This window comes from Typopeltis vanoorti, chromosome 16 (assembly GCF_054136105.1).
Source record: "Typopeltis vanoorti isolate ZY-2024b chromosome 16, IOZ_Tvanoo_1.0, whole genome shotgun sequence".
In the NCBI taxonomy this organism is placed as follows: domain Eukaryota; kingdom Metazoa; phylum Arthropoda; class Arachnida; order Uropygi; family Thelyphonidae; genus Typopeltis; species Typopeltis vanoorti.
The window spans coordinates 58,657,017-58,887,500 of NC_143564.1; the positions used below are offsets into that span (position 1 = coordinate 58,657,017).

At 34.8% G+C, this 230,484-nt stretch overlaps 1 protein-coding gene across 2 annotated transcripts; it reads right to left on the reverse strand.

The window, feature by feature from the left end:
- Positions 1 to 76,312: 76,312 nt before the first annotated feature.
- On the reverse strand, positions 76,313 to 222,804 carry LOC150098051 (transmembrane protein 184B-like). 2 transcript variants are annotated; one of them, XM_090406121.1, is made up of 9 exons: positions 222,675 to 222,804; positions 197,131 to 197,342; positions 175,971 to 176,133; positions 163,313 to 163,403; positions 144,538 to 144,613; positions 116,356 to 116,447; positions 115,695 to 115,864; positions 95,169 to 95,416; positions 76,313 to 78,414 (listed from the first exon to the last, which is right to left on the reverse strand). In XM_090406121.1, exons 2-9 carry the CDS (start codon positions 197,320 to 197,322, stop codon positions 78,157 to 78,159), a joined length of 1,290 nt encoding a protein of 429 aa, XP_090262247.1. In that variant the 5' UTR covers positions 197,323 to 197,342; positions 222,675 to 222,804; the 3' UTR covers positions 76,313 to 78,156. The 2 variants fall into 2 exon arrangements, with proteins under 2 accessions (XP_090262247.1, XP_090262245.1); XM_090406119.1 differs by lacking the exon at positions 222,675 to 222,804 and adding an exon at positions 221,631 to 222,011.
- Positions 222,805 to 230,484: the final 7,680 nt, after the last annotated feature.

Below are 230,484 nucleotides of genomic sequence, written 5' to 3' on the forward strand. Positions count from 1 at the left end.
TGACTATAAAAATAAAATGTATCTTTTCAATAGCAATTTTCAATTGCCTTTCACTAAGTGGCCCTCTATTTGCCCTTTTAGCAATTAACTTGTCATGTGGCCAGTCTATCAAAGGCACTGCAAAATCTAAATATACTACTCTGTTTGCATTCCCCTTGTCCAATACATCTGTTACCCTATTGTAATATATAAGTTAATTACAACTTCAGATATACAAGACTAGTCTGCAATTTGAAGCCTTGGTCTTGTCCTTTTGTGAAGTAGAACAATTTTACCTTCCTTCCACTCTTTAGGGACACTCTCTGTTGCAGAACTCATATTAACTCACTAGAACGATTCCATAAAGCACAGTACTGTCATCTTATTACTACATCTCTAGTCCTTCAATCTTTGCACCAGTAGTCGTTCAAGCCTTGCATGAAATTACTTTTACAAGAATGAATACAATGATGAATTACTCATTAAATATTCCAATTAAATCCACAGCAGTGGTTACCTATTTACCAGTTTCATGTCTAATATGCCTCCATAATCATTTCTTTATTTTAGTGGTCATATTATTGAAAGAACTCTACGATTTTTTTTGGCTTCATTTAAATGTGTACAATAATTTCCTTATTGCCTCAATAAGGATGTGTGCGAAGTGTGACATGAATGAGGAACTGACGAATGCAAATATGAAATTGATGACAGGAAGTGTTAGTAACGAGAATGTCACGGGGAACATGAGTGCACACTTGAAAGAGAAGGATGGTGAGAAAGAGAGGTGAAAAAATGTTAAAAAATCAGTAAAAAAGAAAAAGAGCGATTTGAAAACCCTAACGGATGTTAAAAGGGATGAAAGTGAGGCGAGAGTGGCGGAAGGAAACAAAATTCAGAAAATGAATGAAACTAGAAATGGCGTGACGCAGAAATCGAAAGTGAAAAAAAATCAAAAGAATGAATGATAGCGAAAAAAGAATGAACGATGGCGAAAGTTGGACGCATGTTGGACTGAAAGTACTGAAACAAACAAAGATGAATGAGAGTGAAAGTGATAGGAATGATAGTGAAAGTTGGACGCATGTTAGACCGAAAGTACGGAAACAAAGAAAGATAAATGAGAGTGAAAGTGAGAAGAATGATAGCGAAAGTTGGACCGAAAGTACAGAAACAAAGAAGGATGAATGGGAGTGAAAGTGAGAAGAGGGGGTCAAGAGTTAGAAAGTTAGAAAGATTTAATGATAGAGAGAATGTGTCTCGAGATTCGGAAGTTGAATTGGATTGGATGAGACTAGAAATGAAATGGATGCGGAATGAACTTAAGAGAATTCATGTCAAAACTATTAAAATAAATCATGATGGCATGAAAGAATTAATGAAAGATGAGCGAGTGTTGCTGTATGGTGACTCCATTATTAAAGATGTGCTACAGGATAGAATGCACAAGGTATATTTTCCAGGCAGTAAAATGAGTAGAGTGATTGAGGCATTGGATATGAGACGAGAGCGAGCAAAAGAGTTAATAGTATTAATTGGTACAAATGATTTGAGAGAGAACAAAGAGCATATCAGAATCTATATCAGGCGGCTGCTTGGAAGGATAAAAGAGAATAGTCTGACAGGAAGGGTAGTCAGTGTGTTGCCTAGGTATGACTGTGGTGAAATGAGGTGGAGAGCAAGGATTATGAATGATATGCTGGCTGAAATGTGTCAGGAGATGGGAGTACAGTTTGTTAATGTGTTGAATAAGTTTGAGGGACAAAGTGAGCTGTATGGGAGCGATGAACTGCATTTGAGTGGTTATGGTGTGAGTCGCTTGGAGAGACTGCTGCTGGAAGGTAGAGAAGTGAATAGAGAGAATGAATCAGATCGAAAGGGGAGTGATGTGGAAGAGCAGGAGAGTAAGACAGGAGAGATTGAAGAAGTGGAAATGAATGGGGAAGTGAGTGGTATGAGTATAGAAAAGGAGAGAATGGGTGTGCAAGAGGAGCAGGGAAACGGAGAAGCTCAGGGTGGACAGGGGTACACAGTGTGAGAAAGGTGGATGTGCCAAGAGGAGGTGAGAGCATGTCTAGGCAGGAAGGGAATGTGATGACCAGGGATCAAGAGAAAACAGTTGGAATTGAAAAGGGTTCTAAAATGAAGAAGCAGAAAGGGAAATGGCCTTAGTCTAGCATGAAGAGATCACATCAAGTGAGTGGAATCAGTGGAACTAGCTGTAGATCCAGAAATGAGCTGTTGTGTTTGTATACCAATGCTAGAAGTATAAGAAACAAGACAGATGAAATGCATGCACTAATTGCGTCTGTTCACCCAGAGATTGTCAGAATAAGTGAGACATGGTTAGATGAGGATGAAATCCTGACAGGAATAGAGATGGAAGGGTATGATAAGTTTCATGAGGATAGAAAGGGTAAAAAGGGAGAGGAGTGCTATTGATGATAGAGAAAGAGTTATGTCCATACAAAGTAGAGATGCAAGAGGGAAATAGGGCCAGTGGTTTTGATGCAGCATGGTGTGAGGTAGAGGTGAATAGAATTAAATACTTGGTGGGATGTTGTTATAGACCTGGTAATGTGGATGATGGTGATAGTGAAATGTATAGTCAAATTAGGCAAGCAAATAAGAAAAGGGTGATCATTATGGGTGATTTTAATTATGGAAATATAGACTGGAATGAGGAAATAGCAACTGGAAGTAAAGAAAATGAGTTTCTTGAGTTTTTGAGGGATAACTACCTCAGACAGTATGTAACAAAGGACACACGAGGATTAAGGGTCTTGGATTTGGTCATCTCATCAGAGGTTGTAATTATAAATGAGGAGTCAAATCATCCACCAATTGGTGAGAGTGACCATGCGGTGATTACCTGGGTGGTGGCGGCCAGCAGTGAAAGGACCCATGTGAGAAAAGGGTATATGTGGAACTACAAGGGGGGGGGGTGATTTTGAAGAGTGCAGGAGACAGCTTGCAGGTGTAGCATAGAATGAGGAGTTAGCTGGAAAAGAGATCACTGCAGCTGATGAGATTTTCAAACACTATCTAGTAGATGCAATGTCTAAATATATTCCAAGGGTGGGAAGGTTAAATAAGGTAGGTGTGAGATGGATGAATAAAGAGATTAAGCATGCGATACGGAGAAAAAGGGCATTGTGGAGGCAGCATAAGAGAAGTGGAAATAACCAATTCCATGAGGTCTACAAAGACCAGGCAAGAAGGGTGACTTGGTTGGTGAGTGTAGCTAAAGAGAGCTATGAATAGCAGTTAGCTAATGAAGCCAAAAAGAATACTAATGTAGCCAGCAAAAGAAAGAATGATTATGGAAGGATGACATTGATTGGAGAAAATGGTATAAAGACAGCTGTTGCAGAATGTGTGGTGGAGATACTTAATGAGCAGTACATAACGGTCTTTCAACCTTGTGAATGTGACTTCGTGGAGAGATTGAGAGCAGTTGATGATGGCGAGGAGAGACTGACGGTAAGTGAGCAAGAGGTGAATGGGGAGTAGAGTAAACTAAATGTTAATAAGGCTGTGGGACTAGATAATATATCACCACGTATTCTGAAGGAATGGGCCAGGGAATTGACATCTGCATTCACATATTTTTTTTAATACGAGTCTTGCACTCGGTCAAGTTCCTAAGGAGTGGAAGGAGGGCAAGATTGTACCATTTCATAAAGGAGGTGATCGAACTCAAGAATCAAACTATAGGCCTATCTGTGTGTCAGGAGTTGTGGTTAAGTTGTTGGAGAAGCTTGTGAGAACTGGGATCCGAAATTGGGTTGAAAACAATGGTATTATCTTTGATAGACAGCATGGATTTGCTAAAGGTAGGTCATGTTTTAGTAATCTACTTACTTATTACAATAAAGTGATTGCTTCATTGGACAGAATGAAAAGGATACACAGTAATATACTTGGATTTTGCGAAGGCTTTTGATAGAGTACTCATGATAAGTTGACAGTCAATCTAGAGCAGATGGGTTTGGATATTAGATTAGTACATTGGATTGGAGACTGGCTATCTGATAGGTATCAACAAGTTGTGTTTGGGGGTGTGTTATCCAGGAAAAGGAAAGTCACTAGTGGAGTGCCTCAGGGGTCTGTTTTAGGGCCATTACTATTCAACTTGTATATTAATGACATTGGCAAAGATTGGATGGAGATATTCAGTTGTTTGCAGATGATGCAAAGTTGGGATGAACCATGAAGAGTAGTGAAGATGTTGTGGCCTTACAAGAAGACTTGAATAAATTGATTGATTGGGCACAGAAATGGGGATATGAGTTCAATGTTGCGAAATGTAAGGCCTTAAAATTTGGTAACAAAGATAGGATGCAGAATTTATGCTTGGTGGGGACATAACCTTGAATTTATCCTTGGTGAGGTAGAAGAAATAAGAGATCTGGGAGTGAAAGTGGATGAGGATCTGAAATTTAGGGGACACATAGCCAAAATTGTGAAGACAACACAAAGGCTTCTGGGAATGATGCAAAGGACACTGAAGTGTAGAAGTAGGGAGATTCTTGTTCCGTTGTATAAAGCTTTGATTAGGCCACACATGGACTATTGTGTCCAGATTTGGTCACCTGGTTTTCAGAAGGATGAAGAGATATTGGAGAGCGTCCAAAGGGAACTGACTAAGATAGTTTCTGACCTCTGGAATGTCGACTATGAAGAAAGATTGAGAAGATGTAATTTGCAGAGTCTGGTGGACAGGAGGAAGGGGGGAGATATGATAGAGACCTACAAGTTGGTAAGGGGTTGTTATAGGATCAATGTTGGAGGGGTTCTGCAGAAAATAGATTAGGGGAGAACCAGAGTTCATCCCTAGAAACTGTATAAAGAGGGTGTGAGTAGGGGAGTGAGAGGCAGGTTTTTTCGTGTAGAGTTGTAAATGATTGGAATGCCTTGCCTGAGAGTGTGGTGTCTGCAAGGAGTTTGAGTGTGTTTAAGACACGGTATGATGAGCTGTGTGTGTGATAAAAGGACCTCTCAGATGAGTCTTTGACTCCATGAGGTCTTGGGGTAGTAATAGTAATAGTAATTACATTAGAATGTATCCTTTCTGAAGAGTTCCTTACTTAAATTCAGAGGTTGGTGATCATTATATTCAAATACATAGCAATTAACATAAAAAAATTATTTTGAATTGCATAATGATGCTAAAAAAACAAATATCAAACCTTTTCTTTCAAATATGAAATAATATTTTCAATAAGGACACCAGGTGGAGAAAATCAAAAATTTCCATATAGCACAGAATGGTTAATGGTGTCAAACATTCTCTTTGTCAAACATTAGCCATGTGAAGCTAATCTGCTGGTAAATAAATAAAACAAAAAATTAGTCACATTGTTTTTATATATTTGTGTTATTGTAATTCTTTTTAAGATGACTATGAAACTAAGCGACACTTTTACTTATAAAAACTTATAAAGCATGAAAAATAACAAGTTTTAGGTAAAGATCTGACTATGTTTTTTTTTTGACGGGGGAATATTGTGTAAAGATAACATCTCCTTCCCCTCCTAAATTAAAAAAAAAAAAAAAAAAATCTTCAGTAATAATCACAAAATGACCAACTAAGAAAAAGTATGCAAATTGTTCTGTACTATCTACAGATGCGTTATTCCATGTGTCAGCCATGCAACATTTGTTCACTTTCAGGAAGTAGACAATCCTACCGAGGAAAGATCTATTCTGAAGGAATGTGCCAGAGAGTTGACACCTGCCTTGACATATTTTTTTAATACGAGTCTGGCACTTGGTCAAGTTCCTAAAGAGGGGAAGGAGGGCAAGATTGTTCCACTTCATAAAGCAGGTGATCGAACTCAAGCATCAAACTATAGGACTATCTCTGTGTCAGGTGTTGTGGTTAAGTTGTTGAGAACTAGGATCCAGAGTTGGGTTGACAACAATGGTATAATCTTTGATGGACAGCATGGATTTGCTAAAGGGTGGTCATGTTTTAGTAATCTACTTACTTATTACAATAAAGTGACCGCTTCCTTGGACAGAGGAGAACGATACACAGTAATATATTGGATTTCGCAAAGGCTTTTGATAGAGTGCCTCATGATAAGTTGACAGTCAAACTAGAGCAGATGGGGTTGGATATTAGTTTAGTGCACTGGATTGGAGACTGGCTATCTGATAGGTATCAACAAGTTGTGTATGGAGGTGCGATATCCAGGAAAAGGAAAGTCACTAGTGGAGTGCCTCAGGGGTCTGTTTTAGGACCATTACTATTTAACTTGTATATTAATCATATTGGCGAAGATTTGGATGGAGATATTCAGTTTTTTGCAGATGATGCAAAGTTGGGACGAACCATAAAGAGTAGTGAAGATGTTGTGGCCTTGCAAGAAGACCTGAATAAATTGAGTGATTGGGCAAGCTAATGGGGATGTGAGTTCAATGTTGCAAAATGTAAGGTTTTAAAATTTGGGAAACAAAGATGGGATGCAGAATTTATGCTTGGTGAGAATATATTGTTAGAGTTAGAGGAAATAAGAGATCTGGGGTTGATAGTGGATAAGGATCTAAAATTTAGGGGACACATCGCCAAAATTGTGAAGACAACACAAAGACTTCTGGGAATGATGCGGAGGACACTGACGTGTAGAAGTACGGAAATTCTTGTTCCATTGTATAAGGCTTTAATTAGGCCACACATGGACTATTGTGCCCAGATTTGGTCCCTGGGTTTTCAGAAGGATGAAGAGATGTTGGAAAGGGTCCAAAGGCAACTGACTAAGGTAGTTTCTGACCTCTGGAATGTTGAGTATGAGGAAAGATTGAGAAGATGTAATTTGCAGAGTCTGGTGGAGAGAAGGAAGAGGGGAGATATGATAGAGACCTACAAGTTGGTAAGGGATTGTTATAAGATCAATGGTGGAGAAGTTCTACAGAGAATAGTGGGAGATCAGGGGAGAACCAGAGGTCACCCCTAGAAACTGTATAAAGAGGGTGTGAGTAGGGGAGTGAGAAGAGGCAGGTTTTTTTCGTGCAGAGTTGTGAATGATGAAAGGATTCCTGAGAGTGTGGTGTCTGCAAGGAGTTTGAGTGTGTTTAAGACACGGTATGATGAGATGTGTGTGTGATAAAAGGACCTCCCAGATGAGTCTTTGACTCCATGAGGTCTTGGGTAAAAATAATAAAATAATAATAATAAAAATAACAAAAACAAAAACATTATTTCCTGAATTCACTACAGTTTCATTAAGACTTTGTAAGAACTGCTTTATGCGGCACTTACACTTCATCAGTCTGCGATTTTTTTTTTTTTTTTTTTCCCACCACTATTGTCATTTTCTTCTGCACTTCATTTATCGCTAGGTGGTTGATGGAGAGATATCAAAGAGTAGTTTATTCAGGAGTAGAGTCCAAAAGACGGCCTGTGACTAGTGGTGTGCCACAGGGTTCTGTTCATGGACCACTGCTCTTTAATCTGTTCATTAACGATATAGGGAAGGATCTAAGATGAACAGTTCATTTGTTCGCTGATGATAATGCAAAGTTGGGTAGGGAGATAGTGAATGCAGAAGATGTCAAAATCTTGCATGATGACTTGGATAGATTGGAGTTCTGGGCTAAGGAGAATGGATGTCAATTTAATGTGACAAAATGTAAGGTTATGCATTTTGGGGTGAAAAGATTAGCAGCAGTATACCACATTGGTGGAACTGTACTCCAGGAGATTGATGAGGCCAGGGACTTGGGAGTGTTGGTGGATAGGGAGATGAAGTTTTGGGGGCACATTGCAAAAGTAGCTAAATCAGCTCATCAACTCATTTGGTTGTTGAAAAATACCTTGACGAGCAGAGACAAGCAAGTTATTGTACCTCTGTACCGAGCCTTGATAAGACCTCATCTTGACTACTGTGCCCAGATTTGGTCACCTAGGTTTCTTCTTGATGGGGAGGGGGTTGAGAGGATCCAGAGGCGAGTGACCAAGATGATAGCAGGTTTGTGGAAATGAACCTTATGAGAACAGGTTGAAGATTTGTGGGTTGCAGAAATTGGTTGATAGGCAGAGGAGTGGAGATATGATTGAGACATTCAAATTACTGAAGGGTTTCTATAAAATTAATTCAGAAGATATTTTTGAGAACAGGGCTGGTGGTAGGAGGACTAGGGGACATTCATGGAAGCTGGGCAAGAGTGTGGTTAGTAAAGGGTGTTAGAGCTGGGTTCTTTACTTTTAGAGTGGTAAATGAGTGGAATAAGCTGCCAGAGTCTGTTGTGGCTGCTATGACGGTGAGCGAGTTCAAGGCAAGTTATGATAGATACTGTGAGAATGTCGTATAGTTGTGTGGACATGATGTTTAGGGCCTCCCTCGATGAGTCTGAGGACTCCCTGGAGTCGCTCGAAATAATAATAATAATAATAATAACTCAAAGAACAATGTTTTTTCTGCAGGAAGTTTATTAAACTTGAATTCCATAGCGCAATTGGAAAAACAACAATACCGTATTTTGCCCTTTGATTGGAAAAGGCCTTAGTTCGATCCTCGTCATTACGAGGAATCTTTATATGGACTTTTTCATTCGAAGGTGAGTTAGCCGATCTCATATGGAGGTAGCAGGGTTTTTCACCCTGTGTACAGGCAAATTGACCTTCCGAACACAATTTACAGACAAAAAAATATTGTTGGTCGTGGTGATAGGCAGTAGATGGTGTTGATGGTAGTTGTGTGTACGAATAGTAGGAGAATTAAGCAGTAGGAGAGATAGTTAAATACATGTAGTGGGGTGGAGTAGAGTGCCTTCCCGCGATGAGTCCTTGGGGGTAACACATAATAATAATAGTAAGCTGATAGTGCTTCACTGACATCAGAAGTCGGCTTCTTCCTGAAAAAGAGAAAAAGTGTGATTGATTCAGAATACGAACCAGTTTTAGTGCTACCTTCAGACCTAATGAATCGAGCAAATTTCTATTTGAGTCTGTTTGTTTTCCCTATGCTAAAATCCTCCTCTTACGATATCGAGAATACTGACATTACTAGCACATTGAGAGTAGATCCTCACTTTTTTTTTATTAAAAAAAAGGGGGGGGGGTATAACATAAGCATAAAGATACTACATGTTTATACTTATGACAAGTCTGCTACTCTGTTCGTACAGAGGTTGTTGTTTACTACATCAATTGCATTAGTATCCCATAATACAAAAACTTTGAAGGATCTCTACCCACTTTTTCGACCTTTATTGAGGAACATTGCATTAATATTGAGGAATATTGCATTAATTGTTAAGTATATTGTGCAAGTCTATTGAAGCTTCTCATCAGTGGAAGCCAAACCCATGGGATACTAAGGCAAATAATGACCCTCTATACAATAGAAGACTGCCTGTGAAGATACTTCATATTTACACTTGGGTATAAGAGTTAAACAAGAATATATTTCTTATCAAGCAGAAAAACTTTCCACAATTATTTTACTTGCATTTGACAAATATGACTTTTGCTTTGATTTAACATTAGTATCTTCTGCTCCTCCTTAATGATATCTCCACCTTGATCTGGTAAGGAGCTTGGTGTACCAATGACCTCAAGAGCTATGCCAACAGTAGCTAAGCAACTAGTAAAGCCCCTCTAGCTAGACATGTAAGTGTCAGACTAAAAGAGATACTCTGGTACTCCTGGTTGGGGATTTTGCATAAGGCTGGTTACCTTACCAAGTAAAAAATTTCTACAACTGAGACGTTTCAACTGGAAAATTAATCAGACAAAAACAATGGAAAACAACCAAGAAAGGATAAAGATAAACGATTAGGCATCTCGAACATTTTAAAAGCAGCCACTTGGAATAATGTATTTATGTAATATACTTCACGGTACCACAATGTTTGTGTGCACAAGTGCTCAACACGATGCCTAATCACCAAATCACGCAACAAACGTGTTAGTGTTGTGAAAATTTCCTTTGATTCCATCAAAAATATGTACCAGTTCACTCAACTCCCATTTCAGCATCGCATTTTTGCTATACTAGTGCAATAGTTTCGCAATTGACCGAACGTTATTTGTTATTTGTTAAGGTTGCTTAGAATAATTTTCAGAATTAAAAACATAATCTAACGTACGTAAACAGTACAAAACTATATCTTAAGAAGGCCGCTTTTAGGCCCCACAACGTAGCAATTTTCATGCAACTGAATTTTCTCACCTGAGCAGACAAAGAGAATCAAATGAACAGGGAAAGTAATACAATAGAAGCATTCATCATTACTGACTGGCATATAATTTGTATCATTGACTACTGATCAAGTAATCTTTCAACTTTCAACTTTATTGGCTTAAAGGGTGAAGCAGATGCTTTCATATTCCCCGCTGTCTGATGAGAAAACTGTGAGAGGGAAAATATTAATGAGCATGTTGCTTGCCCTGAGTGGGCTTGAGGATTAATGATTGAGGTTACAGTTTAAAATAGCTTTTGGTCTTTTGTACTTGGTGTAATCTGTTGCGTCGTAATTTGCAGCTAGATGAATTAGATTATTAGGATGCACAGATGCTATTGAAAAGAACTTAGTTGCTAGAGTCTGCATGAAGGTATAAATATAGAGGACTTATGTGTCTCGGTGAAGTTTCACAGCGCGTATGAACCATGGTGCGTTCAGGATTATTCTGAGACATTTATTCTGCACACATTCTGGTTTAAGGATATTAGTATTAGCAGTATGACTCCAAGCTGGAGAAAGATAGATGAGTATAGGACGTATCATCAATTAATATATATAAGTAGTTTGATTCTGGTGCTCAATTTGCTGTTTCTGTTTATTAGAGGATAGAGCTGTGCAATGATTTTTGATGTCTTTAAACATTGAAACTTGATATGGGAGCTGAAAGTCAATTTTCTGTCCAACAATATGCCAAGATATTTGATCTCAGACTGCCAAGGGATTTCTGTGTTAAATAGGAGAACATGTCCAGTAGGAAGCATTGATCTTCTGGTGAACAGCACGGCAATGCTTTTCTGAGAATTTATTTTGAGTCTCTGTTTGGTGAAATATTGTTCAATTATCAGTAGATTTTCCTGCAGTCTTTTGATTGCTAGGTGCAGTTTTAAAGATCTGGCTAATATCGCTGTATCATCTGCATATAAAGCTTAGATAGATGACAGTGGGTTGTGTGGAATATCACACATATAAATGGAGAAAAGAGTTGGTGCCAGTAGTGATCCTTGTGGGGCACCAGCCAAGATGCGTTTTTGTATGGAGAGTGTGCCATTTAACTTAACTCGCATGCGCCTATCATAGAGGTATGATCTGATCAGGTGAACCACTTCCAATGGTATTCCAGATGTTATTATTTTATATAGCAAGCCGCAGTGCCAGACTTTGTCAAATGCACCGGCTATGTCAAGGAAAACAGCCCCAGTGAATTGACGCCAGTTAAATCCCGTGGTAACATATTCTACCAATCTGTATGCTTGTGTAGTACTGTGAAATTGTCAGAATCCAAATTGCTCCTCAGGAAGAATGTTTAATTTGTGCACTAGTTCTTGGAGTCCAGTGAGAATGACTTTCTCGGCAATTTTGCCTAGATTGGAGATGAGGCTAATTGGTCTGTAGTTTTGAGGTGATCGTCTTTTCCAGGTTTATGGATTGGGATTACATCTGTTAGTTTCCAGTGGGAAAGAATATATTTGTAGTGTAAGATGGAGTTTATAATGTTAGTCAGATGCACAATAGCTGTGTGTCGTTTTATCACCCTGTTTGTGATTCCATCAGGTCCAGGAGCCTTTTTGTTTTTAAACTTCTTGATTTTGGAATACGTTAATTACTGAAATTTTATTTTTTGCAATATTATTATGCTACATTCATAAAAACATAGTGATATCTAATACATATGTTTCATTAAAAACAGCTACAAACTATAATTAGTAGGATGACTTTAAAACCAAAATATAATAACAATAATCAGCTAAGACAATTTATTCCCTAGTAGTACACGCGGCTCTCCTGACAAGATCAAGTAAGATAAGGAATCATGACGTGATTGGTTGCTGAGATGATGACATTATTGTGTGTGTGACGCCATGAGTATGGAATGTTAGGAATTTTTCTGGGGACCATCTGTGTGTGTGACATCACGTTGTTTGTTTTGTCCACGTATGAAATTATGAGTGATGATTAGAGATAAGATTCGTGTCGTGATTGGTGGGACACTTTCAACAAGATCAAGATAAGATAAGGAATCATGTCATGAATGTTTGTTATTATCAGATGTAGATAAGTGACAGCATTTGTTAATTGTAAATAAGTGACGTTATTGTTTTGAATGGAAAAGGGAGATATATTAGTGGATAAGGATTCGTGTCGTGATTGGTGGGGCACTTCTGACAAGTTCAAGATAAGATAAAGAATCGTAACGTGTATGTGTGTTGTTTTCAGATGAAGATAAGTGATGTAATTTGTTAGTTGTAAATAAGTGACGTTATTGTTTTCAATGGAAATGGAAGAAATTAGTGGATAAGGATTCGTGTCGTGATTGGCGGGATACTATGAACAAAATAGGGGTAGGGTGAATGGGGGAAGTGATGTCAGTGTCTTAGATGTGTATTGTTATGATTTGTAGATAAGTAAATAGTTTGCATATGGCATTATGAGTGATGAATAGTGATAAGATAAATTTTGGAATGTTTGGAATTTCAAATCCCCCCCTTCTGTCAGAGACATCACGTGGTGTGTTGGGTTCACTTTTGCATTGTGGGTTATATTTAGAGATAAGCAATCGTGATGTTATGTGTTTGGAAATTTCTGGGGAACATATGCCTCTCTGTGATAATACATGGTGTTTTGGTTTGCCTATGAAATTATGGGCGATGTTTTTGAGATATAATCTTGGAATTTTCCCAGTGTGACACACATCCGTCATTGTCATCATGTTTTGTCTTTGGTTGTCTACAGATGGCTGTACTAATTTTACAATACGTTTTGGGGTATTTCTTTCCTATTAAAGGATGGGAATTCTTAGAGTAGAGTCTTGATGTGAGGCAGTGATTAGGCTTTCTGAATAATTTAATTATATGCTGGTGTCCCTCAAACACACACATTAGACATGAAAACCTGCAATTTATCCATGTTGATACTCTATATGTACCCTATGATTATTCTTATGAAAAAAAAAACTATTCAGTATTAGAATTATGCTTACCAAAACATACAAGCAGTGATTATTGAAATTACAATTATCAATTGCTATGTTTAAGTTAAAAAAAAACATAATAACTTGCATTTCTTTCCGGAATGGAAACATCTTGCTACTATCTAGGTTTTCTGAATATTCCAAATTGTTGATTTTTAACATATATTCACAGCACAGAACACAAACACAAATCTGAAAATGCAGTTGACTTTTTCATTATAGGTTACCGCTAACATATATTCCCACCACAAAAATACACAAAACATAGGAGTTGAAAGATATTTCTGTAAATAATCAGAAAAGCTAGTTGACTGCTTAATTTAGATTACTATCCGATTGGTTCTCTGTATTAATTCCTTCCAACAGTTGCTCATGCTATGTTTTCCCAAGCTTGGTGGGAAAGTCTATGCGATGTTTGGTTTATGGTAACTGTTATTTCCTGTTTCGAATTCAGAGTGCTGTTAGACTATGGAATTCTGACAAGTGAAATGATTTTTTTTTCAAATTTATTGATTGGTTATTTTCTCTATTTTACTTTTAAAATTCAGTTTAACTACATATTCTAACAGAATAACTGAGCAAAATTAATAAATAAATAAAATGTATGTGAATTTATTTTCCAACACTGTAGATTTCATTAAGTCTTATCTTAAAGATATCTCTCTTATTCGGTCGCCAATTTGTTTTACGTAGGTGAGAAATCGTGTGTTTAGGTTGGAACTCTTCGTTCCCGTGGGAAAGTATTGCTGTAGTAAATTAATGCTTACATTTATTTTTTTAAAAAAAAACCAATGTGACTATTAATTTTACCTTCGATTCCTTGTGCTTTTAACCTATTTCTGTAACTGAAATTTATTTATTTTTTCTTTAGCATTAGCAATTTTAAGTAACGGATATGAGACAAACAAGGTTTTGAACTGTCCGTAGCATTTTCTTTTAGAAACGTCTTTTGCCAGCACAACAAATAAATAGTTATTTCTTATTATTTCCAATGAATATTAGGTCTGTAATATATACTTTGTTAATTTCTATGTTACCTTTTATTTGACTGTAATATCGTTAACAAATTGTATTTACTGAATCTAACATACAGAAATTAAATAAAGTGAAAAAGGCAGTATTTTTTTTTTCTTATTCTTCTGATTTAACATTTGCACTGATGTTCATAGTGTATGATTTGCCACTGGTGTTTACGTGAAATTCATGTGATTTTTCTCCATGTGACATTTCAAAACAAGTTGAACTATGGTTTTTACATAGTTCAACTATGTAAAACTCATTTCCATTAGTCCCAATTGACTGTTGTCCTCTCAGCCTGACATTTATTTCACAATAGGGATATTTATATATATATTTTAACACAATTATTATATTAGATATTCTTTCCAACACAAATAAGTAATTATTTATTCTTATTTCAAATGAAAATTAGCTCAGAAAGAAAGAAAAAAAATGTTTACCCTCAAATAAATATTTATGATCCCAGCAAACAAGAAATTCATCAGCTTTTTCAAAGTGTTGAAATTCATGCAAATATTGTTTTCATCATTTAGTATCATTTAAATGCAGAACTGGTCTGCTATTAAGTTCGTTAATGTTTTTTTTTTTAATTTTCTCTTCCAATGACGAGTATTATTTGATATATGCAAGTTGATTCACTTCGTTTTATCTGCACACTAAGATACCTTTTTTCTACAGCAATCTTTTTAAGAGTAGTAGTAACGTGTTTGTTTTTAATATCTAATGTCTCTGTAAAATAACCAAATTCTAACAGTCATACTTTCAGTACGACTGTTTTTTTTAGTCTGTTGGAGGTATCTACAGAAATAACAAAATTGTGAGTTTTCAGGTGAAATCTTCTCCACTAAAATTCTGGCTATTCATTTAATACCCGATTCCTTTTGCTTCCAAGAGTTGAAAGTTTCTTGAAATTTGAGGGGTTCGATGAACAAATAAGACTTTTAATTAACTGAGTAGATTTTCAAAAAAAAAGTCTCCAGTCAGTTTGTGGCATGAAATTTCACAAAAAAAAAAAAAAGCACGTTTTTTTTTCTTCCTCCAATGTTATCAGTATCAGTTGGAGGTGACATCACTAAAATATATCTGCAAATAATGAGCTCACTCATCTCCAATAGTCTGAGCAGACATCTTCTGCAGGAGAGGGGAATGAGGGAGTTAGGGAATGGGGTGGGGGAGCATTGCAGAGAAGACCTCTGTCACCCTCTTGACTACCCTTTCACTTCCACTACCTAATGCTATTTTTTCCTCATCCCAACAATTTCGGACATATGAGTGAGAGAACTAGTCACATGGTCTAACATCAAAAACACTGTTTTAGGATAAAATACTTAACATAATGAGGACAAATATTATAGAATACCCTTCAACCCACAGAGATAAGGTTTGCCGTATGTGTCACAAAGTAAGATAGTCTTACATCATCATCATATCCAATACCATGTAGAAACATGTCCGTGAATCATCTGCATGAAAGTGTCATTTTGGAAGGAATGGTCAGGGTAAGGGTCAGATAAACAGTACTATAAGGAAAAACAAACGAGTCAAGTATCTTTGCAGTTACGGCAATTCGTTCATCCAGTGCAGCTATCATATTGTGTTGTAGTGTTTTGTGTTCAGTAAAGTAAAGTAAAATAATGGGAGAGCCACAAAAGTCATTGAAAATTTCTTTCTTCAGGAAAATAGCACAAGACAAAACTCTTCACAGCTCTAAAAGGATGGAAACTGATTATTATTTTAGAAGACATGCACATTGTGATGTATTTATCCAGAACCACTTGGGAAAAGTTAAGCAGGAAGTGGTCTGATATTCTCGGCTACTTGCAAAGAAGAGTTGACTATGAAATGGACCTCGGTGAGTGTTATATTCTGAAATGCCAAGATGGGGAATTAATGCTCGATGATTCAGGAGCTGGTGGATGAAACGTTTTCTCTATTAGTTGTGAAGAAGCTGAGAGATTTCACCAAAAATATATGACATTGATAATCATTTACTATTTTTGGAAACTGAATTACCAGCAATTTGTATCAGGTGGAAAATTATGGCTAATCATCTAAATTCATCAATGGTAAAATTAGACCTTCAAGATTTTATTCAATTCGATAAAGATTCTTTATTTTGGGACATTTACGAACATTTTACAAAAACTGCTTGTGTCTAACTGGTGACAAAAGAATACACAGATACCTTAACAAGGCATGGTGTCATTTCCAGACTAACGCAATATCAAATTTATGGAGCAGTACTAACTATGGTATCTGATCTAAAAACGCTTTTGCATGACCAATTATTTTGACGTAATGTAATCAATAAACACTGAGTAACAAACATCTCTTTATTGAAATCTTTGGAAAATGTTGAGAGCGTAAACTAAATATTGTGAAATATTTTTAAGGTAATTACAAGTTTCGAATTTTTCTTTTGTAAATAATAATATTTCATATTATTACATTTTGTAAATAATAATATTTCAGCAAAATAAAATATGCATTTGTAAAACTTAAATGAACAAAGATGTGTGTTTTCCACAGTGAAATTTTTACTCAGTTATTCAATTTAGAATTTGATATTTAAATCCATAACTTTATACCTTAATGAAATTCTGTTTAATTATTGTAAAAAAATGACTACTGTAAAATTAATGCCAGGAATGGGGAAAAAGTGGTGAAAACTAATATCCATGTAATTGATTATTTTAGAAATTATCTAATGCTACTACTTATTGACATTGTGTGAGTTATCTGAAAACATTTCGTTCACATAATCAAAAATCTGAACTGTTAGAATTTGGAGGTTTTACAGAGAAAGACAGCAGATAATTAAACCCAAAAATGTGACTTAAACTCTTAAAGTCTGGTAGAGAAAAATGTTTGTACTCTCTAGATAACACAAATTCAAATTTTACCTTTCCCCACACAAAGTAAGATAAAAACACACCAACAGTATATCCAACAGCATGCAAAAACATGTTGTTGAGTCATCTGCACAAAAGGTTTGTTTTTGAAGGAACAGTCAGGCTAGGGCATAGCAAGGGTAAACAGTACTATAAGAAAAAACCATAGAGTCAAGTGACTTTGGACTTGAGGTAATCATTCATCCACTGCAGCTGCTGTATTGTGTTCATGGTGTTTTGTGTTCAGTAATGTAAAAATAATGGGTGAGCCACAAAATTCTTTGAAAGTTTCTTTGTGAAAAGTTCTAACTGTTTAGAATTTTGTAACAGAAAGTTAACATAAAATATAAGATCAGAGCTAATAATCAGTGAAATCATAATTAAATAACTATTTATTTGTGATGCCATATGAAGTAATTAATCTAAGAAGAAGAATGAAGGAAAACGAATATGAAAAATCGACGGTGAGTGAAAAATTCAGTTATCACTGGTATAATTGATGTTCAATTTCTTTTGAATAAGACTTCAAATTTATTTCCTAAAGAAATTTATATTTCTAACGGAATTATTTTAAGATATGCATTGACAAAATCACCTTGTAGTTGGAATGAATTACCTGAAAGAGTTAAAAAACAGAATTTTGGTTAATAAAATATAACCATCAGCTGAAGGGAAAATTGGTTCACTATCTCTGGACAAACTAAGAAATTGGATGATAGAATCAACATGCAAATATCAAATATTACTCGTCAAAGGAAGAGAAAAATCAAAAACATTAACCAGGTTAATAGGGAGGCCTGTTCTTGATTTAAATGAAATTGGATGCCCAAAACATGAAAACATAACGTGTACTTTTAAATGCTTTTGGAAACATAACGAAAGATTCTGTGCTTTTAATAATTCTGAGAACTATATGTATTGGTTTCAAAAAAATAAATATGCAACCCTTAATTTTACTACAGTAATAAATTCCCAACGATCACAAACGAAGAAACTTTCAGATGAGAATCACATTGTTGAAAACCACATGATGGCAATTCTGCAACCATGGAAAGAACCTTTGAACAACAGTGCAAAATTAACAATAAATAGATTAAGGACCAAAAAATAAGATTGTTTTTTTTTCACTTCATTTATTTTCTGTATGATAGATTCAGTAAATACATTGTAAATAAAATTTTCACTCAAATAAAATGTGTAAATTAGAATGAACAAATTGGGTGTTGTTGATGTGTTATACAAATTTAAGTAAGACTTTTTATTGTGAAATTTCATGCCACAAACTAACCAGAGACGTTTTTTTTTGAAAATCCACTCAGCGAATTAAAAGTCTTATTTGTTCATGCAACCCCTCAAATATTTCAAGAAACTTTCAACTCTTGGAAGCAAAAGGAATCAGGTATTAAATTAATAGCCAGAATTTTAGTGGAGAAGATTTCACCTGGAAACTTACAATTTTGTTATTATATCTTACCTCCAACAGACTATAAAAAAAGTCATACTGAAATTACAACTGTTAAAATTTGGTTATTTTACAGAGACATTAGATATTAAAAACAAACACATTACTACTACTCTTAAAAAGATTGCTGTAGAAAAAAGGTATCATAGTGTGCAGATAAAATCAAGTGAATCAACATGGATATATATCAAATAATACTCGTCATTGGAAGAGAAAATTAAAAAAAAACATTAACGAACTTAATAGCCTTCTTCATTTAAATGATACCAAATGATGAAAACAATATTTGAAAGAATTTCAAAACTTTAAAAAAGCTGATGAATTTCTTGTTTGCTGTGATCATAAATATTATTTGAGGGTAAATATTTTTTTTCTTTCTTTCTGAGCTAATTTTCATTTGAAATAAGAATAAATAATTATTTATTTGTATTGGAAAGAATATCTAATATAATAATTGTGTTAATATATACAGGGTGTTCGGGATAAATTTGACAGTTTCGTAAGGAAAAAGAAAATCTTCTTTGTATCTATTAAATTTAATGAATTGACAAAAAAACATTACAGGCAGAGTTAATTACAATACTATCAACAAGATTTACTCAAAATAACCACCATTAGCATCGATCACAGCTTCAATTCTGCTTCGGAACCTCGAACAAGCTGATGCTACAGTCTCCCTGGGAAGGGCCGCAAAAACTGTTTTAATTTTATCCATTAACTGGGCTTTTGTATTACTGGAAGTGCGATTGGTGTCTTTTTCAACTGCGCCCCATACAAAATAATCCATGGGGTTAAGGTCTGGGGAGTTTGGAGGCCAAACATTTGGACTGGTGAAGTCGTAGAAATTTTCAGACAACCATTTTTGACTTTTCCCAGAGGTGTGGCAAGGGGCCGAATCCTGCTGCCATACATACGGCCTACCATTGGCTACCCTTGTTATCCAGGGCTTGACTACAGTTAGCAACTCCACGAACAAAGCCCGAATTCCAATGCCAGGGTTCTTCAACACCTGTTCCTGCAGATTTGCGAGGAATTCTGCTGTACGAACGCAATCAGATCGTCTGCTAGGGATCTTTCTTCTTGCTACATCCTCGTAGTCACCATTGCAAGTCTCTAGTTCATGCCTGATTGTTTTTACTGTATTCAGGGAGCATTGGGCAGCAGTCGTAATATCCTTATTTTGATGGCGGGCACGAATCATCATGATACAAGTTATTCTCTTCCATGATTCAGATGGGTTCCAGCTATCCATCCTTTCTGACATCTTGTATATGAATGAAGAAGGGTCCAAACTTTTAAATGAAGAGAAGTGTGTGTTAATACATGTAACTTACGGAAAAATATAATTAATTATAAATATGTCAAATTTATCCCGAACACCCTGTATATATATATATATATATATATATATATATACTGTGAAATAAATGTCAGGCTGAGAGGACAACAGTCAATTGGGATGGACTAACAGAAATGAGTTTTACATAGTTGAACTATGTAAAAACCATAGTTCAACTTGTTTTGAAATGTCACATGGAGAAAAATCACATGAATTTCATGTAAACACCAGTGGCAAATCATTCACTATGAACATTAGTGCAAATGTTAAATCAGAAGAATACTAAAAAAAAAACCGTCTTTTTCACTTTATTTAATTTCTGTATGTTAGATTCAGTAAATACAATTTGTTAATGATATTACAGCCAAATAAAAGGTAACATAGAAATTAACAAAGTATATATTACAGACCTAATATTCATTGGAAATAATAAGAAATAACTATTTATTTGTTGTGCTGGCAAAAGAAGTTTCTAAAAGAAAATGCTACAGACAGTTCAAACCTTGTTTGTCTCATATCCGTTACTTAAAATTACTAATGCTAAAGAAAAAAATAAATAAAACAAATAAATTTCAGTTACAGAAATAGGTTAAGAGCACAAGGAAACAAAGGTAAAATTAATAGTCATATTGGTTTAAAAAAATAAATGTAAGCATTAATTTACTACAGCAATAATTTCACACAGGAATGAAGAGTTCCAACCTAAACACATGATTTTTCACCTACGTTCAACAAATTAGTGACCTAATAAGAGAGATATCTTTCAGATAAGACTTAATGAGAAATCTACAGTGTTGGAAAATAAATTCATATAGATTTTATTTATTTAATAATTTTGCTCAGTTATTCTGTTAGAATATGTAGTTAAACTGAATTTTAAAAGTAAAATAGAGAAAATAACCAATCAATAAATTTGAAAAAAAAAATCATTTCACTTGTCAGAATTCCATAGTCTAACAGCACTCTGAATTCGAAACAGGAAATAACACTTACCATAAACCAAACATCGCATAGACTTTCCCACCAAGCTTGGGAAAACATAGCATGAGCAACTGTGGGAAGGAATTAATACAGAGAACCAATTGGATAGTAATCTAAATTAAGTAGTCAACTAGCTTTTCTGATTATTTACAGAAATATCTTTCAACTCCTATGTTTTGTGTGTTTTTGTGGTGGGAATATATGTTAACCATGGTAACCTATAATGAAAAAGTCAACTGCATTTTCAGATTTGTGTTTGTGTTCTGTGCTGTGAATATATGTTAAAAATCAACAATTTGGAATATTCAGAAGACCTAGATAGTAGCAAGATGTTTCCATTCTGGAAAGAAATGTAAGTTATGTTTTTTTTTTAACTTAAATATAATAATTTGATATATGTAATTTCAATAATCACTGCTTGTATGTTTTGGTAAGCGTAATTCTAATACTGAATAGTTTTTTTTTCATTAGAATAATCATAGGGTTCATATTAGAGTATCAACATGGATACATTAGCAACTTTTCATGTCGAATGTGTGTGCATGTGTTTGAGGGACACCAGTATATAATTAAATTATTCAGAAAAGCCTAATCCCTGCCATCATCACGACTCTACTCTAAGAATTCCCACCCTCTAACAGGAAAGAAATACCTTAAAATCTATTGGAAAATTAGTGCAGCCATCTATAGACAACCAAAGACAAAACATGATGACATTGCCAGATGTGTGTCACCCTGGGAAAATATCAAGAAACATTGCGCACAATTCCATAGGCAAACCAAAACACCATATGATATCACAGAGAGGCATATGTTCCCCAGAAATTATCAAACACATAATGTCACGATTTTCTTATCTCTAAATATCACCCATATTTGCGAACCCAACACACCACGTGATGTCCCTGACAGAAGGGGGGTAGCGAAATTCCAAACATTCCAAAATTTATCTTATCACTATCCATCACCCATAAATCCATATGCAAACCATTTACTTATCTACAAATCATAACAATACATATCCAAGACACTAATGTCACTTCCCCCCCATTCACCCTACCCCTATTTTGTTCATAGTATCCCACTAATCACTACACGAAACCTTATCCACTAATATCTTTATTTTCCATTCAAAACAATAACATCACTTATTTACAAATAACAATTACATCATTTATGTACAATTAACAAATCACGTCACTTATCTTCATCTGAAAACAACACATATACATGTCATGATTAGTTATCTTTTCTTGAACTTGATCTTGTCAGAAGTGTCCCACCAATCACGACACGAATCCTTATCCACTAATATATCTCCCTTTTCCATTCAAAACAATAACGTCACTTATTACAACTAGCAAATTATGTCACTTATTTACAACCAACAAATAACATCACTTATCTACATCTGATAATAAGAAACATTCACGACACGATTTCTTATCTTATCTTGATCTTGATCTTGTTCAAAGTGTCCAACCAAACAAAATACAAATCTTATCTCTAATCACCACATATAATTCCATACATGAACAAAACAAACAATGTGACATCGCACACACACAGATTGTCCCCAGAAAAATTCCTCATATTCCAAACTTATCACATCACACACACACAATGACGTCATCATCTCAACAACCAATCACGTCACGATTTCTTATCTTACTTGATCTTGTCAGAAGTGCCCGGTATACTACGTTCCCTTTCAGGGATTGGGAAAGGGCATTTTATTTCTATCAATCTCTATCCAATAGTTAATCAGAGATAGCTGGTCCAAGACTATCACTAATTATCTGATGAATAGACGACTGTCATGTATTGCCATTTCTTGGTTCATAACGCAATAGGTTATTGTCTGAAATAGTGTGGGTTCTACAGTCGATTTCCATTTTCGTGAGTTTACAGGACGAAAAAAGCCTAGTTTCCAGGATAATAAACAACAAAAAGAAATCTTGTCCGTGTCAGAGCTCGACTAACTTAGGAATCGGTCAAAGATAGTCTAGTAGTAGGGGTGACACTTCTGACAAGATCAAGATCAAGAAAAGATAAGGAATTATAATGTCATGAGTTTGGAATTTCCCTGTGGGCAGATGTGTCAGTGATGTCAGTTCTTGTGTTTTGGTTTGCATATGGCATTGTGGGTGATGATTAGAGATAAGGATTTGTGTCATGATTAGTGTGGCAGTTTCAACAAGATAAGGAATCATGTTGTGGATATTTGTTTGTTATCATATGTAGATAAGTGATGTAATTTGTTAGTTGTAAATAAGTGATGTAATTTATTAGTTGTAAATAAGTGACGTTATTGTTTAGAATAGTAAAGGAAGATAGTAGATAAGGATTCGTGTCGTGATTGGTGGGATACTATGAACAAAATAGGGGTAGGGTGAATGGCAGAAGCATTCTGGGGAACATATGTCTCTCTATGATATCACATGGTGTTTTGGTTTGCCTACGGAATTGCCTATGTTTTTGAGATAAGATATCTTGAAATTTTTCCCAGGTGACGTACATCTGTCATTGTCATCATGTTTTGTCTTTGGTTGTCTATAGATGGCTGTACAAATTTTCCAATACAGTTTGGGGTATTTCTTTCCTGTTAAAAGACTATGGGAATTCTTAGAGTATAGTAGAGTCTAGTGGCGGCAGTGATTAGGCTTTTCTAAATAATTTAATTATATGCTGGTGTCCCTCAAATACACACTTTTTTGTCTCATATACATAACTCATCTGAATATTTTGATTTGTCTACATTTAAGATCTTAAACTTCATTTCTTTTCTAATTAATGTTATCATTTTTACAAAATGTTTGGCTATTGGTAATTTTTACCTTTACAGTCAAAAGAAAAACTAAATGGCATTTAAAAAATAAATTAAAATAAACAGGCAGTTAAATAGATTACGAAACCTCTTGTATGTATTCTATAAATTCTAATGATAATTTAAATTACTTACAGTCTTTCCAGAATGGCTCTTCTAAATGCGAATATTCCAAAAAAAAAGATATTCCAGAATAGTTGAATTTTATATCCACAGCACAACACAAACACTCACACATGAGTTGAAACATCAATATTTCTGTAATTAACCAGAAAATATATATAGCTGACTACATCATTTTGATTGCCATCCATTTGGTTCTGTTCATTAATCCCTTCCCATGGTTCTCATGCTTTGTTTTTCCCAAGATATCTGTCTGCAATAACATCATATTGTTGAGCCTACAAGCGATTTCCTGTTTTTGGAATTCTGGTAAATTTGTTATAAAGACTCGTATTTTTTTCTCTCTATTTTACTTTAAAAATCAGTTACCTATATTTTTCTATCCAGAATAACTGAGCAATAACTAAATAAATAAATGTGTGTGAATTTTTTTCCCCACAGTGTTTATATTTTGATTAGTCTTTCTTGAAATTAGTCATTAATTTTCGGTCTTAGTTTTCGGTCCTCTTTCAGTTCCCATGGTTACTAGTGATTTTAGCATTCACGTGAGTTTTACAGTAGAGGCAACAATTTTCCATTAACTCAAGATGTCTTTTCTTGACTAAGATGCAACAAATTACCATCTCTAGAAGCGTAGAGATGCGATTTTTTTTTTTACAATAACTAAACAGAATTGCATTAAGGTATAATGTTATGAATTTCTATATCAATTTGTAATGGGAATAACTGAGTAAAGTTTCACTGTGGAAAATGCAACAACAGCACACATCTTTGTTCATTAAGTTACAAATGCATATTTTATATTTTATATTGCTCAAATATTAAATCACCAAATGCTAACAGTCACACTTTAAATCCAAACTCTGAACTTACTTATGTAACTGAAATTTATTTATTTTTCTTTTTTTAGCATTAGTAAGTTAAGTAACGAAAATGAGACAAAACAAGATTTTTTCCCATTCCTAACTAAAAAATAAAATTAAGACAAAATTTAACAGGTGTCTGAAAGCAGGGTTACCATATTTCTTGAAAACAATATGCAACAATATCAACTATCAAAAAAAAAAGAAAGAAAGAAAGAAAAATTGTAAAAAAAATAAAAAATGTTTACCTCAAATAAATATTTATGATCACACAAAGCAAGAAATTCATCACCCTTTCAAAGTTTTGAAATTCCTATCCATATTGTTTTCATCATTTGGTATCATTTAAATGAAGAACGAATCTGGCTATTAAGTTCATTAATGTTTTTTTTATTTTTCTCTTCCAATGGCGAGTATTATTTGATATTTGCATGTTGATTCACTTGTTATCTGCATGCTAAGATACCTTTTTATTTATACAACAAACTTTTTAAGAATTTAGTAACTTGATGGGTTAAAATATCTAATGTCTCTCTGTAAATAACCAAATTCTAACAGTCGTACTTTAAGTACGATTGTTTTTTCTAATCTGTTGGAGATATCTACATATATAATAAATAAATTGTCACTTTTCAGGTGAAATATTCACTAAAATTCTGGCTATTAATTTAATACCCGATTCCTTTTGCTTCCAAGTGTTAACACAGTTTCTTGAAATATTTGAGGGCTTGCATGAACAAATAAGACTTTTAATTCACTGAGTTGGTTTTCAAAAAAAAAGTTCTTACTTAAATTTGTATAACACATCAACGAAAAGCAATTGTTCATTTAAATTTACACATTTATTTGAGTATATATTATTTACAATGTTATCTTTTTTTTTTCAATCTAATATTCAGAAATTAAATAAAATAAAAACTGCATTCTAATTTGATGAGAAAAAAAAAGTGTGTTTGAGGGACACCAGCATATAATTAAATTATTCTGAAAAGCCTAATCACTGCTGCCACTAGACTCTACTATACTCTAAGAATTCCCATAGTCTTTTAACAGGAAAGAAATACCCCAAACTGTATTGGAAAATTTGTACAGTCATCTATAGACAACCAAAGACAAAACATGACGACAATGACTGATGTGTGTCACCCTAGGAAAATTCCAAGATATCTTATCTCAAAAACATCACTCACAATTCCATTGGCAAACCAAAACACCATGTGATATCACAGAGAGACATATGTTCCCCAGAACTCTTCCCCCATTCACCCTACCCCTATTTTGTTCATAGTATCCCACCAATCACGACACGAATCCTTATCCACTAATATCTTCCTTTTCCATTCAAAACAATAACGTCACTTATTTACAACTAACAAATGATGTCACTTATTTACAACTAACAAATTACATCACCTATCTACATCTGATAACAACAAACAACCACGACACGATTACTTATCTTATCTTGATCTTGTTGAAACTGCCCCACCAATCACGACACGAATCCTTATCTCTAATCATCATCCATAATTCCATATATGCGAACAAAATGCAAGAACTGAAGCCATTGACACATATGCCCCAGGGAAATTCCAAACATTCCAAACTCGTGACGTCACACACTCAATGACGTCATCTTCTTATCAACCAATGACGTCACGATTCCTTATCTTGATCTTGATCTTGTCAGAAGTTCCAGCCCTACTACTTAGGCTTAGAAAAGTTCCTCTAGTCGCGACTAGAACCGAACCTAGGTCATTCTTCAGGTGGCCTAGCGTACGAGGATGCAAACGCTGTTTCATCCTCATACGGCCTAGCGTACGAGGTGCATTGGTGTTCACCGAGTGACCAATAAAACAGTCCAGTTATGAAATTTATTCCCCGGTAATAAGAGTAAATCGGTCGAATGAAATTTCATCGGCAACTAAATCAATATTCAGGAGCGACAAAATTGTATAGCAACCATAAAAACAGCACAGCCTACCAACGGTCCTACTAGTGACACCTTATCCCTGATTCAACACTTTATTATTATTATTATTATTATTATTATTACAAAAACCTCCATGGAGTCAAAGACTCATCGTGGGAGGTCCACTGTTATACACACAGTTTATCATACTGTACCTTAAATATATTCACTGTCTCTGCACACACCACACTCTCGGGCAAAGCATTCCAATCACTCACCACTCTCCATGCAAAAAACCTGCTCCTCACTCCCTGCTCACACCCTCCTTATACAGCTTCCAGGAATGACCTCTTGTTCTCCTGCTATCCTCACCCATTCTGTGCAAAACCTCCCCGACGTTAATCTGGTAATAACCACTCAACAGCTTATATGTCTCAATCATATCCCCCCTCCTCCTTCTATCCACCAATTTCTGAAAATTGCATTTTGTCAATCTGTCTTCATACTCTACATTCCAGAGACCAGAAACCACCTTAGTCAATCGCCTCTGAACTTTTTCCAACGCAATTTCATCTTTTTGAAAACTAGGTGACCAGATCTGTGCACAGTAATCCATATGTGGCCTGATCAAAGCCTTATACAAAGGAACCATAACATCCTTACTTCTACAAGTCAATGTCCTCCGCATCATTCTCATTATCCGCTGTGTTGTCTTCACTATTTTAGCAACATGTCCCCGAAATTTTAGGTCCTTGTCTACAATCACTCCCAGATCTCTCATTTCCTCTACCTCTTCCAAGATATTCGCACCGATTGTGTACTTTACATCCCATCTCTGCTTCCCAAATTTCAAAACCTTACACTTTGAGACATTGAATTGACATCCCCACTTATTTACCCATTCAGACAGTGTATTCAAGTCCTCTTGCAAAGCTACAGCATCCACACTACTCCTGATAGCTCTGCCCAACTTTGCATCATCTGCAAACAACTGCACATCACCATTCAGACCTCTCCAGATATCATTTACATACAAATTAAACAGCAATGGACCCAAAACAGACCCTTGAGGTACACCACTAGTAACTTTCCTCTTCTGCGATATCGCTCCTCCATAGACAACTAGCTGATACCTATCAGACAACCAATCTCCAATCCAGTGAACCAATCTACTGTTCAGCCCCATCCGTTCCAATTTAATTACCAGCTTGTCATGTGGCAATTTATCAAACGCCTTTGCAAAATCTAAATATACTACTGTATATGCAATACCCTTATCCAACGCATTTGTCACTTTATTATAAAAAGTAAGCAGATTGCTAAAGCATGATTTTCCTTTAGTAAATCCATGCTGGCCATGGATTTACTAAAGGAAAGACTGGAAGATCTTGTACAGACTCAATATTTGTAGCGAAACGATTAATAGAAAAATCAATACAATAAAACACTCCAGTAAAAATTGCAGTGGCAATATAAAACATTCGAGAATATAAAATTACAAGATAGTTTAAATATAATAGGTGAAAAGAAAAAATAGAAAGACATATATTAAAGCTTATCAAATATATTTATACAAATAATAAATTTATTGTAAGCAGCTGCAATAATGAAACAAAATAAATTGATTAAATAAATAAGAAAGGAATTAGGATAATTGATTGAGCAGACCCTGCTGTTCAATATTTTAATAGATGAAATAATAATAAAACCAAAAGATAATAATTTAAATGGAATAAAAAATTGATAGCGATATAGTAAATCTAATCAGCAATGCAGATGACATAGTAATGGTGGCAAAGATAGAAGACAATTCACAAAGAAAGGGATTTCATTTTCAACAGATTTTGAAAAAAAATATAATATGGAAATATCACTCGTAATTAAGCGACAGCCAATTAGATGTAAGCTAGAAATAAACAAAAACGTAATATTATTATTCTTTTTTTAAAATACTTAGTAATTCAAGTTAACTTAGAAAATAGAAAATGCGGTAAAAGAGCAAATGTTTAAGGAAAAGAAGATTTCTGGATGTTTAAAACAAATAAAATATCGAAAAAAAATACAGAAAAAAGAAAATATGGAAAAATAAAAGTCTGAATATTGCAGCGAAGGCAAGTATATTTATATAAAAGTATGATAAGACCAGTTTTCGTTAAATCGAATCGTTAAACACTACTACCGAAATGAACACCCTAAGATTGTGGGAAAAACAATTTTTGATAAGAATGGAAATGAAGAAATCTACAAAAAAATAAAAAATAAATAAATAAAATAAAAAAGTGCCTTGCAACCAATCTGGGAATGGATAGCAAACAGGAAAAAGGATTGCAAAAAGCATATCAACAGAATGCAAAAAGAATGAATATTTAGATAAATAGAAAAGCGAAAATCAAGTACTAGAAATCAGTTGCAGTTGCATTAATATTGTTGCAACAATTCTAACACCACCTAAAGCTGAAGATCTATCGCAGTACAGTAGTTTCCCCATCCCTTATCCGCGGAGGATGCGTTCCAAGATACCCCGCGGATACCTGAAACCGCGGATAGTACAGAACCCTATATATACTATGTTTTTTCCTATGCATACATTCTTATGATAAAGTTTAATTTATGAATTAAACAGTAGACACAGTAAGAGATTAACCACAATAAAGAATAATAAAATAGAATAATTATAACAACATACTGTAACATCTCAGCAACGTGTGCTGAGCAATCTCAGCACACGTTTTTTTTTTTTTTTTATGATTTCTTTATTATTTTATAAAGTCGAGAACGTTCATCTTTTTTTTTTTTTTTTTTTTCATTTAAAAGGAAGCACTTTAAGGGTTCTATTTGGCATATCCGAATTGTCAGCATCGCTACTCTTGCGTTTTGGGATCATTATTAAGTAAAATAAGGGTTAATTGAACACAAGCACAGCGATACCGCGACAGTCGATCTGATAACCAAGAACTACTCAGAACGGCTCGCTATTCCTAATTATCCAAAGGCTGCAAGGTGCGTGTTGCTTTCTCCACTTTTGCAATGAGTTTCCCTAGTGTTGGACTACCTCTGGGATCAGCCGAATTGTCTATTACTAAAAGAAAGAGACATACGGCCTCATTTCGGCGATCTAAAATTACACCGGCAAAGTGGATATTAGATCCAACATTATTTCAAAGCCGAATGTTTGTAGAGACTATGAAATTAATAAATTTAGTTTAATCCTTTATCCAAGTGTGAGCAAACAAAGTTTGCGCCTGAAAATATCTTCAGGACTGGCAGGGCCGTCCTGAAGGTATTTTCAGGCGCAAAGTTTAGTTCTCGCTTCTTCTCTTGAATCTGCACACAGCAAGATGTCATCTGCATATAACATTGTCCAAGGCGCATCTTCTCTCACCTTCTCCGTCACCACCTCCATCACAATATTAAACAGAAACGGACTTAATGCTGACCCTTGATGCAAGTCAACTGTTACTTGAAAGCTTTCTGTCTGTCCCAGACAGGTCCGAACACTTGTCTTCACATTTCTGTACATCTCCCGCATTAACCTGACATATTTCTCTGGAACCTCCTTCTCCCTCAGACACCTCCAGACTTCTTGCTTTGGAACTCTATCGTATGCTTTCTCCAGATCAATAAATGCTAGATGTAGCTCCCGTTGTTTCTATCGAAACTTTTCCATCATCTGCTGTAACCCAAAGATAGCATCTGTTGTTGATCTCCAGGCATGAAGCCAAATTGTTCCTTTGCAATCTCCACCTCCTTCCTCAATCTTCCATCAAGAACCCTTTCTAGGATTTTCATTGTGTGGGACATCAACTTTATTCCTCTGTAATTTTTACAGTCTTGTGCATCCCCTTTACCCTTGTAGATGGATAAAGGGGATGTACATATTAAATTTAAATTTAAACTTATATTAAATGTTCTAATTATTTCTGAATTCTTTTCTTATTTTCTCATCTATCTTGAGTTTCTTTTATTTTCCTAAAAGATAGTTCCACTTATAAAAATTATTAAAAATTTTTTACAAGTTACTAAATTCTTAATAACTTGTAAAATGCAAGAATGTTTTAAACTTTAGTTGAAATAAATTTTAACTTTAATTAAAATTCATTTTAATTTTGTTAGCGATTCGGGTCGATGAGAAGGCTATAATCCCTGTATCCTTATATTCAACGATTAAAGTGAAGTGGTTCTGTCAAAATTTGCTTTAACTTTTGAGAATTTTTTGAATATTCGGGTTTTTAACGATTATCCTGCCTAGTCAACACCCTCGGTTCGTTGCATTTAGCGAACCAACATGTGGCTGTTCTGTCAAAATTTATTTAAGAAATTTCAAATAATTTAAATGTTTATTATCGTAAAAGAACCACACACTTCCGGATGTTACAGGGGCGCTTAGATAGAAATTGCATGCGGGCGGCAAAGACCCTAGCGCCGGCTCTGAGGACTGGGGTGTTTTGGTTAGACTATAATAAATTTAGTTTAATCCTATAGTCGAACCAAGTGAAAAAAAAAAAAATAAAAATAAAAAATAAAAAAAAAAATATATATATATACAGTATATATATATATATAATAAACTTTCAACGAGACTATGAAAATTTCGTAAGTTGACCTGGGAGCTTACGAGAATACAATCATCGGTATCCCGGAGTGTTGCACTACCTTAAGGTAGGGCCGGATTTAGACTTGCTGAGGCCCTAAGCTATACAAAACCTAGAGGTCCCCTACTGTTTTAAATTACATCAGCTAGTCTTTTATAATTTTTTATAATTTATAATTTAGTAATTATAAATTGTTTATTTCTGGAATTTTCCATTTAATATTTTCGGACTGGGGTTGACCGCGGATAAGGTGGGAGGAACTACAGTACTTATAATTATCCTTATATATGAGTTATTTTGTTTTACAAATAGAATCCGATACAATACCTGTCCAGTTTCTTCATAAATTGATACTCAATGTTCAAGAAATGGAACCTATGGATGAAATGGTATACTAAATACGCCAATATATAAATAATAGACTGCATATGTATATGCTGTATATATAATAGCCTATTTCACTGACTTGCAGAAATTCACACCAATGAAAAACAAACATTCTGATATTCACAACAATTTGTCATAATTCTTCCAACCTCCCTGTCAACCTTAATAAGATCATTACAAGTGGTGTATATAGTATGGAGGGATGATAACCATACCAAAAATAAAAAAATAAATAAATAAAGCGTACATGTATTAAAAGCTGTTTCATTTTCATTTACATTCGAGAAAAATGCTGACTGTAGTATTTCCAAAGTAATTATTGTTTTCGTTATTATTATTATTATTACTTGCTGCCTTAATGAGGTTCCATGATCCTGGTGAGGGTTTCCTTCTTGCACTGCTTTCTGCCAATTAAATACATTTTGTCGATTTGTTGTGTAGGCCAGTGGTTCGTGGAATCAATGGAAGGGTCATATAATTAAACAAGAAAAGAAAATATCGTGGAAAAATTTTAAATAGGTTTCCTATTTCCACGTATATTAACATAATGCTATATATTTTATGAAATGTAAGTAAATATCGTTAAGTAATTGAAATATAAAAAAAATGAAAACACTTTCTGTTCATAACTACATATAATTATACTTCTAAAGGCAGTACAATTTGACCTGCCATAAAGAAGTGGAGAAGTCTGTTTCTGTAGTGGAGTGGGGCAGGGCGAAGCCGTGCAGTTGTGCAGATTGTGCGCCGCACAAGGGCGCTTGAAGATAGGGGCGCCTTTTCACGACGGGAAATTTAATAAAAAATAAAAATAAAAAAATATATATATAAATTTTCTTATTCTTGAATTATATCGTACTATATAAATATTACAATTACAAATTATAGTTAATGCAATAAAAATGAAATTTTAAATGAGTCAAATTATTATGAATTCTAAATAATCTAACAACATTTTTAACTTAATACATCACCAGTTTTTTATCATTTGTTTGAAGTGAAACGTTATCAATATTACCACAGATTTTATTTCACAGAGTAAGCATCGACTCAGCGAAAATTGTATAATTATTCTCGATTGTTTATTATATTTTTAGTGGAAATTGTTAGTTTAAGACAGACCGTGAATTCATACCGTCGACAGGGTGTAGCATAGAGCCAGCCTGCCTAACGGCGCTGCTTAATAAGGGCACTCGTTCAGCCGTATTACGGCAACATGATATTTTACAAAAATACAGCGTTTAGTTTAGCAAATGAAAAAGGGCACTCGTTCAGCCGTATTACGGCAACATGATATTTTACAAAAATACAGCGTTTAGTTTAGCAAATGAAAAAGGCGCCAGTTCCCATTGACAGTTAAATATGTGCCTATTATGTTTTATTAATAAAAAAATTACAGTCATACATACTAAAACTAAACATTTTAGAACCCACTTATTAGATACTTACGGAAACAACCCATAAAGTATCATACGATGTGAATTTCATAAACTTTTATAGTCTATATATACTGTATATATATTAAATTATATTATGCATGAATTCTCCTCAAATTGCGAATCACTATCATCCCCAGACTTTTACATTTTACTCTCTGCAGTAAATACGCCCTCCACAACAGCAACTATACTGCAAAAACACGAAAAGCAATTAGTTTTATCATGTCACTGAATAAGGTTCACAGACATTTGCAGACTGTGTAATATATTTCTCAACAAATAGTGCAATTAGAGACAACTGGGAATATATAAACACTAACTAATAATCACATCTCCCCTCCAACAGAAACTGCTGTATAGACTGGAGTAAACAACATGTTGCAGGTACAACATATGGTTTTGCTTGACACTACCCCCATCATGAACGTGTTAAAACTAAGAAATATATAGTGAATGCATTTCAGATATTATGGAAATCGGTTTAAGAGAATTAGCATTTCAATTCAATTGTCAGCTTGTTTTGTTTGGGTCGCGTGATCTTTTGTTAATATCGCATCAATCATATGCACTTCTTAATAGTTGCTTTTTCTCTACTGGCCTACAATCACGCACATTTTTCACTTCTCATTAGTAATTTGTCAAGGATTGTTCATTACGTATCTCAAGTCTTAAATTACTGGTAATTTTTGCTTGATATAATGGGAAAGAAGATGACTCTATTTGGGTAGATAACTTTGATTGCACACAAGTAAACCGCTCTCGAGGACAGAAGAAGTGATGGAGAATAGAAGCTTCTTGGTAAGTCATACCCATTTTCAGTTTTTTTTTCTGAAAACTTTAGTTTCCGAAAATCCCCGCATATATCTCGCACCACGATTTTTTAGCTTTAATTTTGGGAAAAAAGTGCAAGTTATAGTCGAGTAAATACGGTAATTTTTTTAGCTTTCAAATTCTTAAGTATGGATCATTGGTTAAAGACTGGATTTATAAAACGCACAAAAGAGAGCAATATAGCAGATATAGAAATAGGCAATTTCACTTGTCTCATTGATTATAAATTATTTATATTAAGTAAAAATGTATAGTATCTTTATAAATTTTGTTCTATTAAAAATAAATCCTATTTTTTTGTTTAAATGTACATCTAAATTCAAATAAAATAGACATTTACAATGAAATATATTTTTATTCATTATTATTATATTATTATGATTTTGAAAAGGTACTTGGTAATAATGAAAATTAAAGAAGGGGTATACAGATATCTGAAGTTTCAGAAACACTGATCTATCCAAATATTTAGTCTGAAACATAGGTGTATAGTACGATGTTCATTTTCTTAAATTCAACTTCGAATTTGGATAGACGAAATAGCATCTATCCAAATATGCACTTCTTACATTTTTATCAGCGTCATTTCAATTTTGAATGCGAAACATATTGAATGTATTGTGTATGTTTAAGTGACTGTGGACAATTTTTAACTTGTTTTTGTGAATTTGGATTATTAGTCACGTAAAGTAAGTACGTCTATTATATTTTTGCTAAGTTTGAAAATCAGTTTCATTGTTTCATTTTAGTTAATTATCTTATTTTTAAAACAAAAGATTTTTATCTTATGTTGGGTAGACGTCTAGAAAATAAATAATTTTCAATAAGAGATTTATTTATATATTTGTTCTTGTTCTGGTTGGAAGACATTGGGGTTGGGGTCCTTTTACTTCTTCCTTTACTTCTTTAATAAATAATTTTAATATTCTAGAAATTTCTTAATTATTAAACAATTACCAGAATGTAAAAAATATTAAATAAATATCACTGAGAAATCAATCAGCGCCTAATATCTCTGCATGTTAATTTTCGAAAAAATACCTAAAATATAAGCATATTTATTATTCAAACAATCTAAAAAATCAAATTCTGTAGTAAAAAAATAGTCAGTTTTGGGGCATTCATCTTAAAAAGTAATAGGGGTTAAAAAATAAGTTTAAGGGAAAATTTCAGCAATTATTATTTATTTTGGTGGACAACTTTTAACGCTCTTCTTATTTTAAAGTCTAACCGAGTGTGTTAACCCCCAGATGTCGAAAAAAAAAAGCCAAAGAACTTATCTGGTGCAAAAAACAGGAAAAGACAATTGCAATGCGTTCAACTGGAACATAAATTGGATGGATCGCTGAATAAATTTTTAACTTCAGGACCACACAAAAAACGGAAGAACAGAAAGTTCTGATGAAGCAAGTACTCCGTGTAGCTCTACTACAGAAAAAGAGAGGACAGAAGATAACCATGAAGAAACAAATGCTACATGCGAAAATGAAACTGGCCTGACTGGACTGTCTACAGAAGTTGCAGCAGAAGAAATATTGGATTCCGATTCGGCGAAACACGAAATTTTAAATTTTACTTTAAACTTTAATGTTAATGATCCAGGTACTTGGCCGAATCATATAACTACCAAAGTTAGAGATTGTTTAGTTGAGCATTGCCCGCGTCTACTTGACGCGCTAATAAAGAATTTCCCAAAGATGAATCTGGCTGCAAGTTTTCCGATTCATATTATTATCGAACTTTAGCAAATGGAGAAAAACTTTACGAAGGTATTTAGTTTATTTAGAATCGCGTAATTCGGTTTTCTGTTATTATTGCAAAATATTTGGTAGTCAAAATTCAACTTACTAACGAATACGGTTGTAACGATAGGCAATATTTGAGTCATATACTAAAAATACACGAGACAAGTTCCGCGCACATTAAAAACTGTTCAAAATACAGCGAACTTAAAATGTCGTTGATTAAGAAATGCATTATTGATTGCACACAACAAAGATTACACGAAACTGAGAAAAAATATTGGCAATCTGTTATAGAACGGTTAATCTACATAATACAACATTTATCAAGACAGTGTATAGCTTTTAAGAGGTTCTTCACAAAAACGTTTTGAAAATGATAACGGCAATTTTTTAAAGTTAGTAGAAACTTTCGCTAAATTTGATTCGATAATGACAGAACACTTGCATGGGATCCAAACATCACAAAAAAAGGACCATTGCTCATTATTTAGATGATAAAATACAAAATGAAATCATCCGTATAATTTCTGAAGCTATGAAACAAAAAAGTTTAGAAATGGTTGAAGAGGCGAAATATTATTCATTAATTCTTGACACTACTTCGGATATAAGCCACACAGAACAATTATCTATTGTTATTAGATTTGTTAATCAAAATAAAGATACAAATATAGCAGAAATTCATGAATATTTTTTGGCTTTTCAATCTGCAGAAGATACCACTGGGCAAGGATTATTTCAATTTATAAAAAAATATTTAAAATTATTGAATATAAACATTTCTTATTTACGCGACCAAGCTTATGTTAATTAACTGTTCAAATATGCGAGGTAAACATAATGGACTGCAGAAAAAATCCTTGAAATAAATTCAAGGGCTTTTTTTTATTTCGTGTGCTGCTCGTTCGTTAAATTTGGTAGTTAATGATGCAGCTAAGATATCCTGTGAAACTGTAAATTTTTTTGGGCTAATACAGGAATTATATAATTATTTTTCAATATCTGTGAAGCGTTCAGATATATTAAAAAAAACATATTCGTGTTTTAAATTTGAAACCCCTTTCTGCTACTAGGTGGGAAAGTCGAGTAGAAGCAATAAAGCCACTTAAAAAGAATATCAAGGAAATTTACCAGGCTCTTTTTGATATTACGGAAGATGAAACTAAAGATATCGATTCTAGTTCTGGCAGACAACTTAATTTCAAAGATTTATTCGTTTAAATTTGTTTGGTACGAAATCTTAAGTCTCGTAAATGTTGCAAGCAAAATAATGCAGAATCCGACATTTGATATAGGAAAAATTACAGAAAATCTTGATTATGTTATACAAGAATTAAATACTCGCCGAACAGACCAATATTTTGAAAATATTATTAGAACTGCAAAAGAAGTTACAAACGATCTTAATATTGATCCTATTTTTCCAGACATTCGCAAAAGAACAAAAACAAAAATGTTTGGTTACGAAGTATCAGATGAGACAACGCACGATCCTAAACAAAATTTGAAAATAAATTTTTTCTTCGCGATTTTCTACACGACAATAACTTCAGTCACGTACAGATTTATACTCTTAAAACAACATAGCGAGGACTTTAAAGTTATAAGAGACATTAGCAAATTAAAAGATTAGAGCGATGAAGATTTAATGAAACATTGTAAAGATTTGCACTTAAAATCAAGATTCCGACAATCGCGATATTGACGGTATGACTTTATTTGAGGAATTAAAAACTTTGCAATGTTTTATTAAAAAAGAGTCCACTCCTCAGGATGTTTTAAATTATATATACGAAAATAAATTAACCGACACGTTTCCGAATACTGCGATTGTGATGCGTATTTATTTAACATTACCAATATTAGTTTTTCAAAACTGAAACTAATAAAAAATTAACTAAAACACTTTTTTTAGATGTTAGTCAAGTGGGTTTTAATTTTGTCCTACATGTTTCGCCGATTTTTGCTATCGGCATCTTCAGCGAATACAATTGGTAAGCTATATGAAGGTAACAGACTAGGTTTTAACTGACAGTTCTAATTCATACAAAATTAGTATTGGGCGAGACAATGCAATTGTCTCGGGAACATGATTTATTTGTTACGAGACATAATGTAATTGCGTGAAAGTTCATTTCTTTGATGTTCAGTGATCTGATTAAAGCTTTCCAAATTTCCGGTAGGATTAGACCTTGATTCTTATTTAGGTTTCCTGGTGAATGGGCGACCGTAGCAGCCTCCTTGAAGGTTCTGGAATGGTAGTTCTCTTTTATATAGGGCATATGACTCTTATCCCACTCAATGACATGGTTAGTAGAGGAAAAATGGCAAGAAAGGCCTGAAATATCTTGTCTGTTGTTTCTGAAATATCCTATGTGTTTCTTTCTGTCTCGTTTCGAAGCTTCTAGAGGTCTGACCAACGTAACTAACACCACAGGAGCAAGGTATATTATATACTCCAGAGTACTTGTAGAATGGATGAGGGGTCTTTCGGTGATCTTAAAAATTTCCGAATAGTATTGACTGGCTTGAATGCTACTCTAACATTGTGTGGTTTTAGAAGGATAGCCAATTGTTTGGAAATACTGCTGACCAATGGAATAGTTATAGTACTGATGTATTGGGTGTCATCACGTTGTCTTTGTGGTATATCCGAAAAGAGGATATTGTTGCAGAGTCTTTTAGGATAACCATTTAAGGATAGCTCTCTGGATATTGTAGTTAATTCGTTTTGTAAATCATCTTGGTCTGTTGTGTAATGTATAGCTATTTTCTTAAGCATATGGATAATGCTAAGTTTATGGGATATATGATGAGACGAGTTGAAATGGAGGTAACATCCAGTATTCGTAGGCTTTCTATACACAGACAGGTTGATACTGTTATTTTTTTTTTTTTTTTATTATTATTAGGATGTTTAGAAATGGAAGTTTTTCATCTTTTTCAATTTCTAATGTGAATTTGATGGTATGGGGAAACTATTGATTTGGTTGAGATAATCCATTAGTTCTTCTTTTGTATGATTCCAAATGATAAGATGTCATCAACATATCTGTACCAAGTTTTCGGTTTTGGGGTAATTTGGGATAAGATTTTATCCTCTAGGTCTTCCATGAAGTGGAAGACCTAGAGGATAAAATTTGTGTGTATATATTAGGATAACCAAGTTATTTTATAAACTTGGTTATTTTAACTCCTAATCCCAAGTATGCAAACAATTAAGTTTGCACCTGAAACAAAGTTCAAGTCTAAAGATGGTACAACACCAGGGCAACTCATTGTAAAGGTGTGTAAAGCTCTGATCACTATTCTTAGTATTTTCTCATAATGTAAAGCACATCTCACTAGAAGATGTATACTTTACATTATGGGAAAATACTAAGAATAGTGATCAGAGCTTTACCCACCTTTATAATGAGTTGCCCTGGTGTTATACCATCTTTAGACTTGAATTTTGTTTCAGGCGCAAACTTAATTGCTTGCATACTTGGGATTAGGAGTTAAAATAACCACGTTTATAAAATAACTTGGTTATCCTAATATACAGCATCCCCAAGTTAAAAAATATAAAAATATATATATATATATATATATATATATATATATATTAAGGAATAAACATTTTAATAATAAAATTTTTATTATTAAAAATTCCTTATTAATGAATTTCAGTGATTACTATGTTCTACTACTGTTAAATAAATTTTTTTGTATGCGTATAAACTGTTTTGTACTTTTAACAAAGTCAAATTTTTTGCAAAAAGTTTTCATGGAAACTTATTTTATGGGGGCGCTGAAAAACGTTTTGCACAAGGGCACCTCCTACCCACGGCGCGGCACTACGTGGGGTGCGCCGCCAGCTAAACTGGTTTCAGTCAGTATTAAGCAGTGCTCGTCAAGGCTGTTCCGGCAGCTGAATATAGTTTAGTCATCACTTGTTACTTGCTTGAACGACTAAATTTAGTAGTTGTCATAATGACGCAGTGTTTTTGATTTCATTACACTTGGTGTAATAATTTAATTGTAATCAATGGAAGGGTCATATAATTAAACAAGAAAAGCAAATATCAAGAGGAATTTATATAGCTAGGCTTAACCACGAAGGAGAAGCAAGACCGCAACGTACAGTATATGTTGTGAGGTATTTTCAGCAAATGAGTCGTTTTAAGGCAAATAAACTAATGCCGTATTTCATTGCAAAACAAAATAAAGAATAAATTCCGAGTTCACTTCCGAATATTCTTTAAAAAATAAATAAAAAATAAGAATAAAGTAAAATTGGTTTCGCAGATTCTTTGAATTTAATGTTTCATTTACATTATATTTAAACATATTTGGTTTTTATTATGATTATCCCTGCTCACAAGGTATACTAACATTGAAAATGGAAAGCTTCATTTAGTGTATGATTTAGACCAAGACGTTATCATTGTGTGTGTGTGTGTGTGTGTGTGTGTGTGTGTGTGTGTGTGTGTGTGTGTGTGTGTGTGTGTGTGTGTGTGTGTGTGTGTGTGTGTGTGTGTGTGTGTGCTCCAAGAGATGTATCAGATAATATGACTGTCTGACTTGAATAACATTTCTTTCATGACTAGTTTCTGATCAACAACTTTGTTTGGAATTGATTTTTTTTTTTCTTTTTGTCAGTTATTTGATTTAATCAGATTTTACGTACACCTTATAAGCACTCCTAATTGCACCAACCTCCCTATATCTTAATCTTTTATCATTTTATTTAATGCCATTTTTTGTCTCAGAAACCTATTTTGCAGATCTTTGATTCCGTTTAAATCACCATACCATATTAGAGATTAGCACTGCTTACACATTCTTAAATATCAATAATTCAAAATATCTGAAAACAAAGATATGAAAATTTCCTATCTTTGTTTTCCAGTTTTTAGCTGCTGTTTTATTTCTAACTCATTTCTCTAATCAAATTTTAAACTGGTCTAAACTCTTGTCTTGCACCCTGTTTCAATTTTTCTCTCTTGTTCTACATGAGCTCATTTTATTTACTATTTGAAATACCAGTGACTTATTCTATTATTTATTTTCATATTTAATGTATCATCTTTACTAAAAATCGTTCCAAAATACTTAAAATGTGAAACTTATTCTATTTATTATTGAAGGCAGTTTGTGTTTTTTTTTCCTAATTTTTCCTCTATCTAAGCTTTGTAACTTGCAAGATATTTGTTGCCTTTATGATATTTATTTTCTATATTCTTTCTAAAATCTTCACAGGATTTTTTTTAAACTGGCTACTTTTTTATGTATAATAGTGTGTTTCCGTAACGCAGTTGGAAGTACAATGGGATATTGCTCCCTTCAACTGAAAAAGACCTGATTGCGTCATGAAGGAAGATTCTTTATATTAAGATTTCAAATTGAAGGCGAGTTATCCAATCTTATATGGCGACAGCAGAATTTTTTTTTCTGTTTTCTTCAGTATCTCAGATTTATCAAACCGCCTACAAATAAATCGCAATAAAAAGGACTATTAGTGACGATAGGTTGAACAGTGTGTAGAAGGAAGATTAAGTTTTTTGATGTGAAGTGCCCTCTCGCGATAAATTCTTAGACTTGGGAGGTGTTACGTAATAATAATAATAATGAGCTTTCGTATACTTTTCTCTGTATTCTCTAAGTGCATGCACTCACTTACTAGATGAATACCTTGAATATGATTTCTTGTTTTCATTATCTGCTTTTTTAACTAGGATCCTCTGATTACTATAGAGTTCATCTTTTTTTATTCATTTCTAACAGCCACACCGAACTCAGGCAGTCAACGTTTCTTTAGATTTAGCAATTCTCTCTAAAGGTTTGTTCTTATTTGCAAGCACCTTTACCTTTCTCCCTTAGTAATATTTGCATGCTTAAATGTACAAATCTACAGTTCACAGTTCAACTTTCATCCTTAAGGCATATATTTATATACAAGGTTATACAGGCACATAATAAACAAATGAACGAAATATGCCTGTATAGTCCTGTAGAAATACTGCGTTTACTTTCGTTAAGTTTGATTTTAGTCGCCGACTAAAGAAACCTTTTCTAAGCGTTTTTTTTTTTTTTTTCAGTCAGTTTTCCCAAGTTAGTCGATCTTCAGTACAGACAAGTAGGGTTTATTTCGGAACTCAGGTTTTAATACCCCAACTGAATAAAATCGACTGTAGAATTCACACTATTTATCAAAACAATTATAGTACTAACAATCACAAGATGCGGCAGTCTCTTCCGTTGTCTACTAAGGTTGTGAAGCCAATGCATTATGTCTAAACAAACACACGTAATAACCACAGTAATAAGTTTTAATAAGTAAATATTTCATCATAAGTATCTTAGGACATCGTCAGTACAGTTAATTCAAACAATACTAGGAATAACATACAGTTAGGGCGCATGATTACAATGGAATCCCAATATGCGTGCAGTAGCGAGTTATAGAATTAAATTAAAATATATCTGGAGGGAAAAAAAAAGAAGATTACATTAAAATAAGATAACATATATAAAAATTATTTTACGCGATTTTGTATGACAATTTCCCATACATTAGGAATAGCAAGAACTTCATTACGGTTTAGATTTGGTCTGTGAAGTAGGGCCTATGGTTTGGGTTTTCGACTCCGTGTTGTGCAAGGCCGATTTCTGCGGTTTGATATGGTCTTGATGTTCTGAAATGCGTTTATGAACAGATCTGCCTGTCTATCCATAGTAAGACAATTTACAGGAGCATGGAACCTCGTACACGCCAGGTAGCATCAGAGGTGAGAGTTTGTCTTTAGGAGAAGGTAACAAGTTATAGATCTGGTAGATTGATTTGTAGGTGGTAGCAAGTTTGCATTTCTTCATAATTTTTGAAAGACGTTCGGTGATGCCTGTGACACAAGGTATGTGAATCCTATGGGCTTGTTCTTGTCTAGGTTGATGTGTGGGGAAGTGACTGATGGTGTTTTGAGTTCTTTTAAGACTGTATCCATTTAGTATGGCTGTATTTTTGATTATTTCCAATTCTTGGTTTAGAGATTCTTCACAGGAGCAGAATCTGTGTGCTCAGGTTACTAATGATTTAATGCTGCCAAATTTAATGATTGTCAAATGAAAAAGTGGTTCCATCTCCACTTCTGTCTATCGCAAGCCGACATTTTCAGGTCGCTACATTCACAATTCTTCTGCTCATCATCCATCTCAAAAAATTGGCATCATCAAATCATTAGTTTTAATGACAAAAATGTTTTTAGACAAAAAAATTATTAGTTCACACTCTGTACGAATGTACTATGGGTTTACATAAAAATATGAGCCACATAAAGAAAAAAAAATTAATAAACAAGGTGGTGATGCTTAACCGGAAGATAAACGCATCTATCACCCTAGTTTCTAAAGTTTATTTTCTGAAACAAAATGTTCGTTGTTTCTCCTGTACACTGCGCTTGCTTATAGAGAAAATGTCACAATTCACTGTACTACTTCAATCATTCCTTGTGTACTGATGTCAGAAAATCCAATTTCAGATATTAGGATTGCGTCAGTATTTAGGCGGATTTGTCTGCCATGATAATCCTGCCATTTTAGCAGCTTCTTCGAAGAACCAAATACTTTGTAACAGTTGTCAGCTGAGTGAAGCCATAATTAAATCATCATCATCATCATAACGCTAATTACGGGTATAGATTATATTGGTCTGTTCCGGTCTCCTCATCCATCCAATATCCATTTTTGAGGTCTACCTGGCCTTCTCTTTCCAAATGGCCTCTGGGCAATCTGTTGTCTTTTAGTTAGGGAAAACCTAAGCAGCTCCTCTGCCGAAGTATACTCTCATACGCTCTCTGATTATTTTCGTAACGTTACAGTTTGTTTCAGCATATTTGGCTGAAAAACGAGTGCTCAATATTGTTGCTTTAAATAATACCCTATTGGCCAATTAAGGCATTTTAGTTCTTTTGTTTATGGCTTATGAACCATAAGAGAGTTCATTTATGGAAAATACAATGTTCTGACATGGGGATAGTGCAATATTAAGACTGGGGGCAAGGGTTACCATTACAAGATTTCTATCTAGTCTGCGAGGACAACCGAATAGTTCAAATAGGTGAGTGAAACTATAATCAAACGGCCTAATAAAGGATGAATATACGAGCTCCTATAAAGTGCATTGTATTTTAAGTTGTGCAATATATATGCGACTGATGCCGATGCTTGTACCCTTTTTATATTTGGCTTAAAAATGAATGAATGTTTAATATCTCTTTAATTGAAAATTAAAAATTACTATTAAATAATAATAATAATATTCATGTTCTGTTTGGTTATATTTAGTTCTATTTGAAAATATAAAGTACAGGCGGTCCTCGGGTTACGAATGACCCGACTTACGGCATTCCTTACTTACGAACGGGCTCCCAAAGCTCCCCATAAGGATAATTAATAATTAAATAATTAAATTAATAATTCGGGAACTGTGCCCTCAAATCTGTGATGATTTTCGTGGCTTCACAGAAGAAGAAATCGCCGAAGCCAGAAAAGCTGTGGTGGAAAGGTGGCAATGCACTACAATTGGGCATCAATGAAAATGAAGTCATTGACTTACTAGAGTCCCATTCACAAGAATTAACTAATGAAGACCTTATGGAGATAGAGAAGCAGGTGATAGAAACACAAGAACACGAAAAAATCAGAAAATCCAGAGCCAAGAATGTTTACAACAAAATAATTAGCTAAAGCCTTTGGTCTCATTGAAGCAGGATTTGCTAAGCTTGAGGAGAAAGATCCTAACTTTCAGCGGTTTACAAAGGTTTACCGTGCAGTTAGTGAGACCATCAGCTGCTACAAGGCCATTTGTGATGAAGAAAAGAAAAAGGCTGTGCAAACAACCCTAGATACGTTTTTTTTTGTTTTTTTTTTCCCCCAAAAACTGACTTCGGTGGTTAGCTCCCCTCCTCCAGCAACAGAATCAAATCCTGATTCTCCAGTACCTGGTCCATCCTCTCTAGCAACAGAATCTGATTCTGATTCAAATCCTTATTCTCCAGAACCCACTCCATCCTCTCCAGCACCTCATCAACTTCCGATTAATGATAGCCTACCTTCTGTTTATGTTCTGTTTGTTTGAATTAAAAAAAAATAGCACAATAGTTTCTGTAACTTATTATTACACTACAGGGGTATTATTATTATTATTATTATTATTATTATTATTATTATTATTATTATTATTATTATTATTATTATTATTACACTTTATTACTATTGCCACATATGAAACATTATAGTACTGTATTATTATTATTATTATTACAGCATATGCGCTGTTCATCAGGGATCCGAGTTACATACAAATCCGACTTAAAGAATTCTCAGGAACGTATCTCGTTCGTAATCCGGGAACTGCTTGTATTTTAAACCCTGTTGTCCATACAAATGGATAAAAACAGCATTTCATGATGATGTGGTGTGTGTGTGTGTGTGTGAGAGAGAGAGAGAGAGAGAGAGAGAGAGAGAGAGAGAGAGAGAGAGAGAGAGAGTATGTCTGCTGCTTAAAAGAAGCACATTAAATGTGCCTAAAAATACCATAATAGTCTTCTTGATTCCAAAAGTGTTCTATATGATTATAGAGACATCAGGGAGTGAGAGGTGCGATTGAAGTCTGATTAGTGGAATAATGAATTACTGACCATTTAAAACTATATATTTAGAAATTTATGTACATTTAATTATACAAATACAACATTTATTTTACAAATGATATTCTATCTTTTTCAATTTAGCTACTTGAATACAAATTCTACCCTACAGTTCTTCTTTATGAACTAGTCAATAACATCGTCATAAAAAGTTGGTTGTAATTTAATTTTCCCAAGCAACACGCACACTTATAAAGGCTGGCTGAAGCTCACTGGCTAGAATTACGTTGAGTGCGTATGGCCTGTGTTTAAGCAACAGAGTGAGACGACGTGAAATGGCTATGCGCGCGCATGAAATCATAGTGCTGCTGCGAGGACCTGGAAGCTCCTACAACCGAGCAAGCCAAGGTAGCTTTGACTAGACGAGCAAGCAAGCATCGGCCTTCGATAGACAACGCAAAGCTCATTAATTGCCGCGCAAGCTTAAAACGTCTTCTGTCTACAAAAATAAAAGCCTAAATGGAATGCTTATAAATGCATGCATTTATTAACAAATAAATATTACTTCTTTCTCAATTAATGAGCTTGCGCACCAAGCATGGAGAATTCGTCCTTGGAGAGTACATCACTGAGGTTAATATTTGAGCGATGCAAAAGTGCTTCAGAACTTTCTTTAGAGAGACACTCATATCTATGGGGGCAACACCTATGTAGTAATTTAGTGTCATTCCAAGGTATCCTGTGGATAGTATTAGTGATTCCATGTTCTAGTAGACTAGGTTTATTGCGTTCCTTGGGAGCAATGTAGGAGTGATGTTCAGAAAGGTGCAGAGAAACAGATCAGCCTGTTTACTCAGAGTAGAATAACTTGTAGTTATATTCAACTGGATAAACTTCAAATCGCAACAGAGGTGAAATTTTATTTTTTGGAGATGGTATCATAGAGCTAATTGAATTAATTGGCTTGAAAATTGTGGAAATATCAACTTCTTCAATGTATGAGAAATGCGCTCGGAAATATCTTTAATGTAGGAAAGGTTTTCGAAAAACAGATTTTGATAAGGAACCATGGAATTCTTTTTTTATAAATGACATGGATAAAATATGGTATTATTAAATGCCTTCTTTCAAGAGCTCATGTTATCCATTCTTCATCTTATGCTCTTGGCATTATGTGAAAACATAACAATAACTTATGTAGTGGCGCCCTTGAAATTATTATAACTAACTACAAGGTTATTATTATGAAAACATAACAATAACTTATGTAGTGGCGCCCTTGAAATTATTATAACTAACTACAAGATTATTATTATGAAAACATAACAATAACCTTGTAGTGATGCCCGCCTGCCCCGGTGCACAGGGCAGGCGAGCGCCGTTTCGAAGTGTTAGTATGAAGTTTCATTCTTTCTTTAAATTTTTATAAACGAATTAAGTAATAATAATTAGGTAAGTCATAATTGCTGCAAATTTACAGTTAGAAAAAGTTACAAAGTTACAGTTACAAATTTACAAAAAATTCTTGTAAATTCTTTCCACATGATTATGACAAAAATTAAAAATAAATAAATAAATTGCCATTTGTTTGGGCGCGCCCATTTCAGCTTTGTAGGTGGGTAACATCCAACATAGCGTCGGCCCTGCTGTGCACTGTACTGTTGACAGGGTGTAGCATAGAGGCAGCCTGACTCACGGCATCGCTTAATAATAAGGGCGCCCGTTCAGTCATATTGCGGTAGGCACCGTATTACGGTAACAAGATTTTTTACAAATATACGGCGTTTAGTTTAGTTTATGTACTTATTATATTTGAATAAAAAAAAAATATAGTCATTACGTACTAAAACAAACGTTTTAGAATCACTTATTAGATCAGTGTTTCTCAAAGTGTGGTATGCGTACCTACCCCCGAGAGGTACGTGAAAAGTTTTCAGGGGGTACGGATATTGTTAGCAATTCCTGTTAGCGTAGCAAGTGCGGAAAGAAGTTTTTCCAAGCTTAAACTGATTAAAAATTATTTCCGAAAAGCAATGACCCAAGATTGGTTGGTCTAGCAACTATATCGATAGAGGCGGACATAGCTTATAATTTAAATTTAGAAGAGCTTATAAACGGCTTTATTGTGCGATATCCCCGTAGAGCAAACATTTAATTAATATTATTATGTGATTGTTTTGCGTTAATGTTTCTCTTGTAATAAAAACAATATAGCAATTATAGATTTTCTTATATTTTTGTCTTATAATCCGTGAGGGGCGATATTTCCTCAGGCGCGATTTAATCTGAACGATGACCCTGTCTGTGCATATTCCAAACTAAACAGTTTACAGTCACTACTATATAAAATGGTAAACTGGTTTTCTGCGAAAAAAAGATGTCACACTCATACGAGCCACAATAACAGAACATGAAATATTTAAGGTAAAACAAATACCTCAGCCACTGCCATAGTAGCTCATTCAGTATCGACGATGCCGTTTGGTTGGAAAGACCTGGGTGAGAATCCCGTCTAGGATGCGAAGAATTGCTTTTATCAGAGATTTTTAAGTGTAGTTGAGTTATTCAGTGTCATACTGAGGTGGGTTTGACTACATCCTAAACACAAGTTTCGAGAACGTCAATAAAACATTAGCAGAACAATAGAAAAAAAAAGTACAATGCAGCAGTTGAAAAAAAAAATACATATATGTATTATGTATATTTATTTTTTTTTAAATGCACATTCTTTTAATAATACTATAAATTTAATGAGAAAGCTGGGAAATCTGGCCATGCACAACATGGAATTGATACTGATCACAATATCCAATGGTCTGAAACACGCTTACTCCATCGCTGATACTATATTATTATTATTATTATTATTATTATTATTATTATTATTATTATTATTATTATTAATACAGACTTAACAGGCTACAATGGTTGCAAGATAAAATGATAAAACTGATATTCTGGGAACAACCCACTCTTATGCAGGAAGCATGGACAAAACACAAAATATTTAAGGTGAAACACTTATGCCACTACACAGTCATGTTAAAACACTACTACAGCCCAACATATAGAGTGACCAGAACAACATATCAAATAACAAAACCACAGTCAACAAACTACATAACATATAAGTACAACAATCACTACGGCAAAGCCACCCGAAACTTCTACGTACCTGACATGATAAATAAACAAATTGCCATTCAACAACAGAAACCTAGGAACATACAGAGAGCTGAAACAGGCACTATATAAATATTATAATGAGAATGAAAATTAGAGCAATTCCTGTCTCTCTCTCCCCCACCACACATGCACACACACACACACACACACCTATGACAACCCCCCCCCCCCTCTCAAAAATTATCACTACAAGAACACAAAGAAACAAACACACCATGTCTAAATCCAACCCTATTTGCACAAAAAAAAAAAAGAAAAAAGAAAAAAAGAAAAAAAAAAGTTAAACTGTAATAGCAGTCGAAGTCTTCCAAGCACGTACCAACAAATAGTAAAATCAACACCTGGCTTGTGACCAGTATAGGAACACAACCATGAAACCACCACCCTCTGTCATCTATTATCTTCCTCAGATAAGCTCAGCTAAGCTTCGAGGAAGAAAATTACTAACTTGAAAGTATCTGTTATACACACTTGTAATGCGTTATAAATACTATATATATATAATTACTACAGCAACTATGTATGCAATTCATCTGAGACATAAAAATAATAATAATAATAAATAAATAAATAAAATAAATAAATTATTATTATTATTATTATTATTATTATTATGTATATTCTAAATTCAAAAATTCTGTATAATCCTTATTGTAAATATTGTAAATATTATTATTGTATGTAATTTATACTGAGACATAATAAAATGTTTTTTTTTTTTAAAAAAATTATTATTATTATTATTATTATAATTATGTATATTCTAAATTCAAAAATTCTGTATAATTCTTATTGTAAATATTGTAAATATTATTATTGTATGTAATTTATACTGAGACATAATAAAATGTTTAAAAAAAAAAATTATTACCCTCCATGGAGTCGGCAGACTCATTGTAGGTGTGCCGACTCCATGGAGTCGGCAGGTTGAATGGATTCATTCAACTGAATTTAAAATTCAGTTGAATGGATTTTAAAATATTAAAATCCATTCAACTGACAACATATTTACCATGTTGAATCTTAAAATCCCTAGCACTCCCTACATTTAACAACATATTCCGGTAATGCATTCCATTCACTAAAAAAATTTACTCCTCACACCCCTCTTCACCACACTCTTACACAACTTCCAGGGATGACCTTTATGCAGTGGTACAACCACTGTATAACGTTTCATCACCGTCAACATACTACACAGCCTTATATTTCTGCACTTCAAAATGCAACATCTTGTACTTATTAATATTAAAATTAGAACCCCACTCCGTTGTCCAAGGCAGAAGTCTTATTTAAAGAAAGCCGAAGCCTTATTCAACCATCAGAAACTGAATAGGAATAACTGCTTCTCACTATGGGAGAGTCTTATTCTAATCAATACATCCTTAATATATTTTTAAAGTGATAATGCTATGTTACCTCTGTTATCTATCTGCGGTGCTCTATTCAGAGCATCACGCAGCTGTTACTATTTAAATAATCCACAGTTCGTGTTCTACTTTGTATACAAACTGCATGATGCTATTGCTGATGACCTGTAATTTTCTGATTGAAATAGATCGTTTTTAAATAAAATATTTTTCACTCTTTTCCTTGTGTTACATATTCATTTGTGAAATAAGTGTTTAATTATTATAAGGTACCTTGATTAAGTTTTCTTAATACGCTCATGATAAATCTGAAATATATATATATGCAGTTACTGATAACTAACGTGTTGTAGATATTGAATGAAAAGCAAGAAACCTGCGGTGGAGTGGTTAGCATACCTTTTCTCACACAATATGCCACCGGTTAGATGGCATATTTTGTGAGATGGCATATTAGATGGATATTTCCGATTGTCTTTTATCAGTTTCATGGTGTGAGACCACCGTGCATCTTATTGAATACGGTTTTTAACCGTATTTAATATACTGGATTAACCGTATTTAAATACGGTTCTCAGAGATGGAACATCACTACTCAACATGCAGTTGATATCATCAATTGCTTTGAAACAAGATGTCTTTGAGCAATATTAGGATATCTGTGTAAAATTATTTCCTAAATATGATGATTATTGAGGAGAGACATCAAAAACCTCTGATAATTGAAACAATCAGGAACGTCTAAACTAGTCGTGGTGCAAAGATTGCTAAATGAAAACTGACATTTTCATTTAGCAATCTTAATACTTTTACAGACCACTAAACGGAATCTAAGGAAAACAAAGATGAAGAAAGCAGTTCTGGCAATACATAAACAAAGTTCTTTTTGAAGACTTAACTCGTACACCTACAGACATTTATTAGTTGACGCAGAATAGAATAACAGACTATTGCTAAATTGCTATTGTTGTTGTACCATTTTTCTGTTGACATTTTCCTGATTTATACCTTTAAATTATGAATGAACTATGAGAATGCTGATGATAATATTAATTAAAACTGAAATTGAACTCATTAAAACAATAAAGAAATTTAAAATATTAACATAAATAAATAAAACAACGATTACAACACCTATTTAACAGAGTGTCTTCCAATATGATGTGCAGAAATCGGCGAAGGGGAACTAAAGTACATAGCAATTTAAGTGACTGGTGATGCATGTTCTATGCATGGTTAGAGTGATTACGATAAGATCATTATTGTGAGACACGTTTTCATGAAAACCTGAAAATCATCACAACTCATCTCTATTTTAATAATAGTTAGTAAACAAGCCTTTATAAAGGTTTTAGCTAAAGAAGTTTCTTTTTTTTTTCTTTTTTTTTGAAAAAAAAAAAGATGTTAAACTGAAAAGATTTGGGAGCCACTCAACATTTTGGAGTTAACATGAAGACACAGAAAACTTATTGCTTACAGGCTTTCTTAAAATAAAACGCATTGAATTGTTTCCTGTGTGCTAAAGCACTTATTCTCCGCATTCGCGAGGAACCACACACATTTTTCTTTCGGTTGAAAAGACCTAGGTTCGCGTATATACTACATAACGCGAAGAACCTTTATAAGGGCTTTAACAGCTGAAAGTGAGTTAGCAGGCCTCATATTAGATCTCAGAGTTTTAGAAACTTTTCTAAAACTCTGCTTTTCATCCCACAAAACAGACAAACCCACCCCGACCGAAAAACAAACCCAATTAACAAATCTAATAAATTGGCTTCATATAATTGCTCCGACCTTTGCTCGGTTAAGTCCTCGTACTGCAAAAATATTGACACTGGAGTGCGCTGATTAAGCAGATTTCATTTTGTGAAAGAGAATTTGCATGCACTTCATTACTTTATCTTACTTTATTTTATTTACTTTATTATGCTCTATTATTTGGTATTGGCTTAAGTTCGAGTTCCGTCTAGGACGCGAAGTTTTATCAAGACTTTTCATCTGAAGATGAGGTTTCCGGTCTCATACTGCGGCGGAGAGTATTTTCTCTCAGAAATTTGGATTTTTTTTTTTTCCCGAAATAGGTAAACAAGAAAAACACTCGCAATATACGAACATAGGACTTAACGAGAATAAGGATTAACCACCCTCTTCCGTCGACTTCTGGTTTCGAAAGCCTGCATGGTATAGTGTTGGTCTACAAGTAAGTGTGAAACAGGAAGGAGCAGCAGAAGAAGCAATACTTATGGATTCTCAAGCTTCTGTGAGAAAAGTTATACACAATACATCTGCGGCTTGTTATTATACGTCAAGTTAAGCTAGTGCAGAGAATATCTAAACAACGACAAATTAATTCATGTTAATAGGAGAATCAACATAAACATTCAACAGCACTTCTTCAATCACAAATGCAACGAATGCTTCGAGGCCGATATAGAGTTTTTCTAATTGCGTGTGTATTTCGTTCTTTCTGTTTTCCAGGATAATAATAATAATAATAACAAAAACATAACTTTCCTCAGCATAAACCCTTCCATCTTCTACTAGACTGGTTAACTCATCTTCGCTCGAAAAGCCATTATAAAGGATCTTTGCAGTCTAACTGCGACTTCAAGTTAAAGGACATCTTCGATACTGAATGAGCTATAATGGCTGCCTATAAACTTCCCTTAGGATACTTAGGAACTCAAAAATACATTCTTTCATAGATTATGTTACCATATCGGTCTGTCAATACAAATAACATGCATCATCAATTAGTAACTACAAATATCGCCGATCACTATCTAATTGCAATTTTGTTCTACTATGCTATCTCCCCCCCCATGCAAATACTTTCTCCACCCACTATAGAATCTCACCAGAAACCTATTTTATTATCACAATAAAAAAAAAAAAAAAAAAGGATTGCAGATAGTGCCTCCATAGTGCAATTAGAAGAACGATCGCACACTATGCCCTTCGATTGGAAAAGACTTGAGTTCGATTCTCGCTTTGAAGAGAGGAAGGAACCTTTATAAGGACTTTTTTCAGTTGTGAGTCAACTGTCCTCATACGGAGATAGTTGAGGTTTTCTCCAGAAACTGGTTTTTCATCTGACATACAGGGAAATCACTGAAAAGAACATATACAATTTACTTACAAAAATACTGCTAGTGGGTAGAAGATGGCATAGTGTTCAGGTGGTGTGTAGATAGAGGACTAAGAAGTGATGGTGGTTATGTGGAATAGAGTGCCCTCCTGCAATGAATCCTTGGACTCCTTTGAGATGTCAGGTAATAATAGTAATAATAATGAATAATACCGTTATACAAGCGTAAACCTTGCGCTAGAGACCCAATGCGGTGCATTTCAAAGCACTTCAAACTGTTTAGAGGTAGTTTTATGGACAGTGGAAATTCATCTACCACCTCAAGACGTCACTATCCATGCCCATAGTGCGATTCGAACATGTAATCTATTGATCAGAGAGAATATGCTCGCCACTCTGTGAGCAATGCTAGCATTTTAATTTGTAACTAATATAAAATTGTCAAATTTAAACATTTTTTTTTTTTTTAAAAGTTTAAAAATATGTAACAAATATCGAAAAATATTTTAAAATATTTTAAAATTTAATATAAAAAATATTATATTAAAATATTTTAATATAATATTAAAAATATTATATTATTATTTAAGATGTTTTAAATATTATATTATTTAAACATGTTTTTAAAATATTTAAAATATTAAAAATTAAACATTTAAAAATAAGAAAAAGAAAACCAGGACGTCCTCTTAAACGATTCAGCGATGACTTCTAAGACCGGAACAGGCTACGCTATGCTTAGGTCCTTAAATCCTTGAAACAAGCACCTCCGTAGCGCAATTGGAAGAACGACGGTACATTGCGCCCTTCGATTGGAATAGGCCTAAGTTCGATTCTCGTCGTGACGGGAGAAATCTTTATCTGGACGATTTCAATCGAAGGTGAGTTAGCCGATCTCATACGGAGGTAGCAGGGTTTTTTCTCCCGCATATAGACAAATCGGCCCTCCAGAACACACAATTTACAGACAAAAAATACTAGTTGTGGTGGAGGTAGGTGGTAGATGGCGTTGATGGAGATGATTCGTAGTAGAGGTTCGGTGTAGTGGTTGAGACAGTTGTAGGTGTCCTCCCGCGATGAGTCTTCGGACTCCTTGGAGGTGTCAGGAATAATAATAATATTCATGATGATAATAAAAAATAATTTGCTCAAAGGAAAAAAATTTTTTCGATCTACAAACATGTATTAGAGGAGATGATTGGATGATTGATTTACCAATACTGATTTTGTTTTCTATATTTTTATTTTTATTTATTTTTGAAATTAATTTTTCGGTTTCAATACATATCCTTCATTATTTCTAGAGTGAAGCAAAGGTCAGTGAAAAATATTTTATCGCACTTTTTTTTTGGGGGGGGGGGGAACTTACTGTAGAAGCAATTACAACAGCATGCAACATGTGTAGTTATGCTATAACTACAGACGTTGAGTTGAGTAGACGATTTGAGAATACACACTACGCATCGCATACGACCTATGACTGAGCATCTGCAATGATCGCTAATTCGTAAGTAGTACAGAAATAGAAGACACGACACAACATAAATAAAAAAAAATAATTTTAATTAGAAAAAGATTTTTGGAATATTTTCTAGTGTTTTTTCCTTTTACTTTGGAGGGGGCTATGGCCCCATTGGTCCCCCAGTCTGGGTGCACCACTGGTTTTAGGTGTCTCCTCATTCCAGGCTATATTACCTTTTACTTTTTTACTTTTATTTTTCCTTTTATTTGGAGGGGGCCAGGACCCCATTGGCCCTCCCACTCTGGGTGCGCCACTAGTTTTAGGTGTCTCCTCATTCCAGACTATATTAGCATAATTGAAATCGCCCATAATAATCTATTAATTATTATTATTATTATTATTATTATTATTATTATTATTATTATTATTATTATTATTATTATTATTATATGAGAGGGCACTGTATAGGCATGGTTGTATCGTTGGTCCTGTTTTTTATAGTTTTAATGTGGTTCTAATTCCTGGTTTTAATTTAAAAGTGTCATAAAGTAACTCTACTTGTCACGCTGAAGACAGTGACATATAATTAATCGAAATCGGCCAAGTGGAATCCAAAATCTGAGTGTGCTAAAAATTGAAGCGTACACCGCGGTTGCTAACGAGTATGGAACAAAGGACGTCGCCATCTTTGCAGCTGTCCAAAGAAAGAAAGGTGAGTCATGAAGTGCAACAAGTGCCTGAAGGAATTACCATCCGACGGATGTCATATAACCTGCAGGAAATGCCATAGGAATCTTCACTTTACATGTTACGTACTTTCAGAAACAACATGGCAACGCAAATCCAATGCCAAACGAGAAGAATGGAAGTGCCTAAACTGTAGAGAGAACAAAGAAACGCCGCCACCCACGGCGCAACCGATTACGCCAGAGGAAGAATCGGACGATGAACTGAACAGACAACAAAATACCGATTAGTCTTATAATTTGAGTTCCGTAAATTTATTACTAGAAAAAGGTTTAGAAAATATAAAAGCCAGCTTGGTAGACCTTGTCCAAGAACTATTTGAAACAGAATAAAGAAATAACAAAAAAAAATTAGTGCATATGAAGAGTTTGTTCAATTTAATAATTCAGAAGTCGAAGAAGTCTTACGGTAAAAGATATTAAAACCAGCATTAACGCATTAATTGACAGGCACCACAAATTTATAAAAGACACATCAGAACTCCGTCAAGAAATTAATTCCCTGAAACTACAATACGAAGTTTTAAACCAACAACAACATAAAGAAGACCTTGTCATAAACGGTCTTCCAGAAACTGAATCCACAGAAAATCTCAGAGATGTAGTTTTAAAGTCAGGCCATGAAATTGACATCCTCCTAGGGCATAATGATATTCAGACCATAAATCGGTTTCCCAGGAAGAACAAAAAAAAAAAAAAAGGCTCGCCACGACCTGCACCAGTCATAGTTCGTCTGCCAAGCAAGGCTACAAGAGACAATCTCATAAAAGCCAGCAGACTGAAAAAACCAGTAGTCAAGGATTTAAATGCATCGCAAGACAATATGCCAGTCTTTCTATCTGAGTATTTAACACCTTTCAATCAGAATCTTTTGAACCAAGCAAGAAAAGAAAAAAAACAGAAAAACAGTATCAATTTTTATGGATCAAAGACGGCAAAATATTCTTGAGAAAGTCACAGACTTCAAAGTCTATACAAATAAAAAGCTCGGAAGATATAGACAGGTTGCCAGAGTGAAACAAAAGACTCCAACTTAGTTCAATAAGAAGATCTCAACACAACAAAAATGAATGTGAACCATCAGATTGATGTAATTACACCAGAATACGTCAGTGATTGTACTTTCGAATCGTTTGTTGCATGGAAACAACACACAGTACAAGCGAGAGGTCTCTCAATCTTGCATATTAACATCAGAAGCATCCGAAAACATTGGTTATTGTTACAGGCTTATCTGAGGAATTACACTGATATTATTGATATATTAATTCTTACAGAAGTATCCATAACTAATGACGAAGCGACTGCTTTCCAAATTCCAGGCTTCCAATAACATAGATCATGCCACCAAACAAAAAGAGGGGGGGGAATATTAATATTTATCGAACAAAAATTAATTGCAAAAGAAACGGCCTATCAGTGTAAGCATGCTGAATCCCTTTGTCTCGAAATCACTAATACCACCAATAGACAGCATCCCATAATACTAAATGCTATTTACAGGCCACCAAATCTAAACATTATAAAATTCTTGCACGAACTCAACTGCTGGCTTTCAAGTCAAGAAATATGCTCAACCGAATACCTAATGATAATTGGCGACATAAACATAAATATTGCAAACGAAAACCAGAACAACACTGTACAATACCTAGACACGCTATCCATGTATAATCTAATACCAACAATAACATCATGTACTAGAGAAGAAATATTCGGAAATACTATCACTGCCTCCTGCCTAGATCATATAAACGTCCGAGCACCACCAAACAGTTACACTGCATCAGTCATAAAGTGCAAAGTAGCAGACCATTACTTCACCGCTTTAAACCTGCACACCAAAACAATATCCATGCAATGTCCCACAGAAGAAAAGCGACAGAAAACAATAATAGACGAAGAAATAGTGAACCACGAAATAAGAAAAACAGACTAGGAACACCTGGCATCAGATTCAGCAGATATCGTACACAACAACATTAAACTCACACTGGAGGAAATATATAAGAAAGCTACAAAAAAAGCCAGAATTCGTTCAAAAACAACACAAAATCCTTGGATAACACAAAACTTAATCCTAGAAATACACAGAAAGGACGCTTTATGGAAACAATTAAAGCGATATCCAAATAACACAGCTTTAAAAACTGAATATAAGATAACAAGGAATTGCCTTACAACACAAATCAGAAATGCAAAAAGAAGCTACTACAGAGACAAACTAACCTCTGCACAAAACAACATGAAACAAACCTGGCATCTGATCAATGAGATGCTAGATTTTGTTCCCAACACCACCGCCTCCGAAACCATAAAACACAACTTCATGAAAGACGCAAAACCTATCCAACAACTAGCAAATGACTTTAACTAATACTTTGCAGAATCCATCCAAGAACTGCACAGAAATGTGCAGTTCTTGGATGGATTCTGCAAAGTATGGATTCTCCAATCACAAAACGAGACCCTCCACTTGGACCACAATCAAAACAGACCTTATGTTTCCCAACCATTAAAGAAGCAGAACTTCTCTCTGCAATACATCAAATCAAACCAAACAAAGGCCCAGGAATTGATGGTATCAGACCTAAAGATATAAAGCAACATCCTACTAAAATTAATAAATAAAATATTTAAAACAGGACAGATACCAAGTATGCTAAAGACCGCCATAATCACACCCATATACAAACATGGAAAAAGAAATTTAATCAGCAATTGCAGACCCACAGCAACATTACCAATTATCAATCAAATTATGGAGCGGATCATACTGAAGAAACTCACAGCATACAATGAGATCTTTCATATTATTCCCAAAACACAATGTGGTTTTCAAAAAAATAAGGGAACAACATCTATCTTGGAAGACTTTACAGACGTAATTAATACCGCCTTAGACAAAAACAAAATTGCCATGGTAGTCTTTATTGATCTAACTAAAGCATTCGATACACTTACACATCAAACCTTATTAGAAAAGCTGAGGCATGTTGGAATAGACGGGCCTCTTCACAGGTGGTTAACAAACTATCTTCAAAATAGAAAGCATATTACACGTATTGGGTCAAACCGAAGCAGAGAGCTACCAGTAACCTGTGGAGTACCACAGGAAGCTGTACTCTCCCCAACTCTATTCAACATTTACATGCACGATATTAATCAGCTACCATTCAAAGGTAAGATATTCCAATATGCAGACGATACAGCAATAATATCCATCCATAATAACGTAAGTATAGCCCAAACAAATATGCAACATGACATAAAACTGATCACAGACTGGCTCACGAAAAACTCCATACACCTAAACTCTGAAAAGACAAAATTAATGATATTCAGAAATCCACTGACTCGACCAGTTGATAACAAATATATAACCATCCAACATAATAAACACACAGAACAGCAAAACCACTGCAATCACTCAGGTTGAAACAATACCTTGGAATTTACTTCGATGCAGATATGAACTGGAGAGCCACATAAACCATCTACACAACAAACTCTGAACAATAAGAGGCAAACTCTAGAGGTTAAAAGACATAGTTCCCATACGCCTAAAAACACTAATATACAAAGAACTATGCCAAAATATACTAAGATACAACGTATGCTTTCTATGCACCCTACAAATTAAATAGATTAATGTCGCTGCAGTACAAAATGATAAAACTGATTTTTTGGGAACAAAGAGAAAATAACGACCTTATATACATTGCAATGTCAGAACACAAAATACTGACAGCAAAACATTTATGTCACTATGCAGCTTTGCTAAAACATTATTTTGATGCCAACTACAGGACAGTCAGAAATACATACCGTATAGCAAGACCTCAGACTACTAATTAAATCACACATAAATACAATAATCACTACGGAAAGGTCACGCGAAACTTCTACATCCCAGACATGATAAACAAATTACCTTTTGAATATAGAACCTTACAAACTACAATAGCCTGAAAAGAGCTCTAAGGACATACTATGAACAAGAAACACGCACCCAAAATACCATACGAACTTAAGGAAACACAATATATTCGTTCAAGCTTCCAGTTCAGCAATGCATCAATACATTCCAAGTTATTGTGTGTGTGTGTGTGTGTGTGTGTGTGTGTGTGTGTGTGTGTGTGTGTGTGTGTGTGTGTGTGTGTGTGTGTGTGTGTGTGTGTGTGTGTGTGTGTGTGTGTGTGTGTGTGTGTGTGTGTGTGTGTGTGTGTGTGTGTGTGTGTGCGTGTGTGTGTGTGTGTGTGTGTGTGTGTGTGTGCGTGTGCGTGCGTGTGCGTGCGTGTGCGTGTGTGCGTGTGTGTGTGTGTGTGTGTGTGCGTGCGTGTGCGTGTGTGCGTGTGTGTGTGTGTGTGCGCGCGCGCTCAAATTTCTCAATCATAGATTTCGTAGCTTCCCAACACAGCAAAAAAAAAAAAAAAACCCAAGAAATAATAACTAACTGGTGTCATCCTCAGATAAGCTTACATATAAGCTTCGAAGATGAAAGCAGAGAAATTAGTTCTCATCCAAGATGTATCACATGTAAACCAACATATGTAATGTATGTATTATATGTAAACAAATGTATGTAATGTAAGTGTCATATGTAAACAAATGTAAGTAATGTATCACATATAAACAAATGTAAGTAATGTATCATATGTAATCAAATGTATGTAATAACTGTAACAAAAGTATGCAATATATAGTGATTATATCCATTGATATTGTATATATAGAGTGTAAAATTGCAAAGAAACATCTGTAATAATCATCATTATGAATATTATAATAATATATGTTGTAAACAGTTATTGTTATTATTATTATTTTAAAAAAAACTTTATGTACGAGAAAGTATTTGTTATGCATAATTGTCTTCATATAATGTATGTAATTTATCTGAGAAATAAAAAAAAAAATCTGAGAAAAAAAATTTAATTGATCTAAAAATAAACTATTAATAACAAGTTATTATTTCAATTTTGAAATTTCCAATTTCTTTGCTAATAAGGCTGGTCTTTAAATCGAAAGTTTTGTACTTTATAATAACATGCGCCTAGTTACTTCTGTTTTTAGTTATCGCACTGATGTATCGCATGCATTTCAGACCTTGACAGTCTAACAGTGCAATACCTATCTTCTGCACTATGAACGTGTTTCGTGTGAGTATGCATATTAAATGTATTAAATTGATCGTTATTAATAACTATCTCATATACAACGAAAACTACATATTTAGGAATCGCTAAGATATTCACTATAACTGTAACGTGTATATTTAAATATTTTTTAAAGAATTTTTATTGTTGTTGATTTTTTGTAATTATGCATCATGCAGTTTAAATTTATTATATTGCTTTACTGTATGTATCATAATTTAAATTAATAAATGTGAAATTGGGTCTATTTTCTTCATAAAAAATAAAATAATTAAACAAATTAAATTTTCAATTAACGTCTGTTATTCCTCTACGGGAAGTACGCAAGGCTCTTTTAGCCCTATCTAACTTCTTTTTTTTTTTAAGACTGAGGGGACGTTCAGTCATAAAATTGAGAAAAAAAATCCCATGGAATCACTGTAATTCATTCCATTATACCATTTCCTGTATTTTTAGAACACCCACAAATTTCCTACCATTGCATTTTTTTTTTTTTTTAACATTGTAATATGCATCAAAATTTCCGAAGTGCATGCAAAATCTTACTTCGCTAGGAGTCCCATGAAAATTTCATTGCGGTATACTCCAGAAGAAAGACCATTGTTATACATTAATTTCCAGTTGCTGAGTAGAATAACTTTTCTAGACTTTTTTTTTTTTTTCCAGCCTGTTCCCAAGTTAGTCGACCATTGTCACATACCACTAAGATTCTTTTCTCCAGGAAACTTGGGATTTTAACCTACAACTTAAATTGAAAATTGCGGGTAGTACTTACGCTAAATCAGACAGTGTTAGGGACCAAAAGATGGTGACAGTTGTCTGCCGTACTTTCCCTTCTGATGTTTATGATCACTAAACGTCTTTGGCCAGCTATTGATAATACAGACAGTGATTTTAATTTAAGTGGATTCGGGCAAAATAATCCTTGCCTAATCCATTTGGACATAAATCACTTTAAATCACTTTAAAGCGAATGTGCTAATTTAAGAATTTTCAAATTTGAGAATTTCATATTACTTTAGCAGTACTGAGTGTTCTTTGGATTTTGACTATGACATATATTATTATTATTATTATTATTATTATTATTATTATTATTATTATTATTATTATTTGACACCTCCAGAGAGTTCAAAGACTCGTCGAGGGAGAGTGTGCCAACAGCATCGAACGATTTAACCACTTCCAACTACTAACCGCGCTCAAGCTTGCTTAACTTTTTGAGTGAGCTATTAGTAGCAGAGGCTCTACCAATCGACCAACCTTTGCTACAATGCTTTTTCATAAGTTAATAAGAGGATCTCTCAGAATATGACATTTCAGCCTCACACAACACACTCTCTCAAGATTAAATCCTGGGTGCACAACTGCCTAAAACTTACACCTATAATTCCTACATTCTACCTTTAAGATGGGTTTTTCAATTTATGGTTATCAGAGTACACTCCTGATAACTGAAAATTTAACAAAAATAGCCTTGCATATTACTCAAAATATGATACAGTTTTCATTTCTTTTATACATCTTATAATGTCAAAAAGCCTTCGTGGTGATCTTATTCAGATCACCAGGAGGATTTTTTATCTACTTTACTGACATTCTTTACTGTATCTATTATTATTATTATTATTATTATTATTATTATTATTATTCGGGCACCTCCATGGAGTCCAAAGATTCATCTCGGAGACCCAATCTATCATACCACTCTTTGAACCCATTAACAGAAAAAGCACTTACAACTGACTCTGGTAACTCATTCCACTCATTTACCACTCTCCAAGCAAAATATCTAGTCCTCACACTCCCTACTGACTACACCTTTATTCAACTTCCAGGGATGACCTCTGGTTCTGGTGTTCTTTTATCTGTTTTCGCCTCCATTCTGTCCCTCCATATACCACTATTTGATATATGTTCAGCAGCCACCCACTTATCCACTTAGCCAGTGTCATATCCATCCCATTTATTGTAATTTGTGTAACAGTGTTCCACGTGGTATTCTGTCAAATGCCTTTGCAAAATTCAGCAAAATCATTGTGTAGCCATTTCCGTTATCCAACTCGGCTATTACTCTATTTAAAAAATTAGTAAATTACTAAGGCGTGACTGAACCCTTCACAAAGCGATGTTGACCCTCATACAGTATCATATTTTTATCTACCCATTCTTGAATTCTCTTTTTTACCAATTTTCTAGTACCATCACATCTGAGATACTGATTGGTCTATAATTTGCTACTGTAATCTTAAAACCTCTCTTATGCAAAGGAATAATTTTTCCCTCTTTCCACTCCCTTGGAACTCTACCAGAGCTGAGACTTAAACAGCTTAGTCAAAGGCATTGCTAGTTCTCTTGCACATTCTCACAAAACTCTAGTTGATATCCTATCTAATCCCACAGCTGTATTTATATTGAGATTCTGCAATATCCTAAGAACCTCCAATTCAATCACCTCTGTTTCCACATTAGTGTCTGTCACATAGGTTAAAGCAGTAACCTCACTTGGAAGATATATTCTTGCAAAGTAGACACTTAGTAATTCAACTATTTTATCCGCTTCTGTCTCCTCGTGACCATCATCACTCATTAAGGTTAATCTTGCATAATCATTCTTCTTCTTCTCACTTGACACAGAAGAAAAGAACTTTTTGGAATTTCCTTTGTCCTGCTCGGTTAAATTATTCTCATAATCTGATTTTGCCTTCCGAGCCATGCTGGGCACATTTCTCTTTATATACCCTCCACAGCATTTTCTTCTTCTGTAGCTCGTGCTTAATGATATTACTCATCCATCTAAGACCTACCCGATTAACCTTCCTTACCCTAAGTATACAATTTATTACTTCTTCTTCTAGATGACCCTTATATCCCATGCACTACTAACATCCTTGGCCTGCAGTGTTTCATGACATGGTACAGATTTAAATTTCTTGCTAAGCATCTCATAATCACCTGCCTTGTGGTTCCACAAATATCCCTTCTTATTAGATTATTTCTCATGTTTTACAATCTCTCAAGTCAAAATCGCATGGTTCACTTTCACCATCAGCAGTAGTTCCATTCAGTGACAGGCCCACCCTGTTACTGAGAAGAATCCTCTGCAGTGGTTCTGCCCAACCACACCACTGAGCAGGGCCACTTATATATCAGGGAAAGCAACCACTTCTGCACAAATGCATGTCAGTGGGAGCCAGACCCAGAATCTACTCCTATCTACTCAAATACATTCATTATCAAATTTCGTAGAAGGTTTCACTGTGCAATTCATTGAAGCTTTTTCGAGGAGGATATATAGAAAGGTAAACCACATAAATAATTATCACATTTCTGTTTTATTTGGGAATTTTCCCCACTTCTTTTGTTTCCTTGTCTTCATACCAAAGGCTCACAGTTTGTGCATTTGCAATTGCTTGTAAAAAAAAAAATGATTATAAACAGCGAACACCTTTTATTCCCTTTACAGGAAGTAGACGAAGCCGTTTCAGCCCTGTCTAATTTTTTGAGACAGAGTGACCAGTTCAATCTTTACTAGTAGCTAAAGCTGACCCAGGACAATCACTAATTTTAAGTGGTAATCAGTGAAGAGAGAGGTGCCATCATCTCGTGGTGCGCTCAGTAGCCGCGGCGTGCTTTCTGCCGGTTTGCGCTATTTTAAAAGTTCGGTGTTTTTTTTTAACACGCTTCGTATTCGTGCTCTTAGGAGATGCCAGTTTATCCTTTCAGAGAAAGGATAAGCTGCCTCCATTAAAGGTTATACACTCGGTCCCCTAGTTATGAGTTATCCATTCAAAAGTAGGGATAAAGAAAGTGCTGCTAACTGCATTAATAAATTCAAAATTTACACTGTTTTTCACTGTTCTTCATTAAACACATTTTATTAACCGTTCTTTTCTCCAATTTTTTAAAGTAAAACCTACCACCTTAGGTTCATTCTACTTACCTCAAGTTGATAAAATTAAGTTTCTTATTGATATCTTCAGTTTTTATTTGGTTCTTCATGGATGTTCACTTTACTCTGATAATTTCCGTTAGAAATGTCATATTTGTGATAGAGTGTGTTTAATCAACTTTTTAACCGTCCCTAACATACAGTAACTCTCGGATCCAAGTTAAAACAGCATCATTTACCTCTCATTATATTTCCACATAACCAGCCTTGCTTATTTTGTTTTTATGAGTTCACCATTGAAAATGTAAATGTTTTTCATGGTTTCGGGTTAGGGAACCTAGATGGCGGCACTTATTAGCCGTCTCTTCACTGTATGCCGATTAAATTCGTGATAGCCTTGGGACTGCTATCACCGATTGGGTATCAGTGGAGATTGAACTGCCCACTCTGCACATTTGAGCGGCACATTTGAGCCGTCTCTCTTCACTGTGTACCGCTTAATTAGTGATAGCATTGGGCCATCTATCTCTGATTGGTACCAGTGGAGATTGAACTGCCCACTCAGTCTCCAAAAGTTAGATAGGGCTAAATGGCCTCGCCTACTCCCCGTATACGGGAATAAAAAGGCGTTAGCTGATTTTTTTAGCTGATATATATATATATGTAGAAATTTTTTTACCTTGGGTATATACTATGTTAAAGATCACACCAAAGCCTTATGTACGAAAGCATCTAAAACTATTGCACAACTTTACTCTCTAATAAATAGAAAAAGTAGACTGAATACCAGAATCAAAGTGCTCCTCTACCTGTTGACGATCCGCCCAATGTTGACATATGCCTCTCCAGCCTGGAGCCACACATCCAACTCCAACATTCTCAGACTGCAGAGAGTGCAAAATAGGTGTTTATGCAGGTTATTGGACGCACCGTGGTTTGTAAGGAACGTGCAACTGCATAGAGATACAAACATCCCTTACATCTACTCCTTCCTATTAACTACAGCAGAAACATTTTTCTCAAAGATCTCTACACACCCCAACGATCTAGTTAAACAAGCAGCAAACTATGAAGAGACTGACCTCTTCAAATACAAGAGGCCAAAAGCCATCCTAAATACTTGCAACAATGACTAATCTCCGTGCCCCCCCAGGGCGAGCTCTCAGCTCATAAATCTTTCCTTCCATTCATCCTCCTTATCAGACAACGGGGAATAAAAGCATCTTGCTTCACCCTTCTGGCCAATGATGTTATGTTATGTTATGTTAAAGATACCAAACAATTTTATAAGCTCAGTTTTAATCCTTTTTCCCAAGTAAGCAAACAGACAGGTCAAGTTTGCGCCTACACGTAGTGCAAAACTGAGTAATTCTTGGGTTTGTAGCGAAGATGTTTTACTTATCCCTTCCCAGTAACGCCAGTATGAAAATGTTTCTTACTAACACACAAACGAAATTTAAAGTGGAATTACACACGAGATCAGACTCAAAGATAAATGGGAAGTGGCTCTTGCCGAAATTCATCTTCCGGGAGAAATTAATGACATCGATTCCGGCTACGATGAGTTTCATATGATACGTGGAGATTGTGGAGGAGGCGGGGTCAACACTATCGACAATAACAACATCAGACTTGACGTAGCAAACATTCTCTTCCGTTCTTCACTTCCTAAAGTTATTTTATCTTCCACTCAACTCTCTGCCCTCAAAAAATTACGGAAAGAAAAAAGTATTATCATCACCAGAGCTGATAAGGGTAATTCCACTGTTGTTATCAACTCCTCATTATATAATCGGGAAATGGATATTATTCTCCGTGACCGCGCTACCTACATACCACTGGAACACAATCCCACAAAAACTCAAGTTAAAAAAAATTAAAAAACCTACTTAAAAAGTTTCTTCCTGGCCTCCTGACATTACAAAAAAAAAATTCAAACCATTCTGTTCTCTTCCCCCCCCCGGATATATACGGTTTACCCAAAATCCACAAACCTAATACTTCCCCAAGACCTATAGTAGATGCCACCAATGCACCTTGCTACAAATTATCAAAGCAGCTAGCTAACTCTTTGACCCCCCCCCCCCCACACTCACTGGTCTTACCTCATCTTATGTAAAAAAAACTCCACCCATTTTAAAAACTTAATTGAAAATCTTACTTTAAATAATACAGATATATTGGTTAGCTTTGACATCATCTCTTTGTTTACAAATATTCCCCTAATTGACACCTTATCTCTTTTAAAAAAACGTTTTTCCTTCTGATATCTTAGAGCTCTTTTCCTTTGCCATCAACTCTGGTTATTTCTCTTGGAAGAACAAAATCTACAAACAGATAGAGAGAACTGCCATGGGTTCTTCCCTCTCACCCCCTCTTGCTAATTATTACATGGAAAATTTTGAAAAACTAGCCATTGACTCTTTCCATCTGAAACCTTCTATATGGCTAAGATATGTAGATGATGTGTTCTCTATTTGGACTCATGGCCCAGACACATTAGATTCCTTCCTCAGTCACCTCAATAGTCTACATCCAAGAAGCCAGTTTAGGATGGAAAAGGAAAATAATAATAGTTTATCCTTCCCAGACACCTTAGTAACACGACGCCTTCCTAATGGTAACCTTTCTTTCTCTTTATATAGAAAACCTACTCATACAGGCAGATACATTCACAAACTCTCCCATCACCACCACTCCCAGCAATATGGCATTATTAAAATTCTGACCAATAGGACCCACAATCTTTGTTCCAGTAAAACTACCCTTCTTTCAACCGAACTCAAACACATACACAACACCTTCCTTTCCAATGGCTATAATGACTACAGAATTAAAAAATAATCAAGTCCTTCCCTATTCCCCGACCATCTCTTCAGAAGGACTTCAGAAATGCCATCACCATTCCTTACATCCGTGGTACTTCAGAAAAAATAGCCAGATCATTAAAAAAGTACAACCTCCACACAGCTTTTAAGCCCCACCATAAACTTGCTACCCTTCTCCATTCCACTAAAGACCAGCTCTCTCCTCGTTCAGTGCCTGGTGTATATAGAGTACCTTGTTCTTGTAAACTTGCCTACTTCTGACAAACAGGCATGTCAACATCCATCCGGTTAGAAGAACACAGTTCTTACATCTGCAAACATGATTATGGTCAATCTAACCCAGACCATGTTTTGGATACTTCCCACAGGATCTCCTGGAAAAAACTACCATGCTCCACCATAATAAATTCAAAAAAGAAAGACTATTCTTTGAATCTGCATCTGCACTCAGGAATCAACCTAATTTAAACAAATACGGTTGCATTAAACTTCCCAAAATTTGGAAAACTTTAATCATCAGAGATCCCTCTTTACATCTACCTGCAAATGCCCATAGAGGGTGCATCACCTAGATAGGACTTGAGTTTCACTCTGTATTGCATTTGTGTGTGTGTGTTGTTACAAAAAGTTTTTGTAATCCATGAAGATGTCTCTGTGACGGATACGAAATATTGGAAGTATTAAAATTTGTTTTAATCCTTTCTCAGTGCTGTTAATATTCCATTAAACCTCTAACATGTATGAAACAATATACTACCTGATTCATATCCAGAGCCACTTCCTTGACCATAGAAACAACCCCACTATGCCTGCCTGTAAAGGCACGAGCTCCATCAGAACATAAGCCCATGCATTTTCCCCACTGGATCCCTTTGTGTATTATGTAATTATTAATAGTGTGAAATATTTCTTCTCCAGTTGTTTGGGATGACAAAGTTTTCTACAAAACAGAATATCATTATGAATGTTGTTATCATGTGCATATCTTACATAGTATATTAACTGCGCATAATCTGTAACATCAGTAGTCTCGTCTATTTGTAACGCATAATAAGGGCTCTTCTTAACTCTTTCAATTAAATGAGATTCTACGTCACCTGCCATATCATTAATTCTGCGACCTACAGTGTCATTGAAAGAGGAGTCAAATCAACATGTTTTAGCAAGTTGTTGCCAAACGTAGTTTTTACCACATCTTTTATAGCTGGAAGTAGTAAATTTTCCCCAATAGAATGAGTTTCCCTGTTTTGGCTATGCACAAACTTAAGAGATAGATGCTTCCAGTGCCTTGCTATTAATCGAATCCATGACCGAAACTACAGCTTTCCCATGATTTATTGTCGCTAAGCATTGCTGACATTAGCTCCTCTCCCCCCCCACTTTTTTTTTTCAATTTGCTTATTTTTCATCACAATATTTAGTTTCTAAATGTCGGAGTTTCGCAGGTTTCATGCACTTGTTCGACAACACTTCATAACACAAAACGCATCGAGGTTTCTGTTCACTTTCATCTCCACACCAAGTAAACCCAAATTCCAAATATGAACTGTTATATTTCCTACTGTATTTTTTCTATTATTTCTTCTGCTTTAATAGTACCAGATTTACTCGTCGTTACAGCAGTGCATCATAATGCACGTGTTTTTTTCAAAGTCCTAGTTCTAAGCCACTTTTCCATTATTAAAAAAGTTTCCAAAAAATATATAAATACTGGGGTTAACTCACTACACACTTTGTCCAAGTATCATTTAGCACGTCTGATGCTATACTGAGCCTTGGTTGAAGGAGGAAAACCTTTAGTAATAAAAATCAATAAACAACAATCAATTGGTTGAAATGTGGATAACACATGTTTACTTCAAATCTGACAAAACAGCAAGGGAAAGCAGAAGCAATAAAACTATATTGTTGTTTGTTCACTTCACCCCTCTTATTATTCGTCATTCTGCCGCTACAAATTATCGTAGTGCCAGAATGATGAGTAATAAAAGAGGGGTGAAGTGAACAACAATAATTTTATTGCTTCCACTTTTGAACATTTTGATGCTATTTGTTGTTTTTTTAAGTCTCCATTTGATTTCAATAATATTTACATAGTTCTTCAATTTTAATTTGTTTGGATAACTAAAAATTATACATTTATTTAATTAATTTGCCTGTTTGCAGACCACCTGTCCCATCTTCGAAGCCACAGGTTGAGAAACACTGGAGTAGACAATTTGAGAATGAATACTATGCATCGCATACGACCTATGACTAAGCATCTGCAATGATCGCTAATTCATATAAGTTTATACTAAAGTAGTATAGAAATAGAAGACATAACACAACATAATGATGTCCTCCCGCGATGAGTCTTCGGACTCCTTGGAGGTATCAGGAATAATAATAATAATAATAATAATAATAATAAATAAAAAAAAAAGAATTTTAATTAGGAAAAGATTTTTGGAAAATTTTATAGTGTTTTTCCCTTTCTTTGGGGGACAGGGCCCCTTTCCCCCCTCTCTGAGTGCGCCACTGATTTCAGCATTTGATTTGATTTCGAATTCACTTTTGGTTCTACCTGTAATCCATTCCATATAATCTGTTTGTGAAATTTCAACATCTGGATTTATATTTTTAACCAGACTGTGCACATTTTGAATTTCCTCGTTTTGTGTGTCACCATAGTTATTATTATATTTAATACCTCCAAGGAGTCCGAAGACTCATCAAGGGAGGACACCTACAACTGTCTCAACAACTACACCGAACCTGTACTACGAATCATCTCCATCAACGCCATCTACCGCCCACCTTCACAACTAGTATTTTTTGTCTGTAAATTGCGTGTGTTCTGAAGGGCCGATTTGTCCGTATGCGGGATGAAAAACCCGAGTTTCTGGGAAGAAAAAAAACCCTGCTACCTCCATAGGAGATCGGCTAACTCACCTTCGATTGAAATCGTCAAGATAAAGATTCCTCTCGTCGCGACGAGAATCGAACTTAGGCCTATTCCGATCGAAGGGCGCAATGTACCGTTGTTCTTCCAATTGCGCTACGTCGACACTATAATTATCTTGGTAAATTCTAGTCCCAGTTTTTCCATGACGCTCGAATTGCTTAAGATTCATATAACAGTACAATGGACAGTGTGAAAAAATACTGTACTGTAATAATAATAAAATAAATAATAATAGTTAAAATAATAATTATTAAATAAAAATAATAGTACACAAAATAATACATAATAAATAAAACTTTTTTTTTTTTTTCAAACCGCAGTTCGGATTATTGAGATACCACTGTATTTGCAAATCCCCTACTGCAGTGCCATTGTAGCCTGCAGCTTTCCCATTTTTGATTTATTTTCTCTTCCTTTCTTAAATGTCCAATTTAGGTGATAAGCTGGTATAATTTTTACTCTATTCATTTTCTTTTCTTTAAATTTTCATTTGTATTCCAGCAGTACCTTTACTTAAGATTTGACTAAAGTGTCTCCACATTTCCCATAGTTCTGTTGACAATTCCCCCCCCCCCCCTATTTAGATATGTCGCTTGGACATTCCTTTGCACTACTTCTCTAGAAGTTTCTTACAATACCACATAATCAACTACTATTTATTATATTTTTTTGGAGGCTTAATGGATTTTTTTACAACACTCAAAAAGAATTAAAATAGAATTTAATACTTCCTATATTTCGTCCTAGTCATTAGGACATCTACGGGGATTACAAAAACAATGTAACATATACACAAATAACAAACAATACTAAGCCCAACGACGTGGGTGACACTAAAGTCCTATCTAGGTAGAGCGCCCTCTAAGGGCAGTAGTAGGTGGCCTGGAATGTAAGGTGGGAACTCTGGTGGTGAGTGTTTCCCAAATCTTCGGAAGCTTAATGCAACCATATTTATTGAGATTTGGTTGGTTTTTGAGAGCTGCTGCTGCTTCTAAGAAAAGTCTCTCTTTCTTGAATTTGCTGTGGTGGAGCATGGTGGTTTTCTTCCATGATACCCTGTGGGTGGTGTCCAAAACATGGTCAGCCAAGCCTGAATGGCCATAGTTGTGTTTGAAGATGTAAGACTTGTGTTCCTCTAGACGGATGGATGCTGATCTGCCTGTCTGTCCAAAGTACGCCAGCTTACAGGAACAGGGTACTTTGTAAACTCCAGGCAGAGAGAGAGAGGAGGGAGCTGATCTTTCGTAGAACGGATAAGGGTAGCAAGTTTGCGGTGGGGCTTATATGCTGTGTGTAGGTTGTACTGTTTTAGTATCTTGGCTATTTTTTCGGATGTGCCACGGATGTAGGGTATGGTGATGGCATTTTTAAATTCTTGTTGATGAGAAGGATGGGGAATGGGGGAGGAGTTGATTATTTTTTTGATACTGTGATCACTGTAGCCATTGGAGAGGAAAGTGCTGTATGTGGTTAAGCTCAGTAGTGAGGGCGGTTCCACTGGAACAAAGATTGTGGGCTCTCTTGGTAAGTTTTAATAATGCCATATTGTTGAGAGGGGTGGTGGTGGGAGAGTTTGTGAATGTATCTGCCTGTGTGTGGGTTTTCTGTATACAGTGAAGGTAAGTGTATCATTAGGCAGGCGTGTGACTAAGGTGTCAAGGAAGGATAAACAATTGTTCTTTTCCTTTTCCATAGTGAACTGGATTCTTGGATGTAGACTATTGAGATGACTGAGGAAGGAGTCTAGTGTGTCTGGGCCATGAGGCCAAATAGAGAACGCATCATCTACATATCTTAGCCAGATAGGTTTGAGTGGGGCTGAGTCTATGGCTCGTTTTTCGAAATCTTCCATATAGAAATTGGCAAGGGGGGGTGAGAGGGGGAACCCATGGCAGTTCCCTCTATCTGCTTGTAGATTTTGTTGTTCCAAGAGAAATACCCAGAGTTAATGGCAAAGGAAAAGAGATCTAAGATGTCAGAGGGAAAAACGTTTTCTAAGAGAGATAAGGTGTTAATTAAGGGAATATTGGTAAAGAAAGAGGAGATATCAAAGCTTACCAATATGTCTGTCTTATTCAAGGTTAAATTTTCTGTGAGGGCTTTAAAGTGGGTCGAGTTTTTTATACAGGAAGTGGACCTTCCGGTGAGAGGGATCAGAGAGTTGGCCAGCCGTTTAGATAGTCTATAGCAAGGTGCATTGGTGGCATCTACTATAGGCCTGAGTGGGGAATTGGGTTTGTGGATTTTTGGTAAACCGTATATTCGGGGGGGGGACGGGAGCGGAAAGGTTTACGTTTTTTCGTGACGTCAGGGGGACAGGAAGATACTTTTTTGAGTAAGATTTTTAGTTTCTTAACTTGTTTTTGTGGGGTCGTGTTCTAGCGGGATGTAGGTAGCGCGATTGCGGAGGATAATGTTCATTTTACGATTGTATTCACTGGTATTAAGAACGACTGTGGTATTACCCTTATCCCCTCTGGTGATGACGATACTTTTTTCTTTACGTAGTTTCAGGAGAGCCGTGCGTTGGGCATATGATAAATTACTTTTTGGCGGCGAAGAATGCGCGAGGATGTTGGCTACGTCAAGTCTGATGTTGTTAGCTATCTACGACGGTAAGCGACCGATTCCCCGTTCGATGTTCACCATTACGTCAAGCACCGGCACTTCCTTCGGAGCGACGGCAAAATTACGGCCGAGGCAAAGGGCGCTGACGGCATCGTCGTTGAACCTTTTGGAAGAGAGGTTTATTTGTGTATATGTTACATTAATTGTTTTTGTAATCCCAGTAGATGTCCTAGTGACTAGAACGAAATATAGGATGTATTAAATTCTATTTTAATTCTTTTTGAGTGTTGTAAAAAAAAAAAAAAAAAAAAATCCATTAAGCCTCCAACATGATGTCCTCACAGCACTTAAGCCTCTACACACGTATTTGTTATATTTGTTCTGTAGTGTGTTGCACCCTCAGTGAAAACTAAAGACAAATGCCTTCAAGTCATTAGTATTTATCTTTCTTAGCACCTCTTTAACTCTTCTATATAAAATATTATATTTAAATTCATTTCCTTCTCACAGGGAATTTCTTGAACATAAATTCAATCACTGTTGTAGGAATGCTTCAGAATTGGGGAAGTTGCCATGGATGCCAGTGTTACACAATAAAAGGCGCTTAGCTACGAATTTGCTAAGGACGCTCTAGCTGCACTGCTGTTCATTCAGAGATTTTTCTTATGTTCTACCACTCAGCCTCCATGCTTTCATTTCTGATAATATTTTGTCTGCTAAAATTACTATTTTAACTTCATTTTAAACTTTTACAGACTTCAGCATTTTGTAATTTATCAATAAAATTGACTAACTATAAAATTTTTCTTCAGATGGTAGTACATTCTAATTTGGAGCATATATTTGGCAGCTTTCCAAGTTTTGTTTTATGATTTACTCTTATCATCCATTCTGAAATCAGTTTCTATCTAATTATAGCTCTATTCAATCTTTTGAAAGTTTATTTTTCACTTGGTTAGATTATAATAAATTTAGTTTAATCCTTTATCCAAGTGTGAGCAACACAAGATGCACCTTGTGTTGCTCACAAGGTGCAAACCTTACCCCAGGACTGGGGTAAGGTGGTACAACCCCGGGCAACTAGTTGCCCGGCGTTGTACCACCAAAGAGACTTGTACCCGGGGTTGTATCGGTTCCCACTGAAGAGACCTCAATAAAGGTCGAAACTAGTCTGGGTAGAGGCCCTTCCCTTAATGCATAACATGATACATATCTGCAAGGAGATGTGTTTTGCAATATGGGAGATACTTAGATAGGAGTGATGTCAGCTTGCTCCACCTTGCAACGAGTTTCCCAGTGTTGTACCACCTTACCCCAGTCCTGAAGATACTTTCAGGCACAAACCTTGTGTTGCTCACACTTGGATAAAGGATTAAACTAAATTTATTTCAATCTTTCATTTGTGAGGATTGTAACTCAATATTGATGCGTGCTTTCATGTTAGATATCTCTGAATAAAGGAGCACGTTTATCAGATCAATTTATTTATAACTTCAATACAAACTGAAAATTTCCATCTGTTTTCTTACCTCTGCTAGTTTTCCTGGCTGACAATATTTCTACATTAAGATGGCTGATTTTCATCCTAATTTTCAAATCTTCAGGTGTCAAGTATTCCCTCATTTATTTGACTTGAAAAACAAGTTTAATTTTCAGAAACTTGAATGGTTGGCTTGCAGAGTTCCTATTCTACTGATAGGCTCCTACCTATAACAGTCAGCCTGCTTTTCCAAGTGGTCAGCATATCTGCTATCCAGCCAAAAGGCTGCAGGCTAGAATCCCGAGTGGGCATGGATGTTTGTGATTGTCTTTGAAAATACTAGTGGTAGTGATGTTCTGTAGTGGCGCTGGTGTAGTTGATGGTAGTTGCGGTTCAATTGTAGATGGTGGATGGAGTCGTGAAGACAGAGTTGTAAAGTAGTTGCCCTCCCTCGATGAGTCATTGGACTCCCTGGAGGTGTTACATAATAATAATAACAACATCCAGACATGCATTTTATACAAAGAATTTCCTCTCATGTAGATGTTGCAGTTATACTGCCAATAACTCAATTACCAGAGCATTGTTCATGATAGAACAGGCTGTTCTATCATTAGAAAGTGTGTGGCTGGTATTTAAGTGGGAGAGACTAGGGTATATCAAAAAAAAAAAAGAAAAGTTGAAAGCTTCAATAATATGGATAAAAAAATGCCCCAAAGCTTCTCAACATTTTATTATGGTGACTAAAGCTAGAATGACTCGTGCATTTACACTACGTAACAAAATTAACAGAATAAAATGTTTTTCAAGATTTTTAAGTGTTTCAGAAGGAATATTTGATTTGATAATTACATTCTGAGTATCTAATAAAAATTGATTTACCACTCAACAGGTCTGCACACAATGCAAATTATTACAAGAACTAGTCATGGTAACTCAAACGATGCAACCAGAACACTAACTGGCTCTAACAGCATGATGAACCCTAATGTCCTGTCACTGCCCCTTGAAGTTGCTGTGGCCACAGGTGAAAACATTTCCAATTGGTCCGTGTTTAAGAAAGCTCAATTCAAGTGGACTCTATGCAAGGAAGCCAGCAGATTGTATTGTATCCCATGAACATGTGAACTCTGACAAATACAATAGTTCTATTCCATGATGAATCCATTTTAGCCTACAAATGGATTCTAGATGCTGTTTAATCCAGAGGCAGATCAAGTGGGAATCTGGCAGCCACAGGACCCCAAGCTCAAATGGGGCTGTATTTTATGCCTGATGTTATTATAAAGAAAAATTTATTGCAATGTTTTGAAATAAAAATATTAAATCACATACTATGTGTTTAATTTTTTGTTATAGTGAAGCCCTAGTTCTCTTTGTAGTATGTATGTGTATATATATATATATATATATATATATATATATATATATACACACACACACACACACACTTTTTTTAGGGCCTCCAGCCAGCTTAATCTGCAACTGGTTTAATCTGCTGTTGCATTATCTCAAGAACTTTTCAAGTCCTACTGGTGTTTTTTTAAACAAATTAAAATTAGATAATATATTAAGAAACCTTTTAAGGGCAGGATATATGAAGAACAATACTTTCCCATAATGAGGATAACTTGTTCATCCTTTCAATTTAAACTGGGGCTTTAAGGTGAGATTCCATAAAAGCAATCTTTTTAGCTAGAACAATTATTCAACAAAATCTGTGAAATCTTACTTTGTCACTGCAACAATATATGAATAGAAATATGGAAAGTTGTTCTTTGAACATACTGTCCTTCAACAATTTTTTATGCACACTTTTAGAGTTATAAAAAACATTATTAGTACTTGAAAAGTACTTGAGACTCTCTGTCATTGAATCCAACAATGAGAACGTGTCAGTTACATTTATGTGTAGCTTACATGCTCTTTGAATTAAAAAAAATTTTTTTTTTTTTTAAATTTTATACCAAGGATGGCCTTGATATGTGGGCAAAAATTCTATGAAATAAAAAAATCTTCATGTACGTTTCTTATTGTGCTAAAATAAAAATTTACAATGCCATTATGATCTAATGTATGAACAGTGTCAACCGCAGCTGTACATACAATAGATATTTAAGATTTTTTTTTTTTTTAATTTCTATTTTGATTATACCACTTCCCTTACTTTCTGGTAGTTTAACTATACCCAAGTATCCAAGATTTAATTTCAAGTATGCATCCATTCCACAAAAATATCAGCATTAGTAATAACCAAAACTAATAAGAATCCAAGCATCAACACTATTACCTAAACTGAATCTTAAGTCTTGAAAGTGTACATTTATATAAATGATAATATATTTTCATTCATTTACTATTATTCAAAAAACAAATAGGTTTCTAAATAATCAAGAACTTTAATGTGGAATTCTTTATTGATAACCTTCCCTATTTCTGTACATGTGGTCCATTTTGTATCAATAAATAAATATACATTACAGCAAATGGACATATAGTTACAATAAAAGAGTAATTGCATTAATTTCCACAATACATATCCTGATTCTCTCATGTAGCTGCTTCCACATTTGAAAATGGATGTATTAAATACAATCTTTAAATATTTGTCTAACTACATACAAAACAATAACAAGTATACAGAGTAACATATTACACAAAACATACTGCTAACAATTAATGTCCATTTTGGACAAAAATAATTTATAAAACAAACTTTCTAATATTTATAAAATACTGTTGAACTGTGGCAGTAAATGAAAACATGCAAACAAATTGTGCAAACAAACAAATAAAAAATAAATAAAACACTTTATATTAATTTACTGGATGGAATACTCAACTAGTGAATCAATTTTAGCTTTACAAGTCTAAAAATGTAGCAAAAAATGTAGCAAAATGCACATTCTAATGAATAAATTAACTGTTTAAAAATGTGTTTTTAGCATATATTACATGCATTGTACATGATCTTTGTTCTTATTTATATGCACACTTCTTAAAATTGGGCTTTTTCCCCCCCTTAAAGGAATGGTGTGATATAGCTGCACACAGATTTTTTTTCTTTTGATTCTTGCAATCAGAAACAAGCATCATCATCTCTCTCTCTACCTTCCAGTTTTCTGCTGTTACTGAAGGTCTTCTTTTACAGGTGACATGACAACAGAATTCTGTAACTTATGCTTTCATATTACATCTCACCAATTACTTTATATGTGCTCAGTTGTGCAATTTTTCAAAATGCATTTAAAACACTTGATTTACAGATTCTGAAAAACATAAAATGCCAAGTAATAATATATCTTAAAAATCATTAATTTTTTCTTCTTTGCTTCAATCTTCTTCACATGGGAATTTTAACTTTAACAGTTTTCATGATGTTTCTATCTATATTCAGGACCACCAAATTAACATCTGCTATGCTTCAAACCACCATGTAATATCTTGATTTCAAGAAAATGCACAAACACATACATATATTACATGTATATATATTATATATACATAAATCCACACACACATCTGATCTCATTCTCTTTCCCACCCTCAACCCCTCATTCTTACTATATACACAAACATGCATACCTACACACACACAAAAAGGACTCTAGAAAACTCTTCATTATCCTACTCTGTACAAATAATTTTTAACTTTGCAAGAGAAGATGTGATGCATATCACCATATTATGTATATCAGAAAAAATAATTTTCCAGTCTACTCTAAAAATTCATACTACTTTTTTTTTCTGTCCAATAAAACTTTTTTCTTATTTATAGTCCAATGTTTCTTTAGTTTTAAGCATAAGTTTTAGTGAACATCTGATAAGCATTCTAGATGCTAGTACTTTTCTATCCAAACTAGTCGCAGATTATTACTCAAGGCCACACAATGCAATCATATGTCTAACAACATTGCAAAACAGTTGTTTATAGCTTCCTGAAGGCAGTTTCTTATAACTTTAAATCGATCAACTATCCATGTCATTTAAAGGTTTGCTTTGTTTGGGAAGTGTAGGAAAATTTTGTACCATAAAATGTTAAAAGTCATATATAGGAGGCAAAACTACAGATTCATATGGCACAGCTGCCACATTTTGGAGGGGCAGTAAGTTAAACATTGCAGTAACAAACAATTGGTACCAAACTTTACGTGACAACATAATGGCACACCAAGAAAACAAGACACATCAAAACTTCAAAACTTGGTTATTGGTGGTAACAGATGTTGCTGCATCAGCTGTCAGCAATTACTGGAATTCATCATCAGAACTTAACAAAGTGGACTTTTCATTATAGTTGTGACTAATGGTAGAGATCTGTCTATGCTGAGGATTGGTTCTTCTGTGACTGTGGTTGTCATCTTCTAGACTTGCAGTTCGGATGGCATGCATGGTTCCCCAGTGATTTGTTGGTGCTGCTGGTGCAGTATATTGTGTATATTGCTGATACTGAGGATGAAAATTGTGTATGGCATCATTCATGATATCTTTTGGATTCATAGTTTCCTGAAAAAAAAAAAAACAATCACAATTCAGTATACATATAAAGTGTCCTACTAAATATATATATATATATATATATATATAAAACAGTGACAATGTTTGACAAATGAAAACTGATAAAATTAATAGAGATGCTCTTAGATGATAGAAATACAAGATCTGGTAATGTTGGAGTCTTGACAAGTAACAGACTGATTTGGAGGAAAATTGTAGATAGGAAGTTAGTAATGATGTAAATTTTTCATGTAGTACTATCATATCCTGTACACCCCCTTGAGGGCACATGGCAGGAATTTGATGATGATGATGCTCTTGAAGAAAAACATTTAGAAATTAAGGAAATTATCGTTAATAAATGCAGAACAGACAAATGCAATGATACATGCATTACCTGAACATTAAGTAAGTCATGTAATAAAATTACAACTTTTCAAAGCTGTATAATCCCCCCCCCCCCTTTGTTCCATGATTTGCCACCAGAGATGCGATGTGATGTTCCAGGCTGTGTTTTCATTTGTTTCTTGTATAACTATTTATAGTTTACTCTCCCTATAGCAAACACCACGATAACAAATTACTGAAAAGTCCTGGCCAAGGTCCAAGAGACACAATGTTATGCTAAAAGCAATTCACCATAGTGAGAGCAAACTGTACAACCAAAGTGATAAATACAACTAATTTAACTGAATTTTTAACTTGTAACTTGCAATAGTCACAAGTGCTCCAGTTATGGTTAACATAATTATATGTTTCAGATGGTGTCTTAATTATATAGATGAGATCTTTGATAAGACCCCATCTTGACTACTGTGCCCAGATCTGGGTGCCAGGGTTTCTTCTTGATGGTGAGGAGGTGGAGAGGATCCAGAGGTGAGTGACCAAGATGACAGCTGGTCTATGGAATGAACCTTATGAGAACAGGTTGAAGATCTGTGGATCACACAAATTGGTTGATAGGCAGAAAAGGGTGATATGATTGAGACATTCAAATTAATGAAGGATTTTTACAAGATTAATTCATAGGAAAATTTTCAGAACAGGTCTGGTGGTGTAAGAACTAGGGGACAGCCATGGAAACTGAGCAAGAGTGTTAGAACTAGGTTTTTTTTTTTACTTGGAGAGTGGTGAATGAGCGGAATAAGCTGCCAGAGTTTGTTGTGAGTGCTATGACTGTAAATGAATTCAAAGCAAAGTATGATAGATACTGTGAATGCTGAACAGTTGTTCTTGACATGATGTTTAGGGCCTCCCTCGATGGGTCTAAGGACTCCTTGGAGTTGCCCATAATAATAATAATGGTTAAACTATATTTAACTATTTAAATTTGAACTATAATTATGTTCAAAGGTATGAAGCCTGATGTGAAATATTTTCTATTTCATTTAATGCTTATATTGTATGATTTTTACATGTGAATAAAAGCTGGTGAATATAGTATTTTACAAAAATTCTGCTTTATATATAACTATATACTCTAAAATCCTCAGAAAATAGCTGAGTGACATGTTCATGTCTGGATGAACAAAACTTTGAGAGCTACACAGAAAAGGAAAATTTATGAAATCAATATGGGAAGAAATGTGATGACCAGGTTCAAGAGAAGCCTGAAGAACAACCATGGTTAGATTAGGCAAAAAATTATGTAAAGATGTTGGCTGAACATGTTAATGGAAATTGGAGAAAATTTTTTCACTATGTGGAGAATAAAAGAAAGACTATCGTTCCATGGCCAGTAATCTTGGAAAAACTGAGTTAAGTAATTAAGTAATAAGTCTCTTTGGAATATACACCTTACCAAAGAGACTAATTAATCTCTTTCACAGCAGTTGGACTGCATGGGTGCAATGCTAGAACCTGGATGTCTGAGACTCAGCAAGACCATGATCCCTAACAAGTGAAAAGAGGACAATATAATTCCATTATGCAATGATGGAGTAGAACTAATGCAGTCAATTATAGACCACACTATCTGTTAAAGTATTGGAGAGGGTGGTGTTAGGAAATGCATTCAAAGTTGGGTGGATAGCAATTTGAACCTTTATAGAAGGACAGCACTGCTACAGGTAGGTCTGTTTCAGCAGTCTACTCTTGTTTTTTCAATAGTGATGACAGTATGAGACAAAAGGACTCATTACAGGAGAGCATTCCACACAACTCACCATCTTGCACTACTTAATCCTCCATGATATTTCTGTATTTTGCCAAAACATATGGTAGGATTTCAAACAGGAGGTTATTATACAAGCTGAAGGGAATGGGTATGCAAAATAGGTTTTTGACATGCATCGTTGTCTGATGCTTGTCACTCAGCCCTTTCCTATCCATGTCAAAAACCTATTTTGCATACCCATTCCCTTCAGCTTGTAAAATAACCTCCTGTTTTTAGGTACTTTGTTTAAGCTAGGATTACTGATGTTTAACTCCTATATTAATGATACTTCTGGGGATAATCTAGAGGGGAATATCCAATTATATGCTGATGATACAAGGTGGATTTTGTGATAAAGAACATTATCTGATACAGAATCTTTGCAGACTGACTTACCTGATTCACTGAACAGATTGATTCTAGGAATCAATCTGTTCAGTGAATGCTAATGAGTGTCAGTTTAATGTTACTAAGTGAAGGGCTATGCATTTTGGATTGAGGACATTTCACAGTACCTATTTATTATATTAAGGGGAATTTGCTGCAAGTACTTAATGAAACTAGAGACCTAAGGGTTAAGCAGACAGTGAAGAGTCACTGTTATCAGTGTTAAGTTATCGCACTGAACAATTGCAAGGTTGAAGAGAACACTTACTTGTAAGAATAAGAAAGTTAATCACCCACTTTACAACACCTTTGACATCTGGACTACTATGCTGTGGATTTTGCACATGAAGACGAAATGAAAGGTGTTGCCTAATGAAGCTATTGTGGCTATCAGAAATGCAGGGGTTTCATTCCACAAAACAGGCAAATCAGCCAGAACAACATATGCAATTTTAAGACATGGTAGACAGTGTAGATAGGATTAAATGCCCTATCATAAGCAGTAAAATTTGTTTCTAAGAAGCCAAATTACTTGGCTGACTGTGAGAGGCCAACGAGTCTAACATGAAAGGGAAGATAGGATGGAATAAAGGGATGACGTTTTCAAAGTTTAAGAAACAGAAAAGAGGAGGAGAAGGAGATAAGATAGAAACATAATAGTTAGTAAGACATTCTTACAGCAAAGAAACAACAGAAATTCTGCAGCTCCTAGAAGGAGATATGAGAACGTAGGTCATCACTGGAAGATAAGCAATGGTGTGGTGAGGAAACATATAAGGTCCAGTTCTTCTCATGGCATGTAGCCAACAAATGGAATATGCTGCCAGGGGACATTGTCAATGTAAAAAAAAGTTGCATTTACTTGCCCTGATAATGTTAATGGCATGAACCAGTACAGTGCAGTAACCGGAAGAAACAGAACTATGAAAAAACAGAACAGTGAGGAAAAACAACAGTGACTAAACAGGACTATGACAAAACAGAACAGGGGAAAAAATAAAACATTTATTTGTGTCTTATCTTGATATGTCGTGTCTATTTATTAATGAAATATCTATATAAAACAAAATATAAAAGAAATATATATAAAAAAAATTTAATCACTGCAGGTTACCCATTCGGTGTAAAAACCTCAATTTATCTTCTTGATTTTGATATTCCTACACAACTATTGCCACTTGATTACTAAAGGTCTCATACCTCTTTTTTCTGGGCGACCTGTATGGGCATTGGCTAATAATAATAATCGCTGGAAAGCTATATCTCGTCTGATAGGTTCCAAATGCTTGGGTGACTACAATGAAACAATGAGTTTAAGGCGTTGTGAAAACCTTCACAACAATTTGTAGTCTTAGGACATCTCTCAGCAGCAGCCTCAAAATGATTCCATATCCTAATTGGAAAGAGAGGTGATCTTCCTGCAACTCCTTCAAATGTAGGTTGAGAAGAAATATGTGAGAACTTCATTGTAGTTATCCTCATCTGGAAATGTGGCAGCTAGTTGGTCAAAGACAGTTCTTACATCTGTTAATGGCACAAAGGAGAGAGCAGGTAGGGACTTCAGTTTCAACTTCATGTCAATATCACTCATACACTTCCTTTAAGCCAACACTGTTGATCTTCCTAATAACATTCTGGCAAAGGTGAAAGTAGCACCCTTTTACTTCTGCTCGTGGAAAAGCAACTTGAGTAGCACACATACATGCTTTTTCAAAGTCCAGCAGAATCTTTTGGGGTGTTATATTGGGCACCAATTGTTGTAATATGGTAAACATTCTGTTGTATGTATCCATATTCTTTTTTGCAAAAGAAAATAAATACATGGAGGATATGAATTGCCAATCTTAGCATGCCATGTGTACCATTGAAAAAACATGCTAGGTGCTTTATCAAATGTTCCATCTCCATAAATGACATCCTTGTCTAATTCTGAGAGCAGATCATCATTCCCAATTGCCAATATTCTTTCTGGGTCATCAGCTCCCGTATCATACAAAATGAGGTCAGCATACTTCTCTGGGATAGGAAAATCAGTTCTTAAGAAGTACCCCTGTAATTACTTAGTATTCTTGGAAATGTAGGTACACAGTTTATTTGTATTTTTGCTACAAATAAACTGTGTTCCGTACATCCGGATAAGTTTTGACAAAACCGATAAGGAGCCACGGGGGGGTCTGTGAAGGACTTGCTCATTTAAATGTTGTAGAACTATACATTGATGTTTTTACGCCGAATGGACAACCTGCAGTGATTAAAAATCTATACAACATATAGAGATACGACAAGACAATAATAAATAATAATAAATGTTTTATTTTTCCCCTGTTCTGATTTGTCACAGTTCTGTTTCTTCATATTCTGTTCTTTCATGGAACCTACAATGCTGTTCATACCAGTATTGTACCCCCCTCCCAAAAAAAAAAAAAAAAAAAAAAAAAAAAAAAAAAAAAAAAAAAAAAAAAAAAAATGCAAGAAGCTGCTACTTGTTGAAAATTTAGGATAAATGTTCCTACTATTTGTAAGCATGCTTATGATTTGCACTATAAATGAGAGTAAGAATGACAAACTTAAATACACCTTATAAGAACTGACATGACACCTAACAAGTGAAAGCTCCCAACCCATTATAAGGTATATTCATGTTAACCCCCCCAACCGGCCACGACGTCTATAGACGTCGAGATAAATCTGGATACGAAGCTCTAAAACCCATTGAATAACATGGATAAGAAGTGCAATTTGGTGTCACTATTTCATCCACATTGGCCGGTAAGGAGGTTAATTTATAAATGTACATAATTGATAAGCATAAATGTACAAGATACATTTATGCTTATCAATCTTACAGTTATCAGACTTCGCTGATGTTTCAGTGATTTTTCATATGTAAAAAGTTTTCATGCAGTTAAGGAGAAGAAAATGGTCCTGAAAGATTAAAACAGATGAGATTCTGCTAAATGACAAGAACAAAAAATATGTTATATTCTCAATAGTGATCTAAGGGAAAGGAAGGAGTAGCTATAGCATGCAACCTAAACACAAAGATAAATTTCTTGAATAGTAGTAATTTCATAATCAAAAATTGAACAATGAGATTTATCTGTGCCTACAGAAGGTTTACTAAAGAAGAAGAATAGGAATTTTTCAAGTCATCAGAGAATGTGGCTGACAAAAAAAAGGAGGTATTAATTGTGTATCATATTCAAAAGTAAATATGTAGAAAAGTTTTAAAAAAAAAAAAATCAACACTGAGCAACTTTCAACATGAAAATGAACTGGAGATGCAAACCTAGAGGTTATTCAAGGATAACATTTCTATTCCATGGATACCAACTCAGGACAAAATCTGCAAACATTCTTTGATTCAGCCAGGGAGATATGTGGGGAAGTTGTTTTGTCAAGGAGAGAACAATTAAAGAAGTTAAAGAGGCAGTCCTGGAAAATAAGAAAGCATACTAAAAATTGCTAGCAAGTAAGTCACGTGTCCTGAGCATACAGATAAAAATGTTAGAAAGCTAAATTAAGTGAAAAAGTAGCTAAAGATAAGTCATGGTAAGACTTTCATAAGAATGTAGAAGAAAAATATCATTAAAGATGCCAAAATGTTCTGGAGGCTAATGAAAAAGTTTAGAAAAGGAGAAAAGAATGCTCTTAAAGGAATCAGAGATGATAAAGATAACAAAAAGTAAAGATATTCTAGATAACTGGTAATTACTTTGAAAGACTGCTAAAATGACATAAGCAGTGACAGAATAGTGTTAAAAATATTCAAGAGGTATGCAATCACAAGTACACATTAGTACCCAAAAATTAAAAAAGGCACCAGAAACCTAAAATGTGGAAAAAGTCAGCTGAAGTAGAAATGCTGAAATATGGAGGACATCTGCACTGTGAATGGCGAACCTACAGAAGTAAAATATTTCAGCCATTTAGGTACAATTTTTAGTGAAGATGATTATTAAATACTTAAGGAATTGACAGCATATACTAGAATATAAATTAAATCAAAAATTTAATGTATACTTTCCAATATTTCGGTAACGTCATGTTGCCATCTTCATGGGAACTTAAGATAAAGACATGTGCACGCAAGTACTACACAACAGCAAATGAGAAACGAAGCGAGGACGCTACCGTTTTCCTAAAGTCCTGATGGTGCCCTCTAGCAGGCTATATTAGGTGTTCTTGGCCTTTGGACCAAGTTCTCCTGATGTATGTTTCCCAAATTTGGGGCAGTCTCATGCATCCAAATTTGTTGAGGTTTGGCATGTTCCTAAGGGCTGAGATTGATTCCACGAATAGTCTTTCATATTTGAACTTGCTATGGTGTATTACTGTGGCTTTCTTCCACCTTATTCTGTGACGAGTATCCAGAGCATGGTCTGCAAGCCCAGAGTGACTGTACTGGTGAAATCGGATGTAGTCTTTGTGTTCTGAGATTCTGATATTTGCTGTCCTGTCTGTTTGGCCAAAATAGGACAATTTATAGCTACAAGGGACATGGTATACACCGGGTAAGTAGGGAAAGTGGTTGGTCTTTAGTGGAGCAGATAAGGGATGCCAATTTTCTATGTGGTCTGTAACAAGAGGTCAAGTCATATTTTTTTAGGATTTTGTTGATTTTTTCCAAGGCGCCGGTATTAGGTATTTAATAATCATGTTTAACCAGCGTATAAGTCTTTCTACAAGAATTAGTGAAGATGGTATGGTGAGGGCAACCAACTGATTAAATTTATATGGAATAAGATAAAAATTGGCCTAAACACTAAATTAGTAGTATATAAGACAGCACTGTAACCAATTTTAACCCATGGATCTGAGACATCCATTGTCTCAGATCCATGGGTTAAAATTGGTGGAAATGGCAGAAATTAAGATATCAAAAAGGAACTTGACAATGTTAGGCATTCCATAATGTGTGGGCAGAACTCATCTGTGGTGATATGGTCACCTAAAAAAATAAGAAAAAAGATTAGCAAAAAAAAAAAAAAGAGGTTTTGATGAGACAGGAAAAAGACCCAAAGGCAAATGAAGATCTGATAGTTCTGTATATCTGAAAAATAACAGACTAAGGTTGGAGGAAAATTGCTGACAGGAAGTTAGTAATAGTGTAAACTTAATCATGTGATATGACTGTAAAGACACTTAAATTCTTTAAAAACACTTTACATAATTAGTCTATGAAAAAAAAAAAATTGTTACATATATTAAACTGGGTTAAAAGATGTATATAAATGTATATAAAGTGCATCTGTGTAATTTATTATAACTATAATGATACAATCTCCATACACAATCCACTCTGAATACCGTAAATTTTCATGACATTTATACAGTTAACTACAAAAGGAGACAGATTCTCCACACCACCAACCTCAATGGCTAAGTGGTTTAAGATACAGCAATTTCCTATATTGTTTATATTACAGCTTAGGTAATTCTTGTTCTTCAAGCAGCATTTCCTCTTTAACTGATCAGTATTTATATAAACATTTGCAAAATATTTATTGTATTCTTCTGCAACCAAGTCTGGTTGTGCATCTGTGTAATTTATTATAACTATAATGATACAATCTCCATACACAATCCACTCTGAATACCGTAAATTTTCATGACATTTATACAGTTAACTACAAAAGGAGACAGATTCTCCACACCACCAACCTCAATGGCTAAGTGGTTTAAGATACAGCAATTTCCTATATTGTTTATATTACAGCTTAGGTAATTCTTGTTCTTCAAGCAGCATTTCCTCTTTAACTGATCAGTATTTATATAAACATTTGCAAAATATTTATTGTATTCTTCTGCAACCAAGTCTGGATCATTCAAAAATGGTCCAGAGGAGCAGAGCTGGACCACATTAAGCTTGATTTGCTTCCATTACACTTACCCCTTGTTACATATCTATAAAAGTTTTTTGAATTAATCTTAGCATTCCTAGCTGGTTGCAATTCAAATTTTATTTAAAAATTTAGTTAATGCTATTTGTTGCTAATAGCAATCATACTTAACAGCTGATACATCAGAACAACATTCCTTCCAGAGCTTTTTCTTAAAGCATAAGAAACATAAAATATACAAGTGAACACAGTGGAAAGATATTTGATAAACTAATTAATTATACAAATATTTTGGTTTGTTTCTTAAACCATCAATATAAACGGAATTGGTAAATTCAAACAACATCGGAATATAGCATCTTTTTCATGTACAGTGAGAGAGAGAGCCAGATAAATATAATACTATTAAGATTGAAATAGGTGTATGAGCATGCAACTATGTTAACAAAAGCATTTGGAAACCTTATGTGTCATGCATTTGGATCTACTAATGCAAATGTTCAGGGAGTGTCTACATAAGTCTAGTAATAAAAGGTGGGATGTGCTGCATGTTTTGCACTCTACTCAATGCCAAAATGCCACATTCACTAGAACTGACAGACCACCAAATGAGATGGTAGTTGGGTGTCATATTAGTGGTCTTTCTTTTCTGTCCATAACATTGCTACCAGTCTCAGTATACCAAACTACACCACTGCTTATGTCATTCGAAGATGGAAAGTTGATGGTGCTACCACAGCAGGAAAACGCTCTGGGAGGCCACCAACACTCACCGACTGAGATCAACAAGCGCTGTCTTGGAATGTTCGAGCATCTTGCATGTCATCAGTAATAGACCTCACAGTCAACCTGGAAAATGCTGCAGATCTGGACATCTGTCAGCACTAGAACTATCTGAAGAGAGATGCAAGCTTTAAGTTATCATGGCAGAGCTGCTGCAAAGTCACACATCCCCCTTCCACCAATGCCAAATAACATTTGGACTGGTGTCTTTCACAACGTTTCCTGGACCATAGATGAATGGATGAAAAGGGTTCTGTGGAGCGATAAATCACTGTCCGAAATGTTTGACTCTGATGGTGATGTTTTTGGATCAGCAGATGATTATCCAGGGAAAAGTTCTGCCACGACTGCATCATTCTGACTGTCATGTTTGGTGGAGGTTTGGTAATAGTATGGGGTATTTCAGTTGGCTGGGGTGTGGTCCATTGGTGGATGTGACTAAAACCATGATATCTGATGACTACCTGGACAACTTCATACTTCAGCAGTGACTTTTGCATGCTTCAGCACAACAATGCTCCATGCCATACCACAATGCACGTCTGAGACTGGTTTCCACAAAACAACATCGAAGTGTTGGACTGGCCAGTTCAGAGTCCAGACCTCAACCAAATCGAACATCTTTGGGACAAATTCGTTCCACACCACAGTAGCTGTCATAAGCATTAGCAATGGGGTAGCTTTACACAAGGAATGGAAGAACATTCCCATTGCAACATATCAGAAATTGGTTGAAAACATGTCCCAAAGGATAGCTGCTGTCATTCTGGAGAGAGGTGGTCCCACTCAGTACCAAAAATGTAATTAAAACACTTTGTTTTTTTACCTAGGTTTAACTAGGTGTCCAAATACTTTTGCCAATATATTTCTACTTTGGGTAGACATGCTCACTCCTGCCTCAGTGAAGAAGATATCACCAAAGAACTACAGTTTCTTCCCAAAACCTTTCAGAAAAACAGCTATCCTATACAGACTGTTCAAAAGCTACTTCTTAATCTACCTGTTCACCATACTGAAGATAGTCCTGATGATGGCTTTATATCTCTACAGTATATCAGCTCCGTTTCATCAAAGTTAGCTAAAATTCTCAAGAAAATTAAAATCTGCACTTCTTTTACTCCTCTTTTCAAACTCTGTTTCTTACTTGGAACACCTAAACCAAAACATGAAAGCCTAAAGTATTCAGGAGTTTGTCTTTGATGAACTGCAATGTACCCTATTTTGGTCAGACAGAGAAATTCATTAAGGTGTGTATGGAAGAACATGTGAGAGATTTACATGGCAGAAATAGAGCAGCACACTATCTAATCATATTCTTCATTCTGCTTACTGTAATGAGGAAGATTCTGTCATTCATCCAGTGACCTGGAGAGGAAAATTGTGGAATCAATAGAAGTTGTTCTCAATTTGATCCATCTTAATACTAACCTTAGCTATAATCTATCTGATTATCACTCTTCAGCTATCCAGCTTTGGCATACACAAGATAATGCACACATGAACATGCCCAACAATACTATGGCATCCAGAACACCTTCAAATGCCAGCAATACATTCGCAAGTTAATTTACAGCTGCCTCTTGTAATGTATATTTTTGTATTTCTCTTTTCATGTTATGCACCTGATGAAGTTTTCTAAGAAAACAAACCTGTGTGCTGAAATAATAAATAGTATTTTTTCTATTTTGGTATCTCTCAGTTTCTAGTCATTAAATGTGTTTAATTATGTCATATAGCTGAGTAAATCCACTGCTTCAAATACAGGTATCCCTTGATTAATGCAGTTAATTAATCCCTCGATTTACTGAGTATATCAAAATCGCGTTAATCAAATATAATAATCAATGGTAAAAAGTACAATTCGTCCATGATTGATTATTGTACTAATAGTTCATTTTATATGATACTCTTTTAGGAAAGATAAAAAATGAATGCAAAGTAAATGTTTAATAAATACTTGTACCTACATTAGTTACTGCAATTTGTTTTATCAAAATAAGTTATCAAGAGTCGTTTGAACAGTTTTAGTTTTTTCTTATCGGCACAAGTTCTATGATAACAAGCAAAATGACTCTCCAGACCTCGCAAGCTTTCTTCGATTAACATCTGGATTCATATCCATTACTTGCTGCTTAAGCGACTGTAAACTGCGAAATATTCCATCCAGTTCTTTGACTGTTATCTTCTTTGGAACCTCTTCTTCACATTCCATTTGTTTGTTGTCTTCATATGCGCATTGTTCAATTTCAAGATCATTGTCACTGAAATCTTTTGAATTTGAATCCAAAAATTCTTTAACATCTTCTGCATCAACACCATCAAAACCAAGGTCTTCACCAATTGCAATGATTTCTTCAATCCCGTTCACAGGATTTTGAAAACAACCTAAGTCATTAGCGCATTCTGACAAAATGTTTTTCTAAACAGCTTTCATGCAGCTAGAAGACACTTGCTCCCACAAGTCATGAATGTTTTCAATTGCATATTTAATGTTACATTTTTTCTAAAATTCTTGGAGCGTAATTACATTTTCTCCTGTTGTTGTTTCTACTGCCTTTGAGAATGTCTTTTTAAGAAAATATGCTTTGAAAGTTGCAATGACACCCATGTCCATAGGGTGTAGCAATGATGTCATATTTGGTGGGAAAAATAATTCTCATTAAGAGAATTTGGATGACCAGGTGCATTATCTAAAATGCAAAAGAGCTTTGAAAGCTAAGTTATTTCTCTTGCAATAAGCTTCAACTGCCAGGCAAAAATAAGACTTAAACCAATCTTCGAATAGATTTTGGGTAACCCAAGCCTTCTGATTTGCCTGCCAAATTACAGGTAAAGAGTTCTTGTTATCTGTTAAACTGTGAATGAAACTATGTTGTGTACTTTGTTTTTTTTTTCATTCACATTTAACATTGTTTATTATATATTAATCATGACTTGTATAAAGTTACTTATTAATCCTTATTTAAGAATTATTATTTAAGTATTTATTCTGAATTTAATCAGCTATTAATTATTTGAACAGTAATATGTGTATAATTTATTGTAACTTATATATGTATATTGTAACGTGAATATTATTATAGTTATCTGTATACGAAATGAAAGAGTTAATTAAGTAGCTCTAATATTCTATTTATTGTGTTTTTATTAACTCAATGTAGTAGTATAGCCTTATGTAACATTAACGAAAATGTTTACGTTTATTTATTGTCATGGAAACGCATGAAGTAAGCGAGCGCGAGTGGAACAGAGCGTGAGCTAGAAGGATAATAAAAAAAAATATAGAGGTAACAAGAGACAGTTGGAACGGAAATTTTGGAGTGAAAGGAAGCAAGGGTATAATCTAGAGAAGTGGAAGTAAATGAACAGTTCTCAAGGGCAGAAGTTAAAAAGGATAATAATTATAAGCGAGTAAAGACGAAGTGAATCTTATAGTTAGCTGAAGGTGAAGTCAGCAGTAATAAATAAAGGAATTTAATGCCGCAATCAGATAATATGAAGAAGCTGGACGTTCAGTGAAGAATTCTGATTAAATCCAGTTAATCTAGAATTGCGACTTAATTCTAAATTGCCCTAAGGAGAACTGCACAATGTTTAATTATTTAATGAGTGGTAACAAGGATAATTAAAGTACCTTACAGTTGATATCTAGAGTTATGAAGCGTGATTAATAGTGTTTTAGTTATAACCGTGGAGAAGTTTTATAAATGTGTTCTTAAGTGTAATAAATATATTTTGAAAGTTATTCGCAACGTAATTGATGTACTAGGAACTGCTTCTGGTAAGGACTGACATATTGATTATTTTCAATGCATGAAGAATTGAATGTTAGTTACGCTATGTTTAACCTAACTTTAACTGTGGAAATTCTTTGCAAATGAGAATTTGAAAATAAGAATTGTTGAGAGATATTTACAGCGATTAGTGCCTGCGGTGTTCTTTAAGCGTATAGCATAGCTGAGAACTGTGTGGAAGCCATTCAGATAGGAAGTTCTATTGTATTTAATTAAGTGTAGGAACTTTGTGACTCAGAAACTGAGAAAGTGTATGTGATGGTTTGGAAGATTGAGCAAATGTGATTGACTTGACCTAATGTTTAACTTGAGCCATATTGTTTGAAATCAGAAGTGGAATTTATGTATGTATTATATAGCTTATATTAAATGTTTTATTTTGTTAATCTAATTATTGTTTGCCTGAATTCCTTTTTATTGCACCGTTCATAAAAATTCAAATCTTGCGGGAATCCCAAGTGGAAAACAAATACTTCGGCCAGAATGAATGAGGAGACTGCTAACTAACTATCTGTGAATTGATCCTGCTATTTTATATAGACTAATGTAAGGATAGAGTGGCGCAGTATAATAGAAATTTCTCTACCTTGGATTGGTGACCAATTCATAATTAGTTGTTTTCTTTTATGAGAGTAACTTATAACAAGATGGCGATTTCGAACGTTGGAAAAAGAGAACGTCACGACACATCCTTTTAAATCCCTTGGGTTCTGAGTTCGATAGACAAGCAGCGGCTTCAATTTAAAATCTCCATTAGCATCCCCTCCAAGCATAACAGTTAAGAGATCTTTTGATACTTTATAGTCAGGCTGCTTCTTTTTTTGATATAAAAATTGTAGATGACATTTTTTTCCAATAGAGGCCAGTTTCATCTACATTGAAAATTTGGCAGTAATCTTAATAATTTTCTTCGATAATTTTCTGCAGCTTAGCAGGAAATGTAATGCAGTATCTTCATTGGTACGTGCAGCTTCACCGGTTATTTTCACATTCTTTAGTCCAGCCCTAGATTTAAAATTTTCAAGTCTTTGCTAGCGGCGAATTTTGAATTGTCTTCTTTACATTTAGTCTCTTTAAGTCTTGAAAACAGGCTTAAAGCTTTGGCCATGATATTATAGGCACTAATTGGAATTCTCTTTTGATTGCAGTCTTTCAGCCAAATAATCAACAGATCTTCCATTTCAACCATTGTAGCACTCCAGTTACGTGTGCATTGCATACTTGCAGATGTAGATGCAACTTTACCTTGTTCGCAATACTCATCAGCATTGAACAAAATAGTCCGTATTGTAGACTCATTAAAACCAATTTTGCTTCTGATCGTACTTTTGCTTTCACATTTAAAACTTTTAATTATATCAAGTTTTGTATCTGAAGTAATTATTTCCCTCTTCTTTTTTTCACTTAATGACCCATTGTGGGATTGCTCTTATTCTTCGACATGACCAATGGGCTGCAAAATTTACGAAGAACATAATTTGTAAATACATACAGCAGAACAACTGGAGCTTGTAATACACTCACTCTTAATGCTGGCAGCGAAGTAACTGGCTATCACTTAGGTTCTGGGAGCACAGCTGCGAGGGGGGGGGGTGATGATATCATGCTCATGTCACAAGGCTTGCATGTTTTTGGGTGGTAAATTTAAAGGTGCGTTAATCAAAACTCTTGACACGTATATCAAGGGATTGTAGCAATTAATTTTGGCATGTTAATCAAATCCTATGTTAAGCAAGGGATACCTTTATATATACAGGGTATCTCAAAAAACGTATACACACTTCAACAGCTGATAACTCACTTAATTTTCATTATTTTGCAGGTTTAACGAATTTGAAATAATGGCTGAAACCAGACTAAGCTTTGAGGAAAGAAAATTTATCCTAAAATGCTACTGGAAGTATGAAAACATATACTGGAAGTGCAAAGACAGTTTAGAAGAGAATTTCAACGAGATCCACCTACGAGACTTACTATCACTTGAATTAGAGATAAATTTGAAGAAGATGGAACTGTTCAAAATGTCCATAAGCAACATTCAGGAAGACCACAAACAGTTACGAAGCCCGCAACAGAAGAAAAGTTGATTGAAATATATCGTCAAAGTTCAAGAAAATATGTGCGACAAGCGTCTCGTGAGATAGGAGTATCAAAATCAGGTGTCCATTGCATGTTGAAGTGCAGTCATTAGAAAAGTTACATTCCAAGAAGAGTACACGCTCTCAAAGAAGATGATCCGGATAGGAGAATGCAGTTTTGTGAGTAGTACTTGGAAAAATGTGAAGAGGATGCACAATTTCCAAGACGAATTGTGTGGAGTGATGAGGCCACATTTAAATTAAATGGGTCAATTAACCGGCACAATTGCACTTACTGGGCACCTGAGAATCCGCATGTTATGGAGGAAAATCATGTAAATTTACCTGAAGTGACAGTGTGGTGTGGCTTATTAGCACATGGATTAATTGGACCATTCTTTTACGATGGTACTGTAACTGGTGCCAATTACTTGAACTTGCTGCATGAAGCTCTTATGCCACGTATTCAAGAGGACTTTGAGGATGAGGACTTTTATTTTCAACAAGATGGGGCACCCTCACAATACCATTGAGATGTGGGGCCTATCTTGATGAGATTCTACCCAACAGATGGATTGGAAGAAGAGGTTCTGTAGAATACCCTCTGCGTTCACCAGACCTCATGGCAATGGACTTCTTATGGGGATTTATCAAGGATAAAGTTTACACTTCAAAACTGGCAACAGTCGACGACTTGAAAGCAGCAATCGAAAGAGAATGCGCTCAGCTACAAGACGAAATGATTCTCAGTGTTTGCAATTCCATTGCTACATATTATCAGCGGTGCCTGGACCAGGACGGTCAGCAGTTTGAATACTGACGTTGAGGGATGAAAAGTACATTTATGTAGTGTACTTTACAATGTGAAAGTTAACTATATTATAATAAATACAAACTTTATAATCATTCAAAGTGTGTATACATTTTTTTGAGACACTCTGTATATAAATAAAAAATAAATGAACTAAAAAATAGTTACAGATAATAGTTTCTCATCTTTTGGGCAGAGATTGGCAATGGAGAACTACCTTAGCACTTTCTTTAAAAAGATGTTCAAATTTTTTGGGGACAACTGTACAATAATTTATCATCATCCCAGAGGGTTCCATAGATAATATTAGTAACTGCACGTTTGGCAAAGCTAGATTTATGATGTTTTTGATTCAATATAGAATTGGTGTTTGGAAATGTGTTTAGTAATGGATAAGCCTGCATGACCAAAGTAAATTAACGTAAATTAACTTGCAATTATATGGAATTAAATAGCAATTTGTCATCCTTAGTAGTAGCTGAGAATGACAAATGGCTAATTCAACAGTGGTAATAGCAGGCATAACATCAACTTCAGGGCCTATTAGTATCATCCCATATGATTTGATCAGAAAATCCTAAAATTTTCCATAAATCTGTTGTAATATACAAAGAATCATAATCATAGAATATTATACACATGATATTATAATTAGTTCCAAGTAATTGAGAATATATATATATATATATATATATATAAACAGATGATCAATAAGAGAAATTAGTATGTTTTATGCTAATAATTTTTTTTTTTAATGTCATTTGCCATCTATAATTCTCTATATTTCATTTAGTATCTCTCTTCTGCTCCAACTTAAAGTCATGAAATTTATTTATAGAATAATAACTGAGAAGATTTCCTTTCTGTAATGATATAGCAAGTTTATCTACATAAAAATAAAGTTATAGTTACCTTAAGACTGCTAGATATGCTTTGCATTGTAACAGAACGCCCTTGGGAATCTGTATGCAAACCATCCATATATACCTGATAAGAGAAGGCATAACGAAGAGCAAGTGCCGCAAAAAACATCTCAATACAAATGAGAAAATTTTGGTAACCAGCAGACACAGTGCCAGCACTAGTTATGGGAATTCCTTCCTTGTCTGAGTAGAGTGGAGAAATTACTCCAGCCTTTTCTAAAACTGCCAAGATGACTCCTGTATACAATCACATGAGAAAATATATATTAATAATTTGATGAAATTTATTAAAAAAATTAATTTCAAAATTAAATGTTACAAGTCATTAATACTGTTTACTAAATGTGAATATTTTAAATGCTGATAAACTCTTTCAGCTAATTCAACTGTATTAAAATTAATTGTATTAAAAGTAGCTGAAGCAAAACATATGCCAAAATCCATTTACAGCTGATTCTCACAACAGTGAATTTTTTTAACTGGGCATTGTACCTATGGAACATTATTTGGGACTTTTCAGTAGTTTGTTATGACAAACAAGTTTATTACAGTAGTGTCTACTATAGTGAGAGGCAACTGTAATTTAATGCTCAAGGAATAGCAACTGAATTTCAAATTAAATTCATTCAAATCATGTGAACATTTTAACAATTTTACAGCAATAACCTACTAGTTAATCATCTAGAAGAGCACTTTCCAAAGTGGGGTATGTGTATCCTGGAGGATACACAAAAAATCTTTAGAGATATGTTGTCTATTTTATAATTAATTTTTCAATAACTAAAAAATTTAAAGGAAGTTTTAAATAAAATGTGTCTTGGCATATATTAACAGACCTCTGTTAGGAAAGCATCTGGTTGATGGCACAATCTCATTCTAACCATGTAGTTCAATCTCTGCATTAAAAGTTTAAATTCAAATAGTTTGAATCATGCAGTCAGAACTCTTTGCTAAATTTTGGAAGCATTCATATCTTAAATTATAATGGTGCTCAGTGATTGTTTTACTATTCATGTGTGTATTTATGTGTTTAATGTATGTATGAAAGGATATAAGCCTAGTATACTAGTAGTACTATGGGTACTTAAGATTGAAAAGAACTATAAAATCTGACAAAAACTCACGTAAGAAAATTTATTAGCGTAGAAGTTTTGCCTGAATATCACAGGCATTGTCAGTACAAGATCACAGAATGGCAATTAAACATTAACAGACAATTCTAAAAAGCACCACCAAAGTAGCTAATATAAGATAACTATAAACAGTAACTTCCTAACTTAAAAAAAAATATCTATCTATATATATTAGTAGTAGATAGATATAGATATATATATATATATTATTAAGACAAAATAAAGTTAGAAAAGATTAGCTGATTTAAAAAGTAATAAACATAGACCATCAGATCTGTCTAAATTAGGACAATGAAGTAAAGTTTCATGCATTTCTTTATAAAGTTGTTTTCTATGAGGAAATGATTTATGAAGAACTTTTGTCTTGTTCCAATGAACTCTATGTTCAGTGTAGATAGCCTGCTCCACAAATCTGGTAGACACCTGGATAACTGAGAGATGGAAGCTTGTCCTTAGGAGAAGCAAGAAAGGCAGAAATTTTTCTGATGGAGTGAAAGGTAACAAAAAGTGGTTTTAAAACTTTTATTATGCATTCACTAATGCCATGCACATAAGGAATAGGAATGCGAGTTATTTCTTCTGTATTTGAAGAGGTAGAGATATCATAACTGTTAAAAGCTCTTTTGATGAAAGGATCCTTAAAATCATTAAATAAAAAGATGGAATTAATATGTTGCAATTCTTTCTGTAACAGTTTATATGAAGAACATAAAGAATGGGCATGATGTACTAATGTTTTAGTACATCCATCCTTTTGAATAGGATGGTGATGAGATTCAGCATGAATATAACAGCTTGTATGAGTATTCTTCTGAACTTTGGGAAGGCTATACAATCTAGGTGGATGACCAAAATAGGTTTTTCTTTTGATCTTCAACTGAAAAATGTAGGCTACTATCTGGTTGATGAAGAATTAAAAGATCAAAAAAGGCTAATTGCTTATTTACTTATTCTTCTAAGGTGAACTAGATCCTGAGATGAAGTGCATTTAATTTAGAAGGAAACTGCTGTAACTCAGTGGAAGATCAATTCCAAATTGCAAAAATATCATCCACATATCTTGGACCAGTGAGTAGGTCTAGGTGAAATGTCATCAAAAATACACATTTCAACTTGTTCCAGGAAGAAGTTGCCAAATAATAGGAGAAATAGGATTGCCCATGGCTGTTCCTTCGATTTGTTGATATAATTTGTTTTTAAAGGAGAAATAACCAGAATATATCACAAAATCAAAGAGTTTAACAATATCCGAAGGAAATTCTTGAAGTAATTCAATGGTGTCATGATAAAGGAACATTACTAAACAAGGATCCGACATCTAAACTAATCATAATATCTGAGGAGTCAAAATGCACCTCAGATATTTGGATTTTAAAAATAAAATTTTTAAAATCCAAAGTATTTTTTATATAAGTAACAGTTCTTCTAGTTGAAGTAGCGAGTAAATTAGATAAGAATTTAGAAATTTTATAACTGGGATATCCTACACAGTCTACAACTGGTCTTAATGGAATATCTGGTTTATGAACTTTGAGAAGACCATACAATTTAGGTGGCTGACCAAAGAAGGTTTTAAGCTTTTTCTTTTAATCTTCATCTCATATAGAAACGTCATCGATAAGGTAATTAAATCTACTTAATTGAGTACAGGCAGGATTGGATGTGAGGGACCTGTTGGTTGATTGGTCTTGAAGAAATAGGGACATTTTTCTCTCATATTCTTTTTAATCTTGAACAACAATAGCCTTTCCTTTGTCAGCCTTAGTACCAATTAAATTGTTATTCTTCAATGATTTCAGTGATTTAAATTCAGAGAAAGAGAGATTAGGACATGTAGTTAAGATAATCCAGGTAACTCTTTTCCTAGAGACCTAGCATGGAACTCTTTCAAGCCACTTCAGGCCTTCAATAAGTAAAGTGGTGGCTTCACCACCCTGTTTACCTTGGTGGTACATGAATTTCATGTACCACCAAAAAACAATGTATAAACATGGCATGATATGTTAGCAATGATAAACTTTTATAAGAAAGTTGATTAGTAGTTATATAACCAAAATATCTTGATCTGGAATTTATAGATGACCAGTTTAAATAGCAATTCAAAGAAGTTGAACAACAGATTTCAAAAGTGATCTGAATAGCATGCTAGAGTGGTTTAGTATAGTAGCTATAAGGTTGATACATATATACAATTTTATATACAAAAAAGTTACTGTATACAATTAATAAGGATCAGGCTTTCCCTATTTTCCAATAAGAAAACACAGATATTCTAGTGTTTATGTCAGAAGAAAATGTTTGGCACTCTCTTCTTGAGTAAGTGCTGAAATTTAAAACAGCATTGAAGTAAAAGAGTGATAGATGTCACTCTCCAGTGTTTCCAATAAATGCCAATGAACAAATAAACAATGACCTTGAATACATCTAGTAGTAGTTATATGTGATGTCCAGTTATATATTTGTGGAGTTTATACCATCAGCACTAGAGATGGACTTCATAGAAGACAGCCAATAATAATTTTGACCCGTTTCCTCATTAAAATAGTCATTTCTTGTGATGAAATTGACTATGATAGGCTCTCAACTGACATTCTCTCGTTCAACAGGTGCCCTAAAAGGTTTAGATTAGGACTCTGTGCTGGTCAGCACTAACCTAATCTTTGTACTCTAATTCATGTAGTCACATGCCTTAGAAGTATGATGTAATGCATTATTACATTAATATTCAACTAGATCATTTCAACAGAAATGCTGTGTTACAAGAATTGTCTAGAAATGTTAGTATAACATTTGGTGTTAATTTTTTAGGGCACTAAATAAGCAGTCCTACCTCAAACCAGTTGAAACTCATGCATGCACGGACACACACACACACAATAACATCACTGCAATTATGATACTTAACAGATGGATGATATATTCTGGTAAATAAAGTTTCTCCTGGAAGTTACCAGACGCAAACATCTAGCTAATTTCAATTTGATCTATTATTACTCTATTGTGTCATACAGAAAGTTCTACATTGTGCAAGTCAGTATCAAAAACCCAAAAATTAAATTTATGGAAGAATTATATTTTCTATTGAATTTAAAATTGGGAAGCTCCCAATCCAAATCTAATAGAAAATCTCTGAACTGCCTGTAAAAACAAAACGTAGAAGAATGGATTTAAAGGACAATTTGTGCAGTAATACACACACACACACACACACACACATACATGCACGATTCACAATGAAAACTCAATGAATATCAAAAATTTTGAAGACTCAATGACATACATAATGTAAAACCATTAAAAAGTTAATATCATTCACTAAAAGATATAGATATTATTATGTGACACCTCCAGGGAGTCCGAAGACTCATCAAGGGAGAGTGTGCCAACAGCATTGAACGATTGATCCCTTCCCACTACTAATTGTGCTCAAACTTGCTTAACATTTTGCGTGAGCCATTAGTAGCAGAGACTCTACCAATCGACCAACTTTTACTGGCATATATTTGTATATTTCTGGAGAAATATATATTTCATCAAAAATACATTTTGATGAAAATAAATTTTTCATCAAAATATATGTGTGCTCAACATTAATCCACTGAAGGACATTTAATTGCACTGAAATGCATCTCCAACAATAAGCATGCAATACTGGTTGAAATCTTAACACCTTAGTATGAAATTGTGTCTGATTAAAATATATATTTTAATAGCTTTTAAATCTTTCAACACTTGAAACCACCATGTTCCTCCATAGTAAATGTAGAAAAGAAAGAAAAAAAAAATTAAACCAAACAAGTTTCTTCCTTGGACTTGCTTAATGGTCCAAGCTGAATAATTGAGAGAAGATCTCCATGTAACTTAAGAATGCAGAGAGCTGACAAGTGCTTTGACCTAATGTCTATTTTCTTGTGGTGCATCTTATTAGGAGGTAACTGTGTGGATACTGAACAAACAAGGTTGGACTAGTAATTTGGAATTTAGCCCACCAAACTGAACTCTTTTTGGCTTAATTCAAAATAAAATGCTAGTACAAAATGACAGAATTTCAGGTCAGCTAGGTTGTTGCCTGGTTAAACAATACCCTCTCCACTGTTTTCATCAAGGAACCAGGACAAACAACAAAAAAATTTACTGATTGGCACATCAACATAAACAGAGTGTTCTGGACCATGCATTGGGAAAAAAAACTACCAAGTTCCTTCACAGCAAATTTAGAAAAGAAAATGTTTTTGTAATCTGCAGCTGCCCTCAAAAACCAGCTGAATGTAAATAAATACAGATGCAAGAACCTTCCCAAAATATGGAAAACATTAATCCTTTGAGATTCCAATTTACAACTGAAGCCTTCTCCTGATGCTCCACACCTAAATAAAACTCTAGTCTTATATCCATGTTTCATTTACTATTGCGCGTGTGTTACAAGTGTTAGTTTGTAGTTCTGAAGATGTCTCTGTGACAGACAAAATATTGGAAAAATTACTAAAATTTTTAATCCTTTCCCAGTGCTGTTTATACTCTATTAAACCTCAAACATAATACTGATTCATTCAGTCATGCAATGAGATTTTCTGCAAGGATAGAAAATCAGAACTTTATGTTGGACTCAGGAAGTGTTAAAGAGGCAGTCAAGGAAAAGAAGAAAGCTTATTGATTGATGGCAAGTAAGTCAGCTTGTGTTCTGAAAGAATACAGAGAAAAATATAAGACAGTGAAACAGTGTGGAAAACTAGCTAAACATAAGTCAAGGGAAGAATTGGTAAGAATACAGAAAAAAGAAAATATCCCAAAGGTAGTAAAATATTCTGGGATCATGTCGCCTTTATGATCTCTGATCATAAAGGCGACATGAAAACTGAAGACAAGGATATTCCAGATATCTGGAGCAATTACTCTGAAAGACTGCTACATGAAAAGGCAATAATAGCACAGTGATAGAAAACATTTCAGAGGAATGAAATCAGAAGTACAAATCAATACTTGAGTAGAAGACATCCCAAACAGAAAACGTGAAAAGGCAGCTGGAGTAAATATTTGACCAGAAATGCTCAAATATGGAGGTATAAAAGTTTTACAGTGGCTACACTTCATAATTCAGAAGGCCTAGTCAAACAGAGTTGAATTTTAGATTACTGGAGTTCTCATAGCACCCATCTATAAAAAGCAAAGTAAAACTGATTCATACTGAATGTGATAATTTCAGAGGAGCTTTCCTATTGAGTATTCCTGGTAAAATTTATGCAGGCATACTTGAGAAGATACTAACAAAAACTGTGGAAAAGAACATCTGGAGAAGAACAAGTTAGGTTCAGGCCAAATAGAGGAATAATGGAAACATAATAAGGATCTTTATCTAAGTGTTATAATCTTGAAAAGGCACAAACAGAAGACTAAGATCCAGGTTGATTAATATAGTAAGAAGTATCTTAGAAGATTGAAATATAAGATCCGACCATACTAGAGTCACAAGAGATAATTGATTAGAGGAAAACTGCTGTTAGAAATCTTTGCATCTGGGTGTATCTCTGGCCACTTCTATCATCTCTTTGAAGCTTGATAATTATGACCTTTCCCTCACTGACTGTAATCGAGTTCTTGTATACCCTTGAAGGTGCAACATATCAGAAAGATGATGAAATTTTCTTAACTGCTGCTAATGAAATTTATGGCATCTGCTCCATGACTGATGTGTATATCTCTCTTGGAATAATCCTGAAGGAAAGCCTTTGCATGTTTTTATTTTCTTCTTCTTCTTGGCTTCCAGTATTAGGCAATTGTTTGCCAGTAACGTTTTCAAGGGTTTAAAAAGTCTTCTGCCCATCTCCTCCTGGGTCTTCCTCTTGATCAGTGTCCCTTTGGTTTATATTTCCAGGCAATATTTGGCCATCTGACCTCATTCTTCCTATGTGGTTTTTCCAGTTCTTTCTATAGTTTGTGATGCCTTCTGTTATGCTAATTATGGATAACTGTTTTCTTATTTCTTCATTTTTTATCTTGTCTGTTCTTTTATAGCCTACGAGCGGTCTTAGGAACTTCATTTCCGCAGGTTCCATTTGTCTTTTATCTTGTTCACTCCAAGTCCATGTTTCACTGCCATATTTCAGAATTGGTTTGGCTATTATTTTATATATAGTTTTATTTGGGTTGTTCTAGACATTTGTTTATTGAAGTGTCTGTTCAAAGTTTCAATGACTGCTAGGAATTTTTGCTTTTTATATGCAATGTCGATTTCTCCACTGGGGCTTATGTAAATTCCTAGATATTTAAATTTGTTCACTTGTTCTATTACTTTGTTGTGGATGACTAGTTTGCATCTTTTAATTTCTTTACCTTGAATTGATTGTTTTATTTGAGATTTTCTTGTCATACTGTTCTATTGTTTTGTTCAATATGTGTAGATTTTTCTGTAATTGGTCTTAATTTTCAGCAAAAATAACTTGATCATCAACATACAAAAGGCTGGTTAATTCTTTATTTCCTATGGTTTTGTTTTCCCTCCAGTTTCTTGAAATTTTTTCCATATATACACACACACACACACACACACACACACACACACACACACACTGAAGATTATTGGTAATAATCCACTTCCTTGAATGAGACCTCTATTTTTTAATTTTTTTCGGCTGTTTCATTATTAATTTTAATATAGCTTTCTTTCATTATATTTGCTATTGCTTTTGTGGTTTTCAATGGAACTTTCAATTCATACAGTATATCGATTAACTTTGTTCTGTTGATTTGATTGTATGCTTTCTCATAATCTAGGAAGGCCACACATGTTCTCATCTCATCATATTGGCAGGTTAAATTCTATTATTTTTTTTTTATAATTTGTTTGAGTGTAAATGTGGGATCTTTCTTTCCTAAAGCTGCATTGTTCTTCTCCAATAATTTCCTCAGCCCATGGTGTTAATTTACTTTTAATTATATCTAGATATATTTTATAGCATGTATTTAATAAGGATATTCCTCTATAGTTTCTGAAATCTTTTGTTTCCTTTTTTGAATATGTTTATGACTATTGCTGTCTTCCATTCTTGCAGGATGTTTCCTTCTCATATTCTGTTTAGGAATTTAATTAATCGTAATTGAAATGGTTTAGAGCTGTATTTGTATAGTTCTGAATTTATTCCATCTTCTCCTGTAGCTTTTCAATTTTTTAGTTTTTCCAATATTTTCTTTAGATCATTTAACTTATTGGTTCTTCATTTGTTTCTTGACTAACTGCTTGTTTTAGTTCAGTTTGATTATTATTATTTAGAAGCTGGGTGTAGTGATTGGTCCATTCTTTTGTGGAGGGGGGCCTTCTAACTGTAGATTATCCTTTGTTTCTTTAGTCATTTTTTTAAATGATTTTATAGCTCTTTAGTTGAGATCCATTTATGTCATGCTCTAATCTTGATACAAATTTTTCCCAGTCTTGTCTTCTGATTTTCAAGGTTTCATTTCTTGTTATTGCTCTGATTCTTTTATATTCTACTTCATTTCCTATAGTTCTGTCATTTGACCATTTAAGGTACATTTCTTTTTTTCTTTCTTATTAAAGATTCTATTTCTGGGTTCCAGGTTCTGAGTCCTTTCCTTTTTCTTTGCAGTTTTGTTCTTATGGCTTCATATGCTGCTTGTTTTTCTATTTGTTTAATGTTTTGCCATTCATTTTCTATATCTGTATCTTCATTTATCTTCTTTGGATGATTTGTAAGTCTTTTTTAATATAGTTCTCTGATACTATCTAGCTGTAACAGTTCTATCTTAAACTGCTCCTGCTTTTGTTTTTGTGTTCTTGTATTGTTTCTATTTCTCTGGTTTGGGATCTCAATAGTACTGATTAATAAATAATGGTCTGAGTCAATATTGCATCCTCTGTATACTCTGCAATTTCTTACCATCTTCTTTAGTTGTTTTTATTTATTTATTTATTTATTTATGGATAATAATGGTAGAACTACAACTTTAAATAGATCATTTAATATAATAAGAATCAATGTAAAACAAGACCAAATTTTGCAATTCCAGTCAAACCAGAATTCTAGGGCTAGACAGAGAGTCCTAGTTTATATCATTTGGTAAAAATACCATCAAGAGCAATGCAGGAGAAGAAAGGTGTGCGACCAAACAGACAGGACATACCAAAAGGCATTCTATAATAATCTGATTTGCTATTAAATGAACTTACAACAATAACTGAAAATTTAGTTCTATTCAATCTAGAACAGCCTTGGTAAACAGTTATTGAAATTACTACTCAAAAGATTTTTTTTTAAAAAATTGCATTTTTACAAAAATTCCACATTTATTTTTATTTAAAAAAAAAACACAAACTATTATTAATTAATTTTTTTTTAAATGTCTCAGACATTTTTGCTTTATTTAGTAGCTATATACATAGACAGTTGTTATTCTCTTTCATGAAGATATCTGAAATACATTTTCCTTTTAGAGGTTAAGATGAATGTGGTATTCTGATGGAGTTAAAAATTTCTCTGATTATAAATCAAACTACAGAATGCTAAGTTAGTGGATGCAGAATATGAATGGCAAATTCATTAGTATTCATATTATAGACATTTTTAATATTATGCAAATCTTCCCCCCACCAAATTCCCCAGTGATTATTTTCATTGTAAGTATATATTCATCATCATCATCATGAATATATACTTACCCCTCTCTATCCTAAAAATGCATTTCTGCCTGTTAATCGCATGTGTTCTCTCACAGGTTGCTTGGTTTACAGAAGAAAAACTGGAGTGTAGTGAAAGAAAAAGAAAACAAAAGTAAACTATAAAGCTACATTATTAATAATTTTATTTTTTTGGTATTAATTAGGTATTATTTGGTATTCTCTCAGGGGGACTTCTGGAGAGCATGTCCCCTAGGTGGAGGATAGGGGAACCCACTAGATATGGTAGGGAGGTCCAAATATATTGAATAAGGACTTCTGGACCCAACAGGGCCATAAGGGACAATAATTTTGATTGTAAGGGGAGGGCACTCCCATAGTTCCTTAGCTGGATCTATCCTCTTCTTCTACTACTTTGAGGAAGATCCACTCACTTTAACCTCTCCTTATCAGTCAACTCTTCTTATTTTATGACCCTTAAGCTATTAGATAACTATTAAATTATTTAAGGAATTTACAACATATACTGGAATATTAATTAAAAGAAACTTTAATAAATACCTCCTATATTTTGGCAACATCACATTGCCATCTTCATGGGAACATACAACTAAAACACGTGCATGCAGGCACTACAAAAAACAAATGAAGCAGAAGAGAGAAAACTAATGTTGTTCCTAGAGTCCTAAAGGTGTTCCCTAGTGGGCTATATTGGGTTGTCTTGGCTGTTGGGCTGAAGTTTTCAAGATGCAAGCTTCCCAAATATGGGACAGTCTCATTTGTTGAGGTTTGGAAAGTTTTTTAGAGCTGAGACTGATTCCATGAATAATCTTTCATATTTAAATTTGCTGTGGTGTATTAACGTGGCTTTCTTCTGTGGCGGGTATCCAGAGCATGGTCTGCAAGCTGGGAGTGGCTGTACTGGTGAAACCAGATGTAGTCTTTGTGTTCTGAAATCCTGACATTTGCTGTCCTGCCTGTTTGGCCAGAGTAGTACAGTTTACAGCTGCAAGTGACCTGGTATATCCCAGACCTACCTGGGGTACACCAGGTCCCTTGCAGCTGTAATGTTAATACCAAAGTCACAGTAATACACCGGAGCAAATTTAACTATGAAAGATTATTCATGGAATCAGTCTCAGCTCTAAAAAACTTTCCAAACCTCAACAAATTTGGGTGCATGAGACTGCCTCAAATTTGGGAAGCTTGTATCTTGAGAACTTCAGCCCAACAGCCAAGACAACCCAATATAGCCTGCTAGGGAACACCTTTAGGACTCTAGGAACAACAGTAGTTTTCTCCCTTCTGCTTCATTTGCTTTTTTGTAGTGCCTGCGTGCACGTGTTATAGTTGTATGTTCCCATGAAGATGGCAATGTGACGTTGCCAAAATATAGGAGGTATTTACTACGTCGTCGTCGTCCGGTAGCATCCTCTAGCAAGAGGGTTGCAGCAGATGAGCAGCTCTTCTCCATTTCTCTGTCTGTTGCTTCCATCATTCTTAAACCAGTCCATTCCACGATGTCATTAAACCACTCTCTAGTTGGTCTTCCACGTCTTCTCTTCCCCTCAACTTGCCCTTGTAATATAGTTCTTGTCAGGTATCCCAAAGAACCTCTCAGAAGATGTCCTGCAAATTTAGTCTTTCTTTGCATAATATTCTTTCCATCGCAACTCGTCTTAAAACTTCTTGATTTGATATTCTTTCTGTATAGCTAATCTTTTCCATCTTTCTATAACACCACATTTCCAATGCATTAATTCTTTCCATATCTCTCTTTCTTAGTGTCCATGACTCCCTTCCATAACTTGCAATACTCCAAACTGTTGCTTTAACTATTCCAATTCTAACGCCTATTTTAGTGTTCTTGTTTATTAAAATTCTCTTCATTTCCATAAATGCCGATTTAGCTTTGCCTATTCTATTTCTAATGTCCAACTCTGAAGTTCCTTTCTCTGAGATCCAGCTACCTAAATATTGAAATCCTTCCACTTCTTCTAAAATCTTTCCTCCACATCTTATTTTTACATTATCTCCTATTTTTCTACCCATTATCATTATCTTGGTTTTTTTGTGTTAATTCTTAGTCCATACTCTTTACAAGAGTTTAATTCTTTGAATAATTTGTTGTAACCCATTTTCACTTTCTGCCATCACTACTACATCATCCGCATATCTTAAGTTATTAATGATTCTTCCGTTTATTTTTATTCCTTCTTCTACATCCTCAAGTGCCTCTCTAAACATTTGTTCACTATAAAAGTTAAACAATAATGGTGATAACTTGAATCCTTGTCTGACTCCTCTCTCCACTGGGAATTCTCCTGTTTCCTCTCCATTTACACATACTGACGCTATTTGTGACCAAATCTCTTTAAAATTTCCAAGTCATAAGAGTCAATATCAGTATTTTCTAGAATGTCAAAAAGCCTTTTATGTTTCACTGTATCAAATGCCTTTTCAAAATCTAGAAATCCCCAAAACAACTTTCCAACATGGTTTAGTGTTTTCTCCCCAATAATTCTTAGACAAGTTATAGCCTCTCTAGTTCCTCTGTTGGTTCTGAATCCAAACTGTTCCTCATTCATTTCTTTTTCTATTTTATTCCTAATTCTCTCTAAAATTATTTGCACCAGAATTTTTGCTGTGTGAGTTATAAGACTTATCATTCTAAAATTGTTACAGTCTAAAACTCCCATCTTTTTTGGAATGGGGATAAAAACTGATCTTCTAAACTCCTCTGGTAATTCTTGTCCTTCATAAATTCCGTTAATAATTTGCCATAACACTTCCATACCTTTTGCACCTATATTCTTTATAAGTTCTATCTGTATACCATCTATTCCAGAGGATTTTCCTTCTTTACTACAGTTTCTTTTAATTAATATTCCAGTATATGTTGCAAATTCCTTAAATAATTTAATAGTCATGTGTTACCAACGTATAAACCTATCTACAAGAATTATGCTATTAGAGTACTAGAGAGCTATAGGGTCTTTCCATTTCTGGTCTATATTTATGTCTCCTCTTTTCTCTTCAATACACTATTCCTCCTACGGGTTCAAATTTGGAAGAAGGAAAGTTTGGAAGCCTTAAGGTGGCAGCCCTACCACTGGACTATCCACTGCCAAGCTAGTAACATGGAGAACACTAAATTACTTTTAGCCAACAGAGAAAGGTATTCAAAATGAATCTATGGAAAACCACCCTGCAATGAAAAAGATAAAATATAATACACATAGCAAACTGGAATGTAAGAGCAATAGCATATGAAGAAATAGAATTAGATTTAATATTAAACAAAAGAAATTTTCAAATAGTAGTAATCACTGAAACAAAAAAGAAATTAAAAGGAACTGTGAAAACTGGAAATTTTAATGTAATATACAGTGGAGTTGACAGAGACCAAAGGGCACAAGCAGGTTATGATTCAGATTCATAATTCCCTTTCAAAACAGTTAACATGTTATAAACTATGGAATGATACCAGGAACCAGGGCTTAACATAAAATAAAGATAGACAGAGTTTATTTAACAATAATTGGTTTATATGCCCCAGATGAAGGAAAAGAAGATGATATTTAAATTTTATAATCAATTACGAAATACATATAATAAAAAAATAAAAATGATTATGTAATATTAACAGGAGACTTAAATGAAAGAAATGGAAAAATTAAAATTAATAATATAGAGATACATGAAGAACATATTCTAAACAGGAATGGTAAAAAATGAATTAACTTGGTAGTTTATAATAACGAATTCTTTCTATAAACATAAAGACATACATAAATATATTTGGCCAGCAAGAGGATGGAAATCAATATTAGATTATCTTAAATGAAAGATACCGAAGTTGTCTATAGATGTTAGAGTCCACAGAGGATATGAAATAAGTAGTGATCATTTCCTTGTTCAAATTAAGATTACAAATAACAAGAACAGAAAGAAAATTTAAAACAATCTTTTATAAAACTAGATTATTAAATGACACAAATATACAATGACTATATGAACAAAGAATTAACAATATTTAGATAAAATAAAACAAAATGAAGAAATAGAAATTGAATGGCTTAATATAAAAATGATACTAAATATAGCAGCAAATGAAAGCTTAGGAAAGACCAGAAAGTTCGATAAAAAGAAAAAAAAACTGAATATATGAGATGATACAATGAAAGAAATAATCAAAGTAAAAAAAGAAGCATATCATAAATGGTTAAGCAGTAAAAGATTAGAAAATGAAATAGAGTATAAAAGAATAACAGCCATAGCAAAAAGAGAAGTCAGAAAAAGACAGAGAATCATGGAACAAATTTGTTTCTAATTTCATTCAGAACATGACTTTTATAGAATAAGACCAAATGTATATAAGATTTTGAAACATTTAAGTATAGACAACAGAGAAAGTATAAAAGTAAACACCAAATTGAAATTAGAGGAATTTTTATACAGAATTGTGGACAGACAAATACAGGTATCCCTTGCTTAATGCGGGATTTGATTAACGCTGCGAAACTAATTGTGGCAATCCCTTGATATACGCGCCCTTAACCCTGCAGAATTCGCAGCTGATCTGACAAATACATGCAAAATGTTTAATATAAATATCCTTACACAATTCAGTGTATAGCTTGGAGGTCATGAGTAGCTGTGCATTCATATGTCACGAGTGATATTTCGCACTGTTTTTGCTGTCAGTTTGGTTTAACACATGTTATGTGAAGGTTTGTGATATTTGATAGTAAATTGTATCTGAGAGATACCGTGACCTCTGATATCAGTATAGTATGGTTTAGTTGTTGTTTTTTATTCTTTGTTCAATAATTTTTAGATTGTAACTAAAAATAAATAAACCATCATGTATTACTGAAATAGAGAGCTAAAGGCTTATTTATCATACATGTCCTCTAGGAGATGTGCTTTACATTATGGAAAATACCAAGGAAAGTGATCTGGAGCTATCTCCACCTTTACTACGAGTTGCCCATAAGGTTGCTTATGCTTGAATCCGTCGAAATTTTTAGTTTCTATATTCGGCTATGAAATGATGTTTGATGCAATATCCACTTAATTTGTACCATCATGTATTATATTTGCAGTGCTTTTTCTTTATGTTTTGTTGCTTGTTTGCTGAGGTCTGGAGAGTCATTTTGCTTGTTATCATAGAATTTATGCCAATAAGAAAAAACTAAAACTGTTCAAACTGTTCTTCATAACTTCTTTTGATAAAAAAATTGCAGTTAATAATATAGGTACAAGTATTTATTAAACATTTACTTTGCATTCATTTTTTATCTTTCCCAAAATAGTACCATATAAAATCAATTATTAATACAGTAATCGATCATGGACGAATTGTAATTTTTACCACTGATTATTAGATTTGATTAACACGATTTTGAACGGTTTTGATATACGCGGTAACATCGAGGGATACCTGTATTTTAAAAAAAGATAACTGGTAAACATTCAATGAAAATGAAATGGAAATAACTAAAGAAGAATTAGAAACCAGCTTGAAAGAAACAAGAAACAGAAACTCACCTGGAGAAGATAAGTTAGGTTCAGAATTATATAAATATGCAGGAATAAGGTTTAAAGAAAGACTTATTTTTAAATAAAATCTATTCAAGTAACCCACCAATAGAATGGGAAAAAGCAATAGTGATCTCTATTTTTTTTAAAAGGTAATAGAGATGACCTAAAAACTATAGAGGTATAAGTATTCTAAATTCCTGCTATAAAATATGTAGCAGAATTTTAAATAAACTAATAATATATTCTGAAGGCTTTATTTAAGAAGTATAAAATGGATTTAGAAAAGGATTATCATGTATGGACGCAGCCTTTTGCTTAAAATTGATAATAGAGAAAAGAAGAGAATACAATTTAGAAACACATATTACATTTATTGACTTTGAAAAAGCATTTGATAAAGTTAAAAGTATTTTATTTAACATATTAAAAGAAAGACAAATACCAAATAATATTCTAAAAGCTATCATAAGTATATATGAAAATAATCACATACAAATATGATTAAATTATGAACTATTATATCCAAGAGAGATAAATCAAGGATGTCCCCTTTCAGCAACTCTTTTTAATATTTATTTAAATGAAATGGAATAAAAATTCCCATTAAGAGATTAAACGTTCTCCTACTGTAAACTTAAATAAACTCCTTTTTTGCTGATGATCAAATAATTACAAATTCTGAAGATAACTTACAGAAAGATATTTTAAATTTAAATGAAATAGCAAAAGATTATGGAATGATAATATCAACAGAAAAATCAAAAACTATGACCTTTAAAGGACAAAATCCAATAAGAACTAAAATAGAAATAGATAACTCAATTTTAACTATAACTTCAATCTATAACTGAGAGGAGACCTCCACATAGCCTTTAAAGGAATGCGGAGAACCGACCAGGGCTTCTGACCTAATGTCCAATCCTCACCTTCTCGTGGTGCACCCTGTTGGGTATCTACTTTGATACTGAACGAACGAGGATGGGCGGGCAATTTGGGATTTAGCCGACCAAATTGTATTCTTATTGGTTAAACCAAAATAAAAAATGATGGTACAACATGACAAAATTTCATGCCGGCTGGGGCGTCGCCCGGTTAAACAAGGCCCTCGTTGTTTTCGCCAGGGAACCAGGGCGAACAGCGAAAAGTCAGCTACTGGAACAAATCTGAAAACAAACCCCAACTCAACATCACCAGAGTTAAAGATTGGTACTATCAACGTAAGAAGCCTGAATGGCAAAGAAATGGAGCTAGCTGAGGAATTAGATAAGTACCAGATCGACATAATAGGGGTGACTGAAACAAAAAAGACCAAAACTGGTGAGATCTTTCTGAGCAATAAATACAAAATGTTATATTCAGGCAATAACAATCAAGGAAAAGAAGGAGTAGCCATAGTATTCAACACAAAATACGAGGCTAATCTTCTTGAATGGCAGTCAGTCTCAAGTAGAGTAATGTGGGCGAATATGAGAATGGGGAACTGGACAATGAGACTTATTTGTGCCTATGGTCCCACAGAAGGTTCTACTAAGGTAGAAGTGGAGGAATTTTTTGAGGCTTTAGAAAAAGCAACTGACACAATGAAAAAGGAAAAGTTGGTCCTTGTTGGGGATCTAAATAGTAGAGTAGGAAATGATTGTGAGACATACAAAAATATTTTGGGAAAATTTGGAGAAAAGAGCAAAGCTAATAATAATGGCAAATATCTGTTGGATTTCTGCTCAGGACATGGATTGGTTATTACTAACACCATGTTCCAACATAAAAATGTGCACAAATTCACAAGGAGAGAAGAGGCTAGGAATAAGAAAAGTCTCATTGACTATGTTATTGTTGATAGTGATGTTTTCTTCTCCCTGGTGCAGGACACCAGAGTGTACAGAGGATTTGAAATTGGAAGTGATCACTATTTAGTCTTGAGCAGGATAAAATTGAATTTCATATTGAAAAGAATAACATGTAAGAAAGTTTTAAAGCGAATAAAAGTTGAGCAGCTCTCAGATGTGAACTGTAGACTAAAATACAGAAATATTATTGAAAAGAAAATGAAAGAGTTTGAGAACAGGAATCAAACCTTGGAGATTCAGTGGCAAACTCTGAAGGAAACATCGATTGATTCTGCCAGAGAGGCATGTGGTGAGGTTGTGTGCAAAGATAAAAAAAATCAGAACTCCCTGGTGGACACAGGAAGTTAAAGAGGCAGTGAAGGAAAAGAAGAAAGCATATCAAAAGTTCCTGGCAAATAAGTCAGCTTTTACTCTTACAGAATACAGAGACAAATGTAAGAAAGCTAAACACTGTGGAAAACTAGCTAAACAAAAGTCATGGGAAGACTTTGGCAAGAATATAGAAAATAAATATCAAGAAGGTGGCAAAATATTCTGGAGGTTGTTGAAGAAGCTTAGGAATGGAGGAAAGAGTGCTGTAAAAGGAATTAGAGATGATAAAGGTGAAATGAAAACAGGAGAAAAAGATATCCTTGAAGTATGGAGTAATTACTTTGAAAAACTGCTAAATGAAACAATCAGTGATGACAGCACAGTGATAAAAAACACTGACCAGGCATGCAGTCAGGAATACATATCCATACTTGAAGTAGAAAAAGCCATCAAAGGCTTGAAATGTGGAAAGACAGCAGGAGTAGATGATATTCGACCAGAAATGCTGAAGTATGGTGGTATAAGAGTCTTACAGTGGCTGCACTGCATAGTTCAGAAAGCCTGGACAGAGGGACGAATTCCCGATGATTGGAGTAGAGCTCTCATAGTACCCATATATAAAAAGGGAAATAAAACTGAATGTGAGAATTACAGAGGTATTTCCCTACTGAGTGTTCCTGGCAAGATCTATGCAAGTATACTTGAGAAACGGTTGAGAAGAATTGTGGAAGAAAAGCTTGGTGAAGAACAAGCTGGATTCAGGCCAAATAGAGGCTGTCAGGATCAGATCATCACTTTACGACAAATAGTCAAGAAAGCATGGGAATATAACAAAGATCTGTATTTAAGTTTTGTCGATTTGGAAAAGGCATATGACAAGGTGCCAAGAGAGAAGCTATTCAATACGCTGCAGTTATATGGTGTCAATGGGGCATTATATCAAGCAATACTTAGTCTTTATTTGAGTTGTGAGTCAGCAGTTAGAATTGAAGGAAGTACAGGAAGATGGTTTAATGTTAAATCTGGTGTGAGACAAGGATGTACATTATCCCCTCTGTTATTCATTATCTATATGGATCACATTATGAAGGAATGTGGTATTAAACCTGATATCAAAATTGGAGATGTTAATGTCAGCTCTTTGCTTTATGCGGATGATGTTATACTTCTAAATAAATCCGCTACAAGTCTGCAAGATTCTCTGACTAAATTGAATAGCTGTTGTAATAGATATGGTATGAAGGTCAGCAATAAAAAGACAAAGACAATGAAAATATCAACTATGTTGTGAATGGAGAACCTGTGGAACAAGTAAAACATTTCAGCTACTTAGGCACAATTTTTACTGAAGATGGTAAACTAAATATAGAAATAGACAACAGAATCAGCAAAGCTGGTATCGTGGGAAGTCAATTGAATAAATTCATATGGAATAAGAAAGAAATTAGTCGGAACACTAAATTAGTTGTATACAAGACTGTGTTCAAACCAATTTTAACTTATGGATCTGAGAGCTGGGTCAGAAGTAAAACACGTGACCAAAGACTAGAGACTGCAGATATGAGAGTCCTGAGAAAGATTAGAGGCGTGAACAGATGGCATCAATGGCAATATCATATTAAAAATGAGGATATTAGGAAAGAACTTGACATTGTCAGCATCCAGGAATGTGTTAGCAGAGCTAATCTCAGATGGTATGGTCACTTAAATAGAATGGGAGAGGAAAGATTAGCAAAACAAGTGTTCTCTGCCAGGTTGGCAGGAAAACGACCCAGAGGAAGACCAAGATATAGGTGGATTGATACGGTACAAAGTGCCTTAGACGATAGAAATATAAGATCTGATAATGTTGGAGTCTTGACAAGTAACAGACTGATTTGGAGGAAAATTGTAGATAGGAAGTTAGTACTGATGTAATTTTTTCATGTAGTACTGTCATATCCTGTACACCCCTTGAGGGTATATGGCAGGAATTTGATGATGATGATGATGATGAACAAAATTTTAGAACAGGTGAATTCATTTAACTACCTAGGATGTATGATTACATATGAAAATGAAAAAGATATAGAACTGTGAAATATTTAAAAATAACAGGTATAACTAATACTGTATTCAAACCTAATCTAGTTATAAAAACAAACAAGATTAAAAGTATACAATACATTAGCCTTAGCCTATTGTATGGAAGTGAAATCTGGACAATAAAACAAAGATTAATAACAGCTGAAAGGAAGTTTACGAGAAAAACTGCAAAATATACACAACAGTGTATACTTTGCAGTTTTTTGAAATTATGAAAGAACTAAACCAGGAATCAGTAACAGAAAAAAATACAGAAATATAAACATAAATGGATGAAACACGTTAAAAGGATGAAAACAGAAAGATTACCAAAACAAGTATTAAATTACAAACCATTAGGAAAAAGATAACCAGGGCATCCTCTAAAGGGATTCAATGATGACTTCTAAGAATGGAACTGGCCATTGTAGGCTTAAATCCACATAAATGATGAGGATGATGATGATTTGGTATTAAGTAGAATTTATGTTCTACTTGCATAAAATGACAATGTCACCATGCTATTTTATCCTTTATATCAGTGTCAGATATAAAGCATAAATTGATGAAACTATAAAACTCTGGTGCCTGTTTTAATAAACAGGAGTTTTATTCAATAATTAGATGTCATATGAAGGTACTGACGAGTTCCAGCTAAACAAAAAGTCTAACAGAAATAATGAAAAATGTGTCACACAATTGTCATTGAAATTTTTATAATCATTCAGAATGCTAAAGTTAACCACCCAAATGGTCACATGATTATATCAAAACCATATGCATATTCATTTTATTTCAAGGTATTCAAATGATATTTACTTCAATGGACTTTGCGATGTAATTATTGATGTGCATCAAGGCCAATACAGTGGTTTTAATGGGAATAAATATATAAAAGTTAAATATGTTTACTAGAAGGAAAAAAATTGTTTTGAAATAAAGAAGATTCACAATTACTATATTTTAATTTAGAGTTTACTTACCTTGCCAGAATGAAAGAAAAATAACAGACTTAATAGTACAGAATTTCCAAACTGGCTCATATGGGCAAAGTAAATCTTTGGTAGCAAAATAGAAAAGTACTAATCCATAAAGAGCAAGAGTAACACTAATGTTGTAGATAATGGTGATGTAAAGATATCCACTGTCAGGCCTGAAATGCAATAAATCAATGTCATAAAAATTAAAAAAATAAATAAATAAAAAAGAAGATGAAATACATTATAAGAAGCACTTTTTTTTTAATTTCTTTTTTTTTTTTTTTTTTTTTTTCTCAAATCCGATGTATAGCTGACTCATAGGGAACAGAGGAACAGCTGCTATTATGGATAGTTTACTATAGTACATTTCCTTTAAAATGGTAGATCATGGAATTTTAGATATTGGAATTTTTTAGGCAGTTTGCATTGCAGATAACTTTCTTCACTATAGCTCAAGTCTTCACAGGAACAATGCTGAAATTCACTACAGCAAACTATCTCCTATAACAAACTATTTTTTATCCTTACAAGTTCAGTAAGAGTCAATGATGACAATAAGCATTGCTAAAGCTTCAAGTTTAAATAAAACAATACATTACAATAACAATGAAAGGTATGAAGTGACAGCATTAGATAAATACTTTAATAATAATAATAATACTACCTCCAATCACCATCTGAATACTTGTGAAGAGGTTGAAGTATCAGGATAACAACAGACATCAATGGCTTCACTGCACAGAACTGAAGAGTGGCCTAACAGAAATAATGAGACTTGTAAGAGGAGATAACAATAATGTAACAAACAAAATAGACATACCTTGCCACATGTTCGGAATGCATTTCCAAAAACTCAAGCATATTGCAAGACAAGTTTTTTCTTAAGTGGAATGTTACAAATAGGTGATATGGTCATAAAGTTAGCAAAAACTAGGACCATTCACAAAATACAGTCTGAAATATGCCTATGCTTATTAATGAATGAACACCAGTTTTTGATCAATAATGGTTTTTATTAAGAATGACTAACAGAAGATACAGAAAAATAAAATGAATGAACAATCATCTTATAAAATAACCAACCGTCTAAATTACACAAATAATTGTAATAATCGCCTTGTGTGACATCTATTGCATAGGAAGGCAGCTGAGATTAGTGTTGATATTGGATCCTGTATTGAACAAGATTTTTGAAACACTTTTGGTTGATGCAGTAATGACATTCTTTCTGCTAGCCGCATGTTATGTTAACTACTTAAATCTTTAATGAAGAGCCCTACCTCAATGTTATTTGAGCAATTTGCTGATTTGGTTGGCTGAGTGGATAATGTTTCTAAACAAAAGGCTGTGTTTGGAGGGAGGCCAGAAGTGACTCAAAATAGTACCGTGTTCGGTTTCTAGAGCAGAACAGAGTATTTAACCCTTAGCTCACCTGAGTTATTAAAAACCAAAATACATAATTAGTTTACACCTTTTGTGGATGGCATTTTTTTTCACATTAAAAACACATGATCTTTTTCGACATCTCACTAGTTACTTCCCAAGTTGTTCACTGGAAATGAGTACCAAGCAAACAGAATTTCTTCAGCATACCAGCGAAGTCTACAAGTATTATTATCAAGGTCCAGGGCCGCCACCCCTAGGCAAGCACTATTTTGCTGCCCTAAAATTCAAGAAAAAAAAAATAGTGTTTTTATGGTTTAGATACAATTTTTTCTAGTTTTTGCCACCCTCCAAACTTCCTGCTCCTAGGCACTACTTTAGTGCATAGTGGGTTACAATAGCCCTGTGAAGGCTATATTTTCAATGGCAAATGAAATATATATCAATGGTTGAAAGGATTTCTACTTACAGGATAAATTACACTTAAACAGATTTAAGAGTTAGATACCTGGAGAAATTGTTATTCAATTAAAGAGTGAAGATAAATAGTTAGGAACTAGATGTCACCAGTTGTTGTGTCAGTGGTGGATAAGAACTTGGATATGCACATTAAGGTGGGGGGAACTAAATTGTGACTAAATTGAAACTAAATTGTGACTAATGACACGCACGCACGCGCACACAAAGAGAGAGAGAATTTTTAATAAGTATGATTCCCAATAACATTAGGACTAAATTTGTCAGACAATAAAAGCAATGTTGTTGGAAGTTTTTCCACTTGGTTATAATATAAATTAAAAGTGTGAGCAAACAAAGTTTGTGCCTGAAAATATCTTCAGAACTGAGGTAAGGTAGTACAACACCGGGCAACTCGCAGCAAAGGTGGATCAAGCTCTCAACTCCTTGTCTCAGTATCTCCCATAATGCACAGCACATCTCCTTGCAGACATGTATATTGCTATGCATTAAGGGAAGGGCCACTACCCATACTGGTTTCGACCTTTATTGAGGTCTCGTCAATGGGAGCCAGGCCCAGAGTGGAGATACTAAGGCAGAAGCAATAGGAGAGGTCATCCTTACCTATAGGAGTTGCCAAAAGGTGTGCCACCTTATTATAATTTAAAATTATATGCTTGGTTTAATCCTTTATCCAAGTGTAAGCAAACAAGTTTGCACCTGTACTATTTTCAAGACTGAGGCAACTCATAAAGAAGCTAATGACTTCACATCACTTGCCTTAGTATCCCATAATGCAAAGCACATCTTGGACATGTATAATGCTATGCATTATGGGAAGGGTCGCTACCCAGACCAGTTTCGACATTTATTGAGGTCTCATCAGTGGGAGTCAGACCTAGAAGTGATACAAAAATTGAAGTAATGCAGAAGTCATATTTTCATAAATGAGTAGCCAAAAGGTGTCACATTTTATTATTAAAATACTCTAGTTTAGAGAAAGTTGCCCACTTGGTTATATTATAAATTAAAGATACCAAGAAATTATATGCTTGGTTTAATCCTTTATTCAAGTGTAAGTAAACAAGTTTACACCTAAACTATTTCTGGATCTGGCTCCCACTGATAAGACTTAATGAGACGATGAGACTCAAAGGTTCAAAACCGGTCTAGATAGTGACCCTTCCCATAATGCATAGCATTATACATGTCTGCACTTTATACAAGTTGTCCGAGGCCTGAAAATAGTTCAGATACAAACTTGTTTGCTTATACTTTATTTAGGAATGTAGTATTTTAAACACTGAATATATAAAAGCTAAACTAGATAAAAAAAAAACCACTTGCTTTGCTGACCATCTTGACTAAAAATCGTAGCTGAAATGTTTTACTTGTTCTACAGGTTCTCTATTCACAATGCAGTTAATATTTTCAATGCTTTTGCCTATTTTCATTGTTTTTGTCTTGTTATTGCTTTCATACCATGTCTATTACAACAGTTATACAATTTAGTCAGGGAATCTTGCAGACTTGTAGCAGATTTATTTAGAAGTATAACATCATCCGCATAAGGCAAAGAGCTGAGATTAATATTTCCAATTTTGATATCAGGTTTAATACCACTTGACTTCATAATACCACTATGCTATAATGTGATCCATATAGATAATGAATAGCAGAAGTGACAATGTACATACTTGTACATTATCACCTCTACTATTCACACTAGACTGACACCAGATTTAATATTAAACCATCTTCCTGTACTCCCTTCAATTCTAACTGCTAACTTACAACTCAAATAAATAAACTGATGCCATATAACTGTAGCGTTTTGAATAGCTTTTTCTCTTGGCACCTTGTCATATGCTTTTTCCAGATCTACAAAACTTAACTACAGATCTAAGTTATATTCCCATGATTTGTCAACTTCCAACTTAATTTCACATTTCGTGAGAAAAAAAAGAAGAAGAAAAGATTAACTCAGAGACATTAATGTTCTTCATTTTGAAGTCAAGAAATGTAAATCTAAATATTATGAATCAACTTGATGACACTGAATAATATCAAAATTTAGTTGGAGGGAAAAATGGGAAGGGGCAGAAATAAATGAAGAAACTATTATCATGTAAATTATACTTGAGAGAAAATTATATTTTTGTTTAATCCTTTATACATATTTAAACAACCAAAGTTTGCACACTAAGTATTTTCGTAACCAGGTAACTTTTACATATTAAGGTAACTGATGTGAAGTTAACAGTGTCCATATACAAGTAGTCTAGCTGTAAACATATTTCACATGCAAACTATGTTTGCTTATACCCAGATCAAGGATTAAACAATATAATTTCTTTTAAATTATATTAAAGATGTACCAGTTACACTTCACTAATCATAACTCCATTCCGCATTGCATCATTAAACATATAAGGATTCCATAGTCCAGTTAAACAATAAACAAGAAGCCATATAGAAACTTATGCTAACACATTAAGATTAAGTTGTTTCTCCAGAAAACATACTTCTGCAGATATAAAAACCCTAACAGACAGATACCCTCTGATAAGACTTAATGAGACAAAGGTCTATAGCAGGAGTAGAGATTCTATCCCCCCCCCCCCAAATGATCTCCTTGGGACATAAGGACCAGTTTTGACAATAGCTTGAAAATACCACGGATGTGTAATAATGTTTATAAATGTATATGCTCTATCCAATGGAACATTTAGACAAAGATTATTTCAGTAATTGCAGCCATACTTATATGGAGCCCATTACATCATAGCAGCTAGAGATTGGAACTGTATTATTGAAAATCTCATGTTAAACAAAATAGGACACTCCAGAAGTGGAAAAGCAGGATATGCACAGTTAAAAATATATCCTGACAATGATCAACTAGCAAACACATGGAAGATTCACAATCCTAATGTCTAGACTTACACCTACATTAATCAAGGTATTGGTGCTTGATTGAATTTCTCTCTCTTCTTCCCATATTCAGTCAACTTAAATTTCACTAAATGGAACAAGCAGAGGTCAGTTCTGAACCACAGAGACGTCGCCACCAAATTTCCCACTGGTCTTTTCAAACAAACTCCAGATCCTCTACTCAAACTGGAATAATATTACCTGGAACTTGAATACATGATCATAATTCAAAGAAACAGTCAAACAGAATAATTGACCAGGGAAAGGAACAAGCAAATAGTTCTTCAGCTGCATTCTGAAATAAACAGTTTATTAAATTTTGCAAAGAAAGGACTATCACCCAAATCTGTTGATGGTGAAGATATGTCCATCATGTAAGATACCCTCGACTTGTAGAAAGTTTCTCCACTTGGTTATACATTAAATTAAACATGCCAAGAAATTATATTCTTGTTTAATCCTTTATTCAAGTGTAAGCAAAAAAAGTTTGTGAGTGAAGTATCTTCACTAGTAGGCTACTTGTATATAGAGGCCAATGACTTTACATTAGTATCCCATACTAATGGGAAGACACACACCCTTTCAGATGTGAATAATGTTATGCATTATGAGATCGGCCACCACCCAGACCGAGAACAGCTTGTTCAAACCAGCCAAATTCCAAAAACTTGGAAGAGATGACCTTTAAAAGGCCACTGTCCATAATCTGCAAACTCTTCAGTGCTCCAAAAGAGGTCATTGTTGAAGTTGTTGTGGGAGCCAGACCCAGAAGAAATACCAAGGTTGAAGTAATGCAGAAGTCGTATACTGTATCTCCCATATACAATTAGTGAAAAGGTAACATCTTATTACAATACTCCGAATTAGAGCTAGTTATTGACAGTTTTTACACTTGGTTATGCATTAAATCAAAGATACCAAGAAATTATATTCTTGTTTAATCCTTTATCCAAGTGTAAGCAAACAAAGTTTGACTACTGATTGCATTAGTAGTCTTCATCATTAGACTACTAATGCAATCAATGTGAAGTCATTAGCCTCTATATACAAGGAGCCTAGTATAAGTATATCCAAGTGTGCACACTTACATGCATGCAAGTCAACAAACTTTGTTGACTTACACTTGGATAAAGGATTAAAGAAGAATAAATTTCTTGGCATCTTTAATTTGATGTATAACCAAAAGGGAAAAATTTCAACAACTAGCTCTAATTGAGAGTATTTTAATAATAAGATGTTACACCTATTCACTACTTGTATATGAGAGAATTAGAGCCAGACAAGTGGTCTGGCTCCCACTTGTGAGATCTTCTCATAATGCATAGCATCATTTACACCTGAAAGAATGTGTGACTTGCATTATGGGATACTAAGGCAATTGATGTGAGGTTATTAGCCTCTATATACAAATAGTCTAGTCATGAAGTTACTCCATGTGCAAAGCAAACTTTGCTTATGCTTGGATAAATTATTAAACAGGAATATAATATAACTTTTGGCATCTTTAATTCTTTTCTTTCAAAAAAAAAATGAAGTATATTTGAAAACAATAACACTGGGGAAACTACAACTCTTGAAACATTAATGCCTTTACAGTTCAAATCCAAGATGAACTCAACAGGCCTATTACAGCAGCTAAAGTAACTATAGCCTATAAAGAATGCCAGACAAGAAAATCTCAGGGATAGAACTTCGCAAAGAGGCCTGGGATTTTATTCTTCTAATTACTCTTAATTCAATTCTTTTTATTCTTTAGTTGCACTCTTTAATTCTCTCTACAAGTTACAAACTAAGTGAATTTGTAGCAGGCCATACTGTTCTTATTCAAAAGCATAATAGAGATATCTTAACGGTAGAAGCCTGTTTATCTAATACTCACTATGAGATATTAACAACAGGCTTAAAGGAGGAATGAAATACATAATCAAAAGCACGTAGATGTATGGAGTTCTAGACTGAGCAGAAATATTTAATCCGTTTCTATGTGATCTATTTTGCCTAGTTAACATGAAAAAGTAGCCAATGGCAGCATTCTCAGTAGATCTTACTCAAGCATTTGATAATGTCCAGCATCCATTTCTTTTCCACATCCTCCAGTAAACTGAAGTCAGCAAAAGGCTGCTATTCATCATTAAAGGAAGCTATGACAATCCAACTACCTGTCTTTTAGTTAATGGAGTCCTATGAGACTTAGTCAAAATTCAAAAAGGAGTCAAGCAAGGCCTTTTAGTTCCTTCTCTTTGCATTGGTACTGGAACTTTTTTTTGCAGGAAGTTGACAATTTGTATGCAAAGGTTAACAGTTCACTACACTATGAAGAGAAAATGAAATATTGGCACATGTAGATGATGTGGTAAGCTTTGGCAGATAACCATTCAAAATCAGTGGACTAATTACCAATGCTGATGAGACAAAATTAAGTTTTTGGAAGATAGGATCTTGGAGACACTCTCTTTGGACTAATCCCCTAAGATAGATGCTCCCACAATACTTGAAATTTCTTTCCCTGCAATATTACCAGTTCAAAAACTTCTTATACACAAAAGCAATGAAACATTAGAAGACTGGAAAACTGGACAACTCCCCTTTTCTTCTCAAGTCACAGTACTTAAAACCATAATCTTCTCTTGTCAGTACGCTATATATTAAATATTACAAATATTATAGAAGCTAAAGAAAAACAGTAACATTTTTTTTGTTGTTGTGCAGCTGATACCAGGAAGTTAAAAAAAATTCCTCCAACTATCAAAGAAGCATGGAGGCTTAGGACTTCCAGTATTAAAATTCTGCTATTTATTATTATTATGTGACACTCACAGGGAGTCAAAGAACTCATAATAGGAGAGCATTCTACTCTGCTAAATACATCTCACCCTCTCCACTACTACAACATTACTATCATCAACTGCCCATCACCATTGACAACAGTATTTTTCATCTGTAAATAGAATGTGCTCTGAAGGTCAATTTGTCTATATGCAGGATGAGAAACCTGAGTTTCCAAGAGAAAAAATCTGCTACCTCCTATGAGATTGGCTAACTCACCTTCAATTGAAAAAGTCCATATAAGGATTGCCCTCATCATGACGAGAATTGAACTTGGGTCTTTTTCAATCGAAGGGTGCAATGTTGCATTGTTCTTCCAATTGCTCTACAGAGGCAACAGAGCAATAAATCCTCAAAAATCAAAATATTGTAGATTGATCATATATGTGCAGACCTTTTCAACTACTATTCCCACTATTTAGGATAAATGATTACATTGGCCCAAGAGCCAAGACTGTTCTTGAATACTGAATAGCATTCTGTGCTTAAACACAGCATTCTGGCATTGATCTTTCCATTAATAACAGCAGAACTTGGTACAAGGAAATCTGTAACCTTTTCCGTCACGAACTTCCACAGATAGTACTGACAATGCCACTCTTTAATAACATCATGAAATTCCTGCCATGTGCTCTCAAGGGGTGTACAGGATATGATAGTACTACATGAAAAATTTACATCATTACTAACTTCCTATCTACAATTTTTCACCTGATTAGTCTGTTACCTGTCAAGACTCCAACATTATGAGATCTTATAAAGCACTTTTTACTGTATCAATCCACCTATAACTTGGTCATCCTCTGGATCTTTTTCCTGTTAACCTGCAGAGAACACTTGTTTTATTAATCTTTTCTCTCCCATTCTGCTTAAGTGACCATACCGCCTGAGATTAGCTCTGCTAATGCATTCCTGGATGCTGACAATGTAAAGTTCTTTCCTTAATATCCTCATTTTTCATATGATATTGCCAGTGTTGCCATCTGTTCATGCTCCTAATATTTCTCAGGACTCTCATATCTGTGGTCTTTAGTCTATGGTCAAGTGTTTTACTTCTGACCCAGCTTTCAGATCCATAAGTTAAAACTGGTTTGAAGACTGTTTTGTATACAGCTAATATAGACTAGAAATTTTGACTAATTTCTCTCTTATTTATATTAAATTTATTCAATTAACTTCCTACCATACCAGTTTTGTTGATTCTGTTGTTTATTTCATTATTTAATTTACCATCTTCACCTAAAAATCATTAAGTAGCTGAAACGTTTTACTTGTTCTATAGGTTATCTATTCACAATGCAGTTGATTTCAATGCTTCTGCCTATTTTCATTGTCTTTGTCTTGTTATTGCTGACCTTCATACCATATCTATTACAACAGTAATTCAATTTAGTCAGAGAATTTTGCAGTGGATTTATTTAGAAGTATAACATTATCCACATAAAGTAAAGAGCTGAGATTAATATTTCCAATTTTGATATCATGTTTAATACCACTTTCCTTCATAATGTGATCCATAACAGAGGGGATAATGTACATCCTTGTCTTATACTAGATTTAACATTAAACTATCTTCCTGTACTTCCTTCAATTCTAACTGCTGACTTACAACTCAAATAAAGACTAAGTATTACTTGATATAATGTCCAATTAATATCATACAACTGTAGCGTTTTGAATAGTTTTTCCTGTTGGCACCTTGTCATATGCCTTTTCCAGATCTACAAAACTTAAATACAGATCTTTGTTATATACCCAAGGTTTCTCAAACTATTTGTCCTGAAGTGAAAATCTGATCCTGACAGCCTCTATTTGGCCTGAATCCAGCTTGTTCTTCCACAATCCTTCTCAAGTATACTTGCATAGTTCTTACCAGGAACACTCAGTAGAGAAATATCTTTATTCTCACATTCAGTTTTATTTCCCTTTTTATATATGAATACTATGAGAGCTCTACTCCAATCATCCGTTTGTCCCTCTGTCCAGGCCTTCTGAACTATGCAGTGCAGCCACTGTAAGACTTTTATACCTCCATACTTGAGCATTTCTGGTCGAATACCATCTGTTCCTGCTGCCTTTCCACATTTCAGGCCTTTGATGGCTTCTTCTACTTCAAGTATGGATATGTATTCCTGATTGCATCCCTGTTGAGTGTTTTTTTTACAACTGTGCTATCACTGCTTGTTTCATTTAGCAATTTTTTGAAGTAATTACTCCATACTTCAAGGATATCTTTTTCTCCAGTTTTCATGTCACCTTTATCATCTCTAATTCCTTTTACAGCACTCTTTCCTCCATAACTTACTTCCAAAAGACACCCTAACAAGAGAAATCTTGCTTGGAGAATTGCATATGGTAGTCTTCCAGTAAATGTAGGTATTTTAATATTGGAGATCCAACCTGTAACAAATGTTACAGATTGGAAACAGTAGAACATTCATTCCATAGCTATTCTCGTTGGACATTCCATTACTTACAAAAGAAGAGCCCCCCCTCCCCAATACATCCCACTCGGCAATGGAAGAAAATTTTGATTTTTATAATTAATGAGTTAAATTATTATTTATGGAAATTTAGGAAAAAAACATGGCTTTGAAAAGCATCAATATGACATGTAAATTATTCACACAATATAGTATTAAAGAAATGTTAGTGTTCGGTCTAACGATTTTTATAATTAGAAAGAAGCATTCTAGGAAATATCAAATTTTTGGTTAGGTGGTTTAGATAACCTGCATTATGCAATATTAACCCCAGGTAGGGAGATAAAGTTCTGTATATTTTTATCACGAGAAGTTTTTTTTACATGGTTCCATCCTACTAGTTCACTGTGGTCTTGTGGTCAACTGCAGAGACTGGAGAGCGATCCCAGGAAAAGAAAGCCAATTCAAGACGGTTAACTTAGATTCAACTAATGACATGGATACCAGTCAGCTTGTTCAGCTGCATGAGACTAATAATAACAAAAAAAATAGCCTTTGGTTACATATGATATCAAAGACATCAGGCATTTATCTCTCTCTCTCTTCTTTATCCTAATACCATCAGGCTCTGTTGCACTCCTAAACTACTCTAGGCCTATGATGAACATCCCCTTTTCACCTGAAGAATATAATTTCTTGTCAAGTATAATTTATCTTGTAACCAAGTGAAAAGACAATTTCTACAAATATCTCTGATCCAGAGTCTAATAATAAGATGATTATTACTTTTTTTTTTTCTATAGGAAACATATGACTTCTGTATTTATTCAACCTTGGTATCGTCCTAGGTCTGTCTCCCACTGATGAGAACTGGAAGGTTGAAACCAGTCTAGATAGTGATACTTCCCATGATGCATAGGAATAAATACATGTCCAAAAGGATGTGTTTTGCATTAATGGATACTAAGGCAAATGATGTGAAGGAAACAGTATCTATATACAAGTAGCCTAGTTGTGAAACTTCATGTATAAACTTTGCATCTACTTGGACAAAACATTAAATTTTTGAAGAGCTGCAGGTTGTAGTTGTCAGGGAATACTTCTTGAGGAAGGCTGTTCCAGAGTAGAGAGGTGGACGGAATAAAAGAGGATGAATAGAAGCAGGTTTGGAGTGTTTGCACAGTAAAGGGGTGCTGGGCAGCTTCAGCTCCTGTATCAATAGGTGAAACAAAGTGGAGGAATGATGGTTGCCAATTCACTGACAAGGCTGTTTTATTGGCATTGAACATAATAAGGTTGTCTTTTTGCCATTGAAGGATGGTATGTAGATCAACTCTAAATGCATCTTTCTCCCTCCTTCAAATACTGATATTACATCAAATGCTGGAATTGTGTAATAATTTTCCTTTACTGTTTATAGAGTGAATAGAGAATGTCTATTTTTAGGTCCTAAAAGAAAATCTGTTTAGTCTGTATGCTTATTAAAATGTTTCGTATGACTACTCCCCATGGAAAGTTACATCTTGCAGCATTCATTTGCACATCTGAGATAAGTTTGCATTTCACAAGTATATTGAAAATTATAAAAATGTCAGGCTCATTAAGGAGTTACATAATAGTTACACGATTTTTATAGTAAATGTTTCTTTTCATGGCACCACTTTCATTTTAAATTACTAGTGTGTGAGAGAATCACTCTTGTATATCCCTATACCAGAAGATTCTAGAGAATGATTTGCTTTCCCCAACCTAGAAAACTCAAATCAATGTTTTAGAACAGTGCTTCCCAAACTTCTGGATGTCAGGGTCCCCTTTGCAAAAATTAAAATATTTCATGGCCCCCCCTCGAAAAAAAATCATAATAGAGAGATATATTATTATAATATTTATTGTATTTATATTCAATACAAAACATACATAGCGAATATTGCAAAAATCAAATGCATGTATTACATTTTTTGCCTCTTACCGTTTGGTTCTGAAGACGATGCGGGCTGTTCTGGTAAAATATGAAATACTGTCTTTTTTTTTTGAGTCTGTTTCTGCTTCTTCTGATTGTTCGCGGGATTTTTTTTTATTTTTTATCAGCCACTTCTCCATCTCAGGGTTAAATTTTTTAACGTAGAATAGATCAAATAATATCACCACTTACCGATACTGGCACACCACAGACTGATAACATGAAATTAGTGAATATTACCTGAATAAGGGAATCCCCGGACCAGGAACATTTTTCTCTTTTGTGACTTTTCTCCCTTTAAAGAATTAATCCTAACGCGAAATAGACAGCAAAGGAAGGTTATTAAAACATGCATATGATTGGTGCGGTATTAACAAAAGATCGCGCAACCGAAAGATAAAAGCATAGCTGACAATTGAGTTGAAATGCTAACTCTCTTCAACCGAATTCCATATGTAAAACTGCCATAACATTCATTATATATATATATTACTTAGTTTTAACACTTTTACGAATTTTAACACGTTCAGTTGAATTTTATTGCTGCCTTGGGAAATCGAACTCACACACACATCTAATTAATAACAATAGTTTTTAGTTAGATACTGTGTTTGCCCATGCAACATATGGTTTTGTTTCAGTCTATGTCCCCTCACATGTCCCCTCATACAGCAAAGTTTCTGTATGAGGGGACATGTGATTCATTAATTAGTGTGTTTTTTTATCCCAGTTGTCTCTAATTGCACTATTTGTTGAGAAATATATTACACAGACTCCTCATACCTTATTCACTGGCATAATAAAAGTACTTGTTTTTATTGCCTCTGCAGTATAGTGGTTGTTAGGGAGGGGTGTTGTTTACCACTGCAAGCGAGTTACTATCTCCCTACATGAACTTGTTTAAGCTTTTTTTCAAGTGTGAAGTATATGCGAAACTTTTATTGGTAACAGAAAATTAACTCGGATGACAGTGATAATATAAAACGAGTTTTGATGTGTATATAAAGTCAATATCAACAGTCCCTGATTACGAACTCCTGATGAAAGGGACAGGAAGATTTGGAGCTTCCCTGGAGAGCATTCGAAGTAAATACAATTAACCACTGCTTTGAAATTAAACATATGAATAAACAATATTTACTAATATTCATTAAGCGCCGAAATACGCAGGAAGCAAAGTTTGTGAACCAACACCAATGTGTGAATTTTTGCATTAAAATATAAAAAATAACAAAAAAGAAATAATAAATAATAAAAGTTAAATAAGTTTCTTTTAAAATAAAAAAATCTACTTAGTCTTTAATTTAAATTTATTTTCATTATTTCACGGCCCCCAAGGGGGCCGCGGCTCACAGTTTGGGAAGCGCTGTTTTAGAATCTCATCTGTATAGGTAGAAATCCTACATATGATAAAGAAAGTAGTCAAAGCCATTCACAAGTTAACTATGATTTATTTTTGGAAATCTTTTAAAAACTGTCAAATTCCTCAATATAAATGAAATATTTATTGCTCCTAAACTGTATTGTAGATCTTTTCTCTTATGAATAGTTTTGTGTTTTTTATAACCCTTTCTTCTGTTTTAACTGGAAATTAAACTTTAGCTCAGCAAAAAAAAGTATGTTTTAAATATCCTATTATTTTCAAGAATTATGCTATAAACAAGCCGGAGTGATTCTAAATCTCACGTACTAAACTTAATGTGGTGCGTTTTCATTCCGCCACTAATTAAGCCAACTGTTATCTGTCTGCATTAATAGTAGTACAAAATTCCCTCCCTATTTAATGTTTCTCTAAAGCAAGTAACTCATATTAACTCATTACTTATATTTTCAGAGATACAAACCTGATATTGAAATATCATTATGGTATATGTATGCACGTTGAGCTGAAAGGTATGGCACCTCTTGCTTGCCAATTTCTGCCTGTTATTTATACAGTAAGGAATATATGTGTGTGTGTACACCATGTATGAATTTAGATTACAAAACGAGTACTCTGTTTATACAAAACTAAGGGATCCAATTTGGTGTACCTGTAAATATAATATAAACTTCCTACTTTTCACAAGTGGAACACACCTAGCTGTTGCTACAAGAAAATATCTACATTTTCACTCTTACCATCCATTCAATAATTAAAAAAAAATTGTCATACACACTCAATTCCTTAATGCATTCCAATGTGATCCTAGAAGAGAACAGTGATGGTAAGATCCTCAACCACAGATTAAAAAATGTAGTTAGCCTAACAAACTGAATACATTATCTTTTGTTACATCAAACAGTTAAGTGGGCCATTAAAAACCTTTAAGATATATATACCAGAAACCCTCTTCTCTTTCCAAATTAAAACAATTACTAATGTTCAAGTCTTTTCCATTCATCAAAAATGCATATCAACTTAAAACTTTAGCTTATTTGGTGTCATGTCATAATTGCAAGGCAAACGATATGGAAGGAAAATAGACTTGCTTGTTCTTTCCTTTCAAAAACAAAATAGCACAAAAGTAGTAAAGTAATGAATATCATCAAAATATTCAGAGTAGTTAAACATTATAGTGAATGCTATAAATCTAACCATTGAAAAAAAATCAACTCAAATTCATCTTAATATCAACAATAAGCAACAGGCAACTAACTTCATTACATCCAACACTCTTATCTCTGCTGGTTCATCTTTCTAAATATCATAAATCATTCTCTGGGTTGTCTTTGTCACTCTCCTCTGAATTTTAAATTTCTATCTAACCAAGATCCCTTTACTTCCCCCAATTCTTCCAGTATAACTCCACCAAGTAAGTATGAAGCATCCCGTCTGTGGATCTTGAATTTCAAAACCTTACATTAGCTGCATTCATAACATCATCATCATCATAATGCTAATTGTGGATATAGACCATATTGATCTGTTTCAGTCTAATTATCCATCTAATATCCTCTTTTGAGGTCTACCTGGCCAATATTTCCAGTTTAGATTTCTTTGAGACTTGAAAGTAATGTGTTTCCTATGTCAAGTTACTAGCATAACAATAGATATCCTCCTAGTAGTGGGACTGCCACCTTAGGACATTTTTTTTTGTATTTTTTTTTTTTTTTAGTAGATAGTGGAAACTACAGTTTGAGAGGAAAGGGTTACACTCTTGCCCTACAGTTGCTCTAATAGCACTTGGGGGTTGGGAGGGAGAAGTAAGAGAGATAGTAGAGGAAAGAAGAGTAGAAGACCATTCCACACACGATGACATGTGTAGAATAATGTATCACATGTTCTATATATATATACAAACATCTCACATTTGTACATATGTTTAGTTCTGTGTGCTCATAACATGTCTATATTAAGAAAATCACTTGGCACAATGTTTTCCGTGTTTTTTAAGATAGCTAGCAGACATAATATACCAAGTGTATATTGTAGGAAGTAAGATGGATCTAGCTCAGGTTTGCCATGCTCGTACTCACCAATGTGAGCCTCTGAGATGTATCAGCAGATTATCATTACTATTTTTGGTAACCTCCATGGAGTCAGACTTGTTGTGGAAGGTCCACTCAACCAACAACATGAGCATTAAACTGACAAATCATCCCCCCCCCACACACACATCCACAAACTATTCAAATCATCCCAAAGGGTCAAAAACAGCATCAGAACTATTCTGATGTTCAGTGACAACATTATTGACATAAAGACTGAACAGTAATGGTATCAATTGTGATTGTCTGCAGAAAGTGGTGGTGGTGGGCGGTAGATGGCATTAGTGTAGTTGCAGTTAGAATGAGCTGTAGAGTAGGTGTGCCCTCCCTCGATGAGTCTTTGGACTCCCTGGAGGTGTCATATAATAATAATAACAACAACAACAACAAACCCTGTGGAACTCCACTTATAACCTTCTTACTCTGTGATACTGCTCCGCCATATAATATTCTCAGAAAGCTAGTTACTAATTCAATCCACTAATCTGATATTTCCACATGCTGCAACTTAAAAACTAACTGGTTATGTAGCACCATGTCAAATACCTTTGATAAACACAAAAATATTAGTGTATACCCTAATCTCATAATCTGCTCTTGTTACGTCATTATAAAGGGAAATCAGATTATGCCCCTTAACAAAGTTATGCTGACCTACATAAATGATATTTCATTGATCTGCCCAATTCTTATGTCAGTTCTTAAACTTTTCCAAAATCTTAACAACCACAGAAGAAATATTTAAAATAAAGAGCCAATAGGCTTCATTTCGGCGATGTAAACATTATTTAAATTAAGGGTATATTAAATCCCACATTGTTTCAAAACCGAATAAGAAACTCAAAGATCGGAATCAAAGAGTTTCATGCCAAATATAGTAACTATAAAAGTATCGACGACTACTAGTGTAAGCTAAAGCACGTAGTCCAAGTACGTAGTACAAACTAGGGCAACTCATAGCAAAGGTGGAGAAAGTTCTGATCGCTATTCTTAATATTTACCATAATGTAAAACCCATCTCCTAGGAGTTGTATGATGTTATACATTATGGTGGGAGGTCACTACCCAGACCGGTTTTCGATCCTTATTGAAATCTCATCGGTGAGTAGCTAGACCAAAAATAATACTAAGGTATAGTGAAAATAACTTATATACTCTTTATTTACCATAATGTATAACATCATACTTCTCCTAGGAGATGGGTTTTACATTATTGTAAATATTAAGAATAGCGATCAGAACTTTCTCCACCTTTGCTACGAGTTGCCCTAGTTTGTACTACGTACTTGGACTACGTGCTTTAGCTTACGCTAGTAGTCGTCGATACTTTTATAGTTACTATATTTGGCATGAAACTCTTTGATTCCGATCTTTGAGTTTCTTATTCGGTTTTGAAACAATGCGGGATTTAATATCCCATTAATTTAAATAATGTTTACATCGTCGAAATGAAGCCTATTGGCTCTTTATTTTAAATAATTTATGGGTACCTTTTTGACAACTCGTATAGCAGAGTATATAAGTTCTTTTCGCTATACCCTTAATATTATTTTTGGTCTAGCTACTCACTGATGAGATCTCAATAAAGATCGAAACTGGTCTGGGTAGTGACCTTCCACCATAATGTATAACATCATACATCTCCTAGGAGATGGGTTTTACATTATGGTAAATACTAAGAATAGAGATCAGAACTTCCTCCACCTTTGCTATGAGTTGCCCTAGTTTGTACTACGTGCTTTAGCTTATGCTAGTAGTCGTCGATACTTTTATAGTTACTACATTCGGCATGAAACGCTTTGATTCTGATCTTTGAGTTTCTTATTCGGTTTTGAAACAATGTGGGATTTAATATCCCCTTAATTTAAACAGAAGAAATGGTCTGCTATCTTGGTTCTACCACCACTCTTTATGCAATGGTGTTATCTCGTTCTTTCTACACCTCTCAGGAACTTTTCCCAATTGCAAAATTTTCATTAAACAGCCAAGCTAGTGATATGGTTAGTTCCTTAGCATTCTTTTAAGACAAATGACAAAATCCTATTTAGTTCCCCTTACCATTTCCAACCAGCAAAGTAATCCATCCACAATCATTTGTTCTCAATATTAGTCACACAGTGAAAAAAATCTCCTCGGGAATTTCCTTGGATACAGTGCTAGTGCTCTCATATTCTCTTCTTATTATATTAGTCACCTACCTGGTCTGTGTCTTATATTTCTCATGTAAGTATTCTCTGCCTCTTTCTTTGTGTCCTTCATAACCCCTTTTTCATATGCAATTTTTGATTCTCTAGTCATCAATTTTAATTTCAAACAACTTTATCTTCTTCATCACCCACAGTATACAATCTGCAACTGCTGTCAACATCTTACCTATCTCCCATATACTTTCTTTCTTCCAGACCGTTCTTCCTTCAAATTGTTTCATCCACTGTACTGTTCCAAGCTGGTTTCTGAGTATTATAGTTATCTGTTTTACAATTCCACATAAATTCCTTCCATCATGATACTTCTGTATTCCTATTCATCATGCAAGTCAGGACTACATAGCCTCAGCAACTGGAGACAAGTATGGCATCAGTCACAATCAGATCCCGTGATGCCATGAACAAAGTGTAAAACTTGATCCTCACGTTCCCTCCACCACGATGCTTACAACAGTTGTACTTCAGGAAGTCCAAAAATTCAGTTCCCCAAAGTAATGTATGCTGCTTACTCTGAATTCCTTCTTCATGAATGATGGAAATCACGTCACTATTTCTGACATTCTGGAAACTTCAAAATTATGAAATAAGTCCTATCATTAGAACTCTGCTCCCAACTCCTGATCTGTTCTCCCGAAAATAAAGAAAAGTTGTATTCTTCAATGAATGTCTACTTTCATTCTTCTCTTTTGTGCTCCTTAATTTCTTTTCTATCTCACAATCATTTCGTTTGTCCTCAAGAAATTTAACGACTTTATTCTTCTTTCATGTTCTGCTTTTTTTTTTAATAAAATTTTTTAATTTACAAGTATAATGTTATTAGGCATTATACTTGTTCTGTCCCCACTTCATGTTTAGTTTTCAGGAATTGCTTTCAAACCCTTTTGTTCATTTGGTTTACTTAATCACTATCAGTTACCCTTTTCTACCATAACGTTTCTTTGTACCATATAAGTTATAGGTGTTTTTTGTGTGTGTCCAGTGGAACAACTGTGATAAGCTAATAAATAGTGTTTTACAAATACCAGCTATAAGAGATTGTAAACCTATGGTTCATTAATACTAAGGGTATGCTAAGGGTTATATAATCTGGAAATCATGCCCTAAATCAAACAAATTTTTTCAAGCTACTCGAGGCCTTCAAGAAGTGGGTTTGTAGACTCACACTGAGTAATTACTATTAAGCCTATTACTAACTGACTTCTTCAGTAAGGAAATTCAGCATTTCAATAGGACTGAATGCCCATAACACATAGTAGTGAACCTATAGAACAGAAAATAAATAGTAACTATTCATGTTCAATTTTTTGTGCAATAGGAAATTAAAATTGCAAAGTGACAATAGGTGCTAGGTAAAGATATTATGTGGAACAAGAGAGAAATGAACAAACACTAAGCTTGCAATATATAAGACAGGGTTACAAATAAAACTTCAAAGAATGGAGAATATAAACAGTTCTCAGAAAAATTAAGAGAGTAGTGAACAGACATTATCTCTGAAGATACAGTCTTAATTCAATTACGCTGGACAAAAAAATTTTACAAAAGTCAAGTTTGCACATTAATTTAGTCATTTCTTAAAGATTTTGAAGTGTGGAACATGAATATGACAATGTGAATGCAAAACTAGCTATGGTTTGCGAGAGATCTGCAATAGTTTCTTATAGAGTAACACATACTTATTACATATACCATATTTACATATTATATAAATGTCTGCTTCTATGTCCAACGTTGCTTTGCCTGTCGCTTGTATAGCTGCTCAGGATCATCTCTAGTGAGCATCCAACTGTAGTCAACCAACATGAAAGTGAACCACTTTCCCTAGTATCGTTTCTTCATCATTGCAATTTCCTAATGGAAATGTTCACAGTGCTCATCACTAACCATGCTGCAGTTGTTGGAAAAGAAATCCAAGTGGAAATGGAGGAAGGACATATTGCAGCTGTTTGTGATACAGACACAGCAAGTCCTTCTCATTTTCTGCCCTGACATTTCAAAGGAAGTTGGCTGACACCAGATGAAACGCATCCCAAGCTTTTCTTCTCATCACTCTGTATCAGCTTGTCGAATTTCTTGTCAATGATGAGCTCTTGGATCTGAGGACCCACAATAACTCATTCTTTAATTTTTGCTTCACTGACTGGAGGGAATTTGTCAGCCAGGTACCTGAAAGCTGATCCAGTCTGGTCTATGGCTTTTACAAAGTTTTTTTTTTTTACCAGACCAAGTTTGATGGGTAGGGGTGGTAGAATTTTGTGCATTTTTGCCAATGCTGGGTGTTGCACGTTCTTCTCTCTGACCATCAGCGATTTCCTCACAGGCCAGTCTCTTCACAGTTAAAGTCCTTTCGGCTGTTCTATTCACACAAAAAACAGCAGTACTTTGTATGTTCCAGCTGCAGACCCATCAACACAGACACTACCTTCAAGTCACCAAGTATGACTGGCATCTCTGTATTGAAGACAGTCCAACAACTGTTTTAGGTTTCTCTCATGTAGACAGCATGTCCAACTGAAATGGATGGAAACATGGCCAACATATGGATCATCATTAGATGCCAACATCAGTTGCCCCCTGTCCTCATCGTCCTCTAAATTGATGGAAAATTCTTTTGGAGGTTCGAGAACAGGAAGTCCTTCACCAGGAGGAACTGGTCGAAGAGCAGATGATATATTCGGGTATGCTATTGTCCACTTCTTTTTCCTTGCGATGCCTCTCGAAACAAGTGGTACCATGCAGAAGCAGAAGTCACTTGCATTATGCTTGGCTCCTTCCAAACTATAGGAGCAGCAAATGACTGACACTGCACTGCCTTTCAGCCACTTTGGAAGATTTCTAACACACGTACCACAGCAGATGTGTGGGCTCTTATCCTTGTCCCCAATCTTACATTTGAAATAAAGCTGATAAGATTTTTTTTTTTTTACTAACGGAGTGATGGCCTTTTTCTGGCTTGCAAACATCACAAAAGTTATTTGCACTATTAACACAAGTATGGTGCATCACTACTGCTGAATTTACATTGCCGGGATCACTTATGTAGTACTTATGACACAGGAGTAAATGAGAGCGTAGCCCAGGAAGTCACATAAACACTTGCTCACTCTATGAGACTTCGCTTTATACTAATGATTGCATCATCTTATGACAGCAATGTCATGACTCAACTGCATTACATCAGCCAATGATGCAATAGCTCCTGGGGGTATTGTGCATATGACTGGCTGAAATATGACACAATATGTTGCAATCAGAAGATTGAAATAGTGTTGCCAAATAATACCTATGTATGCAATGCAGACTGAGATGCTCCTAAACAAGAACCAATTGACATTAGTAAAACTTTTTTTAAATAACGAAACCTGTGGTGCATTCATAATTAGAAGAAACACACGTATAAACCACAGTGAAAATTATTTAATTGTAAATATTTCATCCTAAGTATCTTAGGACATCATCAGTACAGTATTTAAACAAAAATTAGGAATAACATACAGTTGGGGCACATGATTACAATAGAATCTCATGAAAACGTGCATAACGTGCTAAAGTAGTAAAAAAAAAAAAAAAAAAAAAAAAAGTTAATTATTTAACACAGTTTTGTATGATAATTTCCCATACTTTAGGAATAGTAAGAACGTCGTTGCGGTTTAGGTTTGGTCTGTGTAGTAGGGCTTCAGAACTTTCTTTGTATAAACGTTCATGTTTAAATATAGATCTATGTAAAAGTTTAGCCTTTTCCCAATGGATCCTATGGTTTGGATTTTCAATTCCGTGTTGAGAGAGGCCAGATTTCTGCGGTTTAAGAAGACGAATGTGGTCTTGATGTTCCGAGATGCGTTTCTGAACAGACCTACCTGTCTGTCCAAAGTAAGATAATTTGCATGAGCATGGAATCTCATAAACACCAGGTAACATCAAAGGTGAGAACTGGTCCTTAGGAGAAGGTAATAAGTTGTAAATTTGGTTGATAGGTTTGTGAGTAGTGGCAAAATTGTATTTCTTCATAATTTTAGAAAGACGTTCTGAGATGCCTTTAACGTAAGGTATGGGAATCCTATGCACTTCTTCCTGTCTGGTTTGATGTATGCAGAAGTGACTGATGATTTTTTGAGTTGTTTTGGGATTATATCCATTTAGGATGGCTGTATTTTCAATTTTATGTTAGAAAAAGAATCTCCACAGGGTATCTCTTTTTTGGATTTACACATCAAAAGAAAAGAAGACGGTCCCATCACCACTTCCGTCTTTCGCAAGCCTACATTCTCAGGTCGCTACATTCACAATTCTTCTGCTCATCATCCATCTCAGAAATCTGGCATTATTAAATCACTAGTTTCCAGAGCACACAAATTCTGCTCCTCTGAAGAATCTTTAAACCAGGAATTAGAAGTTATCAAAAATACAGCCATCCTAAATGGATATAATCCCAAAACAACTCAAAAAATCATCAGTCACTTCTGCATACATCAAACCAGACAGGAAGAAGTGCATAGGATTCCCATACCTTACGTTAAAGGCATCTCAGAACGTCTTTCTAAAATTATGAAGAAATACAATTTTGCCACTACTCACAAACCTATCAACCAAATTTACAACTTATTACCTTCTCCTAAGGACCAATTCTCACCTTTGATGTTACCTGGTGTTTATGAGATTCCATGCTCATGCAAATTATCTTACTTTGGACAGACAGGTAGGTCTGTTCAGAAACGCATCTCGGAACATCAAGACCACATTCGTCTTCTTAAACCGCAGAAATCTGGCCTCTCTCAACACGAAATTGAAAATCCAAACCATAGGATCCATTGGGAAAAGGCTAAACTTTTACATAGATCTATATTTAAACATGAACGTTTATACAAAGAAAGTTCTGAGGCCCTACTACACAGACCAAACCTAAACCGCAACGACGTTCTTACTATTCCTAAAGTATGGGAAATTATCATACAAAATTGTGTTAAATAATTAACGTTTTTGTTTTTGTTTTTTTTTTACTACTTTAGCACGTTATCATGAGATTCTATTGTAATCATGTGTGCCCTAACTGTATGTTATTCCTAATTTTTGTTTAAATACTGTACTGATGATGTCCTAAGATACTTAGGATGAAATATTTACAATTAAATAATTTTCACTGTGGTTTATGTGTGTTTCTTCTAATTATGAAATTAGTAAAGAATCACTATTTTCATTTCAGAGGCAAATTGCATGTCGTCCAGTGTTATAGTTTGCCCACTGTTTGTAGATCTCTCCTTGGCATTTTGCCAAGAATAGTCGATTCATGCTGAAGGGGAGAAAGAAATGAAGGATGTATGAATTGGTTGCCAACATGCGAAATCACGTGCTTTCTTGTCTGTCACTGTACTAGTACTAGCTTGATTTTTGTTGTCGCTTTTTTGCATTTTTTTTTTATTATTAATTTGTATGATGGATCCAGTACAATCAACAAGTTCTGTTGTTAAACGTTTCAGTAGCTCTTGCAAAAGAATACTGAATAATGTGCTGACATTCTGCGAAAAAGAATCGTCTCCTTGTTCCCCTTGCTCAAGTCATAAAACGTGCAAGTGCAACTGAGGACATATTGGGGTCAACTGTTAAAAGAATTCGTAGGGAATCAAAAGGTGAAGGTAAGCCAAAATTTAAATCTCCTAAAAAAAAAAGCGCCAGAGTAAAGAAAACCATTGAAACCGTAGCTTTGAATGATTTTGATGTAAATGTTATAAGAAGAACTATTCATGAATTTTACATGGTCGAAAAAAGAGTGCCAACTGTTCCAAAATTGGTTCCTGTGCTTAAAGAAAAAAATTAATTTTCCTTGGAAAAGAGAAACTTTAAGGAAAATACTTCATGAAATCGGATTTTGTTTTAAAAAGTCCCAGAATAAAAGGAAACTTATCATGGAGCGAAGTGACATTGTTTTATCTAGAACGCAGTATTTGAGAGCAATAACACATTTCAGGGAGGAAAAAAAAAAACAGTTGTGTATCTAGATGAAACTTGAATTGATAGTAATTTAAATTATGGAAAATGTTGGCAGTCTAAAGAAGAATGTGGAGTACTACAAACTGGAAATGCCTTGCGGCGCATAATAATTTTATGTGCGGGTGGAGAAATGGTTTTTTTTACCAAATTCAAACTTACTACACAAAGCCAATTACCATAGGCAAATGACTTCTACGATCTTCGAAAATTGGGTGGAAGATAAACTGATTCCAAACCTTCCTAAAAATGCTGTTGTTATAATTGATAACGCTTCATATCACTCTATTCGATCAAACAAAGTTCCAAATTGGTCTAATAAGAAGCAAGTTCTTATGGATTGGCTCTATGCAAATAACATTTCTCATTCCTCAGATATGCGAAAAATTGAATTGCTTAATTTGGTCAAAAGAAACTCGCCCAGAACTAAACTATCTAAATTCGACACGACGCTCAAAGAGCATGGATTTCTAGCTTTGAGGCTACCACCATATCATTGCGATATTAATACTATTGAGTATGTTTGGGCAGAAGTGAAAAGTTTCATTCGCCATCACAACTGGAGATATTGACATGTCGAAACTTTTTAAGCTTTCAGAACAGGCGATTGAAAGTATTACAGTTCAAAACTGGGGAAAATATTGCTTTCATGTCACCTCATTGGAAAATATGTATTGGGACAGAGACGGAATTATCGAAGAATTATGCGAACCTTTGGTGATCAGTTTAAGTGAAAGTGATGGCGATTCAGACACCGATTCAGATGACTATGAAGATTAAAAGGATTTGATAATGGTATTTTTTCCCAACCTTTATTTGCATGGGTTTGTTAAAAGAGTCACAACAAGTCATAAATAATTAATCGGTTTAGGACATTAAAGTGTCTCAGACTCTCAACTGTAAGTTTAGAATATCTAACTTCATTTGAAAAAATTTCTGTTTTTCTGTATAATTATTTTTATTTTATAGAAAACTTTCTTAAAAATAAATTTAGTTAAATTTTTGTTTTATGTTATACCTTTTTTAATTTTGTTAATACTCTACGTACATTTTTCCAACTGTTATACAAGCAAAATAGTTACACTTTAAAAACTTCAATGTTCGTAAAAGAAAAGCTAAATTTTCCGACCTGTAATAATAAACAAACACATTCCAGAAGACAGATTGATTACCCTATTATCGGAATGGATTCTCCTTTTTCTGACATGTGCAGAAGTGTCGAGGGACCTCTAATCGGGGGTGAACATTATCTTCAAATATCCTAACTTTCAGTAAACCAGTTTTAGTTCTTCAATAGGTTAGCAGGTCAAAGTAACTGTATATTCAGTTAATTGAATTGTTAACAATTTCTCAATGCAATCAAATAATTGCAAGATCACTGCATTAGGAAAGTACTCAACATTATTAATATTCAAGAACATGTAAGCAAAGTCAATCAGAGGTGGGATGGCTGCTCAAAGAGAAATGGAGTTGAGAGATTAACAAAAACTGAAATATAATGTTTAAGACAAACACTGTATCATCATCTGTCTTGGTCTTCCTCTGGAAAAAGATCGAGTGGAAAACTAAGACAGACTGATGAGCATTTAAGTGTATGTTAAGAAGGCAGAAATATAAGAATTAATCAAATAAGATCTGTTTTGATTACATCATAATAAACCAAATCTGAAAGAGAGCTGGTAATAGAAAACTAGTACTGAAAAGGTGTGAAAGTATATAGCAGAAAACTGATTCTTTAAAAATGAATATGAGAGACGAGAAATCAGCCAAACTAACAAGTAGCATATATGAAACTGTGTTTAAACCAATTTCTACAGAGATTTAAGAGTCAGATTTGAAATATTTGATCAAATACAGTACTGAAAAGTATTTGATCCAGTGCCATGAGAGTTCTAAACCAATTCTGGGAGTCAGCCAAATAACACTAATGGTAGAACACGAAGCTATTAAAAGATTTAACTTTGTTAATTAATATTCAAGAATGTATACCACATGTTAAATGGGTTAGCATTTAGCATTCAGTGACCTTGGCAGATTGGCTAGTTTATCTGCTCCCAAGAGGCTGTGGGTTCGAATCTCATCATGGTTGTCATTCATGGGTAGGATTCAAAAAGCGAGGGGGGGGGGAGGACTGGCTCTCATCATATTTACCAGAAATGCTTATTCTACCGCACAGAGGGAAATTGTGGTTAAAAGTTTATTTTGTTAAAAAAAAAAAAAAATAATAACAACAGTGATATCACTTTATAAATGGTTAAAATTAGTTTTGGATATTTAGTAAATATTCAGAGTGATTAATGATAGGATGCCATTGGCATCTTGCAACAAATCATGTTCATTTTTGCTGTTTCTTTCCTTTTCAAGTATTTTGCACTGTACGAGTGTATTTTAATTAATTTTGTGCATAGGTGAATATTTATTTTATAGTTAAAAGTGCACGTGAGACACAAGAATGAATTTTGGCAAGTCCCTTAAGGGACTTGAAACTTAAGACATCAAAAGTTCTGTTTGATCTAAAAATTTATTATAATTAGGCATATAGAGGAGCACAAAATACTGAATGAAGGTGTGAATGACATGATGGGATAGATAGTGAAGCATGCTAAGTGGAATGCAAGTGAGAATAGAAGTGTTACAATGCAAGACAGCAACAGAAGTTTTTTTTCATCTTCATTATGAATAATTCATAATACGCAATGGTAGTGTGAAAGAGGCGAGGAACTGCAAGAAAGGGGATATGAAATAAATAAGAAAAAAAAGAAGGGTGTGGCACATTGTTAGAAATTATGAGGTGTTGCACAATATTACATAAGAGTTGGAGAGACTAAAAAGGTGCTTGAATATACTAGGAAAAGACAAAACATGAAGCAGTAAAGAAAGGATCAAGAAATCAGAAACAGATGTTGAAAGTTTTTTCCCACTTGGTTAGACTATAATAAATTTAGTTTAATCCTTTATCCAAGTGTAAGCAAACAAAGTTTGCACCTAAAGTATCTTCAGGACAGAGGCAACTCATAGTAAAAGTGGACCAAGCTCTTATAACTACTTGTCTTAGTATCTCCCATAATGCAAAGCACATCTCCTTGCAGACATGTATAATGCTATGCATTAAGGGAAGGCCACTACCCAGACCGGTTTCGACCTTTATTGAGCTCTCGTCAGTGGGAGCCAGAACCAGAGGTGGTGATACCAAGGTGAAAGCAATGGAGAAGTCATCTTTACCTATATGAGTTGCCAAAAGGTGTCTCACCTTATTATTAAATTATTTTGGATTTAGAGAAAGATTCTTTCTCTCAATCCAGAGAAAGACTTAATTAGTAAAAAAGTAATTAAAAAGTAAGATTAATAATAAGGTGAGACACCTTTTGGCAACTCGTATAGGTAAAGATGACTTCTCCATTGCTTCCACCTTGGTATCGCCACCTCTGGGTCTGACTCCCCACTGATGAGACCTCAATAAAGGTCGAAACCGGTCTGAGTGGTGGCCCTTCCTTTAATGCGTAGCATTATACATGTCTGCAAGGAGATGTGCTTTGCATTATGGGAGATACTAAGACAAGGAATGATGAGAGCTTGGTCCACCTTTACCACAAGTTGCCTCAGTCCTGAAGATACTTCAGGCACAAACTTTGTTTGCTTACACTTGGATAAAGGATTAAACTAAATTTATTACAGAAACAGATGAAAGAAAAGAATATGATGAAAAATTAAAATTCCATGATCAGAGGTATACTGGACAAGCAATATGCAAGCAAGTAGAACAACTAGATGATATAAGCATGTTGGTCAAAATGATTTGAAAGGCAAAAGATACTATGAGAGAAGATAAAGTTGTGAAGTGTGGCAAAAAAGAAGTGCAATAGAATAAATACTGTAAATTTTCTTGGTATGACAGGAGTAAACTGAAGAGAGCTCCAGTTACAAATGAGTCAGTGTCAACTATGTAGGAGAAAATGTGCAGGATGTATGGAGAGAATCTGATAGTTGAAAGGATTTGTAAGATGTACTGCACTTGAATGGTTTTGGTGTTAGGTAACTGGAGAAACTATTGTTCAATGAAAGAGTGAATGTAGATCACCAGGGAAACTAGATATGTCTGAAACTAGGTATGTCAAGATATGGTTGCATGAAAGAGCAGAGACCTGCATTAAAATAAGCTTTAGAAATTGTGAGAGTACTGACAACAGAGTGAAAGAGAATGACAGCTTGTTAGTGAAGACCTCAAGTAATAACACTTTTCTCTCTTGACAGACTACGCTGTAGAGAGAAATGAGTACATCATGGAAACAGGGAAGGGGATTTGACCTTATCAGCACTGCAGTTGGCTGTTGTGTAAGCATTAATGTCAGAAGCATCAGAAATAAAAGTGAGGAGTTCTTAGTATTGGTAGATATATGGAAAAAAGAAATTAGAGATGTTAGTGAGACCTGACTGTCAGTAAAGGATACTGCTACAGGAATATAGGAGAGGCACAATGAAAAAAAAAAAGGGGGGGGGAAGAAACACAGCTAATGATTGTAGGCAAATAAAATTGAACACTAGAATTTTCCAATTGTGGTGGAAGCAAGGTTTGAGGCTGTTTGGTGTGTGTGTGTGTTTGTGTGAGAGAGAGATAATAGTAACCACAACTTAGAAAAAGGAATCTTACAGTTAGACACAAATGAGATTTTGCTGTTTATGAATGGAGGCAGCAACTTTGAATCATTCAACCCTGGAAGCTGGCTAAGCATGTGTGGTCCAAGTTCTTCTCATGGTGTGTGTGTAATGAGCTGCTGTTGAATGTTGAGAGTGCATCTTCAGTAAATGTGCAAAAGGTATGATTGGTGTTTAACTATGAATACCCTACGTAGGTCCTACCTCGAGGAGTTCTTGGACTCCTTAGAGGAGCATTCATAATAATTAGCATTGTTGGATTAGTGGCTGAATTTTAATACTAGCAGGATACCACTCATTTGTACAATTAATATAATATTTACACTTTTCTGTCTAGCATATATAATAAATCATATATATTAAACCCAGTTGCATTTTCTCTTTGAATTATATAATTTAATCCTTAAATCTTCATTAGTGTTTTTCAGTTAGGTGACTGGGCATCCACATTCAATAAAGAGACTGACTACCAGATAACTTCACTCTTGAGATAATATGAATCTTAAAGCCACTGAGGTTGGGACTGGGACTGAAGTCTAAAAAATACTCACCTGTTTACAAAAACGAAGAAAACCAATGGTATAAGTTTTGCCTTCTAAGCAACATGTTCCATACCACCAACTAGATCTGAAATAACATGGAAAATATAAATGTTAATCAATTATTAAAAAGAAAATATCATTCTGAACAGTGAATGGGAAATCAAAATAATTGGTATGTTACCAGAAAATTGTTAATATTTTAAGGATATTGTTAATATTTGAATGTGCCAGTAAAACAATGATATATCTAGATCTTGGTTTAACTTTGCATCTATGAGTTTTCAGAGGTATTTGTGATCTAGTAAAGACTGCTTTTATATACAAGAATGTTTATAAAATTAATAAAACTATTTGACAAATATTCTGATATGAGACTAACAGATCATCGGTGTCAAGCTAGTTCAAACAAGGTAGAATGATAACAGTAGATTATTTAAAAAATGCTATGATCTACATACTAGACTAACGAGGTATAATGGACAAAGAGACGTAGGTGAGGTGTAATAAAATGATGTATGGTTGATGAAAAAAAAAAAATTAATTATGACTGATAGGAATGAGACTTTCCCAAATTTTTGCCAAGGACAGGCAGTCCTTGGAAACAAATAACACCGAGGATTATTCGTTTCCAATTATTTACAGGAGGAGTTAGAAATCAAATGTAAGCTTTAGCTACTGTGTGCTAGAAACTGCAGTGGCATGGTGTGAGCAATAGTCTAAATGCAGTTCTATGGAGATATTACTATTACAGAGGATGAGAGACCTCACTGCAAAAAAGACAATCTCACATGGGTTCAAAGAAAAATTCACAACTTCATATTTTAAAAATAAATTTTCCCAAGATTCGTTATACTCTTATTTGTGTGCAATTACTTGTGTTTATTTCTTTACGGGAAAATAAATGTGATTTATAGTTGAAACCATGTAGAACAATTAGGCAAGTTCAAAATAAATATGTGTTGTTTCTTCAAAAAAACGTTTCGGTTATTATTTACAAACCATTTCATAAATCATTTATTTATTATTATATGGGTATCTCCATGGAGTCAGAAGGCTTATTGTGAGAGATCCACACTAACCTTTATACACACAATACCTATCATACCACTCCTTAAACTCATTCACTGTCAGGGCACTCAACTAATTCTGGCAATCCACTCCGACTCCACTCACAAAAGTCTGGTCTGCACACCCTTACTAACCACACTCTTACGCAACTTTCAGGGATGACCATTAGTTCTCACCTTATTTGTCACATACTGAAAAATTTCCTGTGTCAGTTTTATAGAACCTCTTTAATAACTTATAAGTTTCTAAAATGTTCAGTCCCCTCTTTTCCTCATGTCAACCAAACTTTGCAACTCACACACCTTCAACCTATCTTCACAGAGAGTATTCCGCAGGCCTGTCACCAGCTTGATCACTCATCTCTGAATACTCTCCAGTACTGGCTTAGTCATCAAGAAACTCAGATGACTAAATCTGTGCATAGCAGTAAAGATACAGCTGAATCATAGCCTTATAAACTCATCTTCCTTTTACCCTCTTTTACTTTGCGGTGTCGAGGGTTTATTAATCATTGGACCTCAAACTGTTCACAGGATAAGGTGGTCAGCCCTATGCCCCGGTGCATCCTATGTCCTGTAGTGTTGAGTTCTCAAGGCCGGTTTGCCTGCTAAAAACCCCTACTGTCCATGCCCAAGACCGGCTAACTTGGCTACGGCTGAAGAAGATCCTTCAGCTCCTCACATCACCGACGGGAATCGAACCTAGGACTCCTTCGCCAGGCATATGGTTGCAAAGCACACAGCCACTAGGCTAACCACACGGACAGTCCTTATAAAGTGGAATAATCTTCCTATCTCTATTTGTTAGTGTATTTATCAACATCCATCCTTGGAGATATTTTGTCAACTTTTGCAATATGCCCTCTGAACTTCCACTCTCTGTCCACCATTATTCCCTAATGCTTGCCTCATTAATTTCCTAATGAATGTTAATTTAATGTTGCAAAATGTATGGTTATGCACTTTGGGTTGAAAAGGTTACATACTCTGTATTCCATTGATGGTACTGAATTATATCTTATAATACTCCATATTTCAAAATATGGTAGTAATAACCTTACATACGATAATTTAATTGTAGGCCTAATTACAATGTTTTGTATAAGCTGGATATTCTCATGTATGTTTGATCATCTGAACTATTTCATTAACACAACCAACAGTGGTTCCAATTAGTCTGGATAGTTGATGTTCTACTATATTTGCCAAAAAAAGTTTATTTTATACAAATTCTTGTGTTTAAGTATATAATAGCAGCCTTTGTCTTCTGTTTCTCTTCTCTGCCCCCCCCCCCCAGACTTCCTTCATGAAACATTTGTATGGCTAGCTTTTCCTGTTCCATTCTTTTAAAGTTGCTATATCATCTGAGATTAACTCCACTCACTCATTCCTGATTGCTAACAATGACAAGTTCCTTCGCCATATCTTTGTCTTTACTATGATTCTGTCATCTTTGCTCCCCTAATGTTTCTCACAACACATTCTCTGATATCTATTGTCTCCAGTCTTTGATGAACTGCTTTACTTCTAACCCAGCTCACAGCATAAGTTGAAACTTATTTAAACACAGTATTGTATACAGCTCAGGCAGCTGACTTCCTACCATACTAGCTTTGTTAATTCTGTTGTTGTCTATTTCCATAGCTAATGTGCTATCCTCACTAAAAATTTTGCCTAAATAGCTAAAATGTTCTTGTTTTACATTTCCCAGTCAGGATACTACATATATTTTCATAGGATGGGCTGTCATTTTATGCTGATTTTCATACCAAACTTGTTACAACAGTTATTCAATTCAGTTAAGGAATCCTGAAGACATGTACTGGATTTATAGAAAAGTATAACAACATCTGCATAAAGTGAAGAGCTAAGTTGAATATCTCAAATTTTGATATGAGGCCTAATGCCACTTTTATTCATAATGTAATCCATATAAATGATGAATAAAAGTGAAGATAATGAGAACCCCCCCCAATTTCTTACACCTGATTTCACATCAAAGTATCATACTGCATACTTTGTTCAATTCTAAATGCTGAATTACAAATCCAATATAGGCTGTGTATTGCTTGACATGGCATCCTATGTCATGGTGGCGCTAGTGTCCTTGGTAAATGTGGCGGTCGAGTTTAGCTAGTCTAGAAAACGTGTTTTTAAAGTTAAATATAGTGTGGCTTTTTGTCACAAATTGTGCTGCAATTGTGCATCGGTTAGAAACAAGTGTCCTTCAGTGGTATTATTGTTTAGAACTGTGTTGTATATATTGTGTTTTCACTGCCGTTTGTTTCACTATATCAACGTGTAAAGATGGCGTCCAACAAGAAACGTACGTCAGCGGCGCGCAGGACTTCTACTACTACACGAAAGGTTGGCTCAGCGTTAGATTTTTCGCAATGGATGCGTTGCGGAAACTGCTATATGTATGCACCGAAAAATGTGAAGGATCTGTGATCGGTCTGGCAAAATGAGAAGAAGGAAAATGTCGACGTATGTGAGAAGTGTCGGGATAGGCTGGAGCGTTTAGGAATGGAAGCTGACATCGGGACCGTAGCGGAAGAACTTCGGCGGGAGTTTATGAAAATGAAAAATGACCTTCATCTTCATGAGGAAGTGGAAGTGATCGGTAAGGAGATACTGGAAGTTAAAGCGGAGTTTAATATGTTAAACAGAGAAATTAGGACTATAGAGATTACTTTAGCTGAAGTAACTAGAACAGGATTACATATGGGTGAGTCTTTGGTGAATGATTCAGTAATAAATAGTATGGGGGTGATTGGGAGTCAATATAATAAAACCACAAGTGGCCTAGAAAAAATGAGATGTAGTGAGAGTGGGGGGGGTAAGTAATAGAGAGTTGAGTAATGAAGCTGGGAGAGTCATGCTGAATAGAGAATGAGTCCATGAGTGTGGACTTGAATGAAGTTATGAGTGATAAAATATATGGTGATTCTATGATTAAGGGTATGGAGAGTGGTATGCATGAGGAGTGCTTGGCTGATGGGACAATAGAAAGAGTGGCTTTAGCAATAAAGAGAGGGCATGAAACAGACAAGATGATAGTTATGGTGGGTACGAATGACCTGAGAGGTAGTATAAATCGGGTAGGAAAAGATTTAAGAACATTATTAGATATTGTGAAGAGGAAAAGTGTCAATGGGAGAATAGTGTGTGTGCTGCCTCGTTTTGACAATTACGAGTTAAGTAGACGAGCAATGATAATGAATGATATGATTGCAAGAATGTGCAGAAAAAGAGGTCTGGAGTTTGTTGATGTTTGGAGTGTGTTTGAAGGAAAAAGGCAGTTGTATGCTAGAGATGGACTGCATCTTAACATGGAAGGACATAAGCGATTGAAGAAGTTATTGTTTTCTGAACAGGTTGAAGTTATTGGGCAGGGAAACTAATATTGAAAAGGTTGAGTGTAAGAGAGAGAAACTTTAGCACTGATTGTGTATTTATTGATCCTTATAGGCAGAATAAATTGCAGAAGAGAGGGGATAAAAATCGACATAGGACTACGGTGGTTAGTGACTTATATATCAGTTCTAAAGCCGGTACAAGATCTAGAGGGAATCTGCAATTTTTGTATACCAATGCTAGAAGCATTCGAAATAAGAGAGAAGAATTTTTGGCATTAGTCAGTGAAATCTCACCAAAAGTTGTAGGCATTAGTGAAACTTGGCTGTCAGCAGAAGATGTGGTCACTGGAATTGAATGTGATGGGTACAGTATTTTCAGGGAGGATAGAGAAGATAGAACAGGAGGAGGAGTACTGTTGATGATAGCTGATGTGTTGCAGCCAAAGAAAGTAGTATATCATGATGATAGACATGTGAATGAGAGTTCATTTGAGGCAGTCTGGTGCGAAATAGTGACCAACGCAACCAAATATACAGTTGGATGCTGCTATAGGCCAGGGAGTACAGGGGGAGATATTGAATTCATGCATCAGCAACTTAGTGCAATGAGTGAAGGCTTAGTGATTATTATGGGGGATTTTAATTATGGTGATATCAATTGGAAGGAGGAAATATCACGTAGCAAAAAGGAAATGGAGTTCATACATCTTCTACGAGATAATTACTTGAAACAGCACGTAACTGAAGGGACACGTGGTGTGAGAGTGTTGGACCTGGTTATTGGTTCAGAGGTTATATGCATAAGTAAGGTGTTCTCGTTACCTCCAGTTGGTGAAAGCGATCATGTGGTATTGACTTGAGAGGTTGCAAAATCTGTGGATTTTTCTATTAAGAAGGGGTATGTACGGAACTACAGGTTAGGCAATTATAACAAGCTTCGGAGTGAGCTTGCAGCCATCCCATGGCAGAACATATTGCAAGGGAAAGATGTTAGCAGTGCTTGGGATAAAATCAGCGGGTATCTAAGGAAAGCAATATCAGATTGTGTCCCCATGGTCAGGAGGTCAAACAAGGCAGGCATTAGATGGATGAGCAGTAGTATCAAGCTTGAACTGCAAAAAAAGAAAATGTTATGGAGAATTTACAAGGAGAAGGGCGATCAGGACACCCATGAGCAGTACAAGGCTCAAGCTAGGAAGGTTACCAGCATAGTAAGAAAAGCTAAATCAGATTATGAGAAGACCTTAGCCAAAGAGATCAAGGGTAATCCCAAAGAGTTCTTCCGCTATGTGGCAAGTAAGAGGAAGAATGACTTCGGAAGGATAACCTTAGTGGGTGCTGATGGTATTGAGGTGACAAAATCAGATGTAATAGTCGAGTTACTGAGTGATCACTTCTCAAAAGTCTATCACCCAAGTGAGGCTATCTCTATACCTATAGCAATACCTAATGTGAGAATTGAAGCTAAAGAATCAGAGGTATTAAATATATTGCAAAACTTAAATGCAAACACTGCGGTAGGCTTAGATGGAATATCAGCTCGGGTGTTGCGTGAATGTGCAAATGAATTATCAACCCCTCTTACCTGGATATTTAATTTAAGTTTGAACTCTGGTATGGTCCCTAGGGAGTGGAAGTTAGGCAAAGTGGTTCCTTTGCATAAGGGTGGCTCTAAAACTGCGGTATTGAATTACAGACCAATCACCATCTCAGGAGTAGTGGTAAAAGTATTGGAAAAGTTGGTTAAAGACAAAATTCAAGAATGGGTGGATCAGGATATGATACTCTATAGAGGCCAACATGGTTTTGTTAAAGGTAGATCCTGCCTTAGCAATCTATTAACTATTCATAATAGAATAACATCTGAGTTGGACAAAGGAACTGGCTACACAGTGGTACTTCTGGATTTTGCTAAGGCTTTTGACAGGATACCCCATAGAACACTGTTACGCAAATTGGAGCAGATGGGAATGGATATTAAATTGGTGATATGGATAGGAGAATGGCTCAGGGAGAGATACCATAAGGTGGTGTATGGAGGAGCCGAGTCCAGAATGAGGCAGGTGACCAGTGGTGTGCCTCAGGGCTCTGTGCTTGGGCCAATGTTGTTTAATTTGTATATAAATGATATAGGAAATGGCTTAAAGGGAGATATTCAGTTGTTTGCTGATGATGCAAAGTTGTGTAGTGCAATAAAAAATCAAGCTGATGTTGAAAGTTTGCAGGAGGATTTAAATAAGCTGGTAAAATGGGCAAAAGAAAATGGATGTCAGTTCAATGTGGAAAAGTGTAAAGTCATGCATTTTGGGATTAAAAGATTACCAGCTGTGTACTACATCGATGGAAAGGTACTCCAAGAGATTGATGAGGCTAGGGACTTAGGGGTATTGGTAGATAGGGAGATGAAGTTCAGAGGACACATTGCTAAGGTGTCCAAGATTGCACATAGGATTACTTGGTTGTTGAGGAACACACTGACATCCAGAGATAAAGAGGTTATTATTCCCCTTCATAAAGCATTGATACTTCCACATTTGGATTACTGTGCTCAGGTCTGGTCACCTGGATTCCTTGGAGATGAGGAGGCTGTGGAGAGGGTTCAGAGAAGAGTGACCAAGTTGGTGAGTGATATAAAAAATGCTCCCTACATTGATAGATTGAGAGCTTGTGGATTGCAGAGATTGGTTGATAGGCGAAGAAGAGGGGATATGATAGAAACATTCAAATTACTAAAAGGTTTTTATAGGATTGATGCAGGGGAAATGTTTCAGCTGTGTGATAGCGATGGAAGAACAAGAGGCCATCTCTGGAAATTAAAGAAGAGTGTGGTTAACAAAGGTGTCAGAACAAGGTTTTTTGCCTGGAGGGTGGTGAATGAGTGGAATTCATTGCCTGACTTAGTTGTGAGCTCTTTGTCTGTAAATGAATTCAAGAAGAGATATGACAGATATTGTTTTGCTAGTTTGGGTCTCCCGCGATGAGTCTACTGACTCCATGGAGATACCCGTAATAATAATAATAATCCCATTTGTACCATATTATTACAACATTTTGAACAGTTCTTTGTATCTTGTCATGTCTTTTTCCATATCTGTAAATCTTAAATACAGATCCATGTTACATTCGCATGATTTCAAAACTGTTTTAAAGTGAAAATCTGATCCTATATTGACAATCTATATATCTATCTAAACCCAGCTTTTTGTTCTCCAAGTTTCTCTTACATTTGGGCAAAACAACATAATTTCTTATCAAGTATAATATACTTTGATGAATAATCAAGAATTACCAAATATATTAATGATAACCTATTATTTTAATATAGACTAATAAATAATTTATATTTTTATAAAGATGCATAACAAATGTTGAAGTGATAAATGATTTTCATTGTCTAGTGTGAGTCATCCTATACTTACTGGATGGCTAATGCAGCTTAAATAAAAAGTACTTTTGGTTGCTCGAGTAGGATTTCCAGATTTTTCTAACTCTTAGCACAGCCATAGAATTAATGTGCAATTATTAGTTTACAGGCTTTACTGTGTGGGGATTATCACACAAAATGATATACAGTATTTATAGATAAATATGATAAACTCAAATAGCACTCGGTATGTTACTGTAATGTAAGGTATACACAGAATAAAGTTCAAGGAGTATGGAGTTCAATTAAATAATTTTTTATTATGGGAATCCATCCACATTTTGGTTGCAAAACTATAACTTATTAGCACCGTGGGCAGGCTAAAGATAACCTGTAAACTTTGCTCTAGGGTCCAAATCTATAATTTTTTCAAGCTATTTTGAGCTTTCAATAAGCAGTGTAGTGTTCTCACAATGTCATAAAAATCGTCTACTACCTAAAAGACATTCATGTCACTCAGCCAGGGGTCAGCCATTTAGGATTACAGCAAAGCTATATGCAGGACTCAACAAATTATGAAAAGGACCCTCACCACCCAAAAACATCAACAGGAGTTTTGCACTCCAGTCTGCAGCTACTCATCAGCTAGCAAAATCTACTTGCAATGGGCAAACATATTTGTTGAGCCCTAGCCATATGTATTCTTTCTCTAGATGGCTTGTTTTGTAGAAGTTAAAATTCCGAGAGAGAGAGAGAGAGAGAGGGGGGGTCTGGTACTTCCATATGAGGCTGGCTAAGTCATTTTATAATGACTTTAAGGTTACTTGCAACTTAAACAAGATTTAAACACAGGATTTTCCAAACAAATGGCATATGTCACTCTGACAAAGTTATTGGAGTATCCCCTTTAGAAGAATGTATGCAAATCTGTATGGTAAAATGATTTATTACTGTTAGTTTTGTGATGTTCACCACTGTAATGAACATCACCTTACAAATAGATACTATACTGTAATTAATAATGAAAAAAAAAAAGCTAATTAAAAAAAGCTGGGATCCCCACACCCTCCTTAGAAAGAAGTGAACACCACAACTCTCATTAGGACAATCTGAGTATGCCAGTGCACATTACAGTAGAACTTAAGCTCCAAAAAACATTTTTAGATATAATCATGAGCAAAATTTTTCATAATCATATTTTATTAACAGTAATATGAAATTAATCCCTAACTTTTGTCAATTATGAATATTATGGATCTATTGCATGCACAATTAATTATAGTAAGGTCTTTTCACCAGATCCGGCAAGAAATTTATTTTATTTTCATCATTAACCTAATCAATAGAAAGTAAAAGTAGCATAGTCAGTCACAAAGATATTTCATATGTAAATTTTTGTTTGTTCATGCTTTGGTAAAGGATGAATACACAAAAATGTAGTTTTCATCGAGTATAATCTAATACTTAAGTCTGCTTTAACTAACCACTGCCAATCCTTGTGATTATTCTAACCTATCCTAAGCCTGATGGGGTAGGGAGTGAACAAACAGATGTGATATAAATTACTGATCCAATGTTATATTATCAATATGAATACAAAACAATCTTTTCAAGAAAGATGTAATAAAATTTCAGACTAAAATGACATTCTTTCAAATGAAATAACTTTGTTAAATACCTTTCAACAACTCATTCTAATTCAGAGTATTTTAATAATAAGGTGTTACATCTTTTCTCTATTTGTATATGGGAAATATGACTTCTGCATTACTTCAATCTCAGTATCTCTTTTGGATCAGGCTCTCACCAATGAGTCTTCAATAAAGGTCTAAACCAGTTTGGGTAATTGCATCTCTCCATAATGCATAGCATTATACACATCCAAAAGGATGTGTGCTTTGCATTACTGTTAAGATATTTCATATGCAATTTGTTTGCTTACACTTGGATAAAGGATTAAACAAGAATATAATTTCTTGGCATCTTTAACTAAAATAACAATATAAGCAAAAAAAAAAAAAAAACTACTTGTAGATCACAAATACTAAATTTCTTTCAGAACACTCAGTATATGCTGAGCTCAGCATTAAAGAATCAAACCTAGGTAAGTTTTGAAACTTATTACTTACTGTTCCCTGTAATCAAAGAATGTAATCAAATAGATCATGCCCTGATTTCAAAAAGATGGACAAGTTTAGTTAAAGATGTAGGAGCATATAGAGGAGAAAACTGTGAATCTGATCATATGTTAGTTAAAATTAAATTTATATATAGAATATCAAATGTAATCCTTTCTTTTAGAGTTACACAGTGATCAGCAGGATAATAAAAAAGTTTTTTTAACACGGTTGTAAATTCTATAAATTTTTAAAATGAATATCAAATGTAGATTTGAATAAATTAAAAACTCAAAAGATAAAGAAATGGAACACAGAAGCATTCCAAAATAGAGAAATAATTGATAAATATCAGAAAATAAAAGATAATATAAAAACGATAAGAAAAGGAAAGAATATAGCAGACAAATAGGACTTAATCCAACAAACAATCAAATGCAGCTGAAGAAGAAATAGGATGGTATAAGAAAAATAGAAATTAATGATTTGATAAAGAATGTAAGGAAATAATTCAACTGAAAAACAAAGCAAGGAAAGCATTTACAAAGGAACCCAAGAAATAACAGAGAAGAATATGAAGAGAAAAAATTAATACATAATTCTGATATACAAATGACAGGATGTAAGGATAAGGAAGGAAAAATATTAACTGAGAAAGAATTAGTTAAAGAAAGATGGAAGAAATTATTTATGATGACAGCAGAAGAAAATAAGGAATATGAAGATCAAAATAATTGTACAAATATAGAAGAAAGAATTCAAGAACCAACTTATAAAGAAATAGTAGAAATAATAAAACAAATTAAAAGTTTTAAAGCATCAGGAGTAGATGGGATAACAGAAAACTTATAAAGAATGTAGGTGAAATCTTATGGAAAGAAATTTATTATTTGATATATGGAAAGAAGAAAAAATCCCAAATAATTGGAATAATCCAACCAATATTGGTTGGATTATTGAGATAAGATTAATTGTCAGAATTATAGAGGAATTACATAATTGAATGTAACGTACAAAATCTTATCAAGTATGATATATTATTATTATTATTATTATTATCCAAGACCCCATGGAGTCAAAGATTCATCTAGGAGGTCCTTTTATCAAACAAATAGCTCATCATACCATTCTTTAAACACACTAAAATTCTCTGCAGACACCACACTCTCAGGCAAGGCATTCCAATCATTCACAACTCTGCACGAAAAAAACCTGCCTCTCACTCCCCTACTCACACCCTCTTTATACAGTTTCCAGGTATGACCTCTGGTTCTCTCCTGATCTCCCACTATTTTCTGTAGAACTTCTCCAGCATTGATCCTATAACAACCCCTTACTAACTTGTAGATCTCTATCATATCTCCCCACTTCCTCCAGTCCACCAGATCTGCAAATTGCATGTTTTCAATCTTTCCTCATACTGGACCTTCCAGAGGTTAGAAACTACCTTAGTCAGTCGCCTTTAGACCCTTTACAACATCTCTTCATCCTTCTGAAAACCTGGTGACCAAATCTGGGCACAATAGTTGATGTGTGGCCTAGTCAAAGCCTTATACAATGGAACAAGAATCTCCCTACTTCTACAAGTCAGTGTCCTCCGCATCATTCCCAAGAGCCTTTGTGTTGTCTTCACAATTTTGGCTATGTGTCCCCTAAATTTCAGATCTTTATCTGAAATCTAGGGGACAACACCAAAATCTCTAAGACAAGATTTTGTCTTGTCTTATCACCAAGGTGATCTTGATCTTAACACCAAGATCACCCCAAGATCTCTTATTTCCTCCACCTCCGACAATATATCCTCACTAAGCATAAATTCTCATCCAATCTTTGTTTTCCAAATTTTAAAACCTTACATTTTGCAACATTGAACTCACATCCCCATTCCCGTGTCCAATCACTCAATTTATTCAAGTTGTTCTTGTAAGGCCACAACATCTTCTCTACTCTTCATGGTTCTTCCCAACTTTGCATCATCTGCAAACAACTGAATATCTCCATCCAAATCTTCACCAATATCATTAATATACAAGTCAAACAGTAATGGCTCTAAAACAGACCCCCTGAGGCACACCACTACTGACTTTCCTGGATATCGCTCCCCCATACACAACTTTCATACCTATCAGATAGCCAGTCTCTAATCCAATGCACTAATCTAATATCCAACCCCATCCACTCTAGTTTGACTATGAACTTATCATGTGGTAATCTATCAAAAGGCCTTTGAGAAATGTAAGTATATTACTGTGTATCCTTCTCCTTTGTCCAAGGAAGCAGTCACCTTATTGTAATAAGTAAGTAGATTACTAAAACATGACTTCCCTTTAGCAAATCCATGCTGTCCATCAAAGATAATACCATTGTTGTCAACCCAATTCTGGATCCCAGTTCTCACAAGCTTCTCCAACAACTTAACACAACGCCTGACACACAGATAGACCTATAGTTTGATGCTTGCGTTCTATCACCTCCTTTATGAAGTGGCACAATCTTGCCCTATTTCCACTCCTTAGGAACTTGACCCAGTGCAAGATTCGTATTAAAAAAATGTCAAGACCGGCGTCAACTCACTAGCACATTCCTTCAGAATATGTGGTGATATATTATCAAGTCCCACAGCCTTATTAACATCTAGTTTGCTTAACTACTCATACACCTCTTTCTCACTTACGGTAAGTCTCTCCTCCCCATCATAATGATTTTTTTTCTTATTTGCTTGGTTAATTTGATCATACATTTCATTATCATTAAAATCCACATTACTGGGTCTATAACAACATCCAACCAAGTACAGTGGTATCTCGCTAATCCGAACCTCTTTAGTCCGAACCCTCCAGTAATCTGAACTGGGGTTTGAAAGAAAAAAAAGTTTTATTTATTACGTATTATTATATTGTGTACTATTATTTTTATTTAATAATTATTATTTTAACTATTATTATTTATTTCATTATTATTACAGTACAGTATTTTTTTTCATACTGTCGATTGTACTGTTATAGTGCAGGTCTATTTTGATATATTGTGTGTTCATGTTTGCCTGGGAAGTCGTCGAACCTGAAACAATTCAAGTGTCATGGAAAAAACTGTGGCCTTCTAGAATTTACCAAATAACTATGATACACAAAAAGAGGAAATTCAAAACATGCATAAGTTGGTTAAAAATATAAATCCAGATGTTGAAATTTCACAAATAGATGTTACAGAATGGAAAAAGAGTAACACATAAAGAGGCAGTTGACAGTTTTAATGTGTGTATAGGATGGGTTAAGCAGAATGATGGGTCATTCCACAAAATTTTATTGCTAATGCAGCTCCGAGAAGAAGCATTCAAAAAAAGTTTAGCTTCCAAGAAGCAAAAGAAAATCAGTGACTTTTTTATGTATAGTAGCTTTTTTTTTTCTATCAGATACTGCATTTATTTACAGAATTAAACTGATGTACCATTAGAATCTGATTATTGTTGTCTCTTGGGTGAAAAGTCGCTAATCCGAACGAGCACGGTTTTTATTAGTTTGGATTAGCGAGATACCACTGTATTTCATTCCATTTACCTCTATCTCACACCATACTGCCTCAAAACCACTGGCACTATTTCCCTCTTGCATTTCTACTTTGTATGGACATAACTCTTCCTCTATCATCAATAGCACTCCCCCTCCCTTTTTAACCCTTCTACCCTCACGAAACACATCGTACCCTTCCATCCCTATTCCTGTCAGGATGTCGTCCTCCATTTCTCACTTATTCCAACAATTTCTAGGTGAACAGACGCAATTAGTGCAACCATTTCGTCTACCTTGTTTCTTACACTTCTAGCATTTGTATACAAACACAACAGCTCATTCCTGGATCTACAGCTAGTTCCACTGATACCACTCATTCGATGTGATCTCTCCATGCTCAACTGGGGCCATTTCCCTTTCTGCTTATTTCGAACCCTCTTCAATTCCAACTGTTTCCTCTTGATACTAGGTCATCCCATTCCTTTCCTGTCTACACATGCTCTGACATCCTCTTGGAGCATCCACCTTTCTCATGCTGTGTACCCCTGTCCACCCTGAGCCTCCCCGTTTCCCTGTTCCTCTTGCACACCCATTCTCTCATTTTCCATACTCATGCCACTCTCTTACTCATTCATAACCACCTCTTCAATCTCTCTTGCTCTTCCACATCACTTCCCACTTGATCTGATTCATTCTCTGTACTCACTTCTCTATCTTTCAGCAGCAGTCTCTCCAAGCGACTCACCATAACCACTCAAATGCAGTCCATCTCTCTTATACAGTTCACTTCATCCTTCAAACTCATTCCACACATTAACAAACTGTACTCCTTTCTGCTCATACATTTCAGCTAACATCATTTATAATCCTTGCTCTCTGCCTCATCTCACCACAGTCATACCTAGGCAACATGCTTACTATCTTTCCTGTCACATTATTCTCTTTTATCCTTCTAAGCAGCCTCCTGATATCCATTCTGACATGTCTTTGTCCTCTGCCTAGTCTTTCGTACCTATTAAAATCATCAACTCCTTTGCTCACTCCCTCCCTCCTCATATCCAATGCCTCAATCACTCTACTCATTTTACTGCCTGGAAAATATATCTTGTGCATCCTCTCATCCAGCACACCTTTAATAACAATGCCACTCGATCGTCTTTCATTAACTCTTTCGTACCAACATGATTTGTTTTAATCGTTTTCACCCACATTTTTTTAATTTCATTCCACATCCATTTCATCTCTTGCCTCATCCAACTCAATTCAACTTTCGAATCTTGCATCACATTCTCTTTATCATTCAATCTTTCCATCGACCCCCGCTTCACGCTTTCACTCTAATTCTCTCATTTTCCATACTCATGCCACTCACTTCCTCATTCATAACCACCTCTTCAATCTTTCCTATTTTTTTTTTTGATGAGTGCTAACTCATCAAATCCTAGTTAGCTCACACTTCGCACACACCCCTCTTCCATCCGCTCTAAATATCCACAAATCATCTACGTAATCAAAAGAATACACGTAGCACACCTCACACTTCACAAAACGACTGAAGTGTAAGTTCAAGTCATGCAATGACAAAGCTGCCGCCGGCATCTTTCCTCTGTCGGTTACTACTCTAAGGTCTAATAACGAATTTGTAATTAACCATATATAGAAACAATAATAGCAGAGTACTGTTGGATCCTACTTTCTACTCCGATGTGTATTCTAGTTGTTGACTGACTCCTCATTCGAACACAGAGAATATTTATTTTTAACTGCGCCACTCTATGTTCAAATTTGCATGAGCAACGTTGAGGAATCAACCATCAACCAATCCATATTATTACTAACTTAATTTTAGGCCAAGGTTCTCTTTATTATATAGGGTTCCCGCTAAGATTTGAATTATTTCAATGAGCAGTGCAATGAAGAAATCAGGCAAATACAAGATTCAATTCAAATAAAATTATTTAATGCAGTGTCACATAAATTTACATCAAAGCAAAGATTTCTAGTTGGGAAAATACAGTTAAACAATAATTAAGTTTTCATTGAGATACTAGCAAACTACTCAGCTGAGTATAATAATTACGATTAGAACTTATGCTTTACAGATTCTATTCTTCTTATTATCAAGATTTCTTATCACAACTTCACTCAGATTAAAGTTATTATTCAATATAGTTCAAATATCAACTCAGTTTAACCATTCAGAACAGTTATAAAATATAAACCATCAGACATTCATTTGAAGATTTCAAAGTTCTATCAACCTAGCAAAATAGTTCGCAGAATTTTCAGTTTCCAATATTACATTAAGTTTCTTACAACAGGCTTCTCTATATCACACTTTCAGTCGAACTATTAATCCAATTGGTACGATATTTGGCACAAAAGAGGGAAATGGCTCACTACATCACACATTCGATCTTGAATAGATAAATACAGCAATAAGGATTAAATTATGTTCGCTACTTCACATTAGGCATGGAAAAGATAATCCTATCGGCATAAGCAGTATAGCTTCTTTACATCGAGAATCTTATGAACACACTTAAATTCTTGTTGACTTTCACTTTAAGACTACGCAAACTTAAAAGAAGCTTCTGTTTCTGTAACTGATTAATAGACTCGGGCGAATATATCCTTTTGCACTGGTTCAACTTAACTTCCAATTTCTTTCTTTTCTTATTATCCCTTAAGTGCATTATTCCAGTGCAAGGTGATAGGAAATTACAATAGGATTAGAACTCCGAAAAATGTAAGTCAAAGTGAAAAGTGATTCTCAGTCCTTTTTCTTCCGTTCACGCCATGTTAATCGGCCACCTTCCTTGCCTGCTTCCCTACTCCCGTGTGTCTTTTTCATGTACTGCTTATCAAATCCTACTCTCCTTTCCCACCAAAATCTGGTTCTAACTGGTTTAGTTTATATCCAACTGGCTTCGTGCGTCCTGTACAGTAACACGCGCTAACTATAAGTAACAATTTCTCATAGCAGCCAATCAAGTGTTATCTTAAGGAATTTCCTGGATACATTAAAATTGCACATATTATAGTTTTTAACATTATATTAAAGGAATTAAATTCACAAAATAATTGATATTTTTAACACACAGCTTTTCATAACTGTAATTTATCCCAAAAATTTATAAATAAATAAATATTGATTAACATAACTTGGAAAAAATTACATAAATAACATATTATGAACATGAGACTATTAGTTTAAAAAGAAACAAATTTTGCTCAGGGAATGATAGATTATGTTGGACTCTGAATGATGTATTAACAATTTCCATTTCTCTTCATTCAGAATCCAACAATACCAGTGTGGTTTCAGAAATAAAAGATCCACAATTGATAACATATTTATGCTATGAAATATATATGGAAAAATGCTTAGAATATGATATAGAACTTCATGATTTATATATTGATTTCCAACAAGCATTTGATAAATTAAATAGAGACAAGAAATAAATTAATACAAATATGTGCATATGCAGTTGATACAGCAATAATAAGTCACAGAAGAAAAGATTTAGAAGAGAAATTTGAAGAACTTAATAGAAATGCTAAAGAAGTTGGATTACAAATTAACAAACAGAAGACTAAATATATGCAATGTGGAAAAAGAATAAATAAAACCATTACAAGATGTAATATTATTATTATTATGTGACAGCTCCAGGGAGTCCAAAGACTCTCGAGGGAGAGTGTGCCAACAGCACTGAACGATTGATCCCTTCAAACTACTAACCACGCTCAAACTTGCTTAACTTTTTTCTGAGCCATTAGTAGCAGGCTCTACCAATCGACCAACCTTTGCTGACATATAAGTGAATACAGTTTCGAACTTGTAGATAGTTTTAAATATTTAGGTTCATTAATAACAACAAACAATAATATATCTGAAGAAATTAATAGTAGAATCATGGCTGGAAATAAGTGTTATTATATTTACAAAAAGTTAACGAGTAATAAGATTCTTAATCATAATTCTAAAATAAAAATTCATAAAACAATTATAAGGTCTGTAACAACATATGGATGAGAAACATGGCTATTAACATAAAAATATATAGACAGATTGAGAATCTTTCAAAGGAAAACATTAAGGAAGATATATGGACCAATAAAAGAAGAAAATGGAATATGGAGAATTGGAACAAATAATGAACTTGAACAACTAACTAATGGCGAAGATATAGTAAGACATATAAAGTCAAAAAGAATAGCATGGTTGGGGCATATAGAAAGAATGGAAAAAGATAGAGGAGTTAAAAAAATATTTGAATGGAAACCATTAGGACAAAGGAAGAAAGGTAGATCAAGAAAAAAGATGGATTGATGTACAAAAAGATCTTATAACTCAAAAATTAAGAATTGGAAGAATATTGCACAAAAAAAAAATAATGGCTAAAAATTGTTTTGCAAGCTAAAACTTTTGAAGAATTGTAAAGCTAGAAGAAGATTATTTATTGTATTTCATGCAATTTCTATGGACTGGAAAGATATAAAATTTGGAATCTTGCCTTCATTGCTGATGTGGCTTTAAAAGACATTTAAATGTATTTACCCAAATGTATAGCTAAAGGATTTTCCTTTTCTTATAGGTTATTGCAAAGCAGGGTGAAACCAAAGTAGACTTTTCATCTGTAGGTAGTGGAGAAAGAGAATACAAACATATGTAAGGCTAATAGATACAGGTGATATTATTTGAGAAATAAATCATTCCCCTCAATAAAAAATATATATATGTATAATAAACACCACTACTAAGAAAATTCAAATTTTTTTAGTGGTGTTTATTATACATACATATATATATATATATATATATATATTAGGATAACCAAGCAATTTTATATGCTTGGTTATTTTAGCACCTAATCCCAAGTATGCAAACAATTAAGTTTGCGCCTGAAACATACTAAGAATAGTGATCAAAGCTTTACCCACCTTTACAATGAGTTGCCCTGGTGTTGTACCATCTTTAGACTTGAACTTTGTTTCAGGCGCAAACTTAATTGTTTGCATACTTGGGATTAGGTGCTAAAATAACCAAGCATATAAAATTGCTTGGTTATCCTAATATACAATATACCCAAGTTAAAAATTTATTCCCATATATATATATATATATATATTTTGTTTTTTTTTTGTATTAGAGAAAAAATGTATTAGACACTGATATTTTACTCTAATACATTTGCAGAAAAATCTAGTGCTGGTAGATGCTTAATAAAATTCCATACTGCATAGAATTTTAAGTTATATATATGGCAGCAATAATTTTTCCTTCAGTTATCTAAGAAAAAGTATTATTTTATTATTATTTTTTCAACACCTACAAAACAATTATAAGATAATTACTTACTTAATTGGATTCCCTCTGATTTCGGACATAATATTTCCTTCACCTCCCAAATATTCATAGCACAGACTTAAGAAGTTATAAATTACAAAAGCTGGAAATAAAGAGATAAATTATACAGAATATAAACGAAATAGAAAAAGACATCTTTTGATTTTTTTTTTTTTTACTGGATAACCGCTAAATAGAATTTTTCCAATTCATAAATAATATATGACTTATTAGCTCAATACTATCCCCTCTTATATTAAGAACACCGACTTGATTTTTGGGCCAAAATTAAGATACTAAAACAATGAAATAATGGTCAGCTAGTCATTGTTCTAAACAATAGAGCTATTGCAGCAGAAATTTCCACAGGATGTTTTGTTTATTCTTGATTTTGATATATATACAATTGTTCATTATACTTCAAAAAAAACTATGCAAAAATTCAGGGAGACTATATGTTTTCACATTTTAGCAAAACTCTGTAGAACACACACAGAAACAGTTGATTTCCACATTCCTTTACATCTGTTGTTGATACTGATACATGGATGACATCTTTTGTAGTTTAGTCCTACTCCCAACCAGATATTCTTTTATTAGAGAAAATAAAATTCATCAACAAATCAATTTTACAACAGAAACAGCTTCAACATAAAATAGTATCCTTTCCAACTAGAATTCCCGATAACACCCGAGCTTTTCCATCTAGATAGAATCCCTTCACTTGGTAGATGCACTCACAAGGGATCTCAAGTAGCAACATGATTTTTGTGCTTGGTCTAGAAATTATAGTCTTGTTTTTATCATTTACCCAAGCATAAACACACAAAATATCACAATAGGGTACTTGTATATAGAGGTGGATGACTTCACTTTAAAACTGCCCTAGTAGCTCATAAATCACAACACACTTCCTTTCAAATGTGTATATTGCTATATATTATGCAAAGGGTTACTACTGAGACATTCTTGACCATAAATGAGGTTTCATCAAAGGTTAAAACTGGTCTTGAAAGTGACCTTTCCAGTAACATATGACAATATGAAAGGAAGTGCACTGTGCATTATGGGATAGTAGGCAATTTAATATTGATATGCTGTTATACCTAGTTGCTGGCCTGTTGGCCAAGTGGTTAGCATATCCACTCTCCAGCCAAAAGGCTGCGAGTTCGAATTCCGCCATGGGCATAGATGTTTGTGATTGTTTCTGAAAATACTAGTGGTAGGTGATAGATGGTATTGGTGTCATTATAGTTGGTGGATTGAGTGGTGGAGACGTAGAGCAGATGCCCTTCCTCGATGAGTCTTTGAACTCTCTGGAGGTATCGTATAATAATAATAATACCAAGTTGTCTACTATGATGTCACTTCATGTGCTCAAAGGATAAAACAAGAATATAATTTTTGTTAAGCATAATTAATTTAATTTATTAAGGGCTCTCATGTTCTTATCAGATAGGCTAAACTCTATCAACTGAGCTAATATCTGTTCCTCTGAAGATTTTTCTTTTTTTTTATCTGTTACAAGAATACAACTGCATCAAATATCTAATGTTTTAACCCTTCCACAGTTCTATATATTTTTCACATGTATTATTATTATTATTATTATTATTCAGGCCTCCATGGAGTCAAAAGACTCATCGTGGGAGGTCCTTCTAAGAACATAAAGTCTGTCAAGACTCATCGAGGGGAGGTCCCATCCCTAAGAAACACAAAGTCTATCATACCACTCCTTAAACTCACTGACTGTTCTCGCTCTCACCACTCCATCAGGCAATGCATTCCACGGTTCAACCACCCTACACGCAAAGAAACCACTCCTCACCCTCTTGCTCACAGTTCCCTTTCATAACTTCCAGGGATGGCCTCTTGTCATCACTCCTTCCCACTGTTCAACCAAGCGAAAGAACTCCCCAGTGTAACCACCTCTCAACAGTTTAAAAGTCTCAATCATATCACCTCTCCTTCTATCCACCAAACTCTGCAGTCCACATTCCCTCAGCCAATCCTCATAACTAACATTGTACAATCCTGAAACCATCTTTGTCATCCGTCTTCGTATCCTTTCCACAGTTAATTTATCCCCTTCAAATCGTGGGGACCAAATCTGAGAACAATAGTCCAAGTATGGTCTGATCAGAGACTTATACAATGGAATGATAACCCTCTTATCTCTGCAGGTCAATGTCCTCATAATTGCAGCAATCCTCTGTGTTACCTTCACCACCTTTGCAATATGTCCCCTAAACTTCAGGTTTCTATCAATCATCAACCCCAGATCTCGTCTCCTCAACTTCCTCCAGTATAACTCCTCCCATAGAGTATGCAGCATCCCATTGATGTTTCCCAAACCTCAAGACCTTACATTTTGCTGAATTAAACTGACACCCCCATTCATTTGCCCATCTATCTAGCTTATTCAAATCCTCTTGCAGGGCTACCACATCTGCACTATTACTAATAATCCTTCCCAGCTTCGCATCATCTGGAAACAACTGAATATTCCCTTGCAATCCACTGGCAATGTCATTGATATAAAGGTTAAACAATAGAGGTCCTAGTACTGAGCCCTGTGGGAACCCACTTGTAACCCTCTGCCTCCTTGAAACTGCTCCACCATACAGAACTCTCTGATACCGATCAGACAGCCAATCCCGAATCCAGTTGACCAATCTGACATCCAGACCCATGTGCTGCAACTTAAATATCAGCTTATCATGTGGCACCCTGTCAAATGCCTCCTAAACAACTTCGAAACATGTATTTATTCTCATTTGTGAAAGGCATTGCAGAAAGGAAACAAGAATGGATTTTCAAAATTGTCAAAATTCTCCCTTCATTAAAGAACAGGTCTACATCCTTGATTTAGACCTGTTCTTTAACCTAACCTAAGTAGCCTAGGTTACTGGATTTTGTGCTCCTGTAACCTAGGCTACTTTACACGTACAGGGAGGTCTTTAAATATCAGAAAGAGATCAACACAGTGATAACATTAAGTTCCTTCATTTGGGCAAGTGTGATCTTCATTACCATGTCATCAATTGATTAGTTATTATTCTGGAGAAGAGGAGCAAAGCATAATAATCTTTATACATAGCCAGTTGGTTAGTTTTGATTGCCAGGTTCACATGTAAACTGCCTTCAAATTTCAGGATTCTGATATTTTACAGCCCTACATCTCCTGATGTCTTATTATCCAGCATATCTAGCTTCTACATTCAGAAAACCTCAGGGATTTAGCTCTCTAATCCCTAGACTATCCTTAATCAGTAAGTATACCCAGTATACAAAGACAATGTTGATGCTTTTAGAAATTAGATGACTTACTGCTCATGCCATACATGAGCTAAATGTTAATAAACCAACTATCTCTTTAGATAGTTGGTTTATTAACATTTAGCTCATGTATTAGTAGAACTGAGTTAATCTTGGTTTAATTAAATGTAAGTATAGTAATGGTGTTTATTTTATAGCTAATTATATATTGCCAAATTAGTGTATATCACTGGAAGCAATTTAACTCGGTTTTACCTTTGATATGAATAACTTTGTATGATGTGGCATATGTAAAAATGATGGTGAACGAGTAGTTTATAGGAAAAAGGAGATGGTGTGGCAATATGTCTGAATCACATGCTGATTAGAGAGATAGATGAAGCATTGCATATCAGTGAAATTTCAAAACCAGGAATCAAATGAGTAGACATGGTAAGCAGCGATAATAAGAAATGCAAGCATGAATGAAAGTGTATGGCAGTGATAGCAAGAGATAAGTGATAAGGAAGAAATAAAGAGTGTGACAATTTTAGAAACAAAAGGCTTCAAACAGTGCTTCACATATCAAATGGGAGATGGAGAGACTGGAAAGTACTTGTTAAGAAGCAGGAAAAATAAGAAAGATGAAATATGAGAATAAAACAGGAAGGTGAATGATTTCATGTGTGCTAGTGGTTTCAGGTTGTGATATGACAGGCTAATATGTAAGCAAATAGAAAGAGTAGAAGATTATGAATGTCTTCGTCATAAAGAATGACTTGAAAGGGGATGCATGAGGGAGGATATGAAAAAAAAGTTGTTTAACGAGGCATAAAAAAAAAAAAAAGCATAAAAACATTTTAAAATGAGGCAAAAGAACCAATGTTGTCATGAGTCTGTTGCCAAGGTATAGCATGAGTTAGGTGACAGAGCTGGGATTGCAAGTTATACAATGTGCAGACTGTATAGGAGAAATCGTGTACAATATGCTGATGTATGGAATGATTTTGATAGATGTAAGAATGGATTACATTTAAATTGATTGGCATCTGGAGAAACAAAGCAAGAGAGTGAATACACACAGTCAGGGAAAACAGATGCATTGATGTTGTTGCATTAGAACTTAGATGTGCACAATTAAGGTGTGCATCCACTATCATGTAACCTCACTAGGCCAAAATTGCAATTTTAATGACACACACAGAATGATAATATAATTGGGATAATCCCAAGAACAATGGGGCCAGTTTTGTCAGATAAGAAAAGTGATAACATGAGGTAAGGATTTTTGTGTTAGAATTAATTCAGACTGCTTATATAAAATGGTCAAGTTTTAAGAGTTATATGAATACTCATAAACCTGGCAGTTGGCTTCATGCATGCTCACTAACAGCAGAAGCTTCAGAAACAAAGGGAAAGAGTTTCTATAATTGATAAATGAAAGGCAGACTAAAAATTATTAGCATCAGCAAGAACCTGGAAGATAAACAGTACAGAGAGAAGGGATATTGCTAATGATTGTAGAGAAATTAAATCCAACCAAAGAAGAAATCTCAAATGGCGGTGGTAGCATGTGTGTAATATAGGGGTTAAGAGATGACATCCATAGCTGATATATAACAGAGTAAAATGAAAAGGACTGTGAACTACAAACAGAGATAAACCTTATAGATATAAATACCATTATGAGTGACTTCAACTATGAGGATAGAGATGGTATGGAGGGAAAAGCATTCATCATCAAATTCCTGACATGTACCCTCAAGGAGTGTACAGGATATGATAGTACTACATGAAAAATTTACATCATTACTAACTTCCTATCTACAATTTTCCTCCAGTTCAGTCTATTACTTTTCAAGACTCCAACATTACCAGATCTTATATTTCTATCGTCTAAGGCACTTTGTACCGTACCAATCCAAATATATCTTGGCCTTCCTCTGGGTCATTTTCCTGCCAACTTGGCAGTGAACACTTGTTTTGCTAACATTTCCTCGCCCATTCTGTTTAAGTGACCATACCACCTGAGATTAGCTTTGCTAACGCATTCCTGGATGCTGACAATGTCAAGTTCTTTCCTAATATTCTCGTTTTTAATATGATATTGCCATTGATGCCATCTATTCACGCCTCTAATCTTTCTCAGGACTCTCATATCTGCCTTCTCTGGTCTTTGGTGAAGTGTTTTACTTCTGACCCAGCTCTCAGATCTATAAGTTAAAACTGGCTATGTTCAAACCAAGCTGGTTTGAACACTGTCTTGTAAACAGCTAATTTAGTGTTCCGACTAATTTCTCTCTTATTCCATATGAATTTATTCAACTGACTTCCTACCATACCAGCTTTGTTGATTCTGTTGTCTATTTCCATATTTAATTTACCATCTTCACTAAAAATTGTGCCTAAGTAGCTGAAATGTTTTACTTGTTCCACAGGTTTGTTTTCCATTCACAACACAGCTGACATTTTCAATGATTCTATCTATTTTCATTGTCTTTGTCTTTTTATTGCTGACCTTCATACTGTATCTATTACAACAGGTATTCAATTTAATCAGAGGATCTTGCAGACTTGTAGTGGATTTATTTAGAAGTATAACATCATCATCAGCATAAAGCAAAGAGCTGATGTTAACATCTCCAATTTTGATATCATGTTTAATACCACTTTCCTTCATAATGTGATCCATACAGATAATGAATAACAGAGGGGATAATGTACATCCTTGTCTCACACCAGATTTAACATTAAACCATCTTCCTGTACTTCCTTCAATTCTAACTGCTGACTTACAACTCAAATAAAGACTAAGTATTGCTTGATATAATGACCCATTGACACCATATAACTGCAGAGTATTGAATAGCTTCTCTCTTGGCACCTTGTCGTATGTCTTTTCCAAATTGACAAAACTTAAATACAGATCTTTGTTATATTCCCATGCTTTCTCCACTATTTGTCATAAAGTGAAGATCTGATCCTGACAGCCTCTATTTGACCTGAATCCAGCTTGTTCTTCACCAAGCTTTTCTTCCACAATTCTTCTCAACCATTTCTCAAGTATACTTGCATATATCTTACCAGGAACACTCAATAGGGATATACCTCTGTAAATCTCACATTCAGTTTTATTTCCCTTTTTATATATAGGTACTATAAGATTCGTCCCTCTGCCCAGGGATTTTAAACTATACAGTGTAGCCACTGTAAGACTTTTATAGCACTATACTTCAGCATTTCTGGTCGAATATCATCTACTCCTGCTGCCTTTCCCCATTTCAAGTCTTTGCTTTTTCTACTTCAAGTATGGATATGTATTCCTGACTGCATGCCTAGTCAATGTTTTTTATCACTGTGCTGTCATTACTGCTTGTTTCATTAGGAAATTTTCAAAGTAATTACTCCATACTTCAAGTATATCTTTTTCTCCCGTTTTCATTTCACCTTTATCATCTCTAACTCCTTTTACAGCACTCTTTCCTCATTCCTAAGCTTCTTCAACAACATCCAGAATATCTTACCAAAGTCCTCCCATGACTTTTGTTTAGCTAGTTTTACACACTGTTTAGCTTTCTTACATTTGTCTCTGTATTCTCTAAGAGCACAAGCTGACTTATTTGCCAGGAACTTTTGATATGCTTTCTTCTTTTCCTTCACTGCCTCTTTAACTTCCTGTGTCCACCAGGGAGTTCTAATTTTTCTATCCTTGCAGACAACTTCACCACATGCCTCTCTAGCTGAATGAATCAGGGTTTTCTTCAAGGTTTGCCACTGAATCTCCAAGGTTTGGTTCTTGTTTTCCAACCCTTTCATTTTTTTTTCAATAATCTTTGTGTATTTTAGTCTACAGTTCACACCTGAGAACTGCTCAACTTTTATTCACTTTAAAACTTTCTTACGTCATTCTTTTCAATATGAAATTCAATTTTATCCTGCTCAAGATAAATAGTGATCACTTCCAATTTCCAATCCTCTATACCCTCTGGTGTCCTGCACCAGGAAGAAAACATTACTATCAACAATAACATAGACAATGAGACTTTTCTTATTCCTAGCCTCTTCTCTCCATGTGAATTTGTGCACATTTTTATGTTGGAACATGGTGTTAGTAATAACCAGTCCATGTCCTGAGCAGAAATCCAACAACAGGTATTTGCCATTATTATTAGCTTTGCTCTTTTCTCCAAATTTTCCCAAAATATTTTTGTATGTCTGACAATCACTTCCTACTCTGCTATTTAGATCCCAAACAAGGACCAACTTTTCCTTTTTCATTGTGTCAGTAGCTTTCTCTAGAGCCTCAAAAAATTCCTCCACTTCTACCTCAGTGGAATCTTCTGTGGGATCATAGGCACAAATAAGTCTCATTGTCCAGTTCCCCATTCTGATATTTGCCCAAATCTCTCTACTTGACACTGCCTGCCTTTCAAGAAGATGAGCCTCGTATTTTGTGTTGAATACTATGGCTACTCCTTCTTTTCCTCGATTGTCATTGCCTGAATATAACATTTTGTATTTATTGCTCAGAAAGATCTCACCAGTTTTTCGTCTTTTTTGTTTCAGTCGCCCCTATTATGTCGATCTGGTACTTATCTAATTCCTCCGCTAGCTCCATTTCTTGGCCACTGAGGCTTCTTATGTTGGTAGTACCGAATCTTTAACCCTGGTGATGTTGAGTTGAAGTGTGTTTTCAGATTTGTTCCAAAATGATGGGAAAAGCATTCAAGAGGGAGAAAAGAATTTATAAATACTGATAGATAACCATTTAAAAAAAAAAAAAATAAAGATGGAAGATACTTGCAATGCAAAAATACAGGATCTAATAACAGCATCTAAGAGTTTGTAGAAGTGGCAACTGTTATGCCAATTGGTGGGTAACATGCAGTTCTGACTTTGGAAGCTGCAAATCATATGCAGTTCTTGCATATAGCAGGTGAGGAACCTGCAGCCTTTTTTTCACATATTTTTTTAATTATGTATCTTCATTGCTTACAAATTATACATTCCCAATTGGCATGTATTTTTATTAATTAATTGCAATTATTTTTAAAGCACAATGTTAAAAAAATCAACCATTAGTATTGATCCATCCATTGTTCTATGGTTGGTGCTAATGTTCAATGTTTAGCATAGTATCACATTATATTTATTTGTCACTATTAAAACGTTTTCTTTTGATCTAGATATCTGTTGTGTGATCTCATTACAGAAATAATGAATGTTGGAATGGAAGCTTTCATTCACCATTCTGTTCAAAATTTTCAACCCACATCTAATCAATGGTTCCCCAATTCTCTTGAGCACCCATTGTGCTCAAGAGATGTGTTCCTGTTCTTTATCAACTATACTCTTCTTTGTTGGAAGTTTCTCTACTTGGTTATAATATAAATTTAAGATACCAAGAAATTATATACTTGGTTTAATCCTTTATCCAAGTGTAAGCAAACAAGTTTGCACCTGAACTATTTTCAGGAATGGGACAACTTGTATAAAGGTCAGTGAAGTCATTAGCTTCTTTATACCAGTTGCCTCAGTCTTGAAAATAGTTCAGGCGTAAACGTGTTTGCTTACACTTCGATAAAGGATTAAACCAAGTATATAATTTCTTGGTATCTTTAATTTATACACTCTTCTTTAATAACTTTATACATGTACAACAGTTGCCCAAAAAAAAAAGGTGATAAATGCCTACCTTTAAGCTATCAACCTATTGCTCTCACCTCAATTTTCTCTAAATAATGGAGAAGGTTAGCAATGGTCAACTTTTTCAACACCTGGAGAACTGCAATCTAATTAGTGACCACCAATATGGATTTTGCCAACCTAGATTTAGGTCAGGAGATCCACAACAGATCTCCTGGCATATACATCATGCACCCTCTAGATCCATTCCATGGAGAAGGTTGGAGAAACCTGTGGCATTGCTCTTGATATCTCCAAGGCTTCTAATAGCATTTGGCATCAACAGCTTAGAAAGTTATCATTATTTGGACTGCCTTCATCCTTGTGTAGTTAGATTGCTGGTTTTTCTCTCATTTCTGATGACAGCACCCTTCACTCATATGACAAGCCTTGCAGTACTCAAATATCTCAAGCTTCAAGATAATCTTTAAATAAGTTCCCTGAATACTGATCTCCACAGTATCCTTGATTGGGGTAAAAAACAATCTAGCCAACTTTCATTTTACACAAATTATGGACTCTACAACTGTGTTACAAATATTTTAATTTCCTGATGTTTCAACCTTCATCGTCTCTTCAGCATATTGTGTGAAATGTAATTTAGCTTGTATCTGTGTGTGTGTGTATGTACTCCAGATGATGACCTTAATATGAAGTCTAAACATCGTGAAATTAAAATAATTATTTATAACATGGTTGTTTGTAGAATCCATAATTTGTGTAAAATGAATGCTGATCACCATGTAACACTAAAGAAAAGGAATCTAGCCAACTTCAATGCTTCTAAAATACAGTTTTGTTTGTTTTCTCAAAAAAGACCTCTGCCTACTTTTGATAATATTCAGCTCAACAGACAATTCCAAATCTCTCTTCTCATACTGACTCTTACTTCAAATCTTTCCTGGCATCATCATCTTCCAAAAAAACTTGGCATCCTTTTCCACTCAAACTACTTCTCTGCTGAACAGTTACTTACTCTATATTAGCATTTCTCAACCTTTCTAAGCCCAAGGACCAGTAAACTGCCTAAAACAATTCTACAGACCACTAAATTATGTAATGTTTTAAAAACCTATGTGGGGGATTACCAACATTTGGGAAAAACTGTGCCATTTATAACATCATAAATCTAAAAGCATGTTTTGAATACATACGGAAATATAAATTGGAAATAAACAATTAAAAGAACATCATCATTGAACAAAGTTTTAATTTTTATTAAACAAATAAATAATATGATATAATTATGTTACTACTTACTTTTAATGAGATGGTTGAACTTCTCGGCCTTTGCAGAGTTGCTGGATAGCTGGCTCAATATTGGTCAACTTCAGTCGAAGATCGGCACACACACAGACGATTTTTGTATTTTGTTTTTATTTGAAGGAGCGATGAAAATCCTTTCTCACAAAGATAGGTTGTAGAAAACTGCATGATGATTTTCAATGCTTCTTCAGATAATTCAGGAAATTCACTTCTTACTGAAGGCGAGATCCAAAATGGAGCCAAACCAAGATCATAGAATTGCATTTTAAGCCCGCTATCACTTGAAAGCTCAATTAACTATTCTTTTTTCAATAACGAAAGGTTGTTCTCATGACTGTAAGCCTGAGATGGATCACGAACCCACAGAAATTTCTTATCAAAATTATTCAGAAAATATCTTTCAAAATTCTGCTTCAGAGTTTTGAGGTAGTTACAAACCCTTTCCAGAAACTCAGAATCAACAAAAATATAATTTTCCACTGAAAAGGATCCTGATGTTGAAAAAGGTGCACATTGTCTGTCTTTAACATAACTAATTCATAACACCAGTTTTTTTTTTTTTAATGCTTTTATTTTGTATGGGGCACTCCATCTCTGAAGTCATGCAGGCACTGGGCATTTCACAGGCCACTGTGTACAACTTATCGATGACAGGGGATGCCGTCAGCTAGCATCAGGTAACAGCAGATAGACGGGTCACAGTGCCACAGATCACTCGCCAATGCAATGCTGGACAACAACGACATGTAAGCAGCCACACCATCCAGAACCGTCTCCTCGCTATGGGGTACAGAAGCCACCGCCCGACTAGGGTACTTCTGCTCATTGCACGTCACAAGGCACAACGATTAGCATGGGCACAGGAACACCGCCATTGAACCCTCGACGCATGGAAAAAGGTCGCCTAAACTGATGAGTCGAGGTACACATTGGTACATGCCGATGGCAGGGTACGAGTGCATCGCCAAGCACATGAAGTGATAGATCCCTTGTGCCAGCAGGGTACAGTTCAGGCCAGTGGTGGTGGTATCCTTGTATGGGGACTGTTTATGTGGGATGAAATGGGTCCCCTGGTACATCTACCATCGTTCCTCACTGGCGAACGATACAGGGACCTGCTGTCAGATCATGTGCACCCATTTCTGCACCTATAGCAAGACAATGCACCGACCCACTGCTCCCAAATTGTGGCAAAGTGGGTGGATGAACACTCCACGGACATGAGGATGCTTGGCTGGCCCCCGAGGTCTCCTGACCTCAATCCTAACACATCTGAGATGCTGTTGAGAGAGCTATACGTGCCCTGAACCCTGCTCTGACCAATCTCCTTGCACTGTGTAAGGCTAGGCAGGGGTCATGGATCAGTTCAGCTCCCCAATGCTTCCGGTGCCTTGTGGAGTCAATGCCACATCGCAGCTGTCATCAAGGCGAAAGGGGGTGCTACCCACTACTAGGCAGGTATCTCTAATTCAACTGCTCATGAGTGAATGAATATATATATATATATATATATATATATATATATATATATACTGGGTGATCCAAAAGTAACAGAAAAAGTAAAAATTCAATAATTTGAAAAGTATGCAACAGTAGCACGATGTGGTTTTCACAGAAAGACATGGGATTTTTTTTTTAATAACGAAAAATTTTATTGCCAGAATAGTTACATTTGCCACCGACAGGTGTTGCTTCAGGTGTGTCAGTAGTTTGTACAGTCCCGTACAAAATGCCAGTTCGTCTTGAAATTTCACGTGCACTGCATTCCCCATGTGCGGAAGCTGCCGATTATGTGTCGGTCATGTGCACAACTGCAATAGTTTTTTTGGGTCTCCCGCCTCTTGCACGTGCTTCCAAACTGCCAATGTCCTCAAACCTTTTCATCATATCTATCAGTGAGGAACAAGACATTGGTCCCTTTCTACTTCTAATACTCCGCATCGAACGATAGGTGCACAAAGCCGCACTTACACATTCGGAGTTCTGATAATACAGCTTAACTAAAAGTGCTTTATCTTGTAACGATAACATGCCTCACCTTGGCAGAACGTTTAACTTTGGTAATAAACATCAAATGCTGAAAGTTTAATTTCAGTATTCAATACATCTGAAATTTATGTACCTCACGGTTTAAATAGCGATGGGCATCAGCTACAGCACCACCTGTCGGTGACAAACGTAACTATTCCGGCAATAAAATTTTTAATTATTAAAAAAAAAAAAAAAAAAAAAAAATCCCATGTCTTTCTGTGAAAACCGCATTGTTCTACTGTCTATACTTTTCAAATTATTGAATTTTTACTTTTTCTGCTACTTTTGGATCACCTGGTATATATATATATATATATATATAAAAGCAAATTTTTAGTTTTAATGATATTTCATACAAAAGCAAATATAATTAAAGCTGAACTCGATTTTCAAAACTCTAGTAAAAAACACAAAAAATATTTTTTTTTACCTTCATACCAGTCTCTAACACTGTCGAAATAAATATAGAAATTATCATGAAAGAAAAGTAAGCTCAGCCAAGAATCAAAGGCATATATGGGCACAATAAAAAGAATTCGTACAATCCAGCGCTGTTCTGATGGACTGGTGTAGTATCGTAGGTGCTGGTATATCTAAAAAAGGAATAAACAATCTAAATATCTAACTTGCATAAACTGCAAATCATCAGTATATTAATTATGCTTAAATATGGCAGCAAATTTCTGTTGCAGATTATGTAAGTATATCAAAAAATAACTAAATAAATCACATTTTAAGCCACAGCAATACATGTGGTTGCTATTTATATAAGAAATGACACAGGCTGTGTCCGAATGCAGATTTTATTTCTAAACTTTTGTACTAGTTTTGCTGAACTGTGAGCAGTTTCTATAGGAATAATTCCTATTATTAAGTATTTGAATATTAAAAAAATTAAGAAATGATTGCTGACAATCATAAAAAAAAAAAAAAAACGTGCATTTTGTATAATAGCATTCTTGGTCTTTGAGTTGGATCAGGTTGTGACACCCTAGTCACCTTTAATGTTTCCAAAACACAATTGTCTTTTTTTTTCCCCTTCCCACTGAGAGAAAAACAAATCTTAGTATCTTTGATAATGCTCAGATTAACAGCCAAAAACAGATTTTGCTTCTCAGAATGACAATTACTTCAAACCTTTCCTGAGCCTTTACTAAATCATCTCTATACCATTATCAGCATCAAAAGAACTTTGTATCCTTTTTCGCTCAAAACACTACTTTTAGAAATCTGTTCAAACTTGGAATACTGCTCCATGCTTCCACTGAAATACTGTTATTCCCCATTCACCATTCAAATCCATTTATCTGTTATGGAAGAACCTTTGCTATGAAGTATAAAAGAATATTAACAAGATAACTACTCGTGATCTCTGCCCACTCACAGTACTAATCTGCTGTAGCCTAATGCAGTCTCACATGTATTATGGGGGGGGGGGTGAATCATGTCAATAAAAACCTAATTATAGCAAAAAAAACTTGCATCAACTCATTGAGCCCAACACCAAAAAGTACTGCATCCATATATATTCTTATAATTGCTTACATAAAATGCAGTTCAAAAATTTTTAAGATCTGAAGTTTTGATCTTTCATTATTTTTAAGATGTTGCTGTTGTTTGTTAAGTGTTTAAAAGTATATAGCTAAATGCATAAATATATTATAAAAGTAGATGAAACTTCTCTATAAATCGGTCATCATCATTAAATTCCTGACGTGTACCTCAAGGAAGGTACAGGCTACTCGAATAGTATTACAAGAAAAGATTATATTCAATTTCTTATTAACAATTTTTCTCCAAATCGGTATGCATTTGTCAGGACTCCAACATTGTCATGTAAATTTAACCCTTCTAAAGCACAATTCTAACTGCATCAATCCCTCTATACCCACTTTGCTAACCTTTCCTCTCCTATTTTGCTTAAGTGACAATACTATCTGAAATCAGTTCTGCCCAATAGTCCTCAAAACTAACAATGTCAAGTATCTTCTTAAGATTTTAATTTTAAATATGACTTGGCCTATTATGCTAGCTGTTTACTATCCCAATTTTTCTCGAAAGTATCATATCTATTGTCTTGAGTCTTTTGTTAGCTGTTTTACTTCTAAATCCAGCTCTCAAATTCATGAATTAAAATTGGTTTGTGCACTTTTGTATATATTACTTTGGTGTTTTGAGTAATTTCTTACTTATTCAATATAAATTTATTCATTTGACTCCTTAAATATGCTAGCTTTGCTTATTCCATTACCTATTTCATAATTCACTTGAAATTTTCATTAAAAATTGTGCCTAAATGGATGAAGTCTTATTTGTTCTATAGGTTTCCCATTCAGAGTATTACTGAACTTTTCAAAGTTCATGTCATCATGCTGCTAATTTTCACACTAAATTTGTTACAGTAGATTAAGTATAGTAGTTAAGATTCTTTAGTTTAAGAATCCTGCAGACTTGAACTGGATTTATTTAAAAGAATAACATCATCTGCATAGAGTAAAGATCTGAGATTAACATCTCTAATTTTGATAACAGGCCTAATGCCACTTTCCTTCATAATTGTGAACTACGTACATGATGAATAACAGTGAGTGTGCAGCTTCGTCTCAACACCTGATTTTTACATCAAACCATCTTCTTGTACCTCATTCAATTCTAACTGCTGACTTACAAATCAAATATAGACCATGAATGTTTATCTATATACCTAATGCCTTGTTTATCATGGCATTTTGAAAGCATTTCTCTTAGCACCTTGTCACATGCTTTTTTTTTCAACCAGATCTAAACTTAAATACAGATCAATGTTATATTTTCATGATTTCTCAACTATATTTCATAAAGTAAAAACGTAATTCTGACAATGTTTTTTTATTCTGAACCCAGCTTGTTCAAGTGTCCCATAATTTTTCATAGTTTGTTTGCATAAATCTTTATGCAAGATTATACTTGTTGCATAAAGATTCATGTAAGCAAGTGTTTACTTGCATAAATCTTACATGGAACATTAAGTGGAAAAATTCCTCTAATTCTTGCATTTTGTTTTATTTTCCATTTTAGAGACAGGTGTTATGATGAGTCAGGAATGATGTTAGCTGTTTACTATCCCAATTTTTTTCAAAAGTATCATATCTATGATCTTGAGTCTTTTGTCAGCTGTTTTACTTCTAAATCCAGCTCTGACCAAGCTTTCAGAATTATTCAATATAGCATTGCAAAACTTTTATATCTCCATATTTGAACATTTGATTTTGATAGCATTTTCTACCTAAGTATTGATATACAGGGTGTCCCAAAATTCATGCAAGAAGTAACTTTTACAGAAAACACAGGTTTTTAATTAAAAATTGTAATTTCTTATTGATTCATAAAGTATACAGTATAGGGTTATGCATGGAATAGCATATCGGGTAAATGGCCTCCACAGCTCTGCAGGCACATATGCACTCTTTTGTCGAAATTTTCCACGACTGTTTTGCATAAATATGGCTGAATTTCATTGATACAGCGCTCAATTTCCTCCTTCAAGGCGTGGGTGGTCGTGGGCTTGTTGGCATAAACCTTAGTCTTCAAAAAACCCCAAAGAAAAAAGTCCAACGGCGTTAAGTCACATGATCTGGGCGGCCAATTCTGATCACCAAAACGGGAAATTACACGACCAGGAAATGACTCATGCAGTAATTGAATTGTTTCTCGGGCTGTATGGCATGTGGCCTTGTCTTGTTGAAACCGCATATCGTCCACATCCATATCTTGTAATTTAGGCACAAAAAACTGGATTATCATGTCGCGATGGCGAGCACCATTAACTGTTATTGCCTTACCAGCCGCATTTTCGAAGAAGAACGGACTGATGATGCCTCCAGCCCAAAATCCGCACCAAACAGTGACACGTTGTGGATGCATTTGTTTCTCAACAATCACTTGTGGATTTTCTGAACCCCAAATGCGATAATTTTGTCGATTAACAAAGCCATCAAGATGAAAATGAGCCTCATCACTGAAGATGATTTTGTTCAAAAAATAAGCATCCAGTTGTTGTTCCATAATCCATTCAACAAACTCTCTTTGCTGTGTGTGCTGTCAGTAGGCTTCAGTTCTTGAGTCAATTGAACTTTGTAAGCATAAAGATGCAAATCTTTCGTGAGAATACGCTGTAGAGAGCTTCTCAAAATGCCCAATTCAAGACCACGGTGCCGAATTGATGTTCCTGGACTCTCAGCAACGCTCTCACAAACTGCTTCGATGTTTTCTGTTGAACGATGGCCAGAGTGTATAAGATCACTAATTGATCCAGTTTCCTTGAATTTTTTAATTAATCTTTTCACAGTTGATGAAGTTAAATCACTATTCCGACCATATTTTGTACGAAAATTGTGAACTGAAGCTGCCAAACTGTCATTATTTTTAAAATATTGCTCAACAATGAAAATGCGTTGTTCTTTCGTGTAGCGCTCCATTTTTAATAACCCTGAACTGTCAGCTGTCACGCTGTCTTTTTTTTCTCGTTGGCAACACTTTACCACACAAATGGTGCTAAATTTAAATCTTGCGTGAATTTTGGGACACCCTGTATAATCCTGATTGCACACTGTACCTTAAAATTTTCATAACTGATATCTTTCTTACACACACACACACAACATTCCCTCCACACCATCTTTTCTTAAGAATCCTCTTGCTTAATAAAATTGCAGACACAATTTGATTCCTATCCCATTTATTCTTAAAACTCTGCAGACACATTCTGATACTGTATCATTTAAGTATTTTTTAAATGCATCTCCTGCACTGGTGATATCTTTCCCACCAACAAATAACTATGGTACAGAACCCAGTATACTGCACAGTTGGTCATAATTTTCTGCTTTATAGTTCAGCATATAAACTTTTCTGAATGGAACATACAACTCATCCCTGATCAGTATAGCATGATCACTATCACATAATGGAGGCAGAACAGTCATGTTTTTAAATGAAAGTCCCTCTGACACTATTATCAGATCTAACATTCTTTGATCCCAAGTTCCTTCTGTTGCACGTTGTTTCACAACAGTTCAATAAATTCTATTTCATTAAAGTCATTAATAGGCTGATGTATTTTGTCATTTGATCTACTAGGTCTGTAACAACACCCCACACTATGTAAATTATACTTGCTAAAAATTATATTCTTGTTTAATTTGCCCATCCTTCACATCCTTACCCAAGTGTAAGGATGCGAAGCTGCAATCAACATCACCTTGAAAATTAGAAGAATAGATCTGTACACAAGTCCAGATAAGGTCATATCAAGGCCTTATAAAGAAGCAAAATGAGTTTCTTATTCTTATTGTTTGTTTCAGCATTGCAATTATCTTCTGAGTTGTATTCACAATCTTTGAAATATGGCTCTTGAACTTCAACCTCCTATCTACCAAAACTCCTAGATCTGTAGCCTGGTCAGCTTTTTCTAGTATAATCCTACCAATATAATATGCCATTAGCTTCAGTTTTCTTGTTATACTCACCTCTGTAGCCTGTTTGGTTCAGCAGGACAGCTTGCAGATTTTTATTCATATCTAATGAATAAAAATCAGATCCGTACATACAGGGTGTTCGGGATAAATTTGACAGTTTCGTAAGGAAAAAGAAAATCTTCTTTGTATCTATTAAATTTAATGAATTGACAAAAAAACATTACAGGCAGAGTTAATTACAATACTATCAACAAGATTTACTCAAAATAACCACCATTAGCATCGATCACAGCTTCAATTCTGCTTCGGAACCTCGAACAAGCTGATGCTACAGTCTCCCTGGGAAGGGCCGCAAAAACTGTTTTAATTTTATCCATTAACTGGGCTTTTGTATTACTGGAAGTGCGATTGGTGTCTTTTTCAACTGCGCCCCATACAAAATAATCCATGGGGTTAAGGTCTGGGGAGTTTGGAGGCCAAACATTTGGACTGGTGAAGTCGTAGAAATTTTCAGACAACCATTTTTGACTTTTCCCAGAGGTGTGGCAAGGGGCCGAATCCTGCTGCCATACATACGGCCTACCATTGGCTACCCTTGTTATCCAGGGCTTGACTACAGTTAGCAACTCCACGAACAAAGCCCGAATTCCAATGCCAGGGTTCTTCAACACCTGTTCCTGCAGATTTGCCAGGAATTCTGCTGTACGAACGCAATCAGATCGTCTGCTAGGGATCTTTCTTCTTGCTACATCCTCGTAGTCACCATTGCAAGTCTCTAGTTCATGCCCGATTGTTTTTACTGTATTCAGGGAGCATTGGGCAGCAGTCGTAATATCCTTATTTTGATGACGGGCACGAATCATCATGATACAAGTTATTCTCTTCCATGATTCAGGTGGGTTCCAGCTATCCATCCTTTCTGACATCTTGTATATGAATGAAGAAGGGTCCAAACTTTTAAATGAAGAGAAGTGTGTGTTAATACATGTAACTTACGGAAAAATATAATTAATTATAAATATGTCAAATTTATCCCGAACACCCTGTATACCTAATAAGTCTGAATCCGGTTCATCACAATTACCTCCTTTACTATACAAATTGAAAATTCATATCTCACTCACTCACTCACTCACACACACACACACACACACACACACAGATCAGTTTATTTCCGAATAAGTTTCGATAAATATTTAGCATCTTTAAATGAATCACCTTTATTAATTATTGTCATTTGCACTGAACAAATATAAAATACGTACACTAGTTTCCATACATTAAGGAGCAAAGAGAAAAATCACAATAACTCAAAACTATGATGAATTTTTACAATTCAGTGAAAAGCAGTATATGAGATGGGGGAAAAAAACACCCATAAAAATTTTTAAATATTTTAATTCAGTAATAAATAGGTACAAGAAGACAATGGTCAAAAATGAGGTCAAAATGAGACTGTCAAAGTGCATCAATAAGGAATGTGGTCACCCCTCATATCAATACAATATTCAACAATATTTCATGCTATTTATAATGGTGTCATACCTACATAAACAATGAACCTAGAGGTCCAGGATCTTGTCTCTATAAGTTGAAGCACATACAGTGCATCCACCCAACAAGATGCCAAACCACCACACTACCTCCACCATAAGTGTCCCTGGTTCTCTCCTGATCAGTGCATGCCTAGTATTGCTTTGTAGAACAAACCAGGACTCGCCTGTAAACAACACTGATCCCATCGGTATTGGGTCCAGTTGACGTGGAGCCTGGCCCATTTCAAACTTTCTCTCCTGTGATGTGAGGGGGATAGGGACATACAGATTACTGATCATCTAGCATGCATATAGACCACCTTTGTGAAGTCTTCTGCATAGAAAAGAAGAAGAAGAAGAAGTAGACACCAATGTTCCTGTAGCAAACATGAGGTCAGATCATAGCTGATTCAGGATAGCATTCCTGTTTCAGTGAGCATGTAATTAGAGATATCAGTCACCCAGTGTAGTTGTAGCCTATGGTCTTCCTTCAGTTATCTCCAAAATGCTGTTTGTGACTGTTGGCATTGGTTCTACAGTCTGTGAACCATAGAATAATTCATATGCAACCATCTGGCTACCTCAGCCTGAGTTTGGCTGGCCTCTAGTCCTATGATGGATCACCATCTGAATTCATCAGTTGAATGATATTTTGCAGCCATAAGCCATATCCAAGAATTTTGCTATCACAAAATGTTATATTATACCTCCTAACATGAAATGGAAACCCACTCCAAAATGCTCGCTTTTATGTTGTGGCTCATTTGCATATATTGTTGACAGTGCCACTCATTTGTATATGATAACCAGACTGTCTTTTACATAATGTGCCTTCTTCATTGCACCTATGGGACCCTTTCTTTTCTTTTTTTTTTTTTAGTAACCTACAATATTTCAATAAATTTCTTTTTAGAGTTGACTCTCACTATAGCAAACACCATTATAAGAACCACATTCACCATCAACTACTAAAAAGAACAAAAAAAGGCACATAGATACAATGAGGAAAATTTACTATAGCAACTATTCACTATAAAATTATTGCACAGTGACAGTTGACTGTACATTTTTTCCAAAATCTTCCTATGACTTTCTTCAGTTACTTTTACATAACACATTACCTACATTTTTCTCTATGTTCTCCAAGAGCACATGCTGACTTGAAAAAAATTCTTTAGTTAGGAATTTTTTATAATATAATTTCTTCTTTTCATGACTTACTTCTCAAAATTAAGAACTATGAAGTTCTTAATTTTCTATCTTTGCAAATAGTAAAGTCCTTACTTTTTTGCCAGTAACATTTGTGTATTTTATTTTCAGAACTTTAGCATACATTATTTTCAATAGGAGTATGCTGAAGACAATTTTCAATTATCTTCAGCATACATATTTTCAATCCACATTTATTAAGCTGAGAAGCTGATTTATTAAGAACTCTAGATATCTTTTGAGATGTTCTCTGAATGTATGGAATAGTAACTATCCCATACTTGTTACATGGTTTACTATGAAGAGACAGAAAGATCTGTTAATATCTGCCTCAGAGAACATAAAAAATACATTCAACACAATCATTATGGCAAGCTGGGACTAGTAATCCACTTTTACACAAGATTAGTGCTATGTATAAGTCATTGCATATCAGATAGACTATTTTTAGAGTCAGAAGCAGTAATGAAGCATTCCTCAATAAGTATTAAAAATTAACACCACCTCCAACCTAACAGCTGGAAACTTTTTATCCAGCATTACAGGGCACCACAATAGGATGTCAGTTCTTTTTCGTATGCATTCATAAATGAATTTTTATAAATGAACTCTTATGAAGATTAATAATAATATCAACTTAATCACATAGTACTGTCATAATAGCCTGTACACCCAGTGAGGGTGCACATCAAAAAATTGATTCTTTTTCTTCACAATTTTGAATTGTTTCTACCACTACTTGCTTGAGACTTGATTTTCAGTGCTGGCTTACTGTTACAAGCTGTTTGTGCTATGAAGATAATCATTTGAAATATAACAAAATCTTAGCGACCAAATAAATATTACATTTGTTACTGTTACTGTTACAATACTGCTAAACATAAGATGAATAACTATATATCACATAAATAAGCACATCTATATGTTTGACAATAACTAATTCTTTTTGAAACTTTAGCTCATGTTTTTCTTTTTCAATGTGATAGTTATTTTTATCTTGCTCAATACTAAGTAATGGTTGCTTTCTATTGCACTGTTGTACCTTGGACCAATATGAAGATGTCACTATCAACAAATATTTTTCGACTTCTTTATTATAGTTAATAAGATGTTTTTGTGTGTGTTCCTTCACATTAAGTTATACATAATTTTAAGTGGCAACACAGTGTTAGTAAGGACAGAAATATAGCAGGTACTTATCATTAGCCCTGTGAAATAAATTATATTTGACAAGGAATTATATTTTTGTTTAAACTTTAATCCAAGTGTAAACAAGAAAGTTTGTGCATGAAATAACCTCCATGACTAGATAAAGGCTGTTGACTTCATATCAATTGCCTCAGCATTCCATAATACAAAAATATCATGGAATGGACACTACCTAGAAAGATACCAAAGTTGAGTGAATGCAGAAGTCATATTTTTCACACACACACACATATATATATATGATTTTTTCTCTGGTTCAGAGATAGTTTAGAAAGTGTCATTTTAAGCTTTCTATAAGAACTCTTTCCTTTTCTTTATATCAGCTATCCTATCTCTAATGATTAAATCTTTTCTACTTCTTTATTATATTGTACTGTGGGACCATAAGCAGAAAAGTCTTGTTTTGGAATGGCTTCTTTCCCAGTGATGTTTCTAACTCTGATGGAGCCTATTGACATCTTTCAGTCTCAGCATAATTTTTTATGTTGAGAATGAAGTTATTCCAGCAGTTGACTTTTCAATGTTGAACTTGATTCTTTGATGAAAATAGTGAGATCCTTGTATAATCAGGTGACAACCTAGCATGACATCTGATCATGTTTTACGATCCTAATGCATGTGCAACTTCAGCTAATATAAAATGCAACTTAGTCAGCTAATATGCAGATTTTCAGGCTATTCTCATTCATTTAGCATTCAGGTGAATTAGGCATATCGCAAAAAAAAAAAAAGAGATTTGGACATCTGGTTACATGCCATTATTCATTACAGGGCATGTAGGTTTCTTCACCCATTTTATCTAAGCTTTGATTATTAAGCAATAAATTCAGTGTGAACTTATGCAAATTTTTGTGTTAAAACAGAGTGTAAACAATGACTAATCCATATCCAAAAGCAGAAATCCAGCAGGGACCCAAATTTTCCTAAAACAGTTCTGTATGTCCAGGATTCATTTCCCACTCTGCTATTTAGGTCTCCAGCAAGAACTAGCTTTTCCTTAATGTCAGTTGTCCTTTCAACTGACATTAAGTTGAAAGGACAACTTAATGTCAGTTGTCCTTTCCTTCACTTTCCTACTAAAATCCTATCTACGGAACCAGAGGCACAAGTGAGTCTAATTGCAAATTCGCATTATGAAATGGTTCCATAACTCTACTCAAACTTATTATCATTTAAGAAATTTACTTTCATATTTAATGTTGAATATTACAGTTCCTCTCCCTTTTTCTGATCACCAGTACCTATATAAATTATTTTATTACAGTTAATTTTAAAAGGAAGTCACTCTTTTTAACTTCTTTGTCTCAGTAACACCAATTATGTTATTATTATTATTATTATTGTTCCGGGAAACTCCAAGGAGTCGACAGACTCATTGAGGGAGGCCCTAACATCATGTCTGGAACAACTATTCAACATTCACACGGTATCTATCATATCTTGCTTTGAACTCATTCACGGTCGTAGCACCCACAACAGACTCTGGAAGCTTATTCCACTCATTCACCACTCTCCAAGTAAAAAACCTAGCTCTAACACCCTTGTCAACCACGCTCTTGCATGTTAGTATGGTATTTCTGTAATTCTACTAGATCCACCTCTTTTACACTGACACTTCTTATCCTGATCATGCCTGGCAGCTGACATTTCCCTATGCACCAAGGTTTCCTGATGAAAAAAAAAAAAAAGCCAATGCCTTGTATAACCACAAACATCCCCCACACACATACACTATTTGGTTAAAAATATTAACTTGGGTTTGAGGATGCAGGTCAAGATATTTGTCATTTAAGAGAAGGCAAAAAGGAATATAATTTTTCCACTGAGAAATACAGTAAGCAAGCATTCATTAATTATATAATAAGACTAAGAATTACTTGATAAACTTAAACTTCTAAGTGACATACTATCATTCAAAACATTGTTATTTTATTACCAAGTTTTGAATGATAGTATGTCAGATAAGCAGAATAAAATAAAATGCTTTAATACTTTTATGTTGTTAAATATATGCCAAGAAGTATCTCTTAATACTTAAATTCATTTAATTACAAATAAAAGAATTACTCAGGTACCTCTAAAAAAGTTAAAAGAGACTGTATGCTCACATGAATTTTAGAAGAAAGAAGTTGGCAATGGAAAGAATCTTTAATAACTGAAATAAGTCACATATAATAGAGGCAAAGAGGACAAAATATATAGTTGGGTAATGCTATAGCCCCGGGGGTCAAGAAGATGTGGATGACATGCACTGGCAGATTAGTACAATGAGTGCAGGTCAAGCAAAGTTATCAGGAAAGTTTAACTACAGGGATATAGATTGGAAGGAGGAAAGGCGCATGCCAAAATGGAAATGGAATCTATACAGTTACTAAGAGATAATTACCTGAAACAGCACGTGATGGAGGGGACCAGGGGTTTGAGAGTGTTGGATCTGGATATCAGAAGATCTATCTATAACTAAAGTAACAACTCCACTCCAATTGCAGAAAGTAACCATACAATCTTGTCCTGAGAGATCACTTAGCATGTGGAATTTTCAGCCAAGAAAGGGTTTATGTAGAACTATAAGAAGCCACATGAAATGAATGTAATTAGTGCATGGGAAAAGGTCAGGGATTGTTGGAGCAAGGAAATACCCGAGGTCAGGAGGATAAACCGAGTAGCGATTAAGTGGATGAGTAGCAATGTAAAGCAGGAACTGCAAAAAACATTGTGTAAGGAATACAAACAACAACAAAAAAAGTGATCAGCATGTTCACGAGCAAAATAAAATGCAAGCAAGAAAGGTGACAAGTATAGTAAGGAAGGCTAAGTAAAATATGGAGAGAAAATCAGCTAAGCAGGCCAAAGTAAATCCAAAAGTTTTTTCTTTGCTATGTAGCAAGTAAGAGAAAGAATGATTATGGAAAAATAACTTTACTCATTGCTGATGGTTAGTGACCAAAGCAAATGAAATAGTTCACTTATTAAGTGATCATTTTGCAAGGAGATATCATTTAGGTGGTAGCTTTGCAGTTAATAATGCAACAGAGATTGATTGAGAATTGAGGTAGATGAACTGGAGGTACTCAGTATATTGAAAAAATCAATGTGGATAAAGCAGTAGGCCTGGATGGTATCAGCTCATGTGCTATGAGATGTGTGAGAGACCTGGCAGTACCTCTGATGAAGTTGTTTAAGTCTCAGCTCTAGCAAGGTTTCAAGGGAGTGAAAAAGAAGGTAAAACAGTTCCATTACATAAAGGTGGCTCCAAGATAGAAGTACCAAATTTGACCAATTAGTATCTCTAAAGCAGTGATTAAAGTATTGGAAAATCTGGTTAAAAGTAAAATTCAGGAATGGGTGGATAGGAATATGATACTCTATAGGGGGCAGCATGGCTTTGTATAAGGTAAGTCCTGCCTCAGTAATTTATTCACATTTTATAATAAGGTGACAGCAGAACTAGATAAAGGAAATGGCTACACTATAATACTGCTGGATTTTGCAAAGGCATTTAACAGAATATGCATGGAAAATTATTACATAAGTTGGAGCAAATGGGAATAGATATGAGGTTGGTGGCATGGATAAGAGGATGGCTGATAGACAGATATAAGAGGGTGATATATGGTGGAGTGGAATCAAAGTGAATGAGGATGACTAGTGGAGTGCCCCAGGGCTCTGTACTAGGACCACCACTTTTTAATTTGTACATTAATGATATAGCAGAAGATTTGAGAGGGAGATATTCAGTTCTTTGTTGAAGCCTACCAGTTAATATAACTGGGTGACATAACAGATTAGACCACAGAAAAGTTTGGAGATATCTGTGCTGTTGATGTAAACATTTGTAAGGATTCTTGTTGGCGTGGCCAGAAAATTCGCTGGAAACATTTTTGCCATAAGACATTTTGCATTAATTTTTGTAAATAATCAATGGATAATAAAGAGTAATATAAATTCATTAAAAAGGCAAATCTTTATTAAAGTGCATGTCAGTGATACATAACAATGAAATCATTTAAAATTTGTGCAAATTAAAAAAGATGCTGCGTAAATAATTAACTTTTTGCTGCGGATCGTCAATTCAACAAATCCATCAGTAACATTGCTCACTGCAAGAAATGCTAATATGCTGCGAAGCATTTAATTTTCATGTTGAATTCAACATCTGTTTGATAACTTCAAACCAATGGCAACAATTTTGCAATAAAGATTTCATGCCATATGAAATAAACAACCTGTTATAGTTGATGTAAATATGTTAGAAAAAGCGTTGATAGTTGCTTTCTTGAAGTCAACCATCAATGTTTCAGGATCTAATGATGAATGTAAGCCCTTTAAGGCACTGAATAATCTGCTGTAAGCTATTTCTGATTTGCCAGGAAGCAAAGCAAAAAGCCACCATGGAATCCTTAGGGGTTTCATGCCAGTCCCGAGCCTGGATAAAGGAGGAGGATCAGTCAGATGAGTATTGATGCTCTGACCATAAAGAGAAAATATGATTGTTATCCAATGTCTGTATGATCAACAGCTACAACATGACGGCTCGGACGTTGCCTGGATCAACAAGGTCCATGATACCAATCAAGCGATCGGGGTTGCATCGAAAAGTGGGATACCGAAAGGAAACAGAAACTAACAGAACTATTATCAGTAGGAGCATGGAATGTACGAACACTTTGGATGACAGGAAAACTAGAATTACTTCACGAGGAAATGAAGAGATATCGGTGTGATATACTAGGACTGGCGGAGATGCAATGAACATCATTAGGAGAGATAAATGGATGCGAAGTCATATGGTCAGGGCATGACACCAGGCATAAAGGAGTTGGCTTCCTTCTTAACAAAAGAGCTAGAGAGGCATTGTTAGGCTACAAACCAGTCAATGAACGAATCATAGCAGCAAGATTTCAAGCAAAACCATTTAATATATCAATAGTCCAGATATATGCACCAACATCTGACAGCACAGAAGAGGATATTGACTTATTTTACAAAGTTCTGACAGAGACAATAGAAACAATACCAAAGAAATGTACTAATTATTGAAGGAGATTGGAATGCCAAAATCAGAATACATAATAATGGTTGGGAAAGAGTCATGGGAAAATATGGTTTTGGAGAAAGAAATGCACGAGGTGAAAAAAATGTTAGAATTTGTTGCAGGCCACGAGGTAATGATCTGTAACACAAGATGCATTCCAGCAAAAGGAGTGTAGAAAATGTATGTGGCGATCAAATGATGGGAAAATCAAGAACGTGATTGATATGATTATGATTAAAAGAAGATGGATAACATCAGTATAGCGGTGTCGAACTTTTCAAGGAGTGGATATAGACTCGGATCATAGTTTAGTGATTACAAATATCAAGTTGAAATTAAAAAGAAAATATAAACCCCATCATCGGAATCCAAGAGATACAGCAAGAATAAGTGAAGCAGAAATAGGAAGAAGGTACAGAACAGTGTTAGAAGAAAAACTTTAAAATCTGGACAAAGAAAAATTCCAATCTAAGAGTGAAAGGAGTAATGAAGGTGATAGAAGATGTAGCTGAAGAAACAGTACTAGAAGAAGAGAAGATGTGGATTAGACATAAAACACTGAAGTTAGTACAGGAGAAGAGAAGGTTAAGGATAAGAAGGGATACATCAGAACAAATAGAGGAGCAATATAGAAAAAAGTAATGAGGTGAAAAAAAAGCAGTCAGAATGGATAAGATGAAAGCATAAAACTAGGGAAATGTACAAAATGATTAGAACCATTAATAGAAGGTGGCAACCAAAACAGACCATAGTTAAAACATGAAAAAAAGCAGAGTATCGATTAATAAAGATAAAATTCTACAGCAGATATCACTAACAGGTAATGAGTATGATACGGAATGGCTCGATTGGTATTGTAGACCTTGTTGATCCAGGCAACGTTGATCATATAGGCATCAGATAACAATCGTGTTTTCTCTTTACGGTCAGAGCATTGATACTCATCTGACAGACCCTCCTCTATCCAGGCTTGGGACTGGAATGAGACCCCTAAGGATTCCATGGCAACTTTTTGCTTTGCTTCCTGGCAAATCAGAATTAACTTACAGCAGATTATTCAGTGCTTTAAAGGGCTTATGTTCATCATTAGATCCCGAAACATTAATGGTTGACCTCGAGAAAGCAACTATCAATGCTTTTTCTAACATATTTACATCAACAACTATAACAGGTTGTTTATTTCATATGGCACAAAATCTTTATTGCAAAATTGTTGCCATTGGTTTGAAGTTACGCTATCAAACATGCTGAATTCAACACGAAAATTAAATGCGTGGTTAGGCTTATGTGTTCGTCAGACATGTTGCAATAGATTTAACAGTATTGATATGAACACGGATAAGAAAATAACTATTTATTAGCTTAGAAGCTAATATTTCGCTGGTATTATATCCGGCATCTTCAGAGCACGCAACACAAAGTTTGTTACAAATGCAAGACAACCACAATCCGGTGTAACAGTGGGGCTAGTATAAGTAATTGCAGCATGCAATACAAGACTAAAGCCCTAAAAGGGTGCCATCTAGGTAAAAAAAAAAAAAGTTTAAGGTTTTGAAATAGTAGTCCAAATAATAGTCTTAGAAAGTTTGAAAGAATAAAATAAGATAAAATAAAAGTAATAAATATTAATTTGGTCTTAAGATGACTGTCTCCCAAATCTTCGGTAGATTTATACAGTCATGCTTGTTAAGGTCTGGAGTGTGTTTTAAGGCTTCTGTTGATTCCAGGAACAACCTCTCTGACTTGTAAAAGCTTCTGTGCATTACTTTTGTTTTTTTGTTTTTTTCCAATTGATCCTGTGTGCTGGGGTATCCAAAGCATGGTCTGCCAGACCTGACTTGCCATAGCAAAAGTCTCGGATATATTTTTTGTGTTCACTGAGGCGGATGTCCACAGTTCTTCCTGTCTGTCCGTAGTAGGCTTGATGGCAAGAACAGGGCACTTCATAGACTCCTGGATGTGATAAAGGAGTGCATTTGTCCTTAGGTGAACAGATGGGAGTTGCTAATTTCACATAAGGTTTAAATATGGTGTGTAGTTGGTGTTTGTTAAGCACCCTAGATATCTTTTCAGATGTGCCTTTAATGTATGGGATGGTGATAGTTTTGATGTAGTCTTCTGTGGTAGATAGAGGGGATTTCTGGGTAGCATTTAGTATGTTATCTATCGTATGGGGATTATAACCATTGGTTAAGAAGGTGTGAAATAGGTGAGAAAGTTCAGCAGTGAGAGCAATGCCATTGGAATTGATTGCTGTAGCTCTATGGGTTAGTGTTTTTAAGATACCATATTGTTGAAAGGGTGATGGTGTGATTGTTTGTGTAAGTGTCTCCATGTATGTGTGGGTTTCCTATAAACCGAAAATGATAAGGAACCTTCTGGAAGATGTGATCAGTGTGTCCAGGAAGGGCAGGCAGTTATTAGCTTCTAGTTCCATTGTAAAGTGGATTTTAGGGTGCTGGCTATTTAGATGCACTAAAAATGTTCTGTGTAGAAGTTGGCTGGGGGGGGGGGGAACCCATAGCTGTCCCATCTAATTGTTTGTATATTTTCCCTTTCCATGTAAAATAACCTGCCTGTACTGTGAATTTAAATAGCCGAAATATATCTGGGGGAAATTGTGAATTTAGTAAGTTAAGTGTTTCAATCAGTGGTACATTAGTGAATAATGAGGTGATATCAAAACTCACCATTAGGTCTGAACTATTTAAGGTTGGTTTTCTAAAATACTTTTTAGGTGGGTAGAATTTTTAACAAAAGAGGGAGAATTGTTTGTGTAAGTGGCTAGTAATTTGGCTAAATGTTTAGCTAGTTTATATGCAAGACTGTTTATACTATCTACAATAGGATGCAAATGTGTACCTTATTTGTGTATTTTAGGAGCACCATATATTCTGGGTGTTTTAACGTGCAAGGGTTTGAATTTTTTGACAATTTCTTTTTGCCAGGAAGTGACTTTGTTCAGTAACTTGCACACCTTATTCTTTTGTGAGTTGGTGGGATCTCGATCTATGATTTGATATGTAGACCGGTCTTGGAGCAGTGCATGCAGTTTATTGTATCCATTACTACAGTGGCGTTTCCTCTGTCAGATTTGGTTATTGTAATGTGGTTATTATTGTGTAGTTCTTTTAGAGCTATTATTTCTTTATATGGGATATTATTTTTGGGAGGTTTAGAATGGATTAGGATATTGGCCACATCTAACCTAATATTATCGACTATAGCTGGAGGCAAGTGGTATATCCCACGTTCAACGGAAGCCATTATTTTGGTTTTAGGAACTTCTTTAGGAGTAATGGCAAAATTGTGTCCAAGACTTAATGCAATCGTGGCCTCTTTGGATAAGGTTGTCGATGATAGGTTCACAACGACACTATCTTGATGAAATTGTGGCCACTGCGTAACATTGCGTTGCTGGAGGATTTCAAATTTTTTCCGGTGTCGGTTTTTAACTTTAGCAAATTCTTTATTGGCTGTCGAGTCGGAGATTCTATCAAGATATCCCATAGCTTCGGGTTCAAAATGTCAGAGATCATGTAGTACACTGATGGAGGAATTTATTTTTTAAAGTTCTCGGTGAGTAGCGTAAACCTGTTCTCGTAATAGTGCTAAACTCGCTCGTTTGTAAATACATTGGGCTTTGGCCAAGTGAAACTTGTTCCTAATTTTTATACAGTTTGGTATCAAATTGATATCTCGGCACCTTTTTAAGAAGGCTAACCTGTTCAGTTGCTGCGCCAATTTTACTTTCCACTTACCGTATTGTCGTGCCTTACGTACGATGTTATCTCCATGAAGAATATTTAAACACGTGGTTAGGCTTATGCGTTCATCAGACATGTTGTAATAGATTTAACAGTACTGATATGAACACAGATGGATAAGAAAATAACTATTTATTAACTTAGAAGCTAATATTTCGCCGGTATTATATCCAGCATCTTCAGAGCACACAACACAAAGTTTGTTACAAATGCAAGACAACCACAATCCGGTGTAACAGTGGGGCTAGTATAAGTAATAGCAGCGTGCAACACAAGACTAAAGTCCTAATAGGGCGCCATCTAGGTAAAAAAAAAAAAAAGTTCAAAGTTTTGAAATAGTAGTCCAAATAATAGTCTTAGAAAGTTTGAAAAAATAAAATAAAATAAAAGTAATAAATATTAATGTCTTAGGATGGCTGTCTCCCAAATCTTTAGTAGATTTATACAACCATACTTGTTAAGGTTTGGAGTATGTTTTATATGTTCATATCAATACCGTTAAATCTATTACAACACGAAAATTAAATGCTTCACAGCATTAGCATTTCTTGCAATGAGCAAAGTAAATTATTTATGCAGCATCTCTTTTAATTTGCACAATTTTTAAATGATTTCATTATGTTATGTATCACTGACATTCACCTTAATAAAGATTTGCCTTTTTAATGAATTTATAATACCCTTTATCATCTATTGATTATTTACAAAAATCAATGCAAAATGTCTTATGGCGAAAATGTTTGCGGCAAATTTTCCTAGAACCTCTTGTTGGATGTATAAAGGGCTGCTGAGAACACTAACAGTGTATGTTTTTCATGCTTTGTAATTGTAATTCACAATTAAACGGTCAAGGTCAAATAACTGGGAGAAGACCTCCACATCAAATTTGAGGAATGCAGAAAACGAACTCAAGCTCATGACCTAATGTCTAATCCTCACCTTCATGTGGTGCATCCTGTTAGTAAATATCCACTAGTTATTTACTAACAGGGCAAACAGTAAAGTTAGCTATTGGAACAAACTCAAATTCAACATCTAAAAGAAGAAAAGCAACCCCAACATTAGAACTAAAGACAAGAATCATCAATATCAGGAGCATTAATGGAAAAGACATCGAACTTGAAGAAAAACTGGAAAAGTACACACATGGATATAATTGGCATCACTGAGACAAAAATAGGTGAGATTTCACTGAATAATAAGTACAGGATGTTATATTTGGACAATAATGATCAAGGAAAGGAAGGAGTAGTGTTAGCATTCAACACCAAACATGAAGATAAACTTCTTGATTGGAAGGCAATTTCATGTAGAGTTAAGTGGACAAACTTCAAAATGGAGAAATGGACAAAGAGAGTTATTTGTGCCTATGGTCCCATAGCATGTTCACCTGAAGGAGTGGAGGAATTTTTTTGAGTCATTACAGCTGACAAAGAAAAATGGAAAAAGTCCTTGTTGAAGATCTAAACAGCAGAGTATGAAATGGATTCCACCAGGCATACAGAAATGTTTTGAGAAAATATGGAGAATAAGGACAAGGCTAATAATACTGGTAAGTATCTGCTGGATTTCTGCTATACAGACCAGTCATTACTCAAACCATGTTCCAACATAAAGACATGCAAAAGTTCACATGGAGAGAAGACACAAAAAATACCTCATTGGCTATGTTACCAATGGTACTAGTAACTTCAAGCTAGTTTAGGATACAAGAGTATATAGAGGATCTGAAACTGGGAGAGATTATCACTCAATTTTAAGGAAAATAAAAATGAATATCACATTAAAAAGAAGATGTGTAAGAAAGTTTTGAAAGAATTAAAGTTTAGCAGCCTTAACAGGCAAACTGTAGACTTAACTATACAAACATTATTCAAGACTAAATAAAATTATTTCAAAGCAAGAACCAAACCTAAGAGTCTCAGTAGCAAACTCTTAAGAAGATATTCATTAATTTCATTAGGAAGGCATATGATAAAGTTGTCTACAAGGATAGAAAAATAAGAACACCATGGTCAACATAAAAAGTTTAAAAGAAGAAGTCCTGGAAAAGAAGAAAGCATACCAAAAGTTCCTACCTCCTTGCCAGCCTGGTTGGCTGAGTGGTTAACGTATCTACAGCAGCATGTTCAAATCGTGCTATGGGCATAGATGTTTGCAATTGTCTTTAGGTGGGAGATGAATTTCATCACCTGGTGTGAGACTACCACCTTGTTTATTGGAGGCCTGAAGTGGCTTGAAAGAATCCCATGTTTTTTCTCTAGAGCAGGGTTTCTGGACTATGCAAAAAATAAATTAAAAATACAAAATCCATATATAAAATTGATAAAATAGGAAAAAAATCCTTAGTTCATCCATAGCATAAAATGTATACAATAGGTTTGCAAATAACCTTCAGTTAGTGGAAGTAACATCTACTCTATACTATAAAATGATAAGCTGAAATTGGAAAGAGATGTGACGTAATTGGATTCAGATGTAGGCTTTTAAACAATGATAAACCTACATCCTACAAATCAAACAATGAAAATAATAGTACGTGTCAGTATTCATTATTGAAATTAGCATAACCCATAAATAAGCCCGGAACTCGGGGGGTTGGTGCTGTAGGCGCAAGGGACGGAATCCCTTTCAAGTCATCAGAATTCAAGGAGAACCAGCCTACCAGTCCGGAACTCGGGAGTTGGGTGCCGTAGGCATCAGGGGGCAGAGTCCCCCCTAGTAAAAAAATAAATAAATAAAACATAGGTGCCTTAAAAGAATATAGAGAAAGAACGTAATAGAACTAGGCTATGTGTACAAGTAGCTAAACAGCAGTCATGGAAAGACTTTGGCAAGAACACAGATGACACATACAAAAATTGTGGCAAAATGTTCTGGAGGCTATTGAAAAAGCTTAGAAAGCTTGGGGGAAAGATAACTGTAAATAGAATCAAAGATGATCTTTATCTTGTTTTCAAGTCATCTTTGACATGAAAACTGAAGACAAGGATGTTTTAGATGTCTGGAGTAATTACTCTGAGAGCCGCCTGTTAAATGAAAGAAGCTATGATAAACAGTAGCAGAAAATTTTCAACAGAAATGCAAACAGGAGTACATATCAATACTTGGGGTAGAAAAAACAATCAAAAACTTGAAATGTGGAAAGGCCGCTGGAGTAGATGATATTAAACCAGAAATGTTCAAATATGGAAGCATAAAAGTTTTGCAGTGGCTACACTGCATGGCCTGGTCAGAAGGTCAAATTCCAGGTGACTGCAGTAGAGCTTGCATAGTTCCCAACTATGCAACATGATATGGAGATGTTTTGTGCATTAAACAAACAATAAATAATTTACAAGATTTCATATTTAGTATAAAAAAAAAACTGCATTCATACCTGATGGCAAGTAAGAATAAGAGCTCCCCAAACAAAAGCTCCAGAAATAACCTGGGCACTTGTGGTCTGCAAAAAGATTGGAGGAATTTCAAGCGACCCATTAAAACTACTGCTGTTATCAAAAACAATTTCGTCACTGTTACTGGTACTAAGACTCTCTGAAATTTCTGTTGCAGTAGAAGTATTAGACATTGCTGTTATAATATTTGAATCTATAAAGGATAAAAAAAATACAATAATTTACAATAATAATGATGTAGTAAAAATAACATAAGGCAAATTTTTATTATAATCAGAATGTAGAACTGCTTGTGGGAAAACCTACAAGGTACATTAAAAACTTTACTCACCTGAATATGAATGACAAAAAAACATAATTTACTTTGTTTCTAACTATAATAATTTTCCTTTCCCTTCTCAAAATCAGATGTGGTCATTTAATTTTATTCTTCAAGTTGGTCAATTTGTTTGTTGGTAATATACTTGCCAACATCAGAAAATGCAAGGATGAATTTTTAAGCACAGGTAATTGAGATTAATATTATAACTGTACCAAATACAAATTAAGACAAGATGGAACTATGTGGAATCACTGGTACAATTAGCAAGCAGAACTTGTCTGCTGATGTACTACTAAGTCGATATTGTTCTTTAATGATTTTACATAAGATTTAATATAATTAGGACCTTTAAGAAATGGGGGGGGCTAGAAAGTTCTGATAAACACCTAGAACAAACATGATAATAAAGCAACTGATATAACAACAAAAAAGAACATATCTTAAAACCCTTTAACCTCCATGTTCCATCAAATTGTAATCATTTTTTCTTTTTCTTTTAGGATATATAAGAAGACAAAATTAATTAATTTTCGTTCTAGGTGTTTATCAGAACTTTCCAGTCCTCCCTCCCCCACCCCTTGTATATTAAACCTTCATAAAAAGAACATTATTTGTCATTGTAAAAAAAGCAAAGGCAATTCCTTCTCAGTTCTCTGAATATTATTAGTTCAACCAAGATTTTCATGGAATCTAACTGTGGGAGGTCCCACCAAACTGCTAAATCTCATCATACTTTAAATTCACTTGTTGGCCATGTACTTACGACCCTCTTTGGCAATGCATTAACTTACTCATTAGCTTCCATGCAAAACACCTGTTTCTTACTCTCTTTTCCATCACACTCTCATACAACTTCCAAAGATGTTCCCAGCCTCCCTTGTTGTTATTCACATTTCCTATTTTTTGAAACTAAAGAAGAGTTGAGCAGTATATATTTAGTTATGTAACCATCCTATAAAAACAATTTAGATTACAAGGGTGGTCTGAAAAGTTCTTGGCCTCGACCATTGATGGCAACACTATCGACACGATTTTTATTTTATTTTTCCCCTAAGTTGGCACATCAGTCATAAGCAGCCATGTGAAATTGCAAGTCATTCTATGAAGTAGTTTGTTTTATACAGCTATCTGAAGCAAAAGTGTTGTCTGTATCCCTTAAAATGGATAAAATTAAGTATCATATAGTTATAAAATTCTTTGTAAAAGAAGGTTTAACGGCAAAAGAAATTCATTTGAAGTTATCAAAGTATATGGGCACACTTCTCCTTCATTTTCAACAATTAAGAAATGAACTGCTGAGTTTAAACGTGGCCGTACCAGCCTTGAAGATGATCCATATGAAGGACGTCCAAAAAGTGTAACAACACCAGAAATCATTGATCGAGTGCATGGTATTGGATGACTGGCGAGTCAATGTGTATGAAATTGCTGAGACTATAGGATAGTGTAGGATATATTTTGCATGAAGAATTGCAAATGAAAAAGCTTTGCGCAAGATGGGTGCCACGCTTGCTCACAGCAGATCAAAAACGCACTCGCATGAAAATCTTTGAACAGTGCTTGTAGCGTTTTAACAAGAATAAAACTGATTTTATCAAGATGTGATTGCAGCTGTAGAGGGGTATTTTGCAGATCTTACTGAGAACCACTACAGGGATAGGATAATGGTGCTGGAGCATCACTGGAATAAATGTATTAGTCTTAAGAGAGATTATGTTGAAAATAAAAATAATTTTGAAATTATAAATTTATTTTTTCATTGTTAGGTCGAGAACTTTTCAGACCATCCTCGTATTTTTTTACTTTATTCTACTCCCCACCCATTTTCTTACGTCAATTTCTATTTGTCTTTTCACTAAACTCTACGGACCATATATCCTCAGCCTAACATTGTAGTTAACATTCCAAAACCCTGAAATGCAGGTGCCTATCTCAGCAAATCCAGATGCATTCTGTCTTATTCAATGGAATTGCTGCTTCATTTGTTAGCATTATTTTTATTAGTTTATTAGATTTTCTTGCCATCAAAGAAAATTTGTTGTATTCACTACCTCTCTAAAATGGGATAAACTATCATTCCAGATTTTGACTATGCTACCTGTTGCAATATAGCACAGCCATGAATCCTGTATTCAACATGCTTTGCATTGAACATACTAAAGTCACATCCCAATTCATCTGCCCACATTGTTTAAATCACTCAGAGATCAAAGCTAGATAACTGGGAGGAGATTTCCACATAACTTTTAAGGAATGCAGAGAACTGATTAGAGCTTCTGACCTAAGGTCCAGTTCCTCACTTAACATGATGTGTCCCCTAGTACGTATACACTGGATACTGAATGAAGATGGCTTGGCAATTTGGGATTTAGCTAACCAAATTATAATTCTGTATTGCTTAAACAAGAAACAAACAATGGCAATTATTTTTTGCTTTGCTCAATTTTTTTCTTTTTTGCAGACGTCCTATTTATTTATCCACTAAGATCTATAGACCATACTTTCTCAGACTAACCTTGTAGATGACATTCCAAACCCTGATATTACTCTTTTTAACATCATCACTGAACTGTCTCTGGGGTTTAATCAGTTTCCTGAAATACAGGCAACTATCTGAGCTTGATGGAACAACACAATGAAATTTCATGCTGGATGGGACATGGTACTCTTTCTCAGTTTATAGAAAACTTAAGTGTGCAGATACACTCACAAGCTTTCCCATTATCTCTCTCCTCCCAACAGAATGTATATAAAACTCTTGTTAACAGAAGTTTTAAAAGAGGTATACCGTAAGTAGACATATCGATACAAAATTAATAACTGAAAAAACTCACGTACAAAGATTATTTAATAGTATAATTTTCGCCTGTGTGTCACAAGCATCTTCAGTACATTAAGCTCAAATTAAACAATAACTGACAATTCCAAAAAGCGCCACCTAAGTAGCTGGTGTAAGATAACTAAAAATAAATAAATAAAAAGTTAGGAAAGATTAGCTGATTTGTAAAGTACTATCTCCCATAAAGGGGATAGATGTAAGCCGTCGTATCTGTTTAAATTAGGAGAATGAAGTAGAGTTTCACATGTTTCTTTATAAAGGCGTTCCATGAGAAACTGACTTTTGTGAAACTCTTGTCTTTCTCCAATGAACTCTGTGTCTAGTGAAGATGGCATGTTCTGCAAGTCCAGACTTTTCAGGTTTAAAGTATTCAATATAAGATTGGTGTTCTTCTAGCCAAATAGAGTGGGATCTTCCCATTTGTCCGAAATAAATAAAAATAAAATTTTATTTTATTTTTTTATTTATTTTATTTATTTATTTTTTTAGGAAAGTTATTGACCTTTTTAGTTATCTTACACCAGCTACTTAGGTGGCGCTTTTTGGAATTGTCAGTTATTGTTTAATTTGAGCTTAATGTACTGAAGATGCCTGTGACACACAGGTGAAAATTATACTATTAAATAATCTTTGTACGTGAGTTTTTTCCGTTATTAATCTTGTTCACTTGTGAGGAAACCAGGCTTTCCTCACAAGTGAACTCTTCTTCATTTATCACCCTCCTATCTGATGATCCCTGAAGGGCTCACTTCACTGAGTGCAGGAGTGGTGAACCTGAGGTACCTGATGCTGGACCATGCCTTATTTAATGTAATATATCGGTTATATTATCTGTAGACTGGTCACTACTCTTCTTTCTTTCCTTCTTGCTCCTTCCCCTCGGCAAATCTTTCCTATTTACTTTTCTTCATCTCTTGCAGTTTGTTTAGCCTTACTTAGTGGGCTAAACAAACACAGAAGAAGGCAATGGCAAACCACTTCTGTATATATTTTGCCAAGAAAATCTTATGAACAGAGGTTTAAGTTATTGTGATATAGTGCTGGAAGATGGGACATTCAGATCGGAAGGCACTGAAATGGCTACTGGGGAATTACAGAGACGGAACTTCCAATTAAGGTTAAGCTGGATCAAGACCTTCTGGAAGTTCAACTTCTGACAGAGTTGATCTCAGAAGAAGATGCCTCTGCTTTACTGATTTACATAAAATAGGAACATGGAATGTAAGAAGTATTTATCAAGGAAAACTGGAACTGGTGAAGAGAAGAAATCGTTAGGAATCAGTGAACTGAGATGGAAAGGAATGGGTCACTTTGATACTGATGATTTCATGAAGTATTACTCTGGACATGAAAACCTTTGAAGAAATGGAGTAGCAGTTAGAAGAAAACGCAGAAAATACATTTTGGGTTACAACTCAGTTTCTGATAGAATAATTTTAATCAGAATAAAGGTATACCCAGTGAATGCTACATTCATACAGGCACATGCACCGACTACAGATTCAAGCGGAGATGAAGTCAAAGAATTTTACAGCAGCTTCCAATAAGTAGTATACAGTACTGATAAAATAGACTTCTTTTGATATTAGGTGATCGGAATGTAAAAGTGGATGAGAAAGAAGAACAAGGCATCACTGGAAAATTTGGTTTAGGACTGAAGAATGATGCAGGAGAAAGGATGCCAGAGTTTTTTTTATCAAGAACAGTTGCTTTAATGCAAATACTTGCTTTCAATAACATGAAACAAGATTGTACACATGGATTTCACTTTGAAAAAAAAAAAAGCAATATTATGAGTAGAACAAGAGATCTGTTTAGAAAAATAAATAATGTTACAGGAAAGTGTATCCCTAGATTAGGAGTTGTTAAAAAGTAATTCAGGTAAATGTCTGATGGAAGAAGCAGTGAAAAAAAAAAAAAATGGAAACAGTATATAGAGGATTTGTACAAGAAATATAATAATATTGAAGGAGAATTTGAAAGGATAGAATTTATTGAGCAACCCATGATAATGAAAAATGAAGTGATATCAGCAATGGAACAGCTACCAAAAGTAAAAGCTCCTGGAGCTGATGGCGTGTCAGTGGAATTATTGAGAGCAGCTGGAGATAGAAGTAGTGAATATATCGATTGAAATTTGTCAACAAGTTCGGAAGAAAAGAGATTGGAAAACATCGATATTCATCCCAATCCACAAAAAAATCAAATGCTAGAGATTGTGTAAATTATAGAACCATTGCATTAATTTCACATGCAAGTAAAGTTATGTTAAAAATGATTCAGCAAAAGTTGGAATCATATGTGAATAGAAAAATGCCACAAGAACAGGCAGGATTTAAGAAAGGTAGAGGAACTAAAGACCAAATAGCCAATATGAGAGATGGATTATGGAAAGAACAAGAGAATTTCAGAAAGAAGTATTCATCTGTTTAATTGATTATAAGAAAGCTTTTGATTGTGTGAATCACAACAGACTGGACTGTAATGAGATCAATAGGAATACCTGAACATCTACTTCTCTTGATAAGAGAGCTATATGACAACCAAGAAGCTTCAGTAAAAACAAACAGTCTTTGGAGAAACAGATGGTGTTTGAGTGGAAAAATGGGTGCAGCATGGTTAGATACTGTCACGCTACATTTTTAATATTTATAATGAATAAGTTATGAGAATGGCCTGATTTAGACAAAGATCCAGCTGGAATTAAGATTGGTAGCAGAAAAATAAATAATTTAAGATATGCAGATGATACAACCCTCATAGCAGCTAAAGAAGATCTGGAGCAGTTGATTCTATTGGTTGAGATGAATCTGCAAACCATGTAGATTTGTGAAGTGAATTTTGAAAGTTCTGAGGTATTCACTGGTTGCATGGGCCACACATTACCTATGTTTATGTTGACTTCCATAACTATTATTAGTTGTGCTTTTTTTTCTTCTCCCATTTGTATTCCTTTTGTCAACACAGTTATGCCTGCTGAAGGTAAGATTCTGCCACTCATACTCATGACAGAGGAAAATGCCTTCAAAAAATGTTATTCATTTTTTGAAGGCATTTTTATGACTTTATAAAAAACCATAAAGGTGACTTGGAATTCACTGACAAGCAGTGAATTCCAAGTCACCTTTATGGTTTTTCCATGGTCAGTTACATTTTCTAGCTAGCTAGCTTAATGATCCTGTCCTTTAGCGTCTTGTCATTCTTGGTAGATTATAGCATTATTATTATTATTTTGTTTTCAACCTCAGATGGTTGAAAGCTAAAGAACTCAGTCCACCTCTTCATGAAATGCTGCAGATGATTGTAATAATCAATGTTATCAAGACAAATCCTCTGAAGTCTAGACTTGTTAAAATGCTGTGTGAGGAAATGGGTGCTGAACACACTGCTTTGTTGTTTTTTAGTGATGCTCGATGGCTTTCAAGAGGCAAGGTATTAAAGAGAATGTCTGAGTTGACATGAGGTGCTTTGTTTTTTAAATGGGGAAAAACCACTCACTGGGAGACAGTTTCAGCAATAAGGATTTTTTTATTGAAAATGGCTTACCTCACAGATATATTTGAGAAACTGAATATTCTCAACACTTGACTTCAAGGGAATGAGACAACTGTACTTTCTTGGAATGACAAAGTTATAGCATTCATGAGAAAATTAGAGCTCTGGAGACAGAGTATGGAAAGCGACCTGCTAGACGTGTTCCCTACTCTAGTGTCAATGTTACAAGACACTGATAATCCAGTGCTTCCAATGGAGATAAAAAGCTGCCTATTTGATCATCTCATAATGTTGAAAGTTCATTTTGAAAAATACTTTTGTGATGATTTTGATGAATTTTATTGGATTAAAAACCCATTCGAAAATGCACCTGGGCCATCATCTCTGAATGTAAATGAGCAAGAACAATTCATCGATCTCACTAGTGATACTTCACTGAAAAGTAAATTTAAGGAATTGTCTTTGTCAGAGTTCTGGATACATATTGGCAAGGAATTCCCAACTTTGAGCCAAAAAGCACTGAAGATCCTTATTCCTTTCGCAACAACTTATTTATGCGAGAAAAGCTTTTCTGCTTCATCAGCTATGAAGTCAAAGTATCGTTCGAGACTAAATATTGCTAAAGAACTTAAAGTGGCCATTTCTGATATTACACCACATTTTGATCAACTTTGTTCTCAAAAACAGGCCCATCCATCACAACAGACTTTGACATTTAAATGTTTGATTATTTTTACAGAGAAAAATTAAATACTTGTTAGTTAAATATTGCTTCATTTCAATACATATTTTGGTTAATTGCAAGTGTTAAAACTAATTTTTATTGTAGGCCTAATATTGTGATACTTTAATTATTTTGTGTCAAAAACTGTTAAATAATATGTAGAAAACACAAAATAAACTGAATAAAACATCAAACTTAGTATGACTTCTATTTTGATAAATAAAACCGGCAGGGAGGGGGGGATGACAGTGTTTTCTTTTGTCAGGTGGGGCTCAGATGAAAAAAGTTTGAGAACTGCAGTAAACAATTGACGTACTAGAGTGCTAAAAGGTATTTCCCTTAATATAAATTCGCTTATATAAACTACATGCGCGATACAGGCGGACACAAATTTAACGAAGATAAAATATGATTTTTAAGTCGCATGATGAAAAATATATGAAAAGATAAAGGGTTACTACAATTTGTAGATCGCGTTATATCAAAACCGCGTTGTGTAAGTACCGCATCATACGAGGGTCACCTGCATAATACTCTATGAGGGGCAACATGGCTTTATGAGGGGGTCGGTGATGCCTTAGTAATTTACTAAATTTTTATAATAGAATGATGGATGAGTTGGATAAAGGAAATAGCTACAAGATGATTTTGCAAAGGCATTTGACCGAATACCACATGGAACTCTGTTATGCAAATTAGAACAAATGGGGATAGATAAGACAGTAGTTATGTGGATAAGAGGATGATTGCTGGACATATCACAAAGCAGTCTACGGAGGAGCAGAATCCAGGCAAAAGCTGGTGACTACTAGTGAGTGCCACAAGTGCTAGGACCACTGCTGTTTAATTTGTACATAAATGTTATAAGAAATAACCTGAAAGGAAATATTCAGTTGTTTGCCGATGAGGCAAAATTAAGTCGAGTAATAGTTAATCAAGGCGATGTGGAGCGCTTGCAAGAAGATTTAAACAGACTGTCAGTATGGGCAAAAGGTAATGGGTGTCAGTTTAATGTCAAGAAATGTAAAGTTATGCATTTTGGAATAAATAGATACAAGCTGTGTATTGCACTGATAGCACTGTACTTCAGGAAACAGATGAAGCTAGAGATTTAGGGGTGGTGGTGGTAGACAGATAGTTGAAGTTTAGAGAACATATTGCTAAGGTAGCTCATAAGTGTTACACCAACAAGTAGAAATAAGAAAGTTGCGATTCCTCTTTATAAGGCTTTCATAGATCCTCATTTGGATTAGTGTGCTCAGGTCTGGTCTTCTGGGTTTCTTGGGGATGAAGAAATAGAGAGGATTCAGAGACAAGTAACCAACAGGTGAGTGATCTGTGGCACATTCCCTATGCGAATAAGTTGAGGGTGCATGGTTTGCAGAAGTTGGCTGATAGACAAAAAAAGAGAGGATATGATAGAAACATTTAAGTTACTTAAAGGGTTTTATAGGATTGATGTAAGAGAAATGTTTCGGTACTTGGCTAGAGGGGTAGGCAGAACAAGAGGTCATCCTGAAAGTTGAGTAAAAGTGTGGTCAGTAGGGGTGTAAGGACTAAAATTTTTGCTTGGAGAGTTGTGAATGAATGGAATGGTTGCCAGAGTCAGTTGTTAGCACTTTGTTAATGGATTCAAGGAGAGGTAAGACAGTTTCTTAATGGCGGTTTTCATTAAAGAAGGTCATCTGAAAATATTATTATTATTCCTGATACCTCCAAGGAGTCCAACGACTCATCATGAGAAGCCACCTACAACTGTCTCAACCACTACACTGAACCTCTATTACGAATTTGTCAGTATGCAGGATGAAAAACCTGAGTTTCCGGGAGAAAAAACCCTGCTACCTCCATATAAGATCGGCTAACTCACTTTCGATTGAAATCGTCCAGATAAAGATTCCTCCTGTCGCGATGAGAATCGAACTTAGGCCTATTTCAATTGAAGGGCGCAATGTACCGTCGTTCTTCCAATATTCCAAAAGAGAATGCTACATCAACAAACCACAGAGTACCAACAAACAGAGGCCTGTGATCAACAAAATACCTTAATACCAATTGAGAAAAAGGGAATGAAGAGTATAATTATCAGGAGAGACAAAGCTTACAAAAAAAAAAAAGTGTTTATCAAGAGAATACAAAAATTTGACAATATTCCATTTGAAATGCTGAGAGAAAGGGGGGGGGGGGTGAAAGAACTCATTGATAATGCAATTCACTGAACTGGCAAGTAGTTTGCATTGTAGAAGGCCAAACATTGAATACAGCTATTCTTATTCCTATTCCAAAAAGACGAAACAGCAAAAAAGTGCAATAATTTTAGGACACTTAGCCTTATCAGTGAGCCAAAACAACAATTTTAGATATTTTACTTCCACAAATGAAATAAAAATGGAATCAAATTTCTCACTTTCAGGCTGGATTTATGGAGAGTGGAAGTGCAGCAAGCAGTATGTTTATTTACACTCCATATCATCAAAGAAAAATATACAGAACATAAATGATAGAGATATAAAAGCAAGTTGGTAAGGGAATGTTACAGTAACACTGAAGGGGTTTTTCATAAAATGGTTATGGGGTGAGAACAAGAGATCCCTGGCAGCTGTATAAGAATGGTATGAGAAGCAGGTGTTTTGTATGGGGGAGTGGTGAATGATTGGCTTGCCAAAGAACATGGTATCTGCAGAGAATTTGAATGTACACTAAGGCCTAGGGACCTCCCGCAACGAATCTCTGACTCAATGAGAATCTAATAATAATAATAATATCAAAAAATAATGTACTGTAGTTTTACTGACAGAAAGCCTCTGGCTATTCGTCATGATTGTTTGCCAATTTGCAAAAACTAAAGCTGCTAAGATTGTTTGCATCCCTCCATCCCTCTATTTACTTCAGAAATGGTATTTAAAATCAAACGAAGTTACAGTAGTCCCTTTCCAATGAAGTATAGAGTGAGAAAGGAGTATAAACTGTTACTAACATTATTTGAATGCTTCCTCACACATGTTGCAACTGAAGCCCTAGAAAACTGTGATATTGGGGTGACAGTAGGAGACACCAGCTTAAACCATCTAAAGTTTTGCTGACAATATCCTCCTAACAGAGAGCAAATCAAACCTTCAAGAAATTACCAGAAAGCTAGATCATACTTTTAAAATATATGGCTCGTCCCCAAATCAAAAACAATGATATATATCTGTTCATTCAGCATGAATATATAGAAGCTAACATGTTCAAATACTTGCATAATATTATTAGTAATGATGAGAGATCAAGAAAGGATCAGAATAAAAACTCCAAAAAACTAAAGCTGCTATGGACAGATAAAATTACAATTATACATAGATTACACTGTATGAACACAATTGTTAATTCAGTATTGATGTACTGTGAGAAAGAGATTGTCTGCAATTGAAATCAGGTGCTATGCTACTGATGTCTCCAAGAAATGCCACACCATGATAATATCACAGATTCAGAAATGTGGCAAAAAAATCAATTCTTTCACCATTCCAAGAGATTATTATTATTGCATGCCTCCAGAGTCCAAGGAACTGTAACAGGAGGAGGACACTCCAATAATGCACAACCCAACATCTATATTACTTAATCTTCCATTAATGCGACAGCAGATAACATCCTAACACTGAAGAAAAACTCATCTGGCTTGGTCAGATCAGCAGATCTAATAGCCTTCCAAATGCTGGAAGTGAATAAGCCCTTGAAGGACTTATTCAAGAACTCAAAAAAACACTGGATAAAAAAAAAATAATAAAATAAATAAAAAAACTAAACACTTCATTTTAAAAGCGTCTCTTATTGGAGTCCTGCAGAAGTTTTATGCTTGGCTTCAAGAAGGGTTTCTGGATTGATCTTTAGCTCATTCTTACAGTACTAATAGGATTCACATTAAAAAAATAAATAATTCAAGAATGTAGATCAAGAACTTAGAGGATTTTTGTGAGTGTAACTTCTGATATCTATCCCAAAGGTCCTATAATATATTATACGAAGGAGATAATTCTAATATGGTAGTGTTCTCCCCATAATTTTACTAGATGTAGAATTCTCATATACACTTGCATTTCATGCACAGTCAAAAAATAAAAGAAATTACTCTTAACTACTCCCTTTCTAAGAGCCACTGTAGCTCAGTATGTTTTGACCACACTCAGTTGGAAAGACCTTGGCTAGAATCCTGCTTAGAACATGTAAAAATCTATATCCAGTTTATTATCTCGTCTCATACACAGTTGGCAGGTTTTTTTTCTCCCACATTTAGGGAAACTAGACAGGAGAACATGCAATTTACATACCAAACATACTTTGTACGTAAGGTTGTATGTACATATCTACAAGGTAGCAGGTGCTTAAGAGCCTGTAAAGATGACTCTCTTTCTTCCATTTATTGCATATTTTTTTAAAAAATTTTCCTTTATTCAGTTTCATCATTATCATTTTTTTGCATATGTACAAAAAGAGATACTAACATATTAAAGGATTAAACTAAATTTATTATAGTCTAACCGAGTGCAAAATAAACTTTGCACTTGGTTAGACTATAAATGAATGCAATATTCATTCCATATCAGTTATTTAAATAAATTTCTTAATTACTATACTAATATTAACTGTCAAGCCTGTGTAGCTCAATGTGGCATTTGCACACCATGGCGCTTGGCCACACGAAGGAAGATTTGATTTTGAGTCTAGTCGGCGACTAGAGGAAATTTTTATAAGCCTTTTTTCGACTCGTTCCCCAGTTAGTCGATCTCTGGCATGGGCAAGCGGGTTTTTTCTCCCGGAAACTCGGGTGTTTTGTCCCATAAACTCAAGAAAATCAACCGTAGAACCCACTTTATTTCAGACATTAAATACGAGTGTTAGGGACCACGAAATGGCAGCACTTGTTGAGCTATCACTCTTCACTGCATGCCGCTTAATTAGTGATAGCCTTGGGCCAGCTATCTCTGATTGGGTACCAGTGGAGATTGAACTACCTACTCAGTCTCCAAAAAGTTAGATAGGGCTAAAAATGACCTCGCCTACTCCCTATATATACGGGAATAATTCACTAATGCCTTTTCTTCCTCAAAAGGGAGTAGGCATGTCCATTTGATCTCTAACTTTTGAAAACTGAGAATTGTAATAACAGGCAACAATTTATTACTGTTGACTATAACCCATAATATATTATTTACAATACTAATTACAATACATGTTCAGCTGCATTAGTTGGTTGCATTTAAACATTTTCTCTATTTATATTAACCATCATCAAAAATTGACAATAATCACAGATGTAGCAAGGTTTGTTCCCCTCCCATAGGCTATATAGTATATTACTTGAATCCATATTTTACACTTTGTAAGCAAATAATTTTGTAAGTGAAGAATAATCCCATGCTGTGCATTAAGAATAGAGCAAGCTGATATGAAGCTATATGCAAGTACTTTAGTTGTGCAGATTTTATGCACAGCTAAAGAAAACTTTTTCTTTGCTTCCACGAAAGTAAAATATGGATGCAAATTTTTGTCAAATGTAATCTATTATCAAGAAAAATATCATTAAAAAAGCAACATGTTTGGTGTTAACTGGCTTATTAATTATCTTCCTAATCACTTATTAATATATTAACTAGCATTCAAAATTTAGAATAATCATGATTGACGATTAATAATACAGATAATTTTTAATGAGTCCCACTGATGAAAGAGTTGTAAACCTATAGGATAGCAGTTATATAATCTGGAAATTCTGCTCCAGAGACAACCATGGTAATGTTTTCAATCTACTTCAAGCCTCTGGTAAGCAAATGGTGGTTTCATGCAGGGCACAAAATTCATCTACAATCTAAAGACATTCACAAACATCCATTCCAAAGTGGGATGTGAACAAACCGCCTGAATAGAGTAGAGATGCTATTCACTTGGCCAAAATTTAATATTTAACAGCATAGCAATCCAAATTTATTTAGCAGCATGCTAATTATATTAATCATCATTTGTAACTACAATGATGCCAATTATGAATATACTAAATTATTATTATTATTATTCAGGCCTCCATGGAATCAAAAGACTCATCGTGGGAGTCTTTTAACTCCTTCCTAGGAAACAAAGTCTATCAAGACTCATCACAGGAGGTCCCTCCTAGGAAACAAAGTCTATCATACCATTCCTTGAACTCACTCACCATTCACACTCTCACCACTCTATCAGGCAATGCATTCCACAGTTCAACCACCCTCCATGAAAAGAAACCACTCCTCACCCTCTTCTCACAGCTTCCTTTCGTAACTTCCAGGGATGGCCCCTTGTCATCACTCCTTCCTGCTGTTCAACCAAGTAAAACAACTCCCCAGTGTCAATCCTGTAACCACCTCTCAACAGTTTAAAAGTCTCAATCATATCACCTCTCCTTCTTCTATCCACCAAACTCTGTACTCCACATTCCCTCAGCTGATCCTCATAACTAACATCGTACAGTCCTGAAACCATCTTTGTTATCTGCCTCTGTACCCTTTCCACAGTTAATTTATCCCCTTCAAATCCTGGGGACCAAATCTGAGAACAATAGTTTAAGTGTGGTCTGATCAGGGTCTTATACAACGAAATGATAACTCTTATTTCTGAAGGTCAGTGTCCTTTTCAGTATTGCAGCAATCCTCTATGTTACCTTCACCACCTTTGCAATATGTCCCCTGAATTTTAGGTCTCTATCAATCATCAATCCCAGATCTCTTGTCTCCCCTACTTCAAATAGGGGAGACAAGACAACTTCTCCAATAGAATATGAAGTGTCCCAAACCTCAAGCCCTTACATTTTGCTGCATTAAACCAACACATCCATTCATTTGCCCCCATCTGTCTAGTTTATTCAAATTCTTTTGCAGAGCTACCTCATCTGCACTATCACTAATAACCTTTCCCAGCTTCACATCATCTGCAAACAACTGAATATCCCCTTGCAATCCACTGACAATGTCATTGATATAAAGATTAAACAATATAGGTCCCAGTACCGAGCCCTGTGGGACCCCACTTGTAACCTTCTTCCTCCTTGAAACTGCCCCACCATACACAACTCTCCGATACCTACCGGACAGCCAATCCTGAATCCAGTTGACCAACCGGACATCGAAACCCATGTGCTGCAACTTAAATATTAGCTTATCATGTGGAACCCTGTCAAATGCCTTCACTAAATCCAAGAAAATGGCCGTATATGCCTTTCCCTCATCAACTGCTCTTGTAACTTTATTATAAAAGGCTAGCATATTACTAAAATAAGAGTGCCCCTTAACAAATTCATGTTGACTCTCACAGATAACATTACCCTCATCTGCCCACTGCTGCATACGGTCCCTCACTAATTTCTCCAAGATCTTAACAACTACTGATGACACACAAACTGGCCTATAATTAGACACTTCCAGTCTGCTACCACCCTTATGCAGTGGCACTATCTTACCTTCCTTCAATTCCCTGGGCACCTTTCCCGTAGCCAGACTTTCACTGAAAAGCCAGGTTAAAGGGCTGTCAGTTCTTTAGCACATTCTCTCAAAACATGTGGCGAAATACCATGCAGTTCCACAGCTTTAATGACATCCAGAGTACTCAGTATTTGGAACAAGCTCTCCTCCTGCACCTCTAAACCTTGAACTGCCTATCCCTCTAGTATTAAAATTTACTCCTCCAGGATCAAATACTCCCATAAAGTGTTTATTGGACAATTCCACTATGTCCTCTGCATCAGTCACTCTATTCCCATTTTTATCCCACAATGTCATTCTTCCACAATCATTTCTCCTTCTACTGGCCACACAGCTAAAAGCTAAAAAGTTCTCCTAGGATTTTCTTTGGATCTCAGGGTCAATCTCTTCCCATATTCCAGTTTTGCCTTCCTTACCATACTAGTCACTCTCCTGGCCTGTGTCTTATATTTTTCATGCATCTGCTCTTCACCTGTCTGCTTATATCTCTTCCATAGCCTCTTTTTCACATGCAGTTCCTGTTTAATATTGTTTGTCATCCACTTTACACCAAATTGTGTCCTCTTGTTCACTTGTGGAATACAGCTTACTATTGCTGCTAACAAATATTTCTTCACAATTTTCTAAGCACTAATGATATCCTGGCCTTCCAATTCCTCCCTCCATGAAACTTCCCCAAGTTGATATCTAAGACTTAAAATCACCTGCCTTATAATTCCACATACGTTCCAGTCTCTTTGATACTCCTGCATGTCTGTTCATCTTCCAAGTCAAAACCACATGGTCACTCTCTCCAACTAGTGAGAGAGATGTCATCTGTTATTATCAACTCTTCTGATACTATGACCAAATCCAAGACTCTTGAACCTCTTGTTCTCTCTATTACATTTTGCCTAAGACATTTGTCCCTCAAGAATTCTAGAAATTCCATTCCCTTATTGCTACATGCATCTTCCTCTCCCCAATTTATACTGCTGTAGTTAAAATCTCCCATAACAATCATTCTTCTTACACTTGCCAAGCTCAGCTGTCTAAACATCTCCTGGTCCCCACCCTTTGTGCTCTCTGGTTTGTAGCAACACCCCACTAAATATGCTGTCTTGCCTACCTCACACCATATGCTTTCAAATTAGTGTCACGGCCTCCCAAAGCCTCCACTTTTAGAGGACATAAGTCGTTACTTATCATAAGCAGTACTCCACCACCACCACCACACTTTCCCTTCCTATCCTGCCGAAAAATATTATATCCTCTTCTGTCAACCACATCTCAGTGATCCCAATAATCTTTGACCAGGCTGATGCCAACAACACCACCAATTCCTCTCCTTTATTCCAGATACTCCTGGCATTAGTATGAAGCATAAAAATGCCACTGTTTCTATACCTAGCAATATTAAAATTATCAACATTAATAACAACATATTCATTTCTATTATATATTCCATGCTGCTTCTGGTTATTATTTAACCTACATTCCACCATATCATTTATCTAATTCGTTCTTCAAGCTATTTAAACTTTCTGCCTCTACAACCCACTACTGAAGTTCATTCCATACTTTACATATGTGGAGAATGTATAGAAGTTAATTCCATACATTTTCCATGTTAACATTGAGAGTGAGTGAGTAATACAAGAGTTGTAAAAAAAAGATACCGTCCTTATTGCTAAGGAAGTTATCAAAATTAATGTGAATTAACAAAGACGAAGAAAAAATGGGAGAGAAAGAATGTGGAATGATAGTGTGAATCATATACTTAAGCTGGGTGATGGTAAGAAAGAGAAGTTAAAAAAAAAGTGGAATGGTAGAAAGATAAAGGAATGACATAGGAAAGTAGTAAAAATAAATATGGATATTAGAAGATCATTGAAATTGTCAAGAAGAAGATGGCAGTAAACACAGAATTGAAGATAAATGATAGTAGTAAAAGGTTGGAAAATGGTAGTGCTGTATTGGGGCTCTATAGTGAAAGATATTTAGACAGTGTTGAAGGTATATTTGAGAGAGGACAATAAGGAGTGACTGAAGATATGGAGAGGAAGTGCAGAAGAATGTGTTGGTTGGAATGAATGATTTACAAGGAAGTGTAAACAAGGTAACATGGGATTTGAGAGTGCTGTTAAAGAAAGACAGTGAAATGGAAGAGTGTGAGAAAGAGAGTTTTGTGCTGCCAATGTATGACAGCATAGGGTAATGATTATGAATGGCAAGATAACTAGAATGTGCAGGAAAGAGGCCTTGAGTATATAAATTTACAAAACAAATATGAAGATAGGAGGTATTGGAGATGGTTGGTACCGAGAAAAGAAGCGCATGTTCAGGAAGACAAATAACAATTACAGAATGGGGTTGTGAGCATAAGTTAACAGCAGGTGTGTGATGAATGATGGTGATATCAAGGATAGGACTTTAGGGATGGACTCCTTAGAAGCAGCAAAGACAAATATCTTATGGAATGATAAGATGGGGAATTATGGGAAAGAAAGAGAGAGACACCAGATGAAGCTATTACATTTATATACCAATCAGAGTATTAGGAACAAAGGAATGGAGTTCATGAATCCACAAATTATTGGTGTAAGCAAGGTATGGTTGCCAGAAGATGAATAGGAATAGAATATGATGGATACAGCTTTTTTCAAGAAAACAAAGGATAAAAGAGGGAGTGAAATATTACTGATAATCTCAAAAGATTTGTTTCCTCCATGTGGAACTTCACGGAAACAGTGCTAGTTGCTTTGGGCAATTTGGATTTTGTCCTTCCTGTGGAGGTGAGCAGGAATTTTAGATATTTAGTATAGAGGGAGGTGATCCTGAAATGTTCTGGTATGTGAAACCAAGTAACTATGAAAGCAATTATTGGAAGCAGGAAATAACGTGTGGATATAGGGAGAATAACTTTCTTGAACTTAGGGATAACTACTCATACAACATATGGTGGAAGTAGCATGCGAGACATGAGTGCTATACGTAGCATGTAAGACATGAGGAGAAACTTATGGCGCTAGCTGGTGAGAGTGATCATGTGGTTTTGACATGGGAAGTGCCTACACTGGAGCAAGCTTCACTTGAACAAAAGAGATAACGTTGAACTGGATCACATCTAAATTTATAGTGGAAATTTTCAATAAGTATCAGTGTATTTTAAGTTGGGTGAGAGAGGAGAGGAGTGCTCAACAACACAAGGCAGGAAAAAAAGAGGGATACCAATAGTTCAAGAATGTCTGCAATGTTCGAAATTTTAAATAAGCTTTATGTTAATAAGGATGTGAGACTAAATAGGATATTGCCATGCAAATTACAGGCATGTGACAAAGGAACTGACAGTGACTTTAACTTGGCTATGCTATTCAGCAAGAGTCCTGGCAACAGAAACAATCCCAGAAGAGTGGGAGGAGAAGGAAAAAATAATGTCACCACATAAGGGAGAAACCAAGTCAGTGATGTCACACTACAGGAGAAGGAATTATGGCAGTTAATGCATCACATGTGGTGGTGAAAATGTTAAGAAGCCTGTTAGGAATAGAATAAAAACTTGATTAAGTAGGATAGACAGCTTTGTAAGGAGTAGCAAGGATTTGTTAAGAGGCTGGAGTTTTTTTTTTTTTTTTTTTTTTTTGAATTATGGTTGAGGCAGGTAAGGTATGAGACCAGCATATTATATCAGTTAATTGTGTGTGTTTTTAGTTTGCCCATTTTATAGAAAACCCTGAAAGAGACTAGCTAACTCGCTTCAGTTGAAAAGCCCTTATGAATGTTCTTTGTGTGTTTCAGTAATTTGGTTATATTAACAGAATGACAGATACAAGACAGGAGAGGAATTTTTCTAGATTTTGCAAAGCATTTGACAGAATGCCACAGGACAAACTACTACTGAAACTGAGAAAGAAGGGGTGAATAGTCAGTTGGGAGTCTAATTACAGGGATGATTGGTAATAGGCACCATGCATGGGGGAGAGACGCAATGTTGTGAAAGGAAAAAGGTGATATGCAGAGTGTGGTTCCCAAGTAGGGTTCTGTTTAGGACCACTATTGTTCAATCTCCATATCTTTGATATGGTTCAAGATCTGATAGGAGATATCAGTTGTTCCGATTATGCTAAACTGAAAAAAAAAAAAAACAATTTCAGAAAATTCTGATGTGATGTTACAAGAGGATCTGAACATGTTTATATGTTGGAAAGATGAATAGGGAATGTCAGTGCAATGTTGCTAAGTATCATCATCAGTTGCATCAGTCTTGGGATTGGTAGCTCAGCAGCAATTTCCTCCATTCCGCTCTGTCATTGGCTTTCTTCTTAACCTCCTGGTAACTCCTCAAACCTGTGCAGTCTTTGACTTGGTCAAGAAAACTTTTCCTTGGTCTGCCTCTTCTTCTTTTCCCCTCTATTTTGCCTTCAGTTATCCTTTTCACAAGTCCATCATGTCGAAGTATATGTCCAAACCACCTGTCTCTTCTAATTTTGATCGATTTAATTAGAGTTCTTGTTTCATTTATCTCTCTCAGGACTTGTTGGTTTGATTTTTTTTCTGTCCATTTTATTTTGTTCATGCAGCGCCAGCACCACATTTCAAAAGCCTCCAATCTTCTTACATCTTCTCTGCCTAGAATCCAGGTTTCACATCCATACAGTGCAATGCTCCATATCAATGTCTTTACTAATTTTTTTTTTTTCAATTGTAGGTTGAGGTTTCCTGTTAAAATGCTTTTCATCTTAGAGAATTGGGCTTTTGCACATTGTTTATTCTTGATCTTATGCCTTCTCTTGTTCTGCCATCTTCTGTTATTAGGCTTCCTAAATATTTAAAGCTTTTCACTTGTTTTATTTGTTCCACGCTGATGTCTATATGCTCTGTATTGATAGGGATTTTGCTTGTAATAATGATTTTAGTCATTGTTACAAGCAAAATTGATATGTTGATTCTCATCTTATATTTTTCAAGGTTATTATTTAGTAATTCTAGCATTGTTTTTAACGTTCTTCTGTTTTCTGCTACAAGGGCTATGTCATCAGCAAATCTTATACACATGACTTGCTCACCATTTATCTTTATGCCACTATTTATTTTATCTTTAGTTTCCTGAATGGCCTTTTCAATATATAAATTAAATAAAAGTGGTGAAAGTATACATCCTTGTCTTACTCCACTCATTATATTTATTATTTTCTCCTTATCATTGATTTTAATCCGTCCATTTTGATTTTTGTAAATTTGATAAATTATTTTCCTATCCCTCTATGCCGATATTAGTTAGACAATTTAGGAGTATTTGCTGGTTTACTTTATCAAACGCTTTCTCTAAATCAAGGAAGCAAGTGTGAGTATTTTGACTAAGGTCTAATATTCTCTATATTATTGTTCTTAAACAGAGTATTGCCTCTCTTGTTCCTTTATTCTTTCTGAATCCAAATTGGTCTTCATCCAATAGACAATCTATTTTTGAATAAATTCTATTTTGAATAATTTTTAGCAGAATTTTGCTAACATGTGGGATTAAAGCTATTGTTCTAAATTGGCTGCATTTGTTTGCATTATTCTTTTTTGATATTATGGTTGATTTCATAAACTTCTTTGGCATTTCTCCTCTATTATAGATTTTGGGCTATTAATTAATTGCTAAGTATAAAGTCATGTAAAAGATGGAACAAGAGGTATTGTGTATTGGAGAAACTTTGCTAGAATTAAGCAGAGAAGGTAAAAGATCTGTTGGTGGATAGGGAGCTGATGCTCTGGGATGCAGTGCAAAAGTTGTAGAGGTTAATCAGAAACTAGCGGCATAATAAAGACAACTATGACGGTGACAACAGTGTCACCAAATAAGGCATTATTCAAGCATCTGAACCTTTCTGTGCAGAGATTTGGTCACCTCAATATGTGGGTTGTAAACACATCTCAGAGAAAGCACAAAGGTTAGTAAATGTCTAAGCACTCTTGAGTATGAAGGGGATTATGAAACTGTGCTCTGAAGAACTTGTCAGACAGGAGAAGAGGTGATGCGATTGAGATATACACAAAAGAGAGGAGCTTATCAGATAGATGTAGGGAAGATAGATACTGCATAGGGTAACAGGTGAGAAGAATGGAAGGTCATCTCTAGAAACTGTATAAGGATCATGTAAGTAAGTAAGTGAAAGGAGATGATTGGAATGCATTGTTGGAGTGGGTGGTGAATGTTCCAATTGCTGAATGTTTTTAAGGATCTCTGTGTTTTATGTACAGAGAATTGGATCTTGTGATTCTATCACGGTGGCCAAGAAATCATAAATAAATGCTGTAATATGATCATAAAAATATATACTCCAGAAACTATAAATGACATGGAAGATCTACAACTTGTTTAAGATAATGGTAATTGGTTTATATGAATTAATATTATACACTTCTAAAATTTTCATATATTAATATTTTTTACTTCAACCTAATCAACTTTTTCAACACAATGGCCACAATGACTTTGTAATACCAAATGAAGATGAAAGAAAACTGGTGAAAGAAATCATGACAAAAATGATCGATCCATGCTGAGTTGCATATAATGCTTATAACAAAAATCAAAGAATAAATCGCTAAAAATACAAGATTTTGATGCCAAGAAATTATGTTCTTATCCTTTGTAAACATAAAGTTCATAAGTTTGTGCATAAAGTATCGTCATGACCGGGTTACATGTATATAGAGGCCAACGACTTTGTATCAATTGCCTTGCCGTCCTATTATGCAAAGCATATCCACTTTCAGAGGTAATACTTATAATGCTAAGCAATATACACCTCTGAAAAGTATATAATGTTTTCAACCTTTAAGGTTGAAACCAGTCTGGATAGTGCCTCTTCCCATAATACTTAGCATTATACACCTCTGAAAAGGAGTGGGCTTTGCATTATGAGATACCAAGGGAATTGACGGAAAGTCATTAGCCTTTATATACAAGTAGCCCAGCAGTGAAGATACTTCACAAACAAACTTTGTTTGCTTACACTTGGACAAAGGATTAAACGAAGAATATAATTTCTTGGCATCTTTAATTTATAGTTTAACCAAGTGAGTAAAACTTGGGACAGGAGGGCAAGAGATCAAAATACATATGGCATGTCTGATAAAGTCACATAAATTGAACTGGAGATACAAAATCTCAGGAATGGTATAACACGTTTCTACTATTTCTGAGATCTGAAAAGTGTAAAACTTTCATATTAACATATGGCAATTTTTGTATGATAATGGTGTTTTATATATTGATATTGGTCAGAGGCCAATTTTAACACATAAGACACCAACAACTGGGGCGATACTACCTTTTCTCTTATTTTGTAGGCAAGCAAGCAATCAAACCACCACTAAGAGAAAAAGCGATAGTATACTAGCTGGCAGATTATTACAGCAGCTAAACAGACATCATAATAACTATCTAGAGACAATATTAGTTGGCCTGCATCACTTTCTATCCTGCAATGCTTTTCTTTCCCAGAAATAATTTTTCATAGCCAAATGTTTAAGTACTGGGTAGAACTTATGTCAGAGCTTAATGGAATAAATATTTATAATATTCTGTCTATGTCAAGGAGATATCTTTAGGAAGTACAATATAAATTATAGAATACACACACAAAGGCAACACAAAACTAAATGAAACTTGGTAGACAAAAGTCCAGAATCCTAACTGGACAGGATGTCCTTTGTGGGTTCCAGCTGGAGGCCTTGGTCATAATACGGGACCTCTGAGAATTAACGTTTCTCACATTTTAGAAAGTTTAACACATCCATATTTAAGTTAGATTATGATGGCTTTTAAACTGCAGATTCTTAAAAAAAAATCTTTCACTCCTGAACTTGCTGTAATGGAGTATAGTGGCTTTTTCTCCATTTGATTCCCTGTAGTGTCTAAAGCATAGTCTGCTGTAAGTATAATAACAATGCTTTAGATACTATCCACACAATCAAATGTGAAAAAAACAACCAGCGAGGGCTCTAGACCTTTATCTATTGAGTTTCACTTTGTTTTGTGTTGCATTTGTGTCTGTGTTACAATTTATATTGTACTCCCTTAAGATATCTCTGTGATGACAGACAAAATACTTGAAGAATTAAACATTGATTCTAATCCTTTCCAGTGCTGTTTTTACTCCATTATATCTAATATGACATCTTTCATAGCATTAGCTTCCTAAGTGTTATCCATGAAACTTAATAGTTAATTTTTCACATCACAATGGTCACGATAATGGCAGTTGTGACAAGAGCATTGGAAAAATTACCTATATTTAACCATGCTACCGGCCAAGACGTCTATAGATGTCAAAGTTATCATGGATGCGAAGTGCATATCAAAATTATAATACCATTGATATTACATTGAAATATATGATGGATACGAAGCATATGGGGATGCATATTTGATCCATAACGCCCGGTGAGGTGGTTAAGAGAGATGACATATTACGTGAAAATTCAGCTGAAATTCTTATGTCCAAAAACCTTTAAACTGAAATGAAAGAAATAAAAATAAGAGACTTTTAAATATTAATAAGCTACAATGTACTGACAAGCTAGGTTAAATATCCTCAGAACTCCTACAAAAACATGTACATGCAGTACAAAAGCACTATGGGAACTCCACTTGTTCACATAGTGACAGATGACTTTATTAAAGCAAATTAATGTTGTAGGATTTGTATAAATGACATCTTTGGAGAAGTTCAGAACAAGTCCAATTATTCTAAACAATTTTATTTCAAATTTCAAGAGATCAAAATACATATGGCATGTCTGATAAAGTCATAAATTGAACTGGAGATACAAAATCTCAGGAATGGTACGACACATTTCTACTATTTCTGAGATCTGAAAAGTGTAAAACTTTTAGTGTAAAAGTGTAAAAAATCTAAAACATCTTTCCATTAAGCAAAATAACTAAATGTTTTTTTTTTAATTTTTTTTTAAAAGCATTACAAATCTCAAGCTTAATGAAATTTTGCTATTAGTGATCTGGACAGGTTCTTTGCAGATATAGCGACCTGTTTTATTCCGAATCAGTAAGGAACAGTACCCCTTACTATTGGTAAACAGAAACGGCAATACCAGCAAAGTTGCTAAACAATTCATTATTGGTATCTATTATTGAAATGCCTATGTACTGAAATTAGCTCAAGATTAACAAACAATACTAGATTTCTAATCGGGAATGATATTTTTGGCCCTTGGAGTAATACAACCAGCAATGGATGAAAGCAAATAACAGTCCAACTGAACTGTGTATGTTGTTTGTATACATCCTAAAATACATACTGACCATCTTGAAGTGCAGGTACAATATTTATATACTGATAGAAATAACTTATATCAGCTGTTTGCAACAAAGAATGAGGTATATCGGTTATGCTTTCATCTCTGAAAATAAATAGGAGTGATCCAAATCTGTACAAAATACTCACAAAACAGGTCAAACAACTGTCATCCACCTGGCATACTTGTGATATACCTAGTCTCGGCAAAAACCAATTTAATTTATGTTGTTATTAAATCTGCAAGTTTATTACTTAGCGTTAGTGAAGTCTAGCTCCTCTATGGGTTAAAAAGCATTGTCAAAATAGTTAAATCCTTACCTATTATTAAACTGAGATTTGCCTGGCTTCGCCCCACATAAGAAATAATATTATCTGTTTTGCCATGAGTTTCGCTTACGAATACATACAGTATATTCTAGGTTTTATTCAACCTTACTGGCAACATATTGTCAACAAATCAGCCATCTTCCAAGACGATCTTAATGCCACCACTAACTTTCCAATTCTATTTGACATTTCAGAAAATGACATCATGCTTATTTTAGAGGAAATGAATGGACAGAAGTTAATTAAAATTACAATAACTTTAATTCTACATTATGACCTTAAAATGATAAAAATTAGCAATATTTATTATATAATATATAATAGATGGCGTTTGCCTTTTCGATTCAAAATAAAAGATTTCGGGACTGTACTATTTACTCGATGTATTTTCACAAGCTGCTTTTGTGATCGTCAAGATCAATATTCATATTAAATAGCTGGCACTTTTTTTGGATTTACTCTTAAAAACTCTACAACCGCAATTTTTCTATTCACATTTCTACCTTTAGTTTAGTGATACTTACAATAATGTTACAACGCAATGTAGACCTCATTTATCAAATAAGGTCCGTTTCTCTATTAAAATGCTTTTAATCTAATCAGATACTAAACAAACCTACACATATCCAACAAAGCGCCTCAGCAGTTATAATCAGCCGGGTATTATTTGTCATGCTTACTAAGAAAGTTCAGTGATAATAGGCTTTTTCTTATCATTCCCCACCTCTCCGAGAAGAAAGCCAGTGAGTTCTAAGATTATAAAAGAATAGAAATCCGACGTCTATCTGTTGGGAGAACTAAACAGTATAAAAATCTTTTTTTTTTTTTTTTTCTATTTCTAACGGATATGACCAGGCTTCCGTTCAGGGAATGCTTCATAAATAACGGATTATGACCAGGCTTCCGTTCAGGGAATGCTTCATAAATATCAATCCTCAGACAGACCACAATGATGTTAAAAGGGTTGACATACTAAACCTTAAAGGAACATTGGAACGGATAGCAAAAGTTACTCATATTTAATCTACTTATTACCTTCCAATCATTTCGTAAACTGTCTTCTTTTCTGCTCGCTGCCAAAGACAAATTATCTCCTCTATCCCTGTCTGGTGTATACTAAGTACTTGGTTCTTGTTAGCTATCTTAGTTTGGACAACTTGACCATTTCGATGAGAATACAATTTAGAATTCAGGAAAACACAAAAGTTATATAAAATACTTAGAATCTGTTAGATTTGGCCTTGCATCCCATGCTACTGCACTAGTCATAGAATTCGCCGGATTCAAATTTAAAACCTCCACTCAACTCAATGTCAGTCCAATCATATCTTCTTGAAAACATGTTTGTTTACAGGTCGGAATTGCGGCCAGAGTAGCTAATACTACTATTAGGCCATGCAGTGGCACACCCAAAGGGGGAACAGGGAACCCAGTCCCCCTCCAAGGAAAAAAGGAAAAAAATAGAAAATTTTTCAAAAATCTTTTCCTAATTAAAATTCATGTTTTTTATTTATGTTGTGTCATGTCTTCTATTTCTATGCTACTTATGAATTAGCGATCATCGCAGAGGCTCAGTCATAGGTCGTATGCAGTGAGTAGTGTGTATTATCAAATCGTGTACTCAACTCGCCCCCCCCATGATTAAATCCTGAGTGCGCTACTGAGGCCATGTACTACGTCTAGTAATTGCGCATGTTCAGGAGAGCAGATGAAGTGATCTAATGGCATTAGCAAAACTCCTCTGTACACTAGTTTTAAAAATTTCCATCCTTTGTGATGAATCATAAGTGAGGACGAATGGACATACAAACCAGTAAAAATAGGTTTGTGATAAACTGAAAGTTGAATTTTACTAGTGTGGCAGTATCATTGCGTAGAACGCTGCGTTGTGGTCTTGTTAACAGGCTTAGGTGTTGGTCATTTTTCATAACTTATCTGAACGTCATTAGAACACCAAATTAAAATACTAAACTAAAAGGATGTTTACCAAGTGGCTTAAATTTCGGTGTATTTCGAACTAGCATCTTCAGAGGACAGAACAACATGTTATTTACACGCGAAAATGAGTAATTGAAACTATTCAAACTGTATCGGACAAAAGATCTAAAGGACTAATTTGGTGTCCTTTAATGTTGAATAAAATAATTTATTGCAGTTGTATAGGAGTTGATCTTTAAATGACTGTCTCCCAAATTTTTTGGCAGATTAATGCCGCCATAATGTTAAAAGAATGCTTCATAGCCATTGCTGACTTTAAATAAACTTTTTGTCCTGTAATAACTTCTGTAAGGCACTGTGGTTTTCTTCCATTTAATCTTGTGTGAAGAAGTGTTTAAAGCAGGGGTCGGCAAACTTTTCAGAACATTGATCCCTCATCGAATTCCATCATCTTAAACAAATGCATAAATATTATCAATAATAAATTTCTCAATTTAAAATAATAATTCCTATACCGTTTTACTTCATTACTGCTTATCGATAAGAAGTATTTAAAGAAATTTAAAAAGAACATTAAAAATTTACTTACATTTTATCGATTTACATTAAATAGTGACCAATTGGCGTTGCATTGCATATTTACTAGATGTTGCTCAAAATCGTTTTAGGTGTTTATTGATTCCCTCTTGACCCTTAGATCTACCTTGGATAGTGGATATCGACCACTTTGCGGCCCTTGATTTCAGTGGTGTAGCTAGAGCTTTTGTCGCCAGGGGCGGTCCCTGAGTTTGCCACCCTTCTCAATAGAAACCAAAAATACTACAAAACACTTAAAAAGACGTATAGCATTTCTGACTGTCTGAGGCTTAGTCACTGTTAGACTAGAGCGTTTTCACCGGAGCTCCCTAATCGCCGTAAACTCCCAAACGCGCAGCAGTATGATAGATTTGTTTAAATCTAGACTCCAGACCAGGGGTGGGCAACTTTTTTAATGTGCTTGCCAAAATCGCCAAATCTTTGATGCAAACTTTTCTCACATGCCAACCGAAATTTTGGGGAACATATTATTATTTGGTGTCTTTTAAGTATTGGGAAGACCTTTTCAAATAATCAAAAATCACACTAGAATGGTAAAATCAAAGAATATTGTAAGAGTGATTATTGTAAGTCATGTAAGATTGGATGAATGTAAAAATTAGTGACGGAATTTTTACTTAAAAGTCCTTCTACCCTGTTGATAGCGCGAATATTTTTTATTTGTATTTAAGTGTAATTCTAGTTGCCATATACAGCCGCACAAGTTAAAGACACAATTTTTAACATCAGCAGGAGTAAACAATAATTTACTTTATAAACAATGTTTATAATGTGCCCGAACCAGTACGAAGGACAAGAAATCAGAATGGAATAGTTAGTATAACTAACGCATCAAGATAGAGTAGGAAAAATGGACCTCTGCATTTCATGTATACTAATGCCAGGAGTATTAGGAACAAGAAGGAAGAATTTTTGGCCTTGTTTGGCTCTTCCTGGCCACAGGTTATTGGCATTAGTGAAACATGGCTGACAGAAGATGATATAGTTAGAGGGATAAAATGTGTAAAGTATAGTGTGTTCAGAAGGGACAGAGAGAATTAAATGGGGGTAGGAGTGTCATTGATGATAACTGATGAACTGCAACCAAGGAGAATAGAATTTGTATCGCAGGATAGTGAGAGGAGCTCATTTGAGGCTATTTGGTGTGAGATTGAGACTAACGGAACAACATGTACAATTGGGTGCTGCTATAGGCCAGATGATGGAATAGATGTGGAGATAGTATGCATAGGCAAATTGATGAAATGAGTGGAAAGAGGTAGGTAATTATTATGGGGGATTTCAACCTATAGTAACATTGATTGGAAGGAGAAGAGGACACATGAGGAAGGAACTGGATTTTATTCAGTTACTGAGGGATAGCTATCTGAAACAGCATGTAATGGAAAATACTAGGCTTTCGAGGGTGCTTGACGTAGTAATAGCATCTGAGAATTTGACTGTAATGAATATAACCATGTTGCCACCTGTTGGTGAGCGTGATAATAAGGTCTTGACCTGGGAGGGGGCTAAAGGTATGGAATTTTCGATTAAGACAGCGTATATGTGGAATTACCGTGCTGGCAAGTATGACAAGCTTAGGAGATTGCTTGGTTCAGTGCCATGGCATGTAAAACTGCAAGGGCTGGATATCGATAGAGCATGGGAAGTGGTCTAGGAGCATTTGCAGGAGGTTATTCCGGACTGTATACCTAGAGTTCGAATAGTAAATCAAGTGGGGTTAAATGGATGAATAACACCATTAAACTTGAGTTGTAAAAAAAGAAACAACTGTGTAAGGAATTTAAGGAGAAAGGCGACCGGCAGGCACATGAATGGTATAAAGCGCAGGCCAAAAGGGTAACGAGTGTGGTGAGAAAGGCGAAAATGGATAATGAAAGGAAATTAGCTATGCAAGCTAAAGAGAATCCCAAACAGTTCTTTCAATATGCTGGTAGTTAAAGAAAAACTGTACATGGCAGAATGATTTTAAGGAATCCAATGGTAGGGAGGTAGCTGAATCAGTTGATATAGTGGAGTTACTGAGCAAGCACTTTGCAAGAGTATATAATCCAGGTGGTGATATTGCAGGAATGAAGGAACCAACAGCTTATACTGGAATTGTGGCGAATGAAGTGGAGGTGAATAGTCTATACAGAACCTTAATGTGAATACATCTATGGGATTGGATGGTATATCAGCACGGGTCTTACGTGAAGCAGCTAAAGAATTGTCAGTGCCCTTGACCTTATTGTTTAACCTGAGTCATAAATACTTAACCCTCATGGGGGGTTAAGTATTTATGGCTGTAGATCCGTGTGTGTTCACGGGGCCGGTTTGCCTGCTTGCGAGATGAAAAACTCCAGAAAAACTGGCGGAAAAAACCATACTGCCCGCGCCCAAGACCGGCTAACTTGGCTATGGCTGAGGAAGATCCTCAAATTCCTTTAGTCTTCGAATCGCACCTGGGAAACTACTTTCCCAGTCATATGGTTGCGAAGCGCACAGCCACTAGGCTAACTGCGCGCACATTCTCATTTAGAAACGGGCACTATTTGCTAGATTGCAACTCTTGTCTTAAATTATATGCTGTCTTATGATTTAGGTATGCCAGCGGAAACTATGAAGTCAGCTGTTACCATTTAATGCAAAACTTGCCCATGGTGAACTACTTTTGTGTACGATTTATAACTTTTATTCTTTCATTTTTTTTCTTTCTTTATTTTATTTTAATTAATTTTTTTTATTTTGGCTCTTTAGGTTTGGGTTATAATCGCTTATTGATTCATGAACTTCGATAGTTAGAAAAAAAAATACGAAAATTATTCGTGCACGGCCTATTAAGGAATAAAAGGCATTAGCTGATTTTCGAAGATAATAATCTAATGGATGCATAGTATATTGCACTATCTAATCAAATATACCTCACACGCCCTTCATAATAGTGGATATAGCTATATCAAAAGTATTAGGACTATTGATTTGTTGTGCGTACAAAACTCGAGAGATCTATCGGCAAACTCGGTAATTAACATCAACTAATCTCTACACCACGAGAGAGTTAGGTTAGTTTACGTTCAGTAGTGGGCGAGTTATGATGTGTATTATAAAGTGCTCTTTCATTGTGCGTAATGGATATGAAAAGCGAACAGAGAATTTCGATTTAATTTTGTTTTTAAGAGAATCTTTCTGCTGCAGAAACCATAGAAAAAGTACCAAAAGGCGTATGGAGAGGCTTTGAACCGATCCAACATCTTCAGGAGGTGTTTAAGATTTCGTAAAGGAAGAGAGTTGATAGAAGATGACAAGAAAAATGACCTTCCCGATCTACTCGAACTCAGGAAAATATTGCTTCGGTAGCTGGGTATGTAAAGAACGATCGTTGCATCACATGACAGTGGAAACTCCAAACACCCCTAAGAGCGCCGCTCTTCAAATTCTGAGTGATGATTTGGGAAAGAGGAAGTTTTGTGCCACGTGCCTTGATACCTGAGCAACGAGATCATCGAGCCATGTCTTGTCAGGACATTATTGCGATAGCTGATGCTGACGAAATTTCGTTGAGAAAATCACTACGAAAAATGAGAGTTGATGTTTCGCCCATGTTTCAGGACAGTCATGGAAGGGATTGGCGAGACATCTCCCAGATCAAAGAAATTGAGATTCCAAAAGCACGCATCAAATTATGTTAATATTTTTCAATTTCTCAAGGCTTGTACAAAGAATTCATACCGGAGGTTAGTGCGGAATTTTATAAAAGATCGTCTACTGAAACGCATTCAACGTGTTCGTTCCGGCGCATTCCGGGCGTGAAAATTTTTCCTGTATTTCGATAACGCTGGCCAATAAAGTTGCAAATGTGCGTCACTTTATGACACACGTTTGACGCTATTTTCTATTCCCCAAGTTGAAAATGAAGACGAAAGGATACCAATTTGCAGAAGGTCCAGCCATACAATGGATCGTATTTCGAATGACAAAGATTTTTTTTTTTATCCTACTCTTGTGTATTTTTTGATATTTTATCATTTTTATCCTAAAACCCACTTTGTATATCACAACCACGGCATATGCAGATAAAGAGAGTCCGCTTTATTAAAGCGGACTCTTTATTACCGTACTCTGTTGAATTATATTTCCAGTAATGCGGTAATTTTACTAATTACCGAACTGAATTATAATTTCAGTAGTGAATAATTAATCAAGAGCTGCAAAAAAAATGTGAAAAAAATGTAAGGAGATAGGCGACCAGGTAATTCATGAGCAGTACAAAGAACAAGAAGTTGATCTGCATAGTAAGGAAGGGAAAATCAGATTCTGAGAAGTTAGCCATGCAGGCAAAAGGGAATCCCAAAGAGTTTTTCATTATGTGTCAAGTAGGAGGCAGAAGGACTATGAAAGGATTACTTTAATGAGTGCAGATGGTACAGAGGTAATAGAGGAAGGTGAAATTGCTGAGTGACCATTTTGCAAGGGTATATTATAATCCAAGTAAAGATGTTGTTATAGCAGAAGTGAGGTTGATGAATTTGAAGTAGGATATTGCAGAATTTGAATGTAAATATACAAATATCGTACTCTCTCTCTCTTTCTCTCTCTCTCTCTCTCTCTCTCTCTCACACACTCAAGTCTTGGTTCACTGCTAGAGTGTGAGCTAACTATCAATGAGCGGATGAAAGACGGAAATCGGCTGCACACCTGTCTTCAAAACGTTGATTAGGACTAAAAGGAGCGCTCACTGCTCTTTTTGGAGAATAAAAGGAATTAGAATAAGAATAAAAGGCATTATTTTAATTTCTAGAGAACTTAGATCATTGCAAAATGCTTTGCCTTCTCCTTCTCATCTTCACTAACACACCCACAAAACTCATCGTTCAACCAATATGAACAAATACGAAATATATAATTGTTTTTGTTTTTAGTTCAATCAGTTTTGAACAATGCGAAACGTTATTTCTTAAGATGTTCATTCTCTTTGACAGTTGCATCTCAATTAGAAAATAAAATGAAAGGGAGAGATGATAAGGGTACTCGTTCAACTGATTTCAACCAGATTTCAAATATGATTGTTTCTGAAGTTGCTTAAGCCCTTGAAAAATTCAGACGAATCGAATTACACTAAACAACTAACGTTACTGTACGCAGTTTCAGCAGTCATCACTACAAGGTAACACTGTTGAGCCGATTGAAGCCAATTATGAATAAAATCGATCCATACATCGCATATGCTCCATTGAGAATTTCACCTATCATTAGGTTTAAAACAAAGGCGATGGATTGTAGGGATTTCTTCGAGGAAATCGCCATAATTCAAATTACTTAACCTTTTTCGACGTTTTCAACATAGTTTTATGTTTCTTAAGATCGAGTTGAAAATTCATTCCAATACGACTAAGCAAAGTAAGGTAGAAAAGTGTTGTAGGCCTCTATGCAACTCCCCTCTGAGCATTACATCATTCAACCGATTTCGAACAAAAGTTTTCTCTGATGATGACCATACCTTACTGATAATTTCGTTACAAAGAGACGGAAATGATGGTCTTACAAGGGGGGGGGAGATCCTTTTTAGATGCCTCGTCAGGTCGCATTGTCCTATTTCTATCATATTTGAAACACAGTTGCTTCTGACGTTGCTTGAAGTCCTCTGAAAAATTCAGCCAATTAGAATAATGATAGAAGGATTGCAATGGTGTCTTTCCCTACAAACAGGTTTCAACTTCCACTGTTTTCAAACAAGTTTGTGATGTAGTTGTTTCTCACAATTTCACACAGTTAGAAGAAAAGGAAGAATGGTGGGTTATAAATGATGGAAAATACATTAAATGTAAATTAAATGGTGGGTTATAAATAGCTGTCCATAGGCACCGTTTTGAAAGGGACAGTACCGTTTTTTTTCATATTTTACAGCAGTCAGTCCCGTCGTTTTAATGAAAATGTCAATTTTGTCCCGTTTTAATAAAAACTATAAATATACTTTAATATTGATCAATTATGAATTATTATTCATAATCTATAATCGTATATCAATATCATGGATACCAGTAATTTGTATAATCATGGAGTCGCATTGTTCGATACTAAATATCGATATCTGCAGTTTTTATTCAAAGAAAATAAAAAAAAAATACATGTTGGCAACGTTTGCGCGTCTCAGACGGGGAGTCTGTTCTGGCTTTGTTATTCATTGCAAATCTATCCTTGCAATGTGAAAGAGGCGAAACTGCAGTTTTAATGATGATCCAGATCTCCAGAAAGAATTCAGATTTATTAAACTGGACAAGCTGTGTAGGGATGAAACAAAAATGGATATATGCCAAAATTGTAATATCCA

Bases quoted from the DNA above. Each gene is read 5' to 3' on its own strand.
- LOC150098051 (XM_090406121.1), bottom strand. From the start codon at position 197,322: ATGTCTAATACTTCTACTGCAACAGAAATTTCAGAGAGTCTTAGTACC. The intron at 144,614-163,312 runs GTAAGTAATTAT...ATGTTATTTCAG, and splicing joins ATCAGAGGGAATCCAATTAA to ATCTAGTTGGTGGTATGGAA. The intron at 116,448-144,537 runs GTGAGTATTTTT...TATTTCTGTTAG, and splicing joins TTCTTCGTTTTTGTAAACAG to GCCACTCTTCAGTTCTGTGC.